At 35.8% G+C, this 288,358-nt stretch overlaps 1 long non-coding RNA gene across 1 annotated transcript; it reads right to left on the bottom strand.

The window, feature by feature from the left end:
* Positions 1–80,670: 80,670 nt before the first annotated feature.
* On the bottom strand, positions 80,671–253,812 carry LOC138719580 (uncharacterized). Its single transcript, XR_011337237.1, has 3 exons — positions 253,728–253,812; positions 109,323–109,375; positions 80,671–80,910 (listed from the first exon to the last, which is right to left on the bottom strand). It is a non-coding gene; the product is annotated as an uncharacterized lncRNA (long non-coding RNA).
* Between the last annotated feature and the right edge of the window lie 34,546 nt (positions 253,813–288,358).

Below are 288,358 nucleotides of genomic sequence, written 5' to 3'. Positions count from 1 at the left end.
ATTCCAGTAAGTTTCTAGAAACTCAGTCTGTTGAGCAATTTCTTCTCAATAGTCAAATGCTATTATGAGAGATATTAAAAAATGAAAATAATTTTTAAAAATCCATCTTCTGATTTTAATGTACATTGATATTTTCTGAGGTTCTCCACCATGAGTTTTAAAATGAATTAACTTGAAATGCAAGTTACTGAGCTGCTGTCCAAAACTGATGAAAGGCATTTGCATAAGTCTGATGTAGGAGATTCTCGTTCTTTAAGGTGGCTGGATGGAAAGCAGCTAACATTAGCTAGACAAGAAAACCAGCCAAGGATGAGTATACCAACCCCCACCATCTCAGATGTGCTCGGTTCTGACTTTTCCTTGTAGAAAGCAAAGAAACAAAACCATTTTCCCCTTCCCTTTCAGTTTCAAAACAAAGTAAACTAGTGAAAAATACTTACACCTATGCATTTCAGTTCCTCTGGAAAAAAAACAAACATTCCATACTTTCTCTATTTCTCAAACCAGCCCTTTAAAAATCAGGTTTCAAAAGATCCAGATGACTCCCATGCAATATAAGAATGAGTGTGTATGCACATGTGGACACACACAACTCCCCTTTTCCTTCCAGAAAAGAAGATAGCTTTCTCCAGAGGGAGGTGAGAGAATAACACATAGGATATGCCATATTTATGATCATGTTCTTCCTCTGCATTGCTCAGTTCAGTTAAAATCTTTCATCAAGTATGCGGTATTTTTGAGGAGGAAGTCAAGGACTGCCTAGAGAAGTTGTGCATGGTGCATCATTGGAAGTGCTCCAGGTCAGGTTGGATGCGGCTTTGAGCAACCTGATCTCGTGGAAAGTGAGATTGGATACAACCTGATCTAGTGGCAGAGGGACTGGATAAAAGAAAAAAATGCCAAAGACATCGAATATGATATCTCATTCTCATATGATATCTCATACATTTAATTCAATTTCAGGCAGAGGTATATAAATTGTTCCACAAAAGTATATCTCATGTTATAGGAGTTGCCTGATACTGAGACCTATAATTACTGAAGGAAAAGAGGAGAAGAAGAAGAAGAGTTTTAAAGACTCCTGTGCACTCTGTGAAGAAGAGAAATACACAGTTTCAGCAATCACTCAAGTGTCTCAAGGCTATTTGAAGCTAATTTCCAGCTTAAGAAAAGAAACCACCTTGATGTTGCTATCAAGAAATTAATTAATTCACTTCAGTTTTGTATTTTGGTTTGGTTTGGGTTTTTTTGTTTTGTTTTTTTTTTTTGTTTTTAATATAGAAATTATAAGCCATCAGAAACATCTACCTTTGTAAGGATTATCTCTCTTGAAACAGATGAAGGTCAAGATAGTAAGAATTGTTTACATATGCTTTTCATCAGACAATTACAGAGCTGTGATCTAAGCATTAGAAAGTTTTTTTTAAGTCACTCATTATTGAAAAAAAGTATTGTCAGTATAAAAGATTAGGTTGGTAAAACTCCTTTAATAACTTATTGTAAAAATTTGCCTTACCAGTCACTTCCATAGAGTTTCAGCACAGTATAGTCAATGAGGCCTGTAAATAAACTTTATTGTATAACATAATCTCTGGGTTTTGTTTAGATTTTAATTATGTTAATTAGAAGGGATACTTCTTACTTGTAGGGCAGTATGATTCTTTCTGATTACAATTTTTATCTCATTTTCTTTCCTTAACTTTCAGTAAGTTCCAGTTCCTGTACTAATATTTATGACCCTGTTATTTATTCTCAGAATGATAAAAAGCTTCTACAAAATAAAAACCGTTTTTCCCCAAATTTTATTATTTTCATCTTAACACTAAAATAGCTTCTCTTTTATCAGTTTGACCCAAATCAATGCAGTTCTTCAACCGTTACAACACATTCCTTAGTCTGCCAGTGGACTGACTTACATGAGTTGTAGTGCAAATCCCTGTTCTCACCAACAAGGGGGGTTCACGACATTAGACAGATCATGCAATACTGTGCTACATCATCTTTTCCCTATCGGTTAGTGTGCTGTGTATCATGGAAGGTATATGACTGAAATAATAAAAAAAAATCAGATGAAGAAAAGCCTCACATTTCACTTTAACTTCTTAAAGTGTCTCTGGCTCTCTTTGGCAGTACAGTTGAATCTCTTGTATTCCATTCTCAGTACTTTTGTAGTCATAAAGGCTCCGTGCTGTGGACAAGACAAACTGGTTCAGGTAGCAACTCCTGAAAAGGCATAGCTCCCTTGACTAGGAATGTTCTTGCCTGCACCAGCTCAGGCATTAAAGAAAATTCAGGACCCCCTGATTTTAAATGGAATGACACAGAGTTTTCTAAGAAAAGTAGAAAATCAGCTTCCAAGACATCTGGAATTTGTGTTGTTAGAGAAAAGGCCTATGTCTGTAAAGAGAAAGAGCCTATGTCTATAAAGTTATTACGCTTATACTAATTTACAACTCTCTAAAGCTTGACCAACAATATTTCTGACAAGTAAAAGAGTCACTATAAACAAACAGAAGAAATACAGGTATCTTCCTGTATCATAAATAGAGCATTCACATTAACTCTTCTTTCCAGTGTATGAGTTTGATCTTCAGCTAGTAAATATAACTGTCTGGTATTGCTCTCAGAACTTATTTCTGTCTGATGTCCAGGTTACGTGTCCATAGACACTTACTAGAACAGACTGCATTAACCTAACACTTATGTGTAATTTTGTTATATATAGTTTTGGTTTTCATTGTAGATGTGTGTTCTTGCTCTCAGAACTAATTTTATGATAGTGTAAAATTGTCACTAGCACATTACATGAAGGGTGAAGGGCTCAGAGTTATGACTTAAAGAATCAAGATTAGCTAGAACACATCAAGTTAAGAAGCAAAATTATTTAATTTCAATTAAGAATATAAAATAGTATCAGAAAATTGCAGGATAATATCTGAGCAGCGAATAATGCAAAAATACTGCTTGTAATAAGGAACAGGATCACGTTTTATGAGGTTTGAAAAGCCACTCTCATTGCCTGTACTTAATAATTCAGGAAAGTCACTTGAAAGTAATATCCAGAAATTCAGCTCAAGACAAAACTGATTTCCAGAGAAGAATATGGTTACATTTCCAAGTTCTCCCCAGTAATACAGAGCTAGATATAAAGTGATTATTCTTATCCATAAAGTGTTTGCGAGGCTGCACTTGGAGCTTTATGTTCAATTTGGTGTTCTCCAGTAGAAAGCAAAAATAGGAATGCATCCAGTGTAGAGCCACAAGCCTGGTTAGGGAGGCTGGAGCACAAGATGGAAGATGAGAGGCCAGGAGATCTGCATTTGTTCAGCCTCAAAGAAAGATAAGATGAGGCTCCAACTGTTGTCTTCAGCTATCTGCTGGGTGGGTATAGAGGGCATGAAGCCAGACACTGATCAGTGCACAATGAAATGACAAGGGGCAGTGGTCAAGAGTTGCAGCAAAGGAAATTCTGACTAGGTAAAAGGAAACAAAATACACTCATAGGGTCCTTGCTTCTGTTATTTATTGTCAGAATGACACACAGCTTCTAGAAATAAGAACTTGTTTTTTCCAAAATTTTATTTTCTTCATAACATTGTAATATCTTCTTTTTTTAATCAGTGCAGTTCTTAAACTGGAAGAGACCAGGTCTCTGAGAGACCTCCACCCTTGGAGACATTTGCCACTGGAAAATACCCTGAGCTACTTGACCAAATATTGACTTTCACCCTGCTCTCAATAACACCTCAGAAAAAGTTCCCTTCCAGCCTAAACTCTTATGTTCCTGTTATTCTAATGTGAAGGAAGATGTAGATTTAGGTGGTAGGCTATCTTTATTAATGTAAATAACCAGGAGGTGAGCTGAATAAAGCATCTACCCACCATTTAAGTGGGAACTTTTAAGTAAGCCATGCCAGAAGTCTCACTGACTAGCATTGCTCTGATGAGGAACTGGAAGGTTTTTTTTTGGTTTTTTTCTACTTCCCTAAAATGTTCAAATGAGTTAATAGATGAATAAGCTTCAAAGCCTACCCAAGGTCAGTGCATCCATCAGAAACAGAGAGGAAGTTTGAATCTTACCACCTTCCCTTTCATAAACTGTGGAAACTATGAATAAACAGAAGATGCATCATATATTTTCAACACACAACAAAAATAACTGATCTATTTACAGGACTCATATTGACTCAGCATCAGACAGGGAGGTTACTCAAACAATTTTAGCAGTTCAGAGAAAAAACTGTGGGAATTCTGTGAAGATATTTTTAGTATATATGACTATAAAGACAGAAAGGCCATTTTTTAGTGACAATATTCTTACTGGTTATAGTCTTAAATAAACAACTAATCACATCTCAGTTTCTTGAAGTATGTTTTTATACTGACTGCTTCATGTGCCTACTCCTGGTGATAATATAATATTCAAAACATCTACGTTCACAATGGAATTGATTATTTTACAAAATATTTATCATCAGCTTCTATATACTTCTCTACTAATGCGCTGTAAGATGTATTTTAGACAGGTGGGCTTTGGGACATTTAACATTCTCTTCTTTAATAAAGTACAAAAATACCTCACATAGACTAGATGGAAGCACTTCTCAATGGGTTGGTCACCTATTCGCATGTCAGAAATAAGAGTAGAATTTTTAAACATAATTTGATGGAGATTGCTATTACACAGTTAGTACATTCAGTGAAAATCTTCATATACCAAGAGAAACACTGTTGGCCTAATTTATATCTGAAACAGTTATACATAAGCTATTTATAAAAATTCATCTAGTAAATTTGATTATCTAAGTCTAAATCATGGTAAAGAATTATCATCCTTTAATGCTTCACATAAAGATGCACTCTTTCGTAAAAGTATGATTCTATTTATACTGAAATTAAAAGGAAGACAGAATAATTAAAGTTTTTAGAAGGGAATTCTACTATTAATATTTGTTTTAGAGATAGTTAGCGTTTTTTCCTGAAAAAAATGGAAAGAACGTTCTTAATTTTCAAATGAGATCAAAATGAGTGTACTAAGGGGGAGTAAACTGGGTTCATTAGACACAAAAGTTTTCTTTGTGGAACATAATTTCTACCTATGAATAAATTAAAATGACCGCAGTACACTATCACTATTATTATCACTATTATACATCAGCAATGTGGAATGGTAGACTGGCCAAAAAAATGCATACAAATAACAGAAAGCTTGTATCTTTTCCTTTTCTTGGTAGAAAATGGAAGTAGCATATTATTCATGGAAGGCTTGAGTTACCTCAGTTTGGATGGAATTGTTCCTGTGTAAGTAGGCTTTTGATCAGTACTGGAATTCATGCACGAAAGGCAAATCCATGCTTACTATATAAGGTAACTAAAATAGGTTTCTGAAAACTTGCATCTAAGCTGCAGATCATCCAAAATCTATTCTAGATGAAAATTCCAGTAATACTGAGCATATACAACTTTGAGGAAATATCTATTATACAAAAAGGTAGAAAAGGGTAGAAAAGTAAAGCTATAAAATATATCCCAAAGAAAATACAGGTTTAGGACTATAATAAAACACAAAACCAAGAAACTTTTTATCTATGTTTTTTGTTCTTATATATTAATGTTAAAATATTTTCTGGTAAATTGCTACGTGACTTTTCTTACTACTAATTCTGAAGGCAAAGCTGCAAGTAATGCATGCACAAGTAAATTATCAAATTGGAGCATGCAGTTACAATAGTTGTCCTTGAAAGTTTTTGGTACAAATTATCAGAAATATAGGTTGCTTGACAGAACAAGAGATGCTCATTACCACAGACTTCCTCAGTATTTTGTACTTGTACTTCCAAGGCACATGTTTAAATTGTTTATCTTTTATCAATCAAAAATTTCCTCCCTATTTACCAACTGAGACTGTACCCAGAGGGAACATTTTTACCTTAACTTTGACTGAACTACTGCAATCCAGAGCGCTGATTAATGTAATCATCACAACAGGTTTAGGTTAATACAGTACACAGAAAACTGTAAAAAGTAAAGATGAAAATACACATTCTTTTTAAAATTTCTTTGGCAAAGCTGTTCAAAATTCAAGAACAAATCTGCTTCAGCTAGTATAAGCTTGAGTGTTGCTCGTCAAAGCAAGATCTTTAGCCTTCAAAACACTTCAGCTACCTCAGAGTTACAAGGGAGACTGACATACACTTATATTCTGGAGCTTCAGTTACTCAGAATACATTCAGTCTAGCAAATAATAAAATGCCCATAATAATAATAACAATAATAATAAAAAAAATCACTTCTACTTTTCAAAATAAAAGGCAACCTAAAAGACAAATTCTTTTTTCTATTTTTTTTTTCTGGCAAATGACTTTTTTTTGATTACAGCACTGTGTACTAATCAGTATACACTAAAAGACATTTCCAGTTGATTTGACCATAAATGAGAGTACTTAGTGGTGGGGGTGGACAGAACAGACCAGAGCTATTATTGAATATTTCCCCAATGCCTAAATTCTGTGCCAACAGTGTGTCAACAAGAAGGGATTTATTCTACTAGATCCTTCCGTTCAGCTATGCACTTCCTGTTAATTAGATCAATACCTGTGTCTATTACGAGCTAGCTTAGTATTCTTAATGAAGGTTCATTTAAGGTTCATTCTAGTTAAGGGTAGTTCTTTTCTCATCTTTTGGAGGCCACTTTTAGACTTAGTATTCCTTTGTAGGTTGTAAGTGATCTTCATTTAAGGTTCACATTTCAAATCATTAGTAGTTGCATCACTAAGCAGTAAATACAATGAATGAAAAAAAAATAATAATGACCCAAGAAATTTTATTTTTCTTTTATACCCTTAAGATGCATATGCACTTTAATTTCTTACCAGCATAGGCATAACTTCCTGGAATTGCATAGCAAAACATTCTCTCTTAAAACTTATCCTTTTCCTCAGATATCCTTCTGTCATAAGTGGAAAGTAGTTCAAGCTACCTGAAGACATCAACATGTTTAAAAACCTAACTATCAACAAGAGGACTACAGACATCATTGTAATGAATTCCAACAAAGTCAGCAAGATTTGTAGGTGCTGAAAACTCATAGCAATAACTCTTGGGTTAAGAAGTTAATTATAGCCTTTGTTCTGACATGTAAAGTTAAAATTTGGTCATTTAGGAAAAAGACAGTAAGTACACTTTGTAGCCAGATTATTGTTCAAGTGATATATAGTTAGATATCTGCTGCTAGGTCATAAACATACAGCTGTCATTACTTATCACAGATTAAAGCTCACTACTGTAAAAATTGCATCCTAAGTAGCTTGCCTAGCAGAACAGAAATTTGAGTGTATGTTGGTTTTGTTTTGTTCCTTACTGTTGTCATAACCTACCGTAACGACTTCTGATGCTGGATAAAATCCAATTCCTGTGAAGAGATAAGTTAAGCTGTCAGTTTAAGAGCTTGCCTTTGGATGACTGATATAAACTCTATGAAGTTATCTTTCGTAAAAGTTCTAATCTGAGTAGATGCCATGTACTATTTGATGAACAAAAATAGCCTCAAGTTTCACAATTCCAGATGCACCACACAATAAAATGAACTGGAAGAAAAAGATCCAGTAAAGACACTATCTACAAAATGCATTTTGGAGGAAGCAAGTGTTTACATCAACTTAAACTGACTATTTATTTTGCTTCTTCGGCTTGAGGACCACGCTTGAGATAGTTTTGCATTCCACAAGATCCTCTGGACCATTTCAAGAAGGAGCAGATGTGTTCAGTCTGTATCTTCCCCATTTTAATAGGCACTAGTTAAACTTGTTACAGCCTTTTGAACTAGTGAACTTCTGTCTGTTGAGAGGGGTGGCTTTCGTAATTTCATATAATTTTCAAGATTTTTGGACATTAAACATAGGATGTGGCAGTCTGTGACTTGAATTTATCTCATCTTAGTGTCTAACAGCCCAATTTTGATACCTGAAAGCACAATAATAAATACCTACTTATTAAAACCCCCAAATTTATATATATATAAATCTGTATCAAGAGAGGGAAAATATTTCTGCAGAGGTCCACTTAGGAAAGCACACATAAATTTTGACTATTATTTATTCAATATATTAAAATATTTCTCACAGAGCGGAATGAATTCCTAGCATGTTTCAGCTAACATGAGAAAGATTTGTTAAATCTGTCAGTCAATATAAAATATTTGAAGAATCAAAAGGTAAAAAAATGGTTTACATAATCTACCTAATTTTGCCAATCTTTTTCACTGTAATCTTTCTGTTGTTTAGAACAAGATCATGTTGTTCAGATCTATGCACAATGCCCACAGTAGAAAAGTAAAGATTTAAGTATAACATGCTTTACATAACATAAGATATAGCTTAAAATATGCCAAACATGAGACTCTCTGTCCTGTTATGATTCATCCTAAACACAGACAAGAGAAAGCACCAATTTGAACTCCACTACATTCAGGAACTAAATCTAAGATAAACACCTTACCTCCTACAAAATACCACAGTGCAGTCTGAACTGAAGGAAAGCACGCTGATGATAATAAACACAAATGCATAATGTGATTTTCTTTCTAATGATATTTCCACTCCTTGCTGAAGGATAAAATAATATGGCGTAAATAAGTCTTTACTTGCAGAACAAAACTAGCATGCAATAATATTATTACTTCCAGAGTAGAGCAGAAAAATGCATTTTAGCACATTAGCAAATTGCTTTCAAATCAATGTTTGCCATTCTTCTAGCTACAGCAATGCTTACTGACTTTAGAGCAAATACAATTATTTCCAGAAAATGCATTGTTTGCCCACCTTTATTCCCTAATTCTCACATATGAAAAGACTAAAAAGTTCATATTTTTCAACTATTAAATACTGCATTTACTGGTTTCTACATTACTCCTAACAGTGTTAGAATCCAACATCTCTCTCACATAGATATTTTAACAGTAAAAGGATTCAGCTGTAAAATGTATGCAATCTATTACTTAATCTTCATATTCTATAGCTTTTAGACTACTATGCAGTTCTAAATAAAATCACAATTGCAAATGAATATAATGGCATATCTATAAAAAGCACATACACCATAAATGAATTACAAGTTTATCTGTCTACTAGCATGGACAATGGTTTTCTCTACAGCTAAAATTTTAATCCAATTTGTTTAACAAGAAATAATGAATTTAAGCAGCTTTCAGGAATTTGGGAGAAAAATTTATTTTTTCTAATTAACAGTAGGTATATTGTGGCACTTACACCCCTTAAAGAAAGATCTAAAAACTCCTAAACTTAGTTACCTTTATTTTATAGTCATACAATTATTTTCAGAAAACCCAGCCTCAAGACCTAAAATCAGTTTACTGGACAGTGTTAATTTCTTATGAGAATAACTTGCTATATTAGATAACATCTATTTATTACTTGAATTTGATTTAGAATTTAATTTCATTTTAATTAAATTCTCCCTACATGTTGAAAAGACCTACACTATATCTAACTGCATTCACCTTCACAAATGACTTTATGCTAACAATTGATTTATTAATTTTCTCCATACGGATTATATGCACAGCACAAATACACAAAAGCAAAATGAGAAAGGAAGACAAAACCAATTCAGAAATACTGACACACACACAAAGGGGCTAATTCACCTAGTCTAAATAAAAAGAATTGATAGCATCCATTTATAAATAATATACTGTTTATTATTGGTTAATCATATTGTTGGAACAATGGTGGTGAATAAATTCAAAACCCAGAGAAAATAATTGCTTTAGTATTTATTATGTTTATCTTTGTTAATTAACATTATTGATCCTCAAAGCCTTGGGTTTTTTGTGGGTACCCCCCCTAAAAACCTCTTTGTATTTTAAAATGTGAGAGACAGCAAAACAGTGCAGGCAAAAAAATCAATCATACATAACAACATTAAGGTGCATATTTTTCCTAGATCATCAGCAAATCTTCTTCAACTTACCAACTGCAATAATCACGACACAAGCTGAAGTATAGTATTGGAAGAAACGGACTGAAGTTTAGAAAATGTGAATCATCATGCTCCAAGCTTTTATTGATTACACCTCCAAAACATTAAGTGAGATGGAGAAACTTAAGAAAAATGTGATCCGGATTTAGACTGCTTAAATTTCACCTCTGTCATTCTGTTTAATGTTTTCTATTCACTTGTTCTAGTCTGTAACGCATATTTGGCCTAAATTAAATACTAATTTAAGTATTTACCAAAATCTAAACTTGACGACAGAAAAGTGAAACAATTCAGACTGGCGTTAAAGGAGATGAAAAGCTGAGGATAATCTTACAGTAAGAAAAACCTTGGCAGGCTTGAAATACTTAACATATGAGAAGATCGAGGAGATGTTTTTATAACAACTAGAAGTGATTCCACGTCAATAGGAACTAACTTTAGCAACTGCACTTTGAAATGCCTCTAGAACAGGAGCTGGAGGTGAGACAAAATACAAGAAAATTTAAATGGCATTAGTTTGCTATGTTTTGACTATTGAATCATTTATTTATATAGTCTCTTCATACTTTCACCTCATGATGTTTAGTATTTTGGGAAGCATATCTAGAAAGTCAAAAAAAGGTATATAGAAGATAAAGAGAAGATTAAAGCAGGTTCAAAAGTAGTGATTTTCCTATTTCTCATTCAACAACCCAAAGATTACATGCTAACTTCCATTCTAGATTTGTTCAAATATATTTATGTGCCTGAGAAGTAGAAGAATTTTCAGAAGTATATTTTAGGTAGTCTATAAGTATCTAGAAGAACATGCCTTGCTTTCTTCCTTGGAACTGTCTCACCTAGGCTCTGGGTACCACTGCAAAGTAAGTGAGCAAAGCCCTTGAACTGTGTGTCACCAAAAAGATAGAAAGAAGCTTGTCTGTGCTGCAAGTTCAGTATGGGGGACACTGAAGGGGCAAACTGTCAAAGTCAAAAGACAAATGCTGCTACAAGACAAAATAAAGCAACCATTTTTCCTCTTACACAGAGCAAAATAAAAACAGACATAATACTAGGAATAAAGGAGTCTTTCTGAAGCAGTGTAGGAAAGTCGTATTTCCATATCAGAAGTCCTTGTCTTGTGACAAGAAAATAGAGATTTGGTGGAAAAGGAAACAGTGGCAGGTCCTTCTCAAAAGATGACCACACATCCAAGATAGCTGACCTAGCAAACTCATGTGAAAGGACGAAGCTGGCTACAAGGGTGAATAATTCCGCTTTTAGATACATAGTCTGGTTTGTGATCTCACAAAGAAAGTTACAGGGACATGATTGTGAGTGCAGAACAAGAGGACTACGAAATATGTCTGAATAGGTTTGTAGAAAATCTTGGGGTCATGGTCCATACTGCTGCATTAGGGAAAAAAAGTAAAGCAGAAGCAACATAAGCAAAATTGGAGTAGGATGATGAAAAAATAGGAAGCTGAAAAAGGGTTCTTCGTGCTAGTATTCTTGAAAGTGCTCCCAGGATGCAGAAAACAAAACAGAAATGTTATTGTGGAAGCAAATCTAAAAGATACGTTTGATTCACACACTGAAAAAACGCACATATAAGGATTATCAGAAACAGTATGTATTTCTGGAAGGGAGAGAGCTTATGCAGGAAGGTCAGAATTCCTTTAAACTATTATTAAGTTCAAGTCGCTGGATTTTCATATCAAGAGGGTCATATAAGATATTTAAAGCTAAAAATGAGGGACACCAATAGATATTGTAGAATGCTTTCAATTAGGATGTATTGAAGTTTGTTGTGCTCATGATGCAGTCAACAACCCGAAAGTAAAAATACCCTGTATCTTCAAGTGAAAGAGGACAGAAGTTGGAAATATTCAAGCAGGAAGCAAAAGAAAACTGTCAGAATATCCTCAGTAAAACACAGGACAGTAAAGCAATGATACATATGAAGTCTGAGGAATAAAAAGATTAAATGAGAATGCCTATTCTTAAATAAGGCTATTGACATAATAATCTGACCAGAAGCTGGAGGGAAGGACAGCAGTCAACAGAATATTAGTACTGGGATGCACAGTGTAGAGGGAAGAGAGGATAGGATGTTACTATTGATCATACACGTTCAATAGATCCTTGCAGGATCAAAGCAAAGTAAAAAAAAAACAACATTATGGTTATACATAATTCCAAAAGGGGTACCATAGTAAAACATGAGAACTTATTCAGAAGAAGGAAAAAAACACAAGTTAAATTTTGAATCTTTAAAGATGTTGTAGAAGATATTTAAGATTAAAATTCTTGAGACTCAGAACAAATGCAATAAAATCACAAAGAAATGAGCAAGGTGCAAAAGGAAACCAGTATGGCTAAAGAGTGAAGATGAAAACAGCAATCAGAAATGAAAATATAAAGTGAAGCTGTGTCTGAGTGAGCAAAAGGAAGATGACCATAAACTCTGGCACTTTAAGAGAAGAAATGCAAATAAGACAAGCCATTAAAACTTTGGGGAAAAGTATGAAAAGCACAAAAACTAGTAATAAATCATTTTTTAGAGTACTTCAGAAGCAGGAATCTCATCACAGTACCTTTAAAGCCAACAAAGACACAACTTAAAAAAGAAACACATCAGCCAAATGAATGTTTTGCATCTCTGGTGCCCCTCAGTCTGGGGAGCTGCCCACACTGTCACTCCTTTTATAGGAGATTTAAAAGGCAGAAAAGTGCAACTAAGGGTCAATGGAAGAGACGATGGAATAAATAGACAAAATTAGTAGCAACAAATGACTAAGACAAAACAGTATTTATCCAAGACTTCTAAAGGAACGCAAAGATTGAAATCTTAACTACTAATTAAGGTGTGTAAACTCTTACTTAACAGTGTCTCATTACTAAAGGTTTTGAGAATAATTAACCTGGTGAGAATTTTTCAGAGAGGTCTAAGAAAGATCTAGCAAACTGCAGACCACTAAGCTGACAACTGTCCGAAACAAACTAGTGCAAATTGCTCTGAAGAAAAGTATTAGCAGGCAACTATTAAGTTGATAAATAAGGTAAGAGGATTTCCTCAAAGGGAAGAGGATTAATAATTGAGTTGCACAAAAGCTGTTCAATAAATTCAGACCACAAATGACCCAGGAAGTAAATAATAAGATGATAAGTCTGTGATGTTATTAAGTCATGCAGGAACGTAACAAGAAGTACTATCTCTTAAAAACTTTACAACACTGAATAATTGAAAAAATAACATGGCATATCCAATTAAATTCAGCGAAATGCAATGCAATACAAGGAGAGGAAGAAAAATACAAACCCAACCTGGGCTATCAATTGACTACTAACACTCCTGAATTAGATCTTCAGATTTTAACAAATTGGTGTCACAAAACAGACCCACAAGCCACATGCTCGTGTCCGGCCCTGACTGGAGGGGGGAATTGGAAACAGGTGAGACAAGTTAAAGAAACAGCTAGGAAAACACAAGCAGCTGGAAATGTAAATGTGCTAAATGTTTATGTGATCTTGAAAGTAATTAGACAAATCTATGGCAGAAAAAAACATTTAAAGTATGCATTCTGGCTGCTGAATCTTAAACACTTTAGAATGGGATAGTTTTCTAGGGCAGTAACCTTGACAATATTCATTTTTGGCCTTATCTAGGGGAGTATCTGTTTTTATATGTTTCTGACAATATTAAACATGTAATATCTTGATTCCTTTTTATGTACACTTTTCTATTGTTTTTTTACTGCTGGCACCAAGCATGTCCACCCTGCAGAGTTCAGGAATAGTTTCATTATAGATAAAAAGATGTTGTGGCCTTCTCCTGAATAAACAAAATCTTCTCAGTCACTTCTGTTAAGCATATGTGTGAATACATGCTTCTTTAAGATACTCTGCAAACACATAAGCTAGGAAACTAGAGGTCTTGCTGAAGCATCCCTCATCTGGTAGGGAACAGGAGGTTGGGGAGTGTCCCCACTATACATAACAAAGGTTCAGGGTTAGATTTAAAGATCATTTTTTTTGCTTCCTATTGCCCGACTCTGTGCCTGAAGGTGGCAGCATCAAGATGCTAATAATTCGGCAGCTCTAATCAAACAGAACATCGGTTACTCCTAAAAATAAATTTGATTTGTGTTTTTAAAATGAATGATTTAACTAACCGGTTCTCAAAGAACACAGGGACCAAGGGTAATGGGTTATACTAATTAATTTAAAATAATGTCCCAACTGGTTTGTTGTAACCATGCACAATAGATATTCAATAATATGCTTTTGAAAAATAAAGGCAAGTTATTATGTTTTAGATTAATTACTTTCTTAAAACATATTCATAAAGAAAAAAATAAAAGCTTTGTAGTCTCTTGAATTTATTACATCTGTTCAAATCCTGTTGCATGTCAGCAAGCTGAGAGCATGCTCTTGTTCATTTTAATGCATCTCTTTAGATCTATATATAATGTAAAGGTTGCTTAGAGAACTTCAACTGGAGCATAACTGGCGTATTTCACATGGAAGGAAATTTGATAGAAAATCTGTTAAATCAGTCACCAGGCTCAGCACAGATATATAACCATACATTAGCAGTCTGAAAGCCAACAGTGATGCAAGTAAACACACATATTTTGGCTTTAGCCTTATTTTGTGCTCTAAAACGGATATATCAAGAGCAAGCAGGAAAGTGACAATGGAGAACAGTTTTAGTATTTATGCTTTTAAAATTGTTGTGAATATGGAAAATACTGCTTCCGCTTAAAATCCTCTTGACTGCATTTCACTATGGGTTTGAAAGAGGATTTTGAAATTATTTTAAATTGTACCACTTAATTTTAGGTTAAAAGGGAGAACAATTATGTAATTTTACAGATATTTGTATATGAACCTAGAAGAAAATAGCAAAACTTTGGCATAAAAAGAAATAGTCATAGACAGATATGGATAACATTCAAATGGTTTCATAATGGTCAGATTAGGATCTCCCTACTTACTGTCAAATTACCTAAATCTCAAGAAATCCTATTAGGTGAACATTGGAAACCAGGAGATTTTAAGGTGAAAGATATCATTTATATTTTCCATTTCCTACTTGAAATCTTACAAAGATTGTGAAAAACTGAAATCTCAAATGAATATACAGGTCTGAGTGTTACACACTCTCAGGTAGCCTCTAACATGCTCAGGAAGATGTCTAGATGCACTAGAAATGTGTAGTTAAACCCAAAGAATAGGATGGAGAGTCTGAAAGAGTACTGTAAATATGTGAGGTCTGACTAGTACATACTCTGTTTGGGAAGAGTAGTTGGGCAAAGGCATTTTGCAAGCAAAAAAGCTTAGTGGTTTAAGCAGGATGTTTTAGAATGAGATGTGATTAACCCTGTCTCTAGCACCAAATCAGTATGAGACTCACTATATGGTACTGGCATAGTTGCATAACTTCTGTCATTCTTCCCAATATAAACTAATGTTGGAATTACCACCTATTATTAAAATCACATACTTTTCCCTTTAGTAAGACTGCCTCTTCAATCCCTTCAGGCTTTGCTAGCATAATTAATTCAATCTGAAAATATTATATAGTGAAGCTTTTATGTAAGCTAAATTTCTGAATATATTTAGTCATAAAGGTTTTAAAATGTTCCCAAAGAAAAATGAGGTACAAACATTACAGTGTGCCTATATTAAAAAATGTTAATTAAATTAGGACCCCTAAGATTTGAATCAAGGACCTTAAACTCAGGAGATAACTTCCGTGCTAAGGTTTTCCGTGTGAACTAATCTATATGTATGGGTTGTCTGTGCCGCAAATTTCTTATAGAATTTATCTGTCATTCATTTTATAAAAATAATCTTCTAAATAGGAATATTTAGTTTAACACCTAAGAAGAATTAATTGTTACTGTATTTTCAGACCTCTTACAAATCCTTTCACAGACAAACAACAACAAACAGGAATAATCCTACAGAGTGGTGAGGAACACACTAGCCAAGCTAATGACTCTTCTCATGATAGTCTTTCCCAGCTACTTCCACTGAAGGAAGAGCTAGATACCAGAAATTTGTGATAGTAGCCCTTTTTGAATAAAGAGTTTACCACCACGTTGATGAAGTACTCGTCTTCAGAAGAAAATACGCCTGTGTCAGAATTCCTGGGGTTTTTTTTAGTTTGCTTTTTTGTTGGTTTGGGGTTTTGTTTGTTTGGTTTTTGTTTGTTCTTTTTCCAAGTCAAGGGATGTACACAAAGAAGTCATCGGTAAAAAGAATATTATTGAAATCATAAAATCAAGCACTCAAGCTGAGGCTCTGGTTGCCAGCATAAAATTAACTAATCTACATTGCTTAGACAGATTATAATATGCTCCGTAAGGACAAGATCATATACACTATTTCTTATTTCTTCAGCTTTCCCAGGACACTGAACAGATCTCCCATGGAATCAAAGTGCAGTAATGAGGGAGGCTGTTCGCTGCAGGACCCTTGTCTGACTTGTTACAGAAATGGAAACTATATAATAAATAAAATACAATCATGCAGAGAAAAAAAGGATAGCTTCCTGCCTCACACTGTTGAATTCTATCTTATGGAAACAGTTTTCCTCCCTGTGATGTCAGTAACTGAGGAAAACAGATTTCTCATGCTTAACTAATACTGCATAGTCCTTTTTCCCCCTTTTTTTTCTTATTACTTGATTTATTAATGTGGTCCTATTAGCAGAAATGTTTCTTTTGCACAAATGAAATGCAAAGGAATAGAAATCTTCTATGAACAAAGCCTTATGCAACTGTTGGATTCTAAGAAACTAAGTAGTAAAGTTACCCATATCATGGAGGTCGGTGACCTTACACTCTCAGTGTGTTCGTTTCCTTTCTACAGACTGGGGTTAATTCCAACTCCCAGCCACAAGGATGTTATGAAGATTGATCAGTGTTTGTTAAAAGTTCAGATAATATAGTGATATGCACCAGTGAAGAACTCGAGGAAATTAGTAATTTCTTCTTTAGAGTGGGAACTAAATAGACTACAGGAAATAATATATAGGGCAATGCAATGAACAATGAGGAGAAGAAAAAATATTGAAAATCTGCTTATTAGTTGAGCAGTATTTACTTTGTGTACTTAATAAGGAAGGGGTTCTGTAAGTAAAGATTTTCGTAACCCAAATGCAAAAGCTACAAGCAAAGAGTGGAGGGATAATCCTGATTCCTCACCTTCCTAACTTCTGAGCTTTTTGCAGACTTAATAATGTTTTCTTATTTTTTTTAACATAGCTATAATGTTTATGTTATAAAACTATTTTTATTTTAACAGATTGAAATTTCTGAAGCATTCTCAGATCAATAATGGAAGATGCAATGAAATATCTAATTACCATTTTAAAAAGCCATATCGATTCCAAAGAAAGAGATAGAACAGTAATTCATTATCAGTCTGATTTGAGACCAGAGCCAATACAAAAGCACTTCTTCTATGCTCCTGAGTGATAATTATCACTCACTGTCCATGAGTGCTAATGTTGCAGAACAGAAAATACAGCAACCTGATCTTTTTCTTCAGCAGACCACATGAGAGAATAAATGGTATTTAAATTAGAATATAAAAATAACATATAATTACTGCAGCATTTTCAATAAAGTATTTTTAATTACTGAAGTTGAAAGCTGCAAGTTATTATAATTGTAGGGAGCATATTTTTTTTGCTGAACTCCTGTTGTTACAGACTATAATATATCATCTGGTAATCTTCACCAATTACAAGCTAGTAGTATTTAGCAACACACAGAGCTGCTAAAAATGTTTTTAAATAATCTTCAGTAAATGCAAGTTTCAACTTTTGCTCCAGTTTTCAGGTTTCTAATAACAGAGTACTTGAGCCTTATAAATCTTAGAAATCTAATTAGACAATGTTAAGTTCTCTCTAGCTGAAGTCACAGATGTTTCATACTGGGAAAATCAGCAAGCCCCAGGGTTTGTTTGGTCTAGTATAGTGTCAAATTTTCATGGATAATTTAATAGCTAATAACTCTAATTCTTTCCCGTAAACCAAGAGATGATAAATAATGATTGCTCTAAAGCTATAAAATTAACCCTCCAGGCTAAAAAAATATTCAGGAACCTTTGAGGAGATTAATTTCTGGTACTTAGTGTTTCATTATTACTAATTGTCCCTGAATTGTATACATCTCACAATATGCAAGACAATTCAAATAAATCCATTGAAATCATACAATTCAGAAAGAAATATGCATCAAGGATGCTGTACATATCTTTGATCTGTTATACACACCAATTAGATTTTAATGATTTATTTTTTGCTTATCAGCTTCTAGTAAAAAGAGTTTATGGTCACATCCTCAAAAAATAGCAGTTTCTATGTTAGAAAGTGGGATTTTCTGCTTTTATTTTTTATTTTAAAGACTTTTTTTCTTCTTTGCAAAATTGTCAAGTAAAATTAAATAATTCTTATTGTTTTAAATGGAACTAAGATATACAAAGGTAATTATTGAATTTATATTCAAGAGCCTGCATTCTGTGAGAAGATACATTGATTTTTTTTTTCCTGAATAACGTGAGAGTGACATTTAGCTGTTTTTAATAAGGCTATCAGCAGGTTGAGGCTTGTTTGTTTTTATAAAATTATTAGCAGAGTCACTGTGTGAAATGAACTGTGTACATGACATGAACAATGCTCTATTGCCAATCTTTCCCAGATTCTTTTAGAAGACATACTCCATAAATAATATGGATTTCCAGATAATCATCCATTTTCTATGTTCCATCAGATCAGCTGGTAACAGTTTTTCTTTTTCCTATTCTTTTTAACATAAAGGAGATGGCTTTAGTTTTAAGTACACTGCTGGCAATAAATAAAGACTGGGAATAATGCCCAAATGTGGAAACTCAGTGAAATTCAGAAAACATACAAATTCTACAGGCATACTACAGTATTTGGGAATAGTACTTTATCTATTCAAAAGCTATGTGCAAAACTGTGAGGAGACTCTTACAGAATTATGCTACCACTGGAAAAAAATAGATACTGAATATACAGGCATCGAGGAAAACAGATTTCAACTTGTCATAAATTACATGACCAAAAGACAAAACTAGAAAGTTATAAACAACTGCTTTTCATCTCTGTTTCTTGTAATTGTTGGTTTCAATTACTCAAGAGAAGCATAACATGAAGAACTTCAAAGACACAAAAATATTAAGTGCATTATTAAATAATCTTAAAGATTGTTAATTCAGCAGTGAAAGGAAAATAAACTATCTAAATGATATCTAGTGTTTTAAAATACCTAGAAAGACTACAAAAAGTTCAATGATTCTCATAATTCAGTATGTAGATCCAGCCAGAGAAAAAACAAGATGTACAAACATGTGCAGAACAATATGGAGAACAATACAGAGGATGTTCCAATACCAATATATATATATTAATTTTTAATTTAAAGCACCATTCACAGTTATTCTCAATTTCACAAGTCAGACTGCACAGTTCAGGAAACGATAAGGACAATTGCCAACGACATTGAAAACTCAAATACGAAGAGAGATCAAAGACAAGATGTAAGAATTTGCAAACATAAATAAAAATAATATAGAAAATTTAGATAGGAAGTTTTGTTCTCCCACTCTCATTATAAAATTGTTTCTTAAATAACTGAAAAAAGAAAACAGTAATAAAGTTTTATGTGACAGAATTTCAACACAATGTTTATACTAAAAGTATGTGTACCCTACCTGGCCATGGAAGAACTTTTATTTGCACAAGCAAATCAGTTAATCTCTCAATTATATCTGTGCTTAGTGATCTTATTTGAGAATGCAAAAATGCAGCATCACCTAGTCACTGCAGCAACAAAGAAAAGTTCTTCCACTTGTTTTTTTTTCTAAATCTAGATAGTTTTTTTGACTCATCTATATAATTGATTTTGACACATTTGCAGTTCATTTTTTTCTTTTCCCAATGGCAGTAACTTTGCTAAGTCATTTCCTTGGACATGATGAAAAAAAATCTGTATATATATATACACATATATATATGTGTATATATATGTATATATGTAAGTGGATAGAATTTATAGTCTAGAGAACAGGCTATGTTCAGTATGTTCAATAGCTGTACCATACACTGATGCAAATATTATCCAGGAAAGCAAAAAGTAACAGAAATATTACTTTGAGCTTGCTCTGGCAGTGCTCACAGACCAGTCCAACAACCAAAAAAAAAAGGGGGAGGAGTTGTTATCTGACTCTTCTTTAGCTTTCTGTATGTGTCCTCAAATGCTGATTTAACCCAAAAGAATCAGAACAAAGAGCTGTGATGCTGCTGTGGGAGTGTGGAAGTCTGCTAGGTAAGATGAGGACTGTGATCGTGTCCTTTTCTTTCTGTAATTCTGCATTTATTCTGACAGCAATGAATTTTGTAAAAGTAGTTCAAGTAGTCTGCCATTTGTAATTTAAATATATTTTTAATTCTTTTTTTCTGACAATGAAGAGGGATCTCTCCCACAACACACCTAGGAATATTAAAAATACTTAGACTATAAAGACTTTTACATTAGTATGAAACATTGCTCTTTCCTCTTCTCTACAAGCCTTTTTGAAAAGAATACTAGAATTTTTGGTGTGTAATGAAATTAGAACCAAATGCAAGTCTCACTTCTACAAGACTACGAAATAACTTTAGGATAATTTTTAATAATCTCCGCCCATGTTCTTGTTACATCTTCTAAATGTTTGCTCAGCCTCAAAATCTGCTGGCTTATGCTAAGAATTCAAAACCTTTACATTATTTTGTAATTAAATCTGTCTAGGGCAGATTCAACTCCTCTTACACTATAAGCTTGCAGGTTAATGTACGTAAATAATTTACAGTCTTAACAACACATTACAGATCAGCTAAGCTGTGGGAACAGTGTGCACCGCAGATGAGAAGCAAATCTAGTTCATTTACATGGCAACTAAGGGACGGCAAAATACCTTTTTTCCTTGTATTACTTCTGTTTAAGATTGTACACACAGAGAGTTGCTGTGTCCCAGCAGATTTACTTGGTGGCACAGTAGCTGGCTTCCTTTCTCCTGAGAAAGGTCTAATGTAATCACTTCAGTCTTGGTTTTCCTTCTTACACAGGCCATGCCAGTTCACATCTATTCAGGTGTTGCAGAAGCAAGTATTCTAACCAGACTATATCTATCTCCCTAATTCCAGTTGACATTAAAAAAAATCTTTTCATGAGAAATGGACTACTGAAAAAGCAATTGGAAGCCAAGAGCTTTTAAACATAGATGCACTAATCAATATACAACCTTTAACACGTCAAACTCTAAATTGAATCACAAAGAACAAAGTTAATTGCATATTTAACTTATTTCCTGAAAATACCTGTCATGCTGTCTGTCTCCTGTAGCTTCAAAAGCCTCTGATCTTTTAAAGTCTTTTTTTATTTGTTGTTTCATTTTGTTTTGTTGTTGGTGATTTTTTTTTGTTGGTCTCCTATTACAAATAAGGAATGGCCTTCTAAAAGAAGTAAGCATTGCCCTTACTAGCTTTCCCAGCACCTAGAACTACCTCTCCAGCTGGCTACTTCCCATCCTCTCTGATTCAGCTTACTTGTCCTTATCAGGAAGTTGTCCCCAAAGCAGAGCAGATTTTACTTACAATATTTAAAAAGCTAAAATAGTTGATCCATCAAACAGTTATTTTTAGTGCTTGAATTCAGTGATACACTTTCGCTTTCTCATATTTGAAAGCATCAGCTGTGTCTGATGTAGCGTTTTATGAACTCTTCCAATATTTATTCTGCTTCTATCCATAGCACACTGATGAAGTGGTCTCTTCAGATATTTTTTGTCACACTGAGGTGATATAAAGAGTTCCCAATAAGTTACATACACGTGTATTTTATATAGAGAAGTAATGATCCTTGTTTGTATAAAAATTACAAGCAGCAAGAAATAATTTTCCTCAGTATTTAACTTGGGTGTCTCTGTTGTTCCCAGAGTGTCTAAAGTGGGTAGGACTCTGCTTACCTTCTTGCACTGCCCGCTGGAGTGGGTTCTCCAAAGGGACTACAGAGACTGGATACAATTCGCAGTTGAATGACCTAGAACTTGCCTTGGCGAAAAGACTCCAGCAAGCACACTGGATGTTTGGACACTCTAAATTTGCTTTGTTCTAGGTGTGAGGACTACCTAAAAGCCAGAGGAAGGAGAAGAATTTTGTGTTCAGTAAATTAGGAATTATTCCTGCAGAAAAGCTGATTTCTTTGTATGCGTAATTTTAAATCATTAAAAGTAATTAGAACATATACTTCATACACAATTTTAAAATTAAAAAGTGCACAATAATTACTGCTTTATAACATTTCTGAAAATATGCACATCTTCATGTTAACTGTTAAAGGAAGTTATTCTTCCAGCTTACCAGATCTGGGCCTTTGAACAAAGCCCCTGCATTAATTAAATCTATTTTGACATGATAAGGTTATCTGGTCTTATAAAGTGAGTGAAAAATTACTTTTGAATTGTCAGTACCTACAGTTTATTCTTTTGGTTTTTAGTGAGCACTCAGAAAGTCTGATAGCTTTGCAAGGTGTTAACTGTCCTTTGCTCACTGCACCTATCTCTGCTTGGGGAACTTCAACAGCAACCTAAAGACTCTCTGTGAGAAGAAAATCCCAACCAAAGCAAACTCTGGAGTTGGATGAGGACAAAGCTAAGGGAGGTCCATGTTGATGTTGTTTAAGAATGGAATTCTTTTAACCCAGTCTCAGACTTTTCTAGCACATTCTTTTCCCAACAACAGCAATCTGGCTGATTATATGTAGAATCTACTTCTTCTCCATACCAACTGTATCAAGCCATCAAAACAGCATGCACAGGCACATGCATATAAAAGCAAATTTCTTTATCAATTATAGCTTTAATTTTAAAGTTGCATGCTTCCTGGATTTCTTCAAGCTTTTCTGAACAGGATTTTTTTTTTTTTTCCGGTACAGTGAGACAGAATGAAAGACAACAGATCTTAGTTGGATTAGATACTAGGAAAAGAAATGTTACACCACAAAAGGGAACTCAAATACTAGGACAACTTGCCCAGAGTGGCTTTGGAGTCTCCTTGAAAGTGTTCAAGACTCAAGTGGACCTGATCCTGAGAAATCTCATTTAATTAGACCTGCTCTGAGAAGGATCTTGGGTTAAACCCCTTCAGGTCCATTCCATCCTCAATTATTCTACAAATATATGAAAGCAGTTGCCTATGCTTTCCATTAAAATTATGTATGCTTTAAAAGCTCTGACATGGCAGAAATAGGACAGGGAGGAGAAACAAGGATGACTGTAGCTTAGCAATGACTCCAGTTGGTAGAGAGATTTTGGCCCTGACCCTCAATACTTACTAACTCATTTTATTCAGTTTCTCTTGAATGAGAAACACACAAACAAAAATGAAAACCAAGATTCTTACTTTCACCCTAAGAGGAAGAAGTCTTTATATCTTGTTACTTACATTTTCATCTAAAGATATAGAAGTCAACAGAAGAGCAAGATATTTGGTCTTTCAAAGTGTGTTTTGTCAAAATTAAAAATATTAATGGCAATGAAATTTATTTTGTAGAAAAGTAAAAAAATAATAAACTAGCAAGCACAACCTGAAACATAACCTGCTAGTCTATCCACTTTAGCTGAATATACTTTAAAATTCTGATTTTAGAAAGGTAGTAAACACAGCTGTGAATCATACTCTCATAAAATGAGAGTATAAAATGAGCCAATTATGGCTTGTAAGTAGGCACACAGAAGTAGCCTTTTCACAGTAAACTGTGGGGATTTTTATCAATTCATGATTGCTTTTGCCTAACACCTAGAATAGTGCATGAACGCTTTATCAGTAAATCAATACACACAAATAATGATGTATGAATATTTACCTTTTAACTAGAAGTGCTAATTATTTTTCTCTGATAATACAGATAAAGCAGGTTTTGCATTTGCATCTGATGATGCAAATACCTGTAAAATGGCTTTAAATTTAGTCTTTTGATAAGAGGGTAAGTGTTAATACTGTTATTACTGTAATCATTGTACAGCCTGATTGATGATTCTTGTCCACAATAATGTTTGAAATTACCTATAAAGGAATCCTGTATTAGCAACACTAATTTTTAAGCTGAAAAACTTGTTTGTCTTAGAACATAAGAAGGTTATTTGATGGTAATGTCTAAATATGAAGAAAATTCACATAAACATGATCTGATATCCTAGCTTGGTCGAACACGGGCTTGTTTTGTTCTAGTTAACACACAGGATATTACCATCTCTTCAAATGTTCCCATTTTACAAACCAGAAAAAAATCACGAAAACAGATAATTGCTCAGCAACCACTTCTGTGAATTGTGTTGTGTGCTACGCTTATCACCATAATGTCACAACAACATTTTGCTATTGCCTTAAATAGCATTAGGCTTAAGCACAATGCCTGTCTGCATAAATTGTCCTCTGTTGACTGGCTGCAGCTTGGAAAGGACTTCTGTTGCCAACAGCTAGCAAGCTCTCCCTTTATATCAAATGCTACAGGCCCATGTTTTTGAAGTGGAAGGATCAGAGTTCTTAGATTTGCAGATTTGTGAAGCTTGTTAAAACTTTTTATTAAATTCAGCTAATTTCAGAACTGTAGAATGGTAAAGTTATTCTCTTTTTTGCAGTCCAAAGTGTTTGTTCTTCTCTTTTTTAGATTTACATAATTCTTTTATAAGCGAAATGTGAAATCACAGTGTGTATTTTCCTACAGTATTCTGTGGTCTATGCCAAGCTGGTGTCATTTATTGACTGGGGTTATTTGGACAGTATCAGATTAGGGTAAAACTGTCTTACAAGCATGTCTGGTGATTACATTGTAAGCTGTTATAATAAAAGTTAAAGGAAAATGCACTGAAAAAGGCTTCGATACAAATCGATATGGGGAAACCCAATACACACATTTTCCTCCATAGGGAAGGCAATACATCTGCTGTTGTATTGTTAAAAAAGATTTAATTCACAGCAAATGAAATCATACTCTTATTTGCAGAAAAAAATGCTCAATAGCAAATTCAAGAGATGTGTTCTAAAATACCAGTGGACAAAACAAAATTTTAAAATAACATAAAAATACACAGACTATAGTTTTATTGCTTTACATTACTTCATAAGATTTGTTAAACAATAAAAGGTGACATTACATTTTCACATCAGATATCTTTTTCAAAAGCATATACATGATATCTTTCTCATACCAATATTTTAAGAGGTGATTTCAAAATACATATGCACCATTTCACAACTGCAAGCAGAAGCTTCCTAAATAAGGTATATGTGCATCGCTTAATATTTAGTTTAAGGGCTTGGTTTTCTTATAATTATCAAAAATTTTAAACAGTGTCATTGACAGTGCAGACATCTGCTTAATAACTCAAACAGGACACTGTGCTGTGAACATCACATCAGAAGTTCAACATTTTTCTGGTGGCTGAGATATTCCTAGATTTCATAAGTAACACTGTCATGAGGTACTGCCTTATCACAATCTACACTGCGTACTGTCTACAAATAGCAGTCTAAAGATTAGAAAGGTTACTTTGCTTTAAATGCAATTGATACACAGGCTGCTCAGATATTTGGTATTTCTGCATTATAATAACCAGTTATGATGAATATGCAAAAATCTGGATAAAAGCTGGTTTAAATGAGAGATCAAACACACAAGTGAAGTCCAGGCTAAGGAAATGTGTGAGTTTGTGCTGGCCTTCAGTAGCAGGGAGAGCACTGTTTTCTCTCTAAGCTACACATGACACAACATGGGAAGGAGCCTTTTCTGGTTTTGGGAACCCTGCTGTACCGCCCCTGAGACATCTGTAGCCAGTTGAAAAAGAAGGGCAAGTTTCATGGCTCTTCTCCTGCAGTAATACATGTGCACTACGAGCAAAATTTCTAGCCTTAAATCCTTTAAGTAGATTTCAAAAATTCATGTTTATAAAGTCATGTATATTTAAAGAAATATAAGAAGGATCATAGCTCATTAAAACATGATATTAAATTCATTTATTTCTGTAACCACAAACTAAATACACATAGTGTATAACAGTTCCTTGGGCCAAATGGTCTTCTCCTCAAGGTTTCTCTGAAATGTGCAAACCCATTTAAGAAAAAGTGAACTAACCCTACGTTAAGGGCTCTGTTTCAAACTGCAGGCAAACTATTCTTTTTATTTTTAATAAAACACCATTTTCAAGCCATGGTTTGAGATAAAGTAGTCGCAACTAGTTAAAAAGAACCACAAGGTTTCACACCTTCTAAATGCTCTGTGTGCAAGCATGAGGCAAGAGGTCAAATGGCAGTCACTTCAATTCTGGAGAGGCTTGAAAGGTTTTGGAACTCCTGAGATCAGCTGCACATGCCCCCCCCAGAACTAACATGTGCGTATGCAACACAGAGCTCTTCCTAAAGGAACACCCCGTGGGCATGATCAGCCAGCACTATCTGTATAAAAGGCAACACCTCCTTATTTTCTATGGATATTTCCGTCTTTTCAGAAGGTCACATTATATTTCATTGTGGGATCCTTGGAAAGGTGAACTATATTTGCCCACTAATTCTCTGTTTCCTCTTTTTAATCTGCCTTTCATCTGATTTCCTCAATTTGATTCTCTCTGCATTTCCAGTACCAGAGAGTCATGGTATTGCTTTACAGGGTTTATATTTACATACATCTTTGCCTTCATCATGAATCAATAGTTGTTTTACACTAAGAGACAACTGAGTATTTGCAAATTGCCTTAGAATTAATAGAGTAGTTCAAATTAGACATACAGTGTCATTATCACTCTAATTCGCTTCCCAGAACTCCATTTTAATGTACCGTGTCTCTCTTCTGCTTGTGGGGTGAGGGGCGGGTCAGGATGCAAAAAACCTGCCTGGTAGACTGTATTTTCAAGATAGAAAAAAACTTTGCTGCAATACAGCTAAGTTTAGCTTTCCTTGCTGTACAGCTATACAAGATAAGTATTGGTTTTATAAGAAAAGGAATGCATAAAGCAGAAAGAAAGGATGCAAATAATAAAACATACGGAGAAAATAAATGTATTTCATTAAAGAATTAGTGTGAATTTAAAAAAATACAAAAACCAAGCTATTAATACATCACCAACTTTTATCAGCACAGTATATAACATCTTACATATTATACATAAGCTATACAAACTATATTTTAAGTTTTAGTATCTTTTGTTTACTTGAAAGCAACATTGCTAGGCTTGAGCTGCAAATACAGATGATAATACTGTTTCCAGAGAAGGAAGTGTTACTGAAGCTAGTTTATAATCCTGTCTTCAGTAACACCAAACGATGACAGGTGAAACTGAGTTGCTAATTTGTGAATTTCAATCTTACAGTTTTTTTCACTCACAAGAATGAATCTAATTAAATATATTTAATGATTTTTTAATAGTATATGTGAATGAAACAGTTATCTCTATTAGTATTAGACTATTAGAACTCTTTGAAAATCAACCTAGCTGTGGCCAAAATAATTTTAAAACTATGTGTGTAATAGTCAAAGTTGCAATTGTAGGTATTATTAGATATTGTAAGGCTCCTATTGCCACAGGCTAGTTTTACTGTATCACAACTGTTATTTCCTGCACAAGAAAAATACAATATCCTTCTGGGTTATGAAAATTCAGTTTCTCCAGTGAAGTCCATCACACATTGTAAGTCAATATATAAAGCTAATTGCTGTATCATCGCTGACAGTACAGTTAATCTGATTGTCAAGTAAAACTTCTCTTTGTACTTCAAGAAGTGCACCATAAATGCTCTTAAGTAATTTACCTGAAAACTACTTTATAATGTAATGTTCTGATAGAGAGATGAAAGGAATTTTCCATGCTTTGGATATTTCATCACATCAAACTTAAATTTAGATATCTGTTAACCCTCAACATTCAGTATAGAGATACTATCTGTATCTATAAGCTGAAACATACAAATTATAATATTAAGATCAAGATGCTGCTGAATCTGGGTATCTCACATCCTAGATAAATGCTGGAATCACTGAAATATAATAAAAATGTAATCTAGTATTGCCTCCATCTTAATTGCTGTTTCTTGAAATAAAACAATGAGAATTACTTTATTATTTTAAAGGAATATGCACAAACACTTGTCCCCAGTAAGATGCTATAGGATCCATATGTTGAATGAAAGGAGTCGCTACATGCTTCTCAGGTATAAGAATTCAAACACATTCCCGTGCTGAGCAGTTCCTGACTTTGTATGTCTCCCTATACGGTGAGTAGGTATTTTGATATGTTACTTTGAGACAGGCTGCAGAAACTAGTCAGGGATCAAAATGACTTATTCTAGTCTCTGTGATTCGTTTTAAGAGACACACTGTCTGCAGGCCAGAAAATGTAGAATTTTCTACAAATATGATAACATGGAAGGTTATTTCACCCCTCCACTTCATTATTAACATTTTTTTATGCCTTCCTGTTAATTGAAACTGTATTTTACTGGATAATGTGTAGACAGTTCACACGACAGTGCTAATTGGAATAATTAAACCCCATGTTTATTTGGTGATGTTTCAAAAGTTATATTGATGCTGAAACACTGTATTACAACTGAAACAATACATTCAATTAACCACTCACTACACAGTTTAATCATTAAAGATAACACATCTGTTAAAAACCTAGTTCAAATCTAGACATGTTTTTTTTTTGCTGATAACATCTGGAATTAGTCTTACAGAATAACATTCATCAAAGACGTGCAATTACTTTGAAAACATTAGGTATGGAGAGCCAAATAAAGCATTACCCAGAAATTACTGCAACTGAAATTCCAAGAGGAAAACATTTCTGTCACTTAATGCCACATAGACAACATTTATTCAGATTCATTTGTTTAAAAGGTTGTTATGTTTTCAGTGTATGGGCATTGTTTGGGTCATGCATAAATACTATGATGGATTGCGGATAGAAACATTATGAAACAGGCAGGAACTAATTGGGAAAAAAGCACATCATTCTTAAAAAATATGATGTAGTAAAGCTCAGATATATGGATTTAGAACTCCACAGCTTTCTTGGTGGAGGTAACTGCCATTAAAGAGGACGAGTCTCTTTCTACAAAGAAGAAAGGTAAAGAAAACTATAAGAATTTTCAAAATGTTTCCAAAACATTTAGAAAGCTTAGACAGGCCATGATATCAGAGGTGAAATGCCAATCTAGAAGATAAGCTAACCCTGAGGTAGAAGTGTGAAAATACACACATTTTTACTTCCATTTACTAGTTCATGACAATATATGGTAAAAGCAAGCATGTTATCAGTTCTAAGATAGATGGACTGCAAAAGACAATGAACATTTTGAGGATCAGGCAATACTGATGATACTAATTGATCTTAATTCTCACAAAGGAAGGAGCTTGTTTCCTTACAAGTCAATGGATAAATAGAAAAGGGTTTTGTAAAGAAGACTTATACAATTCTAGGAGTAAATTAAACTTTTAGCTGACTATATACATGCATTGTTATAGGTATTCCACAGTCATGACAAAAAATTACATTCTCAACTAGCATTGCCAGTTTTCTTCCGCTTATATATTATGTATAAGACCAGTTCTTTACCTTCAGGTATAACTGTAATTATCACAAGACTGATAGAATTTTACAGTGGTAAGTTGAGACAACTTAAATGAAAACCAGGCCATGGTGTCATTAAAAAAAGAATCATTGAAAACTAGCAGAATACACAGTGAAGCTTCTTCCAAGACAAACACATGGAATGACAATTTAATCAAATACTAGAAATAGTAGATATGATCTGTGTAAAGTATGCCAACAGGAGAGTGAAAAGAATAGTAGCAGTATTGCATAAATTGTGATTTATGCAAAGAGAATGTAACACACTTAATAGCTATTTCAACATGCCCGTTGGTATTTTGTTTTTTTTAAATCTACACGTTTTCTACTTTGTAAATCTCACTTTCATTTATTATTAGATAAAAACTGCCTACACTGGATCTACTTTGCCTGGTTTTTGAGGCTCATCTCAACTGATAGCCACCAAGCTGTGTGTTGCAGCCTCATGATACTGAGGTTATACCGAGCCAAAGCCCATACCAGTATCCATTTCACACTTACTCCATTTAAGAATTGCTCACCTCCAGCACACTGCACATCTAAGTCATTTACAGTCTTTAAAGTAGGTCTGTAACTCTTCCACTGTGTTTGGAAAGGAGGATAACTCCACAGAACTTCAGAAACAAATTGTGGAAAAATAATATGTCGTGACCTGTAAGGCAGTGTGCCTACAGTCTCTAAGTGAGCGCGAATGTTTTCTGTTAAAGGAGACATACTTCTGAGGCAGGAGATAGATAACTCTCCAATCTATATGAATATTTAACTTGCAGAACTATATGTCAGATGTTTTATAATGCATCTGAATCATGTGGCTATTTGAAATATAGCCTCTTTCACCTTTCTAGAAAGTTCAAAAGTCCACTGGCTGCTGTTCATGCTTCTTTCTGCTACAAGATCATGTTTGCCAAGAACATTCACACTTATCTGTCAAACAGCACATTTTAAATATTTTTTTCCCTTAAAACCCAGTGCTCTTGCATATATCTAAGGCAGGGCTGTGCCAGTCAAGGTGGGATTTAGCCTGTAGTTGTAAAAAAATACAAAAAATACAAACATAGGAAGAATAGAGGGCTTGTAAATAAGAAGTCTGTACTACATAAAATAATATTATTCAAACTCATGAAGGCTGTAGTTTTAAAAATGTATTGCAAAGCTTATCAAATTTAATGTATTTTATTAAAATAGTAGTCCCTCAGCTGACAGTAGTATAACCTAAACTTTTGTGTTCCAAAATAGTGACTCATGAAAAAAAGTGGAGATGAGTAAAACTCTGCCTCTCTTTCTCTCTCCCTTTCCTCCTTGACTTTGTTGTTGTTGCTGCATGTGAACTTTTTGTTGCTGCTGTTCTAAATGTTTCTCACCTAGACGGCCCTTTCAAATCCACAGGAAATAACAGAAAGTTCAGAGGATGTAAAAATTTAGTAGTCAAGGAATCCCACCTTTTGTAAATAGCTTGGTTATAGAGCAATAATTAAAAAAAAAAAAAAAAAGATAGCATTGGAGTACATTCAGGCACTTAAACTTAAATTGTATTTTGAATGGACACCTGCAGAACAGTCTTTTGGTAAGAAGGCAGTCATTAATCTGATTTACATCTTCTAAGATGGGGTATATACTCCTTTTATTTGACCTAGATGTGAGCAGCCAGTAAGTAGCAAACCAAATCACAGGTTACTAGTTAACTTTGCCCAAGATGGGTAATTTGTTGCACTGCAATTTTTCTATAATGAGTTACTTCTATTTCACTATGCAGCAGGCTGACACTTGGGGCTGGCAACACTTAGCAGTGCCCTTAAGGAGTTCACCAATGCTTCCACTGAAACTACTGACTTTAGTAAATGCAACGTCACATCTACCGTAGGAGATAATAGTACAAATTGAATGCAATGAATTTAAAAGTTCTGTGAAATAAATGTTACTTTTTGTGCTAATACAGTTAGACTGTTATTGATAAAGAGACAGGAAGTTGTTGAAGTCTATCATGAATATATCCTCTAATCCAAAATTGACAAATATAAAATAATTTTATTTTTATATACTACAAATTAAAGATACCAAACATCTTTTTTGACACTGAAATTTTAAATAAAATCAGAATTCATAATCATTGCCATTTTCAAAGTCACTTTATATTTTTAAACCATCATTTCACTTTAAAAAATGGAATATTCATTTGAAAAAACTAAATATAGGACGTCTCTTTATTCTTCCCCATTCTAAGACTATCTTTGGTAATTCAAAAATGCTCCATTTACCCGTAATTATCTTTTCACACAGTGTTCCCAGACATAGGACTCCCAAAATGCAATCCCACTCATCTGCACAGCTATTATGAGAAGTCTGAAGTAAACTAGATAATATGGAATAAATTCTGTATTTTTTGTTTAAGTGTCTTCTGTAAGCATGCACATTGTGATTTAGCACTTGAATAGATTACCTTAAAGATGATATCAAGATTTTCACTAACAAAATAAAAGCAAACTACTGTGACTGACAGTTTTGGGAATTTATTATCTTAAGATATATTTTTCTACTATCACACTCTTCTCAGGCTTTTATCTCTAAGGACAGAGAAACACTATGTAAAACCATGACTGCTAATAATGGTTTTAGTTATATGTCACATTTCATACTAAAGTTTTACTTAGAGTACTTTATAAAGGCAGTAAAGTAAAAGTACAACATCACGGAAATGGCAAAATAGGAAAAAAAACCCCAACAACAAAAATGAGACATCAATAAGTTTATGGTAAAATCACCCACGAGTTAACCATAAAAATGAATGTGCAATTATCTTTGCACTATGATTAAATAAATACTATGTTAAATAAATAGATACTATGATACTGCTAAAGAGAGCTTATCAGAAAGACAACGAAAGACTTTTTTTTTACAGCCTGTTGCAAGAGGACAAGGGATAATGCTTTTAACTGGACTAAGATAGATTCAGGCTGGCTATAAGGAAGAAATTTTTTACAATGAGGGTGGTATAACACTGAACAAGATGCCCAGAGAGGTGGTGGATGGCCCATCCCTGAAAATATTCAAGGTCAGGTTGAATGGGGCACTGAGCCACCTGATCCACTTGAAGACGCCCCTGCTTGTTGCAGGTGGGTTGGACTAGATGACCTTTAAATGTCCCATCTAACTAAAACTGTTCTATGATTCTTTTGGCATATAAACTCTATATAACAAATTTCAAGTACATTAGTAGCAATAGTATTTTTCATTAGATTCTGTAGATTTTTGTATCAGACTCTATATTTTAAATGGATTCATTAAATAAATAATGGAAACAGCATACCATTCAGTCAGAATTTCCTGTGATATCCTGGAACAATCTATGGGATACCTACACAGGTACCATTCCACTGCATCTGAAGAAGTTTCTAAAACCAGATCCTATCAAGTGTTATAGATATGTAAGCTTATTCAGTAAATGTAATTAAATAATTAAATCCTTCACAAATGGAGAAAATACATGACAAATAGGCAAATCATTGCTATTCAAAAGAATGAATTAGGATAGTGAGGAAGTCAACCATTTGGACTTCAAATCTCAATAGCTGAATATGAATGATCACAAAGAGACAGAATTCTAAGTTAGTGTGTTTCATTTCAGAAAAGAGCCATGGCAGAGGCAAGTTTCATCTTATTATTAAAAGAAAACTGGTTAGAGCCCATTAACCATAGAAAAGTATAGATGAAGTTAAAACAAAAAATAAGAAATACTATAATGGCTAAAAATGCCTAATGAATTTTTTACTTAAAAACTTAGAAAATAAAAGCAGTGCTGATATACAACCCAGAAAATTCAAACTCTAAAAGATCAGGTAAACTACTTCTAGGAAGGAATGAAAACAGGCAAATAATGAATAATGAACATGATCCTTGACACATATTCGGACATAATACCTAACCTGTGAGGGAGGCCCCATCAATTACACAACAGACTGGCTTTGAATTATGCGGAACTCATTAGGATATCACCTAATTGCCTTTATCACTCACATACAGAATGTTTTTTTCTATTCACAAACTTCTACGAAATTTCCTACAATTGAGTTTAGTACAAAAGGATTTTCTGTACATATCAATTCCACAGAGGATGAAGAACACAAGTAAAGACATCCACTGCAGTGTGTATATACAGTGGACTAAAAATCTCTTGGGAAGGGTAAGGAGAGAAATAGGTAATGGAACAGTTACATCTTGCTTAACAGGAGTTCCTTAAATACCAGGGAACTCTCCAAAGTTAGTAGATACAAGAAAATACCTGGGAAGTAACAGAGTCCATCAAAGCATCGGGTGTTAGAAGTAAAGCTGCTTCTTTTTACATGGTGGTGTAAACTGAGAAAAAGGACATAGATTTCTCTTATAATACTGAGGCTCTGAAGCTCAATCTAACGATTTTGTTAACTGGTATTCTAGTCAATTTGTCCCCAGTTCAGGGAAGGTTGTTTCTGGATCATATCATTTGAGAATTGCAGCAGGAAAGGAGCTGGTCCTCACTTTTGCTGCAAACCCTAACAGTTTAATTATTGCCACTATGAAGTTTAAATCAATATCCTCAGTACACTTCTTCTGAAATACTAATACAGCTACTTATTCTCAGAACATTATTTTCACATAATATATGAAAGTTTAGCCAAGAATGGGATAAAACCCAAAGAAAATATATTTTGTAAAGCAATTCATTCTTGTACATAATTAATGATGCAACAATCTTCCTTTTATGGGAGTGCTGTAATTAACTCTCAGAAACTGCAGATGTCCATGAAGTCCCTTTTTAAAGAGGAAGAGAAAAGACATGAAGAAAAGCAAATATAATACAAGAAGTGTTTAATAAAGCTGTACTTACAGCTCCCTTATTCCACCTCTCCCCCCAGTTACTAGTGAATTTATAGTAGGAAGTGAGTAATTCACAGCATCTGCATATTTTGCAACAATTACTGAGGTTATGTTATAACAGGAGACATTTGCACACAGTCCAAAAAGCCCATGTCACAAGAAAAATCATCGTAGCACAATGCCAGAAGGAAATACTGCTCTAACATAGTGTGGATGTACAATATAACCCCTACACACTGATTCAGTCACTACTTGAAAATATAAACATTTGTATCTTGCTATTTGTGGTAACCTTAATCTCAGTCAAACTCTCTCTTTGGTTTGATAGTAAAGATCTGGAAAAAGTGACTGATCTTATACTGCCATCTCAATATTGTTCATATACTGAGCAGTCACTCTGTTTTCAAGATGTGTTTCTGTGTTGATAGTTTTAAGATGAAGCAGTACTACAGATACTGTACTCGTAACTTGAATGATTGTATATTCAAGGGGTTTTTTTTCCAAGGGCTTTCTTTGAGAAATAAAAGCAGGAACACTTGGAGAATTCACGCTTTTTATGCACAGAGTAAATCACTTAAATTATAGATGCTCTCTATGGAAAACAGAATGTATTTAGACCTAAGGCATTAGAAAAGAAAGATAGCTACTTTATATTTATATCCTCAATAGAAGACACTTTGAAATTTTCAGGCAGGACTTACTGCAATGTCTACTATTACATTATTGTTTCCTGTCAGCAAATACACAGAGTCTGCCCAGAATGAAATACTGGATTTAAGCTTTTTTCCCCAGGAACGTGCTAAGATGTGGCTAACTTCCAACGCTTCCTCTGCTTCCCAGTCACTCTGAACATTACTTCGTCTTTTACCTTGACATGGTTCACCTTTTACCAATTAGTAAATTCCTTCTATTTCAACAGCCATCTTGTGTTTGGAGAGGGGATTAAGGTTTTTCTCGCTTTACAAGCACATCCATATTGCCACACTAATATTTCACACTTGAGTCCTAGTTATAAATGTCCATAAGGACTAATTGTTGGTACATTCCCAGTTTACTATGCTTGCATACTGCCCCATTTGCAGAGAAGAGCCTTGTGTGCGCCTGGTTTGCATATACAGTATATATATATATACCTATCTCACTGTCCACCAGACAGCAGGTGTGCACAACTGGCTATTTGGGACCAAGCAGAACTTCTTTGGGTGTAACTCTGAATAGAGCACACACGTCAAATGTTTTTCTAGGTTAGTAGAACATGGGAGAGGATTGTACTACTCTTACTTCTATGGGCAGAAAGATAGCTATAGAAATCTTAGTGCAATATTCATAAGCAATAGTTAAATATCAGAGAATGAGTAACATGTAATGCCTCTATTTGTATTACATGATGCCAGAAGGGAAATTGTAGATTTTGTAGACAAGCTTAAGCACAGCATACTAACGTTATGCTAACAGTATACTAACAACAGCTTTCTACAGAAGCTAGGTTTTACTTTGGAAGGCTACCATGACTGTCATCGATTTGAGCTTTAGGAGTGCAGCTGATTGAATTATATGCTGCAATATTAGTCAATGATATAGTTAGCTTTTTCTTGTCTGTACTCTTTTTATAGACAAATAGTAGTAGTTTTTTTCGATAATGTTAAACAACTGTAATATTTTGCAAAATCATTTTTTTCCCTTGGTTTAATAAGAACTGATAACTATAATTATTTGCTTTCTCAGCCAACTTTAGCTGTGTTTCTGTTCTTTAACTGGTGAATTTCTATAATATACCTCTTTATCTGCAAGGAAGGTAATAAAGAAGGATGTTGAGACTCTGGAGTGTGTCCAGAGAAGAGCGACAAAGCTGGTGAAGGGGCTGGAGAACAAGTCTTACGAGGAGCAACTGAGAGAGCTGGGGTTGTTTAGCCTGGAGAAGAGGAGGCTGAGGGGAGACCTTATTGCTCTCTACAACTACCTGAAGGGAGGTTGTAGAGAGGAGGGAGCTGGCCTCTTCTCCCAAGAGACAGGGGACAGGACAAGAGGGAATGGCCTCAAGCTCTGCCAGGGGAGGTTCAGGCTGGACTTAAGGAAAAAATTCTTCACAGAAAGGGTCATTGGGCACTGGAACAGGCTGCCCAGGGAGGTGGTTGAGTCACCTTCCCTGGAGGTGTTTAAGGCATGGGTGGATGAGGTGCTGAGGGATATGGTTTAGAGATTGGTGGGAATGGTTGGACTCGATGATCCGGTGGGTCTCTTCCAACCTGGTGATTCTATGATTCTATGAAAGATTTTAAACTTAAAACTTCCAGCATACACTCTTATGCATGCATTTTCATGGAGCTTTTGTAACTTGTTAATATTCTTTGATACAGAAAATCCTTTAGCAAAAGGAACTAATGTCAGTACAGTGCAAGTTAGTAACTTTTAAGAAAGTTTTAAAAATAGAACTATACTGGATTTCCTCATATGCTACATTTCTCCATCACCCTTTTCCTTTGCCTCTCTAATTCAAGACATTGTCAAGAGATCTTAAGTATTTAGATACTATGTTCTATAAGCAATAATAGTTATACAAAGGAGAAGGATAATAGCAGGGAGATATCAGCTGCAACATAATTTTGAACTTAAGACCTATGTTTTTTGTTGTTTATTGCTGATTACCATTTTGATCTGATTTAGCCTGAATTTAACACCTGCCTTTTTCTTTCTGCTTCTGAGAACAGCAACAAAGCTGTTAATTAGTCTCTTTCAAGCTTTGTCACCATCACTTTAGTAGAGGAATCAAAAAGTTTCTTATCAATCATACACACAAATATATATATATTTAAATGAACACAGAATTCCATTGCTAGTTTCCTTTCAGGTAGTCAGGATGCCAAATTATGTTTTAAGATTAAGGTAATTTTAAAGAGTAATGGTGAAAATATTGAACCAAACCAAATATTCCTTTATGGTACCTGAAGTCAAAAGACCTATTGCTCTCTCCTTCAGAAGGTTTTTTTTTGAAAGGTTTAATACAGCATCCACTAATCTTAACAGAGGAAACAAAAGTCCAAATTACTGGGGAAAGACCAAACACAAAATCCAAAGGGTTAAAAATAGCTTTCAAATAAAAGATTTGATTAAAAAGGCAATATAGTGGCAACACCTGCCCCAATACTTTTTAATTATTTTGGAAAAGAAGAGAAAGCAACTGATTAAAAGAAACACATGAGTTATTCCTGAAGTACAGAGCTTTCTTCAGATTAAAGCGTTTAAGAAAGTTTATCACTTGTGATATTTCAATTTACTTACAGTTAAACTATATCCTTATATTGTTTTAACATATGTAGGAGTACAGTGGAATTTCAATCAGTGGAAATAACCTGTGGTAAGGGAGAGCTTTTATCATTTATGTACTCTTGCTAAACTGTAGCTTTTCCTGTTGCATTCTGACCTGCAGATTGAGTGGTCTGCCTTTATCACTCTGAGATTTGATTACTCACTGAACCCTGCACACAGCTGTCTACAAAGCGCTTCTGCTACTGAAGTGCAGAGGCAGGATTTATTGTTTTTATGCAATCAAAAAAACCCTGCCTACCACCCCTGAATTGGTTAGAAGGAGTTAAATATTAAACTTAACTAGCTCCTCATTCAGACTGTTAAAGCAGACCTGGAAACACCAGTCTTTCAACATCTTTTATTATTGTCTTATATCTTGAAGTTGATTAAAATATGAACTTTTACCTAACTTCAGAAATAAATACAGCAGATAATCTCCAGACTCCTTGTTTGTGATAGCCTATTGATTTATAATATTTTGTCATTCGATAGATACTTCAGTTTTAGAAGTGAAGGAAGATTAGTGGATTTGATTTTACATTTATATGACAGTGTTTCTCAGTTTAAAAAAGAAACACCCCTCTAGAAATCAGTGGCTTCCTATGAACAGTTTCAAGAGTCTCACAGTGAGAATATACACACGGCTTGATCATTAAACCTGTCATAACCATGGCAAGTCTGACAAATGAAAATGAATTCAAATGAAAAACATTAAAAATAAATATCTGAAATTGGATCAAAGTAAATACTATAACAGTTAACTGAATGTCCAAATTAATTACTGGCACTCTGCAGCGTTACTGCTTTTTAGCAATTCTTTAAAGAATTGCCTGTGTGTCATATTGCGGTTCCTTGGACCTGCAGAGTACATCCATCATACAGCTGACCAAGGCTATTGGTACATGAATTCGAAATCATGCAATGGAAAAATAGGAACTGTGAGACTGAATGGAATAGCTCTCCATTTTTCTCTAATTGAGGAGTGCTTGCTGAACACTAGCCATTAGCACAGCCAAAATTAATTAAAAAATAAATAACAATAAAAGCAATGAGTAGAACAATGGAGCAGCTTTTAGCACAAAAGGGTTAAAACTTCCTAGACAGCTGGATGAAATTCAATCTATACTTAAATTTACAATTACATGCAATGTGTGCCTATCAGGTATGGAAGGTTTTAGACAGTTCTTCTTTATAACAAGTCATTCTGATGCACTTTGTATGTTTCCTGTCCTGTTATTAGTTTAGATACAGAATAAAACGTTAAAACATTAAAACTAAAGCATAACATTTTGAGAACTACTGTATCCTATAGAAACGAGTAAGTGGAAAAATGGTTTTGAAGAGGACATACGGAAATGAAAATGTGAAACCATGTGTCCATAAATTATAACAGACTTGCTCTGAAAAACAATTTCACAGCTTTGGATATAAAAACACAGGCAGTAAATAGCTTGCAAATAGGGATTTTAAAAAAATCCATTACTAGTTCATATTAATTTCTCATCTGAGCAAAGGATAAGGTCACAATAAAAGGTGATTACACTATCAGCCTTAAAGCTAATGACATATTTATTGGTTTTTCATTGGATACTAGTGCATGAGCTGTTATGATGCCAGAAATAACATTACAGCTTCTAGGTGAAAGCAAGTTACTGAAAGATAAACAATTAAGCCTATGAACTTATTTCCTCTGAAGACATAAAATGATTAAATAACAGAATTGGAAATGATATGATTTGTAATAATGTAATGAAAAAGGTTACCCATTTTGGTTTAAAAGTCTGTCCAGCCACAAGTTTTATCCAAAGAACATTGCTGTCATAGAGGAAGGAAACTAATCCAAGTGAAGAACAGCTTTAGAACACTTACCATGGAAAAAGGTAAAAACATGGAGCTATCCTAGTTTTCATGTCTGTTAGAAAGCTGAGTTTTTTCAAGCTTTTAATTAAGAAGAAAATCTCTTGGACTTTGCATGATGGTGTAACCAGGCTCACTGCTCAGGGAAAGCTGATAGTTTTACAAAGAGGAAAATACGGTGATGTAGACTGCAAACTTTTTGGTTTGGATTCACAAGCCTCTCAGGATTCCTATAAGTATACTCAGAAAGTTATGCACGGTGCATGCACAGTGAGTATTAATTTTGGAAAGAATTGTTTTTATAGACTTCCTTTTGTCATATGCTTGGCTCCTGATGTTTTCACTGGAAACCACATTTTTGATGACCTGCTAATGTAAAGTTTAGTTCTGATGGAAAAGAGCAAACTTACAATCACAGTCACCAAAGGATTTAGACAGCTTTTTGAAAAACAAGCCATCAGAATAAAATTAAGCTAACAGGACTGCATTCACCAAAATTCAAAGGAAGACATTTAAAGTGCAAAGTGTATTTGTAGGATGCATTAGAAGGAGACATTGCCTACCTGTGAATATATAAGGACTGGTGATGACATGAAATATCTAGCCAGGGAATGATCGAGAAAAATGTGTCTAACTTCCTTTCTTGAACAGCAAGCCTGGGGCACTGGTGCATAAAGTCCAAGAGACTTCATTCTTAACAAAAATCTTGAGAAACACACATAATTAAACAGATATTCTTCCAGGCAATAAGAACAGAACAATCTTTTAAGTAGATGTCTTGAAATGGTACTAGAGAGGCAGCTTCAAATTATAGCACAGAATATTAAGGTAAGTGCTTGCATGAGATGTGCAGGGGCAGACAGTTGGGGCAGTGACCCATTTGTCAGTGGTCTAAGCCCATGATTCAGACCTCAGAATGTCACGTTTCAAAGTTACTTCTGGCCTTTCTTCACAAACACAAACATTTCATATCTTTCTTTACAGGAGGCATAAACTACCTATTTCCATTGACTCAGAGTGCCTGACAGCCTTCCTAGTCTTCAGAGAAAAGAGAATTATTTTCCCTTACAAATGTATCCTGGAAAAGAAATGAAGTGCAAGTTTTCTATCACTTACACTGTGATTAATTTGCTTACAGCAGATTTTGTGTTGCATTTCATTTGCTTAGGGCTAGTTTCTGGCACTGTCAATTACACTGAATCATACAGAAATACTCAGTTATCAAAATCAAATGATTTGTTAAAGCCCCTGCAAGTGACAACATCAGCATGCACAAAATGGTCTTATATTCCCTCTGATTCCCTCATGAGAGACAATTCTGCAACATAAAGGAGCAGAACAACTTAAAGCTAAGCTAAATTTCCTTCTTTACTGATTGGAGGCTTTGCTATCTGCACTCACCACCTCATTAAGAGCTGCAAAAACTCATACTGAAAGGTAATGTAAATGCAGGTGCTATAAGGATATGAACAATGTGTGATCAGCGACTTTTTGTGCATTAAGGTATTAGTGGCTTCAAATCCTAGATCCTGATAACCAGTTACATTATTCAGATGTGACACAAGTTGCAAAAGTTCAGAAACTTTCATGGTTTTTAAGGGGCTGCTTACAGTATCCAAGTATCTCTGGGCTCCAGTTCCATTCACTGAGAATATATGGATGGTTGTTAATGGCTGCATGGAGATAACCATACCATCTTAAAAGTGCCCAGATATTCTCTGAGTAGGAAAAATCCACATTTATGTGACTATAGAGTATTGTTTAGCCTCTAGGTGTAGAATAACTGGCTTAAATGGCCTTTGAAAATAAGGGTAATGAATAAAATAGATCTGTTTTCTTTAAAGAACATATGCATTTGAAAGGTGACACTGTGCACTATTTGCTGAAAAGTTCTTGGACCTCATTTAAAAATAGGTCAATCTCTCAGCAACTTTCAATGATAAAAATATCTGTTTACTGTGTAAACACACACAGAAAAAAATGCCTGTAAAATGAGGCACTGTTCTTTGTAGCTCTGTTCTCCATAATTACTACTAGTACATAATCAGTGATTCCATTTTTGCATGGGAAAGGAAACAGAACAAGTATATCAGTTTCATTACTAATTCATAAAAAGATTAAAATATGCCATTAAAATTAAATTAAAGCCTATTAGGATTCATCAGAACATGCGGACACCTATCTTTAACTGCAGCTAGCAATCTGTGTGTATGGTGTCTCCATTAATAAGCCTCACTCTTAGTGAAGGCTTCTACTAACACGGCTCCATAGCCTGTGATGTAAGCTGGCTCATCAGCTGGTCATGGAGTCAGGGGGAGGATGACACATGTTTTATTACCAGACTTGTAGATTTTTCTGAGATCTTGACTTATGAGCTAAGCTGCCTTCTGAATGAACTTTCTAAAGACCTAAGTAACATTCACCTACTATTATAAGAAATCCATTGGATTGTCCCAAGTATTGTGCCTAGTTGTATCACCTTCCTCAATGAATGTATGACATAAATCTTTGCATGTCCTAATAAACAAGAACCTATTCAAGTCCATCAAAAAAATCAAATCCTTTAATTCTGCTCAATCCCTTTATACAATCATTACCAAATCACAGGCTTCCCTTTCTACTTGTATCTGACAAATTTACAGGAAACAGGTAATTTAGACATATGGGGACAGATAAAGTTGACGGATACAGGGAATGCATATACCTGGCCATGAAATTAAGCAGCACAATAAAATGAAATTAAATCACGAATACTCTGTTAGAAGATAAATTTTCTCACAAGTTTTGAAAATAAGCAGCATTTTTCTATTTGGCTCACTTGTAATTCTCAAAAAGCCTAGTAACTTTAAACACTTTTAGGACCATAGGACTTGGCTATCAGAAGCTGCAGAAAGGAGCCACTGAGTTCTCTGCTAAAAAAACCCCAAAACCAAGAATATCATAAAAATGTCCATGTTTAACTATTTTCTAAATTAAAGAAAAAATCCTTACGCTTCACAACTGTGGGTCTTGCCCATTTCGGAGTTAGTACCCTTTGATTTCAGGATTATTGTCCTTTTCTGATGTTATTCATCATAAGAAAAGCTTGGTGCTACATTTGGCTTTGAGCACATTTGATTCTCTAGCATTCTCTGCTTTTACACTACTGTAATTTATCTAGCTGGCAAAACATATCTCAGTCCCAAAATTTCATCACTGGCTATTTTTATGATCAGAAAAATATCCGGTCAAGAAATGAAAACGATTGTAAGTCAAATAATGCAAAAAAATGGTGACGTTGAGAAGCAATAACTTGAAAGAGTAAGTGTACCATTTAAGCCAATTACAGAGAAATCAATGAAACTGAATCTGTGCTGTGCAAGCTATGGCACATAAAAGTGTGACTAACCAATTTATGGAGAATTTTCTATATATTGTTACAATTTGCAATCATTTTCTCCCCTATGTGTCCAATAAGAATTTCCATTTCCTCACAAAGTACTCTCCTATCAGTTTCTCCTTCAGGATTCCAAAGGCAGTATTGACAAAAAGTAAAAGAAGTCAACAAATAAAATATTTCTGGCTTTCCCCCCCACCCCGTATTTTTTACCTGAAGCTAGAATAACCATTAAAAAAAGCTAAAATAAAACACCAAAACCAAAATAGCCATAACCAATGAAAAAGTAACTCATGTTCTGGATTATATACAAAATTAATTTGCCTACATGTGTGTCAAATGTTTTCATCGACCTTGTCTCTTTGCACATGTAAGGTATATTTTTTCCTTCTTTCCATGGCCTATGATTGTACTTCATTTTTCTGCACACAAGGGTTCTGAATGGAAGGAGGTTCATGTATGAGTAAAACTGAAAAATGCAATGTACATTCAAATGAATTTGTATGTTTCCTCTGGCTTTAAAGGATCGCTATTGAATCATATTTTTCTGAAGTAATCAGAACCAATTAAAAATACCCCCTGGTTTATGCCTAGTATTAATAAGATAAAAGTTATAAACTCATAAGCATATAGTAATGATTTTTTTGTTGTTGTTTGCTGTGTGGTTCTCCTTGGCAACATTTTACTTTCTTCCATAATCAATCTTCTGTGTCAAAAGTAGCTTCCATAATTCAAAAAGCCCATCTCTTTAAAAAAAAGTTGGTGGAGAGAAAGCTATATGAATGAGGTAGAAAAGAAACTTTTAAGAATTCTAGGCCTTTCTTCAGTAGTAGTGTATTCTAATATTTTTAGACAGTTCATTCTGTAAGATGAACTTCTTTTGCTTCTCCATTGGAAATGCTTATTTTCGCACTATGATGAATTTCTTAATAACACCTCCCTGAAGATATTTGCAACATCTCCATTCAATAAAGTCCTAATACATCATTAGTTCAGTTAAATTTCAATTTTGCACCATGCACTTCATTGCAGATGGTCGGTTATTTAATTCAATAAAGTAAGCCTAACTCCTATAGTCTCTATACTTTGTTTGTAAATGACTTTGCATAATAAATGAAAAGTTTTATTAGTTGCACTCCATTCAGTGAAGAAAATGTTCAACTTAAATAATGCAATTAAAGGTGAGAAGAGAGTAATTTTCTACAAACTCTCTCTGGTGGTTTTATCAGTAGGAGTCCTAAACCTTTAAACACTTTCACAGTAGCAATCTGTTCATTTATCACTCTCGGGTTTTATTTTAGCAGTCATTACAACCTACATCAAGACACTTTGTCTAAATGTCACAGGCCTATAGGAGGCCTGACATATACCTAAGATACAAATCCTTAATTCTAACAACTTTAACAAATAGCAGCTACATTGTTTGAAGCCAGTGGGGTTCCACAAGGTTTTATTCAGAGTTTTAGTCTGTGAGTTTTAGTCTATATTATATATTTTTTCTTGTGAAATAAAATGAACAGCTTTAAGGGAAAACAAAGAAAATTCAAGTCAGGATATAATTTATATTTGCCATCAATAGCTAATTCAATATAGGCTGCTGTAAGCTGTTCAGATGCATACAATTCTTGACTACTTACATAGACACAAGTACTACTGGAGAAAGTAGCTCATCTACATCAAAGCTCAATATTTGATTTTCATTGAAAGTACAAACACACGCAAGTTACAGAGCAACTTTGAAACCCCCTGCACAACAAACAGAAATTCATTTAGGACACCAAGTCTTATACTCCAAATTCTTCAGATACAATTAAATGATTTCCTTATTCCTTCTCTTTCTGCCATTTATGAACTCACTCTAGAAGACTGCTAGTTATAGTCCTAAAAGATATTAAAAAAAAAAAGGTCAGTTAGTTAGATGTCTGCAGTGGAGAAAACATGGAACTTCAAGAAACAACATGCTCTGCCATGACTTTGTGTTGTTCACTTCACTATTTATGCCAATTCCTGTGAAGCACACAGTAGAATACAACATTTCAAAACAAGCATAAATCATAAATCCCTGGAATAAAAATCTAGAACTTGTAAAAGGATTAAGTGTATAGCTGTTAAAAAAAAAGGCTCACACTAGTGCAATGAACTTGATAAAATGAAACAAACAGAGAAGAGACAAAGATAATATCTAGAAGTACCTTATTCATTGCATAAAGCAATTCAGAATTTTAGACCAAGTTAGTTATAAGCTTGTACTTCTGTATTACAAAACTGTACGTTTGAGGAGGGGAAAAATAACTTAATTTCACAAACAAGTAATTGGGAAGCTTGTTTTAGTTATAATAATAATAATCAAATATAGAATTTCTTATTGTATTTGAAAATCTTAATTTCAAGAAGTGTTATATACGTGTATTGATTTAAAATGAAAGTAGACTTGTTTGGCAACAGATAAGCTGCAAAAAAAAGTACCCTTCTAAACATGAGAAACAGAAAATGATCAGAGAGATTATATATAGCAATACTTTCTAAACAGCAATTTAGATATTCTGTGCAATTTCTTGAGTTTAGTTGGGTAATTCTGATGATGTTCAAAATGGATGGGAAAATGAAAATATACTTTAAGGAAAGTATGAAAAAGAGGAAACATGCACGCTGGTAGACGCAAGCATGCAATCTGGGGGTTTTGTTTCAAGATAAAACATGAGTTTTAATTAACAACTGATTATTTTGAAGGAAAATTGCTATTTGTTGTTTCATTTAACAAGTATACAGAAATTAAAATGAGTTTTAAATAAAGAATAGATCTATCTCCTCTGAATAAACTTCCAATACCTTTTCAGAAGTCTTAATGTTCAGCTTTAGACATGCATTTACTCACAGTAAATATCCACACGCAAAACCTTCCTTATAGTTTTATTCTTGAAAAGTAACACATCTTAGTTAGTTCATGCCCTTGCCCATATACTGTTCCACTACGTGCTCTTTCTACTTGGAGATTCCAGCTAGTCTACTCATGACAGTCTGAAAGCACAATCCAAAATCCTCTCTGTGTTTTACAGCCTTGACAAGTTTAAGCCCCAATCCCAGCCTGGACAGCAGCTAAATGTGGGCAGTTGCAGACTTAATCTCCCTCTCCTAACCAGGGCAAGGAGAAAGGGAAATAAGAAAGATACACTTGTGGGTCGCAAATTAAGATTAAAACAGTTTTATTGAAAAAATAATAATAAAAAGGAAAATAATACTAATAAGAAAATAATAAAATTTATCCAAATTACAAAATTGACCCCCTATCAATCACTATATGTCACCACTGCAGAGCAGGCATGGGAGAGGGGGGAGCTGGACTCAGGAACTAGATTCTGGAATGCACAAATCAGAACCAGGGGGCAGAATGACACATGAGATACTTACTGGGAACAATTCTTTGAAGAATATAGAGCTTGACTCTTAAGATCCTTCAGTTTTATACTAAGCATGCCATATATGGTATGGAACGTTCTGTTGGTCAGTTTTACGTCACCTGTCCCATCCACTCCTCCCTGCAAGTGTGACACTTTTCACCCTTTTGACTCATGGCATTTCACCAACTCAAGGACAGCCTTGGTTGCTATAGGAATAAGTACAAGCAATGGCCTTTCTGCATAAAATTGCCCTGTTACTTTGTTAATAAGTGTAAATTTTAAGCATCATCACTTCTAGAGACAGACACTGTATGAAAAACATATTCTTAACTTTCAGAAGATGAAGTTACTTAGACAAGGCTTACTTGAAAAGTTAGAAAATTGGTTCTGCTTTAGCTCAAACCAGAATGAGCCTTAGTTAAGAAATATAAAATTTTGAGACAATTTGTATTTAACAAACACTAAAAAGCTTTTTACAATAAATCTTTTTTTTACTATAAACCTAGAAGAAATTCAAGTTCCTCCTAGGTAACTGAAGGGATTTCTTGACTGTAGCAAACAGAAGGGGGCAGCTTTTTTACATGGCTTTAAAGATAGCACAGCATGGTGGTAGCTAAAGTGCTATCAAAGTTTTTCCTTCTCATTTGACCTCCTACTTTTGATGAAATCATTATTTGAAATTACATGAAATCAACAAGATGAGAATATTTCTTTTTTTTCCTTTTTCAAGCTCATGCTTAACAACTACAAAGAAAAAAGCCTCACAGAAATGATCCAAAATACCTGATTTCAACCATATCACAGCCAAAACTGAAACAGATTAAAGAATGTTTTTGGTTATTTCACTGTTAAAGAACACTATTAGAACACTTTAATCTATTTATTTAAATCACACAAAAAGATTGAGTATTTAAGTTCTATGTTTACAACAAAAATCCTAAAGAGATCACACAAGTCATTTGCCACTAATTCCACGTATTTGAGACATCCAGCATGGCTTCACCAAGGGCGAGTCCTGCTTACAAACTTTTTGGGCTTCTATGATGGAGTGACTATGTTAGTGGACAAGAAAAGAGCTGCAGATGTCATCTATCTGGACTTCTGTGAGGCCTTTTACAAGGTTCCCCACAACATTCTTCTCTAAATCGGAGACATATGATTTGATGGGTGAACTATTTAGTGGAAGAGGAATTGGTTGGATGGTCCCATCCATAGGGTAGTGATCAGTGGCTCAAGTCTGAATGGAGATCAGTGACAAGTGGTGTCCACTGGGGGTCCTTACTGGGACCAGTACTGTTTAATATTTTCAACAATGACTCAGACAGTGGGATCCCAAGTGCAAGGTCCTGCACCTAGATTGGGGCAACCCCCAGTATCAATACAGACTGAGGGATAACAGGATTGAGAGAAGCCCTGTTGAGAAGGATTAGGGGTTAGTAATGGATGAAAAGCTGGACATGAGCCAGCACCGTGTGCTCACAACCCAGAATGCCAACCGTAAGCCAGGCTGCAAAGACAAAAGCACAGCCAGCAGGTTGTGAGAGGCAATTCTGCTCCTCTACTCCACTCTGGTGAGATCCCCATCTGGAGTACTGTGTCCAGCTCTGGAGCCCTCAGCACAGGAAAGACGTGGACTTGTTGGAGTGGGTCTAGAGGAGGGCCACAAAAATGATCAGAGGGATGGAACACCTTTCAAATGAAGACAGGCAGAGCATTGGAGATTTTAAGACTGGATAAGAGAAGGCTCTGGGAACATCTTATCAAAGTCTTTTAATGCATAAAGAGGGTCTATAAGAATGACTGGAACAAACTTTTTAGGAGGGCTTATTGGGATGGGGAAATAGTAATTGCTTTAAACTACAAGAGTATATATTTAGATTAGATATTAGGAAGAAATTAGGAAGGGTTGCCCAGAATGGTGGTAGATGCCTCATCCCTGAAAACATTCAAGGTCAGGCTACATGAGGCTCAGAGCCACCCCATCTAGTTGAAGACATCCCTTCTCATTGCAGGGGTGTTGGACCAGATAAATGAAGACTCATTAACATTGTTATAGCGCATTGAAAACATCATGTTGTAAGCAAAATTCAAAACCAGATGTGTGTAGAGTGTTAGCTATGTGTCCTTTCATTGCTCTCTGGCAATAGTATACAGGATTTAAGCTATTGAAACACATCCATTAAAGCCAAAAGCACTAAATGCATGCATCCATTTTAGCATATGTTGAAGAACATGGCTAACTGAGGAGAAATACATTCAGTACCTTGCAGAAATAAACTTATAAAATCAGTATCTTGATCAAATATTGAAATCTTGGACTAAGACAGAAAAGTCTCATGGAGTCCTTATTGGAGAGACCAACAGAAAGGACAGGATTGTCACCAATTTTTTATTTTCAAGACCCCATGTCTTAAATATTTACTGTAATTTTTATACAAAATTTAGCCTAGAAACAATAAAAGCCTAATTCAAATTTAAACCTTGGATGGCTGACAGTCTCCAGAAAATTTAATATTTGTTATACGTATATATACTATTCAAATGGGGGCATCACATGCTTATTTTTTACCGTATCTCTACTTACTACATTGTTTCCATTTAAAACAGAGGTGCTGTCTCCCTCTGAGCTCCCTCATTTCTGCGTCCATTCAATGATTCTAAGCACCATGGAGGGCTACAAACCTCGTTGCAGAAGTAAGAGAAAGCTCGTTCAAATTAGCTGTTTCTTGCTACCATAGCAAATAGAAGCCAACAAGAAAATGAACAAAAGAAGAAAAAACCTTTCTCTTTGACCTGTGATCCAGTTGCCACTACCAGTGCGAAATATTGCACAATGCAAGGTCCGCCTGAGTTCTGAGCTCATGGGGAGGCTGGAGGTCATGCAATTCAGGAAAGATTGATCTTCCAGGGTCATCCGACTCCCACAGCTCAGAAAGATGTGGAAGTTGAGAGGCCTTCCCTGTCATAGCAGCAATATATTGGTGAGTTTATAAATGAAATCTTTCAATTATGAGATGAAAGTGCTGTCTCGCAGGTGAAGGAATTTTCAGAACAAAATGGTAGATGTGAGGCAGGAGTCCCTGTGTTAGTGTCCCAGCTGAGCTCAGCAAGACCCTTATTTCTGTTTATCTCTAGTCATCTAAGTCTCATTTTTCCCAATTTTATTTCCATTTTCAGCACTGTATATTGAAAAACAAATATTGGGCACATTTTTTTTTCCTTATAGAAGAAATGGAAAATATTTTTTTAGACTAGGTAATATTGCCTTAATCTGTGAACACTGCTTTGGAGCAAAGACAAGCAAAGGGCAACACTAGCACTAGCCTGTTCTCAAAGTAGAGGCACAAGAATGATGCAGAAGTTACAACACACTTCCCAAGACAGTTGTCTTGGAAACCATGCTTTTAAACTGTGCTACTAAATGCCTATGGAGTGGTAGGGCATCTACTTTCTCCACATACCAAGGCCACTGGAGAAGATCTGTAAGTATCCTGGAGACTGTTTTGCACAACCACAGTACTTCTTCCAGTGGAAGTGTCAAGGACTGTTAAGGATAAAGATACTCCCTTCCTGTGTGCAGTTGAAGTTGTAAAATGGTTCTTAAATGGTCCAAACTTTTAAGACTTAAAGATGCATATATATATATTTCTACACCTTTAAAGATATGTATATACATAGATATACAACATTTAAACATCTTGGTAATCACAGAATCACAGAATAACTAGGTTGGAAAAGACCCACAGGATGATCGAGTCCAACCATTCCTATCAACCATTAAACCATGCTCCTCAGCACATCATCCACTCGTCTTTTAAATATCTCTAGGGATGGTGACTCAACCACCTTCCTGGGCAGCCTCTGCCAGTGCCTGATGACCCTTTCCTTGAAAATTTTTTTCTGATGTCCAGCCTGAACCTCCCCTGGCAGAGCTTGAGGCCAGCACCCTCTTCTCCACAACCTCCTTTCAGGTAGTTGTAGAGAGCAATAAGGTCTCCCCTCAGCCTCCTCTTCTCCAGGCTAAACAACCCCAGCTCTCCCAGCCGCTTTTCGTAAGACTTGTTCTACAGCTTCTTCAAAAACTTTGTCGCTCTTCTCTGAACATGCTCCAGAGCCTCAACATCCTTCTTGTGGTGAGGGGCCCAGAACTGAACACAGGATTCGAGGAGCGGTCTCACCAGTGCAGAATACAGAGGGAGAATAACCTCCCTGGACCTGCTAGTCATGCCATTTCTGATACAAGCCAAGATGCCATTGGCCTTCTTGGCCACCTGGGCACACTGCTGGCTCATGTTCAGTCGGCTGTCAACCAACACCCCCAGGTCCCTCTCCTCCAGGCAGCTTTCTAGACAGACTTCTCCTAGTCTGTAGCACTGCACAGGGTTGTTGTGCCCCAAGTGCAGGATCGACACTTCCACCCAGCTTAGTGTCGTCTGCAAACTTGCTAAGGGTGCACTCAATGCCTTCATCCAGGTCATTGATAAAGACATTGAACAGGGCTGGACCCAGCACTGAGCCCTGGGGAACCCCACTTGTCACTGGCCTCCAGCTGGAGTTATTTCCATTTAGCACCACTCTCTAGGCCTGGCCACCCAACCAGCTTGCCACCCATAATCCCTATACTATGCTTCTATTGTAATTTCTCTATTGCTATTTTTACAGATCAGCACTGTTTATTTTTTTTATTTGGATTTTTACCTCTATGTTGAGCCTGTATTGATTAATTCTGCTTTATGCTTTGGTGCCTTCACTTTGATGTGACTTCCTTTCTGAAATAAAAGCTTGTGAATTGATTGATATCGCTTTGATGAAGAGCTATCATGAGTAAAACTTTCAGTACCTGAGTACACTTTAAGTAAACTAATGTAAATTAATAATCTTCTCTTATAAAACATAGACAATAACATGTGTGTATAATGTTTCTATGTATTCCAGGTGTCATATTGCACGTTTCATGAGGCCATGTGTTAGCCATACATGGAGACAGACATTAGATTAGTGACTAAAAATTATCTTATACTCAAAATTTACCAGAACAAATCATATATTAAAGGATTAGCAAAATTAGAGGCAAGGTAGGTTTTCACTGGCAGGTAATTCTTCTAAACACGAATTTCTTGGTGGAAGTAGAGGATACATTGAGGTCAGAAATGTTTTTGTTATCTATTACTTCCACCTTCATAGTCAAAACAGTCCAAGCCTTGTGTTACAGTTAATACCTATGGACAAAGCAACACATTTCTGTGATTTTATTCATAGCTGTTTCTTTGTTTGCTACCTGTTTATGGCAAGCTATAGCACTGTAGAATAATTTCATATTTAATCAGAAGACTAATAACGTCCTACTTTCTCACAAATTCCTCCCTTAATCTAGCTCTTACCTTCATTTTTATAAAAATAGAAACAAATAAAGATGCATGTGTTTGTGAAGAAAAAGATTGAAAACATGAGCTGGATATACTCCAGAGACTCAGAAGCAGGAAGGAAAAAAAAATAAAATCCAACATGCCTCCTAATAAAGGTTTTTTTGTTTTATATAATGTCATTATTTTCAGGGGAATCATGGATTCTTAATAGTTAATACTGGTAACACAATAGAAACCAAAAAGACCAATCAATCTCACAGATTTGAGGTGGGGAAAATGTTATATTTTCTCTCTTCAGCTGTGTTAATACTTGCTTCAAAATTGTTCTGTAGTCTAAATGATACATGGGAGTATGTTTGATACAGAACACATGGAAAGCTAAGAAAAGTAAGAAACATTGAAGTAACGAACACGAGCAAAGAACAGTTTTCGAAACATAAGATGCATGTTTTTCTGAGCAAAATAGGGAATACGTGTTAGAAGAAAATCTTTTTGTCTATTTAAAAATTATTTTTCTAGATCATGGGGACATTGAATGTATGTATACTGAAAAATTTATGTGTAACACTGCATGGTGGATACATGTCAGACATTAGAGAGACTTTTAGTATTGAAGTGGAATTAATTTCCTTTAACAGCTTCCTAGTTTTGATTCCAATTGCTCTTACAGTTGCAAAAGACACGGCTCTTCCTGAATGAACACATGCTGCTTCTTTTCTAAGAGAATTATATTCTTTTTTTTTTAAAAAAAAGCAAAACATTGTAAGTATGAAAAAGCATTTTAAAGCTAGATGTTTCATTTATAATTTTGAAGTTTATTTTAGTGTCTAAAAATGCAGATGTGCTTTTAAACTGCCCTCATAGATTCTAAGTGAAATAGATACCAAATAACTTACAACAAAATCAAGACAATTCTGGAAAAGATCTGTAGAAACAGAGCTTAGTATGTCAATAGAAAAATGAATGGCAAAGTAATATATTTAAGTTCCATAGCCATGACAGCTGCTCTAATCCAAAGTTGTCCCTATCAAGCTTTCTAGAACTTAGAAAGTTAAAAAAAAAAAAAAAATGCCTTTAATAGCTGGTAAGGAATACAATAGTGCTTTTCTAGATCACTTAAATTACACTGTAATAATTAATCTTTTTGGGAAGAATGATAACCTTTTGGAATGAGGTACTTGTTTATAAATGATTGTATGATATTTTACATGGAAATTTTTACTCACATAGTTGGGGAAAAAAACCGCTCTTTTTCTACCAAAGGTTAACAAGTGTGTGTGGCATCTCTATTAGTAGACTTGATCCAGTTGATTCCTTTGGATGAAAGAAATTTACTAAGCACTAGTAGTAGTTAAGCTAACCCTAGGTTGTAAACTGTTCTATTAGCTCAACATAAACCCATAACTGCACTGATTCACTTGGAAAGTTGACTTAAAACTTGCTTCCTTTACAAGTTTTTTGTAAACTCACTTTTAGTTTTTTTCCCCGAATAGTTACATTGTCACTGTACCTAAATCATGCTTTATGTCAAGAAAAGCTTGTCTGTACGTCACAAAGCCTCGGTGAAAATTCAGCTTAGTCAGGAATAAAGCACTGTCTTGATGGACTATGTTAAAATTAATCACCTAAAGTTTGAAATATAAAACATCTCCTTTTGCAAACAACAACAGAACGTCCTGGCAATTCAAGGAGCACTAGAGTGAACTCTACAGTACAGAGATATGAGAATTTGGTTTTTTATTTTCCTGCAGTATCAGAAAGTAGGAGGCAGTGTTACGAAACAAAATAAATGCTTCTTACTAGACTCATCCAAGTAGTAAAAAGTGTTATTAGGCTTAGAGGGAATATAAGTCCATTGATTTTATGTCAGAATATAAGGGACTTCAAGAACATGGAGACAGCGGAGACCATCTTCAAAAGTGAACCATAAGAAGAAAGCTGAAGTATGAATAGTAGGGATTAATAATTAAAATAAAAATAATAGGGAGGAATAATTCTTAATAAGTGGCCACCTCTACCCTAGTTCCATAGAAAGCTCTGAAGAGATCACTAGCTTATAGGCTGTGATAACAAGCAGCAACAGTTTATATATTGAACTCATGTTTATGTTTATCTTTATTTTTACCTACCTTCTCTTCCTGGATAGCAGTACTAAACCCACTCCTCAGAGATCAGAAATTTACTTCTGTTTTCCAACTGAAAGCAATTTACACTTTTTTCTTTTTTAAATATTCCTCAATGTACAGATTTCTTTTCTCTCTGTTGCTACTGGAAACCTCCTCAGTTCATGCAGTGATTGCATTTCTTTTTTTCATGGCTGTTCCATTGGTATCCTCTGACTCATAAAGAAAGGGCCTTCCTTCTTTTATATTTTCCAAAGATAAAGCTCTTAAGAAGTTTTAACAGAAATTCTTTAGTCCCTCAGTAACATTGCACTAGTGCAAAACATTCTGACAACACAGAATTTGTAAAGAAATTACACATGTTCCCTTTATTGCTTTCTTTCCAAATTTTGATATGAAAGCCAGTCTATTTTCCCTTAAAAAAAAGTGCTGCTTAAACTCAAGACTCTAACAGAAGTTCTGTCATCCCATGGCTCTCAAACCAGTCTATCCTGCTTGCCAAGAAACCTCTCACACTATGAGAATCAAATTAAGCACTCAGAATAAAATTTACACACCAATTTCCTGTAAACAAAGTTCCTGCTACAGTTGCTATTTATAGAAGTCAAGACCTACTAACATTTCCCATGATGGTATGGGGGAAACCCAACAAGGCTGAGACTTATGAGTCATTTTTAAAGGAATGATCCAAAGGTACACTGATGTTACTTGCTCAGAGACTGTGGGTAACCTTATTCTATAAGTCCATCCTGTGTGAGAAGTCCAAGTTTTCAAATACATTGGCCAGTAGAGCCAGTCTTAAAGGGATAATCATAGAAGGAAAAGCAATTCCACCTCTAATAAGCAATTGAGATTAGGAGTTTGCATGCTAACATTTTGAATCAGTAAAACATTCATATCACTATACTACATTGCAGCATGCCCTCTAAAGAGGAAAATTCAGTATAGATGAATGCTCATGTGGATTACTAGTTACTAAAAAGATCCCACATTACACTAAGAGATTTAGACTCATTGTGTAACATTCACACTTTATATGGTACCATTATCATTGTTTAAGCTACTGTTACTAAATTTTACTGCAGCCATGATCCTAAAATATGGGCTTAGGGTAGAATGAACCACGTAGTCTTGAAAAGGATACAAAACTTATCAGCAGATTTGCAAAAACCCCACTCCTTTCAATAACATTGCTTAAACGAATCACAGGTAAGAGTCACTACCAGAAGAAAAATCACTACCAGAAGTGCCGGAGGAGTCCTTTTTAATGGAAAACAGACACATTCCAGTCAGGAGAAGTTAGATGAGATAAATGAGAAGAAGCAGAAACCTAGAGAAGAAGGTAACAGTGAAGGAAGGACGGTAACAGAAGAAAGGATCAGAGAAAATGAATGGAGAGATAAACTGACTGGGAAATCATACAGATGAAGAAGAATGAAAACAAAACTATTTGAAATAATTAAAAAAGCAAGAAGGCAAGGGGAAAAAAAAACAAAACCCAAACTCCGTGAAGTGTTAACAAACGTGTATTAGGAATAGGAAGGATTAAGAGAGTGTCATAGGAAAAATGAAAGACAGTATGAGAAACCAAAGATGAAAAAACATGGCCCTGGGCTCACTGCTATTAATTTAATTCCTACTGATCTTCCAGTCTCTGATTTCTTTGCTACAAGACTGTTCCTGCTCACTGCAGGATGCTAGCATTGTAATGTTAGCTTTCAATGACTCTAGGCTTTTTAACTACAGGATTTCAGTGTTTGGTGGTTGGGATTGCACAATTGCTTTGAATAAATTGCATTTTGATACTATTATAAACTTTAGTTTGGGGGAATAGATAGATTAGGAAAATTACCAAAAATATCACTTTTTCATATAACAACCATTTTTTCATAAAGGAAACTTGATTTTACTTGATTTTTTATTATTATTATAATTCAAAACCACTGTTTACAATGGTTACCCTAAGTGATTCTGTAAGATTGCATTATTCCTGCATTCTGAGTAAATATTACTGGAGATTCTAGAAATCAATTTGCAAAACCTCACAGTAAATGTTGTCTCTAAAATGGTAGAGAATACAGGTTCAGTTTGGAGCCTGTTAAATGTTAACAGCTTAAAAGATAGCTAAATATAGTATTACTCATCACTGTAGTTCATTTCAGCCAGAGCGCTAGTTATTCATATTCTATTAATCATAATTTCAAGCAAGTGGATGGAAAAAAATTCATTGACCTTGAACAACCTAAAATAAATTTGGTCTATAAACTTTGATATATCCTTCCTTCTGACTACAATACCTTTCTCAATGTGCAAGTTCTCTTCTAAGAATAATAAAAAATGACCATTTCCTGAGCTTTTGAAACTACTGAGACTAAATCTTTAACTGAAAAAAGTTCACTATAGTGCATAGTGACTAGTATTAATTACCAATTTTAGGCAAAATGACATGCCAAATTAATTAGCGATGAGCTATTTTAGTGGATACATGCCAAACTTCAGATTGTTTGGGGCAAAAGTAGCATGGTATTAAATATTTAACATGCTGTGGGTTGTTCTGGTTACACTGGTCAATCATTAATTTCCTTTGATCCCTAGAAAATAATTTTTATTGCACTCAGCTGTAACTGATTGCAAACAGCTTTTTTATTCAGGCTCCTAATGTACTTTTTTCCAGTTGCTTTCCTCTGATTGAAACTATTTGTAGTTACACGCTTTATCATACAGCACAGGGCCATTGGTTTTCTGTGACTATATGCTAATAGTTGTTTAATATTATATGTTAATATGATTTGCATTTACAGTGTTATTCTGAAAGAAATTCTAGAGGAAGAGTGATAGCAAATATTTGGAACAATCAATGGTGACTCAGCGAAATTACAGCTGTGCAAAATAATTCATTTTAATTTGTAGTAACTAAGAGAAATCCCAATATTTCAAACTTTAAGCAAAAAATATGGTTACTAAAAGCAGTTTTTTATTCCAGTCAGGATATTGTAAGCATGTGTTTTATGTAACCTTTTATTACCACACTACTATTACAGTATTTGTTAGTATCATTTTATTGATTTGATTTTAAATCTGGGAAATAGTTTCCATGATAGTAGTCCTCAACCTTGTTGTGACCAATTTTTTTTGAAATATTATTCTTTAAAAAAAATCTGTTCTTATGGAAACTAAACTGCATTTGAAAATGGTGTAAAAATTTAGTTAAATCTGTCTACATTGATGACAGAAGTTAAGAGGAGAAGTGTCCTAAGTAAATTACTCCTTTACAGCGCTTGCTAGAATCAGGCATTGGGGGACAACGATAGGTGATCAGCTGGAATAATAAGCTCTCGTTCTCTCATTAGTCACATTCAAGTATGATTTATGCCCTATGACAATTTTGGAAAGGTGTGTAACCTTGGAATTGGCACTATCTTACTTTCCTTCTGTGGAGAAGGAATATCTTTAAAATTTCCAGGTTCTGACACTGTAAATATAGTTTCAGGAGTCTTCAGATGAAGCCTTTCAGGTACTACCTCCAATATGTCATAACCACTCCCATCTTGTTCTATTACAATAAATTGGTTCCTGAAAATTATTACTAGTTAACTTTCCACTTTTGATTGCAGCCTAACTGATTCACTTCGACCTTTGGACTTAAAAATAATGCATAAAAGGATAGACCTATCAGTCAACTTTTTCTCTTCTTATGAAAAAGAATAAATGCATGAAAGTTAACATGATGGAAGCATTTTTTACTTCTGTTCTTAAAGAGCTTAAAACTTTTCTATAAAGCAACAACATTAAGTGTTGTATCACAGAATAACAGAATTGTGGAATGGTTGGGGTTGGAAGAGACCTCTGGAGTTAGTACAGTCCATTCCCTCTGCTAAAGCAGGTTAACCCTACAGCAGGTTGCACAGCAACTTGTTGAGGTGGCTTTTGAGTATCTCCAGAGAAGGAAACTCTACAACCCCTTTGGGGAGCCTGTTCCAGTGCTCTGTGACTTTCACAGTAAAGGAGTTTTTCTTTATGTTCAAGTGGAGCTTCCTGTTTGTACCTGTTGTCCCTTGTCCTGTTGCTGGGCATCACTGGAAAAAGTCTGGCCCCATCCTCTTGACACCTGCCCTTAGACCTCTATAAGCATTGATAAGGTCCCCTTATATCTTTAGAAGCATTGATAAGGTCTGCTCTCAGTCTTCTCTTCTCCAGGCTAAAGAGATCCAGCCCTTCCTCTTAAGAGAGATTATTCCAGTCCACCAGTCATCTTTGCGGCCATCCAGTAGTTCCTTGTCTTTTCTGAACTGGGGAGCCCAGAACTGGACATAGTACTCCAGATGCAGCCTCACTAAGTCAGTGCAAGAGGGGGAGGTTAACCTCCCTTGACCTGCTGGCCACACACTTCCTGATGCACCCCAGGATACCATTGACCTTCTTGGCTATGAGGGCTGGGTCGTGCTTAACTTGTTCACCAGGACTCCTGGGTCCTTCTCCACAGAGCTGCTTTCCAGCAGGTCAACTCATAACCTGTACTGGGGCAGAGGATTATGCCTACTGAAGTGCAGAACTCTACACTTGCCTTTGTTGTGATCAAGAAAACAATGGCTAAACTAATATTCAAATCACATGGAACTTGAGACTTGATTATTTCAAGTAAGCGTTCCACTGTGAAAATTAATGGATGTTAGTATGTTTCAGGTTCGAATTAGAACTGGCGGGGCACTCAGTAATTATGATATTTCTAGACAGTTAATGGGAAAGAAAGGAAAAACCAAAGAAATTTTTAATTTTCAAATTACCTACATACACTGTGAAGTCTTTAACTCCCTGATGGTGTCAAGATTTTCATGGATCACCATGTGTCTAAAATGTAAAAAAACCCCTATGACTACCATGTCTGCCAAACTTGCCCACATTTCTTTGTTTGAGAATTCAGGTATTTAATAGAAATATCCTTATAAGGAAATAGATGATATGACATAATTGTCTTAACAAAACACATAGTGGTAAATGTCACGTACCACTGGTATACACAAATATTGAATGCACTGGTGAGTTTCTTCATTATTTTATTATAGCAAGTTTGGCTTAAGAGATGCATGAATGCATTTTATTGCCTTATTTGAACATCATCTTAATTAGAAATGTGGTATATTTTAAATGAATAAGTGTCTCTTTTTACTGTGACATACATGTAACTGTCAGTGATTTATTAGTAATTTGACATAACTAAATGAATACAGGAAGTTTCATAGTGAGAGCCTGCATATATGTGTGCTGTTTGCTATTGAGGAGATAATTTATGCAATACTCATCATTCTTCAGTTTGCACATACTATAGCTCTGAAGTGTATGCATTAGTTACACGTGGATTCCTGAAAATGTTTTTGTGTAAATTCTGCACTTTAAATTAAGTGTTCTAGCATTACTTCTGATTGCATAGAAGAAATTACGTCAACAGTGTCTGTTTTCCTGGACTTCTTGCCCATCCTACTATCTTCCCTTAACAGTCAGCCTTCACACTTAGATGTGTAAACTATTGCAGGTCTGAGTTTACTTCTTCCTATTTTATTCTGTTAGCAATGTATTTATTATTTTTTTCTTTCTCAGCTTAGTAAGTCATCAGGAAGCTTTGGCATACATAATGTATATACCAGCTCCTGTCAACTGCTTTTCTAGTCATATTTGATCCCTTTGGAGAAGTTCCAGACTTTGCCAGCCTGTCAGTTCTCTTCTGATGTAAGTTAAATTACCCTTACTGCCACTCTGTTCCCCAAATTCAACTGGCTATGACGACAGTGACAGACCTTTAATTGCTAATTCTCCCTGCCACTTTTCTTCTAATGTTGCTCAAAGCCATGTTGGGAAAATTCACACATTAAGGAAGATATGTTAATCACTCCAAAATAATTTCCCTAACACTAACTGCATTTTCAAAGAGTTGCTAACTGAGAAAAAATAAGCTTAAACACTGGGAAGAGATAACATGCTCGTCTGACTGTTTTCTGTATGCTACCAAATACTTTCCTCGTTTCCAGTCTTGGAGACATTTGCAAGGCATTTCAACTCCTGGTTTAAAAAAGTCACATGTATGTAACAGATGCATTGTGCTAAATTAACATCCCTTGGTATTAATAGGTTCTTCACTAGATTTTTTTTTCCCAAAAATCCTGGTGTATATTTAGAACAATTTTTGGGGAAGGAATGGAGACTCACTTTTCCTGTGAGAGTATGGTCTTTTCATTAGTCTTTCTCTAGAACAGTTCAAGGAATGATGGAGATGGCAATATCAGTTTTCTCCTGCATATGGAACACCAAATAGACAAAATGTTTGAAGACAGTTAGTGATGAATAACTTCCAATGAATAATTTATTGAGCAGTTTGAGAGGATTTTTCTACTTTATCAATATACACAAACAGATCGCGATTTTCTCGCATTTACTCATTAGCTGAAACCATTTCCCAAATTCTTGTGTGTGATACTTACAACTGAATATTCATTGTGAAGGGATTTCTTGAAACACTACACACAGGAAATGTGGGGTTTTTTTTGCGAGCTGGCTCATGTGCTAAAGCTCTTCAACAAATGGATGAGTGTATAAGCATTACTAGCAAAGATCTGTATGAGGATTTCAATTTTGTTTTGTACATATTTTTTATGGCAATAACATTGTAATTTTCCTTCTGTGAACTTCATGCTTTGGAAAAAACAGTGGCTCACTGTATACTGCAGATAAGAGTTTCAGTCACTTAGAGCACTCTGCACAGAAGGCACAGACACAGCTAACTTCAATATCAATTTGTTCAGAATCAAAATAGTTTCTGCAAGAGACAGCATCAGTGGTAAACATCTGAACGCTTCTTAGGGAAACACTTTTTAGGTTGGTACTTGACCATTGTCCAGTTCTGATTTCATTGGAATAGGAGGAAGGAGTAAAGAGGTGATGTTTTCTGGGGACAGCGGCCTGGAGATTTCATGTCAGACAGGAGCCCACACAGCTCCCCTAGGAAGTGCTGACGTGTTGCTGTACAAAGCTGGCCACTAATGAAATTCAAAGATACTGAATGAAATACAAAGATACCAGTTGGCTTAAGATGCAACACAACTGCAATTATCTGGCTCTATGCCTACAATAATGAAGCTTTCCAGGCTTGAGCAGAAATAATTCTAACCAAGATAACCAGGGGAGATTTAGGTTGGACATTAGGAAAAGTTTTCACAGAAGGGGTCATTGGGCACTGGAACAGGCTGCCCAGGGAGGTGGTTGATTCACCTTCCCTGGAGGTGTTTAAGGCACGGGTGGACGAGGTGCTAAGGGGCATGGTTTAGTGTTTGATAGGAATGGTTGGACACGATGATCCGGTGGGTCTCTTCCAATCTGGTTATTCTATGATTCTATGATCTAGCCAAAGATAGCTGAAAGATGAATGCAAGACATGAACATCAAAGAAATAATGCTTAAGCATTGGATCAAATTATCAAAAAATTGGATTTTCTGCCTCTTCAGGGACTAAAGCAAGACCGAATACCGCTATGGAAGAGATATTTGGCCAAAAATGTTATGTTTTCATGAAAAATGAACTATTATGCTTAGTTTAGAGTTTGGCATGAAACTGAAATCTATGAAAGCAGTTATATTATCCAGCCACTTAACACTGGAGAGTAAATATAAGTAATCTATTAGCTTAATTTCATTGCCATCAACCCCATTCATACGTATGCCTTAGGTCATGGTTGCAATCATGGTTTTTCCCTAGTTAGATTAGAGCCATGAATGGGCATGAATCTGACCTCTGTCCACAAACTAATCCCATGGAAAATAACCTTGGCTGATTGTTCTAATTATGAAAATTGTCCTCTTGTGTCCAATCGGAATCTTACCAGAAGTAACTTGTATCCATTACCCACCATCCCTTCCATGTGACTGGTTGTAAAACAGGAGTCTCCATCTTCTTTGTAGAACCTTTTAAATACTGGAACATGGTTACAAGGTCTCCCCAGGCCTTATTTTCTCAAGGCTGAAAAAGCCCTGTTCTCTCAGCCTTTCCTGATATGGCAGGCTTCCCAGTCCTTTGATGATCTTTGTAGTCCTTCTCTGGACCCTCTCCAGACTGTCTACATAATTTTGTATAAGTATAGCAGAGACTAAAACAGTATTTCAGGTGTGGCCTGACAAGCACTGGGTGGAATAATGACTCTTTAACTCTGCTGGTAGTGTCTTTGTTGATGGGACCCAGCATCCTATTGGTTTTCGTTGCCATAGAAGCACACTGTTCACTCATATTGAGCTAGTCATCCACCAGGACCCACAGGTCTTTCTCCAAAGAGCTGCTCCCCAGCCAGATAGATCCCAGCCTCTGATGCCCTCCCGGATTATATCTTCCCCATTGCAAGACCTTATATTTGTCTTCGTTAAATAAAATGCTGATTCCATTGAATGTTGTTGTTTGATAATTTCTGCCAAAATTATGACCACTGTTTTTGCAATATCTTAATTTGTTAAGCCATTTTTAACACAGCATTAAAAATGGGTTCTAAAAGTAATGAGATGCTATTATGTTACATATATCACCTTCATTGCCACCTTTTCTTCATACGTATAGTCTTCTAGTGTGATAATTTTGCATCTAAGGTTTTAAGAAAGGTACACTTTAAAATTTTGTAAGATTCCGGGGTCAGTTACAAGGAAGGACAAAAAGAAAAAGCATCAATATTATCTAATAAAATAATTTTGAAAGAAAGTCATTGCACTTCCATCATTAGCAAAAATAATTAATGAGCAACGATGACTTTGCATTAAAAAGGGACTATTAAATATTGAGAAGAACATAGAAGAGGCATCTGCCAACAGCAATAGGGCAATCTGAAAGCATCATCTGCAATTTTCTATCTCCGGGAAGTTGAGAGTGAAAAAAAAAAAAAGCAATCATTAATAACTGATGTTGTCCATAATTTAACTAATAAATAACCTTCTGCATTCAAAATCATAATTTGAAAGACTACCATGTAATGGGAGTAGGTACCTTATTGGCAAATCCAGCTTGTCATCACAATGTCAAATAGTAAGTTTGCCTAGATCACAGACAGCATATAATATTGCTAAGATTCATCTAACTTTCTTGTCAGTACTCTACCCTGCTTTTGGAAAAGGCAATAATGGTACTGAGGGTGTCACCAGAAGATCAGAAGTGACAATAGGATGTAGAAAACACAAAAGCAACACTACTGAGAACAACTGTTATCAACCAGTTGTGGGCGCAACATGTTCATAAAAAGGAGATGATACTTCAGGATGACTAAACCACCAGAATACAGCATGAAAACATGATACAGAAACATAGATCATGTTAAAACAGTGTTTTGGCTTATTTGACCAAGCAAAAAAAAAAAAAAATTCAATGATTGATGGGAAAAAAACAAGAACAACATCTTGGGCTAGTTAGTTTTCAGCTTTGTTACACTGGCTTTAAATTACCTCTCAGGACAACAAAGCAAGCTTTAAAAACATTCTTCCTGAAAGCCAGGTTCTAAGGGTAGATAAGAAAGCTCAGCACAATCACAGAAAAGGGAACCATTAGAAGGGCAATATATGACTTTACAGCTGACAGGATAAAATAAAGAGTCCAGAAAATCTTCATAGACAGCAAAGTGAAGTGGCTTAAATCACAGATACTCCCAGTTTCATTTTTTCTGAAAAGCAGAAGTATCTTCAGGAAAGCCGACATATGAAGGTAGTTTGTTTTTTTTTTTTTTCATCTAAAGAATGAAATCACAAATTTTGTCCTAGAGAACTGGGAAGACCACAGCAGAAACAAGATTTTTGGGGAAAAAAATGTATGTAAGGGTTTTAAAGTTGTAATAGGTTTCAGAGCCACACAATCAGAGCAGCAATAACATCTGAAAACGTCACAAAGAACAGCTGCAGAAGCTGAGTACAAGCCATACATATAAGCTTGAGCTCCCTGTGCACACGGACCACCAACACAAGTTCTACTTGCCACCAAGCCAATTAAACTCTATTTGCAATACTTTCCAGGTTAAGCAACAAGATAGATGTCTTGTCTCAAATAGTCATCGTGATGCAGCAGATGATAGAGGATCTGTTGTCTGACAAAATGAGGACAGCTTACTTACATCAAACCTGACATCTATCTGCATAGTCTTAGTATGTGAACGAAGTTTCTTGAGGGAGTTCACTACAGGTTAACTAAAAACTACTTCCTAGAAAAACCACGCTGTATAATAGTTATTATTTCCCTAATTATTTGTCTTCTAAGTTTTTTCTTTCCTCTATTAAAAATATGGGGGGTTTAAGCCATTTAGTAAGTGTTTCCAAGAAGGCATAAGCAGCTCTTTAATTACTTGATTCACAATGTGTTTGCAAGTTATTGCTTGGTAGAGATTCCATTAAAATTGAATTCAGATCTTATGGCTCACCTGTTGCTTCTGTGCATGACATATATATGGCTACATACTATCAATGACAAGGTGTTCTTGCTGCTATTCTGTGTTAGCAAGGAAAATCTTCTAAGATGTCTGCAAAAGGTCTTATTTAAAATGCACAGCAACACCTTCAATCCCATTCCCTTCCTGCCTCCTGTTATTTTTCAATTGTCCTTCCTTTATTAGGTTTAATTTTACTTAATGTTTCCTAGGTAGTGGAGTTCTTATTTCTTTCTAGTGTGTAGTATAATCATTGACCACTCAAACGGAAGAGGTTCTTTGTCAAGAAAGCATTTTGAAAAGAGGAGAAAGAGCCTAGGGTTTATCTTCTTTAATAACAAAGAGTAGAATTTATTTCAAATGCGCACAATTGGATACAAACCCCAGAAGAGACAGGCATCTTAATTGTCTCTTCAAGAGAAGAGGACTGTAGTACTCAAGGGAAAACTAACATAACTTTTCTAAACAGAAGAAGAACAGAAAATACTTATTTTGTCCAAAGCAGTTAAAAAAAAGACAGTTTAACTCTTATAACTTATTTGCTCACCTTTAACTTTCTGCTATTACAATTTGCTCATATGAAACCTCCAAAGTGTACCAAAGCCTAATATTATATGTCCAAGTTTTATACAACAACTGACATGAAATTAAATTTTCTTCCCATGACATGTCAGTAAATGTTAAGTATACATGTTATCTGAAAAAAAACCCCAAACAATATCCAAACACCTAGAAATGAAAGCAATAAAAATTTCAAAGGTACTCCTGGACAACTTTGAGTGCTGTAAAGTAATCTTAAGATGAATTAAATTACTCTTGTTCTACATAACAGATGATTTAACACATGCATTGAAAGTGATAATGATCAGAAATGATACCACAAAATCAACATTTAAGAATGTACAGTTTCTGAGTTATAAGAAAAAAACTCTGCATTTGCTGAACAAAGGAAGATTTGAATTTCAGTTTTAAATCTGCATAAAGCATAATGATATAAAAGAAAATAATAATTCTCAGGAGTTGAAACAATTCCTATTTTAAGCAACTCAAGAAATGTACAAAGATGAACATCATCATTTAGTACTATAGATGGAATAGTTGGGAAGTCCTGTAAAATTCATTATGCAAAGCCGATTGGCAGAGCTGGAAATAGACTCAGGCTTTGGTGATTTATTTAACTGTAATTATTATTACTATAAAGTTGTTTGTAAAACAGTGCTAATAAAGCCCCGTGCTCTATGCTTTTGCTGTTGTGTGATTTATGTTAATATAACATATTTCCTTCTGATTTCCCACAGACTCAGTAGGATAAAAAGGTGAAGAACTGAACAGGCATACACTACAGATGAATAGTGATTTAAAGATGACAGGTTTCTTGCTTGTGGGAGAGGAAAGTATCTTCTCTATTGTCTCCCATTGCACCTATCTCTGACCACCTATAGCGGAAAAAAAATGTGATTTTATTCAGCTGGAAATAAAATCACTACTTATTCTGGAAAGTTACTGTGAGATTGACTGTCTTAGAAAGTGAATAATTAGAAGAAATGCTATTTATCTATCATATAACAGTAAAAACGTCCCATTCTTCGATAAAGTTTATAATAACTACTGATATTCTCATTAAGATTTATCTATGATGTAACATTAATGTTCCACCTCTTCAGTCCTAACCACAGGCTAGAAACAAGAAACAAACATAGTAGACAACTAAATTGACTATTGGTTCAGCTAATAAATAATTACTTGCATGCTTTTGCTATACACTGTTAAGAACTACTTTATTTCTGCAGTATATATGCACATTTAGTAAGTATAAAAGATGTACTCTAAGGTGAGTAATTTTTGCTACTGCATACTGAATAGAGCAAAGAATTTGGAAAACCATTTGTCTTCTTAAGGGGGTATTTCTAGGGATTTTGAAGCATTGATTATAGAAAATTTTGGAGAAGTAAAAACCGTTTTTTAGAAACATTTGAAAACAAGAGCATGTTTTAAAAATAGATTCCGAATTCCACAAAAGGACTTTTTGTGTAAGGAATTATGGACTGACAAAAATTTAACCAAAAATATAATACTGGATATGGTTCTTTATTGTCACATTCATAAAGTGTATTTTTGTAACTAGAGGCTAAATAGTCTTTCATTAATCCTATTGACTCCTTTTAATAACTCTTTCCATAAAGAAACATCCTTTCTAATGATGGTGCTTCAGGTCAGATTCTTATTTTTTTCTTCTTCCTGAGTGGCAGTTCTTGTTTTGCTCCCCAAGCACAAAATTTATGATCATGTGATAAACCGCAAGCAAGAGATAGCAAAATCAGGGAATCTATCGTAATGGAGAAGTAATGGCACTGTCCATAAGATATTACAAATATCTCAGACTAACTGTTCACACATTATACTAGATTTTAATTATTCAAATACATGAAAAATTGCAAAAACCATATTCATAATGCATGAAATGAAACACAGTGACTGCAACTTTGTCAGTGTTGTTTATATTTGTACATGCACACCAATAATAATTAAAAATTTATTATGGCAATACTTTCTTGATTCCAATGAAAGAAAATACAATATAAAATTTACCTGAGAAATAAGAGTGCAGTGCCTACTCATAATGGGAAAATCTGAATTGGAATGATTATTGGAAGCCTGATGTAAGTTTTCTTTCTGTAGGTTGCTTTTACTATAAGGACATTATAAAGATCTTTATTTACTCTATAAAGTATTCATCATGGCTCATCATCTGCCTTTAAGATAAGCAGAAATTTATCAGCTGCTTGAGTCTCCACACTATAGTGACTGACACCCTTCTCATTCACTTGGCTGAAACAACTGATTCATTCAACTATCCATTCCTTGGATAGCATTCTGTCATACATTCCAGAATGTAAACTTGATTAAAAGTGAATGAAAAAAAAATGAAAAGCCCATTGCCAAAAGTCATAGAACCTTAATTCCTTTTAAAAAAATGATAAATAGAAATCTGTGTTCTATCTAAAAAAAAAAAAGGCCTTGGTTTTATTTAAATAAGCAGTGTAGTCCTGAATTGTGAAGATTTGGATGGTTCAACAAATACTACATTCAGGTCAGGAAAGCATTGGAAAAAAAGGCTACTAGATCTTCAGCATGTATTATTGATCCTTTTAGCTTGGGAAGCAGAAATGGTTAGAATCCACAGTCCTGCCTTTAAAACTTGGTATGGAATTAGAGAAAGTTCTCCTTTTATCTTGAAACACATATTCCTACTGAGAAATGCAAAGGATGGAGGACAAAGAGAAGAGCAGGTTGGTACATCTGACAAGTCTCTCTTCCTTTCCCATTCCCTCCAGAAAGCTGGGTGTTGGTCATCATTAGGATAGTCTCAAAAAACTGTCAATATGTGAGAAGCTATTTGCTTAAGAATACCTTTAATGTGAATCTCCTATGGAAACAATTGAACAGTTTGTTCAAAAATGTATTTTTTTTAGTAAATTTGAGTTTTTGAGTTCCATGGGCAATTCACCTTATGGACCTGGAATATATACATATGTGTGCGTATGTGTATACATTTGAAATTTGTCTGGTTTTACCCTGCTTCAGGACAGACACAATACTATAAGAACCTAAACTTCTCAGCAAAAAGATGGGACAAATCAGCTCCACCAGAAGTTTCTGTCTCAGACCACTAAGTGTATAGCAAGCTTGACATAAAGAACTGGGAATAAAATAAGTGTTTCATTATGTTTGTAAAAGGCAGCTTAAGTTTCAAATTTCTTTTTTCAACATTTTCTCTGGCCCACCTGTAATGGTTTTCTACTATTGCTTTTTGAATGTTTGTTATAGAGTATCAGACTAATGTAACTTTTTTTTCTGCATAGAAAGAATCTTAGAGGAAACATTTTTGTTCCTTGTTATTTCTAGGCTATTGCTTTCAGAATACCACACAAGCATTAGTGCAACCAAAAATTCAATTACAACTACAAATATGGGTAATGGAAAAAGCAACAAAAAAAACCAACCAAACAAAACAGGATGGATGGGAATGAAGATCTCACTCAAAACCAGTCTTGAACACAAAAGACAAAGATGTAAGAGAAGTGCACGGAGTTCAAGAGCAGTAGGCATTTTCTTCTTTATGCTAAGGCTATAAAAAACAATCAATTATATTTATGCACTGCTCAGTACTGCAAGCAGTAATGAAAAGAGAAAGAGGATCCTGATACTAGGAAATCTTTAGTTTTGAATTTGAAGGTAAATTTTTTAAAAATTATTATTGAAAAGACAGTCTTAAATTGCTTATAACACCTATTTTAGTCAATTAGAATACAAGTATTGTAAATATTTTTCAGTGTATACTTGCTATAGACTACTAGCTAATTTTGCTTTCAAAGTGTTTTCAAGAAACTTTTCTTTTACACAGTCATAATTCCATTACATAAACAGTCCATTTCATGATGGGAAATCTTGATTATAGATTTTAATATGCCATGCAAAATTAGAAAAGAATTTGGGTTTCCATATTTTATATTTGCACCTATTTCTTATGGTATTTTATATTTAAAATATTCTCCTTTTCTTTATAGATAATAGAGTCAGAATTGTAAAGTCTCTAACAAAATATCAAACATAAAAGGGGCCAACATCCACTGTTTTTCTGCTCTGTTGCATTGTTTCTTGAAATATATTACTTTATCCAAAGCACACTTTATTGCATGCTATTCCTCATTGTGTCACTGCTTTTAAACCGTAAGTTCTCAACCAATTTTCTAGGTCAGATCACATGTGTATATGTTCAAAGGATGTAGGATGCAGCCCCTTCCTTATGAAATGCTGTCACTGGATGCAGGACTGATAACTGATATTATGGTGCCCTTGTTAATAAAGAAATCTGAGAACTATGGTTAGTCCCAGGTCAGGACAGCAGACATGACTGTGAAGAGGAAAATTCTTAATATGGAGAGATAATACAGAATAGTTAAATGTTATCTTCCCCATTCCTGCTTTATCGCTTCTTCATATCCACTTGTTTGTCACTGACACTGAAAAGCTTCTAAAGCCGAAGGGCTTAAACTTGTACTTGCCTCAATATATCTTAAGTATTTTTTTTTCATCACCACATCATTTGGCCAAACTTAAAATATTTCAGAAGAATACTTAGCTGAACTCTCATACAAAGATCCCATAATGGAGATCCTAAATCTATTCAGACCTTATTAGTCTTCCAAACTGAAAGGTTTTCCTTATTACCTTGACAAAATCATATTTCAGTTCTAGAGCATTATTTCTCATCTCACCCCCAATATAAACATAAAACATAAATAAACATAACATAAACTTATTACCTTCCTTACAGGAACACTTTAGGTATCTGAAAATTATTTTTCTGCCATGCTTATCTAAAGCAAGATTTTCTTTCATGTCTGTTATCACAAGACATACCTTCTGACCTCTAATCTTTCATTGTGAACACAGAAAGTGCTACATAAATGCTATGTATTCCTACTCATCAAAGAAAACAAAATTTTTGTTTCTTATACTGAATATTTAGTAACTGGTGGATGGCTTAATGTCAAAGGAATGTCATGCTTTCCAGTGAAATTCTGGCTTTTCCAAAATAAGTCAAAACATTGCCATCATTTCCACAACAGACATCATACACTATCTGAATCAAACACCCACTTTCCCCTTGAATACAGAAGGTCCTCTTCTTGCCTCATTTTCTTTCATTGTTTTAGATAGTTTTTTTGATAGATATATTGAAAATATCTTACAATTTTCAACAGTGACAGCTAAAAAAAAGCTTCTTAATTATGGCTGTTCTATTATTTTTTAGAAGAAGAAGGAAAGATGCAAAATTGTTTTGAAATAATACTTTGTTAAATATATATACATATATATATATAATCATAGAATCACTAGGTTGGAAAAGACCTCTGAGATCATCAAGGCCAACCGTACCTCTCCACTACTAAATCATATCCTTAAGCACTTAATCTACCAGTCTTTTAAATACCTCCAAGGACAGTGACTCACCCACCCACCTACATGGACAGCGTGTTCCAGTGCCCCATAACCCCTTGGGTGAAGAAATGTTTCCTAATGTCAAATCTTAACCTTCCCTTGGTGCAAGTTGAGGTCACTCCCTCTTGTTTTATCACTTGTCACTCGGGAGAAGAGACCAACACCCACCTCATTACAACCTCCTTTCAGACAGCTGTAGACAGTGATAGACAATTTCCCCTCAGCCTCCTTTTCTCCAGGCTAAACAACCACAGCTCCCTCAGCCACTCTTCATAAGACTTGTTCTCCAGTCCCTTCAACAGTTTCATTGGCCTTCTCTGGACATGCTCCAGCACCTCCATGTCTTCCGTGCAGTGAGGGGCCCAAAACTGAACATGGTGTTTGAGGTGCAGCCTCACCAGTGCCAAGTACTGGGACTTCCCTGGTCCTGCTGGCCACACTGTTTCTGATACAAGCCAAGATGCCATTGGCCTTCTTGACCACCTGGGCACCCTGCTGGCTCATGTTCAGTTGGCTGTCAACCAAGAACTCCAGATCCTTCTTTGCCAGGCAGGTTTCTAGATACTCTTCCCCAAGCCCATAGCGCTGCTCGGGGTTGTTGTGTCCCAAGTACAGGACTCAGCACTTGGCCTTGTTAAACCTCATACCATTGGTGTCAGCCTGTTGATCTAGCCTGTGATTGAGAGTCCAAGTTCTAAACAACAAACAACTGTTTTTACTGTACCATCAATATTATAAATGGGAGGAGAAAAACACTTAAAAAATGAAAATTACTTTTAAGCAACATATTGCTCAGAAATACCAAAGATCAGAGTAACAAGTTAACTCTTGAAAGAAATGCAGGAAAACAAGAGCCCTGTGAGCTTTCCATGCTACTATCAAAAAGAAAACCTCAGAACCCTGTTGAGAGGAAGTTGAATGCAGATGGGATGTTTCCTGTGAACACAGATTAGCAAGAACTCTAGACTTCACACAAGCTTTGATAAAATTTGATAAAATAGTCTTTCTGCATCACTCTGCAAACAGAATCAGGAACTAAGATACTGCAGAATCAAGTTGCTGTTCTCAGTAGTTTAAAACATTTTTACTGTTTCAAGAGCTTTCTCCAGATCTACCATGGTTACTATTGCACAGCATATTAAGAATAAATCCTAACCTAACATTTTAATTAACAATAGTGAATATTAGGTAGACATATGCCTGAGCTGTAAATTTCAAAGGCAAACATGAATTTCCTTTTTTTTCGTGTTGTCTATTGTTTAGAGCCAATGTAAGCAGTTACAGATACAAGCACGATACCTCTTCTGCCACTTACTCTGTTCTAACTACTATTTTTTTGAGTTTCGCTGCCATGATCTCTGCCCTACTACTCCACTAGTTTCTAACTATTTGCTTTTCATATCCCCTGTACAGTTTCCTCTCTCCTATCTGTATTATCTTCTAGACCTCTGGAAGATTTTCTCTAAAGTTTTTCTCCAAGTCCATCTGCGTGGAAAGATGAATTAAATCTCAAATGCTCAGTTTACTAGTGGTTGTTTTTCTGTTCCCTTATTCTTGGATAAAATTCATATAGCACTGTCCATGAAACAAACCACACAGTCACTCATGCCCTAATTATTCTAAAAGTATAGCCAAGTAGTCATGCAGGCAGTTATAAACAACAACAGAATATATTTATTCTTCATAAGTACTGTAAGAAAAATAGTAACAAAGAAACACTTTTATTTCAGAGAAGATACAGTATACTCTACTCTATTTCCTTGAAATTAAATATTTGTGCATATTTATACTGAAAAAGCACTGCAAAAAGAATAGGTAAATATCCCTGTGTATAGGAGAATGCACTTTTCTTCCTACTTTATATTCAATACAATACCACTCCTCCCAAATCTCTTTACTCAGACAGTTGGTTGTTCAGCAGTCCATTAGTATAATGACAGTGTTTATGCTACAGTAATGAAAATTATGTCAGAATTCCTTTCATAAACCATTGTCTTTAAGATTTCATATTTCTTCCTTAAATAAAAAGAAAACAAAACAAAACCCTAAAACTAACCAATCAAAATCCCAAGTTGAAATTATCTACCCAGAATTTAGTCTGGAAGTGTTAATTTATTCTTAGAACATTGGAAAAGGAAACAATTAATCATTTTTAAAGCCTTTCATCCTAGCAACTTTTCTTAATGGTCTTCTATTTACAATGTCTTCTAATTTTTGTTTTGATAAACAATACATTTTCACTACGCCTCAATTTCATTCTTTTTCTAATCAGGTTTCTATTAACAGACACTCTTTTGTTGACAACTTTCCCATTAGGAAAGTTCAGTTAAATTTCAAGGGAAATCTAGTGATGTAGAAGTTCAACAAGAGAGTGAATTTTCACAAGTTTCCTCCTGTTTCCCTAGAGGCAATTATCCAATGTTATTCCCATTCAGCTGGAAAAAAAAAGTGTTTTCCTGTATTTGTACTGTCAGAGAACATACCTTTTGTGACTAGGACACACGTTTACCACAGTATTCCCCAGAAGTATTTTCCCAATAGCCTTTCTCCAGGACAGACAGCACAAATTACTCTCCCATAGCACATTATTCTCATTAATAGAACAGTTGTTAAGATTTTTAGTGCTATTCTTACATTTCAGTAGCTATACCAGCAAAAGTTCCTTCAAGTGAATGAATGCAGAAGAGTCACACAAAAATTCTGCTTTGCACTTTGCTGTAGTAGGTTCATTTGTTCAGATAATGACCCTAGTAACTGAAGACTATTTGCAATGGAGTAGGGAGGACATGGGCTGCTATACACTTAATGAACTCATTGACTCTCATCAAAAAGAATAGATGAAATTTTGTGCTGGACAGCAAAGAACAAATCAATTGTCAGTTGTACTTTGGCCGCTGTAACCAGATTATATGATTAGAAGGCTAATTTGCAGCTTGATTTGTTGTCTGACAACCTTGTTTGTGAGTTTAATATCTCGGTCATTTCAAAATGCATTGGGCTGAAATAGGCTTCAACTTTATGTACAGGCTGCTGGCATAGATAGATTTTTCCTTAGCAAAAATTATTTCAACCCATTAAGTTATTTTATTTTTATGTCTATAGCTTCAAAACACTAATTTACAAATGTAATTTGGCTGAATGTGTGCTACAGTAGTAAACAGTCTTGTTCTGCCTTTGACTGATCCTCATTCAAATAAATATTTCAGATATTTTGTGGCTCTTAGTTTCTGCATAGCAGTTGTCAGCACTCTTCCAAAAGTAGTTCTCAAACCAGAAGGCATTTCTGAAACTTATTCCTCACATCACAAAATCTCAAAATGTACCTTTGACCCAACCACTGAGACTTGGGTGCTAGTGCTCTCTACATGCCATGGGCTGCTTCTACTTGTCTTTGAAGGGAAGGCTTATCTACTGTGATTTGCAAGAACTTTTGGGATTGTTTCTCCTATATTTCAAATGTGAAGAGAACAAGTGGAATCTTCCAAACTTATTTGATGCAGGGTGCCACAGTTATCATTCAAAGTCAATTGTTACCACTACACAGTATAGTGCTCCTTTGGTTTTTAGGTTTTTTTTCCTGTATATATTTTTGGAAACTAATGAATAACAAGTATTCGTTAATAAAATAATTGTCATCAATGATAGCTTTTAGACTTTAAAAATTTAAACTAGAAGTCTATAAAGACAAGTAACTCAAAATAGCGAACAAAGGAAATGATTAACATGATTAACAACACAGACTGAATGACTCTAAGTGTTCTCGCGAACCAACTACTTTTAATGCTTACTATGCTAAAAAAGATGAACAGTTACGTATTTTATTCTACTACATTTGTTTAACAGTATGAATGTTGACATCATTCTATTATAATATACTTGAAAAATATGAACTATACTAAATTTATCACTAATCTCCAAACTTCTTCCCACAGAAGTAAGCATTCCTTGATCCATTTCTGTTATGGGACACAATTTCACAGCTGTGAAATCAAAAAGAATACTGTCTATATGCATAAAGATGGAGAATAATATCCTCCAAGAGTCACAATTACTTTTAGAGTTCAGTTATTCATAAATGTGCAAAAAAGTACAACAGAAAATTCATATAATAACTTGTTCATATAAACTGGTGATTTTTCTGCTTCAGATGAAAATTCTTCATTTTGAAGCCCTCTCATCTCAGGCAGAGTAACAAAACTCTCCAATCAGATATCTATCAGTACGTCAGTATTGTACAGTTGAGACTCTTTCATGTTGTTTCCAAGATGGTTTTCTTTTTTGATAGGCTAAAACTTTTTCTAAAGTTTGAAGGTAGAGATCTTTCTGCATTTGAAGGTGGGCTATGCTAATGAAGACTTAGCCTTTTTCCTGTTATTGAAAGATGAAAAATACTACTGAAACTACTGTGAAAGTAATCAAATTCTTCATTAACTAAACCTCCAATGTAAAATGATTAACTTTAGATGACCAGTTTTAAAACTTAAATCATAGAATGGTTTGGGACCTTAAAGATCATCTAGTTCCAAATTTCCAAATACCCTGCAATGGGCAGGGACACCTCCCACTAGACCAGGCTGCTCAAGTCCCCATCCAATCTGGCCTTGAACACCTGCAGGGATGGGGTTTCTTTAACTTCTCTGGGCAACCTGTGTTCCAGTGCCACACCACACAATTTCTGCCCAATATCTAATCTAAATCTACCCTCTTCCAATTTAAAACTGTTGACCCTCGTCCTGTCACTGCACTCCCTGATAAAGAAACCCTCCCCATCATTCCTGTGGGCTCCTTTTAAATACTGGAAGGTCACTATAAGGTCTCCCCAGAGCCTTCTCTTCTCTAGGCTAAACAAACCCAACTCCTTCAGCCTATCCTCAAATGTCAGGTGCTCCAGCCCTCTGATCAACATTGTGGCCCTCTCTGGACTCACTCTAACAGATCCATGTCCTTCCTATTCTGAGGACTCCAGAAGTGAACACAGTACTCCAGCTGAGGGCTCACAAGAGCAGAATAGAGGGCCAGAATCACCTCCCTTGACCTGCTGGTTACACTGATACAGCTGGCTTTCTGGGCTGGAAGAGAACATTGAGCTCCTCACCCACCAGCACCCCCAAGACCTTCTCTTCAGGGCTAATCTCAATCCATTCTCTTTCCAGTCTGTAATTGTGCTTGGCATTGCCTTGACCCAGGTGCAGAACCTTGCACTTGGCCATGTTGAACTTCATGACGTTTGCACAGGCCACCCCTAAAGCTTGTTAAAGTCCCTCTGGATGTCATTCCTTTCCTCCAGCATGTTGACTGCACTGCTCAGCTTGGTGTCATCTGCCATTGAGCCCTGAGGGTGCACTCAATCTCACAGTCCGTGTCTCCAACAAAGATGTTAAAAACACTGGTACCGAAGTACTGACCCCTGAAGCATGCCAGTCATCATCAGTCTCCACTTGGACATTGATCCATAACAACTCTTTGAGCACGACCATCCAGCCGAATTCTTACCCACTGAATGGTCCTTCTGCAAATCCACGTGTCTCCAATTTGGAGACAAGAAGATGTGTGCGATGGTGTTGTGCTTTGCACAAGTCCGGGTAGATGATGACAGTTACTCTTCCCTTATCCACCAATGCTGTAGCTCCATTTCAGAAGGCCACCAAATTCATCAGGCATGATTTGCCCTTAGTGAAGCCATGTTGGTTGCCACCATTACCTATTTATTTTCCATGTGCCTCAGTGGAGTTTCCAGGAGGATCTGCTCCACGATCTTTCCAGGCACAGAGGTGAGACTGATCAGCCTGTAGTACCCCAGCTCTTCCTTTTTTTCCATTTTTGAAAATGTGAGTTATGTTTCCCTTTTTTCCAGTCAGTGGGAACTTTGCCACAACGTGTCAAATATTATGGATAGGAGCTTAGCAACTTCAACCACCAGCTCCCCTAGGACCTGTGGACGTATCTCATCAGGTCCCATGGACTTGCACATCTTCGGGTTCCTTAGATGGCCTTGAACCTCATCTTCTGCTATAGTGGGCAGTTCTTTGATCACACAGTCCCTGCCTTTGCCTTCTGCTGCTTGGGCAGTGTGACTTGAGCCCGTGCCAGTGAAGACTGAGAAAAGAGAGTCGTTGAGTACCGCAGCCTTCTCCATACCTTGGGCAACAAGGTCTCCCATTTCCTTGCAGGGAGGGCCCACATTTTCCCTAGTCTTCCTTTTATCCCTGGCATACCTATAGAAGCTTTTCTTGTTGTCCTTGAAATGCCTGGCCAGATTTAATTCTTGAAAGGACGTTGTAGAGAGGAGGGTGCTGGCCTCTTCTTCCAAGTGACAGGGGACAGGACAAGAGGGAATGGCTTCAAGCTCCGCCAGGGGAGGTTTAGGCTAGACATTAGGAAAAAATTCTTTACAGAAAGGGTCATTGGGCACTGGAACAGGCTGCCCAGGGAGGTGGTTGAGTCACCTTCCCTGGAGGTGTTTAAGGCACGGGTGGACGAGGTGCTGAGGGATATGGTTTAGTGTTTGGTAGGAACGGTTGGACTCGGTGATCCGGTGGGTCTCTTCCAACCTGGTTATTCTGTGATTCTGTGATTCTGTGAATTCTGTCTGCGCTTTAGCTTTCCTAACCTGATCCTTGGCTGCTTGGACAGTTTATCTGTATTCTTCCCAGGTTACCTGTCCTTGCTTCCAATCTCTGTAGGTTTCTTTTTTGAGTTTAAGTTTGTGTATGAGTTCCTTGTTGATCCAGACAGGCTTCCTGAGGTTTCTGCCTCACTTCCTCTTTGTTGGGAAAAATTAGATGTTGAAAAATGAAAACTTTGAAATGCATAATGACTTTTCACCTTTGTGTGCTGGAACTATCCCTAATGTAAAATCATTCTCACTGTTGGATGAAGGTTCTCACTTCCAAACATGAAGAATAATAGGTGGGATTGAAAGTATAATCACCACATTGAACAGGGTGTAAAAGGACTTAACAACATCCCTTCTCTTCTTCACCTTACTATTTTGCAGACTTTAGCTGTCAATAATATTGTGTGGTCTACTTGAGAGTTGTGAATAAGAAACCTCCATACCTCTTTAAAAGGGTACTTGACTATTTTATTTCACAGTCTGCATGTGCAGTATTTCAATGACAGTGTTGATTGCTTCTAAGGCTGTAATTCAAGGGACAAAATGAAGCTATTTACACTCTAGCTGCAGAATGAACTGTGAAACTCATTTAAGAAGAAGAAATATCCATGTTCAGGATGTTTTATATAGTTTTCAGTTGCAACTGGAAATGCCTAGTTGAGCACTAGCTGGCATGGTGAGATTTCATGGAGACAGAAGTGGTGAAAAAAAGATTGGGTCAAAATGACACTCAGATTAAGGCAAACCACAAAAATTAGTAACTAGAGTCTCAGGGAGATGTTAAATTATTTAATATGTTTTTCTACAGTTAATAAAGCTTTGGCCAGTTTCTACTGCACTTCATTATAGTATGTGCTGTTTTTTCAGTCATGGGTGACTGTTATATGATCTTAGCCATATTACAGTAAGGATATATTTCCCTTATGTCTTACTGCCCCTTAGTACTTTATAACTAAATTCTTCTACTGCAAGCTAATAAAAAAGATATTTGAGCGTCATTCTGAAGGATATGCTATGATATAAATACAATATGAATATATATGATATATCTGTAATATATCTATGTAATTTATACATACAATATGAATTTGTTTATTTACATTTTATTTACACACTACCCAAAATGGTTCCTACTATTATTTTTTAGCAATAATCTTTCCCAGTTGCATAAATATCACAGATGGGACTGGTTTGAATTATATCATCTGGATCCTGGTCTGGTTCCAAATTTTGCAACTGAGATGCTGCAATGATGTTTAGTTCTAGAGCATTATCAAAACATGTCAAATCTACAAAGATGCCACGTGTTAGAAATAGTAAATAGAAGTTAATTCTCAATTACATCCTTTCCTGGTCCTCAAAATGTCCCCTCATGCATCTTAAAAAAAATAAAAATAGATCTGTCTCAATGTCTGAGTAAAGAAAAAAGGTTAAAGCTGAAGTTCCAGTTTAGGCCTACCTCTACAACGGACCAAAAATGTTCACATATTAATGTTCATATTTTCTCTTGGCCATCAGAAGAAATGCTGGAGGTTTATACAGGTTTACTTGGTCTCAGAGAAAAAGGATGACACATGAAAATAGCTGATATCCTTTTCTCCAGAGGAAAATGGAACTATAGACTAACCAGAGAAATAAATTACCAAGACTGACATGACATCCTTCAAACATCAAGTATATAAAGTAATGTAGCAGCTGAGACTGTACTGGTTACTTGAATGCAATATAGAAAAGGATTAGACTTAGGAACTGTAACAGCAGAAGTATATAAGGGCAACCTTTATAAAGATGAAGAGGAATCTTAATCCAAAGTCCCAAGAAACCAATACAAATCTTTCAGTTTACTTCTATGGCTTTTGGAACCTTCTTGCTTTTATTATATTCATCCATTCACATAGCCTCACTGAGCTTCACTTTTTATTTTCACCTGATCTCAGAGTACTTTCTAAAGCTTAACTATAATTTCTGCAAGTTACATAAATTTATAGCAAATTTAGAAATCTCAGCTAGAAGATGACATATCACATTTCATGCTTCCATGCAATTACCGAAACTAAAAACAAGAGTAACTGGAGCCTGAAGGAAGCACTAATACCATGAACTTGTAGTATGACTATAGATGTGACAGAACAGTTTACAAATGTTAAAAGCAGCAGAATACCAAGTGTTTAATACTAAGCCATGTGCTTTAAAGTTTGCATTTCTTTTTTTAGGATATACAAAGCTCTAGAAGATGCTTGTTTATGTACTGTATAAATACTAATTTAAGAATCTGTATGTACATGAAAGCATATGATGAATCTTTATATATGCAAGTTGTTTAAAACTACATGAAACGCAGTATTTTTTTTGATTGGAAGGAGCATGGCAGGATTATCCATTCTCTTGCATGTTCATGTTCTGCTTGTCAAATTTTAACTCAGCATGATACAAGATTTTTATTTTATAGTATGACTACTTTTAACCAGTGTTGGCCTGATGCCAGAAAATTTTACAGCAACAACACCAAACCTTACTAGATGCTTCCATGTGCCTGTAGAAGGCATAAATTTTGTATCATGAATAAAAGACACTTTCACATACTAGGTTCTAGATTTCTAGACAAGCTATCTCCCAGCATATGCACTACAGAACTCATGTATTTATGGAGGCAAATAAAGTAAACCATATAACTATGTCTGAAATCCAGGTCAGTTTTCATAGACAGAAAAGAAAATATAGTACTTGGTGGGAGGGTAGTGTCAGCATCAAAACAGGTTCTGAAAACCCACTGGGATGTTAACAATTTGCTGCTTGTGTGCTTTCCAGGTTTTATTCCATAAGTTTATGTCCATATTCAATAAGATCAGTGAACTGTGTCGTGCAATGACTCCCATAGCAATTAACTAGGAGTTACCAGGAAATGTAATGTATTCGTGATTCCACCTCATACTTTTAAAGAAGTATAACACAGAAAGAATGCTATTTAAAAAATGTGTCATTAGCAATACCAATAAAGCAATATAATATTTCCCAAGTTCTGCTACAGGCTCACGATATTTAGCAGTAGAAGGTTCATCTGAAGTAAGTAACATTTCTTTGAGCACAACAGGGTGCTCTTCATCCATGGCAGCAAGTAATATGGAATGAGGATCTCAAATGTGGAGCAGGACAAAAGGGACACTGACAGTTAAGGGCAAACATGCAACCTTTTACCCTTTTAAATAATATATGAGAAAATAATGTAACCTATGTGGATGAAAAATGCTGCAAATACCTTTATAAAGAGCAATGAAAACCATTAATTTGGTGGTTATTAATTTTGAACACAGCCACACATTTCCAACTTATCTAGAATAATTACTGCATGTCTAGAATAAACCTACAAGTTAGGAATGCACATGTATACTTGCACAGACTGACAAAATAACTATTTTAAAATATGAATGAGAGAGAGTTATTGCAGCCCATGGAAGCATCCGTCCCCCAGAATGTCTGTAGCGGTACTGTAATGAAGATAAAAGTAATTTTGAACTGCATATATAGCACCATGCTAGTTAAAAAGCATTGTGTTTAGGAACTGTTCATCATTTAGTCACTGGTCATCCCCATCCACAGTGGTGGAGACTGTCCTATGCTATGTCTGTTCTCAGGAATGGAGAGCAGTATTTATTTGTACCTTTGGTAACCAGTCGTCTACTGCCCTACTCAGCACTTCTGAGATCACATCTCGAGTCCTGTGTCCAGTTCTCAACTCCTCAGTACAAGACAGATCTGAGCATACTGGAGAGAGTCCCATGAAGGGCCACAACAATGAGTAAGGGATTGGAGTATCTCTTCCATGAGGAAAGGGTGAAAGATTTGGGACAGTTCAGCCTGGTGAAGTCTCAAGAGGGGATCTCATCAATGTGTACAAATATCTGAAGGGAGAAAAGATGAAGCCAGGCTCTTTTCAGTGGTGTTCAGTTACTGGACAAGTGGCAATGGACACCAACTGAAACACAGGTGGTTTTGTCTGAAGATGACGAAACACTGTTTACCATGAAAGTGACTGAGCACTGGCACAGGCTGCCCAGGATGTTGAGTGTCCTTCCCTGGAGATATTCAAAAGCTGTCTGGACATGATCCTGAGAAACAGACTCTAGATGACCCTATCTGAGCAGAAAAGTTGGACCAAAAGCCTTATAGTGATCCTGTCCAACCTCAACCATTCTGTGATTCTGTCTATAACCATAGTTTGGAAGCTGAAGTTTAGTGCAGATGTTAGTAATTAGAAACTTAATTATCTCTTTTGAAAAAATTAACTTTTTTTGTTAAGTATTGTTTAATGTAATACTAATGTACTAATGAATTAATAATATGCTGTAATAGTAGTCCATAAACACAGTATACTGGCATTTATTTGATAAACAGATGGCAATGGCAAATTTAACTTTTCATAATTTCAGTTCATTGAATGACAATAAACTTTTTTGCTTATCAGTTCCTAGTTATGGAAGTTTTCACATAAGAAAAGTGCTATTTTCTAGAAATAAGTGATATTTTTAAAACAACCCATAGTCAATATGACTTCAATTTCAGTTCACCAACTTCAGAAAAATAATACATGGGACAGTTTTCTGTTTTTCCTAGAAGCTGTTAGTGATCTGTCTCAACCATGCTTTTGACACTTTTACCCTCAGCTTACTAACATACGCTTCAAGGCTGCAATAACTAGATTAAAGTAATAACCCAACGAAGTGTTGCTTCAGGCTACAGTTTTAGCTGACACAAATCATGTTTCAGTGGACACATTTTATAGTTTCCAACATAAAATGACTTGGCTGCAAAGCCAGTGCTTTCATATTACAAACCATCATTAATCTGCAATACTGAACTACAAGGCTTTAAGCATTTCTGATAAGATTGAGCTCATCTAGCTAAAATGCTTTAACTAAAATTGTGAAATTAAATGAGAATTATTACAACTCCAAGAATAAAAGTTCAGCACATCTTACTTGTTACTTTGTTGCTTTGTGCCTAGGTTTAGAAAGCCATTTTAGTTACAATATTGATTTTAAGAAATATCTTTCTTCTTAATACAATCAAATTGAAAAAGTAAAAAAAAATACAAGACTTATCAGATTGAGTTGTGAAATGGATAGTTGTTGGCAGTATTAAAATATGCAACAATAACAAGTTTTTTCTCCATATATTCAGCAGAAGTTAAGCCTAATAGGTTATGGTGATCATTACATACTATTTGTAGATGAAATAATTGAAAAACTTTTTCTGTATTAAATTACTGTTAATATAAAAATAGCTTTAACATTAAAAAAAAAAGTACAAATACTACATCTGGAACATGGCAAAATTTTCTGAATAGAATAATCTGAAAAATTAACTTCTTAGAATCCGTTGACAAAGCTGATAAATAATACTGGATAACTACATAAATTTATTGCCAGAATTGAAAGTCCGTACCAGGAAAAAAAATCTCATATCAGGATGTCCTAAATTTTATCCCACTGTGTTAGGTTTACTATCTTATATATGTAATTGTACGTCCTTTTAAGCTTAAAGACATTTCAGATATTTACTTATATCAACTCAGAATGACATGATTTTATTAAAATTTTAATACATTAAAGAATTTTAAAGAGCAAGCTAGATAACATCTCTGAAAATATACTGGAGTATTTTACACTTGATTTGTCCATCCCTTTAGTAAAATATATTAAATTACTGTTTTCATGACAGGTTATTGACCAAGTAAACTCCAGAAGCTTCAAGGGAACCATTATGGACACATCATGTTCACTCTGTAATGACCTGTGTTTGTTTTCACAATTATTCTCAGACAACCTGACAGTTACCATGAATGATGCAAGATAATCATTCAAGTTGTCAGTGTTTTTACGCAGACTTCCAGTGTCCATGCCTTTCAAGCCCTCATAGTCAATCATGGAAATTAGCTGGAGACAGTTTGTGAAATGAGGTATTGATATTCATAGCAGCAGTTACTAGTAAACTATTATTGAAAAATTGTCAAAGGAAGCTAAGCAAAACAAGTGCAGTACATTTGTCTGTGCTGTTAATAAGTGTTCATAGATTTATGTTATATATCCTGAACTTGCTAAAATATGTATTGCTTTCTGGGGAAGCAGAGGAAAGTCAGTAATATCAAACCCAGACATAATTAATGATGCATTCCTCTGGTATTATTAAGAGGTGTACAAGCATGTTAGAAATATAACACTGAATTTCATCTTAAATTGACCTCATCTGGAAAATGTGATGAAATGGTCACTTTCAGTTTCCCAGTTTCAAACTGTGTAGTTGTGTGAGAAGATTATGCTGTACATCAGAGTTACTTAATTGTAAGAATATTTCTGAAGCACCCAGGATTCCACATAGAACTCAAAAAAAAATTTTCAGTAGATACTGGTTAGGATGGACTCAGATTATGTTAAGAATTGAGATACTGCACGTTCAGTACTGCTGAAAAGGGATTTGCTAATTAATGCATGGTTTTCAATGTGTTAAAATAATTTTACTTCAGAAACAATATGTTTCTTTACATTTTTAAATGAAAATACATGGAATAATGTTTACTGCTTGAAATCCAGGCATTTTGACATAATGAATTAAAGAAATACTGCTTGAAAACAGAAATGTTAAGAAATGCAAAAGACTACCTAAGTATTGAGGTTTGACTAGGGCAGGATGGCTGCCTTTCACAAGAAATCCTACTGCTTCAGACTACTTCCACAATAGAACAAAATAAGTGTTGTCATTTTTTTTTCCCCTAAAAGACATGGTAAAAAAAGAAAAAGGAGAATGAAATTAACAAAGTGGGCCACTGAAAAGGAAACCATCCTGTAAGTCAAGAAGTCCTGTTCCTGTTCCCAGTGTTACCTCTGATGTTGCTGGCGACTTTGAGGCAAAATCACTTCAGCCTATTAAGCAACAACTTTGCTATCCATAAAAACTGAGACAGTATTTCCACCTTTTCCTATGCGTTTTAATATAATATTATCATAGAATCATCGAATAACCAGGTTGGAAGAGACCCACCGGATCATCGAGTCCAACCATTCCTATCAAACACTAAACCATGCCCCTTAGCACCTTGTCCACCCGTGCCTTAAACACCTCCAGGGAAGGTGAATCAACCACCTCCCTGGGCAGCCTGTTCCAGTGCCCAATGACCCTTTCTGTGAAGAATGTTTTCCTAATGTCCAGCCTAAATCTCCCCTGGTGGAGCTTGAGGCCATTCCCTCTTGTCCTGTCCCCTGTCACTTGGGAGAAGAGGCCAGCACCCTCCTCTCTACAACCTCCTTTCAGGTAGTTATAGAGAGCAATAAGGTCTCCCCTCAGCCTCCTCTTCTCCAGGCTAAACAACCCCAGCTCTCTCAGCCGCTCCTCGTAAGACCTGTTCTCCAGCCCCTTCACCAGCTTTGTTGCTCTTCTCTGGACTCACTCCAGAGCCTCAACATCCTTCTTGTGGTGAGGGGCCCAGAACTGAAAACATTATGTTACATATTACTAAATATATCCATGTTTGCATTTGTTATTTCAACAGTTCAGCAGGCAGAAAATGTTAGTGTATGTATATGATTCCCCAAAAGCAACTCATTAAAGAAAATGAAAAGCAAAAAACTATTAGTGAATCATAATGGACAAGACTCAAACAAGTTTGATGTAGATTTACAATCTGCCTCCTCCTCTAAATAATTTTTTAAAATTCCATGTTATGGGAGAAATTTGTCCTTTAAAACTTCTTCTTACAGCTTGTCAACTTCAATCCTAGAGTAAAAGAAAAGCACCATGTGTGGCAATGCTCTGGTAACACCATACAGTATGAGCAGAGATTAATATTAAATATTTAAAAATGAGTGTTACCAAAATCATTTAGTGATTATTAAAATGTTTTGAAAGTATATTTTACAATCTTGCTTTGCTGTGTGACCAAGTCAAAGCTCTACTTTTAGAATTAGTTTTTAACAGTACTAAGACATTTTCATAGCTGTCTTACAAAATTCCATGTTAATTTTACATACCAGACTGCAGTTGTGAGGCCTTCTTTCTACTAAAGCTAAATCCCACCTCTTTAAATTTGCTTGCATTTATACGTGCAGATGCTTTCATAATTTTTTTGACTCTTAAGGCATTATACAACCCACTGAAGAGATTTACATAATTGGATAAGAATGTGCCTGTGTAGATTTACGAATTATTCTAAATATGCTTTAAATATGTTAAATTAGATCTTCCAATTAAAATTGTACATGTCATATTGTTGTATATAATCCTATTGTTCCTTTTAGAAGACACAGCTTCGGCTGAAAAAGCTACATTAATGTGAGCTGAGCTCTATTAGTTTCTGATGTCCTGCCAAATTGCCTCATTACCTGTCATACTAATACACTACTGACACATTAAAAGCTAAATTTTTTACATATACACTATTCTCTTTCTAAGACAAAGTTTAGTGAGTAATAATATAAAGTTAGGAGTGTGAGCTACTGTAAATTCTGGCTACCTGGTGAACAATCTAGCTTAAAACAGATGATAAGTAAAAATAATTTCTACCTCATTCTTTGATACTTAGAACTGTTGCAAGAAAAGCATTTTCTAAACTCCACGTGACCATTGTAGACAAATTAGTTGCTCAGTAAATTCAGGAGAATTTAAACAGAAAATTAAACTCACAGGTGCAGAGTATCCATGGTCCCAATTACTTTTACTAACGTTAATATACCATTTGAAAGATCGTAGAGATATGAGACACCTCCTCAGCTATTGCTGACATTACACTCCCACAAAATAACGGTTGAAAGCCTGAAAAGCCTGGAGATCCATTTAAATTTCCAAGTAAAAAGACTAGGTTGTCTCTTAGATGTTGCTATATTTTGCTCTTCATTATGTAGAAGAGAACAATGCTAAATGGGCAGTTTGACAGACTTATCTTCAGTTTATTTGGGTTTGGCTGAATCAATACTAAGGGCATTCCATTAGAAAAACAAGATGATAAAAGGTCTTGGCAACATGCCATTCAGTGTAACACATTGTGGTTTTGAGCAATAACACTTAAAAGATCAGCTTTATCAAACATTTAATGCGCAGTCCATTTGTTCCCAGAAATATTTCTTAGTTTCTGAGGATATGGGCACACCGAGAAGATAATGCTCGTAATACCTCTTGTGGTAATTTTTCAGTCTGAATAAATTTCAACTTCTTTTGTTAATCTGCATTTTGCAGGAAGATTTTCCTATAATAAACCTGTTTTAGAGTAGGTCTTGCAAAACACTGAAGAACGCAGTTCAGTCTTACGGAGCAAGAACAGGAGAAGTGATGTCCATTGGTCTCCTAACCTGGATGACCAAGGCACAAGAATTGTGGTATACATATTTGAAGATATAAATTACATATTTTGGACATTTTGCATCAAATGAGTTTTAATTACCTCTTTGATCTTTTTATTCTGACCATGCCCATGATGCATTTATATCTGTAAGTTGATCTGTAAAATAATCAGGACTCCTTTTGACAATTAAAAAAAGCCTATGTGTTTTGTATCTAGACTGATGTATAAATATGACATAGGAATTAAGTTTGAGGAAGCTTGCTTTTAGGTGTTGTTATCCAAGTATTGGAGTTTAAAACAAAACTAAACCAAACAAACCAACCAACAACATTTTCTCAGGGCAACTTAAAATATTCCCAAATCCTACATATGATGTTCAGAAATCACACAAAGATACAAACAATACTATGAGGTCCAACACAAAAAAAAGAAAAACTAACAAAACCCCAGCCCTGAGACTGTGCCTGTAACTCTTTTTATTTAACATACTAAGAAAATAGACTATGATCACCTTCAAAATAGTTCCCTTCTGAGTTGACACACAGCTGCATACTATGCTGCCAATGTTCAAAACAATTCTGCAGATCATTTTCTGAAAAGCTGTTGAGAATCTCCATTGTTTTTGCTTTCACATCTTCTACTGACAAAAAATGGGTTCCTTTGAGCACTGACTTGATCTTTGGGAAGAGTTAGTTGGTAGCTAAAAACTGCTTCACAGACAAAAAGTGCTGTGAATTGGCATATTTCCTTGACATTAACTCGCAATACAGTCATGCACACCAACATTTTCTGATGAGGGTAAGAAAATGTCTATATTTGAACACGTATCCACTTGCGTTGAGTGAAATGATTGAGTTCAGTCTTGTCTCACTGTGACAGATTAGAACATGTTCTAGAACCATCTCTTTGTCTCTCCTTTGCCACTCTTGCTTCCTCAGCTATAGGGTTTTTGTTGGTTTTTTTTGGTTTTGGTTTGGTTTGGTTTTTGTGTGTGTGTGTTGGGCTTTGTATTTCCTTGAAATGTTTCTGGTTTAGTTTACTTTGAATACTGGTCCAAAAGTTCTACCCTGAAAACTGATAGCACGTATTATGGAGGAAACAATGACCTGACCACCTAATTTCTGAGGATTAGAGCATGATTAAACTGTCAAATTGGAAATAGAGGAAATATATGGATATATTATCCTTCCATTCCTAGCTAATATTCTCTCACATCAGTGAATACTTAGGCTTTTACAGGGGGAAGGAGAAGGAATAGATCTAGTTTACTTAGTATAGCTGGAGTATGAAACAGCTTTACGATTTTTCCCAGTGAAATCCATACCAATTTGGAGCATTAGTGTATTTTGACACAGATGTCTCACTAGCTCTCTTGTTTATTTATTTTTAAACCTCCATTGATTGTAGTATCTAACTGGAAGCTTGAAAATAATCATTTTCCCAATACCCTTTTTGTCTTTTTCTACTTAGCAAATATTAGACCCTCCCCAACCCTTGTGTTTTGAGTAAGCTGACATTAGAATCGATGTTTTTGATTAAAAAATAAATCAAACTAGGTATAGCACCTATCTTGTCAAATATCTTAGAACATGGAGATCAAACATAGCAGACTAGCTATGGGAATAGCATTTGTTAATTAACTGCTGCTGCAAAGCCAACAGAAGTGCCAAGCATTTTGTATTTTATTAGTGTCTGAAAAACTTATGGCTTTGTTTATCTGTTATTTTGAAGAAAATTATTGGATATGGAGTGACAGATTAAAAAAATATTTTTTGAATTGGCAGACTTTCATCATAAGAAAAGGACAACTTTATTTTTTAATGCCATCCACAATTTTAAAAAAAGATACAGTTATAACACAATGCAAAAAAAGCTTTTGGCATACTCCAAAATCATCATATTTGATTTTATCATTGAGTGTGTGAATCTATTTTTTCCAGATACGTAGCTCATTTTATATACATTCTCATTTCTAACAGTCATAACTAACTCTATATAGATGTGTTGCACTCAAATCTCTTAACTTTCCAAGGACTTTGCTTTGGTCTCTACTTTGGCCTTATAGATCTATGCTCAAAATGCATTTTTACCTCTATGAATACTGCCCACAGAAGACACGTATCTACATTCTTTATAATCTGAATTTATTTTCAATAGGATCATAAATATCCAATAAAATTGTCCTTCAAGAACCAAGACTGGAATATGGAATTTCAGACCTCTACCATGTGCAGAATTCTGTATTTCACCTTGGATGCACATAACTCACATTGCAGGCATCCTGTTGGACCACAGACTTTTAAAAACAGAAGAACTGGTTAGGAATGTGAAGGTCAGATGCAGCCTTGGCTGCAGTGACCATCAAACAGTGGAGTCCAGTATCCTGCGAGAAGGGAACAAGGCAAGAAGTGGTATCACAGAACTCAAGGTGACTTTGTCCCGTTCAGGGACCTGCTTGGGAGAATTTCACGGGATACAATCCTGGAGAGAAGTACAAGAGAGCTGTTAGATTTTCAAGTATAGATTTTTCCAGGATCAAGAACGGCTTGTCCTTATGAGCAAGAAATCAAGCAATGGTAGTAATGAAGATTCACTCTCAGGAATGTTCATTTTAGGGAATGCTCAAACTACTGGGCATACACACATCCATGGAACCTAATGGTATGCTCCCATCAGTGCTGTGGGAGCTGGCTGATGTCACTGTAAGGCCAGTTTTTATTATTTTTGAAAGGTCATGGTAAATAAAGGATGTTCTCAAGGACCGGGAGAAAACAAATGTCACTCCAGTTCTTAAAAAAGACAAGAAGGATGATCCAGGGAAGCATGGGCTAATCAGCCTCAACTCCATTCATGGGGTGGTGTTGGAACAAATAACCTTTGAAACTATACCCAAACACATTAAGGACAAGAAGGTAATAAATCCAAGGCAGCATGAACTTAAGAAGGAGAAATTTGGCTTGACCAACATGATAGTTTGCTATGACATTACTGATTCAGTGAATGAGGGGAGAGAAGTGGACATTTCTACAATGTCTACTCTAACAAGAGACAAAGATCAAAACCAGAAACATAGAAAATTCCATTTAAAGAAAAGAAAACCCTCTTTTTTTTTCCTGGAAGGTTGATCAAACACTCTAACAGGCTGCCAAGAGAGGTTGTGGAGTCCCCATCTTTGCAAATATCTAAAATCTGACAGGACATGACGCTGAGACACCTGTTCTAGCTGATCCCTCCTCCCTGATAGGAGGGAGGTTGGAGTAGATAATCTCAAGAGGTCCCCTCTAGCCTCAACTGTTCTGTGACTTTTCAATTCTGTGAAATGGAAGAAACTCCAGGCATGATACCATGTGTCTCACTAAAAGCATCATCCATGTCATACCTCTATTACAACTGGCATGATGGACCCCTACAACTACACGGCTTAAAAAGGCACAGAGGAGAATGATACAAAAAGTTATGATACATAAAGATACATCTAGCTCACTTAATAAGCAACTTTACAACCGCATCCTGGGCTGCATCAAAAAAGACCTGATCTGGAGTATTGTGCCCAGTTCTGGAATCCTCAGCATAAGAAGGAGATGAAGCTGTTGGAACGAGTCCAGAGGAGGGCTGCAAGGGTGATCAGAGGGCTGGAGCAACTCTTCTATGAGAACAGGCTGAGAGTTGGGCTTGTTCAGCCTGGAGAAGAGAAGGCTCCGAGGAGACCTTACAGTGGCCTTCCATTACCTGAAGTGGGCTGACAAGAAAGCTAGGGAGGTACTTCTTACAAAGGCTTGTAGTGATAGGAAAAGGGGCAATGAATCATAGAATCATAGAATAACCAGGTTGGAAGAGACTCACCGGATCATCGAGTCCAACCATTCCTATCAAACACTAAACCATGCCCCTTAGCACCTCGTCCACCCGTGCCTTAAACACCTCCAGGGAAGGTAAATCAACCACCTCCCTGGGCAGCCTGTTCCAGTGCCCAATGATCCTTTCTGTGAAGAATGTTTTCCTAATGTCCAGCCTAAATCTCCCCTGGTGGAGCTTGAGGCCATTCCCTCTTGTCCTGTCCCCCACCACTTGGGAGAATAGGCCAGGACCCTCCTCTCACCCTCCAGGCAGCTTTCTAGACAGACTTCTCCTAGTCTGGAGCACTGCATAGGGTTGTTGTGCCCCAAGTGCAGGACCCGGCACTTGGCCTTGTTAAACCTCATGCCATTGGACTCAGCCCAGTGGTCCAGCCTGTTCACATCCCTTTGCAGAGCCTCCCTACCTCCAGCAGATCCACACTTCCACCCGGTTTAGTGTCGTCCGCAGACTTGCTAAGGGAGCACTCAATGCCTTCATCCACATCATTGATAAAGACATTGAACAGGGCTGGACCCAGCACTGAGCCCTGGGGAACCCCACTTGTCACTGGCCTCCAGCTGGAGTTCACACCATTTACCATCACTCTCTGGGCCCGGCCAGCCAACCAGTTTTCCACTCAGGAGAGTGTGCGCCTGTTCAGGCCAGAGGCTGACAGTTTCTCAAGCAGAATGCTGTGAGAAACTGTGTCAAAGGCTTTACTGAAGTCCAGGAAGACCACATCCACAGCCTTTCCCTCATCCAGCAGCCGAGTCACTTTGTCATAGGAGGCGATCAGGTTAGTTTGGCAAGACCTGCCTTTTGTGAACCCGTGTTGACTGGGCGTGATCACCCAGTTCTCTTGCATGTGCTTCATGATAGCACTCAGGATCATCGGTTCCATGACTTTCCCTGGCACTGAGGTCAGACTGACAGGCCTGTAGTTCCCTGGGTCCTCCCTGCGACCCTTCTTGTAGATGGGCACGACATCAGCCAGCCTCCAGTCCAGTGGGACTTCCCCAGTCTTCCAGGACTGTTGGAAGATGATGGAAAGGGGTTTGGCCAGCACATCCGCCAGCTCCTTCAGTTCCCTAGGGTGAATCCCATCCGGCCCCATAGACTTGTGGGTGTCTAGTCGGGCTAGCAAGGCTCTGACCACCTCCTCTTGGATCATGGGAACCTCATTTTGCTCCTCTAGCTCCTGGGTTTGTACACAGACGGAACGACCCTCCTTACAACTAAAGACTGAGGCAAAGAAGGCATTAAGTACCTCAGCCTTTTCCTCATCCCCTGTCACTGTTGTTCCCTCTGCATCCAATAGGGACTGTATGGTCTCCCTAGTCCTCCTTTTATTATTTATATATTTATAGAAAGATTTTTTGTTATCTTTCACAGACTTGGCCAATCTGATTTCTAATTGAGCCTTAGCCCTTCTGATTTTTTCTCTACACAATCTCACTTCCCTCCTGTAGTCCACCCAAGAGGCCTGTCCCCTCTTCCAGAGCCCATAAACATTTCTCTTCTTCTTGATATCAATCAAGACCTCTCTGCTCAACCAAGCTGGCTTTCTCCCCTGCCAGCTTTTTTTCCGGAACATGGGGATGGCTTTCTCCTGAGCTGCTAGAATTTCCTTTTTGAAGAGCTCCCAGCCCTCATGGGCTCCCTTGCCCTTAAGTACTGTCTCCCATGAGACTTTGCCAACCAGCCTTCTGAAGAGTTCAGAGTCTGCCCTCTGGAAATTTAATGCTACTGTCCTACTAACCACCCTCTTCACTTCACCTAGAACAGAAAACCCTATCATCTCATGATCACTTTGTCCTAGGCGTCCACCTACTGCCACATCCCCCACAAGGTCTTCTCTGCTCACAAACAACAGGTCCAGGAGGGCACCCTCCCTTGTTGGTTCATTCACCAGCTGTGCAAGGAAGTTGTCTTCCATGCACTCCAGGAACCTCCTAGATTGCTTCTTTTCTGCTCTATTGTACTTCCAGCAGATATCAGGAAGATTGAAATCTCCCACAAGAATGAGAGCCAGCAGTGTGCCCAGGTGGCCAAGAAGGCCAATGGCATCTTGGCTTGTATCAGAAACAGTGTGACCAGCAGGTCCAGGGAGGTTATTCTCCCTCTGTACTTGGCACTGGTGAGACCGCTCCTCGAATCCTGTGTTCAGTTCTGGGCCCCTCACCACAAGAAGGATGTTGAGGCTCTGGAACGAGTCCAGAGAAGAGCAACAAAGCTGGTGAAAGGGCTGGAGAGCAGGTCTTATGAGGAGCGGCTGAGAGAGCTGGGGTTGTTTAGCCTGGAGAAGAGGAGGCTGAGGGGAGACCTCGTTGCTCTCTGCAACTACCTGAAAGGAGGTTGTAGAGAGGAGGGTGCTGGCCTCTTCTCCCAAGTGACAGGGGACAGGACAAGAGGGAATGGCCTCAAGCTCCGCCAGGGGAGATTTAGGCTGGATATTAGGAAAAAATTCTTCACAGAAAGGGTCATTGGGCACTGGAACAGGCTGCCCAGGGAGGTGGTTGATTCACCTTCCCTGGAGGTGTTTAAGGCACGGGTGGACGAGGTGCTAAGGGGCATGGTTTAGTGTTTGATAGGAATGGTTGGACTCGATGATCCAGTGGGTCTCTTCTAACCTGGTTATTCTACGATTCTATGATCTAGAGATTAACCCCAGCTGTTTATAGAAGAGCTCATCAGCTGCTTCTCCTTGGCTGGGTGCTCTGTAACAGACTCCCATCACAAAATCTACCTTCTGGTGGGCTCCTCTGATTTTAACCCACAGGCACTCAATCTCCTCATCACCACAATCCATCTCAACGGTGTCCAAGTCCTCCCTTACAAAGAGGGCTACCCCGCCTCCTCTCCTACCCTTCCTATCCCGCCTGAAGAGTTTGTACACCACCATAGCTGCACTCCAGTTATATGAGTCGTCCCACCATGTTTCCGTGATGGCAACGACATCATAGGCTCCTTGCCCTACGACAGCTTCCAGCTCTTCCTTCTTATTCCCCATGCTGTGTGCATTGGTGTAAATGCACTTCAGCTGAGCTGCTGAGCCTTCAGCCCTCTTAGAGGGAACAGAGTTCGTTCCCAATTGCCTGGTAACTGGAGTAGCTAGCTCGAGTGCCTGTATCTCCCTTAGCACCCCCAGGTGTGTTCTCCCCCACTTTCTGTGTGGTGAGGTACTGGTGGTCCACACCAACAAACCCTCTCCGAATCACCATTGCCCCACATCCAGGCTCATTCCTGTCTAGCCTGGGCTCAACCCCCTCCCCCTTCACATCTAGTTTAAAGCTCAATTTATGAGCTTAGCTAGGTTTCTAGCAAGGGCTTTAGTCCCCCTGGGAGACACACGTGTCCCATCCTTAGCAAGAAAGCCTGGGGGTGCATGAGCCACCCCATGATCAAAGAAGCCAAAGCCCCTCTCCTCACACCAGGCTCAGAGCCAGGCATTAATTGAATTCTTCTTCCTGACTTCTGGCTCCTCTCTATTTAGCCTTAGGATGGAGCAGAATACTATTTGTGCCCCAGAGCCCTCCATCATTCTCCCAATGGCCCTGAAGTCATTCTTGATGGTTTTGGCCTTTTTGTTTACTAGATCATCGTTACCAGTTTGGACTACTATCAGAGGATAGTAGTCTGTCTCATAGACCAGGGAAGGAAATTTTCTAGCTACCTCCTTCACTGATGCCCCCGGTAAGCAGCAGACCTCCCTGTGGAGCGGGTCCGGTCTGCAAATGGGTCCCTCCGTTCCTTTTAGGAGTCCCCTACAAGAATCACCCTCCTCTTCTTCTTAATGGAGGATGTTTTTATCTTTTTCTGAGGATGGCACAGCCTAGGGAAGGATTCTAGGCTGTGGGAGCCATCATCCTCATCCTCAGGGTTGGATTCAACCCACAGCACCTGGTACTTGTTCACCAGGGGGATCTGGGGTTTTGCTGTCTGGGTGAGGGGAGCAGGTTTCTTTCGTCTGGTAGGAACTTGCTGCCATTCCCCATCTCTTGTAACCCCAACCTTGCAGTTTGCAGGTGGATGGTGTTTGGACACACCAGCTCCAGCAGGCTGCTGAGTTAGTGAGAGGGCACTGCTCCACTGGTCTATCTCCCTCTCACACTCCCTGATGGTCCTCAGCCTCTTTACCTCCTCCCTTAACTCCTGCACCATTACGACACAGTTTCCCCACTCAAGTGCAGCTTTCACAAGTGGAGCCAGTACCAGAGGCACGAGCTGGTGTGGGAGGGGGGCACTGCCTGCAGCCCAGGGTCCGGGGAGCTGCCTGCACCCACTGTGGCTCTGGCTGGGTGGCAGCATCCATCCTGCCTGCTGCAGCACACGGAGCAACTATAATCTTCTGCTGGGTGGCCACCATCGTCCTCGGTGTCTTCTGTCTAGTCTCTAGGTCCTCTCTGCACCTGGCCTTCTCCCCGTGCTCCCAGGGGACCGTTTAAATCTCCCGCGGTGGCCGCCGGGACCGCCCCCTCCCGTCAGGCACCGCGCGGGCCCAGTGTGTGGGGGCTGTCAGGACCCCCGCCTGTGTTTTTCTGGGATTTTCCCGGCTCAGGGAAGCTCCCACCGTCTCAAAACGTCCACCCCACCACAGAACTCACCGTCCTGCTGCCGGGGGCTGCCGAAGAAGGTATAACCTGCCAAATGGGTATAACCTGGAGAGAGACAGATTTAGACTAGACATGAGGAAAAATTTCTTCACCATGAGAGGAGTGAGGCACTGGCACAGGTTGCTCAGGGACGTTGTGGCTGCCTCATCCCTGGAGGTGTTCAAGGCCAGGCTGGATGAGGCCTTGAGCAGCCTGGTCTAGTGGGATGTGTCACTGCCCATGGCACGACGTCTGGAACTAGATGATCTTTAAGGTCCCTTCCAACCCAAACTATTCTATGATTCTGTGATACACAGAAAGTAATTTTAAAAAAACATATCCAGGACAAAAATCATCATTTAAAATTGCAAATTCTACATCTATTAGAAATTCTATTAGAGAAATAGGAAAGTAAAACTTAAAAATTGAGACTTAACTTTTCAGATATGGAAGTGAAACTAATCAGAAAGTGAGAAAATAAAGGAAAAAAACCTAACAAATCTGAGTGTAAGAAACTAAAATATAAAAAAAGGAGAGACACTGATAATGTACAAGTCTGTTAATCGACTTTTAAGTTAGGAATAAAGTTTCAGACGACTGAATTATTTCTCTCTAAAATTAGACATTTGCCCAAAATTATAAAGAAAAAAAAAATTAAGAGTTCAAACACAAAAACTAATTATGATGCCCTGAAAAATTAATATTCCAAAGTTATACTATTTCTCTTGGTATTTGTCTTCTTATACTGAAATTTTGACTTAACTAAAAAAAATTAGGTAAATATTGTTTCAAATAAATATTTTACTTAACATTAATCCATTTTCAGTTTGGTTTTCACATTGACAGGAAATTTAAAAATTTGTTTGCTTCTTGTGTGCCTGAAATAATTACCCTATTTTTTTACTTTAGTCAGCAATAAAAAAAAAATTACAGAAATATCACTAAAGCCTTTACAAAATAATTGAGATTATCAAGAGGCCTGGAATCGTATCACTTGCTGCCCTACCTTATAAGTTGTCACTGGGCATAAACAGGGGGAATCAGGTCATTGAGAATCTGTAATTGCATTTGCAACCTCTGCAGGAAGTAGAGATTGTGAATAACAACCTTTTGCCCCAAGCTGACAACAGAATGAGGAGCATTACGGTAATGAGGTATAAATTTAGGCTTCTTTCTAGCAACTTCTGATCTCTGTGCTGTGGTAATTCAGCAAGTTATTAAGTCCAGCATTTTGGGAGAATTTCAGATCCTTTGTTTCTTTAAAGTATTAAACAAATTTTGTACTCCTAGTAACAAATTTCTATTCACTTCACATCCTAATTAATTGAAAAATGTTTTTGAGAAGCACTAAGTGATAAACCTCATTGTATTATACGGTGTAATGTTGCTACATAACATAACATTATTTTTTCCATCTAAGGAAAATAAATCTTTGCCATTCAGTATCAGGAACAAAGTGATTTCAAATATATTTAACAATAATTTCCCACTATCTTACTAAAGAGGTTGTTTAAAGGAATTAATAGTCATTGTGATATACTAGGACCTATTCATAGAATCATAGAATAACCAGGTTGGAAGAGACCCACCAGATCGAGTCCAGCCATTCCTATCAAACACTAAACCATGCCCCTTAGCACCTCGGCCACCCATCCCTTAAACACCTCCAGGGAAGGTGAATCACCCACCTCCCTGGGCAGCCTGTTCCAGTGCCCAGTGACCCTTTCTGTGAAGAATTTTTTCCTAATGTCCAGCCTAAACCTCCCCTGGCGGAGCTTGAGGCCATTCCCTCTTGTCCTGTCCCCTGTCACTTGGGAGAAGAGGCCATCACCCTCCTCTCTACAACCTCCTTTCAGGTAGTTATAGAGAGCAATGAGGCCTCCTTCCAGCCTCCTCTTCTCCAGGCTAAACAACCCCAGCTCTCTCAGCCACTCCTCATAAGGCCTGTTCTCCAGCCCCTTCACCAGCTTTGTCGCTCTTCTCTGGACTCGCTCCAGAGCCTCAACATCCTTCTTGTGGTGAGGGGCCCAGAACTGAACACAGGATTTGAGCAGCGGTCTCACCAGTGCCAAGTACAGAGGGAGAATAACCTCCCTGGACCTGCTGGTCACGCCGTTTCTGATCCAAGACAAGATGCCATTGGCCTTCTTGGCCACCTGGGCACACTGCTGGCTCATATTCAGTCGGCTGTCAACCAACAAACCCAGGTCCCTCTCCTCCAGGCAGCTTTCTAGACAGACTTCTCCTAGTCTGTAGCACTGCACAGGGTTGTTGTGCCCCAAGTGCAGGACCCAGCACTTGGCCTTGTTAAACCTCATGCCATTGGACTCTGCCCAGCGGTCCAGCCTGTTCAGATCCCTTTGCAGAGCCTCCCTACCCTCCAGCAGATCCACGCTTCCACCCAGCTTAGTGTTGTCCGCAAACTTGCTAAGGGTGCACTCAATGCCTTCATCCAGGTCATTGATAAAGACATTGAACAGGGCTGGACCCAGCACTGAGCCCTGGGGAACCCCACTTGTCACTGGCCTCCAGCTGGATTTTGCACCATTTCCCACCACTCTCTGGGCCCGGCCATCCAACCAGTTTTCCACCCAGGAGAGTGTGCGCCTGTCCAGGCTAGAGGCTGACAGTTTCTCAAGCAGAATGCTGTGAATGAATGCTGTTATTGAAAATAAATATGGAGATTACATGAAGAGTTGTTGGATTTGTTACTTTCTATGGCTGACATGTTTTCATGGATTCCCAGTACTTTCCACTTCTTTTTTCCTTACCATAGGAGTCTGTTTTAAAAAACACACATTTTGCTTAGCTTTGGCTATTAAACAAGTCTATTTGTCTGTTTCTAAGCTGTCCATAACAACTTGAAACAATTAGACTACTGAATATCTTCCATTTCTTATTCCTGAAAATGTTTAAATTAAACTTATGTTGGTTGATAAAAAAAATTTCAACAACCCACTACTAAAAACCTGAAATGACAATGCCAAAAGTACTTTCTATTTATTTCTAGCTTTTAGGCATGTTATTCCTATTATTATGGTAAAGGGATCTCAAACTTATTTATCAATTCTTCAAGAAAATTCAAAGAAGAAGCAAGGATGAAGCTCTCCAGTACTTTAGAACATAGAAAGTATATTTATACCATGCTTTCCATTCCTGCCCATTGCACTGGATAGATAAACAGATGGTCTTTCTTTCCTTACGTTTAACTACATAATAGCAGCTTTCCTGAAATAAAAAAATAGTCATCAGATTGGGGTAGTCTCTAGGTAGGTTTCATTATGTCCCATAAAGTGATGTGATACCTTTTGAATCATCATATTAACTCAACATAATCCTTGAAAGGGGAGAAAAATAGTATGGCAGGACAAGAATTTAAAAGCAAAAGCAGGAAAATGTTTCCTTCATGTATATACTCAAACCTTTTACAAACACGTCTGCAGAAAACCCAAAACCATTAGCAAATCAATTTTATGTCTTAGGATACCATTTTTGTTTTGGCTAAATGCTTCCTACTAACACAAAACAATTGGGATGAAGACTCCACAAAAAGACCAAGGTGAAGTACAAAGCCAAAAGGATCCTACAGAGTTTTAACAATATTTGGTGGTGAGTGTTCACTGAAAAATCACAATCCATAGGATCATAGAATCATAGAATGGTTTGGGTTGGAAGGGGCCTCAAAGATCATCTAGTTTCAACACCCCATGGGCAGGGACACCTTCCACTAGACCAGGCTGCTCAAGGCCCCATCCAACCTTGTCCTGAACACCTCCAGGGATGGGGCATCCACAACTTCCCTGGACAACCTGTTCCAGGGCCTCACTACCCTTCATTGTTAAGAAATTCCTCCTTATGTCTAGTCTAAATCTTCCATTCTCCAATTTAAAGCCATTCACCCTTGTCCTATCACTACAAACCTTTGTAAAAAGTCCCTCCCCAGCTTTTTTGTATGCCCCCTTTCAGGTACTGGAAAGCTGCTATAAGGTCGCCTTGGAGCCTTCTCTTCTCTAGGCCAAACTAACCCAACTCTCTCAGCCTGTTCTCATAGCAGAGGTGCTCCAGCCCTCTGATCATCTTCATAGCCTTCCTCTGGACCTGTTCCAACAGTTCCGTATCCTTCTTATGCTGAGGATTCCAGAAGTAGACACAATACTCCAGGTGGGGTCTAACAAGAGAGGAATAGAGGGGCAAAAATCACTTCCCTCAACCTGCTGGCCACACTTCTTTTGATGCAGCCCAGGATATGATTGGACTTCTGGGCTGCAAGCACGCATTGCCAGCTCATGTCGAGCTTCTCAGCAATCAAAAGCTGCAAGTCCTTCTCCACAGGGTGGCTCTCAATCACATCATCCCCCATCCTGTATCAAAACCATGAATTGCCCCGATTCAGGTGTAGGACCTTGCACTTGACCTTTCTGAACCTCATGAGGTTCACACAGGCCCACTTCACCAGCTTGTCCAGGCCCCTCTGGATGACATCTCCTCCTTCCAGTGTGACAACTGCACCATTCAGCTTGGTGTCTTCTACAAAGATGCTGAGGGTGCAGTCGACCTTGCTGTCTATATCATTGATGAACATATCAAACAGCACTGGTGCCAACAGAGACCTCTAAGTGACACAACACGGGTCTCCCATCTGGACACCAAGGCATTGACAACTACTCTCTGGATATGGTCATCCAATCAATTCCTTATCCATGAAACAGTCCATCCATCAAATCCATATCTCTCCAATATAGAGAGAAGGATGTTCTAGGGGACTATGTCAAAGGCTTCACAGAAGTCCAGATAGATCACATCCATTGTTCTTCCCTTGTCCACTGATGTGTTTACCCTATCATAGAAAGTCACTAGGTTGGTCAGGCAGGTCTTGCTTTCAATCAGCCCCAAAGCGATCCTCTATTTAATGTTATGGTTCCTCAAACACATCATTCTATAGCAATGCCAAATCTTCTAAGACACTGAGGAGGCTGGGGTTTAAAACACAAGGATGTGTGATGAAACTCCAGGAAACTATTGTGTCTCTTCTGTATCAGTATAAGAAGCATTTTCGTCTCATCTTGCCTATCCATACTTCTGAAGTTGTGTCATTGTTGAATTTATGGTAGGCCAGACAAAGAAAACCAGAAAGGGAATAATTCTTTAACCTGATCTTCAGGGCACAATTGCCAGAGCAAGTTGCTGGCCCTTGTTCCATCTTTAGGACTTTCGACATCTACTGTTAAGGATTCCAAGTCCTATTCCAAAATTTAAAAACTGCTATGCTTTGAATTTCACTGTGAATAATTTTTTATGGTGCTTTATACTGAAAAATACATTACACCCTGGAATACTTTCCCAAGACTGCCTAACAGGCAAGCTGTCAGAAAACTCTGGCAAAAGTAGAATAGTGGAGATACAGGGTTAAAAGTAAATCTGTGCTGCAGGTGGTGGTGGTAAATGATGGTGATAAAGACTCACAAATTATAGTATTTTGATGAATGTCAGAGAATCAACATTCTGCACTGAATTTTAAGAGACCAGTTTACTTCTTTAAAAATTCACACAAACAAAAGTGTATTCTGCCTGTCATCATCACTTGCTTTATGTACACATCAGACTTTTAAAAAAAACTTTATAAACAGCATTCAGTTGTAGATGTTCTTTCCTACCATTGAACAGTCAAAGTATCAGATATCCTGTAAACAGAAGGAAAGAAAATTCCTCATCATAATTAGCTGAACTTCTGGTGTAATTGAACTGTGGTCCATTAAAGGGATATTACAGACACAAGCAGGGAGGAGGAAGGAATTGAAGGGAAGGAATAAAATGAGAGAAAATCCAACAAAGCTGATCAGAAGTAAAATTTTATTAGAACTTAAGGAAGACCAGAATTGATTCCCTATTGATTTCTGAAGTAAAAAATGCAATATACATTCCTATAGTAAAACGCAGGGGGGTTAAAATATATATATTTTGCTTTTGTTTTCATCCAGAATTTCTATGTAAAGCTGGGAGCAGTAAATATTGCTTCTATTTTAAAATTTAAAATATATAATTTAAAATATTTGTAAAAAACAGTTATTTATTTAATGCTCGGAAACAATTGTTTGTCTGAGTAATGCCCATACCACTAAGCTATGTTACTTTACCACAGCACAACAGTGCTGCTATTATTAGTAGAATACATTCAGCAGCTTTCACTGATTTCAGCAGGAGATGCTAAGTACTTAACACTTCGAAATGCAACTACAGTTATTCTGGCATACAAATATAAATATAGGATTTTAGTTTTAAATATCCTTTTTTAAAAAAAAATATGAATCCTGCATAATCCAAATCTCACTGTGAAATTATCACAGTGCAAAAAATAGCATATGTTCCCCTCCCAGCAGTGATCCCATAATAAACTGCCACATACTTTTAACTAGAAAGATTACCCCATTGTTAACATGGAACTTTAATGCCTAGTAATGGCATGAATTTTCCAAACAAGCATGACTAGATCTTATTTTTGCATTTCTCAGGGGCATGATTCAAAGAAGTGATAATTCAGAAACATAAAAAAATGTCAGTGAAACTCAAAATCACATAATTAAAGGGTCAGAGGAAATGCCAGCTCTATGAAGCAGTTTAGCCCATCAAATTTAGCCACTGAAAAACTGCATGATCCTGCAATAAATTATATTATTACGCTTTCAAAACATTGTAAAATGTAATAAAATCACACACACACACACAAAGTTGTGGTCAGTGCATTAAATACTAATAAACAAACCATGAACATAGAATCGTAGAATCATAGAATAGTTTGGGTTGGAAAGGACCTTAATAATCACCTAGTTTCGACCCCCCTGCCATGGGCAGGGACACGTCCCACCAGACCAGGCTGTCCAAAGCCCCATCCAACCTGGCCTTGAACACCTCCAGGGACGGGGCAGCCACAGCTTCCCTGGGCAACCTGTGCCAGTGCCTCACCACTCTCATGGTGAAGAAATGTGAAGCTTAGTGTTATAAATGTTTTGTAACTAACGGTTGTATGAGTTACTTAGTCTGTGTAGAGCTGTCTGTGGCCCTTCATTAAACTGCTAGCTTGGGGACTACAGGCACAGGATGACAAGAGGAGCCTGGAGGTAGAGGCAGAGATTGATACAGAAGGTTACTGTTGACTTAACCACAGCCAATTACTGGTTATTGAGGAAATAAAACTTTGGGAAAGAGGCAGAATAATTTCAAGGGTGGCAAGGAGGACAAAGAACAAGAAAATAGGAATGTAAAACACACCTCATACATACAGCGAGCATTGTAAACTAATGTCGAAAGGGCAGGATGCAGAACAGACTAACAAAACCATAATATCCTTCAGCTGACCCTGAAGTCATAATCATACACATCATAACACTTTGAGGGAAGGAACCTCACCACCTTGAATACCAGCCTTCTCCTGCTGGAGGACTTGGGATGGCAGCACCTCATCATAACCGCTTGCCCCCAGACTGAACCCACTGGCTTCAGAGCAAGGGTGGCCCTGGAAGGCTGAACGTAGCACCAGACAAAGAGATAGATACTAGAAAGATTTTGTTTACTAGTCTTAAGCAAATTTAATTCAAGCTGAAAGCATTACTATAATTATAAATTGACTAATACTAAAGTCTTTGAACAAATTTTTGGGACTTGAACAGAGAGTAAATTCTCTGCTTTGTATAGAATGTGTTTCTCTTCAGCTTCACACAGATTGCAGCAGGTTTAGTGCAGGAGTCTGACACACAACCTAGTTTTGGGAAACAACCACCTGCTCATGATGTAGTCAGAAACAAACTTTATAAAGGATATCAGCCTAGGGATAATGTCTGTGTATAAAAGTGAAGGGGGGAACTGTCCATTTAACTGTGAAAATGTGTTAGCTGTGAGAGGCTCATGCTTTTAGCAATAAAGACGAAGATCATAATGGGAATATAAATCATGCAAAATCTGAAGGAAACCAATCACAAAAAAAAAAAAAGGGTGAACTCCGCCTTTAATATTTTCAGCCTGCTGAAAGGAAGTGATGTTTAGGCTATGCATGTAATGTATGTGATACAATCAGAGTACATTGCTGGAAACAGAATTTTATAAAATGTAACAGAAAATTAGCAGAGCCTGCAGATTATAAGGTGAAAATATGCTCATTAAAGTATAAAGACTGTAGAAAAGGTGATGTTATGCACAATATTTTCCATTAGTTACTAGAAGGAAATATCATGCAATGCATCAACAGAAAGTAGCTCTTGGCAGAAGTAAGTTATAATGCAATATTTTACAGACACTTCTATGACCAAATATTAAACCCCAACATTCATTCAAAGCAATATGTCTGACATACCAGCACATACGACAGACTACTTCAGAAGCTAGAATGATTGATATTACCATCACGTGTGTGTTAGAGAATTAGAATTTGGGGATGGGGAGTGGAAACAGGGAACCAACAGGAACATGCTAGACTAAGCTTCATATCTAGTTAATATGTTGAGGATTTTCATCCCACCCTATCTATGGAATAAGCAAGCACTTTCAGAGGGAAAGACTTAATTTTAGCTCTGCTTTGCTTTTTATTTTCTGTTTAGATATGCAGTATGGCTCCATTTCTTCCTGACAGACACTCCTGATGGCTTATACATAGTGTATATGCAAAACCTGCAGTTGTTCTTACTACAGTCAGTGAACTAGAGATGCACATTTCCTGAAACTTTGAGGACCTATAGGTACTAACAAAAAGAGATAGAAAAGCAAATTTGTTTTCAGGTTTAATTTGACTTGCTCATTTGAAATACATGATAGAACAAATGAGGACAGATGGCATAAGAATGACATGTCAAAACCCTATAACAAAAAGCTAAGGCATGCATGCTAACCCTTCCTTGGCTGACTTAGCAATTCAAAGCTGAGGCTGCAAGGAAGAATTCACTTCTGCAAAATGAAGTTGAAGAAGTAAACTAGAAAATGTATAGGTTTTGAAATGCATTGAAGTAAGTTTCAGATGCTTCAGTACTTGTGTAGCTATAGGCAGTGCTGTTTTGGCAATAAAAATTCTGATCTTCATTTTTGAGAGTTCTAGAAGTAAACATTGCCAGTTGGGTATATTATTCTCTCTACTTAAATCAGTTTGACTGTGTCACAGCATGTGGCAATAATAATAAAAATAATCTTCTTTTTTTCCAGGTAGAATAATGTAATACTTAAATGAGTCCATAGTTAAATTGTTAAATTATATGCCATAAAATAAGCATAGCTTATCATTTATTCCTGATGTATTGTTGAGTGTTGGACAGCTACAGTCTACAAATTGTATAACCATTTGAAACATATGACAGTCATTTTCTCAAGTCTTTTTTGCTAGCAATTATTATATGGCATCTTAAAATTGTGTACCGGAAGCTTAAACTGTGAAATAATATAAAGCTCCAAGCCATGCTTGTAAATGAGGACAGCAGAGGATTTCAAAGAAGAACCCTTACTATACAAGGTAAAAAACAGCCAAGGTGGTGATTCAGTACTGAAAAATAAATTTGGAATCTTGTATCTTCAACTGAACAGGAAAGAAGAGGTGGGAATGGGGCAGAAAGGAGAGCAGTTAGGGCACAACTCCTCTGGAAAAGGCTAGAGGCTTCTGCCTCTCTGAGCTTCCTACTTCAGTGGGACTCAATAGGAGTCACATAACCATAAACGTAACATGGCTAAGTCTACAACTAAACAATGTCCCCAGGTGCCATGTCTACCCATCTTTTAAATACCTCCAGGGATGGTGACTCAACTACTTCCCTGGTGAGTATGTTCCAGAGGCTAACAAACCTTTTCAGTGAAGAAAAGAATGAAGGGCTAAGATATTTATGCAGCAGAAGAGTTGGGATTTATTCCTATTTTATAAAATTCCAGAAGAAGTAATTTTCATACTAAGAAAACTTGTTTCGTAGGTAAGGAACAAGACAACATTTACAAATTTTTATATACTTCTCAGTGTTAGCATGATGCTAAACTCTATACAATCTTGACTGTGGATCTTGTTCTCAGTCATTTAACTCTTTCTGCAGTATATAAGAAATGCAGGTGCCTACAGCTATTCTGAATATTAGGTACTGCAACACCTAAGTGTGTTTATGGAGCTTGCCCGAGGTCATTTTGTCTGCTAAATGACATCATCTCCTAAGTCACATTGATTTTTCTTGAAACTAGGCTCCCAAGTCACTTCAATCCTTTGAAAATCATTACATAAGTCAGTAAAGAGATTCTTGTTTGCCCAGACACTTTCTCTCTTCCCCATTGCAACAGTAATTTCTGTCTTAAAGAAACAGAATTAATTAGATAACTGAAATTGCCAGTGGTATTTTTTTATTTTTTTCAGATTGCAAACATACCTGCTTGGCAAATGAGGTTTTAAGTAAAATGGATGGTACATGCTTGAATTCATAATTCTTCCTAATGCATAGACAGTAAATAACAAGTAACTGAAATGTTCTAGTACTTAATATATGTGCCTTTAGGGAGAAAAAATCCAGGCAATAAGCCATGTCATAAATAAATATTTAGCATATTTGCCCTCAAGGCACATCCAGCACATTTTACCAGGAAGAACAGTATTTGAAGTGTTCAGTTTAGAGAGGTTTGACCCAAAAGAGAACACATTTCATTGCCTAATTGTGCTGCAGACAATAGGATTATAATTGGCATATATTTTTATTTTTCAATTTTTTACTGAAATTCAGAAAAAATCTCCACCACTATTTTTTTTTTTGAGAGGTAAAAAAACTTTTCCAAACGGTTTTATATATTGAAATGGCTACAAACTACCTCAAATATGATAATGGAATTCAGAAGGATACAGAGCTATCTTCTTTGGAAGTAATTGCTCTCAGGATTAAAATAGCATCACTGAAGTAATTCACTGCAATAAAATTTATTCATTTTGCTTTAAAATTTCTGTAAAACTTTTCGTGCCCCAGAAATACAAAAAAAAAAAGGTGGAGAAGCCAGGTTTCTATAACCACCTTTAATAGATACAGTGTGCCCATCTTTGTATTCCATGCTCTCACTCATGAGATAGCATGAAAGATAGAATAAAGTTATACTCTCCCTTTTCTGTCCCTGTCTTTGGTTTACAGCACTGCTGTCAATGCAAGTCTTGCTCATGGAAGAGGGCAAGATTGTGTTAAATCTCTTTTAAGCATCTCATGTCAGGCTTGAAAGATTCCCTTCCATCTCTTGTCCTCATTTGCTATCACATACGTGTTGTTTACCTGTGTTCATTGTATTTGTATGGGGAAATACGTCCTTATGTGTCAAAACTTGATGGGATAAAACTACTTTTCATTTGAAGACTTCATAGAAACAGTATTAATTTAAATTATACCCTAAAATAAACTTGATGCTTGGGAATTAATATTATGTATAAATTACAGTCATGCCTTAGATATGCACAGTAGCAAGAATTGATGGCAATTTTTCCTACCCCAATAGAATAATTTATAATTTACAATACATCCTGTCAGGTACAATGTGCTGACATTTTTACATGAAAGGACAAAAAGAGTAATACATAACAATAAACTCCCAGGACAGCATCAATTAACACTGCCAGACTAAGCAATTCTTCTTGCTTATCTTACTAAAGTGGTTTATTTAATAAACAAAACAAGACTTCTCAAGAGGATTGTAATGTCATTAGTCCTACTCCTCCCTTTACCTCCTAGGCTGAATGGGGTTTGGGGGTTTTCTTCCACAGATAGCTGTATCTGTCAGAAATGTAGCATGTATTTTGTCATCCTGTTATGTTGTCTTTAATGATGTTTTCCCTTGACATACTCAGTAGCATTGAAAGAGGACCTTTGGAGTATGGCACCCTCTCTTTTCCCTCCTTCACTCTTCTCTACTAGTTTTTTCACTACTTTTTTGCAACTATCTCATATTTTTTACTTCTAAGGTTCTTTTATTCTACTTGCACTGAAATATTTCCTCTTAGCCAACACTATTTAAATCTCGGCAGGATCTGAGTTACTTGGGAAAGTATCAAATTATCTCATCACTTATATTTCTATAGAAAGATAAGACCTGAAAAGAAAAAGCAAAAACGGAACAAACTTGGCAACACATCTGCACACACAAAATAGTCAGCCTTTTTGCAATATTATGATTTCCTTTATAATTTCCAAAGTATTATGAACTACTTAAAAATTCAAATTCTCTAATTAATCTAAGAATTGCAGGTGCATTGGAAGAATACAGAGAGAGTTAGGTAGCAAACAAGACTGTGATTTCAGTCAAGGGGAAAAGATGGCTTTCTAAAAGATTTTTTAAAAGAAAGTCTAAAAAGACCATAAAAAATTAACAAGAGTATTGGAGCCAGAATAGTGAAAGACTGAATATTTCAGGCGTTCTTCTGGGATCTTAGTCGACCAGACCCCTTTCTGGGAATACAGCATGTTCTGAGATGAACCTCTGACTTTTTCACTCAGAATAGATATTCTGTCCTGACCACTAGGACTTTCTCATGAGAATAGCTCCACCTACAAGTTTTTCTTCCATAAAAAGTCCAGCACTAAGATGACGTCTGGCACAATCCCCAGAAACTTGTAGAATTTTTTCAGAACTCCTCCCTCTCCTCCATGAACACACAGAATTCATAAGCTATGTTTTGGGAGGCAGAGGTAATTATGAAATTATTGAACATTGAAAAGTATGACTAAATATTATTTAATACATGATCTCCTATTTCTGTCAATGTATGCATTAAAGCACGTGCCTAAATGACATCCATGTCCTGGTTCCAGCTGGGATTGAATCAATTTCCTTCCAAAAAGTTACATTTTTAAGTAACTGCACTTTTCAGTAGATAAAGCATCATCTACTGTGGAAATAAAGGTGATAGGACATTCTGTTTTAGTTTTGTGCTCAGCCATAAATGCCATTTCCATGAAACCCAAGGATTTTTCTCAGTTTCCCCTATTTTACAAGTAAGCAGCCTTGTCAAGCTGGGAGGAGCACAGCCAGGACAGCTGACCCAAGCTGGCCAACAGAAGTATTCCACACCATGAACATCATGCTTTGTATGAAAGTGGGAAGTTTTCATTTCCCGATGGCTGCCATTCCAGGGGAACCCTACTCATCCTTCTGCTCCTAGTGCCTAGTCTGCTGTGACTGTTGCATCTCACTGGAACTACTATGCTTACTCTGTCTGCCACCTGGCAGTCATTGCAGGAAGCACTTATTGGATGGTAGAGAGATTGCCTATAGTTTAGCCCTTCGATATGGGCTAAATGTAGACATGTGGTTGGCCCTTTAAAGTCCCCTGCGTTTTTAAACAAAGTAGGCACATGCATGATGACTAGAAGAATAAACCATTGCTCTTGCTTTCTCTCTGGTCACCAAATACAAGTATAGGGCAGACCGTATAGGGCAGAGCTGGGATTGTTTAGCCTTGAGAAGAGGAGGCTGAGGGGAGACCTCATTGCTCTCTATCACTACCTGAAAGGAGGTTGTAGAGAGGAGGGTGATGGTCTCTTCTCCCAAGTGATAGGGGACAGGACAAGAGGGAATGGCCTCAAGCTCCGCCAGGGGAGGTTTAGGTTGGACATTAGGAAAAAATTCTTCACAGAAAGGGTCATTGGGCACTGGAACAGGCTGCCCAGGGAGGTGGTTGATTCACCTTCCCTGGAGGTGTTTAAGGCACGGGTGGACGAGGTGCTGAGGGGCATGGTTTAGTGTTTGATAGGAATGGTTGGACCCGATGATCCGGTGGGTCTCTTCCAACCTGGTTATTCTATGATTCTATGATTCGATGATAATGTCCATATTATTCCCTCTAAGATGATGACTTACAAAAAATAATTTCAGCAAAACCTTCTATGCTATTACCTGTGACCTTGACAGACAACAATATTGTCTGTAAATGTAGATCATACAGTTTAAAAGTTAATCAGCAGTTGCTACCTGAGGTAGGTAAAGAACAATAAACTATGACAAAGAACAGTCTGGGTACAATACGACACCAAGTTATTCCCCCCCACTTCAAAGTAAAAGCAAAGTATTCTTTGCTTTTACTAAAGAGCTCTCAGAATTAATTAAATGTTTGGAACTAAAGTAAAACTTTATTTCTTAGAAGAATGACAGAAATTTGTATCAGTTAAAAAATAAAAAAGTGAAGTTAGCAAATTGTCATATTGGGGAAAAAAAAGTAACCTATCCTAGCCATGTAAAATTGACTACAAGTTTAACAGTATTCTTTTAATCTTGCACAAAGAAAAAATATAATAATGCACCAAGCTTTTAATATTTTATTTCCTCACATGAAGCTGTTTTCTGCAGTTATCAAGTTATTTAAATTTATTCTTTCTAAGAAGAGAAAAGTGAAATTTGTCTTTTATATGTAAACACAGCTTCACACACTGGAAGTTCAAGTCTATGTGTTGATTAATGCCATCTGTAAATTTCTGCCATCAGCCAGATAGTCAGGAAGAATTATCATTCTCCATTTTCTTTTCTAAATGATAAACCAGAAAAAAATGATCATTTGAAGTATTATTTTTAAGGAGGTCCTTACCTTTGAAGTATTTTGCAGTTCCTTTTGTCAATCTATTGAAAAGTAGTATTTACCTATTACAAAGAAGATAAAGTATTATTAGTGATATCTCAAAATGCACAGCTAAAGTAAATCACCTTCATTATTTAGTTATATATATATTTATTTATGCTAATAATGTTCCTCTCTGTGGTTTTCTGTGATTCTCATCAAGAAAACCACAGGGCTCTAGAAATGTGATATGCTCTTAAAAAAAAAAAAAAAAATAGAAGACATTATGCTCAACATGATTCAAGTAGCTCCTAAGTGCTGACCTCCCACTTAGTTTGTGTTTATAATCAAAGCATCTTTATTAGTCTAAGCATATTTCATAGAATCATAGAATAACCAGGTTGGAAGAGACCCACCGGATCATCGGGTCCAACCATTCCTATCAAACACTAAACCATGCCCCTTAGCACCTCGTCCACCCGTGCCTTAAACACCTCCAGGGAAGGTGAATCAACCACCTCCCTGGGCAGCCTGTTCCAGTGCTCAATGACCCTTTCTGTGAAGAATTTTTTCCTAATGTAATGTTTTCCTAATGTTCAGTACTTGTTTTATGTGGTACCTACAGAATTTTCTATAATGACTGGAATCCAAGTGGCTATGCTTATAGAGAATTTTGTTGTCCACTATTTTCTTGAATCTTGTTCCTTTTCTATTCATATGCTGTCTCATGTTTAGCACTTATGTTTTAAGTTCCAGTGGGTAAAGGTGACTTTCACTTGAACAGAGCAACGTCACAATAGAATTCTGACTCAGAGGTGTTATGACAATAAATGCATAATAATAAATACTTTAAACAATAAAGTGCATGGTAGCATGGTATAGTATATACAAAAAAAGATTTAATACAAAATATAGTAATAATTCATATTTGCTATTTACTATTCTGTTTTTAAAAGTTCATTAGATTTTCTGCATCTAGTAAATTAAGATTAACAATTCTCAGTTTGGTGCTTCTAATTGTTTTTCATTTATTTTAATCACTGCAAAACTATAGGAATTATAATTAAAGCTTTCCTTTTGTCTTCCATGGGAAAACATTACATAATACCTCCAAGACTGCATATGAATATGCTAGCAATGCTTCACTCTGTCTGGAATGCATAAATTTCAGCAGAAGCCCATTGGTAAACGTGTGCTGGTTCCACTGCTGCCACTAGTGAAGCATTTACTGAGAGAACTCTCAGATTCACTGTAGAAAATAACGGAGTACTTAAGAGGAAAAGTACTGGGAGGGGTAAGGAAAAGAAAATAACTTATTTCTAAAGATAAAGGAAGGACAAAGTTTGTCACTCTTTCCTACGCTCTTTAAAACTACTTCTAAAAGTCATGACACCTTCAGAAATATTCTATAAAACAAATTAAAATGTAGTTAAATATATTCTATAATTAAAATTTCTTTTTTAAAAGTAAGTTAGTAACCTTTTAATACAGTTTGTTCCAATTTTTGCTTTCTCTTTTCAAACAGTAAAAATGGAGTATATTTCAAAAATTACTCAACGTCAGTATGTCAGGATTGATAATGTGAAATACTGAAAAATACAGGACAAATGTGAAAAAAATGTTTAGTTTCACATAAAACATTGTATTACTAATTAGAATGTTACAAAAAGAGGTGTTCCAAATTCCCACCTCTTGTACGAAATATTGATAACTGTATTTTGGTAGGACATTCAGCATTACAGCCTGTTCATGATTTAAAATAGCTTTTATTCCTTGTCCTTGGAGTATTCATGATTTACGGAATTTCTACCATTTTTTACTGTAACAATATACTTAACTGCTGCTGAATACTCCATAATAACAAGAAAATATTGAGCTGAATCTTTAAATATGCACAAAAAAATGAATCTGAGAGTTAAAATTTCATTTTGGTGTAGGAGCAATTGCTTTGAAGGACAATTTCATGGTTATTCCATTTTGTTTAATGGCAGGTTTTGAACTTCAGCTTCATTAAATATGTAGATTGGGGAGGTGAGAGTAATTTTTTAGTCTTCAGAGTGCATCACAGGATCTGTCTGGGCAGGTGATTACAAGACAGTGAAATTTGAATGCTGTCAATGTCCTTAATTCAATATATATTTGATTATCTGGGCCTTTTCATTTCATATATTACAATTATAATAGTTTCACAGTGATTCCTAGAGCTTGAATCTACTTGCATTAATTTTATTACATTTTAAATTTTTGTTAATTTTATCAGAATCGTTTAAGCAAGTGGCACCATATTCTGACTTCCAGTCCTATCTTGAATTCCTAACACATCTATTCTTGCATTTAATTGTAAACAAAATAAGGAAAACATGATCATCATCTTGATTTTTATCATTAGCTTCTCAAAGTAACCTTTATCATTTTGATCAATGTTAATTCATACTTATGGTGAAATTAAGTAGGCAAACTTCTCTAAGTGATTCAGTAAGAACTAGTCATAGTCAAGCTGTTTCAGTAGGACCCTTCTGTGATAGATCAGATGCTAACCACTAGACTGAAAAGTTTGAATATGTACTTCATTTTAGCTCTTATTTTAAGTTTTTTCCCTGTTTTTGCATAAGCTTTCTAATACTTCTAATATTTCTCTTTTTTTTTTTTCCAAGTACATGAAAAAAGCATGCAGTTCGTAAGGTATGATTATGTTTACAGTATGTTCTGGAATTGAAAAGCATAGTGAATAGTGATAGCTCATGTAAATATGTTAATGTTGTCAGGAAACAGTTCTAGGAGCAGCAGAAGATAGCAAACATTCAAAGTTCAGTAAGATATTTTGGGTTTTGCATAAAAATACCTAAAAATTGAATATCTGGGATGAACTTACTATCTTTCTAAAATGAAGATAGATGCAAAAATAATTTTATAATAATAAGATAATACTTTAAAATATATATAACACCTCTAAACATTATCTTCCTAAGGGAAAAACAGAACACACATATCACAATCAGTAGGAAAGAAGAGGAATACATTTGGATCCCCTCCAGAACTATCGCCTGCCAGTTGAACCCGTTGTTCTGCTCTTACACAGTCTTTTTAGATCAGTCAACCCATTCAAAATATTATTTTTATTCTTGGGCTACCTCAGTTTCTGCAGACAACTAATTTCTTTTAAATCTAATTTTTTTATTATTTTTAAATGCATTTCCTAAAATACAGCAGTCAAATACAGCAAGAAAAGCTTGCTTTGTTGTTCTTTTCCTTCACTTCCTAAAGAATCAGTCTGACCTGAACTGTTAGGATCAAAGTAACACAACTCCCTTGCAACCCTAAACAGTTCTGCGGTAACTTATACATTCTGAAACTGCAAAAGAACTATACTCCTGTTGCTTTCCCTGACCCATTACTGATGTGTGAGTGTACACACATAATGGCATAGAGAGGAAAAAAGTAGAGAAAAATGACCTTAAAAAATCATAGTTTACACAACACCATGCAACACTTTTAAAGGTGATGAGTGTTAAATAATTGTCAATAATTTAAAACTAATACAGTTTTTCATCAAAAAACATTTAAAGAAATTAAGATTTTGACAAGCAGTCACTTCTTATTTTTTAGAAGATTAAAAATAAAATTGATAATAATAGTACAAGGACCATAATTTGGATTTACATAAAGCCTTTGATAATGTCTCAAATGATAGTCTTCATCTTAAAATGAAAGCACGAAAGATTCAGGTTAAACATGGGAACAGATAAAGAACTGATTAAAGTAAAGTGATTAGAAAGTAAAGCACTGAAAAGGGTCACAGGGGAGTTGGTTCTCAGATCTTTATTGCTTCTAATCTACATAAATTACCAAGACAGAGAAAGGAGCTGTAGGATTGCCAAATGCACTGATGACTTACAACTGAAATGAAGTAGTAAGTGGAAAGCAAAAGAATTAAATGATAATTCCCTCTGGAAAATGGTTTACATATTAAATAGAAAACAAAATTTTAGAATGATAAATATAGCATATAAAGCATTCCTTTTTTTATTTTACAATAGTACAAGAAGCCTACTTGTAAATATTACTATAAAAACTTCAGGGAACCTTTTTGAACCTGTCTAGATTATTGAAAAACTTAGAGAATGGGTAGTAGTTTCTGTATGCCGCAGCTTGAGAGCAGGAAAAAAGTCAGCTCAGAAAAAAAAACCCCTACGATCATAACACTTGTGATTGCATCACTATTGTAGAACAATAACAAATATTCAATCCCTTTCTACTAGAAGTCTCAAAACACAGAACAGTGCACACTCCCTTACACTAATATTACCAAAAGAATGCCAGGAAGCTGAAAAAAATTCACTGAAATTGTTCTTGCCAGTTTCCTTATCTCCTAATTTTTCATCTCAAATAAATCTTAAAATCATCTAGCACAAGGGAAAATATAACATCACTCAGTGCAATGAAAAGTAACTCTTCTGGACACTGAACATTATCCTTCGCTTTTGTGTTTGGTTTTTTGGAGGCTTTTGCTTTTGTTTGTTTGTTTGGTTGGTTTTTTTTCTAAATTTACACACAGTTAAGTAGTATATAAATGTCAAGAATCAGACCTACAGGAGAGCACCTATCAATACATTACTGATAGCATAAATATCATAGCATAGATAAATTGCATGGAAACTTAAGTTATGCAGCTAGAAACCACGTTAAAATTGAGAAATGAGTAAAAGAGATAATTCATAGGAAGTCATGCATGATGCTGCTCACCATCACTGTAATTTCACACATTCACTATGCTACAAAAATAATGTTATCTGTACCCTTTTGAAGCCTTTAGAAATGTTACTTATATGATAGAAATACAAGGCAAAGAAAACTTTAGTTTAAAAAATCTAATTATACAGGTAATCATATTTTTTTTCTGTAACTGATCTCAGTCTTGTTTCAGCATATCTTGCCTCCATCTACATCTCCTTTTAAAAGTTATACTATTTGATCCTAGTTTGTATAAGAGCTGTCAAAAAAAAAAAAATCAAGTGACTGCAACACAATTTGCAACACTCAGAAGCAAAACCCACTAAAACAGGAAGAGCTGCTCCAAGCTCTGTTTCTCATGTGTACTGCAGATTTATAAATACATGTGCATGCAGTCCTCAAGACAGCTGCATAAGACAATGGAAGCATAAGCGTTTATAGTGTTGATGAAATTGCATTTCTGTGTCCGTTTGAATGGCGGCTGAAGTGATAATTTTAAGGTCAACATCTGCAACATATTTTTGTACACTACACATAAGAAATTATGATCAAGGACCATTTGCATCAGTGTATACATCTTACAATAGGGTGAGATAAATTTGTATATAGGGAGAAGTGAAGAAAAAGTAAGAGATGGAAATTAACATTGATTCTATTTTATTGCTACACATCTATTTTTTTGGTATTTTGTTAATGAATTTAATATATCTCTTTTAGTACCCACCCTTTTAGAAATACTTGTAGCTTGATAGATTGATATCAAGTGCAGAAGGTTGCTATATTTAATGTTCCATTGCTACTACTTGTTTGGGTTTTTAAACATCATTAACGTTATTGATTACATTAATTTGAAAGTTGCTTGAATAACAGAAAATTAATGTAAAATGAATAGCTGTGTATGTTGACAACATTCAAAATCATAGAATCATAGAATAACCAGGTTGGAAGAGACCCACCGGATCATCGAGTCCAACCATTCCTATCAAACACTAAACCATGCCCCTTAGCACCTCGTCCACCCATCCGTTAAACACCTCCAGGGAAGATGAATCAACCACCTCCCTGGGCAGCCTGTTCCAGTGCCCAGTGACCCTTTCTGTGAAGAATTTTTTCCTAATGTCCAGCCTAAATCTCCCCTGGCGGAGCTTGAAGCCATTCCCTCTTGTCCTGTCCCCTGTCACTTGGGAGAAGAGGCTCTGGTCTTCAGAGATGACTCCTCCTGGGTGTTTCCCCCATTGACCTTTTCAGGATAGCAGGAGTAAAAGAGTAAAAGAGCCCAGACAGAAACTTTCAACTATTTTTTTTATGTTCTGGTGAACAGAAACATTTTTACCAATTTTCCTTCATTTTCATCAATGACATCCAGCAACTAGACAGCTTCCTGAAGAAGATTAGGGACTTCTTCAATTAGAAAGGCAAGTCTTTTATTCTTTCTTTCTTTCTTTATGCTAAGTATAATAAATAAACACTATGGTCTGATAACAAACGACATAATAAATTTAATGAACCTAATCTAGCATTTGTTACTCTTTAAGAAGGTAAACATTGTGTCTTCATTTTGCACTTGGCCCAGTGATAAAAACTTCATCTACAAGCAAACCTCTTTCCAGAAAAAACAGAAGACCATCAAACCCCAGATGATTGCATAAGATCATCGCTTTGAGACCAAAGCAGGGAATTACTCTAAAGAATCAAGGTTATATGCCACAGTCACCATCTATGGATATTAAGCTTTTAATAAATTAACTTTATAATGGAATTCCAAGTCACAAGCCTGGGCATTTCTCTTTACATACATATTTGGCTGTTTGGAAGACGCTGTAAGAGACTAATTCTGTGACAGAAATGGCACATCTTAAATCAGTTGTTTCCAGATACAAAAAGGAATAAGTCACATTGAGGCTCTCTTTGCCAGCTTGCAGACAGCTCAGCTGTGTATGCACACTGAGAAAGATCATACTGCAGTCCTGCTGGCAGAAGGAGAAGGAAGATCACATAAGACCCCTATAAGATGCCAGACTCATTTTCAGAATCTCCAGAACCTTCCAGAAGGGGGCACTATGCAAATACACCAAAACTCCTCCCCTGAAGAACCCTGATCTATAAATAACACTTAAGTGATAGTACGGGTGCTCCCCTGCTGTTCTGGGATCCTAGAAGACAACACTGGAACCTGGGATGGTAATATTCTACCCTTTTCTCTCTTTCCTTTTCTCCCCTCTTTTTCTTTCCCTTTTCCTTGCTACAGATTTAACAAGCCATCACCTATATTACTCCTAAGACCTCACTTGTGCAAATAGATATGTCTTAAATTGATAGTTTGATATTGTTTCATCCTAATTTAGCCTGAGGAGGATCCACAAATATTAGGGGTCCCAGGGTCACCTTCAGCGACTCCTGGATACCCCAATTTGGGTTGCAACAGACCCCAGCCATGGTATGCCCTAAACTCACAGGATTTCTTAGTTGTGCTGCTTTTAGTACATGGATTTATGAAAAGTCTAGTTAATTAGAAGTGCCATATGATTTTAAGGAAATAATACAGCATTACAGTACAGAATTACTGCACATAATTGTGGGGTTATGCATTATCCTATGGCAGAGGGGACAATCTGTATACATACTACTGTAATGAGGGTCAATTAGACCAGCCAGTCAAGACTGATATCTACTCTGTGTGTAACTTCATGAGAAATATTCCATCAGCATCTGTTTTGTAATTGAAGTAGTGCATTTGTTCTTTGTTTCACTTTTCTTGGATTTTTTTTTCTTATTAGTTTTTTTAAGTGAATACAATCATTTATTGATGACGACTAGTTGGTCAGCTTTTACAGGCAACAACTACCACATTGCTTTGGGAATTTTATACTTAATAGGAGTACAAGGCCCTTAACAGAAGTACAATACAGTATCTTGTGTCATCATTTGACACCTGTTCATAAAGTGGGATTATGTTGTTCCTATTATGCTCCTACGTTCTATACTTCCTTAAAAATGCAGCTCTGTTATTCCATCAATGTTAGCAAGGTCAGAACCATGAGTTATCAGAGAAAGTCTACAGACACAAAAAAGTCTAAGAGAATCTCCTGAAGATGACATAGCAAGAATTTGTATTTGTCATAAGCCATTGTTCTTGTATACTTGAAAATAATGTAAAATCATTCACTTGTGATAGATGAAACATTGAATACTATTGAACTGTCAAGAGATTTATTATTTGCATCTTGGTCCTTGGATTTCCAGCACTTAATTGCGATAGCGGCATTTATAACTTGATATACAGGTGAATAACCTTACTCAAATACAAGAGTTCTGGAAATATCTTTGTCAACAGATGTTTCCTGACTCTTCTGCATACCTTGTATATGACAGATGGTAATAGGAATATTAACATCCCATAGAAAATAAACTGCAGCATAATTTAGTTATACCAAGACACAACAATCTTCAGGGAGTTCAAAGACAGTGTCTGAAGTATTGGAATCCTTCTGGAAGCCAATCCTGTCAAAATCCAGGAAAACCCATGCCTGACACTTGTATGCAGAGTAGGTAATGATTGAAACAAAACAGATCATAAATACGATCAATGGGCACCTTGTTTGTTTTAAAAGAATTCTGTGAGATGGAAAGTACAAGAGAGACACAACAAAGGGTCAGTGCACCCTCAGCAAGTTTTCAGATGACACCAAGCTGAATGGTGCAGTTGCCACACCGGAAGGATGGGATGTCATCCAGACAGACCTGGACAGACTGGAGAACTGGGCCTGTGAGAACCTCATGAGGTTCAACAAGGCCAAGTGCAAGGTCCTACACATGGGTCGGGGCGATCCCCGTTTTCAGTACATGATGCGGTTGACATGATTGAGAGCAGACCTACAGAGAAGGACTTAGGGGTGCTGTTCAATGAGAAGCTTGGCATGAGCTGGCAATGTGCACTTGCAGCCCAGAAGTCCAATCATATTCTGGGCTGCATCGAAAGAAGCGTGGCCAGCAGGTCTAGGGAAGTGATTCTGCCCCTCCATTCCTCTCTTGTGAGACCTCATCTGGAGTATTGTGTCCAGTTATGGAATCTTCAACGTAAGAAAAAGATGGAACTGTTGGGACAGGTCCAGAGGAGGGCTACAAAGATGATCAGAGGGCTGGAGCACCTTCCATACGAGGACAGGCTGAGAGAGTTGGGGTTGTTCACCATGGAGAAGGCTCCGACGAGATTTTATAGCGACCTTCCAGTACCTGAAAGGGGACTACAAGAAAGCTGGAGAGGGATGATTCATAAAGGCTTGTGGTGATAGGATGAGGAGGAACGGGTATAAACTCGAGAGGTGTAGATTTAGACCAGATCTGAGGAAGAATTTCTTCACCATGAGAGTGATGAGGCACTGGCACAGGTTGCCCAGGGAAGCTGTGGATGCCCCATCCCTGGAAGTGTTCAAGGCCAGGTTGGATAGGGCCTTGAGCAGCCTGATCTAGTGCTGATCATGGCAGGGGCGATGGAACTAGATGATCTTTAAGGTCCCTTCCAACCCTAACTATTCTATGATTCTATGATTCTAAAGTCACATCAAACAACTTAAATAACTATTTCAGTACTTCAAATAAAGAAAAGGCTCTTATTTTGGTGCAAGGAGATACACAAAGCACAAAACAGTTTAATGAGCTAACGTTTTCTAAAATCTCTCTTTACAGACCAGTTCTTCATTATAATTTTAAGATCAGGGCTTTAAGAATTATAAACTTTGCTGTGAGTGATTATTGTTGCCTTTCAAGCTGACGAATGCAAAAGGAACATAGACATTCTTTGTCATCATCAGAAAAGTATTTATGTCTGAATGGGCAATTGAGAAATGTCACTGTTTTGCTCAGAAATATGCCATTCTAGCTATTTGTCTGAAATTAATATATAAAGAGAGAGTATGTGTAGAACCATTGAGCACCTGTGTTCATCAGCCTCTCTGTATATTGAACTGTACATTTTAAAATCTGAAATTCTTTTGATACAACTTAAACTGAACATCTCACAGTCCTACTTAACGTACCTCAAACTACTCCTTAGGAACTGCGGCTGAACAGACCTGTAGAATCATCATAGAAAAAAACCCCGTATATCTATTATACATGATGGTAATCTCTGAATGCTGAACAATTTGAAGAATTAAGTCTTAAATGTACTATGGGAAAATCATAAGATAGGAAAACACATAAGAGAATTTAAGAACAATTTATTTCAAGACACACTGTGCAATCTATTACAGGAACAGCTGTTTAAAAGCACTTCTTCTGAGCTGTTTGCATTAAAGTAAAAATAAACAGGAAAAAAAATTAATTTAATGATGATAAGATATGACCAGGGTAATAAAACAGAAATACAGAAGTAAGTGAAGTGACACACATGCTAAAAATACAAATTAAACCAAACCACCTTACATCTGAAACAGAAGTTGTTACTGTTCAGAGCTAGCATCAAGGCTGACTTTGTTATTTGTTCTTTGTTCACAGCTGCCATCAAGGCTTTCGATTTTATTGCCTAAATTGATAGTTTTCTGAACTTCTCTCTGAATTTGATAAGCTCACTGCCTCAAGAGAAAATTTTCTATTGCCCATATTCAGAAAGTACTTAAAACGTCATTCAGCAAGGGAAAATTTCAGTATAAATGTTTATCTTAAGCTATAAATTTGCTTAAACACTACCCTGAATAGGGATGTATATTTAATTTCTCCACAAACTAGGAGTAACTCTAACCTGGATCCTGTTCTAATAAAAATGTTCCAGCACACGTTCTTTGGTGATCCATGGAACTAACAGTATTTGTTTTCCTATGGCTGGACAAGAGATGTTCTATAACCTACAAGTGTTGGCCATCTGCAACAGGCTCACTCCACTGCCAAACACATCTACTGCCTCAGATCACAGAATACCCTCTGCCTGTATTAGAAAGAACAATGAATAGAGCTCCACTTTTTTACTTAAACACTGATTTTCATTAACCTTGTAAGAATCTAATATTTTTCAGACTTCCATTCCTCTGTTAAGTTTGCAGAAATTAGCTACTGAATTTGAAATTGACTCAGGAGAATGCAGGGATTTGATGATAACCTGAGAACACAAATAAGCCTTAGGAAACTATATTAGAAAAGAATCTGATAATAAGTAGTTGTAAAGTATCATTTTCGTAAACAGCATTAAATCATTCCTTCTAGGCCTAGAAAAATGAATCAAAAATCTAGCAATATAGAGTATAATAAATTTACAAAAATCATAAAAGACTTGCATAGCAAATAAATTAACTGAACACTAGTAGTTATGGAAACTGAAACAATGTATATTTTGTTTCCTCAAAAAATCAAACTTACATTGCCAGCTTAAGTGTATCAGTTAAAGGACATAAAAGTATTACACACAAATGGTTCAGAACCTTATCCACGAGTATTAGATATTGTGTGTTTAATCCTGTGAGATCTGCATTCCTTGCAAATTGCAATTATAAACTGGTTGATACACCAGTACTATTAGGCTGTGCTAACATTTTAAATTTATTTGCCTTAAGTTCTTTAATGCAAGTCCAGCTACTTTGAAAGAAACAAATTCTGTCAGCACTACAGTTGTAAGCTATTTTGTAATAAAGGCCATTCTATGCACATTAATAATACTGACAAGAACAGATGGCAATTATTGCTTTTAACAATTATTTTTTTCCTGTTGGTATTAATTACTTAGGCTTAATTTCTGTTGTTATGTCCACTGGGCACTGAGGTAAGATGCTAAAAATCTGCCCATATACTTTTATCTCATTGACAGCAACAGAATTCTTATTAAAACCAAATCATTATTGTCATTTTAATTAAGTCATTGGGGATGCATTCAAATTCATCATTATTGATAGCTATTTTTAATGCTTTTCTAATACCAAGGTGCTTTATAAAGTGAGCAGAGTTCTTACTAATGTTATAGTTAAAACATCATCTGCTGTATTTAAAAAAGAGAAATATCCATAAAGTTAATTAAAATATCAGTCATAAAATCACCAGAAAATTCTCTATAGCTTTCTGAGCACGCTAAAAAATCTCTTCTGTTTAAAAACTTAAATTTTTTAATTTAATCCCTGTTCACTGATCTCCTAGGAGTATTATAGCACTCCTATGTCCAGCACAATGCTTACGCCCAAGTTAGACAGCTAGGTGGTTCTCTTCTGCAGACACATTACCAAAAGAAAAATTAAATTCCTAAGCAAAGTGGTCTGTAACAGCCAACACTCTTAGCAGGGAGCTACTTAACCTTTGTCAAAAGATAACACCAAAACCATTCTTAAGCAAACACCCTTCTGGACTTCATAAGAGGGGTATGCTTGCCTTCAGTCAAGCTTCATTGCCACAAGCTATTTCAGTTCAGAGTTTTAAAACATGATCTGAAGACATGCTAAAGATATTGTAGACTTTTCTTCTCAAACCTGACTACTAACATACAGTTTCTGTAGTTTGTAAGAAGACCCTCTTAGGACCTTCCTAAAAACAGAGAAAAAGATACGAGGAAAGGCTGAGAGATTTGGGGCCTTGAGCAGCCTGGTCTAGTGGCATGTGTCCCTGCCCATGGCAGGGAGGTGGAACTGGATGATCTTTGAGGTCCCTTCCAACCCAAACCGTTCTGTGATTCTGTGTTACTAATCTAGTTAATATTATACCTTAATGAGGTAATACATTTTTTTTTCATTAAAGTTTTCTAGTACACTAATTATTGTGCTAGTTTTTTAACAAACTTATGTGTATACAAATCACAATTCTATTTTTGAGACTTCGTGAAAAGTAAATTTAACTTCAAATAATAGAAGATTTACAATTTACCTAACAGACAACAAAGCTTTTGTTAAAAATTGTTTAGAGAACATTGTTTAAATAATATAGTCATAGTATAGCCCGCAATTTACCAAACGCAGAAAATGTCTGATGCCTTTTAACAAAAAAAAAAAAAACCATCCCAACCGAAATTTGATGATCTTTAAGATATTCCTGTCTTACAAGAAAGAAGGTTTGGGTTTTTTTTGTTTTCTAAGCACAGGAGCGCATATTTATTCCCTGCGGATTCACCATGGTTGATACTGTTAATCATAAATGTTTCAGAAACAAGTTTAAGAACTTGAATAAGCATTTTGGCAGTATACCAGCAAGCAATAATTTGGAGTCTTCAAATGTAAAGCAAATCTAAACAAAAAAAAAACCTCACTGAAAATATATTATGGTTATTACCTCCCTATTGCTCATACTGGGACTCAAAAAGATCATCTAGTTCAAATGGTGCAGATGAGCAGTCTGAACCAAAAATGTGTCTTTTGACACATATGCTGGAGCATATACCTGTGCTCAGGAATTAGATATCAACTAACACGATACCAGAGATAGGAAATGAGTGAGAATAAAACATTAGCTTCAAGTGGAAACAGGTGGAAACTTTAAAGTCTAAAATGTGTTGTCTCACACTGAAAGAAAGACACAGAATAACTTCTGTTTCATTATTTGTTACTGAGAATTTGTAAAAGTGATTCCTGTAGCATCAGTGAAGTTAATACATTTAATTTTCTGGAAACACTGGATTCTCTAGCTCCATCCAAAGCCCAGGACCCTAATATGAGCTTCAAGAACCTGACAGTTATCAGTGCTGTGGTTTTCAACAGTTTCACATACTACAGTTTCCTCCCTATGCAAACCAGAGCATCAGGGCCATTATGACTGGAATGTGCCCAGAAAAGAATTCCTGAGTTTTGCAGTTTAGAAAGCCAAGTCCACTAACGATTAAAAGCTCCCAAGAATCTCAGAAAATTCACAGATCTGTTTACCATCATAGTTTTGAGATCACCTCACTTCTTTCCAATTACATTTGAGCAAATATCTAAATATATCAGCTTTACTAGCAGAAAAAAGAAAAAAAAGTTTGAGGTTGGGATTAACATTTTAAATATTATCTTTTTTTGCAGAATTTTAAGAATGGGAATTTCCAGACAAGCTTTGTTATGAATAATATCAAGCCTTCAGGTTGGGCTTTTCTTCTGAACATTTAAAAATATGCATCATATTGCACATTTATTATTCTAATAAAGTAGCAAAACATGTTTTTTTCACCACTGCAAGGCTGCATGAACTAGTTATTCAACAAAACCAAGCATACCAAAATGAAATGGGTTGTTTGTTACAGTGTTTGTCAATGGAAACTCACCTTTCTATTCACACAAAACGACTTCTATCCTTGCAAACTATTGCAACCTAAAGAACTCTTCCATATCTAGACACTTAGCACATACTTAAACACTGTTTGTGATCTTGGAAAAAAATAAGAAAATCCTCTTCCATCTCTCTCTTAATTATTTTATAGAGATGCTGTGGTCAGCAAATTATCCTTAGGCTCTCTTTGCTCTCATTGTGAGACTTTTGCTATGCCTGTTGAGTTACTAACAAATGGCTGGCTTCCACCTCGTTAAACTGCTTCTCTTCAAATTGTTGTATAGGAGTCTATGTAAGTGTAAGAAAGGCTTGAACTGGCTGGTAAATTAGCATTGGAAATATGTTCTATATGCTCTTAACCCTAAACACACAGTCTAGCATCCTTAAAACTTTGAAATACTGAGGTAATGTCATTCCAGGCTCTTCTTTGCATGCCTCGATTCAGGAGGTTTAAGAGGCAGTACAATGTGCTATGGTATCAAGAAATTTTCCTGCACAGTGCAGTTCTTCACTAGAAAGATTTAGTGTGATTGTGAAAAACAACTTTAATATAATTCTTAAAATATAGCTACAATGCAAAGCTAATTATTCCCAGACTATTAATGCTTTGAATAATTTGAGTCAATCTAGCTTCACACTCTCTTATGACTCCATTTAATCTTCACAATGTTCTCTGACATTGTTTAAACGGCTGTAGAAGGCAAAGTACACTAGGTGGAAAAGCAGCTAACACAGATCTTGTATCTACTGTACATCAGCCTCTACATATTAAAATAAAGAGAGATAGCCAAAGCAGCACAGACAATTCAGCACAAGTTATGTAGATACTTATTAATTAATCTGTTCGGATTGTGCAAAATCATGGAATCATAGAATGGTTTGGGTTGGAAGAGACCTTAAAGATCATCCAGTTCCAACCCCCCGGCCTTGAACACCCCCAGGGATGGGGCAGCCACAACTTCCCTGGGCAAATCACGGTCTCCTGATTTAAAAACTGGGAAAATAATATATTAAAGTCAGCTACTGTGCATTTGGGGTTTTATTTTCAGAAATTGAAAGAATTTTATGTTTTTCAGTCAAGAGATACAATGTCCATACTAGCAGCTATTTACCTTCAGCTTCCATTGTAAAATGAAAAAAATAGTTAACAACACTGAAAGGAATTTACTGATACCTTATATTCTAAATTTGCTAAGCTCCAACATATTTAAGAGAGAGTACAAAGGCAACGTGGGAGCCTACACCATATCTAGGATAGACTAGATAGTCTATACTTTATTTAGTATTTAATAAATACTAGATAAATATCTAGATATTTAGAAGTGATTAGTCAGAATAAGTCATCCAGAAGCAACAAGACCATCACAAACACCTTGTAGTTCACCAGAGTTGGGAATTTAATGCCTGTTATGCTACCAACAAGGTTTGCATAAATAGCCTAAAATGCAATGAGAAAGCTGGCACTGAGATTTTACTTCAAATGTTCAATTCCTGAAATACATAATGTGGATTAACAAAATATTATACTCTTTGAATAAGATACAGAAATGGGCATTGGTCTACTGGTCGGAAATGGTGAACAATTGCTTTTGCATCACTTTTTTTTTCCTTTCCCATTTCCCTATCACTTATTAAACTGTCCCACAAGTTTTTCTCACTTTTGCCTTTCCGATTCTCTCTCCAACCTGCTGTAATGAGTGAGCAGTTGGTGGGTGTTCAGTTGCAGGTCAGTGTCAACACTTCACAAATTCACAATTGTAAAGATTCACCTTCCAGCTTAAAATGTTTATTAACAGAAAAATGGTAGGATATTAAAATATTTGAATGGAAAACAATAGCAAAAGAAAAAAAAACACAGAGATCAGTTGGTTTGGTTGCTCCTGAAAGGACATTTTCAGAATGACTGATTCATGCTGTCATTGGAGTGCCCATACATACTCTTCCTCATCCACAGAGTTATGAAAAAATATTGCTACTGTCATAATCACCAGCACGAGCCTCCCTGATCTTAAGGTTTGGCTCGAGGGATGCTATGCAGGTAGATGATGAGAACAGTGATTGTCTTAACATTTCATTCATAACTGATAACAAGAGTGGTCTATTATTCTAAGAACTACATTTGTAGCCATAATCTCATTGCTATTAAACTGCAGTTTTTCACTCTGTGCAGTTATTCTATGTACAAGCCTTAAATTACCTTACAAAACTGATGAAAACTACCCTAAAAGCAATTACATGGGAAAGTATTTGTGGATATTCTACAGTGTAAATTTCTATATGTATCTTCAAATGTCATAAAAAGTACACAAAAATAGGCAATACTGCACCTGAGGCTGTCTAGCATTAAGCAGATGATCCAGAATTACAGTTTCTACCATATGATTGTTCTTTGTCCCCTGGTAATATGGATGCATTCCCATTTTCATAGTGTTGATCTGGCTGAATTAGTGGAATCAAGTGGTGACTGATAAAGAATGTTCAAAGAGAATAAACCTGACAAGATATATATATTCTTTCTATTAACTGCATGAAAAATGAAGTTTGTTTTTTTTTTTTCTCCAGGGATGAGGTTTTCTAAAAAGCTTAAATTTAGCAGCTAGTTTTTGCAAACACAAAGCTTTTGCAATGCAGTCTATGAGAAATGTAGCCTCTAATTTCAGGTATGGGACTGGTGATTATAGTTTCTGCAGCACCCGTTGCTCTCCAGCTGTCTGTTATTAATGCTCCCTTCCTTTCCAGCCCTACAGCAGATGACTGTAGAAAGGCACCAGTAGGAAAGCATTGCCCACAGAAACACAGTTAACACATGCAGTCCCTAAGGATCATATGTCTGTGTTCCTCTTTGGCTTCAATGGGTTACTAGCTAACTGGAGTACTGAAAGACTGGAGAAGAATCTGATGCTAAGCATGGATTAATGATAAGACTCATAAGACATATAGGAAAGGTAGTGAGTCAAGAGATGAGATAGCTGCTCTCCATGTCTTTATTGTGTTATTTGGAAATAACTACATAAACAGAAGACATGAAATATATATGTATAATCTCATCACCTTAGTATCTTATCTGTTTTTTAAAGATTTTATTAATTATTATGAAATATCTTATTGTTGGGAGTTCACATAACACGTAGCACATTACGTGTAATGCTACAGTTCCACACAGCAGAATTACCTTCCCCTAACTTCATTTTTCATGACATTTATGTAAAATATGTAAAATTTACATATATGTGGCAGCAGATAATAGTGACCCGATGTATTTCTGAATGACAGAAATATTAGAAATATTAACAAAAGATACTCTAATGTGAAGTCTTGAACTTGGATCTTCAGTACTGCAGCTGAATGATTCTAACCTAAATTAAAAATTGGCACTCGTAAAAAAGCTGTTGAAACAGAAAAAATACAATGCGGTGCACAAAATTTTTAAAGAAGATCCAAAGGAAATGTTGAAACAAATGATAAAGACTAAAGTTCTGGTACTGAGAAAGCCAGCTATAGAAAATACCTAATATTTTATTTTAAAACCATATATAGAAAAACAAAGGCCTTGTTGAAAAAGTGCAGGCATGGGGGAGGAGTCATTTTTTAAGTTAATACAGAAGACTGGAATAATTACTGTAATGCAATGTCATTCATCATTTTCTGATACAGCAAGTCCTTAGCAGTTTATGAGAAACAGATAAACTTAATATAATATATGGCATACTAAGGTAAACATGATATTCCATGTGATTTATTATGTGTTGCTATAGGACTCTCTTCTGTCCATTGTATACCTAACTGCAACACTGTCTTCCTGCAAGCTCCTGAATTCAGGATGTTGTACTTGCTCATGGGTCATGCTCTGAGGTAATAATTATATTAGATGGGAAAAATTTACTCAGGAAAATAAATTACAGAACAATCACATATATTTAAGAGACCATGACATAATTCAGGTCGTTTAATTATGTTTTAAAGGTTCACATATTTTCATTACTAATATGGGCATTATTTATTATAAAAGTGGATAATTTGTATTTAAAAAATTAACTTCAGTGTGTCTGGCCTGACATCATCATTTGAATATCAAAATCAGTATGAGTGACAGAGTTTTGAGGAATTTTCTCCATTTTTTATAAATTTTACCACTTATCATTCTTTTTTTAGTGTAGTTATACAGTATGGATCAGCTGTGCATAGTGTACTATTGGACAAAATACATCAGTTACATTCAAATGTTCTACAAATACTTGGCCATATGCATCATATAAATATGTATTACATCAGCAATAAAATCTTTTAAGTAAGCCATTTTTAAAAATTACAAATCCAATGGGAAAACTCCTGCTAATGTAAATTGAACTAAGGTATTTCCCTTGCTATTTTTCAGTTTTGTATGACTGAATATTATTTGCCTAGTAAGAAATACTGACAATCAGAAGTATAGAATAGTTTCAGGCCTGAACTAGTGTACAAACAGAGCTCTCCAGAACTGAAGGATTACCAAAGTACTTTTAAGGTAATTTTTCTAGTACAATCCATTTTCACATATCTTATTACAGTAATATGATTTTCAGAATACCACAAAACTAAGGTCTCAGAAGCTCTTAGTGCAAAAAGATATAAAGTGTTACATATATTGCATAAAGTAGCAGCACAAAAGCAAAGCAAATTAAAAAGTTCATAAAAAGTACAAAAACCAATCAATGTGTTTCATTTCTCCAGTATATAAGAAAATATTTTGTAAATGTCACATTTCATTACATTTTGTACTATATCAGACTGTTTTGTACTATATCAGACTGTTTTGTTATATTTTCAGTTTCATTTTGAATTAATGCTGCCCTATATAAGATTCTATGTTTGTTTAATAGTTTATGAAGTAAAATTACATTGATTTTGTATTTTACATTAAAACTTTGTTGTTCTCATTGTGATAGATATAAACATAACAGTTTCTTATTGAAATATTACTCTTGTGGAAGAACATTTTGGGATTTTCTACATAGTCTTCTGTTAGCAGTTGACAATCCCTAGCACATGGAAACTGCAAGTAAAATCACATTCCCACATGGAAGATAGTACATTTTGATATTAAAAATAGTTTAATTTCATCAAGTAATAGTGATGCACTATATAAACTAATGGGATTCATTCCCTAAAGATATAAAGAAAGGAAGCCACAATATTCTGAAAAATTAGACTATGCCCAGTGTTGGTTTTGCAGTGTTAAGGAAGCTGAATAAGTCTCCCAAAATACTTAAGTTTAATTTTAAACCTTTTGTTTAAAATTTGTTCCATTTCTATATTTCAGGAATTTACTTTGATTCAACTCAATAGAAATTTAAATATATCGATGGTGTACATTTTATGAGATACATGATATTTTGGACTGGTCATGACAAACCAATCTTTAAAATGGATATTTTACCACTGGCTTCACCAAAACTAATCAAAAGTTAAAAACACTTTTCTTGGAAGAAATGTTTTAGACTTGTCTTTCATACTAGTATAGTGTTTCTGAAATCAGTGGCATTACATTGATGCTTGAATGCACAATACTTTGCCCAGTTATACAAAGGAATTAAATGTATAGCCCCATCTTTGCTTTTGGCTACCATTATACATTAAAAACTGCAACAAGCAATAGCAACATGATGTTTTCTTCCTTTTTCTTGTCCTAGTCTATGCAATGACAATGTTTATTTGCAATTTCTTCTAATGACGACAGAAAGGAGAGGAAAAAGGGATATCATATGAAGGAAATGACACATAGAATTTATTTTAGAAGCATCCATGCCTCTTATTGAATTAAATCTGAAATATATGTCCTTGACACCAGTAGCTGTAATCAAGACTGTTACTAGAATGATAAGAATCAGTGCTGCCTCAAAAGCATTTGATGTTTGAAGAAATATGAATTAAAATCCCAAACAACCAAAAACCAGACCTTAGAAATAATTTTGATTGTCGTGAATTTAAAGGAAACAATCATGAATTACAAGGATAAAGAAACTCCTGTATTACTACTGTTTGCTTTAAATTTGCCTTAATGTTCTTAATTGTATCTGGCATTTTTAAACAAACTAAAGAAAACACCTTACATATTTTTTTCAAGAATTCAAGTAAAACAAAAGCACTAATTTGAAAATACACTCTTGTAACTGTATAATTCAGATAACAGTCATTCCCATACAGCTTTGCTTCCATTCAAGAAGCTGTGCTGTGGTTTATTAATTTCCTTCTATTAAACCATCACCGTAAAACTCTGTGAACAGGACTCATTTGTACTGCATATATTATTGTTGGTTACTACAGTAAAAAGGCATATCAGTAAAATAAAAAATGTTCATGAGTAACCATAAGGCAGCTTTTGATATCTCAATTATTATCTTGCTAACCCCTAAACACCTGCTACACAATAAAAGGAATTTTTAATTTATTTTAAAATTTCTTATTTCAAGATAGCTTTGTTTTTTCCAGTACATATCCTATACCCTATATCTTAATAAAAAAGACATCAAAGATTAAAAGTATCAAGTACTGCTGGCAGAAGGAAATGTGTCCACAGCAGCCTGATAACATCAGAATGATATGGCTCCTCTTATTTACAACTATCAGTCTATAGCCTGCAGACATTTCCTAATGAAACTCCAAGGAACTGGTAAAAATCTTCAAGCTGTCAAAAAGTGTAAGTGAAACAGAAATTCAATATGAATGTGGTTAATGTACACAATGAATAATGTACAAGCACTGCTGTAGAAAAGCTAGCAATTACTTTAAGATAATGCCTGGGTAATAACAGTTCTGCATAACAGACAAGCATATTCTTTTATGTTTTTGAATATTAGAAATTCTTATCTAAACGATGCTTTGTTCATGAGGATGCCAAACTATGTTTTTCATGGCTCAAAATTCCACTTTAGGAGGAATTCAAATTACTAGAATGTGTTTCTTTGGTTTATTCAAAATGATTTAGCAAACAATTCATTTAAATATACTTCAATGGTGTACTACTTAGAAACTCTGTTGAAACTATCAGTTTGAAGTACTTACTACTCAAAAATTGCTGTTTCTACTTTGACATTATTCTGCAATTTGTTACTGTGTTCTAAACAGAGTTTTCACAAGCTGATGAAGAGCAAAATCACATGAAGTGCCTTAAAGCATTGTCAACTTGAAATCAATTCAAGTTCTGTCTAGGTAACCTCTGTAGAAACAAGCCTCCTTTCCAAAATGCACTGTGCAGAAAACTACTATGTTCTACTCATGGAATATTTTTGAGTTTTAGGCCATTATGTTACTTTCTATGTCAAACAGACATGCTGACCAAGGATGCATATATTGCTAAAATCTATACTTTATTAAGCATCTATACTTTGATATACATCTGACAAAAGAAAAAGCAAGTTTTGTAGACCAGATTGGACCAAGAAAGTCCAATGTAATCTGAAGTACAATTGAAATTAAAGAAAATTGCTTTAAGATTGCATTTAATATTTTTATTACTTGACGTTTTCACTTTTTGCTCCTAAAAAACTAATTTCAAATACACTATGATTGAAATTATTTAGTGGTTTACAAAAAACAAAAAAACATTAATGATAAAATGTCAAGTGTTTATTTTGTTTAAACTAATGACTACCTCTTCTTTGCAGGAAAAAAAATCATTCAGTGTTTCCCAATAATTATTTCTAATACTAAAATAAGCCTTCTGTCAATACTAAATTATTTATCTCCATAGTAATAAGAACTGAAACCAAGAATTTATCTTGCCAAAAACATAACTAAAAACAGATTTAAGATGTTCAGTTAATTCCTGTTCAAATATTTAGATCTTTAGCTGAGCTCCCACAAGCCAGAGTTGAAAATGTTATTCAGTTTGAAACCACTTCCATTCATATGAAACACATATCATGATCTACCCGGCCAAAAGCAAGCAGGGACAGGTTTGCGACTTGTACTCTCAGCCTTTAACAGAATCCAAAACCTAATTACATAACATAAGGGGGAATCACAGAATCTAGTGATAGCTTTTAATTTCTCAGATTTTGTTATAATGATAACAGTAAATCTTTTTGGCTATAATTAACTTGTACCTTTCTCTATTATGAAGAAAACAGTATCATAACAAAGCTTTGAAAATATTGGATCACTATACACAGGCATTTTCAAAATAGAAGTGAAAGAAACAACTCCCATTTCAGCTTTCTGCCCAACTTGTCATTCATGACTTATTTCTTAGACGAGTTCTTACTAGTCATTACTTGCTTGCAACAAAAATACAACCATACCTCAGCTGTATAAACTGGTATAAATCTATTTGCTTCAGTTAAATTGTACTGATATAAGCATCAGTACAGTTGCTCAGTATCAGCACTGGTTTTGAGTTAACACCTGCATCTTATACAAGTATAGTAAAAAAATATTGTTATGAAGTGTTAGATTCAGAAAAAGTAAATAAAACCTGGTATGTTTACAAGGAATCACATGTAGTTTGAACCACAGATAAAAATGAGCATCAGAAGCTGCAAGAAGGCTAATGACAATCAGAGGTTGCAACAGTTTCTTAGGCACAAGTCCTAATATCTGGAAAAAGATGCAAAATTATGAAAAATGCTATATGGATAGCAAAGGAACTTCATATCAAAAATGTACACATCTGCCTGCAAAAACAGTGCTGAGACTGCGTTCTGAACACTACTAGGTCATACAGCAATCTGGCTCCTCGGAAAAATGTCAGGGGTCCCTAAGGATGCGCAGTTCCAAGTTATGTATTGCTCTCTTCTGCAGAACAGAACTGAGTACTCAAATGAGATTTGTGACAGGGTGCTTTCTGGCTGCAATTTCTGCTCTCCATAGGTAAAGAAAGAGGTCAGATAACTGAAGACAAAGTAGCTCTCAACAAGGGAAACGGTTAAAAAAAAGTTTGCATATACATCTACAATTTTAACATGTACGCATATTTAAATATTTACATATATATATGTAAATATGTGTGTTTGTGTGTGCATAAATATAGTTATAAATAGATATAAATCCATTAGAAATCATCAATGGACTATTCCTGTCAAAGGCAGGGTTAAGTAATGTGATCCCTGAAATACTGGCCTAAGGGTGACAACACGGCTCCCTTCACAGTGTGATTTTGAAACAGATAAATGCAGATAAACGGGGTATCAAAACTAGGACAACATTTTTTAAAGCAATTTTAGAAGAGAAAGTTTGCTCAGGAGTTGGAAATCATAACGGTGATAAAACGAGGTAGCTCTCAGGGGCAGCGGAGAAGGAGGGGAAAAGGAACTATTTGAGATCTGAAATGAAATATTTGAAAATACAAGTTATTCTACTGTCGTTATTTTCAACTCTTTTCAGAGCTGATATCAGTGAGCCAAAGTTTTCAGTAAATTCCTCTAGTTCCTCTAGAGGAAAAGAACTAAATAGTTCTGTTTAAACCTTCTTCACTAAAGCTGTGTTAAGTTAACAGTTTGGGACCTCTATTTTTGCAGTGCAGGCATACTTCTAGTAGTTTGGGAGCAACAAACAGATGGTTTGAAAGAGAGATTTATTAAGTGTCTAAGATCTAAATTAATTTCAGGTTGAGATTAGTGTCTAACAAGGTAATTTGGGATTGTCCTTTTGGCAGGTGTTCATTGCTAGTACCTCTCCCACAGAAACCAGTTCGTAATAACCTAGAGTTACAAATGAAGTAAAGGGAAAGCTCTGAAGAAAGCTGGGAATAATTTGTTGGGGTTTTGCCAGCTGATAGTGAAGAAGACACCCTTTGCTGATATCTTCTTAAGCTTTACATGAGAGGGGAATGTTTACAATTTAAGTCACAATTTTTTGTTTTATATATGGACTCTGGAGCCTTATTCATAATCTGGGACAGGATGAGAGGCCAGGTAGTAGCTCACTCTAAAATTGCAATGATCAGAGAAAGAATGTGTGACTTGCACTGTTTTAATAACCCAATACAATTCAAAAAATGGATTAAGGTTTCGAGATAGTTAAATCTAAATGATCCTCTTTTGTTTCAATTATGATAAAGAAACGCCTCACCATAGAGTAAGATCAGTTTCACAGAAAGCATTACAAAAAGGGTCAAATTTGCCAGCTTTATGTCCTGGGCTGTGAGAAATGAAAGCAGATTGCAATTATTTTCCCAAAGCTCTTAATTAATAGAAGTTTCTCATCTCAGCAAACAAGAAGCTTTAAAAAGGAAGATTGCTGAAAATATACTTATGGGACTACAGTTCTGTTCAAAACATACACACACATACTTTTTTAGACATACGTTAGTGTAAGCAATTAAATATTTAATTAGTATAATTAAACACATCAGCTTCTTTCTCTCATAAAGATACGGTTATAGTTAGGACGGTTTGCAATTAATACAGCTGGAAAAAGAGTATGTTGAAGGGGTTTGGGAATTCAGTCTTCTCCTAATCACACTGTTATACTGTATTGTGAAAAAGCAAACAAAGAAAAAAATAAATCTACAACTTCCGTGACTTTAGTATTTACTTCTTTGGAAGAGACATAAGGTTTTCTTGCTGTACATACCTCAACTTCTACACTTACTTGAGATCTACAAAGGGAACGAACACTTTTCTAACCTTTTCAGCATCTTGGGCTTAGCTTAAAATCCAAATTGATGTGACATGATAAAAGTAAGTACACAAGGAGAAAAGTCAAATGGTTGGGTTAAAGTAAATGCAAAAGCTGGTATCTTGTTGCATTATTTATTTCAGTCAGAAAGAATAAATGGTAGGACTAAAAAACAAAGTGTAAGCTTATCATATCACAAGCACTGTCTAGTTTTTCCTTATATTCACCCTTCACACATTCAAAGATTTTGGATTAGAATAATATTCTTTTACCAGTTAACATACATGTTATATATAGTTTTATTGATAGCAAAGGATGTCAACTACATCTCTTCGACTATATGTATTGGAGGATTCCTTAGCAGTGAATACATCAGAAACTATGCATAGAATAACAACTTCCTCCTGTCAGGCCTTCTATTCCTAACTTGAATTAAGGAGCAAGAAAGATAGTTGACTGACTTTTTTGAGGTGCTAAGATTACTGGTGGCTTCTCAGCATAGTGAAGCTATACTAGTGAACTGAATTTCAGCGGTAGTTCAAGGCAACAATTTCCTGAACTGGTCTGGTAATATGGTGAGAATCCTGTAACACATTTTGCTGTCATCTCCAAGGATTATGAGTAAGGAAGCACACCAGTGTTACCACAGACGTGACATCAAATTCATCCCGTGTCTCCACTCCTTTTGCACTTTTCCTACTCATTAAAACAGTAAAATGAAGGATCTTATGTATCTTATGCATAGTTCAAAGTAATAATGTTTTAAAAGGACGGATCTGTTACTGATTTAAAGTGCTGCAGAGAATTTCCAAGCAACAGAATTGATGGAGATAATTCCCAAGGCAATTTGAAAATTCTTGGGCGAGTGGTAAAAGATTGATGAATACTTTTACATAAAACCATAAGACTTCTGGTTTTATATCATGCAGAAAAACCTAAACATTTTTGTCATTTAGGTTTCTGCAGTACCTTTTTCATCTTCATTTTAATTTCATTTGGCAATTTCACTGTTGTCACTTTTATTAACATTAGCTGTTGCTCTTCCTTGAAAGAATTCATTTCTATTCATCTTATAATGTCACCTGAAAAGCTGCATTGATTTTCTGGAGAGGTCAGGACTTCATGTTTACTCTTTAGATTCTACAACTTTAGATTCTAAATGGACTAACATGAAACTACCGACCTTAAGAGTATGTGTTTCATAGACTCTTAATTGTTGTTCACTGTGATGCATGTCATAACCCCCTCTCGAAGGACACTGAAGGGCACAATGTGAAGCGCTGCAAATATATTTACAATAGCATTTTATAAATTACAAAGCATTTTATAAATTCCGTAACAGAAGCAGCAAATGATGCTTTCAAAAAGAGTAAACTACTGCTACATATGAGGTATGACATCTTTTAAAAACGTTATCTATTCTTTTTTATTAACTTGAGTAAGCTCAATTGATTACAAGAAAATTAAACTCTATTTCCAGGTAAATATTATGTATTCAGTAAACACAACTGTTGTTTACATTTTTTGTGTTTAGTTCTTGTTATGGAAATACTATTGTCTAATACAAGTATCCAGTGCTGATTTACCAAGGCTTAAGCGTTATCTTTGTACTTGGCAAATACAGAGCAACAAAATACAGGGATACGATATCATTCTAATGGCTTACCTAAACTAAATGTGGGCAATACATGGGTCAGCCATGAATAAAATTTAATTGCTATGCTATTGGGAATGTTAGCAACTAAAGCTGGCAATAAAATTTCTTACAAAAAAGATATTTTAAAATACACATTTACTCCATAAATAAGTTTTGCAGCAAAGCAGTTTCTCCAGTTTAAATTGTGGTACTTCATTAAATATTATATATTTAAAAAATATAGTAATTCTGCCATGCATTGATATAACATAATAAATTTAATTTTGACAGCATGCAAAATTCACAATCTTATAGATTCCTATTCTTTTACTGCTGCGATTTATATGTTATTTACAGACATCTGACTCTACAGGACTGGACATGGAGTGCATTTTCAGAGCATTTATCATAAAACGTGTCTGAAACTGACCCAACAAATGAGTCACGCTTTATTTTGAGGTGGGCTACTGGTTAATACTGCTTCCAAATACTTACTACTTAGACTAAAGGATGAGCTCTCTTGTGAAACAGTATTAATGTAAAGTCAATCCAATAAAAATAATATTTAGCATCCTGTAGAAAATCCTTTACATGTAACTTTTCAGGTGAAAGTTGTTAAATAAGATTAGTATATTAAGAAGGAAAGTATTTTAAAACGAAGACTGGAGAAACTGGATATATTTCGGTAGCAGAGAACACTGAGAGGGAAGAGGCTCTTGGTTGTAGTGAAGGTTAGGGAAGTATTAGAAGACTGTTGGGTGGTGGAGATAAAATTTTCTTCTCCCAGTTTGCTCCCACTTTGACTCCTCAATTATCTTTACTTCAGCTCTGTTCCAGGTGAAAGGGTAGTGAATAGGCAATCAGTTGAATATATCACACTTCAAAGCTGAAGGAGCAGAAAGACTCAAAAGAAATCTCATAAAATCTTCCCAGTATAGTAGGTTTAATTGATTTCTTACAGAGGATAGAAAACCTATTTGTTTCAAAAGTCCTTCCAAAGAACATGATTTAGAAGAGGAACATCAAACAATTGCAAGGACATTGATAGCTCAACAAAAAAATTTTGCCACCTAAGATGAGGTCATCTAATGGAAGAATCTAACATGACTGAAGGAGGATTACTCTTCTGAAGGTTTAGAAAAAGGGAAAACAGTAGAGAGAGGGAACTGTATTATAAAAGTTTTGGTATACTTCCTGTTGTGTTTTTTTCATTACTTGCATGGAACTAATTATTGAAGGCTATTATAAATACACTGCTTTATCAAATATAAGTGAAGAAAACAGTACAGTGATTCATGTTACATAAAGTTAACTGAAGTAGAAGGGTTTTAGATAATATGTCTAGCTTTGTAAAATATAAGGGAAAATAACAATATTAAATATTTAGGAAAAAGGCAAGTATTTTTTAGGACACAAGTTTCTGATTTTCACAAAAGTTTCATTGCTATCATAATTTCAAGAAACTGAGATTGTGTAGTAGAGTACTGTAAGTAAATTGTATTAAGAGGAACACAGTTTCTGACCCTAGGTCTCCGTCCTTAAGCAGGTGAAAGTAGTTATATCCACAAAAGAAAAGCATGTGACAGTAACACATTAATTTATAGCAGTTAGTGAGTTCTAAGGTTATGATTCTGATTTATGTTCTGTGAGTGACAGGATAACAGAAAATCTTCTTGTCATAAATTTATACCCAAACATTGTATGCATACACTACTATGTTATTCTTCAGGCAAAATTATTTAGTCTTAGTTAAAATGGATTGCATATTAAAGCAATTTAATTTATCATTTCTCAACAAATAATGCAATGAAAAGATACTTCAATACATTTTATCTACATCTCAAAGTACTTCGCATGTGTCTTACTTGGCTTCACAGCACTTCTAAGAGGTAGACAGACATTCTATAACAGCTGCAATGTTAGTCTGCAGTTAAGTTGTGACAAAGGGAAACTTATTCTTGGCACGCTGTTTACCAAGGTAAACCCAGGAATAAGATTCAAAGCTTCACATTTCTTGATTTCTAATATTAAGCAGTAATCTGGGGTTTTTTTCTGTTATCCCTACACATAAACCTGATGTTTACCTGTCTCTTACAACTCATATGAAAGCAAAATGAAGAGAATAAAAGAAGGAAAGAAAGATATATTAACAAGCCTACATAGGTTGTTTGAACTATTTCATATTTCTTCTCACATTTATTACTCTATTTGTAGTCCAAAGAGATATTAAAGACTTACATTATGAGGGCAATAAGAGCTATAATACAACAGTAGTTTTTCATGGCATGATGGCTAACTAGAGATAACAGTAAGATCTATTATAAAATCTCTGTTTAGTTATAGTAAAATGTATGAATGATACATGCAGTAACAGTGGCAAGAAGTATCAGTGCTTTTAATTAAAAAAACATATTTAATGAGCCAAAATATGCATAATTTTTAAGAAACAGGGCTTGGGAAGAAGAGACTGAGTCCAGCAGAAGGACACCTTCTACTTCAGACTGGGGGGAATTTTCCTGCAATCATTCTCCCTATCAAGGAGCACTGGTGTCATGGAGATTGTCATGACAATCTGTCAGCAGAAACCTCAGGGTGATCACAGCTCCCAGGACAGCCATGCTGCCGTGAAAAGAAAGAATTGCAGTAAGATGCAGGAATTCCCCATGTATTAAGAGAAGTTTCAGTATTCCATGAAGTGTAAATGTTCCCTCAGGACCTACATTTCACAGGTGTTCCCAAGCCACTTTCTGGACAGGTTTTCTCCTATTCTCTCATCTTTGGAAACAAATGCCCATTATCTTGTCACTGTTTGAACACAAGTGAAATGAAAGCAAAATGCAAATCCAGGTGTTTGTTTGCAACATGCAAAATGGTAACAGCAAATGTTTACATAGAGTGATGAAAAAAGTTCACACTTTACAGCACTTACTTTAGTACCAGGTATCTCTTGCTCCAGTATTAGGCCAGCATGCTGAATTCCTGACCCACATGTATTTCCCGGTATATTTCCCATTTCTGATTACATTTCTTGTAAGAGAGAAGCTAAAGTAGCCAACTCTTTCATAAACTCCTTTTTGTTTCCTTCAAACCTGATGCAGTTAGATTCATGTAGCCTCCTCAAACTTTATTCCTTCCTTAGGCATCTGGAGGTAGTTCTGGCATTCTCCACACCTAACTGTGGACAATCGTCATCCCTCTGGAGGTGTAAATGTAAGGTGTAAAGTGTAAGGGTAGATGTCACTTACAGTGCTCAGGTATGATTAATTCCTTGACTCTCTGAACAGCGAAATTCAGTATATATTTCAGTATATGTAGCTCTGTTCACTGAGCGATAGTTCACATAAGCTTGTAAGCTAAGTTGAAACAAAATACTGAATATAAATATATAAATGGAATACATTTTTTTAATAAGGCTTTTAACCAACTTACAATAAGACATTATTGGGCTGAAAATACAACCAATATGAAAAATATCCAAAACTGATTTTTAAGGCATACTTCAGCAGATACTGTTTACATACAGGGCTTTTTACAAGATTCTGCCCTTTGCTTAGATTTTAATTTTGGGGACATAATTTTGCCTATATTTTTTTATTTTATCTATAGTACCATTCTACTCTCTAGAATACAATCTAAATTATTAATTCATTTCACTATTGATTTGACCACAGTAAGTGAAACTCAGGAAAAAGAAAAGAGCAACAATAAGATTTGCACAGATCAATACAGGTTAGGTTACCTTACAAACTGTTATGAGATTTTTTTCAAATACATGGTAAAACTTCTTATCAAGCACCATAGAAGATCTGGTGAACTGAAACCTGACCATAAGATAGCTGATAAGGAGTTGAAAAGCAAGAGTGCCAGTGCATGCTTCTTAAAGGTTCTGTAATAATTCTTCAGTCTTTTCCTTAAACTTCTGTAAGATCCTCAATCAGAATATCCTAGATTCTAGATTCATAATCATCTTTTCTCTGGTGTTCACTGGCACAAATCCAGAGTGATAATTTCCTTTACGTTATTGTTGGTACACAAAGTATGACATACATAGAAATAGTTTATCTGGCTATAAGTAGGTAGAATCCACTGCCAAAGAGATGTTGAACACCCTATCATAATGCTACGTGCTGCATATAATTAAAATACAAATTCATGTGGAAATGGTAACATTAATCTAATTGTGCTAAGGAAGTAATAAAAATTATGAAAAGTGGTTTTAGACACTAATGGGCATATTTCAACTAATATAATTAAGTTCAAAGCTAAACTGGACATGCATCAAATCCTTAGAATATGATTTGGCTATTTCACTTTTTTAAGGTGTAGTGCTGCATGTCAAGCATTAAATCCAATTCAAGAGTCATTCTCCAAAGTGTTTTCTAAACAAAATAATTTTCATATTTAGTATCACTTCAGTCTAACAGACTGAATAAAGAAGCATGTTTTCACAAACAACTTTGCAAGTGAAATATTCCCTCTTGTCCCAAGACAGCACAGACATGCACACAACTAAACTACTGATCAAGAAGTGAGAATCCAGAAGGAAACAACACATCCTCTAATGGTTTTTACCTGCTGCAGATGCCAACGTTATCATCAGCAGGCTCAGATGCCTGACTAGCAGCAAGTGACAGGCCCTGAATCAATACAGAGCCATATACTTTACAGAGAGATTGCAATTACTGATTTGGAAAGCACTCTTGCAAAATTTCAATATTAGGTCAATATACTAAATGCCTCCATTTTGATCTATGTTGTGTTAGCCCAAATGAAGAAATATATTTCATGCTGCTTCTTCAGACAAGTTACTAAGTACATGCAGAGACTATTACAATAATAAAATGCAGAAGTAAAGGAAATGCACCAGCACACAACAAAATCGGTCTTCGAAATTTATAACAAATGAAATAAAATATATAAACACTCTTCAAGACTACAGTATATGCATTATTTATATTAAAGCATATATATTTACTTGCACGTAGTATGTATACATATAAAAATACATAACTATTACAAACATATGCTTGAAGGAGAAATGTTGTAACTGTAACAGTAACTACAGGAGAAAAAACAAACTATTTGTGGTTAGTGGTATTTTGAATGGAAAACCCCATGGTGACTAAAATAACTCTTCTGTTCACATAAACTTCAAATTCTTTACATTATTAAGAGTAATTTCTGTCTCTTTCTAAAAAATTTTGTTTGTTTGTTTGTTTGTTTTCTTGCCACTAATGGAGAAGGCTGTTTCAGTATGAGAGGAGTAAAGGATTCAGCAACTTTTTTGGTATGGAGTTCAGCCAGCTTCCAAATTTTAACACCAAGCAGGCTCTTAGCCAGTTTTGCCTTCTGTAACAGACGTAGGCAATGGTCCTCTGCCACCTCTACCAGCTGAGAATCTGCACTGAATTTAAATATGCGTTTTCTTTGAATGAAAGAAAGGTTAAACACTGTGCCATTTCCTACTAAACTACCCTGAATTACTAATGTCACCTGCTGAAGACCCAACTCAATGAATACCTCATTGTAAACATAAGTTGTGAATGCTGTTACTCTAAGTGCTTCACTGATTTAAAGCCAGAATTGTGATTATCATTCCCAGAAGCACTTCCACGTTAAGAAGAAGCTCCCCTTCCAAGTCGCTATTTCCTCTTAGCTTCATAGTGCAAAAGCTCCTCCCAGACTAGTATTGAAAAAAGAAATCCAACCTATTTCCTGTTACGTGATTCCTTCTTTCAGCAAAATAATTGTAGATATCTGCAGTTCATATATGGATATGTTGGTAATATATAACTTGAGCTGTTGTTGAACATTCAGATATCACGCACATTAAAAAAATATTAATTGCCATTTCAGCAAGATGGTCTAAGTAACAATTATCAGACATTTGCATATAATGCCAGTCTCCAATACACTTTTAAAATGCCGTCTGTGTCTATTAAACTAATTTTTAAATCAATTAAGAGGCAATTGTTTTGGGCAGGAATAGATCTATTTTCCAGTTTAATCAAACTCTCTGGTTCTTACTGGTTTTGGTATTTTTGAAGAAATAGATGGACATTTATAAAGATGAAGAAGTGACTTCATTCACCTCCTTTCAGCGTACTGCCAAGTGAAGGCCATACTTGCTGAAAATGAGACTTCTGTCATCAATCCCTGCTGATGCACATTGAATCTTAGCTATTTATAAAGAAAAGATTGTTCTGTGGAAATTACTCAGGAGGAAGGTTTGGGTTTGATGGCCACAGATTCATAGAGTCATAGAATAACCAGGTTGAAAAAGACCTCAGAGATCATTGAGTCCAACCATTCCTACCTGCCACTAAACCACGTCCCTGAGCACCTCGTCTACCCGTCTTTTAAATACCTCCAGGGATGGTAACTCAACCACCTCCCTGGGCAGCCTGTTCGAGTGCCCAACAACCCTTTCCGTGAAAAATTTCTTTCTGATATCTAGTCTGAATCTCCCTGGTGGAGCTTGAGGCCATTTCCCCTTGTCCTGTCCCCTGTCCTTCTCCTCCAGGCAGCTTTCTAGCCACTCTTCCTCTAGTCTGTAGCACTGCACAGGGTTGTTGGGCACCAAGTGCAGGACCCGGCATTTGGTCTTGTTGAGCCTCACATCATTTGTTTCAGCCCAGCGGTCCAGCCTGTTCAGATCCCTTTGCAGAGCCTCCCGACCCTCCAGCAGAACGACACTACCTCCCAGCTTAGTGTCATCTGCAAACTGAGGGTGCATTCAATGCCCTCATCCAGTCCATTGATAAAGATGTTGAACAGGGCTGGACCCAGCACTGAGCCCTGGGTACACCACTTGTGACCAGCCTCCAGCTGGAGTTAACTCCATTTCCCACCACTCTCTGGGCCCAGCCATCCAACCAGTTTTTCACCCAGGAGGGTGTTCGCCTGTCCAGGCCAGTGGCAGCCAGTTTCCTAAGCAGAATGCTGTGAGAAACTGTGTCAAAGGCTCTGCTGAAGTCCAAGGAGACTATATCCACAGCCTTTCCTCATCCAGTAAGTGGGTCACCTTGTCATAGAAGGCGATCAGGTTTGTTTGGCAGGACCTGCCTTTCATGAACCCGTGTTGACTGAGCCTGATCACCTGGTTATCTCGCATGTGCATATAACAGATAAATGTAGAAAAGATAGCCTCCCTTGTCTGCAGCCACAAAACTGAGTGTAAATTGAAATTAACAAATTGCATCTCTAAAAAGTCATTAGGAAAACATTAGACCCTCAACATCTTCCTGTGTATGTATTTCAATTCTTCAGAGAAAACCTTAAACTTAAAAAGGCCCTACAGAAAGAATGCTCAGGAAGAATAAATATAGACTGAAAATTTGAAATGTCTTCCTAAATTGATTTCACTCACTCAACCTTTAGAACTCATTACAAATACAAAATACCATCATCAAGTTATTCATGTTACAGAAGTTTAGAAAACTCATACCTTAACATGGGGTTTTGACAGGACAACTACTAGTGCTCTAGTGAAATTTCATATAAGGAAATTAATTTAGTTTGTTTGCTGTGTGGATATGTATGGACCCACCAGGACAATGTTGGTGATAAAGAGCAGAGGACTACAAGACTACAAGTGTCAATCAAAGAAAAAAGAGCAGAAAATATTTCAGCAAGGCTTTGAAATGGAAAGATATTGCCTACAGGAATTATTGTGAAATTTCTTGGCACAAGTAAGACCATATCCGCCAAAAGAGCCATAGATATAAGTATTGCATTACGCTTAAGAAGAATTGCTAAACCAGGAATTCGATATTCATTTGTAATTTTTTTGCTTTACATCCTCTTGAATAAAAAACTTTTTGCGGTATACAGAATAAAAAAGTTGATTAATGCAATAGGTAAACTTCAGAAGATCTCTATTTTTCAAGAATGCAGTATCCATGAAACAACTGAAAAAACAAATTGTCTATATATTATTAGGAAAGAGCAGAGCTGTGGAATTTTATATACCAGTGTAAGCTGAATTAGTTTATAATGGCAAGAAACCTCTACTTCTAGCATCAGTATTATGAATTCAGTGAAGAAACACAACATGGTAATCAGTAAAGTGGTTAACTTGTAAGAAGATATGTAGTTCTACTTTTGATATGGAGAACAAAGGGATAAAAATAATAAGCACAGGAAGAGGTTGCCCAGAGCAGCTGTTGAAGGGGCTTTAAGCAACCTGATCTAGTAGAAGGGGAGATTTAGGCTGGACATTAGGAAAGAATTCTTCACAGAAAGGGTCATTGGGCACTGGAACAGGCTGCCCAGGGAGGTGGTTGAGTCATCTTCCCTGGAGGTGTTTAAGGGATGGGTGGACGAGGTGCTAAGGGGCATGGTTTAGTGTTTGATAGGAATGGTTGGACTCGATGATCCGGTGGGTCTCTTCCAACCTGGTTATTCTATGATTCTATGAGTTGCATACGATTCATTTTTGTTGTTCCCACAACTTGTAAAGTTAACTTTGTACTTTGTTAAATATTTACCATACAGTGAGGGGTGAAATTGCTGGAATGAAAGCAGTATTTTTAAGAAAATAGGAACCACAAAAACAGAGGAAAAAGACAAACCCCCAGTGCACATCAGTCATCTAAAATTCTATTAAATCAAAGTACCTATATGTCCATACTTAATAAGCCAAGAAATAAATGTTATGTAAACCTGAAATATTGAGGTGCTTCTGAGAGTGAGCTCTGTAATACTTCCATCTTGTTTTACAGTGTGTATAATATTACAGAGGGGTCATACAGATTTTTAACTATGTGCTACTGTACACAAAATATTTTGTAGGCAGAGACAAAAAATATGAACTGTACTTTGTTCACAAAAGACAGTAAGGTAATTTGGTAAACTACTCTTCACTGGAAAAAAAAACACATTCAAGTCATAAATTTAGGAATCTGAGAGATGACTTCATAGGATTATTAATAGGTGATATAATGGATATTGGCAAGATATAATTATCAGACTTGATAATTAAGTTTGACATACTGATAAAAACTGCTGATTCATATCTCAATTCAAAACTAGTGGACCTGACAAAGTGTCTGATAATGTCTGTATGGAGTGGAATGGGTACGAGGATGAGGAATCATCTTAATGTGGTTAATGTATTTGGAATTTCATTATCAGAAATACTAAAATACCTTATATACAGTCAAGACAGATTTGCATTCTGCTCACAACCAGAGTATTTCTGAACACAGATCATCTAAACACAATTATTAGGTGCACATATTTCTCTTTGGTTTTGTAACAAATATTTTTTTCAAGCTCTAAAATGTGACACCTTATTCCAATGATGATTTGAAATCTGTCTTGAATGTTTCAGTTGTCTCATCAGTTTTACATCAGTCCTTTCCAGTTTTATGAAATATTGAGTAACCCATTACAATAGGAGTACTGATGGGATAATGCAATTGCTGTAGTTCCTCTGTGAAGAAGGGAGTCTGCCCCTCACTCCAGTGTTAAGGCACATGGCAGAGATTTCTGCATCTGTCTTCTACACTCAAAAAAAATTACACTAACATGCCACAGTAATATATAGAAAAAATACAAAAGTAGATCTATTTTTATTGTTGGTAAAAACTAACACATCCAGCTAACACTGGATATGGCTGTCTCAGCATCATGTAAGTATACATTGCAAATGGCAACTGAAAGTGTAAAACTAGAAAAGATGATTGTATAGGAAAGTTATGAGGAAACAGCTTGACATGTATTTTGGAAAAAAACATTTCAAACCCAGGGAGAATCTGTGCTCTTCATAAATACTGGAAACCATTATTATTATTCAAAGACTTAAGTGGAATTCCAGAAAAAAAAATTGTGGACTCGGAGAATAAGTACACAGATATCAGGAGTGCATTATACAGCTTCAAAGGTTAAGATATAAGATCAGAAACAGAAGCAAAAAATGAATTGATGGGCAAAATTTCAAACTACAAAAATCATTTTCCAACTTGAATTTGCATTGCAGATGACAGACTCAAAGTACAAACGTACTTTCAACCTACAATTGCATAAATTGCATTATTTTAATTCCAGTAACATAAAGACATTTCAACTATTTTTTTTAAAAATGTATATTAAGAATCTTAATATGAATTTCAGCAACACAAAATGTGTTCCTTCAGCAAAACATGTACATTTCCTACCTTAGTTTTCAGCCCAGTTCTCATCACCTGTATAAACAATATAATTACAGACAATATAATTTCTGAGAATAATTTGAGTTCTGTAATCACACTTAGCTATATAGGTTTATTCTTTTTGCTAAATATTAAAGAAATATCATATTCTTCGCAAAAAGGTAGCCAACTTACCGTAAACCTGTTTTCCCACATCCTTTTCAGTTGCCAGTAGCACTATGACACCAGTCATATATTACTTAGATCATTATTTATAGAACAGTCTTTCATGTTAACACGTAGTTTTATTTCTCAAGATATGACATACCTAGGAGTACGCTGGTATGTACTTCATTAACACGTTAGTCTCACAATCTTTTCTGTTGATCCTCCATGATGACATTGCAACACAAATGTACTTATTCTGGAATCAAATAATGTGGCACTGTAAAACTGGTTTTAGTGTTCTCATGGACTCCACAGAGCAGATTTTCTGTGCCTGGTTGTATTTATTAACGGGCAGCAAAAATAGATTACTTTCAACAACTTCAAAATTTTCTTTACCAAGTTAGGAGAACTATCTTTTTTAGTGGCACAATCACTCTCTTTAAAGGCTTCCTTGATAAAAGAGAATTTAATAAAAACAGTTGCACTCCAGTATTTTAAAATGTTATACTCCTGTGTGTGCTCTATTAGAAATGACAGCAAGACTTAATTTATTTACCAAATACATGTGCTATAAGCCCTGTGGGAGTTACAGGTTCTTCATTTTATTCTGCATAATTTCTCACAGTGTAACATCAAGACTAAAATAAACTGTTGGGCTTAAACTGAAATGAAATTCATTTTCATAAAATCCTGATTATAGTACCTGAGTTTTTAAAAGAGTCTTGCTTCTTTCTTTTATTGTTAATTTCTAGCTGCTCCCAGGGTAGGCACTTGAACGCCTGTGCCTGAAAAGATGATCAGGAGGCTGATCCAACCAAGAAAATTTCTTTATTCTTGTTGTTTAACCTTCTTTGTAAGGTTAATTTTCATCCTAATTAGATAATTGACCATATGACCTTATGGATACAAGTTGCCTACAAAACAACAGCATAAAGTATGTATATTGGAGGACACAAGGGATAATTAGATCAGTACTTTAAGAATCTTGGGTTTTTTTGAGTCTGCACTTAGAAGGCAGCCAGATCCAGAAATGCTTCCAAGATGATCTCTGTGGTCATGCCCCATGCAGTCAAAAATCAATACAGTAGGATGAGCAAGAATATCTAATAGGAGTAGAGGAAGGAGGAGAAAGACAGATGAAAGGAGTGATGTGTACAAGTCTTGAGAAACCTGCATCGACAGTAGCCTCAAAAGGGATGCTGAGGACCAGGGCACAAGTTTTTTAAGAGATTTAGAAATTGAAGAAAGGGAATTTGAGAAGTGGAGAGAGGACTACAGAACAACAAGACTTAAGGGATATTGAGTCAATTACACTGGGAACTGTAATTGTGGAGGGATATGTGGGAAGTTTTGGGGGAACTCCTCTCTTCCCACACAGCACCTACTTTTGTTCCATCATACCTAGTATACTCCCTCTCACTACTCACAAACTCATACTGCTTCAGCTTCCCACTCTCTTCCTGTCCACATGCAATATGCCCCTACTACCAGGCTTCTGTTTCAGACATGTCTGCAAACTGAAAACAAAAGAGCCTGGGTAGAAAATTGGACTGAATTTGTCTCCAAAATTTCCCTGGGCAACATATTCCAGTGCCTCACCACTCTCATAGTGAAGAAATTCTTCCTCATGTCCAGTCTAAACCTGCCCCTCTCCAGTTTATACCCATTGCCCCTAGTACTGTCACTACAAGCCTTTGTAAACAGTCCCTCTCCAGCTTTCTCATAGGCCCCCTTCAGGTACTGAAAGGTTGCTGTAAAGTCTCCTCGGAGCCTTCTCTTCTCTGGGCTGAACAAGCCCAACTCTCTCAGTCTGTCCTTATAGGGAAGGTGCTCCAGCCCTCTGATCATCTTTGTAGCGCTGCTCTGCACCCGTTCCAACAGCTCCATATCTTTCTTATGCTGAGGATTCCAGAACCGGACACAATACTCCAGATGAAGTCTCACAAGAGAGGAATAGAGGGGCAGAATCACCTCCCTCAGCCTGCTGACAATGATTCTTTTGATGCAGTCCAACATACGGTTGGCCTTGGTTGCAAGCACACATTGCTGCCTCATGTCGAGCTCCTCATCAACCAGCACCTCCAAGTCCTTCTCTGTAGGGCTGCTCTCAAACCCATCATCCCTCAGTCTATACAGAAACCGGGAATTGCCCCAACCCAGGTATAGGACCTTGCACTTGACCTTGTTCAACCTTATGAGGTACGCACAGCCTCACTTCTTCAGCTTGTCCAGGTCCCTCTGGATGACATCCCATCCTTCTGGTGTGACAACTGCACCACTCAGCTTGGTGTCATCTGCAAACTTGCTGAGGGTGCACTCAAACTTACTCTCTATATCACTGATGAAGATATTAAACAGCGTTTAATGTCATTATCTTCCATAACTGCTGCCAAAGAGGGAGGGTACTAATACATCTTTTACCAAAACTGCAAAATATTCCACCAGGCCTGCATGGCAGGCTGATCCATCTTTGAAACAGTATCTGTTTGATTGCTTCTGTTGCTATTAGTAGTGTAAGACCTGTCTGCATACTGTCTGTAATAACAGGTAGAATCATCTATTAGATCTGCTCTTAGAAATTTCCACCATTAAAACTGAAGTTTTAGAGAATATCAATTATGTTCTGTATGTTATTAAAGGTTTAGGATCACAAGATTATTTCTGTCCATCTACATACCGCGCTAGTGAAAAGAATCATTGGAATGAAAAAATAGATGTAAAGTTTGTTTTCGCTATGTCTGTGAAACAAAATATTGAAGTGTTCTGCAATTATTTCATTTCAAGATACAGAACTGAGAAGGAAAGGAAATATTACTAAAATCATTCAATCCAGTATTGCGTTACTACTTCCATAGAAAATAACTGTGCAACAACAAACCTGAAAGAACAATACAGTTCCACAGAATTTTGATTATTAAAATCTGTGTAGATGAAATACATTATCTCAACTTTGTTCAGATAAAGTTCAAAGATTTCTAGAGTATCCATCAAAGCATTATCTGAGTGAAAATTCAAAATTACATAATTTCATAGAATTATATCGTAGAATGATTTGGGTTGGAAGGTTAAAGATCCTCTAGTTCCAACCCCCCTTCCATAGGATACCTCCTACTACATTAGGCTGCTCTAAGGCTCATCCACCCTGGCCTTGAAAACCTCCAGGGATGGGGCATCCACAACTTCTCTGAGGAACCTGTTCCAGTGCCTCACTGTCCTCACAACAAAAAATTTTCTGCCTGATACCTAATTTAAATCTCCCCTCTTTCAACATAAACCCATTACCCTTCATCCTATCACTACACTCCCTGATAAAGAGCACCACTCTCTCTTTCCTGTAGGCCCCCTTTAAGTACTGGAAGGCTGCTAAAAGGTCTCCTCAGTGTTCTCTTCTCCAGGCTAAACAGCAATGCAACTATCTGAGAAAGCAGATGGTGCTCAAGAAAATACTTTTCAATATAAATAGGTAAAATCCTATCAGTTGAGCTTGAAAAATTTCTTACTTGCTTGAGAGATGACTTTTACCTCAAGAATATGTAGGCAAAAATATTGACAGAAGTAGAAGCTCGAGGAGAAGAGAACCAGGAACCTCTTGCATGTTCTCTTTCACAGACAAAAAGAATTTTTAAGCTTGATCTTTCCCTAAGGTTATCTGAACTTCTGTTCTTGCTGTAACAAAATAACAACTTAAGTATCATGCCTTTGTTTTGTGGGTTTCTATTTCCATTTATTCTATAAGGGCAGAAGTGGTGGTGGTGGTGGAGAGAAGATGAAAGAAAAAAAAGCGGGGCAGAAGGCACGGGGGACTTATTTTCTCAATTTAGTGCTTGGGTCTATTTTCCTTGATAGAAGTGGCACCTATCTGCATCTTCTGTTTTTCTTCCTGTAGCATAAGCTGTACTTATGCTAGAAAACCAGCATAGCAATCTTAACTTTTTATTTTGGCGAAAAATTGCAGTTTTGGAGTGAGTGGCTATTATTTGACAACGCTATATTTTCTAGGAGAAAACAGAAGAACCATGATAAAAATATATCTGTAACTTACCAATCCTAACAGCAGTTCTGCAACATTTATACGATAATATCAACACTAAAGACTGAATATGGACTCTCTTTCTTCCAAATGACAACTTTCTTATTTTTATTTCACGACAAATTTATTTCTGCAATTATAGCCATTTCCAAATTAATCTATCACATACTATCCTTAAATACAGAAAAATTTTGCTTAGACAGTGAAGTCTGTGTCATCACTACTGTTTTTAACTCTTTCCTACACTTTATATAAGAAAGGGAGTAATTACATCTTTCGTTCTGAATTTCTTTCTAAATGCTGATAACTGATCTTTGAATCTACTGGATCATTCTGACACAGTTATCTGTTAAAAACCTTTTCTACTCCCAATACACTACAATTTAAGGTTCAATTTGTGTGCTATATGATAGTCTGTATCAGAATTCTGTTAAGTCTTATTTTCTATTTATAATGAGTGACACTTTTTTTTTTATTACAAGTGATTACATCAGTGGCCAAGGGAAGACCAATGGATGTCACCGATCTGGAATTCTCTAAGGCCTTTGACATGGTCCCCCACAACATCCTTCTCTCTAAATTGGAGGGATATGGATTTGACAGGACTATTCCACGAGTAAGAAATTGGTTGGGTGGTCGCACCCAGAGGGTTGTGGTCAATGGTTCAATGTCCAGATGGAGATCAGTGAAAAGCAGTGTCCCTCAGGGGTCTGTTCTGAGACCAGAGCTGTTTAACATCTCCCTCAATAACACAGACAATGGGATTGAATGCACCCTCAGCAAGTCTGTGGAAGACACCAAGCTGAGTGGTGAGGTTGATGCACCTGAGGGACAAGATGCCATCCAGAGGGACCTTGGCAAGCTGGAGAAGTGGGCTTGTGAAAACCTCATAAGGGTCAAGAAGGTGAAGGTCCTGCACCTGGGTTAGAGCAACCCTTAGTATCTACACAGACTCTGGGATGAAAAAATGGAGAGCAGCCCTGCAGAGAAGGACCTGGGGATCCTGATGGATGAAAAGCTGGAAGGCCAATAGTATCCTGGGTTGCATCAAAAGAAGTGAAACTCCTCCTTTATGAAGAGAATTGGGGTTGTTCATCTTGGAGAAGAGGACTCCGAGAAGACCTTACTGCAGACTTTCAGTGCTTAAAGGGGGCTTATAAGGATGGGGACAAACTTTTTATCAAGGCCTGTAGCAATAGGACCAGTGATAATGGTTTTAAACTAAAAGAGAAGTCTAGACTACATACAAGGAAGAAATTTTTTACATTGAGGGTCGTGAAACACTGGAATGGGTTGCCCAGAGAGGAGGTGGAGCCCCATCCCTGGAAACATTCAAGGTCAGGTTGAATGGGGCTGTGAGAAACCTGATCTAGTTGAAGATGTCCCTGCTCACTGCAGAGGGTGGTGGACTAGGTGACCCTCATTATCCCTTCCAACCCAAACCATTCTATGATTTTATGTTCTATGCAGCTATCATGTTTTAATGCAAATAATGCTACAATAAAGTATATAATTACATGGCTAATTTTAAATAAATAAATACAGAAGTTTAAGCATGTTTGTTGCAGTAAAGATACAATGTAAGCTGTACCAGTAACATTAGTATAATTAATAAGAAAGTCCTATCATGTATCTTTCAACATATTTTAGTTACATGAAGAAAATCAATAATTCTTTTCCATATTCTTCCTTATTTAATGTTCAGACTGATTTAATTAGCTAATACAATAAGTAATCTAATTTTGCCTTCAGCAATAGTGTAAATCTATAATAATTTCTCTTATTTCAGTGGATTCATTCCAAATTTGTTATTATTCCTTGTGAAAGCAAAGTCTGAACAATTATTGCTGTAGCTTTCTTAACATACTCAGAAAGAATAGCAAAGCCCAGGCTGACATTCATACTAAAGCTACTTTTTCAATATCTGTTTTCATAGCTTCAACAAAAACAAACAAATGCAACAATCTCAAACCCTCCTCTCACTAAACAACGAGTTATAACTGTAGGACGTGTTAAGTCCCCATTACCTGAGGCTTTTTCTTCTCTGAAGTACTGCCCACTTTTGTATTTCAACATCCAATAAAAACATAGATGTTAGGAGAAGTTCAGAGAAGAACATACTTAGCCTCAAGGTTCTACTATCGTGGCTCTATTTATACCTGAATTATTAACACTGGTGGTATTATGGCAACATATGTAGACAAGATAATTTATGTTTCTACTAGTGCTAATTTCCCTATTCCTCATTTTCTATGTTTATCCAAGAAATAACAGCAATGATAATTTAGACTAAGTTTCATAGCTGCACATGGATAAATGAGAGCCCCATTTGATGAGGCAACTCAGTTTTTCTTAATATGTGTATAATAGTTGAATTAGCTGACCTTAAAATAAACATTGGCAAAACTAACACCATCTTGGATTTCATATATGATTAATATTTCCAAGAAATCTACAAAATAAATCAACAAAACGTAATCTTATCTTTTGATGGTGTGAAAATATCTTTATTTGCATAAGAGAAACATAAGAACCTATCTGATTCTATGAAAAACTTTCTCACTTGAATAAAAAGTATTTGATATCATAATAATAAGATTGAAGATCATGGCAACTTTTTATATCAAACATATACTAACTTCACACTAAAGAATTGTATAGTTTCCTTTTGACAGGTATTCATAATTTCCATTATTATAAAGTAAACTTAAAATAGAGAACAAAATTTATGTGACTAACTTTTAGACCTAGTTTTAAAAGCACTGTTTTAAGTCCATTTAGACATTCACACATACATGGTTTCCAGAGGATCAAATATTTTGATTTTCCAGATCGGGAAACTGAGTGACTTTAGTGTTTGCTATAACTGTTGGATTCCTATTAATATTCATACAAAATTGCTTCTTATCTTCCTGTGTTGTGCCATTTACAGAACCAAAGCCAGGATTTAGCTGTTTGTTCTCAATCTGAGCTTTCTTCATTGCATAGTTTTGTCCTTTCTTGGTAATAGAGTTGATTTTTAATTCCTTTTCAGAAAATACTGTCACCTACCCACCTTGTGCTCAGAGAACCCAGAAACACTTTTTTCAATACTGGCAGTCACTCTCACTCAATAAAATTCAGTAGAAATTTTATACAGACTGCCACATGAGACCTTCACTACAGAACTCTGTACTGGCTAGCTCACATTTTCCGAGCATCTCAACAGGTAGGAGACTGAAATCTGTAAGGAAGCCGCTATCATCTCCCTTCCATTTGCACTCACTAAAGATTTTCAGACCAAACTGTAGTCATTGCAGACACATGGCACATGGACAGTGGACAAATGACTATCTGTTCTCACTCCTGACTGACTCAAGATTTCATTCTCACTCTTTATATTTACAATAAAGAACAGCAAAGGACTTATTTCAGCTCTGATAAAAGCTTATGGTAATACTTAAATTGCAAAGAATCTTAGTATTGGTACTGACACAAAGTTAATCCACAGGATAGAACTCTATAACCATCACCTGCTATTTATTTAAATCTGATCTGACAATCTAGACTCGTACAGCTGACAAAACACTTCACCTTAGCAAGTCCCTAATGTCTCAGCAATAAAAATATGGTATCATCACACACTTTTAATACATTACAGATATGTTATATTGTCAGAGGGAGTCTTTAAAGACTTCTTTATATTTACTACACACTCTGATATAGGACTTTTGTTCTTTTGAAAGGAATTACCTAATGTGAGTGTTGCCACTAGTCTCTTGTGAAATATACACAAGTTTCTTGTGCTGCACAACTACCGTGACTCATACTGTTAGTATAATACATTCAAAAGAACTAAAACACTAAGCAACTAACTTTATTTTCTTCTAATTCTATTTATTACTCAAATAACAACTTGCTGAATCCATACATGCACAATATAGATACCAGAAGACTTTATTCAAAACTTTCCTTACAGAGCTCAACTAAAGTAAACAGATTTGAAATGCTTATAGGCTATTTCTAATATATTTAACAAAATAAGGTATTCTGGAGGCACTTGGGAAAATGTTCCATTTTTGCGGAAAAAAAAAGAAAAAAAATTATTTTAGAAATATCAGACTTGCTTACTTTTCAAAACCTAAAGTTAGTATTTTAAATAAAAACCCAGACTGCTCTGAGAAAAGCAGACTTTATTTAATAGCCTTATGGAGTACATTAAAAATTCACCTTAATGGCTTCAAATTAAAAAACCAACAGAAATTATCACCAATATTATGAAAACTGTTGACAAATGTAAAAGCCTTTGTCATTGTTCTAATATGCACATGCAGGTATATTTTATCTCTGAGTCATACAGTGTCCGATGATGGCTGTCACATGCAGTAATAAAAATTGTATTCTCAATAGATGTCCCATAGAGATTAAGCACATGATAATCTAAATTCAAGACTAGACTGCAAGGCAGAAAAATATGACAACATGGTCTTTCTCAGTCCATAATGGCTGCAGGACAATTTGGTGTGTAAGAAGGCACAGGTGTGAATGATTCCTTACTCTTGCTATTCAGTACTGGTATAACTTGCTTAATGTCAGCTATAACAATGCCTTACAAGCACGAAGTCTGGGCTGAATTAAATTATTTCTTATTTACATACATAGCCGTAATACTTTATAAAACTTGGCATAAATTTCTCTGTAAAGATATTTTTTTTGTCACACCAAGCTTTAAGGAGGAATTCAAGCAGGAGATCAGCTGGTTCCCAAGCCACTATAATCAGAAATTAAATTTATACCAAGAGTTGAGGATATATAATGTACTATCTGAAGTTTTTAAAATGAATGAATAAGGCCCATCAAAGCCTGCAATTATTGTCTGCAAGCTGAATCATTAAAAACATGAAGAAAAAAAGGCTTCCAATGGCTCAATTAACAGATTTTTTCAGACACAATTTTGTTTTAATAATTCTTTGTTGGAGCTAAGACACTGCTTTCAAAACATGTACATCATGGCGAAGGGTAACTGAAAATAATTAGAAAAAAGGAATTGTAATGATATATATTCATGATATATGCCATTCATGTCTAGTTTCTGATTTATGCATAATATTATTTTGACTTTCTCATAGGGCCATAAGTCTCCTTCCACAGTTTTGAAAATCCTAAATACTATTAAAAAAACCAAACGCTATTAATGTTGCAAAGCGTTAAGCGAAGTTTACAAACAGGGGTAGATATTTAATGTGTCTTGAGTAAGAAACAGAGAAAAGATACAGTGCTATTTACTAGTTTACTTCATATAATTTACCAGCCACCGGCAATAAAGCACAAAAAAGGATCACTGGAATAATACAATCATAGATGAAAAAAATGTCAGCACTTTCTTTTATTTGGACCAGGATTATTTTTTTTTTTATTGTGGTCTCACATAACTACTTCTAATGTTTGAATTCAAAGAAAAACAAAAATCATCTAAACAGATCAAAAATTTCTGGGAAAGGTACTTTGGATTTGGTACACAGAGTCCAACAGCCAGAAGTCTAATATAAAAATTAGGTAGAGAACAAAATAGAAGTTTAATAAAAGATCTGTAGGGAATAAGTGATAAAATCAGCAGGGAATCACTAGTGCTTCAAACAATAGTCTAACCAGCCCGTTAGTGATCACCAAAATACAAGCAAAGTGATAAAAAGCAGCAGGAAGATAGGAAACAGCAGTGGGAGACAATGCAAGTTGCTAGGGGGTCCATTGAGAAGTTAATTGAAGCAACAAGCTGAAAGACATGTAAGGCAGATTGCATCAAAATGGAAGTGGAAACAAGCAGTCACTTGAAACAACCAAGGAAAAATATGATGTCACATAAGGAGAGAAAACAAAACAAAACAAAACAAAACCCCTAATACCTCAAAAGAAACACATAACAGGAGGTTGCCAGACTTGAGCCTATTGCAAATGACAAAAGGTCAGTATCCTGAAACCTGTGAAGCAATAGTCTAAAACACTTAAGAGCAGGCTTCATTTGAGACTTACAATCACTTCTCCTCTGTAGGGTTAATCCGCGGCATCTGAGCCCTATGGAAACATCTTTTTTTGACTTGTATTTCTTCACTTCTTATTTTGTACTCTGGACTTCAGTTTGCTTAGTTTGTTGTAAGACACCTTCAGAAGCCTTATAAACAAGACTTAAGTAATTCACATATTTACTAGCATGACAGACAACCATATGGCACAGGGAGACTTTTACTTTTCTGGGTATGGCTGTGTTTTGTCTGGAGAGCATGAAAGGTACAGCAGAAGTACCAACTAAGCACTAAGAAGTGCTAATGATAGTGTAGTACTCTGTATGCTTTCTAGCATTTCTTTTCTGGCATGTAATTTGAGCTCTGTCTAATTGAAGCACTCATTTCACAATTGTTTTACCATTGCATTTCAAGGGAAGGTAATTGCCTCCAAGTTCTTCACATAAAAACTTAAGAAGAAGATGTAAATAAGCCTTCCCTTAAGGTAAACGCTAATTTTAAATTATGTATATAATGTAGGAGTATGCCTACATTTTTAGTAAAGCATTCATAGGATATCAGAGACCTGCTGGGTCCTGGACAAGTTTATATAGTTAGTGTAATTTTATTTAATTTTAATCTTATAGGTTTGTGCATCTCATTTACAGAAATAGTTTGCCTTACTTATTTAAAATAAATTTCTTAATCCATTTTGCATCAACTTTCAGTTGACCTAGTGCTTTTTACTAGAATTCTATCATTTTATAAGTTCACAGTATATCAGATCTAAACTTTCAGCAAATGTGCACACCTGTTGGAAGAATCCTATTTGATTTCAACAAAATACCTAAAAAAAATTAACAAGAGCAACAACAAGTTACCTAGTGCTACTTCCACCAGAACCATGATATTATCATCATAAAAAGTTCATTAAATGAAGTCATTCAAAGCATCAGCAGTTGTCTGATAGCAGCAGTTTTTCATCTGTTAGCAAAGCAATACTGCTATCTCCCTTCCAGCTCCTGTTTCGGTACTTTCCTAATAGTTTAGTTTGAACAAAGGTAACACATGCTGTAACTACCAGAGGAAAAAGAGAAAATATTGAATTTTCATTTAAGGGGAGTGAGAATTCTCAGGCTTGTCTACAGATGGATATGGTAACATAACAAGTCAGAAATTTCTGAAGCAAGCATAGTATACTAAGACCCTCAGGTATCTAAGTCTAGAAAAGATTGTACTAAGCACTTTTCTCCAGAGGATCCTACATTATAACCCACATTATTTTGGTTTGCATTAGAAAGTTGTACCATGTGAGCTAAAATTTTTTCCAGCCATGAAGTTCATACACTAACTATGCGACCATAACACGACCTTAAAAGAACTTCTATAACAGATTTCTATTAATGGCCACAGTCAGTTATTTTAATCCTGACTTCTATACTATGTTCTATATAATTATGCTTTGCTAGCATAAATACAACTCATAATGATTAGTAGAGAGTTATTTGGAAAAGTGCATTAGAAATGAAACTGCCAGGAGGTCTTGTAGGAAAAGAAATAAAAAAAGAAAGATAACGAAATGAAAGGTTTGTAAAGTTCAGATGGAATTTGTAGTTATATTTTGATAGAGAGAATGAATGTTAGTGTGTGCTTTTATGTACATGCAATGATGATATCTTTTCTCTGGTTGTAATAACAAAACAAAAAGAAAGAGTTCTTATTACAGAAAAATCAATAGGGTGTATCGTTCAGCTATAGGACTTTCCAATTCTAACCAAATCCCCACTGAATCTGCCACTGGCCAAAGTGTGACATGAGTGTTTTTAGCCTGTGTGAAAGGCCGCTGTAGAGCTCTGGGTCAGAAAGTAATTTTATATTTCAGGTAGAAATACGACATGCAACAGTTTATACATCTACTCTACTAAAGCCATCAGTCATTGATATGGTAACAGAAAAAAAAATAGATAAATTAGATAAAGTTTAATTTGAATTCAAATTGCTTTGTCATATATCACATTCACGAAAAGCTCATATTCATTTCTGTGTCCCTTCAACTTATTGCAACCTGCAAACATGCCTTTCTCCAAAGCAATTTACGTAACAAAAGCTATGTACCATTCAAGAATATCACTAGGTTATGCAGAGAAAGCTCATCTGCACACTCACAAAGGAACCCAGAGTGACAAATGGTAAGTGGGGGGAGCCCAAACAATGCCCTGCCAATGGTCCATCAAAGGACCATCTCCATGCGCAGAGGAGAACAGGAGCACAAAGCTCTGCGTGTCAGGGACCAGGCAAACCCGAGTGAGTGACACAAAGCAGCAGAATTTGGAGTAGGACCAGAGGTCAGAGACTTACGCCTGTAGTGCAGCACCTATATCAGGTGATGCAGGGGATGCAAGACGAAGGCCACAATGAGAAAATATTCCAGAGGACATCATAACAATTTGGCAGTATCAGTGATAAAGTTTCAACGCCCAAGAATGTTCCCTGGAATTGTTTCATTTACTGACAAAGATGTTATCATAGATGAAGTAGTGGTCACTGCTATAAGCCCCCATATCAGCTCAACAACACCCTTCCTGCTGTCAGAATTTTGCAGCTACATACGGGCACATTCTCACTGCCCATACCTTATGGTCATATTCTGTTTTAAAACACTGTATACCCACAGCCTGTCTTCACAAAATTAAACAGGATATTTAATATTACTACAGGTACTGCAAAACAATAAAAAATCAGACTCTAAATCTATAATCAGGAAATATTTTTCTAAGTACCCTATTTAGGGAATGCAGTGAAACCTTTAGGCAATTTGAGAGTTATGTAGAATATAAAATACAAGGAAAGGGTTTCAAGGTAATGAATCCAGCAAAAGGACAAAATGTGTTATTTTGAATGATTGCTACTTGATGAGACTATGATAAAATCTCAAGCTCTATCCTATTTAACTAAGCAGGAAGGTCAGACACGCAACAGTAATTGGATGCAGTTAGCAAAAAGATCAGCAGTACCAATTCTGTCTTTAATTTTGTGAAGTCTGGTTTATTTTTAAACTGCAAAAAGCAGAAGCTCTTACAATCGATAAAAATGAGGAAAAATAATATCTCCAATATCTCCAGACCTATACACTACAGATTGTAATAAACATAAAATACACTGTATTGGAGAGCTGATGCAATAAATTAATGTAGAGTAATTTTATTAAAAATCTCAAGGGAAAGGCCTATGGTTGAGTATTTAAATGTCTACTTTTATTCAAAGGACATATTCTGAAATAATATGAAACAGGTCAAGACTAAATTATACCATGAGGAAACAGAAGGGCTTAACTCAACAATCTTAACTTGTCCTTGCACTGTGGGTTTGAATGGATGTAAAATGAGAGACACTGCAGTTTTAAGAAATTTTTATATTCCCAGTATTGTAGTAAGCCCCCTCAAGGCTTTCTGTCTTCGGTTCTGCGTTCCAGGCCCCTCAAGGAGAAGAAACCACGCTACACTCAAGTGCACACCCATTAGAGCCTGAGGAGCCTTCTCTATCTTCCTTCATACCCCTAGTCTGCTAAAATAGTTAAAATAGCTAAAAGAGGTATTTAGTGTAATTGAGAAATAAGTCTAAGACTACTGTATACTCTGAGATAAACAAAGGGGTTTGTTCAGTTATTGATAATTAAATTAAAAAATCAAGATTGTCCAGCTTTGGATTCACGTTTTCAGGTTCTGGGAGAAACTGAATATATGAATGCATATTTGACTGCAAAGATAAGTTTATACACCTAGAAATGAATGTTAGTAATGAAGTAACATGAATCAGCATAGAGATACTGTTAATATTTTTAGTAACATTTTTTATGGGTTTTTTTTGTAAATTTCACTGACATTTTCTTTTCTTAAAACTGTAAAAGAATGGGGAAGGAGATTTGTAAAAAATGTAGCAGCATGAGAAATTCAGGCAAGACTGAAGATTCCAAAGAGCCCTAAAATTAATTCTTCCAACACATGCAAAAACAAATGCAGAGTTAGACATACAGGCACACATACGCAGAGATGGTGGAAACAGAAAACAGTCATTGTAGCAGGTAAAACATTCACTAATGACCTTTTCAATCATCATTTTAAATCTGTGTTTTAGTACCCACACAAGTCTCCAGTTTTGGGAATTTATAAAAGAAATCTCAGTCATCATAAAAGCCTCTTTAGACTATGTTGAGCATTTTTAAAATTTACAGTCATCTCAACACCTATCTTCCAGTTTTGCTAAAAGTGTCAGTCACCATTGTGACAAGATAAAAAAGTAGGTTTCAGCTTACTTCAGGGAAAATGGACAAAAAGAGGTGCCACTACAGAAACACATACACTTCTATTCATTTTCCATTTAGGGAAGCAAACTGGAGAGGTTTGAATTAAACAGAATAACAAAATCAGTTGATTAGGAATTTAAAGGCTGTATTGTAGTCATACACAGAAAAGGCAAATCAAAGCAATCAATGCTAACGGATCATAAGGAGAAGCAAAGCTTCTCCTATGCTTATACAAGACAAGATAGCAAGGCCAGACTTGGTTCTTCCCACGTTAATTCCAGCTGGTTTCCAGTGGACTATATTCACCCTTTTTCCTGCAAAAGTAATCATTTAAATATGGGGTTGGTGCCTAGTGTATCTGGACTCTGGGCTGAAGGAAACCAGAGCTGAGATTCCTGAGCTAGGGTGCAAATTTGGTTACACCAACAACTAGATCTGTGCTCTACAACATTCAGCTTCCCTTCATAATGATAAGGAGCTCAGCCAATGGCTTGGGAAAGTTATTGTTATATCTCAGAACAGATGCTCCACTCAAAATCAAGCCCATGTGGTTGTCCAAGAAAACTTGACAGCCACAATGCCAAAACAAAGTAACATCAATCAAATGGGAAAAATCACCCTGAAATAAAAAGCAGCAGTGGTGAATAGTGGATTAAAAAAAAATAAGAACAGCCAAACACACCTACACAAATATTAAAAGAGCAAGAATGTTATTGTACTTTATCCAAAAACTGCCCTAACCTCCTCATGGACTTCCTGAAACAGATGTGCTTTCCCTGTACTTTGAGCATGCGTTAATTGGGTGACAATTGCCAGTGGCATAATAATAGTGGTATTCTATCTATGGAAAATGAAAGCATAAGAGAAAAGGTGTCCTCTGAGAACTTGTGCTGCAGTATATTTTCAAAGGCTAAGACAAATCACCTTCAAAAATCTGAGATGTCTTAGTGCTTTTATCTATTTTTTTAAAATGTAAATATATTCAACATCTACATTTTTATGTTGAGGTATTAGTAGATGTTTGTAGAAACCAGATGGGGCTACAGAAGTTTGTTTTCAAAGGTAATTGGCAGAAATTACAAGTAGGTGGAACAGTGTTAGCTTCAAATGGCATATGAATATCTCTCAACAGACTTTACAAGGTATGAACGCTTTAGAAGCCTTGAGATAACTAATGGAACAAAGCTTTATTTTAAAATTATGATCATTCTAAAATGAGCCTTCTCTGTCTTTAAATAGTAGAATTTCTCTAATACTGTACATCCTTTGTAACTACTTTACTTCAATGTAATACTTTAATGAAGAATAGTTTAATTAAATTAAATTTCTCCCTAGTGGTAACTCAATCAAAATGCATTCTACCCTCATTACGTTATCTGTAGGAGTCCAACATTCTAAGTACTATACGGAAAGCTGGTTTTAATGAGACTGGTCATAATGTATTGTATTTGAGAGTAAAGTTAAAGAAACTTTAAATGTCACATAACAAAGAACTATATATTAAGATGAGAGGGTAGATGTTTCAGTACTAATTGGTTCTGTTTAATATTGTCCTTTAAATAATGATGTTAGTTATTGCTTACTTACGACAGGCATCTGCTTAGAACTTTATACTGCATGCAAGTTGCACTGACTAAACTTTCACAGACAAGTATTTTTCTCTTTCTTAATGATTAGGACAGCAATAATTGAAGTTTATTTTGAAATGACATTCACTGTCACTTCCTGCAGAGTTGTTTAACAATGAGACATTAGTAACACATTTACAAAGACTCTAATTTTAAAAGGGTTTTTTTTAGAAATCTGTATAATATACGTCTTGGTAATATTAAAGTGGTTTCCCTGTAAACTATAGATCAAGAGCAGACTTTATAAACTATTCTTTTTCCGTCTCCTAAACTGTGAATGGATTCACTAACCGTAAAGGTAGCCAGAAGATAAATGAGGAAGGATAAATCACTAAAATACTAGATTAAGGCCTCATGTAGCTTTTTTCTCTGTCTCTTGGTTGACAGCATAATTATAAGGCCACAGCTGGAAATATATTAGTACAATGAGGAATTTTCTATGGAGTGAACAACGTAAGTATTTTTATAAAACCTAGGAATGAACTAGAATACAATACACAGCAGAGACATAGACTATCTCACATGTAGCTCCACTGACCTCTGCCAGCTGGTCACAGGTTTCACTCAACTCAAACCTCATTCCATCATCCTTGTACACCTGCTAAGGTCCGTGCTTATAAAATGAAGATGGCTGCCAAGCTGCTGTTGTCGATGGCTAACTGCAACATCATGTTATTGACTGCAACATCTTCAGTCTGCAGTACACACTCACCATAGCAGAATTTTGTTTGTACCAGGCATTCATTTTGGAGCACTTGTTTTTCTTACTTCCATTACGCTTTTGTACCCCATAGTGTAGTAAAAATATTATCACCATTGCTAGTAGTAACAGGCCAAAGACTTTTATGCAAACTGGGTTTTACATTAACTTTGCATTTGCCCAGTTCTGGCCTGTTAGGTTTGCTATCAACCTATTATGACAACCTGTAGTGTGAACTGAAGCTGAACATCACATGCCTTTTCTTTTGATGTCCTTCTATAATGGCCTTATTGTTGTGTTCAGAAAGCAAAACTCAGTCTGGCTTCTCAATAACTCTCCACACAACTGATAACAATAAATGATCTTTAACTTTTCACAAGCCTTAGCTGAAGAAAATTATGAGGAAAAAAGATTTCTTCAGTCACCTCTATTCTTTGAAGCACTGGAATTCGTAGTAATAAGAGCAGGTAATGCAAGACTTAATAAGCAAGTGCTCCTTTCCACATCTTTCGATAAAACTAGCTACAGTATCTCAAAACTGCATTGGTAGGTAATCTCTTCTCAGGAGATGTAATCACTGCCGCTATCAAGATATCACTGTAACTCCAAAAGTACATCTTTTGAATACAAAAGTGCAATAGGTCAAATTAAGGCAATGCTGGACAGAACTCAAATTATGCACAAGTCAAGAAATGGACTGCGCTTGACAAAGCTAACTCAAAATCAGCTCCATGTACACTACAACCACAGAACATTTCTGCAAAAATGCAGTTAACGTGGATAGACTTGTCCACAAGCGATCTCCTACAGTTAGGGAACAAACTGTTGAGCACAAAGTTTATTAATACATAAATCTTCAAAGAACAGCTCATCCCTGACCAGTCTCTTGGTAGAAGCTTTTACCATGAGTAAAACAGGGTGTTTCCACAATCACTAAATAACCATGGAATCACAATAAACAGTAGTTTTAACCTTGCAGATTTTTGTAGTTTAAGTATGTACATCTTTTTATAATATTACTAATATTATTTAAATAATACTAAAGATATTTAAAGGAACAATTTGGTCTATATTTCCGTGTAATTTTCTTTGAAGTTTGCAGTTTGGTAATTAACAATATAATTTTTCACAATTTATGTTGAATCAGTTGCAACTGTGTATGTTAGATAGCTTTGAAAAGCTGGCCTTAGAAAAAAGACATTCACAAACTTCAGACAGATAGTTTTGAAAAATCTCTGCCTCAGCCTAGTGATTAAATGCTAGGATAAAGATTTACTCTGTTATGATGAACCAACTTATTTTTTAGGAAAAAACGCACATCTGTTCTGAAGGATTTTACCTGTTCTACGATTTATGAAACTCATAAAACTAGTTGCTAGTTATTTATGCGTGTTTATATTGATGCAGTTCAACAACACTATGGGAAAAACAAAACAAAACAAAATAAAACAACACAACAAACCAGGTAAGAATGAAAAAACATATCAACTCTTTAAGAAAGACTTCCAAGAAATGTCCAGGGGAAAGTTGAGGAGAATTTTTGTGCAGAGGACTGAATCTAATTCTGATATCTGGAGGGAAAAAAGAGTATTTGAGTAGATCCTGGAGATATTGTTATTTGGGGAATAAGAAGGAAAATCAAATTCAGCATTAATTTGAACAAATTAGACTTGCCTAACTTAGACTCATAAAGATATGCAGGGACTCAACAAATTCCACTTTCTCATTTTCAATCTTCTTGATTGTTTTTAACTTGCTGGTAAAATTGCAGGTGCTACTCAGATGAGGTTGGTATTTCACTCCTGACAGTCTTATCATCCTTTTCCATTTCTGCAGTGACAGAAGTTAGACATTAGAGCAATGTCAGCTGGATTTCATTTCTCTGCTCTAGACTGAAAACCACTTTTGATTTATTCTGTGTAGACACAATGCTTTCTTCCTTTCTCTGCTTCTTTTCAGTTAATTTTATTTTTGCATTTCACTTGTCCCAGTCCATGGATCTTTGCATTTATTTCGTTCATTTACAACCCAAAACTATTTCTTGGTATCTGTCCACTGACTTGCAAATTCTCTCTCTACTTTTTTTCATTCCTTGTCATGTGTTTCCTTAAGTTAATGCCCCTCAGACCTTATCCACCCTAAACGTCAGGCTAGACAAAGTGATAGGATGCTGATGGAAAAGAAAGATAACACAAAGAGGTCAAACTTTTAATATGAATGTAAAAGTAGGATCTGTAGCTCATAATATGACAAGAACATACAATAATTTCTCTTATGCTGGCATATACCTTACATAAGAAGTAATAGAATCCAACTTATTTTCTTTTGGAAAGTAAGTAAATATTAATTTATAGCTCATATATACAGTAAGAGTGAAGTGAAAATAATTTAAAATCTTATTTTGAGATGACAAATTACAAAAAAAATGAAACCTAAAGTTATTTGTAAAATATAGAAACACTATGACATGCTATACTTCTACAATTGTTTGTAGAAGTATACATGTTTGTAACATTATTTTTCCCTGATATAAGCATTATCTTTCCAGCAAACATATATAAATTGGGAAATCGAGCATTTATTCTAATCATATCCCAATTATACTTTTAATATAAGTCAAGTGGAATACAAATAATTGAGCCATTGCTGAAGTTCACAGACTAGCTAAGTAAGTGAATCTCAATTTGGAATGGAATAGATATTAACATGCAATACAACGTAACCAGATTGCAGACTTAATTGGTATGAACTATTGCTACATAAGAAATACGCTTCAAATGAACTTGCATTCAGAAAGAATTGTAAAGGTAAGGGTGAAGGAAAGCAATTAATAATTGGAATGTAATGTTCACACAGACATTTTGAGTACTTAGAAGTCATACCAAGCCCACTATAATGAAATATAGCTATAATATTACAGTAGTTTGGGTTATTTTTATTTTTTATTTTATCCTTTTGGCATTGCTGCTTTATGCATTACCACTTGATCTATCCATTCCTTTAACATTCTAGTAAAATAGATACTCTAAGAAATACCTGGGGAAGAAAAGAGATATCAGGTATATTGAGTCAGCACTAATTTTATTTAGTATCAGGAACACTTTCTTCTGCAGAGTGAAATAGATTCCATATTATTGTTTTACAGCCTCCATGTGGCTCACATGTGGTGTTCCATAAAAGCTTCACCTAGCAGAAATTCTTCAAAAATTTAGTAAAGTGCTACTGTTGACTACTGGAATTTGCATATGAAGATTTTGTCTCCAGAAAGTGTGTCACTACATCTGCATGTACCATTTGTTTTCTTTCTTTTTTTTTATTACTAAATATGCTGTTTTACTGAGGAATTGTTTTTCTACATGCATTTTCTAGCCTGTATTTAAAAATAATTTTTTAAAAAAGAACTATTAATACTATTGTAATCAACAGTACATGAAAACAATACATACTTCAAGTACTGAAGGTATTTGTCTCTTGTACAGTCTTCAATGGATGTACGTTTTGTATTTGCCTCTCTAATAAGATCATAAAGCCTCATTCAACAAGAGGCCAAAAAGTAACGCTGTATTATTACTGTTGAACAACTTGTCAACTCAATGCATTTTTTCCTCATTTTTTGCCATTTTTAGGGCATAAATGAAGCTTGCTGTCCATATGATTTTCTACTGCTTGTTACTAGGCTAAAAGTGAATAAATTTTCATGAGAAAGGCAACATGTGTCTCATGAACTTGATAAGATTCTGTAATAAACATTAAATTCGGCTTCACTACCAGTCATGTAAGATCTAGTGATGAACACTAACTCATTGGTGCCACTAACAATATTCTTGTCACTAAATTGGAGACACGTGGATTTGATGGATGGACAACTCAATGCACAATAAAATGGCTGAACGGTCACACTCAAGAGTTGCGCTCAACAGCCCAAGGTCCAAGTGGAGACAGGTGATGAGCAGCGTTCCTCAGAGGTTGGTATTGGGACCAGTGTCATTTAACATCATCATCACAGACGTGGCCAGTGGGATTAAGAGCACATTCAGCAAGTTTGCTAATGACACCACGCTGTGCATTGTGGTTGACTCACTGAATAGAAGGGATGCCAGTCAGAGGATCCTTGACAGTCTTGGGAGCTGAGCCTGTGCAAACATGAAGCTCCACAAGGGCAGGTGCAAGATTCTTACACCTGGGTCAGGGCAGTCTCAAGCACAAACACAAGCTGGGTGGGAAATGAATTGAGAGTAGCCCTGAATAGAAGGACTTGGGAATGCTGGTGGATGAGAAGTTTGATGCAGCCTAGCAACGTGTGGTTGCAACCCAGAAAGCAAATCCTGGGCTGCATAAAAAAAAAAATGTGACGATCAAGTGAAGGAAGGTGATTTTGACCCTCTACTCTGCTCTTGTGAGGCCTCATTTGGAGTACTGTGTTCAGTTCTAGAGTCCTCAGCACAGGAAGGACATGAATCTGTTAAAGGGTGTCCAGAGGAGGGCCATGTAGATGATCAGAGGGCTGGAGAACCTCCCATACAAGGACAGGCTGAGAAAGTTGGGCTTGTTTAGCCTAGAGAAGAGAAGGCTCTGGGGAGACCTTAGAGCGCCTTCCAGTACTTAAAGAGGAACTACAGGAAGGATGGGGAGGCGCTCTTTATGCAGTGACAGGACAAGGGATAGTGGTTTTAACCTAAAACGGGACAGATTTAGATTTGATATTAGGAAGAAATCTTTTGCTGTGAGGGTGGCGAGGCACTGGAAGAGCATGCCCAGAGCAGCTGTGGAAGGGGCTTTAAGCAACTTGATTTAGCAGAAAGTGTCCCTGTCCATGGTGGGGATGAGGGGTGGAACTAGATGACCTTTGATGTTCTTTCCAACCCAAACCATTCTAAGATTCTACGATTCTATAATTCAATATCATTTTGTAGCTTGACCTCTCATGTAATCCAGTACAACAAGTGGCTTCTGCTAAAGGCTGTTAGTAGTGTGCTTCCCTCCCATCAGGTTGACAGCATAAGAAATAAATATTAAGCTTTTCTGTCTTTCTGAAATTCAGTATTTACAAAGAGTTGGAAAAAAGAATGATAATGGACATGACGCTTTCAGGATTCCACTCCACCATACAGCCAACACTGAAAAGAAGAAAAAAATCATACATAAGACTCTGACAACACTCACTAAGGATGACAAAAGTAAAAGTGTGTTGGTTTAAAAGTCTGTATCTCAAGGTTTTATTTACTAAACACTGAATTACTGAGCATTTTTAAATAACAGAGTAAGGCAATTAGGCCAGAACTATTTTTTAACAAATCTGTAAGCAGTAAGTACACAGAAAGCAGAGACCTGAAGCCAAAAAATGGATAAAATAATGCTATCAAGACTTTACAAATTCTGTACATTACAGGATGCAAACATTGAAAATGTTGACATGAATATAGTCAAAAAAATGAAACAAAACCCCTAATACCTATCAAAATAGGTAGAACAGCAGTCATAATCAAAGGACTGAATTATCCCAACTGTGTGTTTCTTAAATTTTGTTTAAAAATGAAAGAAAAGTATAAATCAATACTGTTACATGGAAATAATTAAGGGTTGTGGATTTACTTCTCTGATATGCTGATTTTTTTAGTGAGTAGGAAGGAAATGAAGACACTGTCAGGACAGAATTAATATTCAAAGGAAACTTTTTACTTCTTATGATACGGTTTTATTGTATGATAAACATTTTTTTTTAAAGCACTTTTAGTTTACAAGCATCAGAAATTCTTACACTATTTCTGTCCTCTAAACAAGCTGCTCAATTCTTTTTTTCCATAACCTCTCAAATCTCTTGCATCTGTCAGAGTATTCCACATTAGATCTGCTAATAGTAAATGGTCTTCCTAGGGAGCAGGACATCTCTTTGGGGCAAACTCTCCACAGCCAGTTCTCCAAGGGCAACTCTCCATGGGACAACTCTACCCAGCCAATTCTCTATGGTGACAACTCTACATGTGAAGCTCCAAATCCTAACCCTAACCTTAACCCTAAACCAAACCATAAACCTAACCACAACCGTAGCCATAGTCCTACCCATAATCCTCCTCACACAAAGTGGTCCTGGTGGAGAGCTGGCTGTGTACCATTGTCTCATGGAGAGCTGGCGACTGTAGACAATTGTCCATGGAGAGTGGTCCTTTTTGCCATTTCCGTTCAGTCTTCTCAGAAAAATCATACTTACCAGAGCAGCAGTAAACTAGATTACCTAACATTCTTGCATGACTGAGAAAAAAAGTTCTGATTCAAAAACGTAAAAGAAGGTGTGGTTCAGATTTGGCAGAAGCCATGGAAGAATTGTCAGAGTAGAGGAGTATTAATAGATATACCTATTTCAAAATCTCAAAAAATAGCCGTGAAGCATCATTGTATGCACAAATTCAGGTGTCGTTAATGACAAGGCTGCACTTCAGTGATTGAAGTTACATGGTGCAGTCTTCAGAACTGTAATATTTGCCTGTATATTTAGTAGAGAAAATAGAAAAGCTGTTTGAGGTGAAGTTAGCTCCTGCTAAGGCAAAAGTGTGTACTGCATAAAGAAAGCTTGAGAAAGCAAAACTGCTAATGTGTTGTTCAGAATATAGTTGTAGGTGAAGTCATTAAATAATCTGTCATGTCAAGTTTTTCTTTAAGTTATCGGAATATAGTGTCTGGAAATTAACAAAACTCCATCAGCATTTCTATGAGAAAAACTTTACTGACGCACTTTTGGGGGGCATTCTTTCACTTTTTGTTAAAATTATTTTTACAGGTTTAACTGTTAAGTGTTCACAGTAAAAGAACTTTGATGTCTGCTCTTCAAAAGCGACATATTTTGTCAGTCCAATTCTACTCAAAATAGATATCTATTCAACAGACATTATTTAAAGCTCACAGCAACAATCTTCCCCTGTGGGAACTGCTTAAGCAAAAGAATCATTTTCAGAAGTTCAAAGAGATCACACATATAAAGAGGAAAGTATTCTTAATTCTTCTTTTTCATTTAACATAGATGCTGCTTGTCTAACTTCTCTGCCAGAAAAGAGAAAATACAGTAGTCCTATAACCAAAATCCATTACCGTGATCTTAAATGGGGTTTATGGCATGTAACTCAGAAGTTGTTGTGCACACCTAGAAATTACTGGGAAATTAATAGAAATTACTGTCTTCTGGTTTATAAAGGATAGATGTCATACTTCTGATATGGCCCACAGAACAAAATATATTCACATCCCGTACTGCTGAAATTAAAAAATATATATATTTTTTTGTTTTGTAGAATTATTATGATTCACAGTTGAAATAATAATTAGATTGCTCAAGCAAAACAAAACAAAAACAGATGGAAATATTTTTGTTGTCAAAAGCCTTTAAACTGTTCAGTGTGCTCTTTTGGTGTAGATTTTATTCTGTTCTCAAGGTACTATAAAGCTGGTATAAATTCAGTGCCAAGAAAATTGTTTTCCTCGTATTTTCTGACCAAAACCATAGCAAATACTTTTACCAATATGAAAATGGTAAATTGTAATCCAGCCAGAAAACATGTCACAATGTCAGTCTATCATCCAACATGAAAAAACAGAGTTAGCAAATTAATATCATAGTAAAGACAGAAAATTCTAGTGAAAGAAGTCAAAATAGCACAGGATCTGTACATTTGATGAGCTTTACAAGCAATACAGTCTAACTTATGAAAACAATTATATTTTACAAAAAATTTAATTATGCTTAGACAGATTCTGATAATCCTTAAGCCTTTAGAATAAAAGTGATCAGTTTTGCTGGTTTAGGACATTTCCTCTTTGAGGCAGTTTAACCTCTGCTTGCTTTTGAAACAATGCAGTCTAAGTATTATCCCTCAAGTGACAGATAGGGCTGAGAGCAAAAGTCAGCTATGTTTTAAGTCTGCATCCTTTTATTTATGGCACTCTTTCACCAGTTTTATACCCTCAAACATTTCCTTTTAAGTTTACTACAATAAATGTATTTGCAGTTCACGCCAGTGTAATATTTATATTGGACTTGCGTTAATCTCACAGACCTAGGGCTTCCTTGCAATAGACTATGACAAAATCTCAAGGACGCCAGATTTTAGGGGCTGCAAAAGTCCATTTGAGAACAAGCATCACTCACTGCTAGAAAAAGAAAGAAAGAAATAAAATCCATGGTCATTAACCTCTTCGTATGCCTATACCAAAAGGCAGGCTGTAGCTAGATCTTCCATGGCTCTGGAATGAAACCACTCATGTTATTGATAATGAAGTTTCTGGACGGACTATATAAATACATATAGATATATAGACACCACCCTCTAACACATTCCAAGAGACATTATTTGCCTTCCAGCTTGCTTCTAATAGAACAGGTGTTGCCACACTGTTCCAGTCTACAGTGTCTGGGTATAAATGACAACCATTATCAGGGTACCTTGGCAAGAAAACACATTAAAGACAAAAAGAGAAAGCCAGTGACACTCCTATTTTGTAAAAATTAAAAATGAAAAGAGAATATGTGAGGGTAAGAGGTGACATGACTAAAAAACTCTACGTCTTCCAGTCTGTTCTCATGACCTGCTGTAAAAATCGTACAAAAGATATGGCATCAGAACAATGAAAGAATTAAGAGAAAGTAAATGGATATTGTACTATAAATACTTGTCTAATAGTCAACTTTTTGTTTATATTTTCATCCCAATACATTGTTGCAATTTAATTTTTTTAAAAAATAAGATTTTAAATGATGTCTGTAAAAATGAGTCAATGGCCACAATTATACATTACAGAATATCCAATTGTTATGTTTCAATATTAACATCCACACTAGGAAGTCTCTGTTTCTTACTACTTAAAAATGAAAAAAGTTAATGCCTGACCAAGTAACATGGTATTAACAATGAAAAAGGAACATAGAGAAATCAACATAACTATATTAATTTTAATTCCAGTCTCCTGATGAGGGTAGCTCTCAAATACATCTCAACACAGACGGAGAGATTGAATGCTGATGAATAATACATATATTTTCTAGCCTGAAGTAAATCCTTTATCTCTGCAATTACAAGTCAGTGAAGCTACTGAATGATTTTTTAACATGTGATTCTTGACGTGCTTTTTCAGGATTCAAAGAAGCACATTGACCTTATTCTGCACTAAACAACTACTAATGAGATCAGTTTATCTTGCAACTTCATTAAAAATGAAACATAATAATTAGATATTCTGTAATGTATAACTGATGCCATTCATTTTCACAGATATTATTTAGATAAAATTTTGGGTTTTTTTAAAAAAACTAATTGCAATAATGTATTTGGATGAAAATATAATCAAAAATTTTAATGATGATGTTCAGTTTAGTTTCTTTTTTCTGGTGATAGTATGTACAGAACAACTTCCCTTTATGCATCACAGGAAAAAGCAACCCAGTTTGCTTTCGTTATTGCAATGCCATATCAACTACAGATTCTTAATGCCCAAATGAACATATGAAAATGTGAGCTTGATTCATACCTATGACTTCTTGGGAAAAGGTGATCTTTTGCCACAAAGGAGGATTATTAAAACCCACTTTTTACTGTATCATTTTTGGGAGGGAAAGAAGCCTGAAGGAGAACTTTTGAAGCTATGTTCATAAAGAATGTAATATAATAAATTCTAAAAACATGGATAAAGCAGCTGTCCTGAAATCGATAATTATTTTCACCATTGAAAGCATCCCTTTTCTTTCCTAAATAACTATACTGACTGGTTTTATGGACTCCGAAAGATTTTACATATCTTAAATTTGAAAGCACAGATCAGCATCATTTTCTGTGTCTGCATTTACTTTGCATTTAATTTTATACTGAAGATAAATAATGGATGATTGAAACTAATTTGCTAATTTGGTATTTTTTTAAACAACTGCTAAGTTAAATGCAGGAGGTTTTGTAGTTTTTCAATACTACATATTAAAACATATTCCTTAATCTGTAATATAAGTGCAATGGGATACTGTCATTTCTTGTAAAGTAAGTAATCATTTAGTTATGTACATATGATTTGATTATGTAGGAGTAAGAGTAATCAACTTGATACTTTAGAATATGATTTTTTTGTGGCCAAAGCTTATATTATGTGTTTTCAAAAAAAGACGTGGGAATCGTTAATCACCACAACCGAAAGCTGCTGTCTAAATCGAAATCCAGGGTTTTATATTAACATATTAAAAAAATAATTACAGTCACATTGAGCTTAGTAAGAGATTTTTAACCAGTGAATAGCCCTTATCAGTGCAAGATATATTGGGGTTTATGACACGGTTCTACTGTTGTACAACACAGGATTCCAGCTAATCCTACAATGCAGTATGACATGCAGATATGTGCAATGGATATTAACTGTAACTATTTAGGAGCAGGTTTTCTAAACTATACAATTAAAAAGATTAAAGTTAATACATGTCAAAAAAAAAGTTCTGCAGATCTCAACAGATAATCTCGAACTCTACGTAGATACTATCAAACTATGTCTGACAACATAGGCTTGCTAGAACTCTACTACCTAAGAACAGTTATAGAATTCGAATTTCCAGAATATTATGATATAAACCCAATATTTTCCTCTGCAGACGAATGCACATAAAATAGGCACAGAAATGTGATAACAGGATCAGTTATCCCTCACACAAATCCTGTGCATAAGGCTAAGAATGATAATAAAACTATGTATTTATGGCCCGCATTTAAAACTGTCATTTAAGAAAAATTATATAAATACAGCTGCTGTACAGAAACAACACACTGCAACCATAGACTACTAAACTACAGGAAAAATGAGATTCCCAGGTTTGAGTCTGTTCCCAATTATATCAGTAAAGTTGTTTTAAGTGGGCCTAAACTTTGCCAGTGTTCTTTGCTTAGTGACTACTGACTAATAGCAGAAATATCTTTTGAAAAAACATCAGTCTCACTCAAAAAAAATGTATATAATAGCTAAGATGATTCATAAAATGTATTAGTAAAAAGAAATAATGAAATTCAGCATGTCAAAAAGCCTTTCTAAGACACCAGGGGAAATTCCTTGCTGAAGCAGCACACTTGTGTTGTGAAAAAGAAAAAATAAAATTCAGTAATAGTTAAAACTCCAGATTCAGGACAGTCTTCTCTCTGTGTAAATGACTATACTGCTCACCCAGACCAGTAGCTTATAATGGCAACCAGATAGAATTACACACATATACCTAACAAGGTAGTTTTGTCCATAAATTTGATTGACCCATCTCTATTATCTACATCATAGATATAGCACTTCAGATGCCCATACGAAATCCCATACACTTAGAGAATATTTTTTTTATCTTTTCACATATGCAAGTGGTAAATAATTGCAGGATATCTCCTTATAGTCTAAATGAATGTTAAGTATAGTCAGTAACAGAACTGTAAGAAAGAGGCCTCTGGATGTATTGCAACTATCAACCTGTGGATATCACAAATACTTGAAGCATTTTCTCTTGGCTGAACAAACACATCATAATTTTCATCTGTAGGTAATATAGACAGGAAAAGGATTAAGTGCATGTATGATGAGTCTCTGAGTCATCATTCTGACAAGGCAATTAAAAAAATCAAAGTAACACTCTATGCTTTCAATATAGTTCTTATAAACACAAATTAAATTAAAGTTTTACATAATAATACTCTGATTTCAGTTTGAGAAATGTTACAGTGTGAATCTGCAAAGACTTTGATGAATACCCTATTAAGATAACAGTCCAGTCAGCTGCAGTATTGTTTATAATCTTAACGGGTTTTAGACAGCAGTGAAGGAGCAATAATCTTGTTCCATTTCAAACAATGCAGCATTGAAATAACTGAAGGGCATTCAAGGAAATTACAATTCTATTATTCTCTTTTTGCATCGCTTGGACTACAATGATTACATTATATTTGCTTTCTTCATAAAATATTGTAAAAACATGGTTTAAGTTTTAACTTCTCCAGTGATGTTTCTTTACCTAGAATACATTTTCTTCACTGTTTGAGAGCTTAAACATAACTCTATGCGGTATAACTAAATTACATTTACTAGGCAGTATTTTGGTAATTACTCAACCTTTACTGAGCCTTTGTTTGCATTGACCTGATGTAATCAGGACTGAAGTAAGTATTTCATTCTTTCAGAATCTGTCCGAAAAAATAATGAATAATTTGTAAGAAACACAGGATTTTGGATGTTCTCTCCATGGGAAAAAAGTCAGCTATTAAACTATGCCAGCTTCTGTTGGGGTGACTTGTCCTTCATGAAATACAAGTATTAAGACTACTCATAAAAATGAAGTTTTGCCAAATTCGGCTTCAAATATTCCAAAGTGCTAAGAATTCATAGCTTATGTTACTTCTACATGTGTCAATTTTTCAAAGATGCTAAGCCTTTAAATATAGTGTTGATAGGCAGCTTATGTATCTGTACAAAGGAATACTTCTAAGATAACACATAAAATTGTATTAACCTGTTACATCAGAAGACAGTTTTTTCTGTAGTTTCTCTTTGGGCACTGAAGTATTTGCTTTATTGATGTCAACAGGACTTAACGCAATCTTCCTGTGGAATCAGATTCAGTAGGAAGGCAGCAGTCAGCTTAGGTCAGACCTCTTCACATCAATCATTATTTATAAGTTAGAAGTAGCCCCTATTGCCATAATAGAGGAGAAGAAATCACATTCTGGAAGAGTTTTATTTTTTTCGAGTGGTTGTTTTGGGGTATTTGCTTTGTTTTGTTTTGTTTCATTCTGGTTTCTCAGCAGAAATACCGACATTGCTGGATGCTCTGTAGAGTCCAATACTAACATTAGATAAACATTTTTTTTCCTAGACTGATTTGGAATTAGTAATAATTTTGTTCAAAACTGATTTCTTTTTTATTTTTCAGATTATTATTAATCTATAATTTGGGGAGTCACTGAATTCTTATTCAGCTCACATTAGAATGTATTTTGATGGCTGCTTAATTGTGTGGGGTATTTATTTCATCTTTTTTTTAAAATATTATTTTACTACCCTTATGTTCTGAATTAATGTCATCTCAGCAAATAATAGTCAAAGACTAACCATTTGCTTTGTATATTTATAAAGATGTTTAAATAAGAATAAACAAAACAACGTTCTGTGGTCCACATTTCCCTCTACCTCAATGTTTACTTTCCTTCTTTCTTAGAAAGCTCTCATATTACCATTTGCTATATTAGCTAGGTCATATATTGTGCCCTTTCACATTGAAGCAGAATGCCAAATGAAGAATATTACTTACTGCCAAAGGTTTTCAGAGAGTGTAATTAAAAATTTGCCTCCTTGTTTTTATTTAGCTTTTCCTGGCATTTGACTAATTTGGCAGCATATGGTAGGTTTGTTTATTAACTTGTGCATAGTAATTAAAGCAGTGCTTTAACAGAGACACACAAGAAATGTGTTCTATTTATATTTGAGGGGAAGACTTCTTTAAAAAGATCTACACAACAGGAAAAGTGTTTTTTAATTTAATTCTGAAATCTGGAGGTATCTGGATGGGTTTATGTGACTGACTTTATAATAAATCATTCTTTATAAAACAAAGGTATTAACAGATATTTCAACTAGTGTGCCAGAAATATGGCCCACAGAAATAATTCAGAAATGCAAGTTAATCATCTTTATGTACTTAGGAGCCTGGCAAAATACTCGTTGGCATAAAAACTTCCATGTTTTAGACAGCCTGTGTTCAGCGTTCAGTCATTCAGAGTCCTCAGCATTAGCCTTAGGAAACATATTTATATCCATGACTGACAGCGTGTTTATTGGTAACTTGCTAATACTCAGTAGTCATTTATTTTGGAAAATTGTATCTAACTTTTTGTGACTAATAAAATAAATTCTTCCAGTTGGTAATTCTGTAAGAATGAATACATACCATTACATACAGCAATATAATTAACAGTCCTTCTTAAATCTCTATTCCATTAATACAATATTAGCTACTTACCATGGAATTTGACCATTATGGCACTTATTAAAAAATAAATTAGCTATTTTGTTTTTAATTTTCAGTATTTGCTGTCCATTTAATTGCCTGCCCTAAAGCAAAGATAGATTTCCATGCCATGAAGTTATACAAAATTTGCATTATCAATGAAAGTCTACTGTGCTTTGTATTGCTGTTACTCCTTTTCTTCTCTATGACTGAATATACAGTGGAAAGCCAGTAAATTTTATACAGAAATTTGAGGAGAGGAGGAAGATGCTCACGATCTGATGCACCTACTGACCCTAACCTGGCAAACAATCTCATAAATTAATACCAAAAATTAAAATAAAAATATGTAAAGTATTTATGATGAGATACAATGCCAGTGAGACTGTAATCTTGAACAAAGTTAGCTTGCTATGAGGAAAATTATGTTCAAAAGATAAATTAATTCCAACAGAGGAAGAATGGATTTCTTCATTAACTGTATGAGCAACAGGAAAAAATTATACACTAGCTTACAAGATAGAACAGAATTATTTGATTGCATTTGGTTTTGGCTGGGATAGAGTTAATCTTCTTCATGGTAGCTAGTACAGGGCTATGTTTTGGATTTAGGCTGAAAACAGTGTTGATAAGACGGGGATGTTTTAGTTACTATTGAGCTGTCCTTGCACAGAGTCAAGGCCTTTTCTGCTGCTCACAAAGCTCATCTGCAAGTATGCTAGGAGTGCACGAGAAGCTGGGAGGGGACACAGCTGGGACAGCTGATCCCATCTGAGCAAAAGGAAATTCCAGACATCATGCTTGGCATATGTAGCTGGGGAGGGGGGACGGGGCTGAGGGGAAGAAGAAGGAAGGGAGGAACTTTTGGAGTGATGGCATCTGCCTTTTCAAGTAATGGTTACATATCACAGAGCCTTGCTTTCCCAGACACTTGCCTGCCAGTGGGAAGTGCTGAATAAATTCCTTGTTTTACTTTGCTTGTGTGCATGAATTTTGCTTAATCTAATTGTCTTTGTCTCAACCCATGTGTTTTCTCACTTTTGTAGTTCTCATTCTCTCTCCTGTCCCACCAGGGGTGGTGGGCGTGTGTGTGTGTGCGCGTGCGCGTGCGCGTGTGTGTGTTGAGCAAGCAGTTGTGTGGTGCTTATTTGCTGGCTGGGGTTAAACCATGACAGTATCTGAAAACCCTTCATAGATCATACACAAAAACACTAATGACACTTCCAATGCATTGAAATAACAGATTACATGTCGGGAGAGCTCTATCAGTATTTTACTGTTGTTACCCCTCTTACCAGCCCCAAAACTTGTCAGAATAACACATAAAACATAATAAAATTTTATGTACCTGCTCAGATTCCTAGAACAAGTATGTTGGTTTTCTTTTAGACTTTTACTATAATAATAATAACAATTCAAAATGACGTATGAAACCTCATAAGATTTTTTGTATTTAAGAGGCATTCAATTCAGTACCGGAACTAACTTGAACATCTTTCTGCTACCTTAGTCCACTGATTTAGCTCTTTGGCTTTGACAGGCTACTTCTTATGCCCTGAAGAAATTCAGCATTCAGTGATTCTATTTATGTTGTTTAGGCAAAATTATATTTTTACAATGAGACACAGGATGAAATTACAGTACAAAAAGTATAAAAAAGGAACTACACTGTAGTTTGTAGACTCAATACATCACAGAAAACCTATATTTTAAATTCATAAAACTTATTATGTTAATTTTATGGAAAATAGCCTTAAGTGTATCTTTGTTCTCAGGTGCTATGACAATGTATAATGCATCTGTTTTGAATGTGTTGGATGTCTTCCCCTTTTTTATGCTATCAGAAAGAGTCACTTTTTAGTGATTAACACCTGTTTCAAAGAGATTGTTGTCATTTGGCATCCTTGGCAGTACAAATAATATATATTATCCTTACTTATCATTATATAGCTAAAAACAGAAATAGAAGGCCCATGAACTGTCACTTTTTTTTTGCTTCCCAAAACGTTCCCCCTCCTTCTTAAAATGTGAACTTCCATGGTTCTCTAGATTTTACTTTGAGAAAGTCTCAGAAAAAAGTAGCAAAAAATTAATAATGCATGCTACGAGACATGAGAAATACTGTTCCTTCAGTAGGTAACAATTTTCTTTGAAGTCAAAGGCACAGCAGTGGACATTGCCTACAAAAATTCATTTCGAGTCAGCCACAATCTCAGGCATGTGAGATGCGCACACAGGAAGAACCAACAGACTAAACCTTTTCTCCTTCATTCATTAATAATTTCAATGCACACCTTGCAGGATATACATATTTTGTTTTGCATGTAAGCATCATGAAGGCTGAGATACTAATGTGAACAGAAATATTAAGAACTCATCAAATTGAAGCCACATTTAACACACTTATCACCAGAAGCTAATGTCCTCTGCATTACAGCTACAGTTATCAGGTAAGGATGTGGAATATAGGTAAAGAAATTTTAAGTATCGCTCACTGTTCCGAGGCAGGGGTATCAGTCAAACTTATAAAAGTTTAACAAAAAGAGTCCAAATATCTGGTAATGTTCAAAAACAAAAAAATAAAGCAAGTTTTAAATACAGTTCATCAGCTACTATAAAGAAAAGTGTTCACATGAAAAATTAGAAAAATCAGTTTTGTCTTCAATGGAAGTATTCCTTTAGTCATTTCTAAGCTGGCACTGGAACATATTTAAATGACACAGGCAATATTGCCAATAAATACATAAACAAACAAGAGTGGAACAGAGGGGCAAAATCACCTCCCTCGACTTGCTGGCCATGCTTGTTTTGATGCAGCCCAGGATACGGTTGGCCTTCTGGGCTGTGAGCGCATATTGCTGGCTCATGTCAAGGTTCTCATCAATCAGAACCCACAAGTCCTTCTCTGCAGGGCTGCTCTCAATCCCATCATCCCCCAGCCTTTACTGAAACCACAGCTTGCCCCGACCCAGGTGTAGGACCTTGCATTTGGTCTTCTTGAACCTCATGACATTCAAACAGCCCCACTTCTCCAGCCTGTCCAGGTCCCTCTGGATGACATCCCATCCTTCTGGTGTGGCAACTGCACCACTCAGCTTGGTGTCATCTGCAAACTTGCTGAGAGTGCACTTGATCTTGCTGTCTATATCACTGATGAAGATACTAAACAGCACTGGACCCAGTACAGAGCCCTAAGGGACACCACTTGTCACAGATTTCCATCTGGACATCAGGCCATTGACAACTACTCTCTGAATGTGGTCATCCAACACATTCCTTATCCATTGAACAGTCCACCTTTCAAATCCATATCTCTCCAGTTTTGAGAGAAGGATGTTTTGAGGGAACATGTCAAAGGCTTTCCAGAAGTACAGACAGGTTACATCCCCTGTTTGTTTCCATGTCCATCGATGTGGTTACTCCATCACAGAAAGGCACTAGGTTGGTCAGACAGGACTTGCCCTTGGTGAAGCCATGCTAGAAGCCACTAATTGCCTCCTCATCCTCAGTGTGCTTTAGCACAGCTTCAAGGAGGATCTATTCCATGATCTTTCCAGTCACAGAGGTGAGGCTGATAGGTCAATAGTTCCCAGGGTCATCGTTCCTATCCTTTTTAAAAATGGGGACAAAATGTTACCCTTCTTCCAACCACCAAAGACCTCTCCTGACTGCCATGCCTTTTCAGGTATCATGGAGAGTGGTTTGGCAACCACATCAGCCAAGTCCCTCAGGACTCCCTTTGATTAGGGGCTTTTTCTGGTGACTGTCTCTGTTCCTGTATCAAGGAACTCAGGTTGTGGTTCCACCAGTCAATCTCTTGCTCAGACTCCCTGATGCTCTCTAGTGCCTCTACTTCCTCTCGCAGCTCTGCCACCAGGCTGAGATCTTCCACCTGCTCGCACCTCATACAGCTGTTGCCCCTGCTGCCCTCTCTTTCCAGTGCAAGCTGGTGGCAATCCCTGCAGCCAGAGATCTGGACAGCTGCATGTTTTCCTGGGAGCTCAGTCTGGGCTGACGCATCCCTTCTGGCAGGTGCAGAGGACGCAGCCTTCCCCTGGGTGGACACCATGTCTGGGCTCCCTCACAATGACTGAACTCACCTCCTGAGCACAGAGACTGGGCCATCCCTGTGCACCCTGCCTTTGCCAGCTGCTGAGCCTACACTTCGGATGGGGCTCTTCCCTGTTAGCATGCTCTTGTTCACTGCACTCCCAGGGAGCTGTTTAAATCTCCTGTGGCTGCTTCTGGGATTGCTCCCCCACATCAGCCACCACATGGCAACTGCTAGGAGATAAGAGTCAGGAGCTGCCCACCCTTCGCTCCCTGTTGAGGGGTTCCCTTGCTCCACAGAGTAAATTTTCTGTCTCGATCCAGCACCCAGATGCAGCACTTAGCAAGCCTGCTGCCGTATCTTGCTGATTGAACACATTATCAGCACAATTTCTGGTCTCTCTCAAACATGTGCACAGGATGTTATTTTAATGGTATATCATGATGCAACAGCCCAAAGAGCTAAAATAATTGCCATTGTTTCCACACTTTTTAGCTTTATGAATGTGTTTATTCAACTACATATGCACTCTGGGTGAGAAACAGTAATATGGTTATGCATCTACAGTCTACAGTACTGCCTGAAAATAATTTTGAACTGAACTGAAAACCAATATACCAAGCAGGTAACTGACTTCCATATAACCTCAAACTACACAGCACTTACGTTGTTTTCTTCAACATAAAACGTAGAAACAATTCAGAAGCGTATGTGTGAAAGTCTCTCTTAAAATAAAAAAAAAACTTCAAAAAGCTGTGTAGGAAAGAGTCTTCTCAAGAGTATTTGTGAACTAACAGATATCACTTCTCAAACTGATAAACTGAAAAGCTTGCGTATTGATGAATTACGCAATGTGTTTTGCCAAGGTACTTATCCTTGACATACACCGTATTACACACCGCGACAAAGTAAGCCTTACCAATGTGTCTTGCAATTCATATCTGTTTAGCATTCTGTTAAAAATAATTTGTTAGTGAAAGTGATGGCTGAGTATACAGAATACATGCCTGACCCTAGGAGGATATGGGATTATTGAACCCTCAAATGCAGGAATTTATTTATATAGATACACCTTGAACACTAGCGAGCTGAGTTTTTTTCCTCTGCTTTAATCAAGAAAAAGCATTCAAATTAGGTAACCATTACCTGAACAGCTTTGAGAGTTTCAGAATAATGTTCTATTTGGGCCAGAAACATACCCTAAGGAGTACGGATTGCATATTCTCTCTTCTGCCCAATTCAGAGTATGAGTAGGACTATTTCCATTCTGGAACTTCAGGACTTGTTTCCTAGACTGATGGCTAAGAAGCGATTGTCAAACTATTTCTTTCATGGCAGATACTAAGTCTTTGTTCTCTGCTTTTTCATAGTACTAATACTTGTTTCTTTGGTCTTTGTTCTTCCTTAAGTATACATTCTTGTCCAGTGTCCACCTGTTTTTCAATCCAAGTACACAAGTGTCACAATACATTTGCCAGTGCAATGAAATACACATATATGCACACCAGTCACAGCATGTTTTTTTCTCTGTTCAGGTGGCAAAGAAATCTGTGAAAATCAAACTGACACAGAGGTATACATACACAGTTTTTTTCCCCTTTTTCATTTCACTATCCAGAACACCATAATTTCCTCTGGTTTTGAAATTATACACATAGCAGTCAAATATAATATGACTACTTCCATGAGCTCATGCTCATCACAATAAATGTATCATATACTGGTATCAGAGAAAATCTTATATGTAGTATAATTAATCATAAATATAAACACTTATTTATTTCAGTGATATGGATAAGCAGTATTATAGTAATCAATTTGTAAAAATTAAGTATATTCCTTGACTTCTATTTTACTTTCTGCTGCATGGAAAAAAACCTACTGATTAGGCTTTTACTGTTCCTATTTTCTGTACTTGACAAATTAAACCTACTACAAACTTTCAAAACTGACAGGAAGGTTATGTTCCAAAAGGAATATAGTAAGGATTTAATTCCTTATTGGTTACAGCATTCATTAATCAGTGGTAATTTGCATTAATATAAATACATTGATCCTTCTCTGAGGGCCCTCTCTTGTGAGTAATTTCATCCTCCAGCAGACATTATGAGATACATTAAGAACTGGCATTTCAACAAATGAGAATGGCTTGACTGCAAAAGAAGTACCCAATTAATAACCAAATAGGAAATGATTTGTTTAATTTTTATATTGCACTACCAGACTTTATTGCAATATTCTAGGAAAATACACCTGGATTCGCTCATAAACTTCACTAAAGATAACGTAGTAACATTCATTGGTAATTAAAGAGATCAGATTTCTCGTGATATTTTTCATGTGTCATTTTAGAAAATCTTTCTTCTATTGCCATGTAATATGGGAAATTCATGCAAAGATGTATTTTTAAAGAGAAATTATGTGGAAAGAATGCTATATTAATACTTTCATTCCATTAAAGTAAGTTTTTGTGCTCAGATCTAAGCATAGTGTAGCAAAAAATTACTTCCCCAAAGTAGCTACAGGTAAGAACTCTATCCAAATTTGCTCTGAGCTATTCTTGTAATGATAGAATGAGCCATTTTTATACTAACCAACAGCTAGGCAGGATTGTCTCAATGTTCTTCCCACTCTCACATCATTCTTACCTCCTCAAAATCATTCATTAAGAGAAGCTGACAAGACCTAGATCTAAACTTCCCTGATTAACTGGTAATAGTATTGCCCAAAATGCTGTCTATAAATTTATGTTTTCATCTACGGAAAACCAAAAAGATCTTGAAGGAATAAGACTTAAAAGAAAAAATAAAATCTCTGATTATTAAGAGAAAGTTGGTATGCCTTAAAACCACTGTCCTTTAATGGATACAGACAATATTAACAAGCTAACACGGAAATGATGAGTGGTTAAATCAAGACCATACATTTCAAGACTACTTGGTCTATTTACTTATCTGTCATATAGTTAGTCCTATCCTATACCATACAGTGGAAATACTTGTTCTCTTTGTGCCTCAGTTTTCATTTCTGTAGAACATATGGCCTGCTACAACATAGGTATGATATTCTATGGGTCAGAAATGTCAAGAAAGAAAAATCTTTGATGAAAAATTCTCTACAAGTAAATCGAGTGGACTTGTGTCAAAAAGGAGAAAAAACATTGTATTTTACATATGTCTTTCAGACTATGCCCTAGAAATAAAAAAAAAAAAAATCATATCTCGCTCCTGGAAGATCTTCCAGAGTTCTGTTTTTCACTACATTCCATATTGTCAGCCTTAATTTAAAAGTACAATCAGCATCTAAGGAAACATTAAAATAGTAATCCAAACCCCTAACTAGAATATCGTTATGTTGTAACTGCAGATGCCTTAACTTTTCTTGCAGCACATCATAAATTACAAATCCATTTTGCATACTCAGTGGGAGACACTGTAATTCTGGTAATAGTACAATCCCTAACTGTCATCTGACCAAATAAATTGGAAAACAAGAAACTGAGAAAAGTTGTCACTGTAACATAAAATATGTTATCAGCATTAAGCCTCACTCAGTATGAAAGAAAACTACGTTTTGACAGTTGGAAATCTGCAATAAGTAGAAAGGAAGATGAAATGAGGGTGTGTCTGTGACAGATGTCATGAAGACCCAGATTACACAGAAGAAACTATTTCTGCAGTGCACATAGGATTTTGAGAGTGATTGAGAAAATAAGTAGAGAGAAAAAAAAACAGCAAAAAGAATGGCCTGACCTAACATCATCAGGGAACAGCGTAAAATCAAGGACTATCACAAGGTCCACCCCAAGAAAAGTATGGGAAGGACTCTCCCGTGGTTGTACATAAAATCTGCTTAAATCTTAGCTTTCTGCCTTTATCTAAAGTCACAGTTAATTCAGTATTACAGTCTCTTTTTCTGTGACAAGACATCTCATTCTGCATTTCCTTTGTACTGCTATGGTAATCCAAAGAAGTTATTTTCCCCTCAGCATTGGAATTCCCTTCCTTTCCTCCTGTAAGAACAACCAGTGAGTAATTTGAAAGTACACCCTCTGTCAGCTAGCCCAGCTAGTGAGGACTGACTCCCTGGTGAGCGATGGCTGTCCTCACTTGGTGATTCACTTGGCACTCCACTTGGCACAAAAACTGAGTGGTAACTACCATATGGTATAAAAAACTACTGCCAACTGAAGTAACTCCACAAACTAACGGAACATTGCCAGTATAAACTCTGAACTGAATGAAGACTATGAATGTGCATCATAAAAATAAATGGCAGAAAGAAAAACCTTTCAGACATTTTCAATACCAAAAAGAATACTACAAACTGGAACAGAAAGAAGAATGACAATCTAGTCAACCGTATTTTGAACAAACTTCTAAAACTTAAAGGCTGAAAGTTGTAAAAGGCTGTATCTTTTTTGTTGCTCGATTGTTATCTGTATAAGGAATATCTTCTGACACACTTAGTTTTGCACAAGAACTATAGAAGGCTTAATTAATTCAGGAAATGTTTAAGCTGGTGATAACAATTTTCTACATATCTTTACTTATTTTATTTCATTGTTATTTTAATATTATTATTGCTACTAATCCAAGTGAGGGAAGCAAAAAGAAATTACTGCGACTGCATGGAAAAAAGTTGAGAAAGTAAACAGTTCCTCTATCTCCTCCTCCTTAGGTAAGACTAATTCTTGAGAAAATGTATGATAAGTACCAATGGAAATGCTACTGCAAATCAGGTTAGTGGAAAACTAAGAATGATCACATTGAAAGATTTTAAGAATTCAGTGAAAGACTTCTACACATAAACACATGGTAGCTACATACACACACACACAAAAAGCACTGTTGAGGTAGTCCAAAAGTCCATCAGTGAGGGAAGCAAGCAATTCTCATCTGAATGGGAAGATGTCACACATGTAGAGAGAGAGTAAGCAAAACTCCCTTACTTCTCATCAGTAAATTTGTTCTTGAACAAAAAAATAAGGAAAGTCACTGACCAAGGGTGACTATAAAACACAGTATCTCTGCCTACTGAATTTAACAAAAGTAGGAAATAATGACTTCAGTTAACGCGTCTATTGAGGAAAAAATGGACAAAGGAATAATTCTAACAATTTAATATTTTCAGACAGAATACAGGATACTACAGGATACTGTGGCGGGAGGATCATCCTGACAAGATTATGGCCTACTAAGGACCCGAGGAATACCCTTCTGGCCAAAGACACAAAGGTCAAGGCTTTCTAGCTGTTGAAACAAATTACTTTTTTCAGCCTACAAGGGGGAGGAGGGAGAGAATGGGATGGGGGAGAAATTCTTTCGCTGCAGAGAACACTAAGGTCAGCAATAGACTGACTGAAACCCCAATTTCTTCCCTCCTCCCCTCCACACTGGGTAGAGAGGAGGTAGAGAACAGTTGCCAGGCTTGCAGATTGAGAAGATGTGGTGCCCAGTCAGTTAGCATGACCACAGTTCAGACCCAACTATGATACAAAATGGGGTCCCATGGGAGGATGGATGTGAGCTCCTAAGAGCTGCAGGCTTTACAGTACAGAAGTGACCCTCCCCTTGGATTGTGACACTGGCCAGCGTAACTTCACTGGGACTGACAGCAGACTATGAGAGATTTTTGTGGCCTCTAATGTACAAAAGTCTTCAGGAAGCTTTCAGTACATCAACGCTTCAACCCTCTAATCCAAAAGAAAACTTGAAAGCACCAATTATCAACTGAAATTAAGGACCTATCTAACACTGGAATGTAAGAAGTATCAAAAAAAGACTTGATATTTTTCAGAAGCTTGAACAGAAACATGATACAAATTTCTAAAAAGATAGTATGTCAATAAAGCTCTATCAAAACCAAGTCCTGCTGTTCTACCCACTTATGCTAGGACTGAAATTGGTCCGTAGTGATTAATTTGAACTAAGTAGAGTATATACAGTATATGGTTCAGTTATTGACCCACGGCACTCCTGGGTTCCTCTGAGAATGCAAAGTCTAGTGGTTCCAGTGCTGATGCGTGAAATGTTCTAACAAACCAGAAATCAATGCAGAGTGCACAGTAAACACACACAGTCAATGAGCTATTCATTACCTTTTGTAAGCCTTCAGTATAATTGACATGTGGTCAATTTATAAACTGTAATCAACTGTGGCTTTATTTAATCTCTTACATAAAATAAGACCAAAAAGCTTCATGCTTTATGTACTCATAAGAACATGAAACCAGAGAGGTAAGTAATTAGATACCTGAATGCACTCTCCATCAAATAAAATATATCATTTTTCTGTTTGATCTTTTAGAAGCTGTTTAGTAAACACCTCAGTACTATAGCCAGCAAATATATATGTTTGTGTATGATACTTTTATTGGGTATTTTTTTCTGATCAGTAATTAAAACCTAAATCCCAGATGTTTTTTTAAATAAATTGTTGCCTTCAGGATAGTAATTTCTGCTATCAAAAGAGGGCACAGAAGAGGTACACATTCCATTATGAATGTTTATTCTCACTTACTGATAGAAAACATTTTTATCATAAAACTAATTAAAGTTTGTAAAGGATAAAGTTAGCCTTTTCATTTTAAATTGAAAGCAAAACCCAAACCCCAAAATGACATCAATATCTTACAAAATGTTTGGATAGCTTCTAAAAAAAAACATTGGTGTCTAAGAGATGATTGCCTTCAATAGAAAGCAGTAATGCAGGATTTATTTCAAAACCCTGAATATAAAGAACAGGGAGCAAAGCAGGGAGCATTGCACTGAAAAAGTTTAAGGGAAATTAATTTGCTTTACCATTCACTTATTACTTCTTTTCTTCTCATAGGTAGATGGATTATGGGCATCTAGACAACTTGCCCCTCCTTTTTGTTCTATTTTGTTCAGCTCTATTTTCTGAGCTTCCAGAAAGTCCAGGTAAGTTTTCAGTTAGGGGATTCTGTACAGCCCTTTTTCCCTTCCCTTCAATGAACATTATGAGCTCCACATGGTCAGAAGATGTGGAGAATTTAAGTATTTTGCACCACATAGTTCATCTAAGGGAATGTTTACATAGGTTTTGTAGTGTATTCTGACCATAATTATGAGCCGAAAGAAACCACATGGTGTTAGCACATGGCAGAGCCTAAGATATCATACTTCATTTGATTGCTGGGATAATTGCAGCCATGTGGTTTCATGGCTCAGCACAAAAGCAGAATGAATTTCTCTCTGCCTGAAGCATTAGACAAGCAAACTTGATAACGTCTATGAGGGCATGTCCCAGGCAGTGACAGCTTCTCTCAACGTAAGTTCAGCAGACAGAGTGAAATAAAGCAAACTAAAAGTTCTAAAAGGTAAGAGAAAGAAGGCTGAGCAACTACCATACACCCAAACATAAGATCGTATCTGAATTAAACAAAAAAGAAATATATCTGATACCTGTCTATCTCTGTCCAGGTTAAGTTGCTAAGTATTTTTGTTACTGCTGTCAATCTCTGTCTTAAAAACCCATGTTCTTAAATCTGTATGATGTCAGAATCCCAGTAGATTAATTGAATGCATGTCAGACTTTGTTGTGCCACTGTCCTGATGATAAACCATAGCATAACAGGGTAAACTAATCAGAAAAGAAACTTAGGACAAGAGTACTGTCAAAAACTATAAAATGAAGTTCAGAAAACCCAACTGCCTAGGCAGTTATTCCTAAACTTTTTGAACAACAAGACTTGGATATCTACATGGAATGAGTAATCAGTACTTTATCTTTTTAAAAACTATTTAATTTACTACAGCCAGCTACTGCTCACATCACCTCTGATTAAATCTATGATGTGTCAGTGCTACATTGATGAAGACTGTCAATTATGTTATAAAGCCAAAGATCTAATTTAATTATTGACTGTTTGATTTGGAAAATTTGTTACTTCCACTGCTATATTTAGTTAATAAAAGCAGTAATGTACCTCTTATATTCCTCCTCTATATGCTAATTTATTTACCTATTAGTCCGGGTAATTATTAATAGCTTCCCACTTTTTTTAGAAATAGAGGAATTGGCTGCACTTTCAGGTTATTCAGATTTCAAATATGTTCCTCATAAATAAATACAGAGCAGATTTTCTATTAAAGCTTTAGTCTGCTTATTATTTTTTTTTTTTAACATAAAATTACTTGGGACAACTTCTAGTTTAGCAGTTCCTAAGTAGGAAATAAAAAGGCCACTATGTCGTGGAACATCTTCTCCCACGAAGACGGAGGATTCAACTATAACATGAGTCTTTGCTGAATAAGTTGAGGAAATGCTATTTAATTCTTGCCTCTTGTGAATCCACTCATCTGAACTATTATTTTCCTGAAAGAAACTGGAAGGCTTGAAATATTATTTCATTCTTTGCTAATGTGTTCATCAAAAATAAAAAGAGGCGCATATTTTTATACATTTCTTTTTTTGAGTGAGTTGGGGAAAAAACATGACAGCAATCCCACAGAAAATTTTTCTTTTAATGAATATAACATGAATTGAATAGAAGATGGAATTATCTCCAAGATAAGCCTAACAAAATATTACTATACTTTTATGTTTAATGTTTTGGTTTCATATGTGTCATATTATTTATTTATTACACATTTCCATATGTAACATTATTACTAATCTAAGTTAATGCTAGATGCAATTCTAAAAAATATGAAGCAGGAAAAATCCCATACAAGACAAGCAGATTGAGAAAATGCCAAGAAAATACATATTTATTAAAATATATTCCAAAATTCTCTATGAAGATGGGTTTCTGGGAGAATGGATTCTCATATTCTGTGAGAACGTGATTTTTAAGCAGTTTCCTGCAGTGGGCTTGAATTCTGGTTTAGAGTTGTAGACTGGCTGTCCCAGAGTACTCTTCAGTATGAGTGTAATATTCTCAGCAATGTTCTGGTTAAGCAACTGTTCTGTTGTGGAACTAAATAGCTCCTTTCTCATATTCTCCATTTTCTTTGCTAACCTCCTGTTGCTGCAGTAAAAATTCAACTTCACTCTATATTTATCATTAAATAACACCCAAAATACTCCCCAATGCCAGATGCTGACATAAAACCCAGAGTGCATCCAACAGGAATAGGCAGTAAGGTGGAGGAGAATATGAGCACCATTGAAGACTTTGACCCTGCCAAACTATCTAAAAGTATAATAATTATTTGAAGATATTTTTCTATGAAGGCAAGCATAGCTGCTGGAACAAGAATTTGAAAAAATACAGCTAACATAGCTATATTTTCCTTGATATTGCTGGGTTGTGCATAATAAAGTAGTTTAATAGTCTACAACTAAGTGAAGAAAAGCAGAAAAAAAAAAAAACCCCAAAAGGAATGTAAAATTTTACCACTACAGGTTAGGTATTGACCTGCTGGAGAGTAGCTCTGCATAGAAGGACCTGGGAGACCTGGTGAACCAGTTAACCAGGAGGCAGCAATATGTCCTCATAGCATCAAGAAGAGCTTGGCCAGCAGGTCCTGGGAGGTCATCCTCCCCCTCTGCTCTGCCCTAGTCAGGCCACATCTGGAGTACTGTGTCCAGTTCTGGGGTCCTCAGCTCAAGAAAGACAAGGAACTACTGGAGAGTGTCCAGAAGAGGGCCACAAAGATGATAAAGGGACTCTTGTGACAAACGGCTGAGAGATCTGGGTCAGTTTAGGCTGGAGAAGAGAAGACTATGAGAAGATCTTATCAATGCAAGTGTCAGGATGATGGCACCAGACTCTTTTCAGTGGTGACCAGAGAAAGGACAAGGGGCAATGGGCACAAACTGGAATACAAGAAGTTCCACTAGAACATGAGGAATAATTTTTTTTTTACTGTGAAGATCACAGAACACTGGGACAGGCTGCCCAGGGAGGTTTTGAAGTCTCCTCTGGAGATATTCAAAACCCACCTGGACAATATGAATTTACTTTCTTTTTACTCAAAAAAAAAGTTATTTTATTCTATGTTGAGATTCAATAGTCTTGTGGAAGTGGTATAAAAATTATTTAATCAACGCTGAAAAATATGAATTATCAGGTTTGTATCTCTATTTTATAATATCAGCTTCTAGTACAAGACATTTAAAAATGGAAGAATTGCTTGCTGAAGTAGAGTGTTTAGAATCAGGCTATCTGACTATGTCTCCATTAATGCTATTCTTATGTCTATCAAAAATCTGTTAGACAACATGAATGAAAAATCCAACAGAAATGTTAGATAAGCAAATGCTACATGGATAAGCCTCCTGCCATACCAAAAAATAACGTGAATTTACAGTTTAACAGTTTGGACACAAAGATAACAGTAACACATGAAGTTCCACCGCACTCTTATGAAGTGATTGCAAGATAAAGAGAATCATACAAGACAATAATCTGCAATCTCTGTGCAGTTTCTGCACAATATGTAGCCTTATAACCGAGTAAATATGGCATTGCCATCACTTGTAACAGGCCACAGGCTTTATATTGAAAGTATAATTGAAACTTCAAGAATTTTAAACTTGCCTTTTCCCACCTAGAGATTTGGTTTAGCTTGTTTAACTGCAAAAGCAATTATCTACTACCAAGTATAATTGTATTGCAATCCCAATTCTAACATATTTGTATTCCAAGAAATAGACAGTAAGAAGCAGCAATTATTCTGTATTGAACAAATAAATTATGATGCTAGGAAAAAAAATGCAGTGAGTATAACCACAGGATGAAACACCAGATCCCACAAGGCTACAAACAACTCTTTAGTGGTCCATAAGGCTCACCAGAGGACTACCACCTGGACAAAGCCAGCATTAAGAACAACAGAGATAACAAAAACCAAGTACCCAATTTGGATAAAACATACCACATACAATGACTCTGGATGTAACTTGGAAGAACAAGTCAATAAAGAAATAACAAGTAAGCAGATTCTGTTAGCAAATATAATAAAATTACTCTAAGCGTACTCAAGAATGAACAGGAAGAAAATACAATATTTAACGTCACAAAAACAATCACAATGAAATTTATAGGATGCTAATGACTCCCTGTAATCAACTCTCTTCCCTCTTCCCACCACCTCAAGACATTGACTTCATAATCTAGAAGAGCAAGGGAAGGCTGAGCACAACACAGAAAAAAGCGCAGATACTAGGAAATAATTAGTTTTAATTGACATTATCGGGAATAAGCTGTAAAAAACAGAGTAATTTGTACTATAAATGCTAGCATCACTGTAACTGGACTAATAAGTCTCTGATTAGACTGATAAGACTGTAATTAGTCTAAAACCTGTTGATTTTACATGTAAGGTTTGCTTCTTTGACCTGTGTAAACTATGCGAATTGTATCACAACCACTGCTAGTATGTAACAGAGATGCAAAAACCTGGCAGCTGTTGCAGAGAAAAACTGTTCAATTTACATAGCTCAAATCAGGATCAAAGCAGCTTTCTGATTTATTAATGAGAAATAACCAGCAATCAGTGAATTTTATATTAATGATTAACAGTACTACATATAAACTAGACACTTAGAAAAATGTTGATAAACACCTCTTAATTTCTAAACAGCCTTCTTTAAGCAATCCCACAAATTTCTAAGGGCCCCCACACCCACAGAGTAATGCAGACACAAGCTGTGTTACAAGCACAAGCCTCTTCCCTGGGAAGGCAGATTACCCTGTTCACAGAAACCTTGAGTGAGAGAGAGAAGTGCCCCAGCTTTGTGTTAAACTGTGTCTTTCCCTACAGGTTGCTAATCCACATGCCAGTGTGAAAGCACACTATGGAGGTCACAGACACACCCACGGTATGAGTCCCTACTGGTTGCATCCCATACTCTTGTGACGGAGACTTCAAGCAGTATCAAAAGAGGTTTGATAGCAGCTGTTTCCACTGCAAAGTAACTTCCCACAGGCTATAGGTTTCCTTGCTACATGTTTCTTTTAAAGCTGACTCCTTTATTTCAAAAATCTCTTCATAGTTCCCTGGTTACCTTTTAAGACATTCTGAGGCTTTATTTTACTCTTTAACATCATTGGTTTCAAGGAAACACATCCTCAGACAATTTTGGGTTTCCCCTTGACACACACCCTTTAACATACACATTCTTGTCTGAACTTCTGTTCTTGCAAAGAGCAGCCCTACTGTTACAGATTGGTGGACAGTGTAGGCATTTTATGACTGTTAAGAGTTAATGCAAAAAGAAGATGAAAAGATCTTAAGTACACACAGAACAGAGCACAGGAAAAGTAGGAAATCAGACAGTATCAGAGGAGCTTAACAGAGAGGTACAAGGACCAAGCAGAGGACCACTCAGACTAACAACTAATAAATATCTCAGAGATTGAGATGACAAAGCAAATCTGTATAGAGACTGACCAATACTGTTGAGTGATGCATTTTATTGTAAATTACTTCGGAAGTCTTGATAACTGTAAGTTACTTGACAATCTGTTGAAATTCTGTTAAAATATAATGCCTCTTGGTAGATTCTGGATATAAGCAGGTGTTTTGAGTATGAAATGATGTTAGCAACATGAGATACTACCTCCTCTTACTCAAAATGTATTAAACCTATTTGTCCTTCTGTAAAAGTTTCCTTGTAACTATGAACTTGAGTTTTCATTAATCATTATCTGAGACTAATGTAACTATAATAATTTTATTTCTTAGAATGACCACTGATTCTAAAAGGAAGAGCAGCCAATATTACAACTACCATGGACTACACTCAGTTACAGGGAGTGTACCAAATCAAGAAAACTGAATCATAAACTGATGCTAAGGTATTCGGATATACTTCAGATTTTGTGTATATTCTTGTTAGTGAAGTTTTCTGACAATGGTCTTCTTCACAAAGCTAAATACATCCAGAGATATAAGTTATTCAACTCTACTCGTTAGGAACTGGAGAATCTTCAGCAGCACAGTATTAGTTATAAAGTAGTTATAACTAACTAATTCATTCACGAGAAATGTTCCTATGCAGGTTTGTGATATGCATTCCATTCAAAAGTTTTGAACTCCCATGGAATTTCATCAAAAAGCTTGATGTGAATATAAAATGGTTCTCTTACATATATAAATAAGAATCATCAGAATTATTATGTTAGTCTTAATTTTAGATAGAAATTTTGGCTAAGGTAAAGATGTAGTATATTGTTTTCACACGTGAATACTTTCTGACCAATGTCTATATCAAAGTTCTGCAGAAAGTTTCACAACACTGAAATAATGCAAGATATAGCTCCATGGTGAAGACATATCAACAGATTTATCGAAGGTAAATTAGTATTACAAAACTATGCCTTTTGTTGGCAAAATGCAACTTCTATGAAAATGGAACATAACATTTATTGTGGGATCACCATGTATCCATAAGAGTGAGTCTAGAAGATGTCCTGAAGACCTGAATTAATATGTGACAGAAGAACAAATTAGATGTATCATTCAAGACCAAAGCTATGGTTTGACAGAATTCACAGCTCCCAGCTGGGGTAATGCTATATTCATCCACTTTACACAGCACATAACAGCACATAACAAGGGGTGTAACTGTGCTTGGTATGTGGAATTCAGAAAAGAAAGACATTAGTTAAATCATGGGTTTGAACAATGGAGAACTATGCAATTGAGACAATACTTCTTCAGAAATTCTGTATTCTGCCTTCAGTTTCATGACTTAAATGACTAAGAAGGTTTCCTTTATTTTGTTAGAAAGAAAACAAAATAATAAATGAACTTTATTTGTATTTATTTTCTTTTACATATTACAAACTAGCTTAATTTAAGGAGCATATAATCTTAAATGATTTCATAAAAAATTAAACCTGTTTTAAGGGGAAGTTACATTTCTGTCTTACATCCAAAAAAATAAAAAACTCTCAAAAATCTTTGTCCCAGCACAGGCAAATTAAAATGAGCTAACAGTGAGTATCTACATGCATAAATATTCAAGGCAGCTATGCTCAACCCTTAGAAATGGATTAATATTTAAAATTATTTTAACTTAATGAAGTTCTATAAAGTCCACATTATTTTCCCCATTGAATAGTATTAAAAATAGCATTAATTTCACAGTATTGTTTTAAGTTATAAAGATAAATCACTAATTCTGAAATGAAATCTTGCTCTATACCACAACAACAGTAAAACTTTAGAAATTATTTTATTGGTTCTTCAGTTTAATTGCAACCACTTTTCCTTTTCACATATATATTTATGTGTGTGTGTCTGTGGATGGATGGATGGATGGATGGATGGATGGATGGATGGATGGATGGATGTGTACATGTTGGTTTCAACATTAAGAAATCTGCTTTTACATAATGACTCAAGATGAAAGAAAGAAACTGAGAATTATACATAAATAAATGATAAATTTAGTCAAAACAGCCAGAAGCAGTTTGACACGCTAGATAATCTGTAACTATATTATTTTCATAGCAAATACCAAACAGACATCTGGATACAAGATGCTCTTGAAAGCATTTGTTTCTATATAAACAGATGACAATTTCAAGAAAAAAGAGCCTAATATTTTCCAAAGTGCCTAAGTGGCTTGCAAACGACTGCCCCTAGACTGGAAGGTACTGCAACCTGGAGGCAATTATTTCTGCATGACTGCATGCTACAGCAGAAACTGTGGCAACTTATGTACTACCTTGAAAAGTAATCTCTATGTAACTTTTTGCATTTAGTGAGGCATCAAGTTGCTTGGAGTTTTTGCCTGATGTTGAAGCTGTCAAGTGTTGCTAAAGGTATGGTATCTTTTGAGAAAAACAGCATACAGGTTAAAGTAACACAAAAAAGGCTCTAGGCAGAACGCACGACAAAGGAGATACAGGTGGTGAGGAGAAATATTGGGGAGTGTGACCGGCATATACCCTTTGAGTACACCCTAGGTACATACATACTTTGGAAATAAATATGAACCAATTACAGTATGAAGAAGAAAAACTGAGAACAAGTTTTGCTCAGATACCTCAGACTTTATTCAGAAAAAAATATTATGCAGAGATTACAGAAGTTACAGAAGTTGCAGCGAAAACTGAGTCTAGGTACCTCAGACAAAGGCAACAGCACATCCCCATGAGAGGAAGCTTAGGTCTGTCCTCTGATGACAAAGGGACACTTTTAAACTCCTAGAAGCCCAAACTAAAGCCACAAAATGGAACTCTTTAACATAAAGTAACTCATCATCTTACGTATTATCCTTTCTCCTACTCTTAATCACATCACATGCCTGTTTGTAGCTACTGTTGATACAAAATGGAAAAAAAAAAGCAGTATAGTTTACATTTTGCTGTGAAAATGTAATTTAACAGCTAGATGGTGAAAGAAAGAGAACACAAGATTTTTTTTTGTCAGAATGTGGCAATAAATAATGGCTTAGGTTATAAAAAAATACTTGGTCAGACTTTGGATTGCTCAGTAGTATTAGTTGATTCTAAATCTGGAAATTACTGATTTAGTGCTAAGCCGCTAAAAGGGCTGTCAGTGTAGTCACTGGCTTCAGAGTTCCCATCTGGTAGCAAATCTTTGGGTACTTGTATACAACACCTTAACTCACACTTCACCCCACAACACAACAGTATCCATACTGAGGCAAGAGTCGGAAATTAAAATCTCAGTGATGGAAAAACTCTTAAAACCAAAACAAAACTAAACCTTCTTTCCTCCCCCCTTCTTAATTTAGAGCAAACACTATGTTTTTGATTTAAAGGTGAGCTGCAGTGCATAATTATTATATAGCTAATGCAAATTACAAAATTTACTGCTATATTCAAACTCTTTAAGAAAACAAAATGAGCAGAAGGATGAATAATGTTATGATTACAAAGACAAATAAGCTTAGAAACTGATCTAATGTGTATTAAATATTGTAATGGAATGCTTTAATTTTCAGTAATTACATTATTTATAAGAATTACCCTAACTTCTGGGAAAATTACTTCTATGGTAAAGAAGGTGATACAGTTTCAATAAGTAAGCAATATTTCATGATTATATAATCAGCAAATTGGATCTGCAAGATTTGCTCTGTGTAGATACACCCAAGACCACTTAGTTTCTTTTGGTGGATGACTAAAACTGTGCATTGCTTTGCTTTACTTTCTAGATTTGTAGGGGGTAGTGAAGCTTTTGATTAGATTTCTTTTTGTGACTTAAAATGGCACTGAAGTCAAGGATTACAAACTCAAATGTCAAATCCTGTATGTTCTGGCAACTAAGCAACATGTTAGTGAAGGGATAAGAAAAGGCAAAAAATACCAGGGAATCAGGGATGTAGATGACCAAATTTTGCTAGAATTGCAGGACCTGAAGGACCTCTGAAAGGACAGGAAGCATACAAAGATCAAAGAACAGATAAAGACGGAAAGAAAATGCACTAAGAAGGAAAAGAGTAGAACCTGAGGAGATGCATTTAAAGGATTTTTGGATTGTAAGTTTAGATTTTCTCAGTGTTTACCACTGCAACTAAGATCGTGCTTTGAATCTGAAGTGCTATAAAAATATGAATAACTGAAAAAATAATGTCCTTAACCTCCAAAGATGAGTTTCCAAAGTGAATGGACATTTGTTAATCTTCACTGCAATGCCTCTAAACTTCACTTGTAATTTGGAAATAATATTAACATTGTAAAATAATTAATAGAATGTGAACCATTCAGATCCTATGATAATCTTAAAATAGTCTGATTGAAAATTATTTTTTATTCAAGAAAGGATCTCGTAAAGTGTGCATTACATGAAATCTGAAACCTTATATTCCCTGAGAAGCTCAAAGATAAATGTTGAAAAATTATGGGAACATGCATATTTACTTCTGCCCCTCACTACTATTTCATACCTCCATAGTTGAGGCATTGCTTCTGACACATTCTCTCTAATGACTGATTAAGTTGTTCAAGCTAGTCTGTTTTCTTCACCATTGAAATCCTCAGTCACAGCCACAGTTGTTGAGAGGACCTCAGACTGCTATAGGTGGTAGCTCCCAGTAGACTTTCAGTGGTCCGTATGTCTCCCCCCAGCCCCCCAGCTTCTAAGCAGAGTATTTCCTATAGCGATGGATAGCTCCTAGCAGAAAAGCACAGAAAGAAGCTGAACTAACACTGCTAACCCAGCTCCAGTTTTAGTATTTTCTAATTTTTGAGTGCTTTACTTGAGGGTTTGATGTCCTTATAACATTTTTTTTAATGCAATAACCTAATTATGCCACAAAGACAAAAATATTATCCAGAGATTATCCATCAGTTTTGTAATTATTTGTGTTATATTACACAGCAGATGATAAATACAGCAGTATAAACCCCTTACGTGATTCACACATAATATGTCTTGATATTGTGACTCAATCTGGGTGGTACCAGAATTGTACGATCTGGGAAGTACTAGAATGGTACAGCTGATATGAAATACCAGAATTACCTAACAGAATCATAGCCAGAATGGAAAAATACTGACCAAAGTCAGTCTTTTGGTGATCCTAGAAATCACCTGTTGATGAATGTTGATGCATTAGAAGTGAGTAATTCACTAAACTCAAGAAAGGAGAAATTTTGATAATAGGTTAACTGCCGTGTGTCTTTATATTTATATATCTCTGTGTTTGTGTGTGTCTGTGTGTGTGATTTGATTTAGCAAACCATGTAGTAAGACTTGTGTGAGCCTTGTCATTCTTGAATCTTTAAGTAAGTTGTTATTTTGTTTGTAGCAACTTCTGTTGGATCACTTTTTAAAACTGGCCTACATCAAAAATATCAACAAATCTTAAATTGCTGCAAATCAAAGCAGTACACAAATGTATTCATGACACTGATACACAAATAAGACCACATGTAATAGTTTTAGATACATTAAAATCATAATAATCATCAATAATTTTGTTTTAATTAAAGTAACAATTTTAGTCACCATAAATTATATGCTTATCACACGCTATCTGAAATAATCCTCCTGTTTGGAAATGTGGATGCAATTAAGTTCTAAAGATTTCCTGATTCCTTTAGGAATTCACTTTTTGTTTCACAGTCTTAGATTTCAAAACAATACACAAATTTTTACTCTGTGTAATGCAGTAGCATGAAAACTGATGCTTCTAACTGTGGTGTAAAAAAACCTGCTTTTATTTCTCCCACATAACTTCTTGCATGTATCTGGCCTTAAGTTGAATTACCATAAGTGAAATAGCCATGCATCAAGAATATGATTCTTTTAATGGTATCATTTATTCTTTATAAATACTAGCATATATAAAACACAGCAATGGGTCTGTTAAGGAATTTGTACAACATCATAAGCATTATAAAAATTAAGCACCATTAAGCAGTAGTCCGATCTTTTAGCTCTCACCTGACTTTTCTTCATAGAACTACAAATGGTTAAGAGTAGAACAGAACATATCTGGAAGAACTGCTCTGTGTGAGACAGACAAAAAAACCAGCTTGCACTGGAGTAAAGAAAACAATAAAATTTAAAAATATGAAGACCCTGTGACATTTTATAACATGTTTTAAAAATTGTATTAGAAGTTTTATCAATGAAAGAAAGAAAATTAAGTTTAAGTGTTACAGTGGTTCTCTACTGATTAAAACCCAGGTTTTTTTTTAATTTTGAATTTCAGTATAGCTAAATATTATTCTTTGTTTATCTGTGATACATCATCATGTATTGTAGCATTTAGCTGACATTTGATAGGCAGTATTTCCTGAAAGTCTGTTAAAAAATGAACACGCCTAAGAAAACTCTAATTAAGAGTGCTATGTTCTGATTAAAGGGATCAAAGGGAAATGGTGATAAAGTGACCTACATGGTAATACAAAACCCAGAAGTCACTGTATTTTTTATGCAATCTCCCATTCATACTTAAAAGTGAATGTTTCATTTCTAAGCAAAGAAAGAAAACATAGTTCAATATTTTTGATTTAAGTCACATTCTTATTTCTAATTTTCATCTTCAGATATTGTTAATGCTTGATAAAAGTTGAAGTCTAGTGATTCCCTTCCAGTTGACAGAATGCAACACTAGATACAGGAAAAAAAAAAAATATTTAATACCCTGCTTAAACTGAGAACTTTAAGACAATTTCTCAGACTGTTTATGACAGTTTCAAAAAACTGGCAAGATTAAACCCAAACTGACAGATTATCCCAAGACTTTTGAGCAAGTTTCTGTGTTTTTTAGGAGGATACAGAAACTCCACTACACAGAGTCACAACTGTCAGTTGTATTCAGTTTTGAGAGGGTCCTTAAGTATAACCATTGAACTACTGACTTTTAAGAACTGGATTATCTGCATGTGATCACAGAGCAATTAATGGAAGCCCAAATCATGTGCCAAATAGACACAAACAATGTTGAAGAAAAGAAGTCACATACAGTAAAGTCCTGGTCTCTCTACACTAGTGAGCATCTCCAGATCTTTTACAGAAACATTTAAATTCCCACAGTGTTAGTTACCTGAACAAGTGAACGATATGAGATGTTATGAGTTCTATCAATAGCTGCCTATTACCAGTGAGCTCTACAGCCATCTCATCATTGGCACAGTTTGTGCCAGCGAAGGTTTAACACATAACATTATTTCTTTTACTATTTTCTCTGTTCAAGGCACATACAGTGCACTTGATACTTGGGATTTTGATTTTTGAGAAATTGAAATGCAAAGGAGAACAACTAGAATCAAAAGAAGCTTCACTATGAACAAAGGGAAACATATATATAGAGTTAAGTAATGTAAAAAAGTAAATTCTGGACAGTTCAAATTAATTAACTGAATTTGTAGAATGGTTTGGCATTTAATTTCCCTGTTTCTCTGTTCTTTATTTGTAAAACAGATTATCCCTTAGCCTCACAAGTAACGCGTTTATTAATGTTTATGTTTATTACAGTTATTAATGTTCATGAAGCACTCCAACACTTGCATGACAACTGCAACACTTATCCTATTAAGGAATTAACCATTTTGTATTCACAGCAATCTTTACATAATGTACAATAAATATGACATGTTGACACAGAGTAAGTAATGCAAAAACTGAATAATGAATACTTTTTCCTGAAATAAATATTGCAATTCTACACATAAATGTTAAAAAAAAATTGCATTTTAAAATTATCCTAATGCATATGCATAGGGGAGCTGATGTAAGTGTACTCCTAGGTTTAATTCTAGCAATTTCCCAGCCTAGCTAAATTTATTTTCATAAAACCATCTATACAGGGGATAGTAATATTTCTGAAGCCATTTTTTATAAGGAAGCAACACATTCTAACTGCCAGAATAAACCTTAGTAAACCTTGGCAAAAAGTATTCCGAATTATTTTAATATTATCAGAGCTTTAAGTAAGGGTTCCCAACTGTACAATATTGACTATGTAAGAAATGAACATCTTTAGAAATATTTATGTGAATCCTATGATCATGGCTTTCATTTAATAATTACATTAATTTCTTTGAACATTAAGATAGTAGAAAGTATCTAACATATCACACAATGGTAAACATTAATAAATACTTATTTTCTTCATGATGATGATTAAAAGGAGCAGTATTACTAAAAATGTCAACAATAATCATACGAAATTAATTTTCAAAAACTTGTAGGGGAAGTGGTGTCTTGCAAAGCCTGAAGGAAAAGCTTTTCTAACTTTTGGAATGGAGACAGATCTCTCTCTTGCATTGCTGTTGTAGTCTCTAGGGATAAATGGCCTAGAAACATGGAATTCTTCAGGGGAAAGAGCAGAAAACCAAATTTTCTCACCTCTGCTCATGAATTATAATGCTGCTTGTTCATTGCTTCTCATTCTATATTTTGTTGCTGTCATTGGTCTTTCTACATTCTAGTTTTATAAATTTTAGCATTATGGTCCAAATTGTATTTGTGGAAGATAGTAAGAGTGTAGCAAAATCCAGCTTTGACTCGGAAGAACATTTTGGTTTTTCAGGTTGGTAATAGCAGTTAAGGGCACTGACCCACTCAGTTTCTACAATGAGGATAAAAAAACAGTAGGTATTCTATCTTAAGGTCTACCTATTAGATTTATTTCAGAGTCCTGTTTCCTCATACTCTTCATCCTGTGTGGGTTTATCCTGTGGGATGGAAATGTTAAGGCCATGACATGGTGAATGTTCAGTCCAATCAATAAGGAGGAACTGATAGGGTTTTGTATGCAGGTAAGTTACACTGCTTAAAAATAATGTGATTCTAAAAAACAGGTATTACTCAAAAGCAATACAGATATCTATGCCATAAAAAGGTGTAAAATATCCTTATCTAACTGTATTTCCTTGTCTGAGTAAGCAGTTGTCCCACAAACAAAACCAAACAAAAACATTTCATATTTCTTCTTTGAAGGATTTTTTAATAGTTATGACTTCGAAAGGACTACCCTCATGTTTCAAATGAAAATTAGACTAAGATAGAGTTTTACATCAAGATATTATTTTAGGACTACATGTAAATTAAATATATCCTTATTACCACCACTAACAAAAGAGAAGAGGCTTAATTATATATGAGCTTATTAAGCTTGCATTTAATTATGTTCCACTGAATAAACAACAGAAAATATGAATCTGCCTTTTCTTTTAATTTTTATTAAAACACACATTTTCTTGCCTTTTTCTTAGCCGTGATCACACTAAGATCTTACATAGTAATAGTTACGCTAGCAAGGAGCTTTATTTCAAAAAGTACTATGAGTCATTTATGATTTATTTAGCTAAGCACTCCAAAACCACTCTAATAGAATAGCACGAGTCACAATTCTCTGACAAATCAGTGAGTGAACTCTGAATAAAATTCCTTAAATCATTATCCTCCAAGCACAGCGCAAGAACATTATCAGCTAATACTGAGTATGAAGAATGTTTAAAAATATACAGAATAATACAAATTGAATAACTACAAAAGGACCTTAGTCACTTGCAGATAAAGATAATTTGATCTTTCTTGTATTATCATCACCCACACCTCTTTACACTTTTCTCTTACAGATACAGTGTTTTTTAATGTAAGTATGTAAAAATCGCATAGAATAAAAATTAAAATATTTACCATTTCATTTAATCACACTGATCCTATCAATTCTTTTCTATATGCACACATAAAAAACTTCCAAGCTGCAAGGTATAAAACATCAGCTTAAGCAAAAAAGCTTTTGAAGTGAATCCAACAGCAGCTGGACTGCTGAGGCGTTCCTGCTTCCCAGTGTAACAGAGAAGCTGCCCGCACCACGACAGAGGAAGAAGGTTGAGCACTCTCACCTTCAGCTGGGTAACTAATTTTGCTCACAGGTGCATGAATTAAGAGTTACGGGTTGTAAGTTCTGAAACCTTATGAACTGCATAGTGATTAAGCAAGAGACTAGTCTGGGCAAAGGGGTTTGAGCCCTTGTTTGGTCTTGTTTGTTATATTTCTTAATGAGGTCATAAAATAAAGTTTAATGCCTTCCAAGTGGGATGAGTTAACACTATGCATCACACCAGTGGACAATAGCATGTACAGCTGTAGCTATAAACCACTGAAGCATGACTGTAGGACCGCATTAAAGGAACTAAGCTTCTAATGGTACGAATTCAGAGCAGAGGCCACACACAAGCACAGGGAAACTGTGACATGCGTGTCCTGCTGGGGATACACATCAGCTCCTCTACTTTCTTTGCTCACTGTTAGTTGATGCCTGTCTATAACCACGATAAGCTTGCCAGAATCAGGATGGCATGTGAAAACCACAGCAACAGCAAGATGCTACAAATTTTCTATAAATAACCCACAGGGGCTTATTCACTGCAGAGACAACACACTAGCTGCTAGGAGAACGTGACAGGCTAGCTAAAAAATATGTCAATGACTATATATCCACTATGCACCCTCTGCAACCAGGAGTACCTATTTAGCCTCTGGCTGAAATGAAGTCTAGTTTTTCTCCAACTCCAAAAGCCACCTTCCCTGAACAGGAATTTCTCTGAAATGCATAAAACCTTCCTGCTGCAGGGAAGTTAAATTGGTGTTTCAGTGTAGCACTGGAGGTGTATGAATTCAGCCTACAGAAAAAAGTTCATAAATTGGTAAGGTGTTTCCCCTGCTCAGGAAATGTTAGAATAATGATACACAGTGCAAATTATCTGGAGGACATTCAAATTAACTCTCACCTTCACAGAGTTGAGAAAAAAACCTCTCATTCGTGTAACAGTGGTAGCAGCATTGCTAAACGTAATGATATTTGTGCTAAAGACTAGATCCTTAGAGCCATAATAATACAAAAATTAGCTGTTCTAAAAATGCTTGCTAGCATGGTCCAAGCATACCTCTTTTTCTCAATAGCAGAAATCAAATTAAAATTTACGTTAACTAAACATACTACATCTTGCACACACAGACAAGTAAATACATAGAGAGAGGGTACACACAACGGTATACATATTACACTAAGCTTCCAGATGAAAATAAATTCTGGGTGGATTAATGATTTCTGTATTTGTCACACTGGTAATGCTATATTTTTCCTAGTGTTATTTACAGCTCATTTCTATGATTTATTTGGGGGGGACAGTTACTTTAGGTACCATCTTTATTTCAAAAGAGCTTGCTAATAGTAAGTCTGTCAAGAGTGTCTGTAAACTCTTTTTGTCACAGCAATCTTTGCTGCTTGTTATCGTCTTCCAGTATTTAAGAAACTGCAGAGGATAAGTCTGGCTGTACGAAATCTGCCTATAACGCAAAGGCCTGGTAGGTATCTTTAGATGAAGAGTGACTACTGATGTAAGGTCTTTCTTTGAGCACGCAATAGCAGAGCTATAATAATCGTTGAAGAAAGAGATAAGTTCAAGTAAAAGCAATGTTAGAAAAACAAAATCAAGGAGGTAGGGAAAAGATGAGAATAGAAAACAGTAATAATGTCATCAGACGTAAGTTTTAGACCTTTATAATAAATAAGACCATTAGAGAATACAAAGAAACTGTTGTTTGGGTTTTTTTTAAAGCCGTAAACTGATAACTTGTGTTAAGTAACTTAGGGAAAGAAAATTTCTTGACAGCTGTTCAGACAAATATGGTAAGCTAGTCTGCAACATTTGGACAAGTATATTGACACTGTACTGGAGGTGTGAGACTGGTATAGATCGCTTTACTTTTTACAAGTGTGTTATCTTGACAACAGAGTGTATTTCTTGTGAGGAAAAATGCTGCTCTGGTAAATTTCCTTCACTGTATTCTAAGAAAATATTTTTTGCAATTAATCAAAGGTTATGCTATGGGATCAGTATAGGTTATTGAATCTTCTGTAACAAGTATAATCTCCTTTTGTTCCTTGAAGGGGAAGAGACAATTTTTGAATTAGTGGTATAAATAAAAGAATTTAAAAATGAGTAAATACCCTACAATTACCAGACTACATAAGACTAATGTAAATAGTTAACATCATAGCAAGAGGAAAGAACTGCAAAAGCTCTTCAAATTGGCACATACATAATTCAAAATGCAGTTTGTTTACAAAATATGATCAAAATTAGTTCTTCGTGGATATTTCTATGACTTGGTGAAATGTTTAATAAGGATATAAATGCCAAGTAAAGCTATGTCCTTTTTTTTGCTATATGTTGTTTCCTCACCAACTGTCAGAAATAGCTCCAGACAGAGAAAGCCCTTAATCTATAATCCTCTCACATGCAGTAAATTATGATTCATCAAAACAAACCAATTCAGGATGTAGCTCATCCCGATTCCTGGACTTCCACACAGAACAGATTTTTTAATGGTTTTGCTCAGATGAACCAGAAAGGCCTACATTTGCCAAAGCTTTTCAACCTTAGAATGTGACCAGAACAAATACAATTTTAAGACAAGAATCTTGAGGCTTGCATAAAAATTAGAGTGCATTTGAAGGAAGGATATTTTTTCAGGCAAGGCTCTAAGAGCTGCAGTAATTTATCTTTGGAATAAACTGAAAAGCTAAAATAATGCAATGCCACTTTTTCATTTACCTAGAAGTAATTACTATAAATGAAGCTACCTTAATGGAAGGAGAATGTAATGAAGCTCAATGCAAAGACTCAAATGGAAAGAAACATAGTGCTTCTGAACAATCAAAGTTATATGACAATGAAAACAGGACTAAATTTTTGAGGTAAGAATTGAACCACAAATCTCAAAAAAAAAAAAAAATACTGTATTTATAATCCTGTGATCAGAAATCTGTGAACTTAAAACCTGCATAATGTCTTCCAGTTAATTAAACAGTAATAAAACCTAAAATTCATCTTATTTATATCTTTACAGCTATTTATTTATGGTGTTTTAAAGCTTTTCTAAATAGGCAAAGTATTATAATAGTTTCTGTCATGAAGATCTTGGTTTTGGCATATGTTCCCAGGTTTAGGATAACTATGATTGCCATATGTGTATGATTTACATTCATCTGATCAGATATTGATTATGATGGCACTTTAATTTGGAATAATAAATCTCTAAATCTGTAAAGAGCAAACAAAAGTCAGTTGAATCGAGAATATAAAGGAGAAATGCTGGCACAATAATCCAGGCAGGCAAATGTTCACGACATTCACAATGAATATGTTAATGAGTATCAGTTTAGCATCCTGGCAGCCTGATTTCCTAAATGTTAAGCAAATAGCACAATAGTGCATTTTAAATTCTTACTCCATTTCCCATATAACTTGACAAGATGTTTTGGTCAAGTAAGGTCAACCAATTTTGGAACCAAACTTACAATATTATCTATTTTTAAGTATTATTATAGTCAATTTTTCTTCAGTTATCATCAATGTGCCAATAGAGTTAGTGTGTGTGTTAGCATTCTTGTTTTCCAATATGGAACAATTGTCAACTTCTGCAATGCAAAATAAATTGCACAAAGCTTTGTTATTCCTGTAAGGTCTAAGTTATTCAACCCACTTCCCTCTACATAAGTTCAATAATACTGCTGGTCAAGACTATTCTACTCTGTTTTGGTGATAACCAAAAAAAGTGAATGACACAAGAAACGTTCCTCTGCCACGAAACACAACAATTGTTTGGACAGAAGTCGGCTGGAATAACTATATTGCAAGGGAGTGAATATTAGAAAGAGGCTGTTAGAGATCAAATTAAAAATTCTATTCTTTTAACAGGTTACTCATAGATTTCTTAATTATGACTAGAGATAACAAAATCATTCAAAATACTTGGTGTATGTATCACTAGGCTTAAAGAGAATAAAAATACATAGCAACCACCTTGATGACCTGTGTATATTTTTCTTTCTTTAAATCTGTGTAATTAATTAACCAAAAGCATTGCTGCCATTGAGCTAAGAATGAAATTGGTCTTGAAATATACCTTGACTGCTGGAGAGGATCTGGGGCTAGGAAGCTGGAGTTGTTGCCTGGCTACAATGAAGTCTCTTTTGTCTCCTGTAAGATAGCTATTTTTCTACTGTAGGGAATTTGTCCATGATCTGCCACAACTGACAATTTAATTTTGGAAAACTAATAATAGGAAAACCAAAACATAAAAACTAGTAATGAACTAAGCAATTTATTTATATATCAAAATTATTACAGAAATCCTTGTGTTCTTAAACCTTCACAGGGCAAAATTACTACCTATAGGGGAAAAAATCTTGAAATCAAGATTGCCAAATCTGACTTTTGGTGACTCTAAACTCTGGATTTGAAGGAAAAGTGTGCTAAGAAGAAAACCAAAGGCTCAAAATTCCTTTAGAAAACTTGAGATCAAGATGGAATTTTATAGTTTTATAGGGGAAATGAATAAGATTGTTCCCATTTTTCTAGGAAACTCAACAGACAAAAGATTCACAGACATTGAATCATAGAGTGGTTTGGGTTGGAAGGAACCTTTAGAGACTATCTAGTTCAGTCCCCCTGCCATGGGCAAGGACATCTCTCACTAGATCAGGTTGCTCAAAACTCCTTCCAGCCTTATCTTGAACACTTCCAGTGATGGGGCCTTGAAATTTCCTTGAAATTACAGATGTAGCACATCTTACTTCAGCAGATGACATCCCTTCAAAAAATGGTGCAAATGGGCTCTGAGCAAGTTACTGTGACATTAGCTTCACTTTCAAGAGGCAATGGTGAACAAACAAAATACAGGAAAATAACCTGATATTTTTCTACAGAGGAGAGGACATACATCTAGAATAATCCTCTATCAAAAGTTTAGGCACCTTAAAATATAAAACAACTGGAATTTTGAGCACAAGTCTGTCCTCAAAAGAATACCTAGAAGCTCTTACAAAAACTGCTGATGTGTCTCTTAAATATGTAACAACTTCAACTGAACCTTAAAAAATCTTTACATAAAATTGATGCTAACTGACACATCTTTTATAAATAAGATTGCAGAAAACTATCAGGAAATTCCTTGAAGAAGGTAGCTGATAACTGGACAGCACTGTAGATCAGCTGAAAACAAAAATTTTAAATATAAACAATGTTTTAAGACTAACATTTGAAACCATAAAGTAAAAGCCAGATTGAATTACTGAGTATAGCATTGATCTAATTTAAGCCATTAAGGAACTGAAGAAAGTAAGCCAGAATGAGAAAAAAAGAATTTTCAGGTGGAACAATAAAAATCAAATGTTATATTCAGGAAGCCACACTGCAAGGCTTCAGACATAAGGGAGTTTATTTCATATTTCAGAATTTGGAGATGCTTGGAGACACAAGACAATTGTCTTGAAAGTAAAAGTTCTAATAATAGATTTTTCCCATTTGATTAATTTACATATGTGATACTCCCATGATTTTTAATTTTATTCTTTTATTATGTCATATACTTAGCATATGAGTATCTGTTCTCACAGTTCGCTCATCTTATCTTGCTACAGAATAGATTGGAAATATTGAGTAATTTTTCCTGAAGTAGTTCTCTGAAGAAAGAGTTTATGTTTTTGCAACAGTTATTAATGTTTTATTTGTAGTCAGGATTCCTTACATGTCCAGTTAGGTTAAATTATGGAGAATTAAGTTAATTCTTATATCCAATTTACAACTATAAAGGCTGGATGAGTGGACAACCAATTGGATGATCAGGCTCAGAGGGTGCTTCATGAGTCATGCTCTACTTGGAGACCAGTCATAAAAGGCATATTGCAGGTGTTATTGTTGGACCTGTTCTGCTGAACATCTTCCTCAGCGCAGGAGGCAACAGAGTGCCTGCTCAGAAAGCTTGCAGGTAACACCAAGCCCATATACTTGAGAGTAAAGCAACCATCCAGAGGGTTCTAACTAGATGAGAGGGAAAGGTCAACAACAACACATGAAATACATTAAAGACAGAATTCTCCTGAATTCTCATGAAGAATTATGAACCCATAGTTTTTCCCATAGTCTAGCTTCATGTCCCTCTGATGCATTAAGGGCTACACTTTTCCTTAAATTTCACGTTCATAAAACTCTGCTTTTCTAGTGTAATCCTTTGATTATGTTCAGATTTAGTTCATATGTGTATATGAGAGAAAAATTATCTTAATTTATTTTATAATATTGATGTGAATGCTTTTTAAACTACGCTGGATGCCAGTGTGTGACGTAAAATGCAATAAAAAGGAAATAGTCTTAGTTACTTATTTAAAAATTTATTAAATTGCACTCATAATCTGTATATATCTGCATGAATGTTGAAACCAGAAGGGACACCAACTCTAACACTTAATTTCTCTGAAAGTAAGAATTTCTACTCCTCCCATTCATCCTTGTTTTCAACACTTTAAAATGAACAGCAGGTAGTTTTCTGTATTATATGAATGAAATCTCTCAAAATAATATTTTGGAGTGATTTAAAAAAAGTTACAAATAGAAACACCACAGAACTCATTATTTAAAAAAATATTTCTTTTATATATGCAATACAGAAATAAATTAAATAATATTTCAATAATGAGGAATTTGGGGTAAATATTGCTAAAAATTTATACAAAGAAGGACAGACAAACAAATAGTGATAAAGACATCCTTCAGTAAAACTATGCATCAGGTCTATTTCACATATCTGATCAATTCTTTTCCTCGCCACACCTCTCTGGCATGTTCTGTATCTTTGATTGCTCCCAATGACCTTAGTCAGTTTTAAAATCCTCAAATTGTGAACATACTGAAATTAGTTTATTTTCCTAGTGTTTCTAGAGCTACTATGCTTATATGCTAATTAAAAATAAAATGCTTGACCCATAAAGGAATCAGCAGGAAACCTGAAATGAAGGCATTACCCAACATTTCATGCTCCTTAGTGATGCCATTTTAAATATTTTAGACAGTCTATAAATAATTAAAACCTCACCACAGCAAATTATGTCCTATTATGCAAATAAATAGCCTCCTCCCTGGTTTCATTAAAGATTCTAAATGACAAGCTGAGCAGTTTAAACATGGCAAGGTACTGCAGTGGGGCGAGAAATCTTCGAACATTTTTTTAATTGTTGGTGCCAAGTTTCATGTGGATTTTTACTCTAACACTTTAATTTCCATGAACAAATAAACCTTTAATAAACCTTTTGTAAATGGTGAAAATGCATCACTTAATTAAATTTGATTCGCTGTGAAACTATTGTGCTTCATGAATATTTAAGTTATGCAAACTATAGCATAAAAATGCAAATATATTCTTTTTCCATAGATGTCTGTATTTATGTACCATCATTTCTGTTAAATCTTTATTTTTCACATACTCTATATATATTAACAACTTATCAAGTTTTTACCTTAAAAATTGTTAAACATCTGATCATGTTTTCACGATGGAATTCAGATTTTATTTCAACAGAAACCAATTCCACTGCATTCCTATGTCTGTAGCAAGCAGACTTTAATCATACCATACACTTTCATGTGTGATTATATTTATGCAGCAGTATTTTTTCAAAAGACTTCTTTTCAATTCTTTTAAGTTATCAAGACCCTTGAAATTATAGTTTTATAAAGAAATCACATGTATTGACCCAACCCCACAATTACTTACTTAAGTAATTTAAATACATTAAAATAAATTTATAAGAAATCTAGAGTTAGAAAGGAATGAAAGATTATTGCCAAATGATGCAACTAGATAATTTCTTCTGTTTTTCTAATAGGAATTCTGGGAGTAATTTAGGAACATAAATTTCTCTTTTGCTTTCTGTGGATATACTCAGGTATGTGTACTGAGCCAAATTACTGAGAGTCAGGTTTATTTTAGGAGTCTGAATACCTAAACCTGTTTAACCAACGGTCTTTTATGTAGATCCCTGTTCCTATAAACAACCGATATCAACTACAAAGTAATAACAAGCAGGATAAATGAACTGTGTGGTGTTTAGGCAGAAAACATAAGGAACACAATGCCAATAGACTCTGAAATAAAAAGAGCAAAATATTAGATTAGGCTGAATGATCTACATAATCTTCAATTTGGAAACAAGGTTGCTTTTTTAAAGAATGTTAGCATACAGCTGATGAAAAAAGAAAACTCTAACATCAGAAATAGAAGTTGTCTACATGTGAGTTGGGTTGTTCGGTTTTTTTGTTTGTTTTCAGAGATGAGATTTATGAAAAGTTTTGGTAAGAAAAAACTAAGAGCTTATTTAGCTGTTGACAAGTAGAGAATGTGTATGTAACTGTGAAAAACTCAATGAAGGTGCATTCCAAATAGAACATTCTTAAGGGAGCAAATGCAATTACTAATGATAGACATTCAAATACTAGAAAAAAAAGCTAAACTAGTCAGAATGTACTGTATGTAGACAGAAGTTTTCTGCAGCAGTATTAATTTTGTACACAAAAAACTAAAACCAAAATAATGATGTAGAACTAACACATTCATTAGAAAGACAGCAAGGGAAAAATAGTGAGATATGTGGCACATACGTATTAAAGAGAGAATATCAAATACCTGCATCGGCACAAAGAGATGGAGAAAGCATGTCAAAAATACTTGTGCCATGGAAAACAGTGATAATACCATACCAATAACTAATCATTACCTGAAGTGTAATAAGGAAACCACTTTACGCAATTAAGTTACACGGGTAAACAGGAAATTACATAAATTATGCTGCATTTAACCGTGCAATTACAGACAATCTCCAAGGAGAAAATTTAGAAGAGTAGTATTTTGGCTACAATATAGAACAACATTTGCACAAAAAAAAAGTAGGATAAGGAGGACATCCTTTCCATGAAGGGGAGAATTGCAGCATAAAAAAATAAGCATTAAATGTAAATATTTCTCTTTCTATAAAGCACAAATGCTACAAAAGACAAAAGTAAAAATAAATATTTCATGTAATTAAACTCTGCATCCATATAACATCATCTCAAAGAAGACAACTGGTTAGGAAAGATTTCCTGGAGTGATTGAACGGAGAGACTTAGGCCACTATCAAATCACCTTTATCTACAAGCACTGTTTCATTATATCATGCATTATAACCAACATTATTATCATCGTCCAAAGTAGAGTAAAGTGCATTTTAAAATATTACTAGGAAAAAAAATGCTTTGTTTACCATGTGCTGTCTTAATATCCATTCCTAAATTTGTTCAAAACAAGACAATACATGCCAGATTTCAAACATCTGTTTGGAATTTATATGTCAGTTCTCTTAAGGCTGCTAGTATAGTTTTAGTATAACCAGAACACTTTGGAAAAGACTTTGTGCAATTTTATATCCTTTTATTTTGCATTACAGCCTGTGCACAGTTTCCATGCATGTCAGATGTCGCAGACCTGTACACAAGCTACATCAATGGTCTACGCGCATGCTACTGGTCTGCTGTGCCTGGGGCCATTTAACTTTCTGTTCTATGCATTTCTCAGAAGTTCTAAAACAAATATTATAATCTCACTTAGGTTCATTCAGCTAGAGGTTTAAACCTCTAGTGATGGGCAAACTATAGGTCCCTACAGTGTTCTACTAAAGTGTCTCAGCTCGTCAAGCCAGGGTCATAACTTTTGCTATACCACACAGGATAGAACTAGTGTCCACCTTGTCTGTGTTTATGCACTTTCTGGGAAGCCTTAGGTAACTAATGAGTTGTAATGTCCCAGTGATAAAAAATTTAATCTCCTGAACAAAGATTAAGCTGAACCTTTGGCATGCAGAACTAGTGTTAAGCAATTTTTACAGAAATTAATAAAAGGGCCTTCATGAAACAGTTATTGAATCATTTTAACTCTACTTCTACAACAATTATGTATAACAGGCTTAAATATCTTCAGAATGTTTCATAACATTATAAAAAAAAGCAGCATCTACAGTTTACTTCAAGAAGTTATTTGTAAGGACTGTAATACATGAATTTTGAAATTTTCTGAAAGAAAATAAGTATTCTTCATTATACGAAAAACTTCTTGACAAATCTAGTACGATCCTTCTAATTTGTGCTCAGATAAAAAGCTGTATAGTTTAAAGACTAAGCTATATAAGCTATTTTGGTTTATAAACAAAACCAAAAGGCCTTTCCTTCAGCACTGATAAACTGGTTTTAAAAGAGCAAAATAGACGTGGTTATTAATGGAATAAAATAAAATAAAACCACACTCCATTTACTGTAATTCAAAATCTCATGGTCAAAAAAGATATGAATTCAGTATTATATTAATATCATGATGAAGTAACAGGTATGTAAATATGGTAAAAAATGGAAAGATGCCTTTCTACATAGAAGCAGTATAAACATTCTATTTCTAAAGTTTCGCTATCTTGTAGGTAAAAGAATTTCAAGCTCAGCTTCAAAATGCAAATGTATTTGAATTTCTGCACAGAACTTATACTATAGTACTTGTTGCTTTTAGTTATTCCATTTACCCATCATTCACTCTCTAATCTCCTTTAAGCCCATGTTTCTCCATTTCATACACAATAAAAGGATTATGCACATCATACCTCTTAACTTTCTCTGGAGGATAGCAGATTTAATTACTGTTCTTCCTTCCATGCAAGCTTTCAAGTCAGCAAATTTTGTGTAGCTCTGTAGTATAATTCTTAATACAGAAGTCTGCATTCAGGTGACTCAAGTAAAGCACATGTTCCACTATGCTGAATATAAAGCTATTTGCATCATATCTAATAGTTTTAAAAGTCTTTTTAATACAGATTCCAGCTAACTTTAAAAATAAAAGAAAATTTAATGGAAATCTGATTTTAAATCACAGTGTTAAATACTATTAAGATACAAAAATAAAAGCATAACATACAGCATACACTTATTAGGTGTCCTGCAAGTATAGTTTATCTATATGTCCTGTGCTCTGTGGTGTCAAAATCCTCTGTACTTTAAAACCTATTCCACCAAGAGGTTTTACACAAAATTAATTCAATTCAACAGAAATATTGCACTAATTCTGAAGTTTGTGATAAGCTGCTTAGCCAGAAAGGTAAAGGAGGATTTTATCTTTAGTATGATTTCCCCTAATGTACAGATATGTACCATGAGCCCTAACTGCAGCTTAGTGAAAAATTTTCTTTCATTTTTTATTTGTTTCTTTTCCCCTGGAATTCTTTTAGAAAATCACAGAGTGGTTTAGGTTGGAAAGGACCTTAAAGATCATCTAGCTCCAACTCCCTGGCATAGGCAGGATCACTTTCCACTAGATCAGGCTGCTCAAAGCCCATCCAACCTGGCCTTGAACACCTCCAAGGATGGGGCATCCAAAACTTCTCTGAGCAGCCTGTTCCAGTGTTTCTCCATCCTGACAATAAAAAAATTTCTTCTGAATATCTAATCTAAACCACCACCATTTCAGCTTAATAACATTACCCCTCATCCTATTACTGCATTCCCTTGATAAAGAGCCCCTCTCCACTCTTCTTGTGGGTGACCTTTAAGTAGAGGGAGGCTGCTATAAGGTCTCCTTGGAGCCTTCTCATCTCCAGGCTAAACAAGCCAAACCCTCTCATACTGTCCTTGTATGGGAGGTGGTACAGCCCTCTGATCATCTTCGTGACCCTCCTCTGGACTTGCTCTCCTTCAAAATACTTTGGAAAATATACTGGAAAATACTTTGATACTTCAGAATGGTTATCAAGAGATAAATAATGAAAAGGTTGATGTAATTTCAGTTTTACCACAAATATTTGTAAATCAAAGACCAAGATAACACACAAATGGCAAAAAAAAACCAAACCCAAAACAGTGCACTGCAAATGAAAAAAAGCAAATTTCACTGTGCTTTTCTTACTGGCACTTTTTATCAAAACGTACTCCAATGAGACAAATCCAAATCTGTATTTTCATTCCTCTTCCAAGGAACTGAGAGGAACACCTAAGGAATAAAATGTACTATAGTACTGAAAAGAGAAGATACACTTCAATGTGGATTGTATGATATTCTATATTTTTTTATTCTGCATATTGAAATCAGAAATTAGCAGTAAGAAACAATGACGAAAAACCAGCAGTATTCTTTAGGTACTATTAGTTTTCTCCCTAAAATTTAGAAGCAGACAGTATACCAACAAAATAAAAAAGAACCAATGTGAAATATACAATCAAAGAGAATGTAAGATAGTAGATTTATGGCTTAAGATTTGAGCATTTACAGAGAGAGGAAATTTAATTTTCAAAGTTTTAGAATCATATATCCATCCTCCAGTAGTTACACTGGAGTAGTTTACATGTCCTCTGTACATACATATGGTAAATTACTCCATTCTATTCCATGTCCTTAGAATGCAAGATAAAGCAATATCGTATCCTGTAACTACTCACAATTACCATACTGCCATGGTCAACTTCTAGATAAGATCATTGTAAAAAACGGAACTGCTTATCATCTAAAACTGAACACATAGGTTTCTTTTTTTCCCCATAGGAGTAATAATAATAATATTTTGTAGACGAGATTTGTAGTTAAATCATCAGACATGCTCAGCAGCCTGAAAAAAAAAACCCACTATAATTTTGAGCACTGTATTAAAATACAGTGTAATAATAGTAAAAGTTACTTTATCAAGAAGAAACAGTATTTATACTATATAGTCAAGTATGCCCATGAGTATAGTAGTTCTAAGCTAATTGAATACAAGCCTTCAGCCACAAGTTGTGTTTCTATGAAAATTACATAAGGAAACCATTGAATTATCTTCTGGAATTAAAATTAAATGCACAAAGCACAGGAACATCCCTGAATACCCACAGCTGGAAGGGTCAGCCTGCATGATGCCTTCTGTAGCTTAAGTAACTAACCTTTATTTACAAATTCCTCAACCAACTCTGCTATCAACAAACTGTGTTACCACAATGCAATCTGCATTAAGCCCTAAACAACTAAATCAAATTCTTCATAGAGTTTGGGTATGCAAAAACTTGAGTGTGAAATATTACTGATGCTTGAGAAAAATACTTTGAAGTTGTATCTATAAGGAAAAACTGACAAGATGTTGAGCGTAAAATAATTTTTGAGAACTTTACTAACCTACATATTAACATATTTGTTACATATTTTAATTTTATCATCATTGTTTAATTTGCAATTAATATTTTGTTATCATTGTTTTATTTACAATTAAGATTAATTTTTCCTTGATAACATGCAATAAATAGGGAATATAAGATCATAGATGACCTCAACTGAATTAAGGTTTGCACTTCAGTCAAAGGATTCTGCTGATGCGATGGTATGAACCATGCAAGTGCAATACAAGCATTTAGTGAAGGTCAGTTCAACTGGGAGAGTAAAATGTGAACTTCACATTGAGTTATCAGTCTCTTGAGATGCAATTTCTATGATGAAGTTAGGCACTTAGCACAGAAAAGCTATAAGGAAATCATACTCAAAGTTTACCAAAAGTACAACTATGTTTTCTTTTCCAAATTTAAAAACTCTTCATAGTTACAAGATGATTATCTGTAGCACTCTAAGCAACTTTGGCATTACTTTCCTTTATCAAACTTCTTAGTGCTGTTACAAGCATATGCAACTAGAATTTTATTTAAATTATGAAAGCAAATTATGAACTAGTATAACAGTGGAATTTTCAGTTTCAGTACACCTTTTCATATTCAATATCAACAGCAAATACTATGATGTCACTTACATTCAAAGCATGAAGCCCAGTCCTGAAGTGTTAAAGGATTAATTTTAAAAAACATCCCCATAATTACTACTTATACAGATTATCAAAATCAAACTTGAGATTTGCACCAAGTACATATGTGCTCAAAAGAATTCATACAGATCAGTGACAATGGTGGCTAGATAAAATCCTCTATTCTGGATACAGCTCTTTACCTAAGGCTTCTATATTTGTAGTTTTGTGCTGTGCATCTTCACTATTGCTTGATGGGTGGCTACAGCATTTAATGAGTAGCCCAAGCACTGAGGAACTCATGCTAAGTAAAGTTAAAAAGCCTTTGCGTGAGGCCTCAAGGTTGTAAAAGGTTATAACGACTCTGTTGTGTTATGCAAATGAGGAAGCTGGCTGTTGAAGGCGGGAAATGTGCCCTGGCAACATGGTTGTGTGGTTGGACTGTGACCCATGAATGCTTGTTATTAGGACAGAATCGTCCAATCAATGTTTGGCGCGACAGTTAGCTAAGGTTAAGCAACGTATAAAAGCAGACAACGAACCCTGAATAAACGGCTTTACTTGGATCACATTGATCGTTGTGTGTTGTCCCATTTCTTCCATCATCACATCTGGTGCCCGAACAGGGACCCTCAATCTCACCGGAGATATGGTGGAGGGAACAGAAAAGCCGACCACAGAAGGTGAGTGCTGCCCCGGCACTCGTGAAAAAGTTTTTCGTATAGCTGCAGCTTAAAGATTTTGTCGGGAAACTCGCTTTGGGCCAGATGAGCGGTCGGGGAGGAGATGGGGTCCGCGCACTCATCCGAACACAAGGCTCGGTTTGAAGCTGCGGTGAAGCTCCTCCAACATATTCTCTCAGTGAGAGGAATTGTTTACGAAAAAACTGTGTTGCAGTCTATGTTAAGATGGGCTAATCGAAGCGGCATTATTCCGACTACCACTGCCCTATTTGAAAAAGAGACTTGGGAGAAAATGGGACAAAGGTTGTTTGATGAATGTACTAAAGGAAATAAGGGCCTTTGGCAATATCTCACCCTCTGGCGATTAGTTAAAGAAACTTTATGGGAAATGAAAGCAGAGAGAGAGGTTGCAGTGTCAGCTTATGCTGCTATGAGCGAGAATCAGGGCAATACTGGCAGTACCTCCGCATCTGCATTATCGTTTCGTATGTCTAGTATGCCTATACGAGGACTGCTTCCCAAAGACTGGCCTTCCCCACCATTTCCCCCGCTAGAGGAGTGTGAAGAGGCTCCGGATAAAGAAGACCAGAAGGAAAGAGACCCTCCTCACCAGACTTTATATCCCCCTCTCCAAAAGAGCCCCTCAGCTGTATCACTGGATGATTCATTCAGTGAAAATTCCGAGCACTCAACACTGCCTGAGCATTCCACGTTTAGACAAGATTTTGAAAAAATGATGGAAAAATTGGAAGAAATTCATATTTGTCAGGAGAAGGGAAGTTGCCCGCCAGAACCGCCTCCACCGGACTATCCTGGTGTGTATTCACGCCCCGGACCGACTGCTCGTCTCCAAGCGCCGACAGGGTTTGATAGTGTGGGAACTGTCAGGGGAGCAAAGTGTCAGGGGCTGGAAATGCGCTGGCAGGGGCTAATAAGGGATGCAGTTTTAGAAGGGGTAACCATGGAAGCTTATCCTGTCGTATTTAATACACAAACAGGAGGGAGGGAGTGGGATCCGTTTGATTGGAAATTGTTAAAGGAAGTTAAGACTGCTTGTATGCAGTACAGTTTGCAATCGTCATTTACACAAAGTCTCTTAGATTTTATATTTATGGGTCATACCCTTTGTCCTGCAGATATTCGACAGCTAGTCATGTTGATATTGTCTCCCTCCCAACGTCTTGCATTTTATCAGACTTGGGAGCATTTGTGTGATCAGGAAGCGGCTAAAGTGCGTCAACAGGGGGATCCGCTTTATGGGGTACAATCCCAAATGTTAATGGGTGCAGGACCATACAGTAGAGCGGATTGGCAGGCTAATTTTAGTAAGGACGTTTTAGAGTTTGTTGCTGCGTTAGGTCGAAAAGCGATTCCGAGTGTAAAAGGCAAAAAGCCGAGCCCGCCATTTACATTAATCCAACAAGGACTGGCTGAGCCATTTTCGCAGTTTGTAGATCGATTGCATGTTGCTATAGACAATAATCCGGAATTATCAGAGGAAATGAAGCCCAAAATGCTAGACATGTTGGCTTTTGATAATGCTAATGAAAAAACTAAACAGGTTTTGGCAACTTTGCCGAAGCGAGCAACTACCACACAGTTTTTAGATGCCATGGATAGGGTGGCTGTACAAAATCAGGCTGCAGTTATGGCTGTGGCTATTGGGGCCACACTTAAAGGGAAAAAATGGTAGAAAAGGTAAGACATGTCTCAATTGCAGTAAAACTGGTCATTTCCAAAAGGAATGTCGAGCTCCATGCTGACAACACAGGGTCAATAAGAAGTGGTGCAGTAATTGTCAAAGTCCTACTGTGGCTTGCAGAAACTCGGGAAACTGGTCGATGAGTGCGGGATGATCGCCCCGCATGCCAACACAAGTGCAAGGGATGCCTCAGGGTGTTCGGACTGCTGCACCGCCGCCACAACCAGCAGTGCAGGAGTGGACTTGGCAACAGCAATAGATACTGTGCTAACCACTTCAGACATAGTATTGGTAGACTCTACAGAAAAGGGACCACTAGGATATGGTTTAAGTGCCTTATTAATTGGGCAATCTCTGATATCTCGGAGGGGAATTTTTGTTGTTCCTGGGTTGATTGATTCAGATTACACAGGGGTGATAAAAATTATGATTTATACTTTAACTCCACCAGTGACTATTTCAAAAGGTACAAAGATAGCTCAATTAATTCCATTTCAAGCTCAGGTGCCGAACTTTATGCCAAATAAGAGAGGAGATAAGGGATTTGGTTCTACAGGAATCCCTCAAGTATTATTGGCAATAGATATTTCAAAAGGAAAGCCAGAAGAAAAGATGTTGCTTAAACACCCTAACGGGTCTCTCTGACCTTTTTAGTGGATACTGGAGCTGATGTTACCTTGGTTCCTTTACATATGTGGCCTCAACAATGGCCCATAATTCCTGGTGTGACCAATATAGTGGGCATGGGAGGAACGCAAACTATGATGATAGCTCGAGACAGAATTGCGTTTTATTTTAAAGATGGGACGTCAGTCTCAACACTGCCATATGTAATAAACTTGCTGGTAGCATTATTAGGACGTGACGTGTTGTCTCAAATGGTATCAAATTTTGGGGAGCGACCACTGATGAGCAGCCAGACAAACCCATACTAAAACTGACGTGGCTTGTCAATTCTCCTGTATGGGTAGATCAGTGGCCGCTGCCTCATGACAGGCTGCCGATAGTAAAACAACTGGTCGATGAGCAGCTACAGGCAGGACATATAGTACCTCCAACCAGCCCATGGAAGACTCCAATTTTTACTATTCTGAAAAAATCAGGAAAATGGCGTTTGTAAAATGACCTTAGGGCAATTAGTGCCGTTATGCAGGATATGGGGGCGTTACAACCTGGCCTACCATCTCCAGTAATGATACCCAAGGACTGGAATTTGCTTATAGTGGACCTGAAAGATTGTTTTTTCACAATCTCATTGCATCCAGAAGACTCGGAAAAGTTTGCTTTCTCGGTTCCAGCTATTAACAAGCGGGAACCTGCACAGCACTTTCAATGGATAGTATTACCCCAAGGCATGAAAAACTCTCCGACGACATGTCAAAATTTTGTTGCTTGGGCATTGCAACCTTTTAGACAAAAATGTCCCTTTTTATTGGTGTATCATTACATGGATGATATATTAGTTGCTGGAGAGAATTTGGAAGTTAATTGGGTATTAACAGACTTAAAATGTATGTTAGAACAAAAGGGTTTGAAAATAGCTCCAGAAAAAATACAACAATCCTCTCCATGGAATTATTTGGGGTGGCAAATAACCAACAACATAGTGAAGCCCCAGAAGGTGACTATACATACTAACATAAAAACGTTGACTGATGTCCAAAAGTTAATGGGAGATATTCAGTGGGTTCGACCATTAGCAGGAATTACAAATGATGACCTTCAACCATTGATGGAACTATTGGGAACTACCTCTTTAACAGATGATAAACGACATTTAAACAATAGTCAAAAAGAGGCATTGGATAAGATAGTGGAGAAAATCTTAATGGCTAATGTAACTCGTTATGCAGCCCTTGGACCTAGTATTGGTTAACTGGTCAAGATCGAAAACATCCTTTGGGTCTGTTGGGACAGACAGAACAAAAGTTTCATATTTTAGAATGGATACTTTTACCGTACCAGCTGAAAAATACCGTGGTCACTAGACTGGAACTTTTCAGCCAATTGATAATGAAGGGTAGGAAGAGGTGTCTAGAACTATCTGGAAATGAGCCTTTCCAAATTTATTTAACAATTAACAAAGGATATTTAGAGTGGCTTATGGAACATTCATATGACATAGCAATTGCATTAGAAGGCTTTATGGGAGATATTACTAACGCGTTTCCATCTAGTAAAATTTTGCCTTTAATACAGAACCAAACCTTTGAACAGGTACCAATGTGTTCAGAAGCACCAGTAAAGGGTGTAACATTTTTCACATATGCTGGCAAAAAGTCTGGAAGGGCTGCCATTACATGGCAGACACAAGGAAAATGGAATCATAAGCTATTGACCAAACAACCAGGTGACTCGTTACAAACAATGGAACTACGCGCAGTAGTATGGGTATTTCAACAATATACTTCACAGCTGCTCAATATAGTTTCTGACTCACTATATGTTGTGGGCACAGTTTGTAGAATAGAACGAGCCATGATAAGAGAAGTTAAAAATACGGTGTTACATGCTTTACTGTTGCAATTGCTATACCTGTTGGAGCAATGAGAGCATAAGTATTTTATTACTCATATACGTAGTCATCAGCCTAATTTTGGTTTGGCAATAGAGAATAATCATGCCGATCGCCTTGTTGCTGCAGTTTGGAATGATCCCCAAACAAATCTCGTTTTGCAAGCCAAAGTCTCGCACGAATTTTTTCACCAAAGTGCTAAGGTACCTAAACGTCAATTTAATATTCCTCTGTCTGATGCACAAGGTATAATTAACTCTTGTCCGGACTGCCAAAAACAGGGTATGGGCTTAGGGTTTGGAGTAAACCCTAGGGGACTTCAAGCCTTACAATTATGGCAAAGGGACATGACCCATATTCCAGAGTTTGGGCAATTGAAGTATGTACATGTTTCTGTGGATGTTTTCTATGGCTTTATGGGCCACAGCACAGACCGGTGAATCTGCAAAACATGTGATTAAACATATGTATGTGGCGCTAACGGCTTTGGGGATACCTCAGGCAATCAAAACGGATAACGGTCCAGCTTATGTTTCTCACAAATTTAAGCACTTTTATGTTCAATGGGGAATCCATCATCATACGGGCATCCCACATTCCCCAATAGGTCAAGCAATAATAGAATGCTCTCATGCAACCTTAAAGTCACTTTTGCAATAACAAAAAGGGGGAGAAATGTTACCTCCCAGTGAGAGGATTGCAGAAGCGACTTATGTGTTGAATTTTTTGCGTTTAACCGGGACTAGGACAAGTCCTCCTATTGTAATCCATCATCGTTCACTGTAGTCAGGATTGAATAACCAAGACTAGCAAGGTATCAAGGCACAATGCAAAGACTGGGACTCAGGTGAATGGAAAGGACCTATTGAACTAAAAATGACAGGAAGAGGCTATGCTTGTGTCTTAACAGATACTGGACCTCGCTGGGTGCCACAAAAGTGGATCAAGCCCTGGAAAGAACGGAAGACGATGGAGCAAGAGGACCTCACATCGGAAGAACCATCCAGGAAGTGAACCAACGAGACATAGTTTGTGATGCCTGTTTTGATTGTGAACCATGGGTAGAAGTATTGTGTAAGGACTGTCAACTGAGGTATTATTCAAAGAGCCTCGTTATTAGTTCATCCATGAGGTTTGAGGGTTGGCAGAATGTTACGACCCTTGTCCCAATTTATCACAATAAAGCAGCATTTTGTAGAAGAACCTGGGGGGGTCTTTTGTCAGAAAAAGGAATTTGGAATAACTGTTCTGAAAAGGCTCTCCCACCTGAATATTTTCTAATTTGTGGTGACAAAGCATGGGGTGGAATACCCAGCAGACCGGCTGGCAGACCTTGTTATTTGGGAAAGTTAACGTTGTTTACACCAAGTATCAATCTGTTAAGTAACAGAACCTCACACAGATCCAAGAGATCATTAGCATATTTTGATTCTGATGGCAAGGATACAATACGTTTTTGGAGTTTTGAGGAAAAATTTTTTGCCGGTTTATTAGCCCCAGGAGTTGTGGCTCTTGAAGCTGTGTCACAAGTACAGAAAATGGCTTGCTGGAGCGTTAAAGCAAGGATTGTTTATCTTGATTGCCGTTATTGTAGTTTTAAGTGTTTTGCCATGTATTTTATCTTGTGTGAGACGAATGACTGATGCAGCCATAAAGAATGCTTTTAATGGTGCTTGGGTCGCTGAAAAAGAAAATGGGGGGAAATTGATGGGTGGCTACAGCATTTAATGAGCAGCCCAAGCACTGAGGAACTCATGCTAAGTAAAGTTAAAAAGCCTTTGTGTGAGGCCTCAAGGTTATAAAAGGCTATAACGACTCTGTTGTGTTATGCAAATGAGGAAGCTGGCTGTTGAAGGCGGGAAATGTGCCCTGGCAACATGGTTGTGTGGTTGGACTGTGACCCATGAATGCTTGTTATTAGGACAGAATCATCCAATCAATGTTTGGCGCGACAGTTAGCTAAGGTTAAGCAAAGTATAAAAGCAGACAACGAACCCTGAATAAATGGCTTCACTTGGATCACATTGATCGTTGTGTGTTGTCCCATTTCTTCCATCGTCACAATTGCTTTCATAGCTTGTTTTTCTTATCTAGCTGTACAACCTTTCTAAACTCTTTGACCTCTACAGACTGTATCTGTATGCATCCAACAGAAAGGTAAGACCTCTATTATAGTCACCATATTTTGTAACATGCATACAGCTTTCAGATTGTGCTGGGATGAAACGCAGCATGACCTAAAAACATACATGGAACATATATGACCATAGAGAACAATATTCTTTCCTGTGCAAAAGACTTCATTTTCCTCAATTCTTCACCTTGTTTGCCAATTCTGACATTCCTATTAATGTGACAGTTCCTTTACATAACTATGTAAACGAAATAAAAATGTTTCAAATTTCTCACAGAACTTTCTGCTAAGGGGCTGCTATAGCAGGGAATAAACATCCTGATATATCCAATTCCAAATGACTACAAAGACTTTCTGCTTCCTGGAGCACCAGATTGTAATTCTTTGCATACATGAAATACTAATAATTATTACTAAATGTAATTTCAACAGCACGTGATTCTCCATATATGTTAATATGTTATACCAAAATACTTCACCAAGTACAAAATATCTGCTACTGCATAATTTTCAGACTATACTCATGAAACTTGTTTTCTGAGTACATTAATATTTTTCCTATAATAAATGTTTAATATTTTGTGACAGTTCAGATCATGCTGGCTTGAAATGTGATATGATTTTAAATACAGAATAGGAAAAGTAAATTTCAGGAGAAAAATAGTGCACAATCAAAAGTTCATCTGGTTGGTACTGATATCAACGTGATTCTTACACACTGAATTTCTTTCAAAATAATAGAATCTCACTGAGATCATTTGGGGATATATATATATAGAAATTGTTTACAGAAAAAGACTGCACTGTTATAAATAAATTGTTGACAGATGAAGACTTCTGCATTGTCTTTTTCTCTTAGATATTAGGTAACTGAATGACACGAGTGACTATTGCCTTATTCAAGGCTCAGCTGTGTTGAAGCAAACAGAATCTCATAATACAATGAAAAAGTTTATAACACTTGTTATGCTTTACACGTACTAGTTAATGCTCTTGGAGATAAATTGCCTCATAGATTGATGAAAGTGACAGACTTCAGCACACCACTGTTCGCACCCAACTGAGGCCATTATCATTCATTACAGGGTGTGTTTTTTTTCTTTTCTTGGCTAAGTAGCAATAATTTTCTCCAAACAACTAAGTCTTCTGAGTATTTTTTTACTCTTTAAATTACTTTCAGCATTAAAGGTGTCACAGTATCATTCATCCTTTCTTGATCAGTACTTACATCAGTGACAGTTACCACTGAAGTTATAAGGTTTTTCCCGATCCTCTTCAATCTGAAACTTCCTAAAAGGAAGTTAATAACTATTATATTGCCAGTATGCACAGTGCAGTGTTAGGCACCAGTGCTCAAAAGATCTCTCAGTTACCTTGTCTTGGCAAAGGTTTAACAGCCCACGCAAAATACTTGCAGCATCTGTCACTAGAATATAAAGTTTTACATCAAAACCCTGTTATATATGTACTTTTCTATGGCAGTGAAGCCAGATCTCTCAGTTGGGTAAAATTATAGAAAGATAAGTTTCCTAGATTATTTCCTAGATAGCAAGGGCAACATTCTCTTTTCTTTCATTGCAATTTTAGAATAGACTAGAATAGACTAGACTAGACTAGACTAGACTAGACTAGACCAGACCAGAATAGAATAGAATAGAATAGAATAGAATAGAATAGAATAGAATAGAATAGAATAGAATAGAATAGAATAGAATAGAATAGAATAGAATAGAATAGAATAGAATATTTCAGTTGGAAGAGACCTAAAACAATCATCTGGTCTAACTGTCTGACCGCCTCAGGGCTGAACAAAAGTTAAAGAAAATTATTAAGGGTGTTGTCTAAACGCCTCTTAGGCACTGACAGGCACGGGGCATTGACTGCTTCTCCAGGAAGACTGTTTCAGGGTTTGACCATCCTCCTGGTGAAGAAATGCTTCCTAATGTTCACTCTAAACTGCCTTGGATGCAACTTTGAACCACTTCCATGTGACCTATCACTGGATACCAGGGAGAAGACATCAGCGCCTCCGTCTCTGCTCCTCCTCCCTGGGAAGCTGTAGAGCATGATCAGGTCACTCTGCAGCCTCCATTTCTCTAAAATAGGCAAACAAAATGTCCTGAGCACACCATGAACCCATTCAACCATTCATCCCACAGTTTGACAATTTGTCCAGAAGGATGCTGTGAGGGACGGTATCAAAAGCCTTATAGAAAACCAGAAATACATGCATAATTCCTCCAGGAACTGAAGTTAGACTAATAGGTCGTAGTTTCCTGAGTCTTCCCGCATGCCCTTCTTGTAACATGGAAAATCAGTGGCTAGCTTCCAATCACCAGAGACCTCCACAGACCTTTTGTAGATGATTTTGTGCTTTGCATGAGGATAACTTCTGTGGAACAGCTTCCATACAGGGAAGTAAATACATGTAACCATACAAGGTATAAAACTGACTGTATCTACATGAATTTCATGTATAATTTTATTTTATGAATATAAATATTAATATCATGCATAAAAATGTTTGTGTTCTTTCTGGACACTAACACAAAAACGTATCAGTATTTGTAGTGTTATGACAGAAGAGTCAACACTTAAAATTCTATCTCATGTATTTGAAAACGCCTGCATTCATGGGAGCAAGCCAAAGCAAGTATAATAAAGGGCACAGGTTTAAGGAGTGATATAATATTATTTTCTATTTCTTCTGTTTACCTTTACAGTTCACATTATTTTAGCTAGCTGAGCTGCTCACCTTTTTTCCAAAGATCATACATAGGATGTGCTGATGCTGCATAAGGAAAGAGGTCAACTCTCAGTGACCAAAAGCCAGAATAAGATGAATAAGATGAAATAATAACAAAGTGGCAACATCACACCAATGCTCACTAATAATAATAATAGAGAAAGACAATATCCCCAGATTAAATATCTCAGTCAGCATGAATAAGCATTTAATGTTCCTATGATATACTGTAGTGCACATACACATATACACATATTAAAAAATGCTGCTCCATCATCAAATATTCCAAAGGTGGTCATCAATATCACAACCTGGATTGAAACAGTATTCTTAAAATTAGAATCAATATGATAATTATTACCTTGACAAGTAATATTTTACAACAGTAGTTTTATGGTTTGCTATGTTTTCTATATTTTTTCTAATACATATTCAGATTGCACTGTCTAAAGTGTATTCTTCCAGTTCTGGACTGTGTCCCAAAATGACTTTTTCAGTATAAGCATTCTAGTACCTTTTACCTTAAAACCTGAAAACTATACGTGTACTTTTCGGATCTATTCTAATAATTTTCTAGCCCAAGAGCAATCTAAAATACAATCTCTCCTGACCATATTCTCTGCTTGTTTGTGGGATTCCTCTCCATTTATTGAGCTGATGACAGTCAATGACAGTCCTTTGCATTCCAGGATTCTAGGTCCTTCCAAAAACCTCACTGCTTTGCAGAGCCAGTCACATGATGCCTCCACAAGTAATGTCCCCAAATTGATTTGATGTCTATAAATCAAGGGGCCCTGACAATATCCACCTGAGACTGTTAAGAGAGCTGGCTGACGTTGTTGTGAGGTCACTCTCCATAATCTTTGTGAAGTCATGGAGACTGGAGGAGGTCCCAGAAGACTGGAATAATGTCATCTCCATCTACAGGAACGGCTTAAAAGAAGACCCAGGAAATTATAGGCCCATCAGTCTTACTTTGGACCTTGAGAAAGTTATGGAACAAGTCCTCCTAGGGGCTATCGCAAGTCCAATTAAGTAGATGATTGGGGAAAGCTAGTACAGATTTACCAAAGGCAAATTGTGTTTGACAAACCTGATGTCCTTCTACAACAAAGTAACTTTCTCAGTTGATGTGGGGCAAACCGTGGACATTGTCTACCTGAATTTCTCCAAGGCTTTTGACACTGTTTCCCACAGCCTCCTCCTAGAGAAATTGATGGGTTACAGCCTAGATGAGTGATCAGTACAGTGCATAGGAAGTGGCTGACAGGCTGCACCCAGAAGGTGGTGGTAAATAGCTCCATTTCAAACTGGCAACCGGTCACAAGTTGGATCTCTCAGGGACTGATATTGGACCCCAAACTGTTTGATATCTTTATAAGTGATCTGGATGATGAAATGAAGTGTACCCTAAATCTATTGATAATACTGAGTGGGCAAGTGGACACTCCAGAAGGGAGAGCCAACCTGCTGGAAGACCTCAATAGGCTCAAACAGAGGGCTAACATGAACCTTTTGTAGTTCAACAAGGACAAGCGTAAGGTCTTGCACTGCAGAAAACATAATCCAGGAGTGTTTATCCATATGGGGAAAGGCTGGAAGAACTGAGTTTGCTTAGCCTTAAGAAAAGAAGGCCTAGGGAAGAGCTTATCACAATGTTCCACTATTTAGAATGTGCTACAAAGAAGATGGAGACTTCCTTGGAAAAGGTGAGTGTCAATGGGTACAAGCTGGTTATATTCCAATTAGATACAAGAAAACATTTTTTCACGAGAACAACCAGCCATCAGACTGATCTCCCCAGAGAAGTGGTAGATTCCCCAACACTGGACACTTCAAGATTCAGCTGGGTAGGGTGCTGGGCCATCTCATCTAGCCTCTGCTTTTGTCAAGAAAGACTGGACTAGCTGATCCTCGAGATTCCTTCCATCCTGGTATTCTATGATTCTGCAACTGATTCTTTGAAAATGTACTCCTACTTGCATGTTGTAGGTTAATTTGTCTGTCCATGCACATAACAAGTATGTGTGGGAGATTATCAGAAAATTCTTGTGTCATGAGTGTTCTGATAGACAGCCCAAAAGTGCATAAAAATGACCTGAAAATAGTTGCAGTTTTTCCTTGCATTATTTTTCTTCATTCTCCAAAATAATGAAGTCTTGCATCACTGGCTCCTACACAGAATCAATCTCTATATGAAACTACTGATGTAGCTGAGAGATTACACAGACTGACGTAGAATATGTATACAGATGCAACCAATTCTACAAATCATGATCTTTGAAGTGAAATTTATGTTCTTAATTGTGGCTGCAGTATATGAAGATTATGTATTACCTGGCAGTACATACTTAATTAAAAAACAACATATTTTTCTTTAAAGGCTACTCTTCCCATCCATTCCACGAAAAGTCTTTAAGTACTTTCTAGGAGCAGATAAAACATTATTCTTTCAAATTATTTGACCTTGTAAATTATGAAACCTTTATATTTAACAATGCAATACGAATATAAAGTGAGAGACACCTGTACTGCTAAAACAGGATATGCAGGATGTTCATTAAAAAAGGAATTATAATGCTTTCCAAAATGAACTTTTAAGTTTCTAGTTAAATATATATATATTTCTATTTAATCGATTCTAAATTACCTTTTTCATATAATCACTCACAAGGTTGGGAGTCAAATCATAAAGCCATTTAAAAAGTTAGGTGTATTTTCCTGCACTTAGATCCTAAGTCCCAGACATATCATAAAGATATCAAAGATGCGAGAGTTTCTATTTAAACTGTTGTGTCAGTACTATAAACCTGGGCACATTCCTTCAGATGCAGCTTTACAAGTGCAGAATTGATAAGAGAAACCTTGACCTGTTGGGCACACTCTCCCAAAGAAGACCAGTACACAGCACAAAGGTGCACTGCTGACTCATAGTCACCTCTTGTCCACCAGGATCCTCAGGTCTGTTTCTGCAGATCTGTCAGTTCAATGCCAGTCTCTACTGTTTCAAAAAAGTTATTTAATTCCATGTAACTGATTAGCCGTTTGTCCTTACCAGACTTCACAATGTTTCTAGCAGCTTGTTTCTGTGACTGCTTTGAATGGCAGCACACCTCCTCTCCCAGTTTGCTGTCATCTGTCACCATTATTCTGGTTTTGTCCATTCCATCTTTCTGTTTGTTGATTCAGATGTTAAATAACACTGGCTGCAGTAGAGATTTCTGAGCAATGCCACTAGAAAACAGCCTTGTTGGTTACCACATGCTTTGCAGCAGTCATGCGTAGTTTACCCAACCGATCCATCTCTTTCCCATTTGATTAAATGAATATCACAACTAAGAGATACCACAGCTAAGAGATACCACAGCTAAGAGATAACACATTAAAAGTTCTGCTTACGTCGAGACAAATTACATCCATTGCTCCCTCTTCATCCATTGAGCCAATTATCTAACTGCAAAATTCAATCAGAAGCATAATTTGCCCTTGCTGAATCTTTGCTGGTTGTTTCTAGTCACCTTCTTATCTTTAGACATATCTGGAAATGTTTTCTAAGAGAATATTATTTTTCTAGGAATCCTTTATGATCTTCCTGGTAGCCAAGGTGAGGCTGACCATGCTGTATCTCTCCAATACTTCTTCATGCCGTCATGAGGATGGACATAACATTTGCCTTTTTCCACCCACTGGGCACCTTTCACAGTCAACATGAACTTTCAAAAACAATAGAGTGTGGTCCTGAAACCGAAATTTGCTTCTGGTGACAGAAATTGGTATATTTTTTGCACAACATATCTGCCCTATCAAAAGCATTCATAATTATTTTTAAAAAGTGTTATCAAGACACATGAGAAGAAGGCTGCTTTTAAGAATTATTTTTAGAGGACTTGCTTTCTTTTTTACACTATATTAAAGCTATTATGTATAGTTACATATATTATTCATATATGTATATTAGCTAGTTCAGCCCATGGCAGGTAACTTTCTTTTCATTATTATTTTATTGCTAGTTTAAGAAAACTGTGTTTTATACTGGGATTCAATTATCTTCTCTCAGAACACCCACAAGAAACAAAACCCCTTCAAACCTTTAATTACCAAAGTGACAGGAAAATGGTGCCTGAAACTGTGTTCTTACTGAGGAGTATTGATCAAAGAAACATTGCTAAACATGGCTTTCACCAAAAGTATCTGGGTAAGGAATTACAATCAGATTAAAAGATGGAAGAAATATGACTACAGAGAAGTATTTCTAAAGTAAAAAAAGTTTAGGAATTTTATTTCGTAGAACTGGAAATTTCTCTTTTCAATTCAGCTAGAAAATATCTCTCTTATCCACACATCCAGTACTCAATTTATACTTTCTTACTCATTTAGCTCACTACTATGCTTATTCCCATGCTGCTTGTTTCAGGATATCTCCAAAAGTAAAAAAAAAGTGTTTCTCCCTACATAGTTAGATTAATCAGCATGTTACTTTGTATTGCCTGGAAGTCTGTGTTTAGTAATTGGATAATTTGTCTTCCTTTCACAATCAAAGTGAATGGAATTAGTACCCTTTCCATGGAGACATTTTCTGGCACAGATAGGGGGAGGCTTGATTCAGACTATTAAAGAAACCACTCATTTTCAGTACACTACAAGATACGGTATAAAATGTGATTTGAACCCTTTATTGTGTCAATCAATTGATCCCGTTTAATATGCTCACGTCAGCAACACATGCATGGCTATCACTAACATTACAGCACTAGTAATTTGTTGCTTAGACATGCACGTAACAAAATGTAAACTACAATTAAACTTCATGTTTTAGGTCCTTTAAATCACTTTGAAATTGCAAGGCAATTCTGAGGTTGATTTAGCTCCCCACGCAGGGATTGTTCTTGTACAGGGAACGCCCCATGGAGTCCAGTACTGAGCAGTGCCTGTTGTTCTATACTGCTGACCAAGAACATCAATGATCAAGAAAACTCATTCTTTTCTGTTATTCTCAAGGCCCTGCATATTCCCAGGTAAGCAGCAGTCCTACAGATTCATGATAGCTAGAAATGCAGACAACAGAGCTCTCTGGAATTATGTCACTCGGCTCATAGTAATTTACCACCTCTGTTAGAAAAATAACATTTGCCCCCAAGCTTACAACAATACCTTACTCTACTTCCCTATCTACATTATTAATTTTTGAAAATAAGCCACCAAAATCCAAACACTGTCCCTGTTTTAACTTTTTGATGCAGTATGTACCCATGTGATATGTATGCATTTCCAAAATTCATAAAGCAAATACCAGTCAGCAAATGACTTACAATGAGATTCAGTAAATCTTTTTCAATGACATGTCAGACTATAACAGTCACTTTGTTGCCAAAGGTGCAACATCCACTCTGATAACACAACAGCTCAGCTACAAAAAAGCTTTATCACTGATTTTTCACACTCTTCTCTCTCAGTTATCTAGCTTCCACCTTTTTGACATCTGCAAGAAATTTCAAGATGAACTGTCACTAGGCATTATCTTCATAGTTTGTGTTTGCTTTTGTGATGAAAATATGACATACTTCCAGCAAACAAATCTGAAATTCTGACTCACTTAGTTCAATAGTAACAGCGCATCCATGAAATCTCCCTGCGGGGAATTTTTTAGAAAACTTCCACATTCACTCATTATAAGTGACCACACCAAATGAGACATCTGTTTACGAATTATAATGAGACACTTTGAGACACATTTGATCTCCTACTCAATGTTTAATAGTCTTGAAGAAATGTTTTAAATGTGTATAAGGAGTCCAATCTGTTCTACTCTTGCGGTACACTGCTCAAAAAGTAGTATTTTAAAACCATATTCTGAAACTCTTGATAGTACTATGCCTAGGCCTTTACTATTTAATGGGGCTTTTTTTCCCCTCTATAAGCACTTAATTAGAAAATAATTGGTTTAATTTTCAAAAATGGAAAAAAAAATTGGAGCTCTCTATATTAAATGGCAAAACTAGTGCACAATTTAAGTAAGTATATTCATCAAGAACTGGAAAACTCTTAAGGGCAACATTTCTAAAAATACAATCCTACCTAAAAAATACTACCTTATAGAAAAATAACTGGATTTTGTGGGTTTTTTTTAAATATATAAAACAAAGACGTAAGATAACATTCAATAGTGAAGAGAATCTCTGTGTGGCCTGGGGACAGTAAAATCTTACCTTAATCTTCTGGCTCATGTGAAGAAGACACAGAAAACGAAAAGAAGACAATATGCTGTCTACCACTAGACCCTTCTGCTTGTCACCCACATCAGCTCCCGTAAGCTCCTATACTAGGTTTTTATACTGTACCATTTATCTTTAAGAGACTTCAGCAATCTAGTACAGTCTGGCTCCATAAATATGAAAAATGCTTAAATATTTAGTTTTACTACAAAACTTATGAAAAAGAATACCAAGAAAGAAAATTCTTAGAAGTATTAACCATTTATCATTTATTTTGACAAACAATCCTCAGTATTTTGACTGATTTGATACATCCCAATATATAACTTTCTCCCACAAAACTCAATGTAGGACACTGAATGTTTAGAACATGACAAATTAGGAAAAAAAATTGTTTTTGGTGTCGTATTTAACCTCCTAAATTCCTTTTTAATTTAAATATATATAAATATTTGGAAATAAAAAATATTCTCCCCTTATGCCATCGTATGTATTTCTTCCAATAAAGCCTAAAAAAATTATTGACTTCTAGTGGAATAATCAAAGTTTGTATACTGATTCCAACAAAAAGGGTTTCTTTTAAAGTTATACCTTTATAACCATTATTTGTTCTGCAATTTATAATAACCAATTAAAAAACCTCAAAGATTCTAAGTGTAAGCTTTAGAATTATTTAGAACTCTAATAAAGATGATAAATTCTTTGTAGTTCTGTTAAGGTCATGCATATGAGTTGAAAAAAATTATGATCACAGAATCATAGAATAAATCATAGAATCATGAAATGGTTTGGGTTGAAAGGGACTTCAAAGATCATCTAGTTCCAAGCCTCCTGCCATGGGCAGGGACATGTTGCACTAGACCAGGGTTCTCAAGGCCTCATCCAACCTGGCCTTGAATGCTTCTAGGGAGAAGGCATCCACAACTCCCCTGGGTAACCTGTGTCAATGCCTTAGCACCCTCATAATGAAGAATTTCTTCCTTATGCCTAGTCTAAATCTACCCCTCTCCCCCTATTTATAGCCATTCATCTTCATCCTACCACTCCATGTCCTTGTAAAAAGTTCCTCCACAGCTTTCTTGTATGCTTCTTCAGGTACCAGAAAGCCATTACAAGGTCTCCTTGGAGCCTTCTCTTCTCCAGGTTGAATAACCCCAACTCTCATTGCCTGTCCTCATAGCAGAGGTGCTTCAGCCCTCCAATAATCTTTGTAGAAAATACCATGTAAACTTACAGTCCCAATTCAAATATTTTTTCAACTTAGCATTGCCCAACTATCTTTCCTAGTTAGGACTGCCATGACTTGGTGTTCAGAAATTGGTGGCCTGGTTTTGTCCCATCTAGGCTGGTCTAGAATAACCTAATATTTTTCTATCCTCGGGCTTTAATGACAGAACAAGGTCCATAATGTTCAGCAAGACTCTTGCATCTTCATCACAAAGTAAGGCAGGAATCACCTTTATGAATAGGTCAGGGCTGTTCAATTTACTTTTTAAAAAAGTCATTCCATTAAAATAATGCGAAACTCAAATACAGTAATGAATAAAAGCTGCTTTGTTCCTGTAAATTGGTACAAAATATCTTCTATGTTGCCTTTTAATAAGTGCAAAGATTGTTGTCAGTCTAGAGAGAATTAACAAGAAACAAAAGTGAAAAATCATCACCATCAAGCATGGAATTTAATAACTACATTTTAAGAGAAACGCTAAATATCTAAAACTGGATTAAAATACTTGTATACTCATTTAAACCTTACAAAATAAGCAACACAAATATCCCTACTTTCCTCAAAACTATTTCCCAAAGACTGTAAGGAAAATGTGACATGTATTATGTTGACATACGTTCAATTTCACATGACTAACACAGGTTATGCTTTACATCAGTGTCTAAAGGAATGCAGACTACTAATACTGCTATTATCAAGCAATTTAAATCATAGTATAATTATAAAGAAAGATGGATTGCAAAAGCTTTCTAGTTTCTTTTCAGCATTTAAATTGGAGAGAAAGATAACTCAAGACATTTTAGTGACAAAATGCCTAAAACCTAATAGATAAAGTCAACAACATCTGCAAATTAAACTTACTGGAGACAGCTTAAGAAAATCAAAATACAGTATTTTACTCATGGTCCCAGGTAATATTAGCATAGCTTTCACAAAGTAATTAACACATCCAGAAAATCAGGAAAAAGATATGTAAGCATAAAACATAACTTCATATCTGAAGCTTCTTATCTATTTACTACTCATGTGAAAATTTGATTTTCAAACAGTACAAGCTAATAAATCTGGTTTGCCCAGAACTTTTAACTTACTTTTGATAATGTATAACACACTCTGTCAGAGTGCTTGGAGACAACAGTCTTGAAAATAATCATGGTGCAGCGGGCTAGAGAAACCATAAGTGGAAAAACCCCAACCCTTTAACTGTTCCTGAACAGTATACAGGAATTTCATTAAAATCTGGCCTTCAAAGGTTTGTTCTAGAATGCCAGCTAGAATATACTTAGATTCAACAACACAAGTAAGAAATAATTGCGTAATCAGCATTCACCTTACTAATTCTTTCATCTTCTTTCTGTGATGTTTCTTTTACTATCTAGGTTTCTATTACACATGTTTCATTAAATATCTTCATTTTGCAAAATATTTGTTAATAACACTATCAAAAATGTTTTGTCTTTTTTTAGCTCGATATTTCTTCAGGAAATTTGAGACTGTGATTGCTCTGGCTATCTCCCTGGATTTTGGTAAAGAACACTTTTTAATCTCTGCTGAATTTCAGCTAATTTGAAAGAAAGAAATTGCAAACTAATACGTTCATTTTGCTTTTACAGTCTTGTGTTTGCTAATTTGATGTTTATCTGTAACTGTGCTGAAATATCCTTTTTTCCCCCATTTCAAAACTACAGTCACAGTTTCATTAATTTAAGTATACTTAACTGTGAATAGTTATGAAAAATTACTTAGTCTAAACTTTGCAACTATATTTGAATATACTGATAAAACAGGGAACATATATCCGTCCACGGAGTTTACTGAACTATCCTGAAAACACAGGAATCTTAGGTTCCTTACCTAAGTTGTATGAAAGTACCTGTTAGATAATTTTCCTGAAAAGGTCAGTGGGCACCCATTTCTGATACTCTGTATAGTACAACAATATTGCTTCATCAAGATTTATATCCTCAAAATACCCTCCACATGGCTTATGTCAAGTAATATGTAATCTCAGCAGCATGCTATAAAATACAATATTGATAAACTACAGCACAATTGGATATAGTCAATATGTCCTTGAGAAGACTAAGCAGTATGGACCACTTTTCCACCACTTTGCCTGCAGACAATGACTCACTGTCTGTGCTGAAAATCCTAAGCAATGTGCTTCCAGCCAGAAGCCAAGTTCTCTCTGCAGCCAACTTCACAATACTGGTCCACAGCGTGGCACCCACAGAGAGTGCTGCAGTTTTCTCTTCTGCTGCAATGATGGGGAAGTAGCAAGGATTTGAAAGCAAATGGTAGGCACTTGGATCTCTATGCCAACATGGGATCAGGATTGTTCACCAGAAATACTCCAACATCCTGTAATATTGATATATCTGTAACTGCACCCAAATCATACATCTAAAGTCATAAGAAGTAAATGGTGGGTTTGTGCTGTTCTCCAAGGATGACTATACTATGTCTGTATATGTAAATGCAAACACAGAAATGAATTTTAGATATAGCCTGTGAAATAATTTCTTTAGGACTGTAATAACATACAGAAAAGTTGATTTGTGTTGTTGATCTGCAAATAAATAACTGTTTAGAACTGCAGCGGAAATGAACCCTAGTGTTGTCTCCATGGAAACGTACTTGCATGAATAAAATAAACAGGGAAATCTGTGTTGAATGTGATTCAAAAACTACTCACAACCCTTATGGGCAAGAAAAAAGAAAGAGAATGACAAGTTTAAAAAACTCTTGTGATGTGATGTGACGTGATGTGATATGATACAATGTGATATGATATAATAAGATATACAACTGGCCATGCCAGTAAAAGAACATTAAAGCATTATCAGATCTTGACAATAATTCAATACTGGGAAAAATTGAAGTATTCACTTAGTATTCATGTACCCTAAAACTTATTCTTTAACTCAATAGGAATATTCAGTTATACCAACAAATCAACAAAGTTATGCCTACATTTTTTAACATTAAATTCACAATAACGACGAAGTCATAGGTTTAGAGAGACACAGGCTTTATCTAAATAACTTAAAAGGTGTATCAGAAATTATTTCTTACACAGAACCTGATATGTATATGTATATGTACTCATTTATGTAGGAATCAATATAAATAAGACAGTTAAGTTTTTAAGCCATCACATGTTTGCCTATTTAGAGTCAACAAAAGCATGAAAGACAAGTCAGGAGATTTAGAAATCACTGACTCCAAAGACTAAATTTTTCAGACTTAACGGAAGACATAACGAATCTGCTTCTTTCTTAATGCTACTGTTATGCATTGCCTTGGAATGCCTGACAACAGAAGGAATATAAAACCAATAGAAATATGAGTAGAATTTGAACATACACAAGAAATTAACATCTGGAAACACCTATTTATCCTTTAGAAAACAGATTTTTTTTTCCTTTCTTTCTTACACAGTCTTAACTAAGACAACTTGGATTTATCACATGTTACAAGCTGAATTAATAACAATACCTACAGTTCAGATTCATCAGTATTTTCCAAAAGAAAATGTTCAAGTTTTCCCACACTGTCTATAATTACAATCAAGAAAGAACATTCACAGCTACCACTTCTTGTGTACTGTAGAGTTGCCAGACTGTTCACTCTGACAAGAAAGAATGGTCGTATCCAAGTTTTATGTTCTTCATAATGATAAGGAGATTGAGGAATCTGTCTGATGGACAGAGAGAACGAAAGTCTATAGAGAATAAAACCAGGGACATTCAGGACAGAAGGAAGTGAGTATGACTGAAACTGGGCAAAGATCAGCTTGGAAAAACTGAGTGAAAACTGATAATTTAAGGAAAGCTGTCTGAAACTGAACAATTCTGCATGAAAATGTTACTACAAACTCTTAAAGAAAGAGACTGCCCTATGTATAGTTTGCTTTATTTATTTCTGTGTTCCAAGCACCCTTCCATTTTATCTTAATACTCTGTTGTATCCTTCATTTTGTGCACAAAATACTCAGAGGTACTCCGTATCTCCTTGTTACCCCAGAATCTGTCAGTTATTGGTCATGATTCATATTTCCTCATCCTCTGAGCCTTCAGTTTCCCATGCACTTGACTAGCCTCACAGATATCTAGCATATTCAACATTCATCCACACTGGGATTTTAATTTTGATCAGGAGTGGTTTTTTAAGCTTGTCTCCTGATCATACCTACTTCTTATGCTTTGATTTCCTTTACAGAACAGCCTAGGTGCATGCAAATCCTTTAGGATGAAATTAAACCAGAAAGTGTGCTTAAGAAGTGTGCATTCCAAGTGTTATGAGGTATTCAGCCCAAGCTGGACTGAAGTAAAACTGGACTGTAAGTGATGCAGATGTCAGATTCACATATCTAGCCAATCTTTCTATACATAGCCATTAACTTTCTGAAACCTAAAGGAACATAACTTTAAGGCTTCTGTTTCTCTGTGACATATGGTTGAATAGGTTCTAAAATTACTAGACAGAACAGGAAAAATATTTGTTAAACTCTGCTTCCTTAAAAGCCAGGCTAAAAATTCTGGGGGCACATATCTTTTGAGAGATTTAACAGCAGACAAGTTTGGCCTTTTTGATAAAATTCAAACTTCACAAGCTCTGGTTACATCTTTCCTTCCTGTTGATGGTTGCTGTCCCGCTCAGTTGCAGCAAATCAAGGATGGTCATCAAGACAGGGTAATCAAGTGCAACCGGTTATGGTGCCAGTTACTTCATTGTCAAATGGCATTTATTAAGCATACAAACCTGAACAATCACCTGGGCTTGGATGGAATTTTGACCTTGACATATGTCTGAAAGGACTGCAGCAAGATTAGAATTTTAAGTAGTCTCTGAAGCATCTAAATATTTGAGCCACCGTGATAAAGAGATAATGAAAAGCCTGAAAAAACAGAACCATAAATAAGACCTGATACATAGACTAAATTTAAATTATTGTTATGAGAAAATGAAATTGCCTTGAGACCTTAAAAATAGATTTGGAAATTAATTATTAGATAAACATCTTTTAAATTTGAATGCATTTCCTATATATTTTAGAAAGTACATAAAACCAAGAGAACCACAGTAAGCCTTTCAAAAGCATGAGTGATACAGAAGCCTGTATGAATAATTACACTTAGAAAGTGAATACTTGTATTTAATTATTTGAGTATAAGCACCATCATTCTATCATCAGAAAAAATACTGAAACATTTTAAAAAGTCAACAAAGCATCTGTAACAAAATTGAGAACTGTCAGAGACAGTTCACCCATGTTCTTTGTGAACAGAAAATTCTTCTTGAAATTTTGCAGTATATTCTAGAACACATAGCATTGTATAATGCAAAGGAAAGATAAGACTCAACATACATAAATGTCTGACAGAAAGGTACAAAGAGGACAGAGACAGGTACTTTTCAGTGGTGCTCAGTGACAGAATGAGACAATGGGCACAAACTGAAACACATGAGGTTCCCTAGGAATACCAATAAATGGTTCTACCCTTCAAGGGTGATAAAGCACTCCCATAGGCTGCCCAGAATGGTTATGGAGTCTCCATCCTTGGAGATATTCAAAAGCCATCTGGGCACAGCCCTGGGCAACCAACTCTAGGGAGTGCCGACTTGAGGGGAGGACTTGGACCAAATGATCTCCAGAGGTCTCTGCCAACCTCATCCATCCTATGATTCAGTGACTCAGAAAGAGAAGTATTTCTGACTAAAAAAGATGATCTCTAAATGTATCACACTTCTATTTGACTAAAGCAAGTATCTGCTAGAACCCGGTATTTAGACAGAAACATAGAATGATGTAAGGAGATATGTTTGTTTAATTATTTTACTCAGCCCACTGAAAAACACCCTAGAATACTACTAAAATATTGTGAGATATATCAATCTCCAGAAAATTAATATCCACTGATATTTCAAATGGATTGGTTCACAAAAACACTTGAGGATGATGATGGATATGTATTCTAAAAGTGTCTGGCAACAGGTTTCTGACAACAATTCATCTGGGCGTTGATTTTTCTAATTATTATCATTACTGTTTATCCTTGGAGCTAGATGATTTGTCTATTCTTCAAATCATCAAAAAATACAGTATAGTTCTGGTAAAAAAAAGGAAAAAGGAATTCTTGATTGAATAGGAATAACTACAGGCAAAAATCTGAACTATTAAGCAAATTTCAGATTTGATTTGTATGTGAATATATTTTTAAAAAAATATATAACCTATATTTGTAACAATACAGTATTATAAAGCTGTAGAGTTACATACCTGCCCTAAAGTAAAAATGCATTGGGAATCATTCTATTTTATAATTATTTCAGGTAACTGAATAGCATGTATACATATGTATACTCCGTATGAAGTATGGAGACACATCAGCTGCCTTTAAACTTGAATACAGTGATCATTATAGTTCATGGCACAAAGAAATAACCAGGGTAATTTACTCTCCTCACACTACAATTCATGTCCAACTAAACAAACTCACTTAAAATATCAATGCAGTGGTGAATATTTTTGCTGGTCCCTCTGTATTTCTTGAATTTCATCCAGATATATTCTGGTATCACTTACTGGGCTAACTAAGGATACATTTGAAACACATTCTCTGACTGACAAAGCAGGGATTGAATTGCAGGCTGAATTCTCAAGCAGGGCGGTATTGCCTAAACAGCCGAAGAGTAAGTGCTGAGTGCTGAACCGTGAAATATAAAATGCTACCCTGCCTCTAAACATCAGAAGGAGTGTACATTTTTCCTGAGAATGAGCAGCAAAGCTCTACATCTACAGTGGGGGTGGTTACTATTCAGACCTTGTAACTCTTTGTCATACTACAACCAACATTTCAAACTGTCATGTTCAGAGACAGATTCTGCTGGCAGCAGGTGTATAACCACAACCTGAACATTGTTGGCAAACTTTGCCTACAGAAGATGCACTGACATTTTTCTGGCATATGGGCATAAAAGCATGAATTTGAGTATAGATACCAGAACACATGAAGGACCTCATTAGCAAAAAAACCCTAAGCATTAACATACAAATGACACTAATCCTGCTCCTCTTTTCTTTTTTTTCTTAGTGCTGGAAAATAGAAAACTGCATGAAAAACTGTATACTAAAATTTAAAGTTGTAAGAAAAAGAACACATATACAACTCTTCTAGAGACAAGATGAGAGTTAGATGCCTCTGATAAAGCAAGACAGCAAATGAAGATGAATGTAAGCCAGGCACCATATCTGAAAGATCTTTCACCAGATAATTATTGACATACAGTCAGGTCAACCACCTCTCTGGTTTTTTTAAGGATAAGTGTCCAGATTTTAAGCTTGTATTTCTAATCCTGCCTGTGAAGAACAGTCAGGCATATGCAATTATAAAATTTGCATGTGCACTTACAAATCATATGAAGTCATAATATGCTTTCCATGATTAAAACGGCATACTCAGAATATTAAGACCACTTTTAAGGTGTTAAGATCTTGTTCTTTTTGTCTCTCATTTTATTAACCCCAAATACTATAAATAAAAACTTATAAACACTCCACATTTTTTCTCTCTTCTGAAAACTATCAGCTTGTGAATAAGAATAACCCAATGTTTATTTAAGATATTAAATAAGTACATAATAAGTTTGAAAAATGAGTCCCTTTTTTCATCTTAAAGATCAAAAGAAGGAGGTATTTTGATCTAACATACTACTGATGACTGGGTCATCTCAGATGAAAATCACACAATTTCTTAGAAAAGGGGTGCTGTAGTGTATTTCTTTGATTATTCAAATATCAAACATGCTCTCCGAGAAACTCCTTCAAAAATAGAGCAACGGCACTGCACCTAAACTGTCATCATTTTAATGTGAAGTGACAAGGAAGTGACAGATAATGAACAGCCTGAACATTCAATTGCTTGTCATTAAACCTCCGTTTCCTCCTCAGGCAGGTTTTGAGAATACCACAAGGCTCCAATGTGCTGGAAAAAGTTCCCTAAAGCTGAGTTATAATCTTATACACACACACAGATATATGTGATGTATTCCAATTAGAAAACGGAGTCTGAGCAATAAGGCTACAGGAACGCACTTAAGAAGATGGGCAAGGTTTAAAGAGGTCTGTTGAATTTCTCAGGGAGTGTAATGCACTTTATATTCTTGCTTCTTATTTGCTCCTCTTATTGGGAGCCATCATGGATAGGTCTCAGAATTTGACTAATACGTATCATGACATAGGAAATAAAATATCAGTTGCAGGAAAGTCTATATATACTACTGCTGTTGAAAACTTTTCCAGCAGGTGGTAGGTAATGCCAACCTCAGTTGTCATCACCATACAGGTCCAAATCTATCATGATGATCCTAATTTTGAAATTAGAAATGTGTGCATTATTTGTAATGAAACCACAGTAGTTAAAACTGTTTGTAACTACTTCCTCTTCCAACTACTGTTTGTACTAACTTACATCATCACTGCAATGACTAACATTCTAAACACAAATATTTTAATGCATATTGCCTGCAAAAATATGAAAATTCTTTTTTTTCCATATAGGTGCTTGCCAGGGAACTGCTTGAAAAGGACAAACGTCTTCATCTATATGAAACATCTAATTTTTTTTTCTTGCTTAATATTTCTGGGATACTTCTAATTCTCTGCAAAAAGTAGACTCCATGGTTTAATCCTGACATGTTAGAAAGCACAACATATTAAAGCACTCCGGGTCATCATGGTTAATGTTATAGCAAGATAAAGAAAATATTTCTTTTATTAAACTGTTTTAATACTGTTAATTCTGATTCATTTACCCTCTTTCTCCTAAGGTATGTGAAATCTTACTTCTAGTAATAACATATTTATTTGCAAAATCTAAAGCAAGACATTTAGATTTGTTTTATTTAAACTCTACTTTCAAAGAAAATTTAATTTTAGTAAGAAAAAAGAAAAACAATATTTGTAAAACTCAAAAATGAAAGCAAACTTGAACTCCCAGCTCATGAAAAAGTAAAAATGTATATCTGGTCAACACAATTTGATTTTACTGCTATGATCTGCAAGCAAACAAAAACCACTATGTCAACAGCTACCATTATCATGCTTTGGGGTTTGTATATTAAAATATCCTGCCTGATGATTAATTTTTAAAACCTTGATTCCACACACACTGCAGGTTTTTTTTTCTAATGGATCTGATGCCATGAAAATGAATTATACAATCATTGTATTATATTAACACATTTTGGAACAGAGTTCACTTATAAATACTTCAAAAAGGAATCACTGCAAATGGCTGATAACCACCTTTTGCCCTGAAATTTCATGAGCTTTACAACCACAGAGACTGTGTTCTATAAATTGTTCCGCTAACATTCCATAGGGAGTAGTTCTGAGTGTGGACGAGGTTGTGTTTGACTTATTCAACAAAACAGGAGGAAGAAAAAAGTATGAAATCTCTCAAATACATTAAAAGAGGAGAAATATATTATGAGTTTATTAAAATTATATAAATCCCTTCCAACAACAAAAGCTGCACTTATGTGTTACCAGATTCGTAATTAAATTGACAACTGAATAAATAATTTCACTTGTTATTATAAAAAAAAATTAAATCACAAAGAGAAAGAAATGATTGAAAATTTCAAAATTTTGAATAAGTTATGTCTGAATACAATTGATGAATCAATAAAATAATTGCTGCCAGTACAACCTTACCACCTTCTTATGACTTATAAACATTCTAAGGCTTCCTGACATTTCCAAATCATTGATTAGGATCCTTATCCTGTTTCTAAGAGTTCTAATGGGACCTAAAATACCTGTTATTTTTTTATTTGCCTAATATAATATCTGCAATAATATATCTTATACATAGTAAATGTCATTACAGCAGCATTTATTCCCCAATAAAATGCAAATGCTTCATCTATCTCTATTAAATTCAACCATTTTTATAGTCAGAAAGTACCACTTAGTTGCAAAAACCTAAAACTTAATGGTTATATTCTTGCCTGAAAAGACAGTGAAAATGAACTATAGAAAATAGGCCTGGAGGGAATCCTAGAAATTAGTTCAGTCCGTTCTCCTGCCCAGACAATCATCAAGCAGAAAAGAAAGCTATGTACATCCTACATCCTGGTAGGGCAGCACTAGCAGAAGATTTTGCAAGTACCAACTGCAGAGAATTTTTTTTGTCTTTAAACAAATTTGATAACACCTTATAGATTCTGCATTTGTTTGAAGATTTCTGTTACAATTTGAAATATGTTGACTTTAGTGGCATTTTAATAATTCAATGCTTGAGAAATTTAAATTCATCAAAACTGCTGAATATATCACAAATTCAAAGTACAGGAGAAAGACAGGAGAAACAGAGTAGCTCCAAAGAACTAAGAAACCACTTTCTATAAAAAGTTAATTTTAGCAGGGACCAAGACCAGTTTTTCAAGTATAACGATCAAAGAAAAGCAATAAGAGTGACATAGATCAGATTCTTAAAATATACCATTGTAAATTAACAGAATTTACAAAAACTTTATGGGTGTGCTAAGGCAAGTGTAGCGGGAACCAGTAGAGAACTGGATTTGTTCAGCCTTGAGATGAAAAGGCTTAGGGAAAACCTATTACCATGTACCAGTACATAAATTGTGTCTACCAAGAGGATGGAGACTCCCTTTTTACAAGGAGTCCCATGGAAAAGACAAGGGGTAATGGATTCGAGAAGAAAATTTTTCACCATGAGAACAATTAAACATTCGAATTATCTCCCAAGGGAAGTGGTAGATTCTTCTACACTAGACACTTCTGAGGTTCAACTTGACAGGAAGCTGGGCTATCATATTTAAATTATATTTCACGTGAAAAGGTTGGACCAGATGAACCTTGAGGTCCCTTCCAACCTGGCATTCTATAATTCTAGGTTAATTTTAAGTTTATGCAGATACACATACATGCAAATATACAGCATGGAATTCATGTTTAGATTAGTGTTTAACTTAGAACATGTTAAAAACCACAGTCTTAACATCCACACAATTACATGGTCATAACAGCTTTTGCATGTTTGTTTACTCAATAACCTACAAGTTACTCCTGATTCTGATCTGGTCTCTTTTACACAAATAATGTTTCCGACTCAAGGAAAAAATAAGTTCACCTTTAAAATCTGCCATGAAAATGCTAGTTGTATGAACCTCCTTTGCCTCTTTTCCAAAAGACTTTTAGTAGGGTAGAGGAACCCAGGTGACAGATATCATTAAAGCAGTCACACACTTTTATAATACAGAATTCTTCATTAAAATCTTTATATAGCAGACTGTCGATAGCAATTTATGACAGATACCTCTACTAACCATTTAACTTGAGATTTCTTTGGCGATAAGGTACAAGTCTCTATTTCTACTAGTTTTCCTATAAGCAAATATATTTACAAGGAAAATAAAGTTTAAAATAGTAAGCTTTCTAATGTACTGGTGAAATCAGAAAAGTCATAGTTCTTATAATCTGTCTGTAAGGAAACTAGAGAAAAAAACTAAGGAACCTTTGTCATACCAAGAAATATTCACCTCTGAATTTCTAGTCAGGTCTGACAAGCCTGTTATATATTATCAGCTCAGCAATAAAACTATAACACAATAGTGATCTGATAAAGATACAGGATTGTATCGACAGAGAAATTTTATCTAGGATTACTCTCATCCTTGTAAGACCATCACTACACTGGTAAATTATTATTCAAGAACTTAAAAGAATGAGGTGAAATTCAGGAGAACTAAAGGAAATTGGATTCCCTCTTTTTTTTTTTCTTTTATTTACTTATGATGCTGAACGTTTTTCATTCTGTTTTGTTTTGCTTTTCACAGCAAAGAGAATAGAATCTATCAATTCTTCTGTCCCCAGTAGGATACAATCCAGAAAGAGTGAGAAATCAACCTTCAATTTTAAAGCAATGGCAATACTAGGAAAGTTGTGATGTCAAAGCTTTTTCATTCCCAGGTTTTTTATTTTACTTTCATAAAGGGATAGATACTAACATAAGATATATATTTGACTTAGAGTTAGAATTAATATTTAATCAACGTTCATACTCCATTAAAATTAAGTTTTATACATACAGTAGAGAAATACAGGATTTAGAAAAGTTTGACTGGCCTCTCCTTTCCAGAAAAAAAAGTGTAGCCTCGTGGTTACTCTTATGGAAAAGATAGGATATAGTCCTCTCTCAGACATAGGTGAGATGTGGAGACTGTTTTCTTCCATTAATTATAATAGAAATAAATCTACTAAAATAAAAAATGGCTGCAAGGGATATCAGGTAAAATACCCACTCAGAACCCTGTGAATCTAAAACTGCTTTTCTTGAAGGAATTTGTGCCAATGCAATTTTATTCATGTCAGAAATAAAATGGTTGTATTTTTCATTTTAATCTAAGCTAAATTTTTCTGCACTTCTTGTCTATCTCCAAAAAAAATTAATTAAAAACCCTAAAAGACTATGTATTTATTCAACCTAGCTTTGTCTGGTGTAGTAGATAAGAGGGAGAAAATATGAGGAATTTTAGGCTACTACACATGCACTTACATGGCAAGGAGACTATTACAGGTTTATCACTCAAATATAATGATAAAATGCAGTTGAGAAGAGAAAAACTTTATTAAAGTTTTGGCAGAAAAAGTTCACCAGAATCTGAAGGCAGATGATGAAACTCTTACTAATGATGTCTACATGCTAACCTATAAAAATGGACGTATATATAGATACATATAGAAGCACATAAAATATATACAACTATATATTTAATTATATTTGATAACATTTTTACAAAATAATATTTAGGTTAGTTTTGCTTCAACTGCTCTCAAATGATGCTTCTCATCTGGATTTACTACATTTTAAATACATGCTCTGTGGTATAGTATTCTTATGCCACATTTTTCATCGTTTCATTTTCTAATTTCCATCCCTTTCTGGTGGAAATCATTTCAGTAAAACAGATAATTGCTTCTGCTTAGCAATGGCAAAGAGCTTGCCTTGGGTTATGGCAGTCTCTAAAATTAAGATAGAAAAAAAAAGTTTTCTATCATTATCGTTCTCCTTTTCAAGTACCTTTTCATCTCATCCTCTTCAATGGTGTCCAAAGTCATGTTTTCCCCACTGTTTATACTTTTCTACTGTTTTCTTGCATTTAGTTGTAATTTTGCTTCTTATCTTCCCCACAATCCTTCACCTTCAGCCTCAGTTTTGAATGTCAAAATTTTACAATGGCTTAAGAAGAAACCTAGTATATGGTTCCAAAACAATTGCTCAGTCCACAGCATTTTCAATACCAGTCATAAATCTTTTTGTCTTTCTTTTTTCTCTGCACAAAAAGCTGCTATGGTGAAAATTCTTCTGTATCTCAACACGGAAAACAAAGGACTGTTCTGAGACCACTGTATTCTTGAAATATCGAGAAGTCGTAAGATAAAACTGTCACTCATTTCCATTTCCATGTTTTCCATAGTCTTGCCTTAACTTTCATCTCTTGGCAGTTAAGTTTGAAAATTTTGTCCTTATTAAAAATACAAAGCAAAGATTGACAAATGGGAGTGAATGACAACATGCAGCCCTGCTATGCTATCAAATTTTAAAAGCATCAGGGAAGCAAACAGTCCTTATGAGTCTCCCTTCATCGTTATCAAAAAATATGCTTGTTCATTGGAAGGACTGTAGAAGTTTTCAGCTTTCTATTCAAGGAGAACTTTCTTCTAGACTGATGTGTAAATTTTAGGCCCACTTCAGCCAGATAGCACTGCATGACTCGGAACTTCTGCTAAATATGTACAATTTTATTTTTTCAGTTTGATCTAAAAACTAGACTTTAAAACTCAATCACAGACACTATCTATGGGCAGGTCCATACATATATCTGCATTTGTGGATTGTAGTAATATTTAATATAAACAATTAAATAAATAAGTTACCTAACACAACTGTTTAATGGATTGTCTAAATAGATGCTTTTCTTCCCCTCATCCTTTTACCCAGATGAGCACTATTGCTCTTTATTTTGACACTGCTTGTGCCACTTGTGAAGACTGAGGTTTTGGTTCATTCAGAATGCTCTGATGCAAGCAAAATTCTACGCACTTTCTGTAAAAGCTGAAGAGAAGCCAAGCCTCCTGGAATGGGCTCATAAGACTTTTTTTTTTTCATGTTTGACAAATCCACAGCATTTTGTTTGTAGCAGTTCAGGTGACCCAAAACGTAATTTGTGTAAAAATAGTGCCACTAGAATAAATCACAAATTACAACTGCTTTAACTATTTGATTATTTGAAATAGGCATTAATTAAACATTATTATATCATAGTTTTCCTTTTTAATTTTGTACTCTCCTGGCACATTTACACAGGAAAACTCAGCTCATACAACTGTCATTCAATATCATTTAAATGTATTATCCAGCTCTTAAAAACAATAAATAGCCAAACTAGTTGGATGAGCATGATAGCACTTCCTTATTACATTCTGCAAAGGGATTTCTTTAAGTAAAAGAGAAACAATATACAAGAGGTTTCAAATTTTTTCTAATTAATAAAGCCATAAAGAAAAATATGACTGAGAAAACCACAGACTTAAATTATAATTCCATTTGTAGATTACCAGTCAGATTTAACTGACATATAAAGAAATAATGCTGATGATATCTATCTTGTGTTGAGCTTAGTTAATAATTACTCAAGTACTCTAGTACAATTGAGAAGCAAATTGATTTTAAAATGTAATGACGGTGCCGTAAAACTATCAACCTACTATATATGCATGTGTTTTTATTTTAATTTTCTTTGTATGCTCTTTCCTTGATGATTTGATTTATAATATTTGAAAAAAATGCATCATTCTTTGGCAGTTTACATAGATGACATTGTATATGTTTGTTACTTAGACAAAACAGAGGTAATGAGGCAATGAAACATTTATGTTTCTGTATGTCTTCTGATTAGCCAAAAAAAGTTCGATGAGTCATTTCAAAGGAATTTTTTTCAAAGTACTGGAAGCAATTACAGTATACGGTAAATTATTAACCTGTAGTTGCTTCCCAAAAAATAAAAAAATGCATCAAACATTTATTCATAGAGTGCGTACTTAGTCTATATTTAAAGCATGCATATACTGTGCATACTTAGTATATCTTTGTATTTATGTAGTCTCTACAGTCTGTAAATATATGTATAAAGCGAGTACTTAAAACTGGTGAATAACTTATAACCATTGACTCATCAAATAAACATATTCATTAGGAACACCAGTAAAAGACTAATTTCTAGTGATTTACACAGCTTTATATAGAAATACACAGAATCATATAAGTCCAAGCTCAGACAGACAGATAGAATTTAATTTCGGATGCAGTCATCTCAGTTTCTGTGTTTGGCCTCATTGTTGAATGAAATAGTTTAGTTCTTCCATTTTGGGGTATAAGAATGTTCAAAACAGACATAATTCTAGGAAGTTTATATAGAACTTGTTGTTACTGTTTTTTTTTTTAAAGCTATAGCACATAGCCCACTTTTGTTGATCTGTCACAGAAAGCTATATGTAAAGATGTTTTCATTTTCTTCAAAAGATTTCAGAGGTCTGATTAACTGGATAGGCAACACATTTTTTAAAAAAAACTTGTGACATGTAATGTAAGAGGGACTATAGAACAGCCGTGAGCAGAAGAGGAAGCAAAGGAACAGGAGTAAATTTTGAGACAGTACATGCATAGGAATCTCTTCTATCTGACATAACCAAGTACCTCCTGTTTACAACTCTGTTGTGTGGCAAAGAGAGGGAGATAAAATTCAGCAATAGTTTTAAGCCCTGTCATCATTTAAAGAGGCTAGGTTAATAGGATCAAAATTAATTTCCTGGACTTATGAACCCCTCCTTACATCCAAACAATATCTGGCTATTTGAGAAGTTTGTTACAGTCGCAGATTGTTGCTTAAATTCTCTTATAAAATCTAACTTTATTCTCCTCACTCCTCTGAGATGATATTCACATTCCATATTCTTGAACCTCAGCTGTTCTACATAAACACAGACCAGGATCCATGTGAGCAAATCATGTAGATTTGAATTCCAACAGTGAGAACTAATAGCAAAAAGTAACTAATAGCAAAAAGTACATAGGAATGACTACTTTAGCTGTTCTTTCAAGAATTCAAGGGACACAGGGTGAGTATTCCCTAAATCAAGGCAAAGCAATAAAGAAACAAATTAGCAAGCACAGTAGCCTGGGGAACAATAAATACATCCAGTAAGTCAGACACAGTCCACATGTGGCTGATAATTTAACACCATGAAAGGGGATTACAAATCTGCAGTGGTGCAGTGAAACACTAAATTCCAAAGAGATTTAGTGCAAGTAATACAAGGTAGCTTTAACAGCTGACAAAAGATAACAAAAGAAAAAGCACGAATAGTGTCACAGTTTTCATAATATTAAAAGACATAAGGCCATATGGAATCTAAGCATGCAGACACTGCATCGCTCTTAGGATGCAATATATTAATCTCTAAAGTAGCAGTCTGGCTGGCAGTTTCATTAAGGACACACTACCTCAAAAAAAAAAAAAGCATTAAAGTAAGCTTTGACAATTTGACAAGTCAATTCATGTGCCTAGATTCATGCTTTAAAGAAATATAATTCCCTAACCTAATCTATAACAAAGTAGAATAAGAAATAAATCAAGTGTTTTTGATAGTCTCCTGAACTACTTTAAAGCTGATTTCTGTTGAAGAGTTGGATTATCACCAAAACGTAAACCTCACACAGATTAATATTTTATACTTCTAGGAGTAGCATCTCAGGCTACCACTGAGACAAATAGCCTAGAAACAAAACTGTAAGATGTCTTAAAATGTATCCACTATTGCTAACGTGGTTTCATTAACTAGTTCTCCCCTTTATCCATTAAGATTACAGATTTGAAACATTACAGTTTTACATTCTATCACAGGAATAAAAAAAAATGCAAACAATTAAAACTAATTTTGTCAATAAAGTAATGGCAGCAAAAATACACAGTATTGATACTTATCACAGATAGTAATGATTTGATAAATATTTACAAAGTAACATTTTAATAAAAGTTTGTTGATGAAAGGGCACACATATATTTTCCATCAAGAGTGAATTTTCTGAAATGTTTCAAATTACAGTTTTCTAAATTCTGAACTGTTCTCTTGCCTATCTGATCTTTGTGAAGGAAAACAAACAGGAAAACCAACCTCTCAGATTTTAACACATTGGCAATAAAGCTTTGTAAGAACAAAGTTATTTAAATGGCATTATCTGCTATTTGTCTTATTCTATATTGCCATTTTTTCCCCACTGAGTGCTAATAAGTGCTTGCTGTTGAAGAGGTTTACATTTAACATCTGTCATTTGTATCCAGAAGTAGCACCTACAGGGAACTGTCAAGTAGATTGTTATTCTCCTCTGTAGCACCAGCAAATCTGTCTCACATCATTTACATACAGATAGTTATAGGCATTCATCATTTCATTATGCTGACTGTCTCACTATTCTAATGTATAATGTCTCTTTAATGAGCCTCAAAAAATACAATATTCCTTGATTTATGACTGCTTAACTGAAAAATTATACGGATTGACAAAAACTCATCATAAAGCATTTTTTGTGTTCCCACTACCTCGCACATTAAATTTAACAAGAACTCTTGAGTTAATCTCGTGATTTGTTTCTTTGACAAAAGAAATTATCAAATTTTAACACACTAGACTTCACAGTCACTGCTCTTATAATAAGTATAATTTCTCTTCAATGAGAGAGAACTAAAGAATTCAACAAGTTAAAATCAATCAGTTTTTGTCAAAGAAATAAAGGTATTGGACAATCTGTTTCAATATTATATGTCAATTACCATATACTTCCTAACTTATCACGTGCAATACTCCTATACCAGACACGCACAAGTGACTCATAAATGAGTTAATTTACATGTTCAAGTAAAACTACGCTTTATTGTACAAACTTCAATTATTTCATACACAAATGGTTACCACTGAAAAACAGCTCTGCCATTAAAAGGATGCTGTAGTATTACCAATATATCTAAAACACCCAAAAGAAAGCCGAGAAGAAGAGGCAAACACTTCATTCGCTTGACTACACTCAGACACTATGTGGGTTTAGTTCCTCCAGTGACATGCATTTAAAAATAATATCAGCGTTACATTGGGGGCACCAGGTTTTGACTAGCCAAGCTGAAAAAATTTTCAAACAATGCTCATCATAGCCATTGGAAGGAAGAATTTTCACTAAAGGTAAGAAAATATGCAATACTTTGTTTCCAGTAAATTTACATCTTCTGGCTGAATGCCTTCAGTATATAAGGAGTTAATATCTGTCTGAAGTTTCTCATTTAGCAGAGGTAACTGTAACTTCTTACTTCCTATCCAAGATGGTTTTAATTTACACTACAGACAGTCAGTCCATCACTCTCTCTCCCACTCATCCATTCATTTCCACACGGGTTTTAGAAACATAGTATTGAGACCTGTCCCTCTCTTTCAGAATGCCAGCCCTTCCAGAAGGTTCTAACGTAATGAGTGCAGATATAAACAAAACTGCACTAACATAACCTTACATGACCTGACCTCATAAGTATCACTTCCTGTTTCCAAATAATGAATCCAGGCAAAAAAGACTATCCATTCAATGCAGTAGAAATGTTCAGAGATTTAAGCAACCGATGGCAAGCTACAGTCCCTAGATCCCTGCAAAAAATCACCTTTAAGCAAAAAATCGTATGAAGCAACCTACAATGCTACTCCTTATTTAAGAGCCTTTTTAGTAGATGCAGATATATCATGATATGACAGAAAATAAAGTGCCAAAGTTGCATGGATATGTTTGACCCTAACAATGTTAAATGCTTAGTACAATAAACATTCTCGTTTTGTAATTTTGGACCTATAGTTTAGTTCCTTTGCCCTGAATAATCCAGTCAACATCAAAGTCTGAATTTCAGTGATTTCAAGGAATGAGGCTTCTATGAATATAGATATATTTTCCCCTCATCAACACACTGCATTTTTATTATCTAGGAGAATTTGCATGTCTACACATCTCAACCATATAAAATAACAGTCTAGCAAATAAGCCAGTACAATGTTCTCTCTATTTTTTTGTTTCTGTTAATAAATCACAAAACCTCCATGGCATTATTGTATGTGAAATTTATATCTCTGAATCCAGAAAATAAGTATGCCAAACCAAATACCTGTTACAAATAACTGAAGACCCAAATTTATACAACTGGATACATTATCAATTCAAAATATTTCAAGATATCCATTCAATCCCACAACAAAGAGCTTTATATCTCACCTTGCAGTAGTGTGATAGAATCTAGTTTTAAAAAATGATGAATATTTACTAATTACAACAAATGCTTTGACTGTCGTTCTGATAATCTAAGGATTATCTTTCTGTGTCCCTTGAGATTAACTGTGAGGCACAAAACCACGAGTGACCAAAGACAATAGGTGTAGGCTATGTCTGTTAGTGTTGATGTTGAAAAGTTGTGCCCTCTAACAACGCTAACTTAAAAGCTAGAAAAAATTATGATTCCTTGTTAGTCTTAAGTGTCATACACAGAAGATGATAAGAACAAAGTAAATATAGCTACCTGCATAGCCCTCTTCATGTTGCAACTCTTATTTCTCATCTTTCTTGCCTTGTAACTGCATTGTTACATCTCCTATAGTGTACAATTAAGACTTCTAAAAAACTGGCTAATGGTGTTCGTGACTCTTGACTTTCCTTTCTCATTTTGAATTTCAAAAAAGACAGTGGGGAAACATCTGTCCAAAGATGCTTTATGCCTTCACATTGTTCTTTCTTATACATGCACATAAATATATGGCAGTGTTTCTCTGGTAGAACACTGAATTACAGATTTGCTTGTAAAGTACAGAATTACCCAGAAACCTAACAAAATTTTATCGCACAGTGTTGCACAATTGAGTCTACTTACAGGAAGGTGGTTCTGTGAGTGGATTCAAGACTTCATTCAATATAGTCTACAAATAAGAAGAAAATCCAAAGTGCGTTCTGTTCCTAATTTTCTGACTCTCTGCAGATACACCTAGGAAACAATCAGTAGAAAGTAAGTATAAATAAATATAGAAAATAATATACACCTAAGTATTAGAAATAAAGAATAAGAATATATTTAAGAATAAGCTAACACAAAGTCTATACTATCAATATGCAATTATCACAATATAGAAGACAAAAGTTTAAATTTTGTCTTCGCTTAATGCTATAGTACCCAAGTGATCCCTAAGTTTTTCAGTTTCAATGCTGGCAAGAAGAATCAAACAGCTGTTATCGTTACACCTAAACAGCTATCTGGTGGCCTGAGAGGAGAAATGTAATTACCACAGGTGGAATTGGTCCAGCCTTCCAAAACAGCACAAAAACGTTTCCATTTAATATGTAAACTGTAGAATGTAAAATTTGTTAAATAAATAGTCATGTTTGTTTTAACAGTAGAGTTAATTCAGAAGTTTTAGTAGAAACTGAAACATGTGACATTATCTTCTTTCAGCAGAAACAGAAGAAGTAGCTTCTATTCCATCTCCTGGTTCTTACTTTCATACTTGGCAGAATTCGACAAAAAGTGATTTAAGAAGTGACAGGGATAAAGCAGAAAGAGGGCCTGTTTACATGCCTTGTCATTTCTTATAGGAAGCAGGGTTCAGCTGCATCTTGCTTCACATCTAAACAAGTACTGACAAACACCAGTTCAAACTCTCTTTAAACAGCTGAAGTCAAAGCTGGACTACCCTCCAGATAAAAAAAAATCTGCTGCAGGGAGTTAAGCATTCTTACTTTTCAAAGACCTATTCCTTATCTCTTGCATCTACGTATGCTTTGCTGCAAATTAAAGCCCATTACTTCTTTTTGTATCCAAACCCCAGACGTCAAATAGTTCGTGCTGATACCCTTTCGCAACAATTTTATATATACACCTATTCACATTCTTCTCATTTCCTAGGTTAAATAAAGGTTCTAAGCCTTCTGTCAATGTCTCTAATAATTTCATGAACCATCAGTCATAGAATATCTTGGTACATTGTGTTGTTTGTCCTTTCTGAAAACTTAGACAACTTTAGCCTACAAGTTATTTCACTAGATGCTTACACATTACACTCCTAAAGATCTGTGGAGAAAGATCTCTATTGGTTCAGCAGTTTCAGATATTCTATCCCTTGCAGCTCTGTCACAGATTATCAATTCAGGAAACAGGTAGACAGAAATTAGTATGGTATGCCTTAAATTCCTACCCAGTTGTAGCAGCGTGAAACAGTTTTGGATTTGCCAAAGGATGTCTGCCAGGCTTTTCAACACTTCGTGAGCTCTGCTATTGCTGATATGAAGGAAGGGCAAACACTTGCGCAAGAAAGCAAGAAGTCTGGAACCAGCTGAAACCAGCTACACATGTAACAGTATGGCACGGTGCATATGCTGTCCTCATATTGTCTCCTGAAGCTTAAGAGGGGACTTGCCATAACTACCAACGAAGTTGTGGAATAACCTTAGACCAAGTCGAGACTCTTGTGGCACTACACCCTCAGTTACTGGGGAAAAGAGTGACTGTGAATAAATAAAAAATGTTCAATAGAATGCCATGTGAGATTATCAAAATTGAGTTCACTAAATACAAGTTATATTATATTTCTTCTACTCCTTAAGGGTTGCTACAACATTCTTCTGAGAGATAGGGTAGGTCTGAGTTGTTGCCTACAAATCCATGCTAGCTGTTTGCTCTCATCATCTCTTACAGATGTTTTGGAAGAATAGTTTAATAATTTAGCATCCCTTACAGCAATGCAGTTGAGAGAACTACCTACAATACTTAGGATATTTCTTCTGGTCTTACTGTCAGCCCCACCATCCTGAAGTTCTCAAACATGTTGTCACTATACACCATCTAAAGATTAATTTTTTCAGTACATGAGTATCATCAGCTTTATAAATCATACAGACAATAGTCTTTGCACAAAAGCAAGACCTGAACAAAGGCAGTTCTGTTGTTTCTAGTTAAGATAGCCTTGCAATTAGAAAGGTTTTACTGTTTTTTCTAAGAGAAATAATGACTTCCTGAGTAAGTAATTTGTTTTAATAGCTAAAGTCATGGCTACTCTAGCTAAATTTTGCTCGATTTAGTTTTCCATCTCAACACCTGGTCCTGTCTGTTCTATCAGCTTGATTTGCTTTCTTTAATATTAGGAATAAGGTTAGGGACTATGAGTTTCCACAGACCTTAGTATATACAGTATAGTTCTACTGAAGGATCATGAGGAAAATTATAGTTCACTGCATAAGTAAAGTTTAACACAAGAAGATACACCTAATACAACTGCACTGAAGTCCATCTTCATCCCTTCCCCACATACAGCCTTCTGCTTAAATAAAGCCTTGGGAGACTAGTGTCTTTGTCATATATAAACAATGAGAAATATCAGCTGTTCTTGGCAAGAAGACTATGTTAACATCTGTATCTCATTCTAAGTACTAGATTAATTTTATTTTCCTAAGACTTTCTTTGGCATCTCTGTTCTTTAATATCCCACCCTGAGCATATAAAATGACTCTAAGAAAAGCAGTTCAGCCCTGTAATTCTATTGCTTCCATGACAATAGCATGCTAGATAAGGATTATCTACCAAAATATTGCCAGAAAACTATCTGTTCATTCTGGTCTCCTTCTTTGCTTTATTTCTATTATCCTCCAGCAGCACATGTCTGGGCTTATACCCAATATCCCCCACGAAGCTTATAGATAAACAAAATAAAGCGAGTAAATAAATAAATAAAAAAACCTAAGAAAAAAAAAGCAAACCCTCAAAATAAGCAAACAAAACCACTCAAAAAAATCCCCCACTCTCCTTCCCTTTGCAAGGCTGGGTTTTTTTAACTCTCTGTTATTTCTATCAAGATACACCAGGGAAGGTTCAGAGTAGACACCAAGAAAAATTTCTTCACTGACAGGGTTCTCAAGCACTGGCACAGGCTGCCCAGGGAGGTGGCTGAGCCACCTTTCCTGAAGGTGTTTAGAAGACAGGTAGATGAAGTGCTCAGGGATGTGGTTCACTAGTGAAGAGGTACAGTTAGACTCCATGATCTCAAAGGTCTTCTTCAACCAAGAAATTCTATAATTCTATTCTTTCCATGATGAAATGGTAACCTACAAAGAAACCTTTCTGATTTCCTAAAACCCTTTCAGTAAGAAAACCAAAGACTCATCTCTAACATCAGCTGAATCCTCCTCCACAGCCTCCTGCAGCCTGGCTACTCTTCCTGTCGATGGCCGCATCTGGCTCTACACAGGCCCTCATAAACTTCTCCCTCCTTATCCATAATTTATGCCTAGCCACAGGCTGCCCCTCTTAAACTATGCAAATTAAGGCTAAAAAAAAACCCCAAAAAACCAAAAGTCTTTAATGGATGAAAATAACAGTTTTAGGGCCTACAAAGAACTTCTGCTACCTGCTGTAAAGAGGTTTAGCTTGTATACTTGGACACAGAATGAAGACTCAAAGGAAGGCCAAGGCCAAGGCCGGCGGGAAGGGAAGGGAAGGGAAGGGAAGGGAAGGGAAGGGAAGGGAAGGGAAGGGAAGGGAAGGGAAGGGAAGGGAAGGGAAGGGAAGGGAAGGGAAGGGAAGGGAAGGGAAGGGAAGGGAAGGGAAGGGAAGGGAAGGGAAGGGAAGGGAAGGGAAGGGAAGGGAAGGGAAGGGAAGGGAAGGGAAGGGAAGGGAAGGGAAGGGAAGGGAAGGGAAGGGAAGGGAAGGGAAGGGAAGGGAAGGGAAGGGAAGGGAAGGGAAGGGAAGGGAAGGGAAGGGAAGGGAAGGGAAGGGAAGGGAAGGGAAGGGAAGGGAAGGGAAGGGGAGAGATACCACTATCCCCATGGCGCGGTAGCAACCCATCAGTCCGATGCTCAGTCTGGTGGGAGAGCGTTCTTCAAAACCTCATCCTTGCTTTGTCCATTTACATTCCTGGGGTCATGACTTGCAAACAGTCTTATTTCACTAACCCTGCCCCTTGTTTTACCCACCCAAAACGTGCCCATGTTTGGGCATGTTCAGCTCCTGGCAGTTGTTTTGCCTGTCTGGTGTCCCGCTCCTGGCAGTTTTTTTGTCTGGTAGCTGTATCCATTATCAGGGTGGACCCTGTAAACCTGTCCTGTTCAGTGCTGCAAACCACATGAAGTTGTTGGGGCAATGAGATCTTCAGGTTAGGTGTGCTCTTGAGACAGACCAGTTTTTTCTGTGGTGTACCACAGGGAGCCAGTGGCTGCACTCGTGCCTGGGACTGCCCTCCACTCCCTGCTGCTTTGGTGGGTTCCTGGTCCTGCAAGAAGTGGCAGGGCCAGAGTCCCTGCTGAGGGGTTGCTGCTGCTTAGCTCCGCACAGCTGCTGGCATGGATGTTGGTGGGGTCAGGCAGGGCAGGACAAGGGGCAGGGCAGCTCTGGATCTGCACCCTTCAGCGAATGGCTGCAGATCCCATCAGAGGCACAGAAGGGTCAGGCACATAGAATGCATGGTAGTGCCTGGTCGGACTGCATGGATGCACATAACAATGGCAACGAGGTGGCTATGGGGAGGCTGCCACCACTGCTGTGTGGGACAGGGGGGCTGGTGACAAGTGGTGGGCAAACAGCTTAAGTACTTCATGCCTTTTTTCCCTTCAGTCTTCAGGGGTAAGGCTTCTCCTCAAGCATCCCAGGTCTCTGAGCCTCGTAAGAGAGTCTGTGTGTGTGAAGCAACACTCACAGGAGAGGAAGAAGTAGTGGATTTCTTAACGCCCTTGGACATATTCCAGTCAATGGGACCAGGTGGGAGGCATCCCCAGAGGTGTTCATGGAGCTGCCAGATGTTACTGTGAGGCAGCTGGCTGTCCTTTTTGAAATGTTTGTTATGACTTGAAGGCAGCTGCTGTTACACTCCATGAGAAGCAAAAAGTAGAATTCAGGGAACTACAAGCCAACCTTAACTCTGTCCCTGGAAATGCTATGGACCAGATCTTCTTGGAAGCCATTACTTGTCCAGGCAGCAGGTACAGGCAGGTCGTGCCTAACCAACCTCTTTGCTCTCTGTCATGGGTGACTGGCAGCAGTGGCCATGAGGAAGGCAGTGAGTTGTGCACCTATATTTTAGCAAGGCCTTTGGCATAGTAGCCTGTAGTTTCCTCATCACCAGTTTACAGAGAAACTGGATACTCCAGTAGATTAAAAGGTGGATGGAAAATTGGCTGGACTTCCAAGACTCAGAGAGCTGTGATGAGTGGTGCAAATTCCAGCTGGCAGCCAATAGTTAACGTCTTCATTAACAACAATTTCCACACAGGTAATTAAGGTAACCTTCAAAAGCATTTTGTTTGTTTATGGATACATAAATCACAGTATAAATAACACATTTTCAGAGTTTCAGATAAATGAGATTATCATGTGTATTGCTGCTATCATTTCTTGCCTTTTAAAATATGGAAGACATGATTTTGTTATCTACTAGTATAAATACAGCTTTCTTGTTCAACCTATGTTATAGAAAACATGGCCTCTGTAGCAAAGTTATTTCCAATTACTAACTTAAAAATATCAATTTCATTTCCAATAAGATCTCCCAGAAAATACCTGTGAAGGAACATGAAAATCCAAAAAAAAATGGTTGTCTTAAGATGAAAAGTAGTGTGGAAGCTTGCTGATTGAAAATATAAAACTACTTTAGAATCGCAGAATGGTTTGGGTTGGAAAGGACCTTTAAGATCAGCTAGTTTCAACCCTGCTGTCATAGGCAGGGACACCTTTCACTAGACCAGGCTGCTCAAGGGCCCATCCAATCTGTCCCTTAACACCTCTGGGGACCAAGCTTCTAAAACTTCTCTGAGCACCTTGTTCCAGTGCTTCACCACCCTCAGAGTAAAAAATTTCTTCCCAATATGTAATCTAAAGCTACCCTCTTAGCTTAAAACCATTACCCCTTGTCCCATCACTGCACTCCCTCATAAGAAGCCCCTCCCCAGCTTTCCTATAAGGACCCTTTAAATACTGGAAGGCTTCTATAGGGTCTCCCCATACCCTGCTCTTCTCCAGGCTGAATTACCCCAAATGCCTCAGCCTGTCCTCATAGCAGAGGTGCTCCAGCCTTCTGATTATCTTCGTGGTCCTCCTCTGGACTCCTTCTAATAGATTCATGTCCTTCCTGTGCTGAGGACTCCAGAACTGAACGCAGTACTCCAGGTGAGGTCTCACAAGAGCAGAGGGGCAGAATCACCTCCCTCAATCTGCTGGTCACACTTCTTTTTGATGCAACCCAGGACAGGGTTGGCTTTCTGGGCTGAAAGCACACATTGCTGGCTCATGTCCAGCTTCTCATCCACCAGCACCCTCAAGTCCTTCTCTTCAGGCCTACTCTCAATCATTTTCCATCCAGCCTGTAACAGTGCTTGGCATCGCCCCAATCCAGGTACAGGACCCTGGAGTTTGCCTTGTTGAACCTCATGAGGTTGGCACAGGCCCACCTCTCAAGCTTGTCAAGGTCCCTCTGGATGGCATCCCTTCCCTCCAGAGTGTCAACCATGCCACACAGCTTGGTGTCATCAACAAACTTGCTGAGGGTGCACTCAATCCCACTGGCCATGTCTGTAATGAAGATGTTAAGCGACACTGGTCCCAATGCAACCCCCCAAGGAACACCACTCATTACCAGTCTCCACTTGGACATTGAGCTATTGACCATAACTCTTGCAGTGCAACCATCCAGCCAATTCCTTATCTGCTGAGTAGTCCATCAATCAAATCCATCTCTCTCCAATTTATGAAGAGTTTAACCAGAAGTCTTTACTGCTGCATAACTAAATGTCACACTGAAAACGTGGCTTTGATAGCAAGGTTTAAAAACTTGACTATGAAATTTTTAGAAGGAAGAAAGAAATTGCACCAGATTTGATGCTTACATTAATGTTATAAGTGGTCAATGGAAGCCCACATACCGCACACTTGGATACAACAGAAATCTAATACAGATGATTAAACATCTATGTTGTTATGAAGCCATAAAGATTTCATGATGCAATTCATGCTGCCTAGGAAAGGAGACTTAGTTAAAGCAATAGCAATTTAATAGGTATCTTATTAGAAGCATGGTATGAGAAAAGAATGTGCAAAAAAGGCTTGCTACACAACACTCAGAGAAGTTTGAACAATACTTACTTGTAAACACTTAGAGCTTATTAAAGCTAAAAATGTTTCTCTAAATTAATTCTTCACTTATGAGAAAAGGTGGAAAGTTTCTATTAATTTCTTTCCTAGGTAAATTGCAGTTTTTTAATAAAATCCAGATATGACTGAATGAATCCAGACTAGTCCATCTGCTGCGGACAACACGTTTCAAGTACAATGCTCTCAGTTGGCTTTTAGCTACCAAAGCTATAAGGTGTGTTAAAATGAAATGAAATAAGGTTTTTTTTGAAAGTTCTTGATTATTAGAAGTTGCAAAGACAAATAAAAAAGGCAATTTAAGATATACTTATCTAATAGCACATTCAAATTACGAAATAAGTCTTCGTTTTAATTTAACTTTAAAATTCAGTCTGATTTTTACTGTGTGTAGTCCTTAATATTCAAGGAATTTCAGGGAGCTCTGGCAGAAGGAGAAAATATGACTTCATATAGAGGGAAAAAGAAGTACTACAAATGATGATAACAAAGGATTTTTTTTTAGGTATTATACAACTGTCTATAAAAACTGGCTAAATATGTAGCTTTCATGTTTTAATGTTCATTATATTGTGTCAACTGAATGTGATTTACACTTTCAATATACTTGTTATATCTGAAGTGTGCAACCACTTTAATCCAGTAATATTGTGTTTCAGTAACTTTTCTTTTCTCAGAAGATTTTTGGATAAAATAATTATAGGCAAGATATCAAATATAAACACCTTAATCTCACTGCAGCGACAATTATTTTACCTTTATTACTCAAGACCTCTACATACAAGCAACAGCACTACATGTTTTAGTCCATTGAGAGTGACAGGCCACTATTTATGATTTGACAGGATGTCACTGCAGTAGGTATTCTGACTATTTAATGTCTCTAGAAAGTCTCTTATGGCCTTCACTAACTCATAAAATTAACTTTCATTGTCCTCTTGCATGAGTACTAATGACAAAATTTAATCTTACTACAGGAGAGAAAATGTCTAATGGTAGTTTCTTTAGTAAAACGTTTTTCTTCAGCAATTGAATTTATAAAGTTTCATCTTGCATGAATTAAATTCAGTGCTTCAAAGCACACAGCAACCTTTCAGTATTTCAGTGGTCCTCTTTTGATGTACTGTACAAACCCTCAGAAGTGACATATCGTCAAACTGCCAAGAATCTACCCGATGCATGCCAAAACCTCACTATTCAGAACTAGCGAACCTAGACACTTGAGCAGTAAAAAATCATAGTGAATTTTTTACTCTGTACCTTCACTGTAATGTATCCGTGTATGACTACCTCAGAAAGTAGTAATAGCTCTTGGCAAACAGCATTCATCTGGGCTGTAAAGCTGTCTGCAGCAATATGGTAGATGTCAATTAGAATAAAGTATGAGATGCAAACACATTTGCCAATTACATGCATTAGACCTCATAATGACTGATGTCACAAATGTAGTTTGGTGATAAATTATCTTAAGGACAGTAATTATATTTTTCCATCAGCTGAATGTATCCATTTTGAAGTTACAAAATGAGAACCACAGAAAAAGTCTCCCTTTAGACAACAGAAACAAAACGAATGTCAGGCAGTGGGGTCGCTTGCTCCTTGTTTTTTTTCCAGACAGACCCAGCCTGGACTTCTATGAAAAATAAATACAGTTAATTTTTTTTTTTAATTACACATTGTTTACAAGGGAAATAAATGTGTGTGTCATCTTTATAAATAAGTACATTGATGATTTTAAAAGACAATCTTGAAGTGTGTTGAAGAGATTACAGTAACTTAGATTGGAGAAAATAGACATTATCAAAAGAATTACACGCTTCCAATAAGGAAAACAGGGACTGGAACATTTAAGATACAGGGGATGTTATCCAAGATAGCGTAAGAAGTAATGTGAATAGTGGCAAAGGCAGGTGCATACAAAGCTACCAGGTAGTATATCCAGTATTAGCAATTTTTAGGTCAAGGTTTAGATCAAGATGGGGAGCCAGACTTGATGATATTTATGGGTCCCTATTAACTTCAGATATTTGTGTTCATAAGCAAGTATCAACACAGTTCAAACAGAGCTCAGAATGATTCTATAAGCTGTATTATCTAGATGATCAGAAAAATACTTTTGGCTTAAATGCATACACATATGTAAATAAAAGTATGCAGTGCAAGCAGGGACAGGGAACCTGGGAAGAGTATACAGATGCTGTCCAGTTGTGTAGGGATGGAGTCAGGAAGGTGAAGGCACAGATGGAGCTGAACTTGGCAAGGGAAGTGTAGACTTAACAAGAAGGGCTTCTACAGGTATGCCAACCAGACAAGGAAGTTAAAGAAAGTATATCCCCACTGAGGGATGAAAATGCTGACCTCACATTAGCAGATGAAGAGAAGGCTGAGGTATTCAACAACATTTTTGCCTCAGTCTTCAATGACAACCACTCTCCTCACTCCTCCTGGGTCAATGGACAACAAGATGGGGATGAGGGGGATAAAGCCCCTCCCACTGTAGGGGAGGATCAGGAACCTGAACGTATAAGTCCATACGGAATGGAAATAATGTAAATAAGTGGTTAAACATAGATGGGATGGGAAATGTGCATGTATTATAAAGTATACATTAACACCAACAGTAATCTATCAATTAGTCTAACCTGTGAACCTAAAGTGGCTATACCACGAAAGTGAGAGATGGTGCATTTAAAAAGACATTTAATTTCAGGACAGTTAAGAAAGGTGCCTCAAGTTTGGACAGTGTGGCTAGACCTCACTGTACCTTTCTATCTGCTGTCCATTTACAAATATATTCTGATCAAATTATTTTAACAGTGAGGAAAGTCCTGGATCAGAACAAATACAATTTTACAGCTGAATAACTAATAAGGTAACAAAAATACTTTGTTAAAAAAAGTAACTGAAGGAATTAAAATGATATTCAGAAAACTATAAGTAAAAAAGTTTTTATTTAGTTTGTTATTCCATACTTGGAACACATAGTTGATGATATTTTCCACTTTTCCATAAGTCAGAGCTTTTCATTTGCCTAACTACAATTACCTTAAATATTAAATTACTACTGTCCAGTGTCTATTCACAGAGACTATAAGATGCCTTCCTAAGAGTCAATACCATTAATGTCTCTTATTATGTATCTGAAACTATACTTGGTTTTCCCTCAGCTGAATTATTGTCTTTGATTTGGATTTATTATTATTATTTCAAACGGCCATTTTAACACACATTCAGTTGGACTCATCAGATCCTTCTGAAATTAATTTTTCTATATCAACACAAGCTTAATACCAGGTAAATGACAATGACTAAATTGATTTCTAATTTTAATAAATTTATGTGTAACAAATGCATAATATGCTAATGCATAATATGCTAATTCATAACATCAACGGTTTTCCTGAGTTTTCCTAAACTTTGATAGAATCTCATTTCTACACTAATGCCAATGTTGTGAATTAAGAAGAAAAATTGATTTCTTTGAGGAAAGTAGTCTAATGAAGGCTGGCAAAATGCCTGTGCTCAACTTCCTTTTGGCAGTAATGGCTAGTTTCTTAATCCAGCTCATGAAGACATTCTATTCTTTTTAACAGGCAGAACAGGAGAAAGGAATAATCTCCTCCTCGTGCTGCAGAAAGACTGTAGAAGTCTTAATGCATACCTGTGCTCATTACGTTGATCTCGGCCTGGAAGAAGAACAGTGATTCCCTGTTCAGTTTCCAGTTCCTACCAAATTTATATTCATACATTTTTAATAAGAGTAGGAGGACAGTTCTGCTTCTCACCATTCCATCTTTGAAAGCAGCTGTAAGGAAGCTTATTCGTCTCTTCATGGACAAATAAGTCACACAACTACAGGCGGTTTTCCTAAACTTTGCCCAACTTAGAATGTGATCAAGTCAAGGTAAACATCAATGCCAGCTGATGTTTCACACAGCTTAATTATAAAATGTCAGATTTTATGGACCAGTGCATTAAAACAAGGTAGAATGGTTCAATACTTCTGCGGCTGTTGGAGAGCAAAACCCAGACATGTTTTCTTTAAACCTAGAAGGGGTAGTAAGACTAGGGAGAGATAGGAAGCAATTGAGTTAGAAGCCTTCCACCACTTGAATAACCTACAAATAAGAAGGTTTATATCCACCTGAATATAAAATCCTTTGTCCCAATTCTATTTAAATTGTGGTATTGATTAATTCAATCACTTTATCATTCACTATATGAACTCCATGTGAACTCTTTCCCACTGATTTGTCTCTACTCTATTTCAAAGAATCCATCAATAATCATCTCAGATTTTCTTCTAATTATTGTTATATTTCTTCATTGATATCACTTCTTTTTCCTGGTATATGAAAGAAACTTTTTATTAAAACACAAAAGACATAGTTTGGGCAAGAGTCAAAGGAAATACACTGCTGTGTTCATATTGACATAACCTCCTTGAGCTACCTTGCATAAACTGAATCTAGGGAATGAAGCAGAGAAAGAGTATATCCAATATGCCTTTATTCACTACTTCAAATGCACATACTACCAGGTTTTAATCTTAAAAATTATCAACAAAGATAATTTTGGGGAATCAGACCAGTGTTTCGGTGATTTTTAGATGACTGTTCATTCTAGATATTTCTCTTAACATTAACAGTTCAGTGTACACATGGAAAGCTTTGGCAAAACATGACTGAAACTAAAATTCATCATTGTGACAAATGAGAAGGATAATACTGCATCAGTGACAAAAGGAAGGAAACAGGTATTATTTCCTCCAAAAATCTAGGATTCAGCTGCTGGGAAAAAAAAATCAAACAACAACAATAGTAACAAAACCCTCACAGATTCATTGTCTTCAGACTTGAAACTGTGCTGTCATAAAAGGAAAAGATCAGTTGATAAAAATCTAAAGCATTCTGATAAGTAGATGTTACGTCGAGAAGAGGAAAACTGAAGAAAAGCTGTTAATGCAATGTGTCACCTGTACATGCTTTGAACACCCACGTTAGTTCCGCAACTGGAAGAAAAATAGTCATGGATAATTTTGCTCATGTTTTAATTCTCAAAATAGTCTGTTTAAGCTAATAAACCCTGATGAGACTAAACTGCATTATACAGCCAAACTGATGTATCTATGCAACACTCCATCTTACCACGTGAGCTCCTGTATCTTAGGGCATTACTAACTCATGGACATTTCACTCTTATCTGTTTCATGCTTTATACACTTTTTAGAACCCAGAGTCACATATACTACAGTACATGGGTAAGGAAATCTATTTTAGCTACTCTGTAAGTCCTTTATAATTCTTTTTCAAAATGGCAATAAGATATAGTCTGCTGATGGCTATAAAAATGAGAAATCTGAAAATGACTGTATGTGTTATGTCTTGAAGCTATACTAAAATTCATTAAAATTATCCAATAAAGTATGGAGTTAATCATCAGTCTCAGGTGTGATATATATTAGCACCATGCTCTGTCATCAGAAGAATCTTTGTTCTTTTTATAATCTATCCCTATGAAGTTTTTACATTAGCTGCAAAACTGGTTGTCTCGATGACAGGTAGGCATTTTAAGAATAGGCATTTTTTGCCTTTAAAGTATACTCCCTAATCATGATTTTGCAGGGAACATACATACACAGGACTATATGTAGCCATAAGGAAAGTTTCAGTACAAAATCAACCTAAATTGAAAAATACATATATTTTGGCAGTTACTGTTTAGAGTATGAGAAAATTCCTGTCTTATCACGAGGTATTACATTCTTGCCTAAAATGTTACCATTTGTTGTATCATAAGCTCCAGCTTCTTATTTTAATATCTTGGCTTTACATTAATTTGAGGAAGAATACAAGTATGCAAACACTGTAAAGAAAACAGAAATCACACAAAACTGAATTCTTCTGCAGGTAGTACTCTAAACTAGGAGTCCTATATGTTTGGGTTTTTTTTCTTTTTGTTTTCCCTAAGAAGTACGTGTATCCAAGTTCAATCAATTATACATTAGAGAATCAATTGGCTTGTACACAGAAAGCCTGCAAGAACACTGATTGTGGAAATACTTCAGCAGAAACTGTTTTCAGAGTATTCCCTTTTCGAAGGCCAGCTAACTCTGAACACCTCGGGGGAAAAAAGAGAAAGTAGCAGAAAACTGAACCTTCATTGCCAGCCAACATGCTGATTTTGGAATTTCTTCCAGATTGATCATGTCAGATCAGTACATTTTGTGACAAAATCATGGACGCTAATGCAAAGTCTACTGAAAATTAATGGACGAAATGTTTAGACTTCAAAGGCATCTAAATTAACTGACTAGAAAGCTAAGAAATTATACAGATTGTTCTGTTAATTTTCCTGTATTTGAATATTACAGTGAGGGATCTTGTGTTTTAAGTGGGAATTAAATCACAGAAGCATTAAGGCTGGGAAAGACCTTTGCAATCACAGAGTCCAACTGTTAAACTAAAACGACCACGTCCACCACTAAACTACGTCCCTAAGCATCACATCTACGTGTCTTTTAAATACCTTCAGGGATGGAGACTCAACCACTTCCCTGGGCAGCCTGTTCCAGTGGCTGATAATACTTTTGGTGAAGAAATTTCTCCTACTATCCAATCTAACCCACACCCTGCAGGGTTGGAGGAGTAAAATGCTTTATATGAAAAAAGATTTTGAAGTGAACAAATACATCTGAAATAAATACCAAGGCCATACAGAGTATTTTCATGTAAAAATATAACACCTTTTCTTGTCATTCTAGATTTTAATCTCTCAGTCTTTAGATCTATCATATAGCAGGGCATACAACAAATATCCCTACCTATGACTAGTAACCGTAGTCAGTCCTCTATAACAACATTAACAGTACCCATGTGAAAATAAGAAAAGCTGATCTGTTAGAGCTATAGAAAGTGATTACAATTTCTTTAACCAACATAAAAATTGATTGCCCATCTACCCTATAAAAATATTCCCCCCTGTATTTTCTCCAATTAAAAAGAAAGCAGTGAGACAGAAATAAGATTCCAAGAAGGTAAATGAATGAACAAAGTTCTACGAAATCCCTCAGAACAAGATAATTTACTTTTTCAGCCCTTAATACTACAAAGATGAGCACTAAATGAAATGCAAAATAGATTTCTAAAAATACTTCAAGGTCTTACAAGCATTTTTTTCTACTAAGGAAAACAGTAAAATCTATTTTCTTGAACAGTGCAATGCCCTGAGTTCCCCTCTTCCTTGTGACAGCAACCCAGTGTTCAAACTAGTTTCTCCAGGAGAGAAATCGTCAAAACATTGATCCAAAAAAACCAATACTTCCACATCCTTCTTCTAAGTGAAAAAAAAGAATAAGAATGTTGGGAGGAGGCATGGGAAAGAGCTTCATAGACCAAATCCTTCATTTGCAAAGATAAGTCTAAGCCTTCTCAATGTACAGCACAAATATTATAAGCTGTGCACTAAAACAGTCCTTGAAAACAAGATGGTATAGTCCATAGCACAATGAATATTTGAGACTGAAATTATTTCATTGATTTAAAACCAAATTAAGTTCCAATGTAACTATATTCTTCATTTGTTTTCAAAAATGAGTTGTTCATAATAATAAATTCTTATTTTACATGTATTTAAGATAAAGTTGAAGACATTAATTAGAAGGCGAGACATGTTTCTTGTATCTTATTTTTTCATCTATATAGAGTAATTTCCTATTTAGGATAATTTGAATTATCAGCAACATATATGAGCTGACTATAATTGTATGAACATATAGATAAGAAACTTAAGATATATGCTGATGGCTTTCTTCTTCGAAACATGGAGCTAAGAGGACAGAGTAATACACCAGTAATTGGTCTTGTATTTTTAAAAAATTATTAGTTCAGATAGAGTACGCACATTCATACACGTATTTTATCACAGAACTTAAATTACATTAAATATAAGACAAATATAAGCCATGAATATTGTAATAACAAAGTGAAAAAGTATTTTAAAAGAAAAAATCCAATAGGTCTACTACAAATCTTTCACCTCAAATTCTATAATATAGAAAATTCTTAGTTACAGTCATAAAAGGCTAAGGAGGTAAAATTGCCTGACATCTCTTTATGATTTGATTTTAAAATGCTGTATGATAACTTTGTGAATTTTATTTCTATCATAAAAAACAAGACACACATGGTAAAAATTATTGTTTTGTGTAATGAAGATTAAATTTCTATAGCAATCATAGCCTTTAAAATTATAACATTAGGAAAATTGACTTTATTTTTACAAAAGCCTTTTAATAATTTCTTAATCCACATTTTTGTTGTGCTTATTTTTGTTCCAGTATATTTATTTCTCCTTGACTAAACTACAAAGCCTAGAAATATAAATATTAAATATTCAAACCTAAATATTACTTTGCATTACTTTTGTTATGTTTATCAATCTAAATATTAACAGTTTATGTTTATGTCCATTTCCTATTAACTTGATGAGGATAAAACAAATCACAAAAGATATCTAAACTTAACTGTTTACTCATCAAATATTACTTAATTGCACACTGTTGCAGAAGATCAATGCACCATATGCAAAACTACTTCAATCTCTAGGGAAAAAATACATCTCTTGTTCATGTTTGAAACAAGAGAACTGGCTGTATCTAATATGTATTTCATCTATTCTGAAGTAATTTCTTGGGCTTTTACCTTTGAACCTACAATAAATCTTGCTGCCCTCAGTCCTTCAGCACCTAAAATAGCCCACGCACTTTTAGTTAGACCGATGTTGATCTAAGAATGGCACCATAAGTACCTTGGAGAGAGATCTGATCTGCATTAATAGAAAAAATGAGTTACTACAAGATTTCGTATTTTTGGTATTAGCAAATCTTTATGAAATAGGGAAATTTATTTTAGAGTTGGCAGCAGAGCTTGCAAAATGAAAAAGGAGATCATAAATTAGACATCCTTTACATTAAAGTGCTTTTGCTTTGATATAATAATCAAGCAGTTTCTACAGCATGTGCTACTGCTCGCAGGTTAAGTAGAAAAGAATATTTTGCATAGCAGATATATAACTTTTCTCATGGAATTGTAATGTATGGTTTCCGGAAAAAATAGGCATTACACCATCTGAGGGATTTTTATATTCTTCTAAGTAAAGAAACAATTCAGGATTCTTTTCAGGACCTTTATTTTTTTTATTTTTCTGAAATCCTTACAGATAGGGAGAAGAAAATCAGCTTTACAGAGTGGTACAACATTGATATTCCTTACAATAGTCTTATATCCTTAATTCCTCTCCAGCTTCTTTCCCCCTCCACCTCTTTGGTTTGAGAAAGATGTGTTTGTGTTTTCATTGGTTTTTGTAATCTGAACACAAGTAATTTCTAGAGTGCTTATATTTTTCCTTCTTATCATTGCTTTTTGTACAACTAATAATGATTAAGCCAAAAAAAAACCAAAACCGGTTTGGCTGCTTTTAATAAATTACTTTGGTAAATTCAGTAAATGGCTTTTCTCTATTAAATAATCAGTGACATAGGGAGACAATTGGTTATAGTCCAGGATGTAAGAAATACATTTTAATGTGAACTTATAATTTTTATTAGTTAGTGTGGATAGAACAATTATTTCTTTACAGTCTAGTCACTAACATGACATAGCAAAATCAATATAAGTATGTTTCTGTACTGTAATATGTAATAGCAACCGAAGATGCAAAGCTACTGGTTATTTATCAGTCGTGACACTTACTACTTTAAGTATTTAACCAGACTTCGAATAACAGAAAAATCAACTCTGTATAAAGGGTTGTGTGTGGTGTGTTCTGCAGGAAAGCAATTTTCACAAGTGACCAAATTAAAGTGTGCTGTCCATACGAGAACTTGTTTCAATATGCACTAATTAGCATCAATGAAATCCCTTCTGATGAATGACTTGTAATGAAGAAGACAATGTATCACAATTCTGTTTCTATGGAGTTTTACATGAGCTCCAAAGGTAACAGGATTGCAGCATGAACAGGGAAGCATCCTCTTCCAGTCTCTTTGCTGATTCCTATTGCAACCTAAGGGAATTAATTCCTAACACTCGTGTCGCTATACTGTGGCCTCAAAGATATGTGGTACATACAGTTAATCTATCGCTAGAAAGGTACTTTAAATGCATATAACAAAGGTTTCAGGACTAAAGGTATAAAGGGAATTTGATCAATTTATGAACACGGTTGCTCATCATAATGAAGCTTTAGATTAGGTGACTCACAACCCCCCTTCAATAGTATGTCTTGAAAAACTAATGTAAGAACTTCCAAGTCTCTAAAACACGATTTTCAGTTGAAGTTAAAATGGCAGAAGCAAACAGACTCTCACTGTGTTTTTCAGCACCTTTATCCTCACTTCATACTGTGATTCATCACAGTCCAGGCACCGCGATTTGAAAGTCCTATAATGCACTAATGCATTACTGATAGCTATTTTCATTTATTAAAGGCAGTACCAGAATTCTTAGAGCATTTCAAAGCCTTGTTCCTCTATAGCAACTTTGGCAGAGACCCTGACATAGCTGAAAATAGCTGAAATACATTTTTTTTTTTTTAAAAAAAAAAAAAGCATTCACATGAAATGGACTTTCTGTTCTCAAGTTACAGTATATAGAAGTATTGTCTGTTCTTGCTAATTAACAGGTACCGGCCTCCTCCTCCTCCACCTTTAGATAAATATACAAAAGAGACAAAAGAAAGCAGTCTGCTACATAGCGCCCTCGTAAGGGAAGATAACCATAGTAGACATCCATTCTTTATCCTGCAGTATAATTGCATTGAAGAAGAAAAGATATTAAGGATCTGTGGCTGCTAGTTTTCCACAGCTACACAAAGAAGTTGTATGGCAGTGCTGAAGTTCCAGAAAGCACTTTACAATTTATTCTTTCCATTAACCTGAACCTGAAAAATACTGGTGAATTTGAACTGAAGATCTGTATATTGCAAATCCCAGGGGGTTTTCTGGCACTAACTTCAATATTAGCATTAGTCTCTTAGTATTAAAAGAAAATAATAAAAATCTTATCTTGCACAACCATACAGCTTTGTAAGAAAGACAGAAGGCCAAATTAAAATTTAATAGAAGACTCATTTTTTATATCCATTAATCAGGTATAAAATTGTAGATAAGAAGATATTAACAGAATAGACGTTTGTATATCTTAATTGTAAATTGCAAGGATTTTTGGTAAAAATCACAGCCCTGTGATCACTACACAGGGCCACAGTGATGAGATGCATCTAAGGTCAAGTCAGCAAGGCAATTCCAGGACAAATTCAAATTTCAGGACAAAAAGCAAACAGAAGGCTTGGGCACACTCTTACCTACAGCATATCTTAGCAAAACACTAAGAACGAGGGTCCAAGCTCATAGCTCTGTCTCACAACACAGTTGTTCCACACTGCCTAACCCAAGCCAGCTGTGCCAGCTCATGGCAGCTGTACCCATGTTGGAGCTGGCCAGAGTCTGGCCATTGGACCTCAGGGCACGTGGGCAGAACAGTTCTCCCTGGGGGAGAACTTGGAGTGCTGACAACAACTCCAACATCAAATGGTAAGTGGCTCTGGAATTCCATGTGAAGAAAAATAGCCTTTTCAGAAGTGTCTGCCTGTTTCCATTGAAGGACTTACATCAGATCTCTAAGCTTTTGGATGACTAAAGGAAGCTGAGATGAATTTTAACCTAGATACCACCATACTGACGTATCAATACATTTTTAACTTTACTTCTCAGAAGAAAAGTGGTTTTTTATTACCCAAGTACAGTATTTCTAATAGTCTATACTTTTTAACATTTTCTCTGCTTTAGATCACAAAAACACTGAGAAATAGCTAAAGGACTTAAAAGATTCCCGCTGCTCCTAAAGAAAGAAAAGAGATTGAAGAAATAGTCATCAAATACAAAATGCAGTTTCTCAATTTATTGTTTATTAGCATGTCCTATGGCAGAAGTTAAACCAAAATGACACAACAAAATGTAAGGAGAAGCAATCACATTCCCTGTATCAGTCTCTAGTTTTTATAATATCTTAAAAGAATTAAATCATTCATCTTTTAAAAATAACTTCAAAATAGTACTATTGCTAGTAAATAACTTCAGGTACATTGAAACTCAACTGCATTCAAAATGCTGTAATAAATTAAGACAATGTTCTCATTTGGATCCAGATATACATTTAATTCCAAATTTCAGATTTTACTAAATTGAGCAAGATACAAGTCACTAAAAAATTCCGCCTAAACCCCAACTGTATTGTGGTCCTTCAAGTTTCTTTTTTCTTAAATTTAGGCATGGTCATGGTTTCTGAAAGTGATTACCGATTTTGATGTTTCAAGCTGAAATAACACAGATCAAATCTTCAGGAAGCAGACTGTATGAGTTCTGCACTGCAAATTGCTTTAGAATCCTACAATTTTTCATTAGTAGCAATTTTTTGAGCCTCTTGATCATGATACTCAGAAATACTTACTGGAGTTCTTTCAACTGTACTGTTATTCATTGTCCAATGAATCAGGTCATATCTTTTGAAATCTGTTTTGTTTCTTCTAACAATCCCTTGGAACAAGATGGGTTTTTTAGGAATACAGCTTAAAACATATAGTTTAAAGTAAGTTAATGCTACTTTAATAAAATTCTATTCTTTCTTTTCAATTGCAGGATACAGCTTTAAGCAGATTTTATTAATTAAAAAAAATAAATCTTTTAAGAAGTTGAATAAACTCTGCTAAGCATGCCAATTGGCAGGCACAGATGCTCAACAATTCACATGCTGATATTTATAAGGCATTTTACAATTAGTAACAAGAATCAAATCTAGCAGGCTGACAATACACATTTAATTTTTGCTACCACGATAAGAGATATTTTCTAAATAAAGAATACCATAAGAGTAAAAAAAAAATTACCTGCAGAATAAAGGAAACAAAGGAGACTGTACTCTTGCAATGTAGATAGAGGCGAAAAGGCATTCAAAACCAGCTATAAGAAAACTCACATTTTACATTATACTAGGTATTACCATTATCAATATTTCTGTTTCTAACTACCCTAAATATTTAATTTCAGTAACACAGAATTTTTTTTTCTTTGAAATGAAAGCAGTTTCCACATTCCCAAACACAACATGTAAGTATGTGAATGGCTGAATGGCTGAAGCTGTTTTAATCCACCATGAAAGACAAATGTTCTTCCCCGGGCTGCCACATTTGTATCCAAGTTCCTAATTGCTTTCCATGCCCTAACAGTTATTCTTTTTATACTGATGTACTTTCCTGGACCCCTGATCACTCCCCTAGGCCCAAAAATCATTATGGAGTTTTACATATTCTGCCCAATATACCAGTTTTCCCACTAATTATTTCCCTACCTCATTCTTTGAGATGTTTCTGCAAATACAATTTAAATGAAATAGATAAACCAGTTTTTATCAGTAGATCATAGGCATATTATATATGTTTGGGTTTGTTGGCTTTTCTTTTCAAGATATAGCAAAAAGTACATGGTAATATTGTGCTTCATCTAATATATTGCAGTGTATGGGTATTTATGCATCATATACATCGGATAAACTGGGGGATTTTAGTCAAGAAGCAATAATAACAGAAGTTGTTGTCAATGTTATAGTTTGGCTCCTAAGAAATTCAGGGAATATCATTTAATGTTAATTATACCAAAAGTACAGGCACTCTGTAGTGAATAAACTTGTATGTGTTTCCATACTGAAATCAACACTGACTCAATTAAATGCAACAGAAAGCTCATATTTCAAAGAAACAATGAGGTCAAAGTAACAAAATGCAGTTGTTTACCCTCACTTATAATTATGTACATCTGTTCAAATAACAGTTGCGTTGAATGCATAACAAAGTGTATTCCATTAAAAATGAGTGAGCAACCTGTAAAAATATATACTGCGAATAAAATAAAGAAGTTAAAAATACAAGTTCTCAGAAGTATTAATCAAAAGTCAAGGAGATAATGTATGTATGTAGTATCTTGTAATCTATGTAGTATACTTGCATGTTATCCTGGAATTATATTATGACTTATAAAACCACAGCAACTGTTTATCAAATAGGACAATCTTGAAAATTGTTTAACCCAAATAATTAAAACCTACTGGGATCAAGACTAGTCTTTCCATTGACATTCATAAATATTATCACAAGTCTTGCATGATGAAAGTTTCCTAGACTCTGCTATTTTATTAGTTCATATGGACATTTCTGGTTTCTGTTTGGCTTATGATATTTCTACATACCAAACTTATTCAACACAGATTTATAATAGTGGACAAAAATCGATATGGTAGCACTCAAACAGCTCTCCACCATCACTGTCAGTCCTAGAAAAACCAAAACCACAGGCTTACATCACTGTAGTGTATTATGCTCCTCCAACACTGTTATGCTATCTAAAAACTAACTTCAAAAAGAAATGCAGTATGGATATACAACTATGAAAAAAAGAAATGCAAACAATATTACTGGAATTCAGACTTATAAAATACCAAGAGAACTATTTAAAAACAGAAAACATAATGCACTGGAAGATTTGCCCAAGCAACTTCATCAATATTGTATGACAGAAGGTCTGAGCAGACCACAGTGTTTAAGTTGGGTCAACTCCTTAAACAGATTCCTCCAAATATGATCACAGGAGATCCAACTGTGCTTCAAGAATACAAAAATAATCTCACCTCCTTTCAGTACTTTATTGTATATGTCATTAGTGAGATACAGTTTGCCTTGAGGTTTATCACCAGTCAAATAATAAAATAAATAATTTTGGGTGATGATAAATGTATAGAAGTGAAAGACCGTACACAGTACACAACATAATAGTTATGAAACTCAGCAGCCTATAATTTGGCAATACATCATTTATATGTTGCTTTTATTCTGTACAGGCTAAAGACAAATAGAGATGTGTTTTGTGTGCAGTAAGTCTCCTTCATAGACAGCAGAATGAGTGTTGTGGGGTTATTCACTTAATTTTGTATCAGCTGAAGTACTAGATTTGCTAAAGATTAATGTCTTGGCAGAGTTCAAGATCTCGCTGGTAAACCTCAATCCTGTTGGCTTTTTTTTGTAAGAAGTATATTTTTGCTACTGAATACTAGATTCCCAAGATATATAAAACATTAACTTGTGTAGCAGCTACTATCTTTTGCCACATTAGTATCTTTAATAAGGCCAATGTAAGAGTTTGACTCAAGTATTCCTCTCTCCTACAGACTTTATTATATTGGAATGGAGATAAAGGTTGCAAATTAAATGGATTTGCTGATTGCATTTTGATACAGTTAGCAATATTAGAACTATACCAAAACCCTGGCAATTGCACTAATATTAAGCATGCAAAGGAAGATCTTTGTGCTTCATCTCCTACCACAGTGCATGATCCCTTGTCTCATTTCCAGGTCACTGTATCTGTCCTATCTTGATCATTATATTTAGCTATTATAAAACCTTAACATGTGAAAGGTTACGAAGGTTTCAGTACAATTACACAGCCTCTAGGATCATTTCACCTACTAAAATAAACAGATCAGAAAGTCTTAAATTTCTTTGTCGGCATATTTTCAGCCAAGTCTAATTTTCTTCTGAAAATTAAACACAGGTTTAACTAGACAGCTCCCCCTCTCCACTCCATTGTACCTATGAAATATTATATATAGGAGGATCTACAAAGGGATCTGAACAGGCTGGATCGATGGCCTGAGGCCAACAGGATGAGGTTTAACAAGGCCAAGTGCAAAGTCCTGCACTTGGGACACAAAACCCCCATGCAGTGCTACTAGTGTGGCAATGAGGGGCTAGAAAACTGGCCAGTGGAAAACGACCTGTGGGTGTTTGTTGACAGCAGCTGAACATGAGTCAGCAGTGTGCCCAGGTGACCAAGAAGGCCAATGGCATCTTGGCTTGTATCAGAAACAGCATGGCTGGGGAAGCGGTTTCTGCCCCGATATCCTGCACTGGTGAGGCCACTCCTCAAACACTGTGTTCAGTTTTGGGCTTCTCACTACAAGAAAGACACTGAGGTCTTGGAACGTGTCCAGAGAAGAGCAGCAAAGCTGGTGAAGGGGCTGGAGAACAAGTCTTACGAGGAGCAGCTGAGGGAACTGGGGTTGCTTAGGCTAGAAAAGAAGATGCTGAGGTGAGACCTTATCATTGTCTACAACTACCTGAAAGGAGTTTGCAAAGAGATAGGTGTTGGTCTCTTTGCCCAAGTTATAGATGATAGGACGAGAGGGAACAGACGAGAGAGAATGGCCTCAAGCTGTGCCAGGGGAGGGAGGTTAAGATTAGACAATAGGAAAAATTTCTTCACAGAAAGGGTTATCAAGCACTGCAACAGGCTGCCCAGGGAGGTGGTTGAGTCACCATCACTGGAGTTATTAGGTAGATGAAGTGCTTAGAGGTATGATTTAGTAGTAGAGAGGTACAGTTGGGCTTGATGATCTCAAGTCTTTTCCAACCTAGTTATTCTATGATTCTATAATACAAAATGCATTGTATGAGATTTCTTGAGTACTTACTGAAATGAGAGTAAAGAAAGCTATATTTTTGTGGACAAGGAAAGTGGAAAAGTGAATAGCTATGGATGTTGTTTATCTGGAATTGAAAACAATGCCTCAATAGTGTAAACGCTATTACTAGTTCCATTCTATACTGAATGGGGTAGATTGTGCCATCTCTGCAAAATGCCACAGTGTGAAAACATCTTCATCTTCTGAGAAAAGATCATAAAATGTAAACTGATGAACACTGAGGCTTTATTACAAAAGGTCATCAAGGATTAATATGGGTCTCTTATTATTTATTCAGAATTGGGATTTGCCGCATTACTGCCTCTAGAGATACTTTTGTTATTCCTTATCATATAATAGGTATGGATTCAATATGACAGCAATCACTTGCCAGGGATAAAACATACAGCATTGAAAATACTGGTGTGACAACAGTTTTGTTACTTGGTTTATTTATTGATTCATTATCTCTGATTCTTCAGGTTCCATTTGCCCTAATGTTACAAACTTCCTGGCTTAGATGCATCTATTTACTTGCCAAAGCCAAAAAAGCCAGGGAGAGAAGGCACAGATACTGGCTAGAAGTGCCATTCTGTTTATATGTAACTACCAGTGAAAAATGGGAGTTTTACAGAAGCATGCAGAGAAAATGAATGTTCCTTCATGCATTTAATCACGGATCTTTCAGCTCAATTTGTGCATTTCAGGCTGTTTCCACTGTTTATAGTGTGCCTTTCTCTTGCTCTGTGTAACAGCACATATTATTTAAAATATGAGGACAAGTATTAATGTAAATATACTACGTAAAAGATATTCCTACACTTCCCATATGTCAACTGTCTTACAAAATTATTTTATATTCCTAAACACATAACAGAAGCAACTAGCAATAAAACTGGTTTCTGGCCTTCATTCATACTTACTGTTCCAGGGTTCTGGAAAGAAAAGATCTTCGCAGGGAACACAATTCTGTGTTTTGAACTTCAGTCACAGTTGAATTTTTCCAGAAATGTCAAGAGACCTTGTTAATGTACACCGATACTAGCAGAGAGTCATTGTTCATTTTAAACATGAAACACCACCGTGTGACTAACTTTGACAGTGGAATTACATTCTGGATATCAGATTTCCTCCATTAATGCTAACTACTGGCAAATATTCAATAATAACTCACAGAATTTATTTGAATTTTCTCTAAGTTCTGTCTGTTATTAAAAAATTTCCTCTGTATCACATCACTCAGTTTAAAGGTTCTCTATGACAACGCTTGAAGGTAGTACTCCTCCTATCAAAATCCTTCAGATGGTGACTGGTCATCTCAAAAATTCTGATCAAGACATATCCCATTTCAAAGGTCCCAGTAAAAACTAGAAACACACTGTTACAGTCATATGTGTGACAAACTTTACCTTTTTCTTAATTAGCTGAAATCTTAAGTCTAGTTATGTCCCATATTAATAATCTATGTACCTCTCCTGGCTAAAATATAAGTTTCATAGTTTACTAAAACCAGGATAAACCATAAATAAAATTTTATAGTTGACTATAGACAGGATTTCTTTATTCTAACACTCAGCTACTTCTGATTTGTCTTCTGTCCCATGCTCTTTATTGAAAATATCCTATTCACCATCTTCAGTGATCTATTTATTATGAACTCTAAAAAAATCCACTATTCAATCTCAGTGGATGTCACTCCTTCCTTCAAAAAATACAGAAGTGTATGACTGCATTTCATTATTGATATTTTTTTAGTTTCAGTCAGGCAGTGTTACAGTTTTCCTGCTCCCTCTGAAAAACACCTTAAATATACTGAGAACGAAAATACAATTCTGAACATAAGAACTGAAGGATAAAACCACCATGTTATATGAAAATGACTGTACTTTCAGATATTTACTATGCTTCAGCACAAATCTCCTGGAAATTACTAGTGCTGACATGCTGTATATAAACTTTCAGAGATAAATGATTGCAGGTCAATGAAATAAATAAAAACTGAAGCAGAAGGACCTGTGAATCCCTGAAATTCTAAGCATATGGAATGTCTGAAAATCTAGACATATCTGAAATCTAAGCATAATCACTCTAATCTATGGATCCCTAAGCACACAGACAGTGAGGCAACAAAGTGAACCTTGTGACTGGTGCCTACTACAGGCCACCTGATCAAAGTGGGGATACTGATGAAACCTTCTTCATGTAGCTACACGAGGCTCCATGCTCGCAAGCTCTCGTCCTGCTGGGGGACTTCAACCACTCTGACATGTGCTGGATACGTAACATGGCAAGCTATAGGCAATCCAGGAGACTCCTAGAGTGCATTGAAGATAACTTCTTAACCCAGGTAATAGACACCCCTACCCAAGAGGATGCAATACTGGGCCTGATGGTCACCAAAGCGAGTGAGTTCATCAGTGATGTCAAGATCGATGGCAGCCTGGGCTGCAGTGATCATGCACTGATGGAGTTCAATGTCCTGAGGGATATGGGATAGGCAAGGTGTATAGCCTGGACCCTACATTTTAGTGTTAGGCTATCTTAGTTTAGTTAGGATGGGATGTCAGCCAGTGGGACGTGGACAAGCCAGAAAAGTGGGCTTATGTGCACCTCATAAGGTTCCATAAGGCTGAGTACAAGCCCTGCACCTGGACTGAGGCAACTCTCATTTTCATTACAAGCAATTTAGAGTGGCTTTGCAGAAAAAGACTTGGGGACGTTGGTTGATGAGAAGCTCAACATGAGCCAGCAATGTGCACTTGCAGCCCAAAAGGCCAACCGTATCCTGGACTGCATCAGAAGAAGTGTGGCAAGGCAAGCTGAGAGAGGTGATTCTCCCCCTCTACTCTGCTCTCATGAGACCTGGCCTGGAGTATTGTTCTGGAATCCCCAACAGAAGAGCATGGAACTGTTGGAATGGGTCCAGGGGAGGGTCACAAAGATGATCACAGGACTGGAGCACCTTCCATATGAAGAGAGAGAGAGTTGGGGTTGTTCAGCCTGGAAAAGAGAAGACTCCAAGGAGACCTTATAGCAGTATTGGAGGCTTACAAGATAGCTGGGGAGGGACTTTTTGCAAGGGCATGTAGTGACAGGATGAGGGGAGAAGGCTTCAAGGTGGAATGGTGAAGATTTAGATTAGACAATAGGAAGAAATTCTTCACAATGAGAGTGGTGAGGGACTGGAACAGGTTACCCAGCGAAGTTCTGGATGCCCTCTCCCTGGAAATGTTCAAGACCATGTTGGATGGGGCTTTGAGCAGCCTGGTCTAGTGGGAGGTGACCCTGTCCGTGGCAGGGGCATTGGAACTAGATGATCTTTAAGGATTCCTCCAATCCAAACCATTCTACGAAATGTTCTATGGGTATTGCTCAGAGGATGTATATAAGTAGAGGATGGCTAGATATCAGCACAGATGCCTAGAGAAAACTGATGTTTGTAAATGGAAGGAAAAACTATTCCAACTTCTTTATAACTGCAGAACAGCAGAGTGCATGAAGAATTAAGACATGCATAAGGAAAGTTGCTTGCTAGTACATCTATATAGCTTACAGAAATAATTTTCCCTTACTTGTGATTACTACAGTAATAAAACTTTTTCCTTTAAGTCATGTCTTGAGTTACAAAGCAAAACAGAAGGACACTTGATTGGGACAGAAGACACAAACAGCTTTGCCACAGCATATTTTTTTCTACCAGTGCAGATATATATACACTGTTAACAGCTTCCAGGACTCTTTGACTGGCTCTTAGCTCAATAGAAATGCTAGTTAACTGCAGTAATGTAACCACTCACATCTGAAAAGCAGCCCAGTGCGAACTTCAGACTGTTTTTAATGTTTTCTCCACAATTTCCGGAGGAAGAGTGGCATTTTAATTGAAAACAGACAGATGGACTGCACATCAGTCAAAGAAGCTACAATCAATCAATTTGAAGATCAGAGCCTTGGAGTTCTAAGTAGGACCTTCTATTCTTATAATAGAGTAGAGAAGTTAGTGACAAGGACGAAAAAATTATCCACCTTAATTTAAGAACAAGTAATTAACAATTACATTGGTGACTGGTAAGCTTCAGACTTTTCCTAGCATATCAAAGGAATTTGTACTATGAAACTAAGTCAACTTACATGTCCTGAACATACTATCTCTTCCCATGTTTTCATATTTAAATTAAGACTCTACTGCCGCCTTCTTGCTGGGGAGATAGTATATATTCCTGTTTGTCTGATTGTCAAGAAAAATAAGCTGTTACAACAAAACGGGGCAACATATTAAACCTGAACAGTCAAGCGATCTTCTGATTTCTTCTCTGGTTCTAGAAATACCTCTAGCTTAAAAGAAGATTTCATATAGAGAAAACACTGGTGCCCCTATAAGCTCTATTTAAGATTTTCATATACAAAGCAACAGAAAAGGTCAGTGTACTTGTAACAAGGAATTTTTCATTTCCAGGGCAGCAAAAAGAATAGCACTAATTGAGTAGTTGGTTCTGCAAGATTAGAGCAAACATTTTAAATATCAGAAAATAGATTTCTCATCTTCAGATTTAAATGTATTAAATTCTAGTCGTTTTCATGGCAACCAGTACTTACTAGTCTTCATTCAACAATTTCTTTCAATGAATGCTTATTCAATAAATGTTTTATTTACTCACTTCATCTGTTTCCCTCTTACACCCTGCTGTTCATTTCTTTGAGCAGTTGCTGTGCAGAAATTAACAGTAAGTATAATAAGTATTAGTTTATACCAAGCTTTGGAAAAAACAAGCAAGAATACAGTTTCTCTCCGTTTTAGTTAATTTTAAAAAAAAAACCAAAGAACAAAAAAAACCAAACCAGAAATAGCAAAAAGCCAGCAGGATACGTAGGTCATTCTTCTCGGTGGGGATGAAAATATCACTAGGATACATAGACGCTTTGTCTTCAGCTTGATGCTGAATGTCAAAGAATAGCTGAGAAAGGTTATGGAGAACTGAGAACAATGCATCCCAAACCATCTTCATTTTAAAGTGTTTTAGCTTCATAGAGAGGAATATATATGGAAATTAAAAGAAAGATTTTGAAGCAAAAAGAACATGCAAGTATTTTCTTATGGAAGAAAATCAGCTTTCTGAAATATCTTAACAAATACTTGCTAAAAATCAAGCAAAGCCTAACTATAGTTGCTCAAGACCTGACATAAAGCTTGATGCTGCTCAGACAAAATCACTAGCAATGCTGTCACATTACTTAACAAGTGTGTTAAAAAATTAAGTGCCAAATAAAGGAGAAAATAATTTAAACAAAATTAATAATTAGACCTAGGTGTTGGGTTTTTCTTCCCCTGAAAACAAACGTTCTGTAAACAAGGAATGCTACTGTAATGAGGTAATAAGAATCATGGCACTAAGGGTCTAACAAGTACTTGGAAAGTTCATGTAAACCTGCTTTATCTTTTGCTTTGTCTCATCTATGGTAAAAAAAGGTAAACAAGTGTGTTGGTTTCTCAGATAATAAGATTTGGTCATGTAGTTTCTATGGGTCCAATCATATGTCACTCAATGGACTTTTTTTTGAAGTTGCATATAAAATTATTTATGAAAGTATTAAATAGATCACAGAGTTATTAACACATATATTATAACAAACAAAAACAGTATCTGTGAGAACAGTATGTGACTTGTGTTTAATTCATACAAAATCCCTTACTTTTAGAGAATAAAGATAATAATGAAACATTATCTGAAATTTTCACTTGTCTTCCAATTTTTTAAAAATTACATAGCATAGTTTAAGCGTATAAGAAATCCCAGTAAAGACAGAACATAGTTTAACTCAGAATTTTATAATTTTGGTCTCTATTCATATTAATAGAAAACAGGCGGCTTATTCCATTTACAAAAAAACCCCAATTTAATTGTGTAGCAATTAGGTTGAAATCAAGATGGACTTAGCTACATTCAAACAATAAGTCTCTTTCAAAAGTAATTTTATTTACCATTATTATACAGTCAGAACTTTGCATTAAAAAAGTGAAAAAATGCTCTCATCTTTAAAGAAAAATAAAACGTCCTTTGAAATCAAACACACCTTCTAAAGGTATCAGTTACTTCACTGGGAAAGCATTACAACCTTGGCACTTGCACCCAAGAGATTGCTGTCAGTCTGCAGTGTGGTATCACTACAGAATTAGAGTTTACAGTACATTATCAATGCCTGTTATGTCCTCTGAGAAAGTAAGCTGCTGGCTGAACTTTCCAATTTACTCCCAAAGGCAGAAGAAGAAAGCTTCCAAAATGACATAACACATATCTTTTAAAAGTTCTACAGAGACAACAATACATTTATTAGCAACATTATCTTTCGTGTGAATACTAAGCAAAGTTCCCTTGTGTATAATTAATAGACAAAAAAAATCCCCAATCCGCTATGAAATATATAAAAATTATGGGGAATACATTCAAAATAAAGCAAGTACAAAAAAAATGCTGTGCAAATGTAATTCAGACTGCAGATTTAAAAAAAAATAAATAAAAATACTCCTAGAGGGAATAAATATGACATCAACTAGGTTTCTTCTAGTCAACATGAAACAGTTGCATTATTGCTGGTTTCACACACTATTAATCCCTCCCCAAAAGAGCCTTACACTTTACCATTCTCTAATCCTTTACACATCAAATAATTACTTATATATATATTTATGAGTTTACAGTTCTGTGTTCAAGCCTGAAAAGAATCCCAACTTTGCTGTTAGCAAGATGAATACAAGAAACTTTTCATCTCTACATTTTTATTTTTATGCCTTTATCATAAAAAGATTTGTGAAAGGGTAAATCAGGAAAAACAAAATTTATTTGTGTATCACTTCCTGGCTTTTCAAGTGGGGAATGAAAGGTATCTGAAATGTCTTTTGGATATATGACTATAGTGACTAGAATTGATAAATTTATTCATAATTAAGTTCTGCCTTTCGTTCCCATTTCCTGAATTTAGTAACAGAATCGATGTGGGTGGGGAGAAAGTTCCAGGAAAAGTGAAAAAATCAGAACATAAGAAAAAAGTGGGAGTGTTACTGGTACATGATAATTATCATGTGGATTCCATCCACTCAGCAAGTCTAGCTTTGACCAGAAGGAACAATACAGACTTTGAGAGAGACCTTACTCACAGTCAATTAAGGCTCAGAGTATTTTGCTTTCTAGAGTAGCTTTTTGCAAAATATTTAGGTCTTCCAGTTGTTTCTTCTGCTATATATTTTTGCATTCTTCAGTCTTTTTCCTTAGGATACTGCTGGCCTTTCATAGGATTTGAATCTTGATTTTATATCAGACAGTTCTAGGATGAACACTTGCAAGAGTGATGTCAATTCATAACTCACATGTTTCTTTGGATCAAAAACTGAAAACATTAGGCATCTCCCATTCTTTTCTACAGAACAAAAAGCTACAAAAGACTGATCAAATTTGTCACCTGTCTTTCTCCTTCAGTGGGAGAAGTTTTACTCCTATAAGGTACATATAGAATAAAAAACCTTTCAGTATGCTTCCTAAACTCTTTTATTAGACAAAAATATCCATCATTTGTCATAAGTGCCATCTCTTCTCCTTTAATGGAAAAACTGATAAGATTTCTTCCTTCTCAGTTAACTTAAAAAAAAAATAGGCAAAAGAACTCTTCTTTAAAAGAAAAAAAAAAACACATAACCCAGAAAATTTATAATGGCATCCTAGACATTTCAGTTTTTCCTACAAACAAAAGAAAGAAAACAACAGTATGCATGTGTTATTAGCAAAACAGAACCTGGAGAGGAAATGAAAAACTATAGCAGCAAAAACTGGCAACCGCTGATTGATCTTTCTGCCTGAATGCCTGAAAAATAACCCCAGATGTCTGGATTGACATTATTTAATGAACAAACAGTATTATTTGCTTTGATTTGTCCTAACTTCATTGTCATTTGTTTGAGCAAGCCAACATTCTGGTAAAGAAAGAGGAAGGAAGGAAAGGAGGAACTGGATAGGATGAAGATAAATAAGTAAGTTGGAGGACAGATGCGTATTATTCAGTGTTAACTGCCACTTAGCTCACCACAATCAAACATCCTACAATTCAGCAGTCGGCTGTAACTTTAATATGAGTAGATCAAAATAGTCCAGCTGTGCTCCATATTAAGCCCATTATGTAACTGTACAGCATTTTCTATCTTCGTATTTTGAGTACTCTTTGTGAAATCACAATAGATATGAAAAAAATGGGTAGCACATAAGTCCAGCTTCAAAGAAGTTATTATGAATTTTCCTATAGACTTCAGTGGGCCTAGGATAATGCCCATAGACTTGATTATTTTCCTGAAAGCCTGGCACATGCCATTAGGAGCAGGAATAACAAAAAAAAGGTATTAGCTGCTACTGACAACTAAACTGATACACTAGGTCAGTACAGTTACATCCTTAGAAATTTCTGAGTTTGGGAAGCAGATGCACTGTTAGCCTATGATGAAATTTAAGCCGTGATTTCCAGTCCAACCTACCTGAAATCTGAGCCGTTTAACTGGAGTACAAGTTCTAGAGTTCTCAGAGAACTTCCTCATGTAAGTAATCAAACAGTTTTTGTACAAGTGTTTGATTATTCTATAATCCTTCATTTTCTACTTTTATCTATGATGCTAGAAGCCACTACTATATTCAGTGGACAAAGTGCAGGAGGTACATCCTAACTAGAGTTCTACGTAGTTAATTCATCAAGCAGTAATTTCAGACACAGCTATCTGGAAATATCAAGTTAACAATTCTGAAGAATTATTATATTCACTGATGTATTGAGTATTCCAGTCAATACTTTTACAAACCTTTTTTTTTTCAAAGTTATTTCTCTAACTTCCTTACATTTAAATACAGAATTATGCAGAAGTGTCACTAGTTTTTCATTTCAAGCCCTCAGATGTTATAGATAGATAATAAATATCCATTAATCTTCAGAGAATGTAGTGTTTCAATCAACTTCTAAGTAGCCCTTGAGATCTGCCTGCCAGTCTACCTTGCCTCTGATGTATTTATAGAACTTCTTCTGTTTGCTTATAAAAATAAAATCAGCAACAATCACCTGCAAAAAGAACACCACACTTTTTTCTAATTTCTGCCCTTAAAAGGAAAAGGTAACCAAGAAGATAAGCCTTTCACTCTTCCAACTAAAATCAATAAAATTACTGAGGTAAGTCACATGTATATTTGCCAAGTTGTATTCATATTTTGTATTCCAAACAGTATTGCTTAAACAAAATCTTCAATTACTTTCCATATCTAAATAAACTGACGAACGTCCATATTTAATTTGGTCTAATTCCTTTCCTTTTCATATACTTCCTTCTTCAGAAATATGAAATCTGTATCTTCAGATGGATATTTTGAAGCTGTTCTCTTGGGTTTTAGGGTTCTTCATTTTAAAAAATATATTTTCCTGCATAATTAACTATTTTGTTTTTCTATTTTACCCAAAATAAGCAACCTTTCCTATAAACCAAATTCTTCTACAAGTTATAACATTATCAACCACTAAACAGTAGACATTTACAACTGCCTTCATATCTAGCTGAACTATTACTGTTAATTTGGATCCCACCATAGCTAAGCATTTACCTCAGTCATCCAAGAAGAGATTTTTTCTTTTTAATTGCTAGGTCTATATCAGGCTTGACAAGAAGCCTTCTTCAGGCTTTCCTTCAATGACTGTAATACACAAGGTCTGTCAAAAATCTGACATCTGGGTTTCCGAAGACACAGAAAAGGAGGAATTAAGGGATATTAATGCAGTCCATACTGATTACCATCTCTCAGGAAACAGTTCCTCCACTTTCTCACTGCAGTGTATTAAGTGTGCACCCTCAGGATGTTTCTGTCAGAAAGAAATTATAGTATCTTTTTCCTGAACTTAGCCAGCTAAGCTGCATGGTATCAGACAAAAGACAATGGATCACTCCACTTTGCTTTACAGAATTAAAATAATAAATTGTAGGAGGCAGCAGAATAAAACAGACTTCTGATGGAACCACATTCAGTGATAGTTCCTCATATGAATCAGTCCAGTTAGCTTTATGCAAGGACTACTCAGTGCTCATTGATTATATGCTCACAACGTATATAACTTGTTACTTACTAAAGGGTGACAGAATTTATGAACAGGCTGGTGAAAGCATATGGCATGATTTTACTACACTTGACTGCCTACAAAAACTATTGACACATTTCAGAAATGATTACTAATTATATAAAACTGTACATAGCAGCTTTAGTTTATACAGATATGTATACACACAAACATACGTATATAGCCGCACATATATACAAGCATAAGAGCAGTCCATTACAGGAACTTCATACAGTTAGTATGCTGTTACATACTGTAGTCACAACTAATTTTTTTACTAGACCACCTGAAACTGCTTTACTAGGCAGCAAGATTAACACGGCTAGCAAGTATTTAAGCTTCTCTTAATATGATGACCTAGAATATTTACATAAGAAATAACTAGCAGATGCATAAATAACTTCATTCAAATACTCAGTAATAATGTCAGAGGAGAGAAATTAAAAGACCATACCTTCTTGTATAATGCATCTGTACACTATCATTCATAATAACTTCCTAAGTTAACTCATTCAATAAACAGTGGATAAGTCAACTTTCACCTGTTCTCCAGAGTCTGAAAACAAGGAAAAGCAAATGCCTCAATTCATAAAAACTATTCATCAAGAGAAATAAATACTAGACAAAAGGAAATTGAATTGCTGATTTTCTGAACCCCCAAAAGATAAATGTACTCATTTTAGAAGA

The sequence above is a fragment of the Phaenicophaeus curvirostris genome, chromosome 4, assembly GCF_032191515.1.
Source record: "Phaenicophaeus curvirostris isolate KB17595 chromosome 4, BPBGC_Pcur_1.0, whole genome shotgun sequence".
In the NCBI taxonomy this organism is placed as follows: Eukaryota; Metazoa; Chordata; class Aves; order Cuculiformes; family Cuculidae; genus Phaenicophaeus; species Phaenicophaeus curvirostris.
Note: the sequence above shows the minus strand (reverse complement) of the source record. Positions and strands in the feature narration are given on the sequence as shown.